General features: G+C 38.4%; 1 protein-coding gene across 2 annotated transcripts; it reads right to left on the reverse strand.

Moving 5' to 3' along the window:
* Positions 1-6,773: 6,773 nt before the first annotated feature.
* On the reverse strand, positions 6,774-224,673 carry snx14 (sorting nexin 14). 2 transcript variants are annotated; one of them, XM_039748069.1, is made up of 29 exons: positions 224,441-224,673; positions 210,819-210,963; positions 189,132-189,252; positions 188,960-189,033; positions 187,646-187,768; positions 187,467-187,554; positions 178,072-178,156; positions 177,512-177,668; positions 160,785-160,860; positions 158,063-158,107; positions 142,642-142,722; positions 135,410-135,524; positions 125,206-125,361; positions 120,763-120,887; positions 119,580-119,638; positions 106,903-106,929; positions 101,332-101,464; positions 87,973-88,153; positions 77,065-77,145; positions 73,739-73,839; positions 52,103-52,214; positions 43,431-43,471; positions 43,019-43,138; positions 33,747-33,870; positions 22,977-23,141; positions 15,967-16,062; positions 15,581-15,672; positions 8,126-8,182; positions 6,774-6,968 (listed from the first exon to the last, which is right to left on the reverse strand). In XM_039748069.1, exons 2-29 carry the CDS (start codon positions 210,953-210,955, stop codon positions 6,930-6,932), a joined length of 2,811 nt encoding a protein of 936 aa, XP_039604003.1. In that variant the 5' UTR covers positions 210,956-210,963; positions 224,441-224,673; the 3' UTR covers positions 6,774-6,929. The 2 variants fall into 2 exon arrangements, with proteins under 2 accessions (XP_039604003.1, XP_039604004.1); XM_039748070.1 differs by lacking the exon at positions 106,903-106,929.
* Between the last annotated feature and the right edge of the window lie 22,827 nt (positions 224,674-247,500).

The following is a 247,500-nucleotide window of genomic DNA, read 5'->3' on the forward strand; positions in this document are numbered from 1 at the left end:
TATATATATACATATATATATATATATATACACACATATATATATATATACACACATATATATATATATATATACACACACATATATATATACACACACACACATCATCAGTCATGTGACTTTGTTTCCTACACATCCTTCTCGTGGTCGCTGCTCTTGTGGCTGCTCGAGGTATTGCTGCGAACACCATACATACGGATAGTATCAAATCTCTATATATAATCTTCATTTGGATCTTGATCTTTGTTTGTCCGCGAATGAATTAGATGAAGCAGCACTAGAGGGCAGTAGAGAGACGGCTAAAACATAGACATTGCATTAAGAATCTCCTCCAGGCTTATACTACTGAAGACTGTACTACACCAGTCACACCTCAAAACACAGACATTCAAACTAAACAAATTGTTGTGGTTTAAATTAACTAAAGAGATCTTCATTTAGATCTTGATCTTTGTCCACGAATTCCACGCATGCGTAGACCACCTTCCAGTTTAGTACATTGTTGTTACTCACGTTTGTCAACAATGTGCCGGAATAATGAAAGGGGTGGTGGTGATCAGTGTTACGCTGGTTAGCTCCTGAGACCTCGTTACAGAATGAGATTGCCGAAGATAAGAGGTACATGCCTACGTAACATATGAATGAAAGAAAGACAGTGGGTAAAATGAATGACAATGTTACAGCACGTTCTGGAAATTATTATGGTTACGTTGTAGGCGGCGAGTGCTGTGCGTCTAACAGTGGTACCGTGGCTTTCTCACATGTCAGTGAAGTGATCCCTATTTATGGTTTAAAGAGCCTGGATACCTATGTGTTCCCCTTTTATAACCATTGCTCCGTGTATATTGCCTTACTCTTTGAATTGCCACAAAGCAACCTGCGAGATTGGAGAAAGGTTGAGAAGAGATAGTGAGAGGAAACAATAGCGTTGTGAAAACAAGACGGACTGTGAACGGACAGAAGTAGAAATGCTCCTACACCACCACATATTATGATTCGACAGTGATTCCGAGTAGGCCGCTCCTATCGAATCAATGTCCAAGGGTTTTCTTTGTAATTTTGTTTCCCTTATAAAAAATCATAATGCTGTGCGACGAAGGGCCCAGTTCATGACTGGCAGCCGAATTTAAACAGTGAGCCCTTCACAGACAACTTTAACACGAGCATTGTAGTTGGGCGCACATGGCTAGTTATATATAAAAGGAGATATATATATATATATACACATATATACACACACACAGGTCCATAAATGTTTGGACAGAGACAATGTTTTTCTAATTTTGGTTCTGTACATTACCGCAATGAATTTTAAATGAAACAACTCAGATGCAGTTGAAGTGCAGACTTTCAGCTTTAATTCAGTGGTTTGAACAAAAAGATTGCATAAAAATGTGAGGAACTAAAGTATTTTTTTAACACAATCCCTTTATTTCAGGGGCTCAAAAGTAATTGGACAATTGACTCAAAGGCTATTTCATGGGCAGGTGTGGGCAAGTCCGTCGTTATGTCATTATCAATTAAGCAGATAAAAGGCCTGGAACTGATTTGAGGTGTGGTGCTTGCATGTGGAAGATTATGCTGTGAACAGGGCCATAAACGCTCCTTAACCCATCAGCAGGACTGGTATCTGCGCCTTTGGGCAAGGAGGAACAGGATGAGCCCTGCCAGAGCCCTACAAAATGACCTTCAGGAGGCTGGCCACTGGTGTGAATGTCTCTGACTAAACAATCAGAAACAGACTTCATGAGGGTGTGTGTATATATATATATATATATATATATATATATATATATATATATATATATATATATATATATATATATATATATATATATATATATATATATATATATATATATATATATATATATTGTGATGGATGTCCGGAAAGAGTTGTCCATCCGAAGGTTCAGCGGGAGGCAGAAGGAAAACCCGAAGGCGATTGCACGCTCTCGTTCAGGTGAATGAATAAAATGCAAGACTTCCGCATTACGGTGCCGGCGAGGGACACGTGACCTACCACGAGGGATTCCAGGAAGGTGACGTTCCATGTCCAGCTGTTTGTGGCTTCGCCCAAGAAAAGACGGACTTGGTTTTTCTGAAGGGGAAAGAGGAGGCGAGCGAACCACCGCTCTCCCTACAAAAAGGTAAGAAGGTCCGGGAAATGACTGATCGGTCCGTCGATAAATTGATACAGACGGATCGCAGTCAGCAAAAAGCGGCACCGTGGACCTCCGAAAAGTACTCAAAATCCCAGGCTCCCTTTGCGGGACCTGTCCGAGCACGCGCAGGAGCGGGCGTAGTATTATTCCCAGCGGGAGGGTAAGGCTTGTGATGGCTCGAGCCTGCCTCTGGCTGAATTCAACTTTTTGGACGTGCGCGAGCTGGAGAAGATGCTTCAGCCCATGCACAAATTTTACAGGTGGTGGAGACAATAAAGAAGATCGCTGGGGATCTGGGAGCAGCGGCCAAAGCGCCTTTAAGGAGGGTGGATGAATTCCTACGGCGATTTGGTCGGGAGTCTCCCATCATGATTAATTTGGCGGTACAGGTGAGTTTTACAGGTACCGTACAGAATAAGGGGACACATAGTGACACGGGCCCGCAGTTATTTAGTAGAGGGTGCCAAGTCACTACGAGCCCTACAAGTGAATGTGGTGTGACGACAGAAGGGGCGGTGGAAGCGCCGATCGTACCAGAGCAGCTGAAAAGAGCCGTCTCTCGGAGCGATACGGTGCTGAAGACGCCGCTTCTGGTTACTTTAAAGTCAACAGGCGTGCAAACAGCAAAGGGGCTCTCTTTTCCCAATAGAGAGACTCAAGCTGTGTGCCGGCTCCAGAGTAAGCAGGGGATCTCCGAAATACACCATGGGTCTACAGACAAGGTGGAAAAATGGTCGGAGAGCAGTGAGGCGGCCAGTAAACCTCCTGTGGCGGAGAAAAGGGTGGAGCTGACGGAGGTCCCGCTGTGTTTTCAGTCTCGCGGAGGAGGACTGCCAGGAGGGCAACGTCGGCGCTACAACTGTCATTGGCAGGGCCACGTGTGGCGAAGCTGTCCTCCGAGGACAGGAGATCGGTGGGACAGAAGATACACCGTTTCCCCAAGGTTCTCTGGGGGGCCTAGACAACATAGCCAAGGTCCGACTGACGTGTCCTCCTGGAGGACGACGTTCCTCGCGGGGCTGGGGCAGTTGGCTTCGCTAAGGGGGAATTGTGATGGATGTCCGGCAAGAGTTACCGGTCCTCACCCCCAGGCCGCCAGGAGGAGCTCTCCCGACTCCCGACAGCATGGACATGCCCAGTTCCAGCAGGGCCTCATGGACTTTGTAGTTTTGTATACACAGCCCTGCTGGATACCTTGGGGACCACAAGGAGTCGCTGTAGCGAGGCTTATAGACTCTTATGTGCCCTATAACCTGGAAGTGCGTCCTGCTCACGTGAACGGGAGGAATGATGTACTTCCAGGTTGAAGAGAAAGACTTTTACAATGACCGGTAAGTGGAAAGGACTTGTGGACTGTGGGGCAGGAACACTTCCGGGTCAGGGGGTATAAAAGGACTCTGGGAAAGCCCAGACACTAAGCCGAGTTGGGAGGCAGGGTGGCTAAGCGTCTGGGAGAGGATTGTTATTGTGATTTGTTTATTGGAGAATTGTGGAGAAGAGTGTGCTTTGTGCACTTTATTATTATAATAAATAATTATTTGGACTTTTATCTGGTGTCTGACATGTGGTCTGAGGGTACAAGGGTGCGAGAAAACCCCTACTCTGTCACTATATATATATATATATATATATATATATATAGTGTAAAAATAAAACACTAAGATCAATGAATGTGTCCAATCTGTCACTGCAACATGATTAGTCAGATTGGTTTTGATGACTGAAACAGAAAAAGCGAGACACACGAGGAGGAGAAAAGACACAGGAGGCACACTGAAAGAGTCGCTTTATAGAGGGGGAAGTATAAAAGCAGTCTGAAGGTAAGAAAGGCAACTCCAAAATAATGACAGGCCTTACAGGGAAAACCCCAAATAAAATGTGGTTCAGAAATATGCAGATACAGAGGAAAGGTGCTGAAGATAAATATAGGGCATGAGATAAAATTTTTAAATACAGTAGTGCTTCATACTTTGAAATTAATTTGTTTCAGGAGACCGCTTGAACTCTGAATCGTTTAAAGTCCAAATCAATTTTCTCCATTAGAAATAATGGAAAGTGAATGAATCCATATAATAAAGTGAAAATTCAATTTACTGTACCTTAGTGAGGAGTGCTGATGTCCCATGTGGCTGGTGGAGAGGAAGAGAAAGATTACTGTTCGCAAGAGGAGTCTCCTTGCATAAACATACTATAACCTTCCTCTTAGGCTTTATTGCTTTCACACTATTCTTGGATGCCATGGTTAATAGGGGTCACCAAACATAGCAAAAATAAAGCATAAACAGCACTGAAAACACACAAGTGTAACGCAAGAGATACTTTCACAGTAAGAGTGCCATCTGTTGCTGCAGTCTTTCACTGTGGTCGCAATTCAAACACAGAAGTATCGTTCGAACCCCAGATCAAATTTTTGTTAAATTTAGCTTTTGAACTCTGGAACATTCAATGTTAGAATTGTTTGAAGTACGAGGCACCACTGTACTTGTTATTTACCCGTGTTCAACAGGGAAAGTGGCTAGTACAAGGGACTTTTATATTTTTGTTGTAAACAGTGAAGGCTAGAGAAGTAGTAATTGTCGAGTCTGAGAGGCTGCCCTTGCAATTTAGTATAAGAGTACACTTTTTGTGGGCAAATGTTGTGCCGGGAGCACAATTCCATCTCTGCATGTGTGCTCAGTATGGGGATAAAGTTCTCTCTCGTAGAGTTGTCTATGAGTGGATTGAAATGTTCGAAAATGGCTGTACTAGTGCAACGAATACAGAGTGTGCCGCATGCTACAGCCAAGGCCAAGAGGAATGAAGAAAGAACCTGGAACTGGGAAAATTGCATCACAAAGGAAGGCAACTCTGTAGAAAAATTATGTACAGTGTACTTTGTTTTTGAAATTCTTAATAAATACAGTGGGATGCAAAAGTTTGGGCAACCTTGTTAATAGTCATTATTTTCCTGTATAAATCGTTGGTTGTTACGATAAAAAATGTCAGTTAAATATATCATATAGGAGACACACACAGTGATATTTGAGAAGTGAAATGAAGTTAATTGGATTTACAGAAAGTGTGCAATAATTGTTCAAACAAAATCAGGCAGGTGCATAAATTTGGGCACCGTTTTCATTTTATTGATTCCAAAACTTTTAGAACTAATTATTGGAACTCAAACTGGCTTGGTAAGCTCAGTGACCCCTGACCTACATACACAGGTGAATCCTATAATGAGAAAGAGTATTTAAGGGGGTCAGTTGTAAGTTTCCCTCCTCCTTTAATTTTCTCTGAAGAGTAGCAACATGGGGGGTCACAAAACAACTCTCAAATGACCTGAAGACAAAGATTGTTCACCATCATGGTTTAGGGGAAGGATACAGAAAGCTGTCCCAGAGATTTAAGCTGTCTGTTTCCACAGTTAGGAACATATTGAGGAAATGGAAGACCACAGGCTCAGTTCAAGTTAAGGCTCGAAGTGGCAGACCAAGAAAGATTTGGATTGACAGAAGCGACTAATGGTGAGAACAGTCAGAGTCAACCCACAGACCAGCACCAAAGACCTACAACATCATCTTGCAGCAGATGGAGTCACTGTGCATCGCTCAACCATTCGCGACTTTACACAAGGAGATGCTGTATGCAGAGTGATGCAGAGGAAGCCTTTTCTCCACCCACAGCACAAACAGAGCCGCTTGAGGTATGCTCAAGCACATTTGGACAAGCCAGCTTCATTTTGGAATAAGGTGCTGTGGACTGATGAAACTAAAATTGAGTTATTTGGGCATAACAAGGGCGTTATGCATGGAGGAAAAGAACACAGCATTCCAAGAAAACACCTGCTACCTACAGTAAAATATGGTGGTTGTTCCATCATGGTGTGGGCTGTGTGGCCAGTGCAGGGACTGGGAATCTTGTCAAAGTTCAGGGACGCATGGATTCCACTCAGTATCAGCAGATTCTGGAGACCAATGTCCAGGAATCAGTGACAAAGCTGAAGCTGTGCCGGGGCTTGATGTTTCAACAAGACAACGACCCGAAACACTGCTCAAAATCCACTAAGGCATTCATGCAGAGGAACAAGTACAACGTTCTGGAATGGCCATCTCAGTCCCCAGACCTGAATATAATTGAAAATCTGTGGTGTGAGTTAAAGAGAGCTGTCCATGCTCAGAAGCCATCAAACCTGAATGAGCTAGAGATGTTTTGTAAAGAGGAATGGTCCAAAATACCTTCAACCACAATCCAGACTCTCATTGGAACCTACAGGAAGCGTTTAGAGGCTGTAATTTCTGCAAAAGGCGGATCTACTAAATATTGATTTCATTTTTTTTGTGGTGCCCAAATTTATGCACCTGCCTGATTTTGTTTGAACAATTATTGCACACTTTCTGTAAATCCAATAAACTTCATTTCACTTCTCAAATATCACTGTGTGTGTCTCCTATATGATATATTTAACTGACATTTTTTATCGTAACAACCAATGATTTATACAGAAAAATAATGACTATTAACAAGGTTGCCCAAACTTTTGCATCCCACTGTAGAGTTAAAAAAAAAAAAAAGTGCAGAAACTTTTTGAATGTACCCCGTATATTTAAAAAGGTAAGGCAAATGTCAATACTGCAAATCAATAAATAATCTTTATTAATGCAGTCAAGTACATTTTTTCTTACAATTGCAAGTTTTGATATTCTGTACATTAAATCATTTAAACTTGTAACAATGAAGTTTTTTTGGATGTGCCTGTAGTGTTCAGAGCACTTTGACAGTACTTCTTTACTTCCATGATGCACCACTGTGAATCTCCTTCTGTGCCTAGTAACAATAAAGAGAGTTATATTAGGAAAAAATTAGTAAATAAAATGGAACTACTACATTCATTTCAAATTTTTGAACAGGTCACTTTTATTATGTTTACAATAGAAATACACAAATTGCAAAAGATAACTAATAAGTAATTTTCCTCAGAACTGAAAGTGGATACTAATTCATATCATATCACCAGCAGCTGTGCAACATGTGTAAACATTTCAAACAAATATGACCAACAATTTCAATTAAGATTTTGTCTAGAAAAATTCTCAAAACCCTCTGTGCCCAAGAGGAAGAAAGAGATCCATAGTGTAAAAAAGTGTTAGCTTCATTATCTTCTTTTAGATTAAATCAGTTTTCCTTTGTGGAGAATTCAAAACTTGCTGTAAATCAGTCTCTAAATGCAAAGGCACTAGTCAGTTGAAGGAGACAGGAGTACTTCAACTTCACGTGTTAATGCTTGCTAATTAAATGTTTCATTTCAAACACTTTCTACAATGTATACCAAGAAAAGCACAATGAACCCAAACACTTAAACATAGAAAAAGTATTTCATTGTGGTATGCCATTTATGGGAAATGAGAAGAAATGCATTTTGCTGTGCAAGTGACACAGTGCCCTCCTCATTCTGAGCATATGCTATATAATTTCAGCAAAATGAAAACTTAATGTTATGTCTAACAACAATGTGCCAATAATTCTAATAATATGAGAATACACAAGCATGAGCATTCCAAATATTAAACAAAAAAACCCAGAATGCTCCTACATTTTGTTTATTTTATCACATGTGAAAATGTATTGTACCAAATAGGCTGAAACCTAAATAGCAGTATCTATAAAATGTGATTCTCAACTTCTTGGCCTAAAATCCCAACATTTCTTGAACTTTTATTGAGTAATAACTAAAATTAATGTATGAAACATTTTTGCAAAAACCTTTCTGAAATACAACAATAAAAACACATCTTTTGTTTTCTGATTCTCTTATAATCTTTAGTTTTTGCTTACAGCAATGAAAATATTTCATGTCTAATTATATACTGTATTTTTTAGTTAAAAAAGAGGATTGGAATAAGTGTAAAAATTTACAAATCATGTAAATCAACATAATTTTGAAGAATTTTTAAGTACAAAGTAAACAAAAGGTAAATATTTACCTTATTAAGTTCTGGGAAAAGTTCTTGAATTGTGATATCTAATAAAACATACGTAAGCTGAAAAGAACAGATTATTGATTTAATTTTTTAAAAATGAATGGAAAATAATATTACAAGGTTGTTTGTTCTTACAATTTAGAAAATTGAAAAACGAAAATGCTAAGTACTGTATACTAGATCTTTTTAAAATTAATTAAGTATAAAAAAAGAAAGTAACAGCATGAAGCAAAAAGCTTAAGAGTGAACACGCAATTAAATATAGAGTATCAAAAACGTACCCAAAATACATACGATTAAAAAGTCAATTAATACTCTAAATACACTTTTAAAAATAGAAGCATAATTGCATGCACCTAAAAAATCCTCATTCACTGAGCCAATAGTTTAATAAATAGTTCTATAATCATTCACTAATTATGTCTTCTCATGTACTTCTACCATTAAAGCGTCAAAGGCAAGCAGACAGTATGTCAGTTTCCAATTAGTGCAAAACAGGAAAAAAAACCTACTACAGGGAACCAGTCCATAGCAGAAAGCACTCACAACCATAAGTTTATTCATTACGCCCAATTACAGCCTCAAACTAGACTAACTTGCACATCTTTGGTACGTAGGATCCGACAATCTGAATCACAGCAAAACCCACACAGGCATGGGAAGAATGTGCAAACTTTACACAACAGTGACCAGGCCAGCAGTCAAATCCTGGTATATGCTGATGCGATGCAGCAGCGTTACAGATTAGAGTGTTTAATGAGCTAAGGGAAATACTCAGCTGAATAATCAAGGAAAATGACAAAAGGTATAATAATTTTCACAGTTGTCACAACTCACAGAGAAAACTTGGGGGTTGGTGGCAGGATCAGCAGTCCAGCCACCATAAAAACTTCACGCAGCACAGAAATGGCAGACAAGATTCCTTTCTGCTCTCCATGAGAGTAGCTCGGCTACAGCCGTCCCTAGGAAGTCAGCTCGCATTATTAAGAGCCTCACCCCCAGTAAAGTCAAAACCACCGGAAAGCCAATGGGGTCAGATCTGTTGGGGATGTGAACTGGTGTACTGGCCCATCCAGGTAGGTGTGTGGAACATCTTGTGTCTCTAGCATGATGACTATCTTCCTCTGCTGTCAGAGGAGCTTCATAAACTCCGCATTTCAGTGGTGGCACTCTCTAAGGTACGCAAACCTGGGACTGGCCAGATCTCTGCAGGTGAGTACAACTTTAATTGGCCTGGTCACTCTGATGGCTGTCATACTCCAGGAGTAGCTCATTCCAAAGGTGTCTAATGTCATTCCTTTCAATGAGCGTACCGAGATTCAGATTAAGGCAAAGTCTGGGAGTCTAGTCTATAGTCTCAATGTATGCTCTGACTGTGGTGAGTGATGTCTCAGTGAGGGAAACATTCTATTCGCAACTTCGCTTGGTAGTTGACGAGTGCCTGTGAGGTGACACTCCCCTGGTCATGGGTGTCTTCAATGCGACCACTGGCTGAGGATTGTATCGGTCCCCTTGGGTCTGGCAACCGTGGTGAAGGTGGCTATATGTTTCTTGACTTTGCAAAAAGATCAATGCCCTGATCCGCATCATTTGACCTGGTATTCCAATACTTGTTGTTGCAACTCTGAAGGTCCAACTTAGATACAGTAGACTACCATCTACTAATAGACTTAGGCTGGACTTAACCAGACTCCAAGATCAAGGCTGTTTCTAATGAGTCTGCACACAGTTATGAGGAACTTGCAGACTTGGGTGAGACTGCTGATCTTAATGTGATGTGGGAGGCCTTCCGTGGCAAGATCCTAAAGGTTGCTGAGGGTTGTGTTTGTGTTGCCGATGTTCACAGAAGGAGGTATTTTATCTCACAAGGCACCCTGAACATTATCAAGAGGAGTCAGCACATGGCTTGACGGCAACTCTGGTCTGTACTGGGAAGGATGGCTGCCAGGGCTCTAAGGGCAGATAAGGAGGCATTTGGTAGAGGAATCTCTGAAAAAGTAGAACACCATCTATGGTCTAGCGACTCACTTCCTGCTTACAGAGGAATCAAAGCATTGCACACATCCGAATCTGCTCCTTGCAGTCAGTGCAGTTGATGGAATAGTCCTTACAGATGATGCTGCAGTTGTGGCATCATCCTAACTGACTGGAAAATGGAACTTGTCGTCCCTATCTGGAAAGGGAAGGGTGATCACCTGGATTGTAGCAACTACAGGGGGATAACACTGCTCTCAGTGCCAGGTAAGGTCATTGCTAGGGTTATCCTCAATAGGATCCATGATTACTTGCTCACATAACAGGAACCTGAGCAGTCTGGTTTTATACCTAAGAAGTCTACAATTGACCACATCCTGGCACTGAGGGTTATCATCAAGCATATATGTGAATATTGGCAGAGTTTCTTTGCAGCCTTTGACTCATTTGATCAATCTGCCCTGTGGGACATCCTGAGACTTCACGGGATCCCACAGAAGTTGCTGGATGTCATGGCTGGCCTGTACAGTGGTACTGTCACAGCTGGGCAGAATGGAGGCAGAACCTCTGTTTTTCCCAGTTGATTCAGGGGGTTCATCAGGGTTGTGTTATTGCTCGTACTCTGTTTAATGTTTGCATGTACTGGGTGTTGGGCTGGGTTGTGAGGTCAAGTGGCTGTGGGAAATCTGTTGGCGAAGATTCAATGATCTTGATTTTTACGATGATGCTGTGATCTTCGTGGCATCAATGGAAGCCATGATAGGAGCTCTCAAGAGACTGAATGAGGAGTCTGAGTGTCTAGGCTTGTGAGTATCCTGGATAAAAACCAAGATCCAGACCTTTAATGACCTCTTGGAAACAGTCATCAGCAGTGTGTCTGTTGGCAGAGAGGGTGCCAACTGTGTCGAGAGGTTTACTTACCTCGGCAGTGACATTCATGTCTCTTGTGACCCTTCTGATGAAATCAGTAGATGGATTGGGAAAGCATGGGTGGGGGAAGGGAGTCATGAGGTCACTGAAAAGGGGTGGTGGCACTCCTGATATCTTTGTAAAAGGATGAAGGTCCAAGCCTTTAGAGTCCTGGTGCTTCTTGTTTTGCTATATGGATGCTATTCAGTGACATGAGACGAAGACTGGCCATCTTCGGCACTGTGTGATTTCAAAGAATCTTTGGGTACCACTGGTTTGACTTTGTGTTAAACAAATGAGTGCTCATAGAGTCCCAAATGAGACACATTACTTACATTGTGAGGGATCATCAATTATAGCACTATGGCCACGTAGTGTGATTTCCAGAGGGTGAACCAGCTTGTCAGTGCATGTTCCCCAACCTGACCTGACAAGTATTTATTTTTGTGAATGAATAGGTTGTGGTAGTGTTTACAGTGAGACCTTTAAAAATTCCAGGATGTGGTCACTGAATTTACACACATTAATAAAACTGTCTTCATTCATTTTTGGATTTGACTGACTGACTGCGGAATGTCTACTTGTGTCAAGTCATATGGTTATATTAATTGAATTATTCACCCTAAATTACATTATAAGCAGATATTTTGTTCCACTAACTGAGTTCTTCTTTTATTGTAAATTTTGAAACAGATTTTGGCTGAGGAGCTGAAAAAAATTCAAATAAAAGATAATGGGCACCTCTATGTACAAAGCTGTTGGACATCTATAGTTTATGGCCTGACACTGTGTGAAGAAGGCCAAAAACTTTTTCAAGGCACTGTACATATTTTTGAACACATAGTGTAGAGACAAATTTGTGTTGCTGTGTGATTCAGCAGCACTTTAAACATACTGTTTTGAAGCAAGTGAAACGCTGCTGTTATTAGGGCACGATAGGCAGGAAACAACATGTGGCTCCATTTTTTCTGTTTGTGTGCCAGATCAAGTGGGGAAAATGTGTGGTACCCAAGATCTACAAAGTTAACATTTATTGAATTATTAAGAGTACAGTAGATCCCTGTATTAAGAGTACAGTTCAGAGTTCATGACCTCAGTCATTCACAGATTTTTCCTTAGAACCTAACTAATAATTGTTTAGCGAAAACCACAAATATCCTCCGCAATTTTTATGGCCTTTTTCGTGGCAACACTGTACTGTTTAGAGAACAGGAAGCAGCTGTAGAGAAAACCGCGACTTGGGATGGTGAAAGTAGCTAATAGAATTTGAAACTGCAACTCCCAGTAGTGCCTGCAGTGGCTCTGATTGGTCTTCTGCTGAGGGTGCTAGGGCTGTTGAGGTCAAAGGATGTCAGCGCGGCTTTTAAAATGAGGGCCGATGACCAAAAGCAAAAAAAAAAAAAAAGTTTTTGTAATTTGTGTTTCAAGTTCCTCTCTGCCTTCTGTTGGGTTACCTCTACTTATTAATTTTGTGTGTCTGGATTGTCTGCCATCTGCCTCTGTACATGAGGACTGTAAGTGGATTAATGGCCATCCTGCAAAGAAAGGAGCGTTCCTGAACCCGTCCACCCGTCTTCACCATTTCAGGAACTACCGGTAGGACTATCTGTACATTCCCATTCAACGTGCGGATCTCTGGACTATCTGTTTTCATCATTACATTTCATCTGTTTGCCGTTTTTCATGAACTTTTCATGATTTATGTTTTGTGCTTTGTTGTATTTAATGTGTAATTGCCGTAAGGGGAACAGGGGTGGTATCGTTTTCTTATTTCATTTTTTTCATTACATTCTTTATTTGCTGTTTGATTACTGGTTTGCTTTGTTTTTGTCTCTGTTTGTGAGTGCGCGTGGGTTGGGTCAAGGCTGGGTGCGTCCCTGGAATCTCCACCACAAAAATAAATAAATCACTGTCTTCTCAATTGTGGCTTCTTGTGCGGCGCTACACTTACTTAAAAGCCTGAACAGTACCTGTCCTTTTGGCTGATTGCTTTGTTTCTCTCTCCTCTCCCAGACATTCTCTGCTCCTGTTAGGGGTTGTGCTCCCCTATAATGTTTGTCTATTCTTTAATCGATAACTAACTGCATACTGAGCTCATTTTACTTCTGAAAGAGACTTGTTTGTTTGAAGTGTTTAAATAAAGTTCCTGTCTCTACAATCTCCTGTGTTTCTGTGCAATTCTATGACCCAAGTGTGACACCCTGCAGCATTGCAGCCTCACCCTGGGATTGAGCCAGTGCACTAGACTAGCCTGCAAGCGTCAGCGCTTACCTCTGTGTGCTTGTGTGCAGCCAGTTCAAGTGCAGTTGGCTCAGTGATTTACTGAGTTTTGTCCATGGGGTCAGTTGCACTTTGTACATATTGTTCCAATAGTTTTTAAGTTCATTAGCAGTGTGTAAAATGATCAGTGTTGCAGTAACTGTGATGCTCTTTGCATGAAAAAAATGTGTTCCATTAACATTTCACCTTTCTTTGTTAATTGTGATGTTTACTTAAAGTGCAGCAAAAAAGTATTTGGCGTCCAGGAATGCATTAACCCCCAAGTATGTGGCAATTTAAGGGTTAAAGCCCCAAGATGCCGCCAAAACGCCCTGCACCTTCTAAGGCTTCTGGCAGTGAAAATTAAAGTGTTTTGGGGGCATATTTAGGGTTGAAACTATGAAAATAGGCATTTTATTTAACCACATCCAAACTTCGCGGTTTTTCACAATTCGCGGCTGCTCTAGGAACGTAACCCCTGCAAATTTTGGGGGATTTACTGTACACTGAATTATCCCCATGAATTAACACAGGAAAACAGCGTGTAGATAAGAGTATCAGCATTATGTGATACATAACACTAATGTTTACTTTTGTATTTTTTATTTTTTTTTAATAATGGGATGTTGCAGAAGCAAGTCTTTATCTTAAATATTATCAGTTATAAAAAAAAATATATTCTACATCGCTTATCTGAAAACTAACATAATACAACCAAGAATTTAAAAAAAGTAAAAAAAAAAAAATATATAAACTATTCTGCTTCACAAAAGAAGCAAACTAGGTATAAATTCTTTTTGAGTTGTGAAATACATGGCCATTTCAGCTTACTATACAAATAGAAAAAAGTAGCTCCACACCTCTCCATACATGACTTAAAAGGTGAACTTTACTAAACCATTATACTGTCCATTTAATACCACAATGTTGTCACAGCTTAAGTATTAAAAGCTGAAAGCATGAAACATCGAGGACTTTTAAAAGCACTCTAGAACAACACCCTTCTCCTCTTGGCTTTGGTTATGAATAAGGTCATAACACTTCAGTATTTTTGTTGCATTATACAACACCTGTATGCATCAACATGGCCCATCTTGGCCCAATAAGATTGAGTTTCTCAGCTAATGTATACATAAGGAATTTTTAATGTTAATATATGTTACAGCTGATAAAATTAATCAAGCTATAATGTGTCTTCAGTGTAGGCAATATAAAAAAACATAACTAAACAATGCTTTTATAGTTAAACATGTTCACTAAATATTAGTGACTTTTCAAATATGAATTTTAAAATGTAAAAAGATTTCAGAAATATAGTTAAAAACCTTCTCTTGTAACTTGTAACATTTTACATATCAAGACAGTTTTTGGAGCAGTACTTAACACTGCTGGCTCAGTCATTGGTTTGAATTTTAACCCTTGCACTATCTATGGATTTGCATATTCTTCTAGCATCTCCAGTTCACATTCATCATTCCTCATACAGATTAGGAAACTATTAATCGGCCCAGTATGATTGTGGGTTAGTTGGCTTTCTTCTTGTACTCAATTCTGCTAAAACAGATACTGGGTCCCTGTGATCCTGAACTGAGTAAGTGGGTAAGAAAATAAATGATTTGACCAAATGGTGCTGATAAATTTTAGGAATAGCTAACCTTATCATCCTACAGCAGGGATCAACAAATGTTTAAAATTTACATTTTAAGGGTCTACACAATAAACTTACTTTGATAATTACAATCCTTAAAATGTTAACCTGCCAGCCCAAGTAAGAAGGTTGTGCCTTAAGTACAGAAGTTTCTTGAAAATAAATGTGCAAGTCTTAAAGTTGCAAATGGAATCAAGCTATACACGTCTAGCTTTTGTAGTACACGTTACAGTTTAAATATTGTTTTACTGTTATACCATATTTTAATATGAACATGGGAGGTCAGACATATGCTTTTGGTACATGGATATATGAAATGTCTGCAAATTATATTGAAACATTTTGTAGGCTAAATCTGGCCAATATGTTGTAGTTACTGATAACTGATGGAATATAGTGTAATGGCTGCTCTAATTTACTGTCACTTGTGAGAATTTATGAAATTGTACTAGCTGATGATACATTTAAAATTAAAGTTATTTATAAATTAATGCCAATCATTTCCCCAAGCCATTAATCCCTTAATTGTCAAGTCAGGGTCACAGGGAGTCAAAAATCATTCAGATAATAAAATATAAGAGATAAGAAAACTCAATGGGACATTATTTGATTAAGTAACAATGTTTTTTAAACTCATTAACCTCCATTTCTTAGTTTACACTATATACCTGTTTATTAAGAACTGGTTGTTGGAGTCCATCAAACAGCAGACGAATCCCTTCATATTTAGCTTCTTCACCAATACATTTTCCAATGAAGTCTAGGAAAGAAAGATAACGAAAGATTTTTTTTTCTAAAATATATTGTTGGCATGAATTCAACAACGTACATACAGTTAAGCCTCTCAGGCTTAATTATAACAGAAACAAACCTTTTTATAGAAATACTTTCCAAACAACTGTTGTTGAACAAAAACTAAGATAATGTTACAGCTTAAAACAAGTAAAAATTGTTAGATAATGTTACAGCTTACAATACATGTAAACATTATTTAAACTTTAACATTAGAAAATAATGCAATAAAATACATAAATCAATAAGCAAATAAGCAAACCTGGAATGTAACCCATCATTTCTTCAAATGTAATTTTTGCTCTTTTTTGTTTATCTTCAAAAGATCGTGGCTCACTGTTTTCACAAAATACTGCATCTGAAATGTTAAATCACATTTATGATAGCACCATGAACCTGAAAAAAGTTAAAACACTAAAAAATCCTTTAAATAAAAAAGAAGCTTAAATACTACAGTCTACTACAATATAGTACAGGGATACACTTGACAATCATCTTAGTCAGAAGGTGGCTCCTGAATTAAAGTTCAACTGTTTTCCATTAGGCATACTACTGGCTAACTGTGTTGCAAAAAGTAACCAAGATCTTGGAAGTTTTTTTTTTTATTATTTGTTTTTCCCTAAAACAACCCTTTTATTTTCACCTAAAAATTGATGGTTACATTAAGATGTAATTATCACATGAGGAGAAACAAGTGTTCAGAGATGTCACTGTCTTATTCTTTATTTTGAAAGACAGTAAGACCAGGGGCCTCATGTATAAACGGTGCATATGCACATAAATGTTGTGTACGCCCATTTCCACACTCAAATCGCGATGTATAAAACCTAAACCTGTCGTAAAGCCATGCACATTTTCACGCCAGCTAAATGCCTGGCGTACACAAGCTCTGCGCTCGGTTTTGCAAACTGGCGGCACCCAGTGTCAAAGCGGTGGTTTTGTTCAAGTGTGGTTTCCCTTTATTTTTTAGATCCACATCCCTGATGCGGCTTTATCAAATACACTGAAATTAACCACATATAGTTTATTAGTTTGTAAATCTGATTGTAATTAACCTGTAACAATATAATGGTCCCCGGAATGGCCAAACTATTCCAAATGCCATAGCTGCTTTAGCGTTGTACCTCTCAATGCACCACTCAGAGTATTTATCCCACTGTATCTGTGTGTGGAATCACAGCTCTACAGCTCCTGATCGGAAAGAGAATTATCGGTATACAGCATCAAGCACACACTGCCTCAGCCATGCGCACTGTCTATTGAACTGCTCTCATACAACAAATGCTTCAGAGCCTTTCCTGTATGGACCTCGCTGCTCAGAACCAGTTTCATCTCAAGAACTATAAACGCACTCAATCAGTCCTCCTCAATCGCACTCATAAATGCTCCTTGTAGAACTGTTTGTACTTATAAGTACAATTACCTCACTGTAAACTTGCGATACAGTTATAATATTGCACAACCTGAGCCACTTTATAAAGCGCGTATTTACATATGATGACGATATCATTTTTAACATTAAATGCAGCAAAATATGTTTATTACATTATACAGATAAAATGTTAACGTCATTTAAATAATATATATTGTTAATAATTAAACGTGAGGATATGGTGTCGCAGCGCTAGCTAGTTGAGGGATTGTTCCTGCCTCGCACTATATCCTTGCTGGGGCTGGCGCAACACTGGAAAGACAGATGTAAAAATTAACTAAACATTTACTATGAAGATATTCCAATGTTCCTTAAATGTTTTGAAGAATCTGCGTTCTAAGCTTACACATGGCTTAACATCTATTACAGAGCTGATTATGTGGTGATTGGTTACTTGGAGAAAGAAAAGGAAAGACAGGAATTGGAGGTTAGTACGTTTGAAAGAGACAGTACTGCTGCAATAAATAATTTCATCAAAGGTCGCGCACAGAGCAGCAAGCATCTTGCAGGAGGCAGGATCAATCTCTGGACAGGGTGCCATCTCATCACTATCACTGCACCACCATGTTCCCATGTTTAATAACATACTTTAACTTCTATCATCATGAAAATGATATCAAGTATACATCTCGGTATTTTAATTATTCAAAGAGCTATAATATCACGAATGTAAGGAATTCTGTGCCCTGTTGGAGGAAGAGAAAGCCCGTTTAAGTAGCACATAGTGATTCACAAACATAGAGCACATAGAAGAACACATGCAAAACAAAGCATTTAACGTGGTACTTTAGTTACAATGGCATTTGAGAAACTAGTAAATTAAATGATTTAAAGATGAAGTTTATGATATTCTACTTTAATGACAAAATAAACTATGTGATTAAAGTGGAAATTTTGAGATTAAAGTTGACATTTCAATCTTTTTTGTCACCGTGTCCCTAATTTTTTCAAGGCGACTTTGATATCTGACAGCTTCTTTTTTATTTCGGGCACTGTGCGACTTTATGAACTTGAGCTTTCGAGTTTCTCCGACAGTCTATGTCACTCGATCAACTTCTTTTTGTTATTTATACCACTGTTTAAACCAACAAATAGTATGTTTTTCCTTGCCTCCACTTGGTATTCGCTGAAATTCTTCTACTTTCCCCCATGCTTTTGCCATTGCCTTTTCACAGAATGCTGATCTTAAGGGCTATTTATACTGATTTGCATATTCAAAGAGGCGTAATTCTGGGAGGAGTTGGGGTGGGGCAGCAGGCGTGTGCACGTGCGTTACTTTTCGCTGACCGGGATTTATGGAGCGGAAGAATGTGGAAGTTGGCATTCGCACAGATTTATGCATGTAGATTTCTTTGTGTGTATGCACATTTCCGCTTTTGCCCATATGCCATGTTTTAGTGTGAATTCTATGCACGGCTTTATGCATGAGGTCCCAGGAGATTAAACAAGCTTAAGGGAACAAGCAGAGACACTGGCAGAGAGCCATTGAAGACTAAAGAACCATCAGCTAATCATCGAACCCAAAATGTCAAACGAAAAACATCGTCAAAAGAAATGTAATCATAGTCCTAAAACTAACTTTACTAACAGCCCTAACTTACAGTAGAATTTGTCCTTCGTTGTTTTGCCTTTAATCCAATATACAAGACAACAAAATGCTGCCATATGAAATAGGTAGAGAACAATGACATTGCAATGGTAAGCAATATTGCCATTGGCACACAATTATTAACACAAAATGCTGAAATCATACCTAACAAAACAACTGCCAGGACAATAAAATTAACAGATTTAATGAAATCAGAATATAGAAATTCTAAAAATGGTACCAGTCAAACCAAGTAAATCCAAAACATAGATTTATAACATATTAAAGGTGAAAAGGGCCTGACAGAATTTATACTGATTTTAGCCTTTATGATCCGCTGTGGCAACCCCTAACGGGAGTAGCCGAAAGAAGAAGAAGAAGGTGAATAAAAGCTTAAATTTCAATATAGATATGTAGATATTTGAAATATACTGTTAAGTTTCCATTTTATTTTAGCTCACTTATTTTCTGGATATTTCGATCGTTTATCATCTTTATTGTATTCTGTTAAGTCAGCTTCCTTATCAGAAATAGTGTAGTTTATCAAGAAATACATTAGGTTAATTCCTTTTAAACTCACAACAATTTACTTTAAAATCCTATTTAGGATATTCTTACAGCATATCAGCCAACACTATATTACTATATTATTATTAATACTAGTGGAACACACAACCTCCGATCCTCAAAGAAAAGGCAACTGAAATGGGTGTAACCCACCATTATAAGGTAAACTCAAATACGAACATACAGGCACCATGTAATGGGGGAGTATCAACAGAGATCATAATGGATGACACAGATAAGGAGTTGCTGATACTAAGTATGTGCTTGTGTGGTCCTCAAATAAAAAGAAATGGGGAAAAAAAATTCAGAGGCAGTGTAATGTGAAAGAAATGTCTTACTGAAAACAAGAAAAATTGAAAACAAAAAGATGAAGTAATACAAAAATAAAACTATACAGTATATCACGCTTTTCATTAAATATTTTAAGGGGCAGTACAGGACAGTGCCAGTAGTAGTACAGGCAGTCCCTGGGTTACGTACGAGAAAAAGACTGTAGGTTTGTACTTAAGTTGAATTTGTATGTAAGTTGGAACAGGTACATTATTTTAATAAATGCTATTGTTGACTGACAGTAACCAAGTGCTCTGCCAATGAATAATGGAGTTTCACCTCTCTCTGACATTTTTATTATTTCTACTTTATTTTCAATGGTGATGGTTTTTCTCTTCTTTACTGTATAACCAGCACTTGCATCAGATTTGTGTTTCAGAGACATTATTGAAGGGTGAAGACAAAAGGTTAAGATGAGATCTTCTGCACAGCACTGTACACGCTATCACAGCAGGAAGGCACCCGTTGTCAACACGTCTGATGTACTGACAAGAGACAACTTCCTGCTATGTGCGTAACAGTACAAGCAGGCTTGCTATTGAGAATTAATGGGGGTGACGAGGGGCGGTTCACTACCCGCCTACTACACAGTCACCTCCACTACAGTATGCTGCCTGCAGTGTCCGCCCGCTGAGAAAGAACACAGTGCGGCCAAAGGCGGGTAGTGAATCGCCCACCACTGCCCCCATTCAACAGGCAGACACCCTACAATGCTACCCCCCACCACCCTATTCACCCTCAATGGCCTCCATTCAGCCACAACCAGGTCACGGCTTGCAGCATTACCAGCCGTCCACCAAGAACGAACGGGGCAGCCGTGTGTGGTGGGCGGTCAGTGAAACGCCCTCCTCCGCTCCACCCAGCCTGCGTCCAGTCAGGAGCAGTAGCTGCAGTGGCGTAGTGAGCGGAGGATAACGAAGGATAGCTGTGGCCCTGGTGACTATGGACCACGGGTTACTGCTTGCCGCCGGGAGTCACCCGAGGGACACTACACTACGCGAGCAGTGAAATCGCCCCCTTCCAGCCTCCATCCAGGTACCTCTTGCAGCGTCTCCAGGCTGAAGATGACGGAGCGGCAGTTACTGAGGCGCATGCGTCGCAGCTGTGGCCCTGTCCATAAGTCATAAGTTGGATGTCCGTAACCTGGGGACTACCTGTAGTCATTTATGTTATAAAGGTGATCTAAAGTCAATAAAGTAAAAGTAAAAAACTGGCCAAAAAGTTGCAGTGAAAGGCAAAAATAAGCACTGAATTATTATATAGTGAGTTTTAATAAATGTCTATCAACCAAAAACAAAAGTTAGTAACTGCTTTAACTCACAGAAAAGTGTTGTCTTCTGTTCACATTCTAAAAATGAGCACCTGCATGAGCTCTAGAGGAAATTGGTGTCCACTCTGTTCTGTTGTAGCTTAGATCCATCACATAGTGTTCCTCTTTTTTTTAAACTATGTTTTAACTTTGCATAATAAAAAAGTGGTTAATGCTGGCTGTTCATATGAATTATCAAGTTAATGGTGATATGCAAGTGGATAACAGTGTTGGTGTTTTCAAAAACGGAAGTTTGTATATTTCAGAATTATTATCAAGTGTGGTTTACAAAGTAAAATAAAGTGCAAGACGGTGGGGCAAATACTGCTGCGTAGTTGATGTCAAATATAACATCACAATTGGCAGTAGAATGAAAATGCTGTATAAGTCAGTTTTGGACTCCAAAAATGATGTGGGTTAAATAAAGGGGGCCAAAGTTTTTTTTGTAAATGCAACTTGACTAAACACAACAGACAATGAGAGAAAAGGATATACTGCATAAGATAAATGTTGTATTTCAGTGATGGAATGAGAATGCTTTCACAAAGTGGATGAGGAAATAAACGTAGGAGCTGCTATCTTTGACAACGTCACACTTTTGCCCATGCCCATAATGAAATTGTTTTAGGTGTTAATGAAATTGTCTATTTATGGAAATGATGGGAATTGTATTCTTTGTTTTCAAAATTACCACAAGGTTGGAGAAGAGAGGATGCTGCGTGTATGTTCTGAATCGTTTGTTAATGCAGCTCCTGTGGAATATCAGGCTGATATTTCACTTTGGTATGTGTGATAGTATCTTGTCATGTTATTGTTTCTTGTTCATCATCAGTGAAATGGTGGGAGGGGTTTGTGTATGTGCTGATACAACTTTCTTGTTGCTGTAGATGGGGTTTGGTCCATGTTAGTAATGCTACATATATGCTGCATGGCCGTGGCTCTGTTCTGCTTGTGCGCAGTGGGGCATTTGCTGTTATGGGATGTGTGCTCCCACAACTTCAGTGGTATTGAGAAAGACTCAGACTCAAAATTCAAGGTCATGTGAGGCGGATGCCAAAATAATGGGTGGGGTTGTTTGTCATAAACTATCAACTAATCAAGATCGGGCTTCAACAGCCAGGGGTGCACTAGTTTTTGTGTTGCAGACAGAAACCTCTTACAATTTTATATATGTACATTTTATTTTCATTTTAAAAGAAGAGGTTATTTAGTGACACATTGTTTCAGTTTCATTGTATGTATGTTTATGAAGCTGTGCAAAGGACAGCAACCAAGTGCATCCCAAGACTTCAGGACATGTCATACTTTGGCAGACTCGGAGAACTGAACCTGTTTAGTCTTGAGCAGAAGAAACTGCATGGAGACCTAAACCAGGTCTTCAAAATTCTGAAAGACATTGATAAAACAGATCCAGCAAATTCAACTTAACAGGGAATCATGTACTTAAAGACACCAAAGGAAATTAAGGGGAATTACAGTTAGAGCTGAAGTGCATTTTAAGTACAAGTATATACTGCTGAATGATATTTAATCAATCAACCATTTTCAAACCTTTTTTCCAGATCATGGTTACAGGGAATTAACATACTCACTTAGACACCTATAATCACTTATATCACACCAATTTAGAGACAGCAATTAACCTAACACACATACCACTGGTACAGTTCATAAGATATTAAAAAAAATCAACCCATGTTTGGGGATTGTGTCATATAACCTATTTACAAATTAGACTCCTCTGTTTGACTTTGCATTCTTACTTACAATTTATTCTAAATAATAATTTTGACTGGTTGACTGACTTTTTGACAGTGATTGAATCCCAGGACAAAGATGCATCATGCCACTTTCTGTGTAACTCTTAGTTTTTATTATGTTTAATTGCATCCAATCAACCCTACCCGCCAACCACCAGGTTTTATGTTTAAAAATTGTTACTTTAATTTTCTGTTTACTGTGACAACTGGAAAAATGCTGCATTATAAAAAAATGTGATAAAATGAAGCAGTTTTTTTAAAAGATAAAACACAAGAAAATACATACCTCTTAAAAGTGTTATTAATGAAACAGCTCTGTGCTCCTGAAGAACCTGATCTAACTTGTATTTCAAATAATAATCAGCATAGGCCTCAAGAGTATTCTTGAAAAGAATCCTTCCTCCACTCAACAGATGATGTAACCAGTCCGGTACATGGAACACAACCCGTGCTATAATTTGTACATAGGGGGGAGAAACAAAAAGTTTAGATCTCTTTAATTTTTGAAAGCTTTTAAAAATAAAATTAAGTCTAATATGTTGCTGTATCCATTTTTAAGAAGCAATTCAGTCACTGGAAAAAGAAAACTATTCCATAAAGTGGTAATACCTTTAATCAATTTTTACCAGGGCTATAATCATGTGCACAATTAAAACTTTTTTTATTGAAATCAACTGAGCTTTAATCAAACTTTTACTATTTTCCTTCAAGTATATTAATATTTTTCTAAAAAGAAGAAAAAAACTTTGATTACTTCCTAATAGAAAATAGTTTTAATAGCCGCTCTTCTAAGCATATTAAATTATTCAAGTTAGTTTACTAATAGTATTGTGTAACAGAAACAACTGAATAAATGGTGAATCCCTAATCAGTCAAAAGCAATTTTTTTTGAAAATTCAAATTAGTCAAGACTTCGATTATTTCTGCCAATAGTACGGTCATTAAAATGATATGAAGATAAAAAAAATAAAATACATTATTGATTTTATGAATATTTATTCAGACGATTTCTTAAGCACACCATTTTACACAAAACATGTCAGTTCAAAGGATGCCCTTTTTATATTAACAACACATGCAGAAAATAAATGTTCACAAGGGACAGTAGTGGCCAGGAATTATTAATATTTTCTACCTAACTTAGCCAGGACTGGGTGTTTGACTTCATGTAGCTTCCACTACTGTAATAGATCTAAGTCAATGTAATTTTGTTGGTCATGTCTGTATCGCTCAACAACTGTTTTTCTGGAGGAGGAACGAGGCCATCAGAGGCCAGGTCCATGGGAACAGTTATTTGGCAGGGGGTGTTGCTGACTACAAAGACTAACTTTGCTTATCCAGGTCAAGGGTCATGGGGCAGCGGCACTAAGCAGGAACACCACCTGGACAGGGTGCCAGTACATTGCAGGGTGAACATACAAACACACACGTAAACACGTAACCTGTGTGTCTTTGAACTGTGTGTGGAAACCGGTGCAAACCCACACAAAAATAGGTAAAATGTGCAAAATCCACGAAGGGAACACTCAGGGAAAAAAAACTTGATTATTACTGCAGGGCAGAAGTGCCACCACTGCGCCAACATGTACTGTATATGGCAAGAAAGAGAGTTTGCAAAGTCAAAGCTTAAAATGCTATGAAAAGATATAGAAAAAAAAGAAGTTATGTCAACAGATGATATTCATTTTAAATTAATAAACTCAAGGAAAAGCAGTGTGTGTGTAACTACCACCGGCTGATCTCAGGGATAATGGTAATGACGTTAAAGACAATACAATTGGCCAGTGTAGAGGCATTAATTCTGTAGCAGAGCAATTGGGGTCAAGAACCTTTTGAATCAGATGCAATTTCTCCCATTCTCTGTGAGTGAAGGTTAGTCAAATTATCTGAATTTAATTAACACATTTAGATGCTGCGTTATAAAATTTTATCACAGAAATTTTGTGTGTTAATTGCACATGTTAACACCAAGTAATTATCATTTTTAATATTTTTCTACTATAAATAGTGTTGTCTAAATTTGCTAAAGCATTGTTTGCAGAGCATAAACTCTGTTTGCCAGTGACCTTGTTCACTTAATATTTTCCTGGAAATCTGCATGAAATGTGGCCAGCCTAGACAAATATTTTTTTTCTAGTGCCCCATGTTGCTGTGTGAGGCCAGCATGACATCACAGAAATGTAGCAGCCACGTGCAGTGACGTCATAACCCAATCAGTACGATTTCCATCATGTATCCATTTAAAAAAAAAAAAAAAAGTACTTTCATTGGAATGGTACATTAGCTGAGAATAACACAATGAGAATACTAAGCAGCACTTTTTTGCTAACTTGTATGTGTAATTTGACATGTGCCAGCATATACCAGTCAAAACAAGCTGTAAAGAAGGCCTCCCCTCCCTCGTCAGAAAACATAGGAGATACTGAGAAATAACAAAATTTAATACTACAGTGGAACCTCGGTTCACGAACGTCTCGGTACACGTACAACTCGGTTTACGACCAAAAAGTTTGCCAAACTTTTGCCTCGGTTTATGACCACACACTAGGTATACGAACAAGCCAGTTTCCCTTTCGGTTTGTGCGCTGATGATTTCCACACGTGTTGCATTGTTCTCGGTCAGACGTGCGTGCTTGCACATGTGTGCATGCTTTCCCTGTGAACTCTTTGTGCTCTATTTCATTTCCCTTTCGGTTCGTACACGCCGATTACTGTATTTAAGCACGTGTTGAGCCGCTCCCTGTTCATTGTTCTCAGTCAGACGTGCGTGCTTTATCTGTGATCTCTTTGTGCTCTACAGTATTTTGTGTGCTTTTGCAGTTAGCCATGGCTTCTAAGCAAGTGAAGAGTGGTGAGAAGAAAGTTTTGCAGAAAATTGAAATCGAAGTAAAAAAAAGAAATTATTGAAAAGTATTGAGCGTGGCATTCGTGTTACTGATCTTGCCTCCGAGTACAAGAAGTCAAAACCTACGATTTCGACTATTCTAAAGCAGGAAGGATCTATTAAAGCAGCTGATGTTGCAAAAGGAGTTAAAGCGTTAACCAGGCAGACACCTCAAGTGCTGGAAGAGGTGGAAAAACTGTTTACCAGTTTATTAATTTACCAATTTGAGAACCCTCGTGCTTTCAAGCAGCATAATGTAAGCAAAGCCAGACTGCCAGTGATGTGGAGGGCAAACACAAAGGGTTGGGTCACAAGGACTTTGTTTTTGGAATGGCTGCATAATGCTTTTGCTCCCACCAGCAAAACAGCTAAAAACACCAGAAACCTAAGAAATCACACGAGAAAAAACACCTGAAGGAAAACATCCCTCCATCGTGGAGCCAGACTCTCCCTCAAAACTGTAACCTCCTCTCCACCCAGTTCCTCCTCACTTCATACCAGAACTCGACCCATGCAAGGTCAGTTTTTGTATTACGGATTTTTCAAATGTTCATTTTTCGGTTTGTAGCATGAATTGTTGCGGTGTTACTTTTCACTTTTTTCAAATGTTCATTTTTTTCCCCCTGTGCTTAAAACTCATTAAAAAAAGTGTTTATACAGCGATCGGTTGCAAGGCTATAGCGCAAACTCCTGTAATGTTATTTTCTTGGTTGCTTGTTGTTGGCTTTTAAATAAAGTTCGGATTTGTTCAAATGTTCCTTCCCACTAATGCTTAAAACTCATTAAAATAAGATGTTTATACAGCGATCGACTTGCAAGGCTATGGCGCAAACTGCTGCAATGTTACGGAGAGGGAGAGAGAGCATGTGCTGCTGAGAGAGAGAGAGAAAAGGAGAGAGAGAGAGAGAGAGAGAGAGCACGGGCTTGCGTGCTGCTGAGAGAGAGAGAGAGAGAGAGTGCATGCTGCTGAGAGAGAGAGAGAGAGAGAGAGATAGAGAGAGAGAGGGTGCCTGCTGCTGAGAGAGAGCGAGCCTGCTCGTTTAGCTGAGCAGGAAGCCTGAGTGTTTTGTGTCAGTGTTATTCAATGTTTTTATATTAGTTTACTATTACACTGTGCATTCTATGGTGTAATTAACTATATTTGTGTTTAATCTTTAAAAAAAAAAATATTTACATACAGTTCGTACGGTCTGGAATGGATTAATTGTATTTACATACAATCCTATGGGGAAAATGATTCGGTTCACGACCAAATCGGTTTACGACCAGAGGTTTGGAACGAATTATGATCCGAGGTTCCACTGTATTTGCATGGAGTTTCTTTCTTCATAATGGAAAAGGTGTGAAGCATCTTCACCTGTACATACAGTAAGTAACAAAAAAGATATTTAAATTGAATGGCCAATGTGTGCCCCAACAACTGGAACTCTGTGACTAAAATGATGTATATTTTATCTACCTAGTTAGTTTGTGGCCATTTGTGATCATTTAAAAGACAAATGACCCACTATAATCCACTCAAACCTAATTCAGCTCCTCCTTTCTGTGAAAGAATAGAAGCTCAAACTGCAAATGACTATTCAGGATTTGTATTCTGTTCAGTTAACTTTAAATTCTATCACTAGGAAAATATGTCATTGTTTAACAAGAAGTAATGAACTGCGTTTCTTAAATAGTTTCATACTATTTATTTTCTTTAAGTTGTAACCAAATCTGTATCTTTATAGGTACAGAGAATTTTGGAGTTTCAAGGACAGGGAGTTATTGATAAGACAATTAATGGTCTCTGTAACTAGCAAAGCTGATAAATGTTTGCTAAGGATAACCAGACATGACCCATCACTTGTTGGTATGAACTAAGATTTATGGGATGATTAGGGGAATTTCTAAGCTAAAAAAAACTGTAGACTGCTTTAACTGACATTGTAAAGTTCTGGATCAACATTAATGCTATTAAAGACATCCATTGGTTACCGTATATATTCACATATAAGTCGGGTCTTGAAACCCTAAAAATCGATCATAAAATCAGACCCTGACTTGTATGCCCACTCAAAAATGTGACACTTATTATTTTCTTACATCTTCTTGCTTCCTCCAACCTCGCACCAGTTTTTCAGACACATCGAATTTTGTTGCAGCAGTGCAGTTACCAAATTCTTTTTCTACCTTAACAACTTTTAATTTAAAACCAGCTTCATAGTTTCTCCTGATCAAACATTACATCGTTGATAAGGGATGCTCTTATGGTAAAGGTGTATGAGGGTGTGAGATACAAAAAACACAAAACAGTGCAAACATCGCTTTGGAATAGTTCAGGTATTACCGTGTGGTCACATAGGTGCAATACACAGAAAAAAAAGGCAGTGTGCTCCATGGTTAGGTGGGCATTAGCATATCATAATCTCTTGTACCAATAGTGTGAGTTTTCCGCATTTGACTTATATGACCAACATTACAAAATCCAGATAATTATATGGTAAAATCAAGCCATGACTTATCCGCGGGAGAACTTAAACGCGAGTATATATAGTAAAATAAAATATTCTGGCTTATTTTCTTCCACATTACCCTTTGACTTCAGTGCACTTGGCAGAGTTGGTCAAAGTTTTTGAACATTTTTTCAAAGTTTGCATTTTAATATGAACTTTTAACATTACATGTACAGTACGTAAAAAGCAATTGCAAACAATGGGTGATTTTCTGATATGCTATTGTGCTTTTCGATTTGATTTTGAGCTTTCAATTTAGTTTTGTACACTGCCCTTTAAGGTCATGGTATAAATTAAATATAGTCAAAAATCAACGAAACAGTGACAACCATTTTTAATCATTGTCCATTTACTAAATCCATTTAAAGTTTTAGGGTTAGGATGAGAGTTCATACAGTTGTCAAGTATTTTTACTTGTTAGATAATCAGCAATGACCAATTTTAATCCACAATAAAGACCAAAAACAGATTCAGGTTCCTTATTCGGAATCACTTAAGCCCTTAATGAAATATTACTAGCAACATTTTAATAAAAATTTTTTGGAAAATATCTGACCATAAATCTTTATAAATCAGCGGTTCTCAACCTGTGGGTCGTGACCCCATCAGGGGTCGAACGACGATTTGCCAGGGGTCGCCTAAGACCATTGGAAATATGGGTTTTGTCTACACTAATCCCTCACTATATCGCGCTTTCACTTTTGCGGCTTCACTCTATCACGGATTTTATATGTAAGCATATCTAAATATGTAACACAGATTTTTCGCCGCTTTGCAGGTTTATGCGGTTAATGGGTCTTTTTACTTCTGGTACATGCTTCCTCAGTTGGTTTGCCCAGTTGATTTCATACAAGGGGCGCTATTGGCGGATGGCTGAGAAGCTACCCAATCAGAGCGCACAGTTAAGTTCCTGTGTGCTGATTGGCTTAGCAACGGAGCGCCGAATTCGATTCCGCTGCGTTATCCAGGAAGTCTCATCTCACTCATTCAGCATCAATGTGTTTCGCTGTGTAAAGAGTTAACTTTTGTGCTCTTTTGTGTTTATCTTTGTGCATAGTCAAGCCCTTCGCAAGGAAGAAGCTAACAATTATGGTTCCAAAACTGTGCTCTTGCAAAATTTAAAAAGGAGGAAAAGAGTATAAGATCTGCCCAGGGCGAGAATTTCTGATCTGGTGAGAAAGAAGAACAGCCTCAACCTTCAGGGTGTTCCACTGTTGGTTATCAAGTCTAAATACAGAAATAGACTTGTTGCAGAAGATGATCGCATACTGTTGCAACAATTTTGTAGCAATGTAGTTTACTGTTGTGATATTAAGACTGTTACCCATGCTACGCCATGCTTTTCATATTTTCACATAAGTATACAACATGAATACGGTGAATAAAGTTTAATACACAATGAAGAAAAACAAATAAACGTAAGTCATAAAGACAAAATTTAATTTATAATGTAATTAGAAATAAATATTTCACAATATATAATTACATATTGTTTTTGTTATTAATCGCTATGCTTTAATTATGTTCAATTTGTAACAATGAAAATACATCCTGCATATCAGATATTTACATTACGATTCATAACAGTATCAAAATTAAAGCTATGAAGTAGCAACGGAAAAAATTTTACGGTTGGGGTCACAACAGCATGGGCAATTGTATTAAAGGCTCGTGGCACTGGAAAGGTTGAGAACTGCAGTTATAAATAAACAAAATGCATACATTATTTGTACTGAAGTATGCAAATATTGACGTCCTCTAAAAATACTGAAAGGTACACAGTCATATGCCTGCATGATATAGGTAAACCTGAGATGCAAACCTTCATGCAGCCATACATTTAAACCAAACAGATCGCCTCCAGCATTCTTTGCAGCACTGGCGGTCTATAATAGAGAATCTTGCCTCCAATAAAGACGCTGTAACATTTGCTTCATTTAGAAACAAGTGTGAGTAAAAAGGATAATCGTGGAATTAGTTCATCCTCAATGAAGGCTATGATTATATGCTATGCATTTTATGTGACTTTACCATTTGTTTATTTTTACATACTTAGTACAATGTGGATTTATTTTAAAAGTAAGTTATCTTGCATCATGTACCCATCATCTCTGGGAAATCCATGCAATCATGGGCTCAATACCATAAATATCTAATTGGCAAGTCAACATACATTCAAAATGAATAATCAAGCTAAATTATGGAATAACACTGATCATAACCTTTACAAAAGACAGGCACTACTTGTTAATAAATTTCTGAATAACGATATGCATGCTCAACCTGAATGCCTTCCCATTCTCCTTTTCAGTCTGCTATGCATAAGTTGATTACACCAGTTATCACCAGACAAGCCTGATGATCCTTGCTTTATATCTACTTTCCAATCATTTTCCAGTGAGTTTATGGACATATGGATATACCTGAACTAATAAACAAACCATCCATTTGTAATGCAACACATCCACAGAAATGGATTTAGATCTAATATTCTTTTTTCAGCAATGCTAATATTGGCTTGTTTTTTTGCTTTATAAATTTGTATTGCTGCATAACCAAGATGCACTTAAGCTTTTAGAATGACAGTGTGACTTGTTTCAGTGATCTACAAATGGAAATTCATAGCTCCTTTTGTGATATGCTGTTTTGAGTTTTCATATAGCAATGAACTCCCAAATCACACTGTCACCTTAGACTATTATTGTGCAAGTTCATACTTAGTATGTTTTTACTGTGGAGTGTAGTGTAGGCTTTTATCTAATAATAATAATAATAAATATAATAAGGTCTATATATAATAAGGCCAATACATTGGTCTGCCAAAAGGTTTCACTTTTGATTCAGCTGTCCAAAGAATTGTAGAGTTTTATCCAGGTGTATTTTAATATACATGAAGTAAGAAGTATGTTCGTTTTAATTGTTTACCACATGCAGCTATGCCAATAATTTAATTTTGCCTAGCATCTTTCTAACATTACATTCTTGTAGGTGAGCTGAGAGAGGACTGAGAATCTCTGGGTGATGTTTAAAAGGTTCTTTATGATGTAATGGGATATTTTATTGTTAGATGGCCAAATGATTGCCTAAAGTCCAAAACATTCTCTGTGTTAACAATATGATTTCAGTGGAGCTCAAGAGCATAAGAAATGGTTTTATAAGCCTTACCAGAAAGACGTTTTTCTTGAGAATACCAGGAATTTCCTTTTATCACAGTACTAGAATGTGACAACTAAAAATCTCACTGTGATGGTAAGTGGACAAGGGAAGTTGGATTTAGAATGGGTCCCAATTGGGTCTCATTGTTAGCCAAAACTTCAAGCAGCAAATTTAACTATTAATTTAATTCAGTTAAATATAATAAGGGAAGAATACTTTTCACAGACCAAAATTAAAAATTTGATTATGTTGCATAAATCAACAGCAGAAGTACCAGTTTTTTTATATATACCTTTGTAACCCATACAAATTCTGGTCTGAAAAATAAGAAATAATGCAACTCAGATACTAAGCTAGTTGAAATTCTCTTATAAAAGCTGAAATTTGTTTAACAATTTTCCAATGTAGGTTTATATATTGGTCTTCCCAGCATATCCAACTAATAACTTGGATGTTAGTAAAATGGATTTAGCAACCTTTTTTTTTTTTATCCACTACCTACATGAAAAAAGCTCTATCTATAAAGACAATCAAATCCGATTCAAGGTTCACTTGTAATGATTACTGTAAATCCCAGGCTGGAACATATTTTGAAAAAAGATAAGTCTATACCAGTGTTTCCCAACCTCGGTCCTGGGGGCACACTGTGGCTGCAGGTTTTTGTTCCAACCGGATTCCTAAACAGTGACAATACCTGATAACACTGATCTCATTTAATTAGCTGGTATTATTTTTCTTTTATTCTACATTCAGAAAAGCACAGCAACATGATTTTTACATTTATAAGACATTTAGAAATATTTCTGCTTTTTCTATAAATTTAAATGCTTAACTCTCTTTGGCTGATTTCATTATATTTTGCCCTTTCTCTGTGCAGTTTTCCCCCCTTTGTTGTATCTTATCAATGACAATTAAAAATGAGCATAGCAGAAATGCTAGCAAACAACACTGAATAATCAGTAACTACTTTACTGTACTGTAACTACTTTATCATCAGACCCACTTATTAGTAAATAATGAATTAATTCAACAATTAGAACGCCTAGAAAAGTAGAATGAAAATCAAGATAAAAATACATTATTCCCATATAACTGCTTGGTACATTTTATATATATGTATATATATATATATATATATATATGTATATATATATATATATATATATATATATATATATATATATATATATATATATGTATATATATATATATATATATACTGTATGTATATATATATATATATATATATATATACTGTATATATATATATAACGCTTGGGTCACAGATTTGCACAGAGATACAGGAGGTCGTAGAAACAAGAAGGATTTTTATTCAAGCACTGCAAACACATGAGCTTAAACGTGCTCCATGACAAGTCAGAGATAACAGTTCCGCTAGGAGCAGAGAGAGAGATAAAAGCAAACAATCAATTCCAAATCTGACAGGCGCAAGACGGCTTTTAAGTCGGAGTACATGAGGCTTGTATTACGCGTTATAGTGCAAGGATAAGGAGCAAAGTGAGGGTAGTCAGTGTTTCAGGCTTTGTGGTTTTCCCAGGGGCGTTTGTCTCTATTTGAGGTGCGATCAGCCCTCCAGCTCACAATATATATACAAACTAAGTTTTCTAATTTCTATATTGTTACCAAAACACACAACTTGGGAAATAACATATCACTTAATTAGCCCACGAGTCCAATTAAAAACAGAAGCTGGTTGGAACAAAAACTTGCAGCCACAGTGTGCCTCCAGGACCGAGGTTGGGAAAGACTGGTCTATACAATAACAAAATTAAACAAGATAAAGGAAACCATTTTTATAAGTAAAATCATTTTATGCATGCTTCTTGAATACAAAACTCTCTTAGGCATGTATTGAAGCTAGACGAGTGTCATGCTCTCTGAACAATATCATATTCATTATTACCAACAGTACTCTCAGATGATATCTGGAGAACAAGCATCTGCCTTTTGAAGGTGAACATGCAGTCCTACAGTAAGCACAGTGATGAAATCAGCTAAACATACTGAAATCCATCGACTTCCTTTGATTCCCTTCCCTGCAAAATAACTGAAGTTCTGTGAAAAATGGCTACTTTCCATTGCCAATGTCCAAAATGTCAACATGCAAAGTACCTACTTGTCCAATCAGTATCACCATGAAAATATGTGAGCACAGTTGTCATGCATTAAAGAGCTTAACATCAAGAATTCATTGGAAAAGACAATATTATCTACCCTCACAAATGGGTTCCATTTTAGCACTCTCAGTGCATTTTAGTTTTAACTGCACTCTACAAGACGTATTAAGTTGAAAATACTTTCCATAGTTATTTTTATTAGCCCCACCATCCCCTTATTGAGGCTTGCTTTATTTCCACCATTAAAAAAATACCATCCTAAAACAGCATTTAGTTTTTCCTACCTTCTCTGTAATGCAAAACTCAACTGCCTTGAATTCAACAACAAAATGCTTGCTAATAATGGATATTATAATCATCTTGATTCAGTTAGTGATTTGACTTACCAACATACATCAAACAATCATAGACTCCTTCCACTGTTATCACCTCCATGAAGTAGTTTTGATTATGTTTTTTCTCTGTATACTCTGATCGGTTGGCATTGTTTTTGAACAAATCATTGAAAAGCTGAAAAACAATAGTTAAACATAAAAATATACAAAAGACATATACAATTAAATTCCAAAAGCAATAAATATTTCACTATAAAATAAATATATTTATACTAAATCTTGATAGGCAAATCTTAGCAGACTCAGCATTAATAAATGTTTTTGAAACTTTCAAAAATATTATGTCTTACAGTTACTTGGTCAACTTAATTTAAAATGATAAAACTTTGTAATAAAAATATGGGAAAATTATAAATATGAGATTTACATAGTTTTACAATCTTAAAATTTAATTTGTCACATACTAGCTGTACCCTGTGGCTCCGTCCATGTACTAGTGAAAGGACAAATTTTAAAAATCATAAAATAAAAAAAAAAAAATGTCATTCTGGCCAAGCAGAAGATGGGCACGCTCCAACGTCAAACATTGGGACTGTATTTGATTGTGTTCAACTCTGACGGGAGAGTGTCCCCCACATGGAGAGAAAAGCACGGGGCCGTGATATGTCTGGCAATCAGCAGCTACCCTCTAAAACACAAGTAGCTCTGATCTTTCTCTCAAAAACGTCAAATGTTACTCCTTAAAAATCTGTACATGCTATTGTCTGTTGAACAAACAGGTGTCACTAGCTAAGCAGAGGTAAGGTATACTCCAACACGTGGCAAGAGGTAGACCGACTTAAACGGGGGCTGGGATGTGAGTGAGGAGGGCCTCTCCCCCCTCCCCGCAGCCAATCTCTCGCACAAATCAAATAAATCAGTACTGCAAGCCAACTGTGAAACTTTGCACAAAGTCGCAAAATCAACCAGAATGTTTAAGCAAATGATAGAAAAAAACCCGATGTAAATCTGTTAAGTAGATATCTCGTGAAATAAATATATAGATGTACACAATACGGGAAACTTTTATGAAAATGTGTATGTTACGGTCTAAAAAAAACAATGCCAGGAGAAAAAGGACCATCTTAAACAAGAAAGAATAAATGTCATGCTCTGTCTCCTACGGGTAGGTAATTTTTTACAGTTTGGTCTGTAAGAATTTGGTGAGTAACACGATTTTCACCACCACAATGGATTTGAAATTAAGCAATCATTATATGATTGGTAGACTTACAACTTTAATTTAAGGGGTTTACCAAAAAACGTTGTATGAGCTGCTTAGGTATGACAGCCATTTTTCTGCACAGATCCCCCCCCACCATTTGCAGGGGCTCAAAAGCATTTGAACAAGCTAAGATAATCATAAATATAATGATAATTTTCAATATTTGTTTGAAAATCCTTTTACAGTCAGTAACTGCCTTTAGTCTAGAACCCTAGGGATACTTTGTTAGGCCTTTACTGCAGCTGTCTTCCGGTGCTGCTTGTTCATTGGACTTTCTGCTATCAGTTTTATCTTCAGCAATGGAAATGAAATTGGTTTGGGGTGAGTTGATTGACTTGGCCTTGGAGGAGTATTCCACTACTTTGTGTTGAAAAGTACTTGGTTTGCTTTCATAAAATGATTTGGCTCACTGTCCATCTGTACTGTGAAGTTTTGTATCATTTGGCTAAATCTGAGCAGAAGGTATAGCATTATAAACTTTAGAATTCATCCTGCTACTTCTGCCAGCAGTCACATCATCAACAAACACAAGTAAATGACTTCCATTCGCAGCTATTCATGATCATGCCATAAACCTGCCTCCACCATGTTTCACAGATGATATGGTATTCATTGATTCATTATATTGCCGTTTCTTCTCTTCTCCATATTATTCTCTTTCCAGCATTCTGGTATATATTGATCTTAGTTTCCTTTGTCTAAAGAAAAGTATTCTAGAACTGGACAGGCTTTTAAAAAATGCTTTCTGGCAAAGTTTAATCTGTCCTTCCTACGCTTGAGATTTACCAGTGGTTTTCAACTTATGGTAAACACACTGTCATTACTTTCATGAAGTCTTCTCTTGATTGCAGCCTTTGGTGATGATAGGTCTAACTCCCAGAGAGTGTTCTTGGTTTGGCTAAATGTTGTGAATGGGTTCTTCTTCACCAAGGACAGAATTCTGCAATCATTCAGCACAGCTGTCTTCTGTGGTTTTCCAGACCTTCTTATGTTGCTGAGTTCACCCACTGTGTTCCTTCTTTTATGAATGTACAAAATGGTTGACTTGACCACACCTCGTGTTTCTGCTATCTCTCTAAAGCATTTGTTTTGTTTTCTCATGCTAATGACGAACTATTGTTACTTGCATGGATAGCTCCTTGGACCTCATACTGAGAGTTCACAGTGACAGCTTCCAAATTCCAGACCATTTAACTGCTTAATAGTTAATGGAATAATGAAGGACCTTCTCCCACCTGGCTATGGAACAGCTTGTCAGTCAAATGTCTAAATACTTTTGAGTATGGTGGGGGTGCTATGCAGAAAAATGTATGTAATTTCTAAACGGCTCATACAATATTTTTAGTGAACCCCTTAAACTAAGCTGAAAATCTACTGTAGTTTTGGTGTCAAAAGTCTAGAGTTGCAGCAAAAAGGCTGAACAACCTCTTATCGACTGCCTATGCATTAGATCACAAGTGAGCTCTCTAAATACAAACAGCATTTTCTGTGTCTTGAGTACCATCATTTATGTTAATACATAAGCCACTTAACATAGTTCTTTAATCATTTTTATATCAATAAATTATATTATTGTTCAGTTTATTTAAAAAAGTGTACTTTAGTCACTTTGATGCAATTCTAATGGCTGGGAAATACCGTCTAATGAGTAAGATAAAGACAAGGTGGGAGCCTTACCAAAATTTCTAATGAATCATCTGTATTGTCAAAAGCAAAGCAATTAAGTAACTGATTGCTTAACATCAATGAATCCATATTGTTCTCCTCAACGCTAGTTTTTTTTTTTTTTTTTAATAAAAGTAAGGGTGATCTTTCTGGCTTGCTTAAAGTCCACCACCATTTTTTTGCTTTCTTGATATTTACTTTGGGATTACTGAGGCTGCTCCATCTGAAAAGTTTTTCCCCATTTGCTATATTTAGTCTTGTCATAGTTTATAATGAGACCCATACGATCGATATCCATAGAACTGACCACTGTTACTTTTGTAAATGAAATTCAGCAGTTCATGCACAACAAATAAATCAATGAGGATAAGATACAACCTTGTAGGAAACTTGTGCAAAAGCTGTGAGGTTTAGAAATATTGTTTGTTTCACCAGAAAACAATAAGATAGTAAGACATGGACTGACTAATATTTGTTACATTCCTTCAAAACTCTTGCAATGAGTAACTGTGTTTAAGGTTGAGAATTTGGAAATAAAGACTATCTGGACTTAAAGGGTATGTGATTCCAGATGTTGAAGAAAATTTTGTAGCCCTAAAGTTACTGAATCCCCTGCTGACCCATCACCTCTGTAGACAAGCTAGTAGTTTCAAGTGCAGGTTAAATGGGAAATAGCTGTGAGTCGATCAAACACATTCATTCTGACAGATATCACGGTGACAGGTCAGTAGTCATTGAGGTAACGTACAGTGGATGTCTTTAAAAAAAAGGTGTTGCAGTAGTCATTTTAAAGGAGTTTGGAACTTAAGCATGCTGAAATGACGGAGTTAAAAATGTGTAAAACTGGGACATGATGATTAGCACAGATTTAAGCATCCATGCTGAAGCAAGGTCAGGTCCAGATGCTATCCTGTGTGTTAAGAAGCTGACTTTTAGTTCATGCCCCTGAACAATAAATAGTGGTTGAAGACACATAGCTAGTTGCTTCTGTTCAATGTGCTGCTTCATCTTGTTTTGAACATCAATTCTGTAGCAGAATTTATACCATCTGTTTTGGCGGGAGTGGTCATCAGTATGCAAAACAGTGATTAGTTTGAAGTAAGTAATTAACTAAAGGTGTCCAAAGACATATCTGATGTAACTGCTTATTTTATTTTCCAACTTGTCCCTATTTGCAGTCTTGGTCGTCATTACTGCATGTTGGAATTCATATTTACTCATGCTGAATGTAGCTTTACCTTTCTTCTTTCAAAGCCTTCCTTATCTCTTCCTACAAATACATTATTTCTGTTAGATAGCAGCACACACAGAGGCTGTGTTAATCTTGTCACTCATGTGGATTGTGGTGTGTATATAATCCAGAAAAAAAAGCACTGTCGCTATACACTGTTTTACATCACTGATCACTGCTCAGCACACAAGAAGCTGAGAAGCCTTGGCATTTTGCAAAGATCAGGCTACTGGAACACAGCTTCATACAAGTTGGCTTTGAAAGAAAGACTTGCAAGCCATGTGAATGGAAACGGGAGCGATGATGATAGGAAAAAAAAAAGACACAGATCAGGTCGGTGTTCCCTTCTATCCTGCTTTCAAATGTTTTCTCACTGAACAACAAGCTGCATGACCTCATACTTCAACAGATAACCCAGTGAGAAATGAGGGAAAAAGACAGTTTTTCTCAGGTTTCACATTAACAAGTGAAGTTTCCAACCACGGCTGAAAAACGCCAAAAATTGACCTTTTGTTTACAAACTCTCGTGATGCTTACAAAGCCATACCCCACTTACATCTCAGTTTTTCTGATCTCATTTTTATTATGCCTGCATACAGAACACTGCTTAAACGGTCCAAACCAATTCTCAAACAACTCAAAGTTTGGCCAGAGGAAGCTATTTAAGCCCTGTAGGACTGTTTTGACTTTACAGACTGGGCCATGTTTAAAGCAGATACCACTTGTTGCAATCTGATCAAATTAGAGGATTATGCATCATCAGTCACTGGATATAATAGCAAGTGCATAGATGATAACACTGTACTTGCCTGTGCTCCACGTTATGGTGCATGGTACTGAAAATGCAGACAGACTTCTTAAAGTATGGGCAAGATCGGAAAAAAAAATGTTCAATGGCATAGCGTTTTCAAATAGTGACATTTTCATGGATGAATGTGTGTGTGGGTGTGCGAAAGAGGCAGAAACAGATTCAATCTCATTCAAGTGGTTACTGGAATATAAAATGGTGCCAAGCAGAGTTGCTTTGCAGTGCAGTCTTTTAGCCAGCGAAAGCGCTATGAAGAAGCTGTGTGTTGTTACGGCCCTGCCTTTGTCCAGTTTGATAGCTGGACCAAATTTCAAATAACAATATACAGTATTATTTACCCAATACAACTCCAGGCACCTCACACACAGATAAAGAGCCTTGGCTTAAGCTGGAAGAACCTTTAGCCCAGGTTGATTTCCGTCAAGGTTTGGTGTGGGTTTAAGAACAGCAGGCTGCTTGTGCTGATTAACACATTTACAAAATAAAAGATGCTGATGGAGAGGTGGGCAGCACGGTGGCGCAGTGGGTAGCGCTGCTGCCTCGCAGTTAGGAGACCTGGGTTCACTTCCCGGGTCCTCCCTGCGTGGAGTTTGCATTTTCTCCCCGTGTCTGTGCGGGCTTCCTCCGGGTACTCTGGTTTCCTCCCACAGTTCAAAGACATGCAGGTTTGGTGGATTGGCAATTCTAAATTGTCCCGTGTGTGTGTGCGTGCCCTGTGGTGGGCTGGCGCCCTGCCCGGGGTTTGTTTCCTGCCCTGCGCCCTGTGTTGGCTGGGATTGACTCCAGCAGACCCCCTGTGACCCTGTAGTTAGGATATAGCGGGTTGAATAATGGATGGATGGATGGATGGATGGAGAGGTGCAAAGGAATTTAAGGTAGGCCGGGATTACAAGTTTTTTTGTAGGCTTCAGGGATTCTAGTGTTAAAGGACACTCATTTAACAAATAAGGACCAGTTCTGACTGCAAAGAAATTGGAATGGCAATTTTTCACTGCGGCTATATAAAGAAAACTAGAGGTATGGGAATCTTGATACATATTACAATCTAGTTTGTAGCATCAGATGTAGCATCTGATCTTGAAAGGCACTAAGTCATATTGATTGGTAATTTAGTCAAATCTAAAGTAATTTTGATAAATATTTATGCACCTAATGTGAATCATATAGATTAAAGCCAAAATACATTTGCATCAATTCCCACTATGAGCACTCATAAAATTATAATGCCTGGAGACTGTGTTTTAAATCCAGACCTGGATAGATCATCAACTACAGTGGCAATTAAAATCTTAATACTACAATGACAATCATACAGTTTGTAATGGATCATAACTTATCAGACCCATGAAGTTTCTTAAATCCAAACTCAACAGAATATTGCTTCTTCTTACCAGTACATTATTGATATTCAAGAATTGATTATTTCTTTATTGATAAAAATGTATTGCTCACTATCAAATTTTGTAAGTAAAATGCTGTTGTTATCTCTGATCATGTCCCTCTGATCCTAAGCTACACACTCATTTCATAGCTGGCATTTTAACCACCTTCCATAGGCAGATATGAACTTTACAGAATTCACCTCCAAACATATTGACAAATGTAAACTCAGAGGTCTATACAGGAATACCCTGGGAAACTCTAAGGTGTTTTTAAGAGAACAGCTAATTTCATATCTTTCCCATAAAAATAAATTGGAGACCAACAAGACGTCACAGTTAATCAGCAAAATAACCAGAATAGATCAGGAATACACCAGGTCTCCAAGCGATCCATTCTATAGGAAAAGACTTTTGCTATTAGCATGGAAAAAAAAAAATCAAACAAGATGTGAACTAGTGTCGTAGCTTCTTTTTCTATTTCAGAGCATCTATATATACATTAGCAAACAATTCTTTAATAAATTAGACTCAATTATAACCTAATTTATATGGAATTTGAGATGTCTATGTATTATTCAAAATGTGACTCTACAAAGACCTAAAGCAGAAGGTGGCATGGCACTATCTAACTTTTAATTTTATTACTGGGGGAAAATACACACGCTATAAAGACCTGGAAATTGATACAAACTGATGAATATACAGAAGGCATGACTCGATATAAATTGAATCTTGCTGTACTTCTTTATATGCTCTATTTTGTGCCCCAGTAAATATTAATTATTGTCAATATACCAATAATCTGATCATCCATTAATCAATCAGAATATGAACTAATGCAAGATGCACTTCAAGGCATAGAAACTTTTAACTGTTACACCTCTACATGACAATCTCCTTTTTTAGCCCTCTCAAACCTAAACAGGATTTAATCTTTGGAAAACATCCGTGACTAAGACACTTAGAGAACTGCACAGAGATAATGGTTTTCTATGTTATGAAGAATTAAGCTTCAAATTTACTTTCCCAGAAACACAATTTTTCCACTATGTTCAAATCAGATTTTTTGCTAAAGAGAATTTTTCACACCTCCCATGCATTTGTATTCAGACTTGAAGACTCAGACAGCATCTCAACAATATATAAAAACACATTAAAGTCTCCTCCTTTCAAAGATCCTATGGTATAGGTGGGAAAGGATGTTTCATTTAATATCCCAGAAATGGAGTGGAAGGCAGTAATGCATAGAATACACTCTAGCTTCTTATGCGCAAAGCATTCAATCATTCAACTTAAAATGTTGCATTAATCACATTTATCTCATTTACAATTGTCCAAAATCTTGATCCAACCTGTGAACATTGCAATCTAACTCCAGCCTCACTGGGCCACATGTTTTGTAAGTGCATCAAATTAACATTATTTTTTGACAAAAACCTTTGAATGCCTACTAGCACATAGACTTATCTTGCTCAAATGGAAGAATCCCAACCCATCTTTTATAAGTCAGTGCGTAACTGATATTCTGTACTATCTGAATTTGGAAAAAATCTAATTTTTGCTCAGAGGGTCCGATTAAAATATTTTTAAAAATATGACTGAGATCTAATTGAAAAATTTTTAGAATAAGCATTTATACCAGGGAAAAGGACTTTTTTGTTTTCATATTTGCCTTTACATACAATCAAGTCAAACTTAACAAAACAGAATTCAACCCCCACCCGCGAAAAAGAGAGGAGTGGCAAAAGCAATGTTATTTTCTTCAATTAAAAAAAAAGAGAAATTACAAGAACAAAAATTACAAGTAGTCTGAATGGCCTGTTCTCATAAAAACTGTTGTGGTGTACATCTTTTCCGTTTTACTACTGGGTTGCATGAAACTGATGCCTAATATGCATCTATTTATTGAGCCAATTTAGAGACAGCAACCAATGTTGCTGCTGGAATATGGGACAAAGACCACTTATATGCTCCAAAGGAGCTGTACAGTGGCAAGCCCTGCACTCTGATCCCGAAAGGTTATGTGCAAAGACAATTTCCCCTCAGGGATAAATAAGGTAAATCAAATCAAAAAACACAAAAAGGTGAGACGTACTACCACACTGCAATTTTATTACGTTCTTCCTGTTATGTGAATTTTTAATCATGTGACAAAATAGTTTGACTAATTTCAAAGACCCCTTTGAGCAAATTGCATTTTATATATAGCAGAACTTGAAAAAAAAGTTTCTTTCAAGGTTGTAATTTGTTTAAGAAAATTAGCATATAATTATTTAATCTTAGTGACATTATAACTTTCTCTGAATATCTCACAATTGACACCTGATTTTCTATATGTATTTATCAGTTTTTACTACCACCTCAGTGATTCTTATTACCTTTTCTCTGGAGAAGATGCAAATCCCATTAACTAAGGAAAAAGCAGTGGGACGTGTTTGGTAGTATATGGTTAGCATAGTGCTGTCAGAATAACTAAAATATGCTTAAAATCAAGCATACACACATATAAAAGTTTGATCAATAAAAATGTATGCAGAACTGTTGCTATAGAGTGTCTGATTAAATGTTACTTATCAGACAAAAAATGTCACTAGGAATATACTGTCAACCTAATAATTATCTAATGTTTATGTTTAAAACTTTACTGAGCTTCATAAACCAGTTATTTTAAACCAAATAACCACCAAACCTCACACAAAATAGTGTTTATGATCACTTGAATTTCCAAAAGATTCACCTTGGGACTTTCCATGTTAAATATTAATAATTGATTATAGACGGGTAGATTGTTGGGTCTTCACTTCAAAGCAAAACTAATATAACTATTCTGTTCACATTGTGGCAGAACAATACTTCACAAAAGAGCCTTGGTGTTTAGTAAAAACCTTTTCCAAAAACATTTCAATTATGTACTGCATCATTTGATCTTTTAAAAACAAATTACACCAGTAATGAATAAAGCAAACAACTGACCTTTTTGTTGTTTTCTGATGTAGGGCTAAGTATAGTAAGTTCCGGTTTACTTGGTTTAGGTTTTGGAGACTCACAAGAATTGAAGAAGGACATTATAAAAGGTTCCAAATGTTGACCTTTCTGAAAATGTAAATAATAGGCAATTCATCAGATTCTGATACTTTATTCATTTGACTTGTAAGTGTATGCCAAAAGAAATAACTGAAATGTGTAGCTATTCCTAATATTATGACACCTTAGTATGCACTCAAAAAACTATAATCAGAGTACTTTAATATAATGAAGCAATCAATAATACCCTTTATATTATAGAAAAATATAAAAAAAAACCATAAAAGTTATAAAAGTCTCACTGTTCCTTTAGTAAGTAACAGTAATTTGCACGAAAAAGCAGTGAATTTTGATTTCTTACCTCTTTAATAAGTTTACCGGGGACAGACTTTATAATCTTTCCTGTACCAAAGGACAGAGAACAAAAAGTATTACTTTCATTAAAGAAATTCATAAGTACATATTTACCCATAAAAAACTAAAGTATTCCATCTTTCTTAAACTAAAGGGTACTGGATGGCTGAAATCTTTCTCCTCAAGACTACCATCCTTAGAGAGGATAAAATGTAATTTTTTCATTATATTCTCTTTCTCACATGCTTGCAAAATAGCAAAATCAATAATATGATCCCTGATACAGGTCAACATACACTTTTCACTTGTTTATTTAACTAAAAATTATTTTTAAATGCAGCAAATAAAGCATTTTTCATTAGTATAAATACTTGAAATTAATATCAAAGATACAAAAATCAACAATATGTTAATGAATGCAACAAGCTTTGTTAATGTAAAATACAGTAAATATTTAGAAAATCATGAAGAACAAAAACAATTGCATACAGGAAAACATTAAAACTGAATATAAAGACAGAGTTCAAGGTCAAGGTACTGTTTTGTGTACATATTTACAATAAAATATTTAATTACATGACTCCTCAGAACAGCTGACACAATACGATACCAACAAAGACAAAATACAGTACATAACACACCAACACAAAAGTATACATAGCATGCAACATCTAGATATAATGTGCAATTATATATAATACTTGTTGGCCCAGTCCACAATAGACTATTGGTCTAGCATCTAAATCTCAGTGCGGAAATGCCACCAAATTAAATAGATTGAACAATGCTTAAGTCCATTGTACCTATGATGTCACATGATATAACCTCACTCAAGGTCATTCTCAACACATTCACTCCAAGGCATTTCTCATGTGTACTTATTCAATGCATTGTATTTTTCACTTCAAAAGAAAACCTTATGAAGGAAACTTGAAGCCTATTGACCGTAACACAGAGAGAAGCAGCTGACCATGGGGTTTCAACCTAGGGTCTTAGAAAGCAAGCATGCCCTTTTTATAGCTGTTAGTGGAATCTGTTATTTATTTACACGATTTATTATTATTATTATTATTATATATTTTGCTATATTAATGAAGGCAGATCCCCAGAATATTTAATTAAATCAAATGAGACTCTCTTTTATTTCCTGACCTGATTATATTTATATTTTCCTTTATTAAATTACAGAGTCAGTTTGTCTGCTGCCTCAGTTATACAGCATTTGGTATAGGTTCCTCAAATGTTTGCAGTCTGTAATGCATTTTATTACTATTACATGCATTACAAAATACATTCCAATAGATGGCATATTATAATTATTTTCTAATTAGATAAAAATTATTATGAACTAGCAAAATACTCGTGCTTTGCAGCGGCTAAGTACTGCCTTAAAATTTTTACTAAGAAGAAAATTAAACCTTTTTTAAACTGAGGGAAAATATACCAATAATTATTTGTTAAGGATCTCTTTGTATGCCACATTGTCAGTTCGGCCCTCCGGTTGTAATATGACCAAGCTGTGCACTGAGCTTACTCTTGAGCATGCAACATACGGTTGGCCATATGAAAAGTAATCTTGTTTCAAATCTCACAGCTTGGATTGCTGCTGTCATAATCGGTTTGAGTTTCATGGTTTATTTCAGTTATGACAGTATTTGCAGGACTTGTGTTGAAGAGACATTCGGCATCTGTCAAGCATTGTAAGCATACAACCGGTTTCATCGATAACTTCACATCCAGCTTTTGAGAGTTTAAACATTCATAAACATCAAAGTGTCCACTACTGAAACTGTCACCTGTCAATCTAAGATGTTTAAGAGGCATTGGCGGTTGTCGAAAGGTGTAAAATATTTGGCCATTTTGGCACACTTGAAAGCGACAACCGAACAATTCAGCGGCAGCAATCAACTCACATGCAGATGCACAGGTGAAGGGCTTAAGCATTTCACTCTTATAGTTCTCCCGTGTAGTATAATTATCTCCTATACCATCATCAGTCCATACCTTGAACCTGTCCCAGTTTTTCAATACATAAGACACAATGTTCCTCTGGATATCAAGAGTGAGCCTGATATGGCCGTGCAATATGTAACAAAGAGAATGGAAAAGGTAGGTGCCATCTCTGGGCATGGAAACCACTCGGTAAGTGACAGTTCTTTGATCGATGGTGATCACCTCGATAGACATGTTAATGGGGAATGCGGTTGGAATGATAAAGGAAATGGGTACCTGAACAATGTAAAGTAAGTCTAAAATACCCACACAATAACTATAATTGTAATAAATGAACAATAAAACACAGGAGAAGCCGTGGATTAAATAAAAAGGCTGTAGTTATCAGCAGGGAGATGTGAATCCCGTGGCGAAGCAAGGAAGGGAATGTGTACGAAATAAGTACGTACATTGGTTTCGGTTAGCGCAGGGAAGCCGCCTACCAAATTTCGTGAAGATGGAGCCATGAATAAGAAAGTTCAACATGGCGGACGTTGTCGACCGTTATCAGCCGTTATGACCGTTACGTGTAGAATTTTGAAATGTAGTCTGCTTAAATTTTGTAAGTAAGCAGTAAGGAATAATCCTGCCAAATTTCAGCCTTCTACCTACACGGGAAGTTGGAGAATTAGTGATGAGTGAGTGAGTGAGTCAGTAAGGGCTTTGCCTTTTATTAGTATAGACTAGCAGAATACCCGCGCTTCGCAGCGGAGAAGTAGTGTGTTAAAGAAGGTATGAAAAAGAAAAGGAAAAACGTAAAAAATAACGTAACATGATTGTTAATGCAATTGTTTTCTCATTGATATGAGTGTTGTTCCCATATCTATATATATATATATATATATATATATCTATATATATCTATATATATATATATATATATATCTATATATATCTATATATATATAGCAAAATACCCGCTTGGCAGCGGAGAAGTAGTGTGTTAAAGAAGGAAAGAGAAACAAAAGGAAACATTTTGAAAATAACATAACATGATTGTCAATGTATTAGTTTTGTCACTGTTATGAGTGTCGCTGTGATATATATATATATATATATATATATATATATATATATATATATATATATATATAAAAATACTCGGTTACTTGTGATGTCGTGTGTTAAAGAAGTTATGAAAAAGAAAAGGAAACATTTGAAAAATAATGTAACATGATTGTGAAAGTAAATGTTTTGTGTATTTGGCGGCAGCATCACAAAGTTGTTTTCGTCTAGCTGCATTAGAAAATGTACCATGACGTCTGACCGCCTCCTTTTTACTGTTTTCTCACAGCTTGGATTGCTGCTGTCATAATGGGTTTGATTCTATATGTATATATATACACACACATACAAATCTTCATATCTATATACATATATATACAGTAGATATCTGCATATACATATATATATATATATATACATATCTATCTACATCATATATACACACACACATACATACATACACACAAATTATATATATATGTGTGTGTGTGTGTATATATATATATATATATATATATATATATATATATATATATATATATATATATATATATATATATATATATATATATATATATATATATATATATATACAGTAATCTTATCGCTTTGACTTTGTGGTTTCGCTCTATCGTGGATTTTATATGAAAGCATAACTAAATATATAACGCGGATTTTTCTCTGCTTCGCGGGTTATGCGGACAATGTGTCTTTTTACTTCCTGTACATGCTTCCTCAGTTGGTTCGCCCAGTTGATTTCATACAAGGGACGCTATTGGCGGATGACTGAGAAGCTAACCAATCAGAGCACGCAGTTAAGTTCTCCTGACTGAGAAGCTAACCAATCAGAGCACGCAGTTAAGTTCCTGCTTGCTGAATGCAGTGTTAACCAGGAAGTCTCGTCTCGCTCATTCAGCATCAGCGTGTTTCGCTGTGTAAAGAGTTGTGCTCTTTTGTGTTTATCTCTGTGCATAGTCAAGCCCTTCATTATGGCTCCCAAAGCGATCTGCTACTGCTTCAGGGGCCGTGCCCAAGTGCAAGCGGAAGATGTTAACGATTGCCGAAAAGGATAAACGTTTTGGATTTGTTGAAGGCTACGATTCTTTTTATTTAAAAAGTAGGAAAGGAATATAAGATCTACGGCCGCAGTGTCTTTTTAACCAGGGTGCAAAACAAGTTGTAAGTGGATGTAATAAGGCAGTAGTCTGGATGGAATCTGCTTTAGGGATTTGGATTGAAGACTGCCAGATGAAGAACAACGGCAGTGCTACACAATCGCCTGAAGTGGCTCCTTTAAGGGCTGTAACGCTCTCCTTTGTTGTGCAGTAAAATAAAACTCATTGTTATCGGACAAGTCATCGTGTCATTGTTGGTGAGTAACCATAATTAATTCTCTACTTACAGCACTTAGTACATGTACGTACGTTTAGTGTCACTGTACACACACATTTACTGTATACTATTTTTGTTGCATTATGCATTATTTATTGCTGGTAGCATGTCTATCGTAATGGCTGTAACATGTGATATCGGAGACACTCAATATCTTGAAAATAATATTTAGGTTTTACTGTATATAAACAGTGTGTTTATATACATAATTTCAATGATTCTTACCCAATATCTAAGAGAATACAAAGGGATTATGCTGTATAACTCTGCGGGGAATATTTATAAACAGTGTGGGAGAGTTTATAAGGGCTTAAAATATATAAAAATAACCATAGAAACATATGGTTTCTACTTCGCGGATTTTCACCTATCGCGGGGGGGTCTGGAACGCAACCCCCGCGATCGAGGAGGGATTACTGTATATATATATATACACATACATACAAACATACACACAGGTATATATATGTATGTGTCTATATGTGTGTGTATAGCTTTGGTCATTGAGTGCAAGGGAAAAATAATAAAATATAGTCTATAAGTTATTAAACAGTAAAACATTAACGTTTTAAGAAGTACAGGTACACTGAGCACTACTCGAGTGGTTGCGGGTAAACTACATTTTAAAAGACGGTATAACAGAACAGGTAAGTAGTACTAACAGCAGCTAAAATGTATATGGATCATCTCTCAGTAGTAGATCCATTTTGAAGGCACTACACGACGGCTGTGGTATAGAAATTACATTTTCTATGTGAACGTTCAAATTTCTGCCTCTGCTAATGTGCCTTACCAGTATTACCAGAAATTAATGAAAATTTGTTTTGTGTCCTCTGCAGTGTTAAGAGAGAAAGGGTTTGGTTTGGGATAAAAGGAAAAAAGATGTAAAGAAAGGAAAGTTGCCTTTTTCTTTTATATAGTATAGAGACATGTGTTCGGTGACGTTATGATCGCCTTTTGGGGACAGTAGCGGTGGGTCTTGTGTAGACTGGTGAGACGTCCCTGCCATTAATTGGCTGTGATGGCACTGTCAGTCCTCCACTCGTGTGCGTGTCTTCATAATCCAAGCTGAGGACCTGATAATCGTATACGTGCAAAAGAACCTGTGAATCGCCTTAATATTATTTTGCAGTGGTGTAGAAAAGGGGTCCCGTGTTTGCACTTGTCTGGGCTATAGCTCAGGGGGAGGATGAAAAAAATTAAAAGTGCTCATTTTGACTTAAGGCAGAAGCGCAGTCAGCGTTTTGAAGGCCGGCACAGCTATGCGCGCACGCCGGCTGCTCGACTTTTGCTGGGTAGGAGACCCCAGTTTTTGTACACACGTTCCACAAATGAGACACACGGGTTTACTGGCAATGTCAGTAAACATATACTCAGCCTCCCATCAGTTTTTAAAGGCTCTATTTTCAGAATCACCTTTTCTCTTTGGCATCGTGTGGGCTGGCTTGGCAATAACTTGTAGCTAACTAGTAGATTATGGGATCTGTAGTTTATTGTGTTACCAGCGCTTCATATCCCCGGGCCATTAATAACAATAATACAGTATATAAAATGATCTCGGGCGGATATAATTACACGCCGGGCCGGATGTGGCCCGTGGGCCTTGAGTTTGACACATATGGACTAAATAGAACTTGAAAAGAAATATTTTTTGTAATGTGATCGTGCAGTTCAGATCGAGTTGACGCGCACTATAGTACATTGAGCCCGCGTGCTATTGTGGTTTTACTTGTGTGCCTCAGTAAGTTAACGTCCCCTCGCTCTTACTTTTTTACCATTCATCTAATGAATACACTGAGTATGGCTTTACCAAAACAATCATTGATCGCGAATAAAGTATCCATTATTCATGAAGCTTCAATAGGTGATCTGTCTTTCTGCGTAAATTGCATGTGTTTTCATACGTCTCAAACTAAGGGGATGCGAGGTTAAAATGAATCGAGAAGCGCGCACATACTTAGTGGATCCCTCTCGAATCGAACCTCGGACGTCGGCGCTACAGGCGAAGGCTCTACTATTGCGCCACGGCGTGTGGTTTGTCTATTTGAGCGTAGCCGTGTAATTCGGAACCGTTGCTTTTTGTCTGCGCACTGCGTCAGTTCACGTGAGCTGCTGAATATGGTTTTATATGTCACTTGCTCGCTAATTGTTTCGCTGCCTTCTTAATTATATAATGCATGTTTTCTTCAGCGCGTTTTGTAGCTCTTCCTGGTTTTCTACATAATGCGTCATTACGTGAGAGGCGTGATGATGTCACATGAAACTACGCCCCTCACGGCTATTGAGCTGATCTCCTTTACAGTAAATGGAGAAAAATAGCTTCTAGTTATGACCATTATGCGTAGAATTTCGAAATGAAACCTGCCCAACTTTTGTAAGTAAGCTGTAAGGAATGAGCCTGCCAAATTTCAGCCTTCTACCCACACGGGAAGTTGGAGAATTAGTGATGAGTCAGTCAGTCAGTGAGTGAGTGAGTGAGTCAGTGAGGGCTTTGCCTTTTATTAGTATAGATAACAAAACATGTCATGTTAAAGGTTTTAGAGACTACAATTTCTTTTAAACTTATGTTCATTTGTTATATTTTATCAGACTACAAAACAGAAACATAATGCATTAAATTGACAATTTTACTATCCAAGAACAATCTAGTTCTATAGTACTGGAAAAAAAATCAGTTTTGTGGCATTTATACTAAGAGTATTATTTAGCATAAGTGTAACACAGAATATAGCAAAGTATGGTGGTGGCAATGCCATTATTTTAGTAAGCAGGTTCAGATTTGTTATTAGCTATTATGACCCTCTATAAAAGTGGGTAGGGAAAAATTTTTGGCAGCATGGTATAATTTGCAGTATGCTTAAATATTAATTGACAGAATTCAATGCCATTTAAAAATTTCTTCAGTCATGCATGGAACTCATACATGCAGAAAGTTAATATTTCATATTATTTTTATTTGTACTAAATAAAGGATGCTTCTAATGTCAAAGCAAAGGCCAAGTGCTTATTTTTGTAATATGCATTGCAATTATATTAGACAACTCAAGTCATTTCATCATTATTCTTATTCTAACCTCATACATTTCCTCATTATTTTAAAAAAGGGACAATACAAATGTAAAAAACAGAGTTACAGCAGTTATGAAGGCAAAAAAGGATCCAACCTGGTACTAGCAAGGTGTACCTAATAAAGGGGCCATTGAGAGTATAGTAAACAAGTTTTATAAAACACTGAATATCTGATTCTTATAAAAAAAATTCCTTTCATTTTTTATAATAATTCCTCTTTTTAACAACCTGTTAGCTACAGTCTGGGTTCAGAAGGTCAGATAAAGAAATTACTATTATTACTAAATATATTGTATTCTTCTCGGGTGCTTTATGTTTAGGTACATCCACTGTGTGAAGCTTTTTCTAATTATGTTTCCTGTACTTCATGAGATAAAGATTATTTGAATTGACAGTTTTATTAGGAAATCATTTTGTGATAAACAGTATTTAGTTTTCTTGGTAAAGGAAATACTAGAAACATTCATCAATTAAACATTTCAAGCCTGCTCCCATATTTCAAGAAATCACCAATTATCACAACTAGACTTGAGACAATTTGCTTATTCAATGATACAATTCATATTGTGATTCAGGCTTCATGATATATTACTCCCAACAATGTAAAACCTTAATAAAAGAAATGTTCTGTATGTTTAGTGTTGCCTAATATTATACAATCAACACATTAAAAAATCTATTCAAATCAGTGTGAAAATTGACAACTTTTAACATTTATTTTACAACGAAATATTGTATTCTAAGCAGCAGCAGCCACAGAATATGCCTCATACCATAAAAGACACCAGCTGGCACCTTGGCTGGCTATTGTTGTATGGTTTCTTATGTTGTATTATTAGCCCAGCATCTGTAGTAATCTTCCACTGTGTCTAACCACAATACAATATTTATCCTGTGCTTCAAGAACCACCACCTATATTCTTTAACCTTATTGTGCTTGTAAAATGTGTCATGAACAATTACAGGATTCATTATAAGTTCATTATGTACATGTGTTACAGGTTGCTGTCAATCATGCACCAAGCCCCGCCCAACTTCAGGGTAATATGCTGGCTAATGCAATTTTAACAAAAAATATTTGTACTGCAGTAACATCATACATTTTAAATGTTAATTAACCCATACAACTATGTATTTGTTCTCTGTGCACAATGATGAACCTATAAAACTATAATATAAAATAAGATTAAGGAAAGTTTAAGAAAAATATAGTAGACAAACCTAAATTCACATCTGGAAGCATTTTATCATGAAACTGCGATTCGCCACTGTTAGGGGATAGGAAATCAGAAAGTAATTGGCTGCTGCTTAGCTCTGGATGCTGGAGAAGTTTCTATTGAAAACAGAAAAATCCAAGATTTATTTTCCATCAATTACAAGCAATAAAAATGAAATTCAAATACATCAGTAAGAAAATTGATTTTAGATGTACACTCAAACAATTAAAATATTGAACATTACTCAACTAAAAAGAAATACTGTATATAATAAATTATATACGGTATACTCTATATATATATATATATATATATATATATATACTGTATATATATAGACATAGACTCCTCTTGCTCAAATATATATATATATAATGCCCCAACGTATGAGTTTTTTGAAATACGATCTGTCACTAGGTTGATTTTTTGCCTAGAGTTGCGAGCCAAAATTTTAAATATGAGCCATCAAAAAGCTGACGGAACTACAGACGCAGCAACACACGGAGGTTTTGCAGGAGATCGGTATCGTGGAGGAGGTTCTCTCTTAAAGTGCAATGTGGCAAAAAATTTTGAACTTTAAAGAAAAGAAACACCCTGAAAAAATTGCAACTCATTGTGCAGCAGCGCTGTTTAATGACACTTGCCTAACACTTGGCTTTATTGAAAAGAAACGTCCTGAAAAAATTGCAACTGATTGTGCAGCGTCGCTATTTAATGACACTTGCCTAACTCATTTCAGAAACATTCTAAGGGGAGGACTAAACAAAGCTCCTTGGACAGTTTTCTATTGAAACACCCTGCAAATGAAAGTAACAAAAGCATGGTAAAAAAGAAAAAAAACTAGTGAAGAAAAAAAATTGAGTTAAGCAAAAGTGAAGTGAAAAAAAAAAACATTACAATACGCTAATCGGCTTTGCCAACATCTGTTTATTTCTCTTTTATGTATTAGGTTTTATTTTGTTTGTATACAATATTTGTTCATTATAAATACATTTTTCTTATGTTGGAAACATTTAACAAAAAATTGGGGTTTTTTTTGGGGCTGGCATGAATTAATCTCATTTCAATGGGGAAAATTGATTTGAGATACAAGCATTTTGACTTACGAGCTCGGTAACGGAACGAATCTCAAGGTATCACTGTGTGTATGTGTATATATATTCCACACACACACAATGGTACCTCGGTATACGTCTGCTTTGGAATAAGTCCAACTTGGTATAAGTCCTGTTTGGACACAAAAAATTGGCTTGGTATACGACCTTTGTTTGGAATACGACTCGCGTGCTAACCTTGTTTACCTCTCTCGAGACAAAGCCACGACTGTCCAGGAGCGTTAGTGCGCCAGTTGCTAGCATTCAGTGAACAACTCGCGCTATAACTCTCTGTGAACTTTCACGTGTGTGATATAGCGGGTCCACAGCTCCTGTCAAAGTCCAGCTTTAAAATAAATAATCACCGCTTGGCAGCTTGGTGAGGGGCGGTGGTTATGTGGCTGAAGGTTGTCAGGGCGATTAGCGATGTGGCGCTCTCACCAAAGTGCACTTGTGAGGGACCGTCCGCATTCATGATTGTTCCTGGGGCTGCTTATCTTGATAAACAGAAGCGCGAGTCAGCTAAAAGGGGAGTAAAAAGAAAAAAAAGACGAGAGGTTGAGTGAGTGAGAGAGAGAGGGCTGCTTATCTTGATGAACAGAAGCACGAGTTGGCTTGAAGGGGAGTAAAAATAAAGAACAGACGCGAGAGAGAGAGAGAGCGAGAGCGCGCATGGATAAAGTGGCTGAAGCAGGCAGAGCTGTTTGGTATAAGTCAAAGGATCTGGAATGGATTAAGGACATATACCGAGGCTCCACTGTATGTGTGTGTATATATATATATATATATATATATATATATATATATATATAGTGGTACCTTGGTATACGTCCTTAATCAGTTCCAGATCCTTGGACTTATACCAAACAGGACTTATACCAAACATATTTTTCCCATAAGAAATAATGGGAAAATGATTAATTCGTTCCCATGAAAAAAATCCTATTGTTATTGGCATATTATACATTGATGGGGTTGTATAAAATAATTTAAACACTGCTTAATACTAAAATACATAAATACAGAAGCAATTAGATGAAATAAATGAAAATTACTTGTCCAATAACAATGAGTTTAATTTTACTGCACAACAAAGGAGAGTGTTACAGCTCTTCCAAAGGAGCCACTTCAGGCAAATATGAAGCACTGCCGTTGTTCTTCTTCTGGCAGTCTTCAATCCAAATCCCTAAAGCAGATTCCATCCAGACTACTGCCTTATTACATCCACTTACAACTCATTTGCACCCTTTAAATAAAAAGAATCGTAGCCTTCAACAAATCCAAAACGTTTACCTTTTCAGCAATCGTTAACATCTTCCGTTTGCACGTGGGCACGGCCCCTGAAGCAGTAGCAGATTGTTTTGGAGCCATAATGAAGGGCTTGACTATGCACAAAGATAAACACAAAAGAGCACAACTCTTTACACAGCGAAACACGTTGATGCTGAATGAGCGAGACGAGACTTCCTGGTTAACACTGCATTCAGCACGCAGGAACTTAACTGCGTGCTCTGATTGGTTAGCTTCTCAGTCTTTCGCCAATAGCGTCCCTTGTATGAAATCAACTGGGCAAACCAACTGAGGAAGCATGTACAGGAAGTAAAAAGACACATTGACAGCAGAACCCGCGAAGAAGCGAAAAATCCGCGTTATATATTTAGTTATGCTTTCATATAAAATCCACGATAGAGTGAAGCTGCAAAAGTCGAAGCGCGATATAGCGAGGGATTACTGTACAGGTTAAAACTTGGCCGTTTTTTTTTTTTAAGGCGCACGCCCGGTATACCACACGTATTGTTCTAGCACATGAGTCGTATTCCAAACAAAGGTTGCATACCAAGCAAAATATTTCGCCTCTAAACAGGACGTATACCAAGTTGGACTTATTCCAAAGCAGACGTATACCGAGGTACCACTGTATATACAGTGGTGTGAAAAACTATTTGCCCCCTTTCTTGATTTCTTATTCTTTTGCATGTTTGTCACACAAAATGTTTCTGATCATCAAACACATTTAACCATTAGTCAAATATAACACAAGTAAACACAAAATGCAGTTTTTAAATGATGGTTTTTATTATTTAGGGAGAAAAAATCCAAACCTACATGGCCCTGTGTGAAAAAGTAATTGTCCCCTTGTTAAGAAATATCCTAACTGTGGTGTATCACACCTGAGTTCAATTTCCGTAGCCAACCCCAGGCCTGATTACTGCCACACCTGTTTCAATCAAGAAATCACTTAAATAGGAGCTGCCTGACACAGAGAAGTAGACCAAAAGCACCTCAAAAGCTAGACATCATGCCAAGATCCAAAGAAATTCAGGAACAAATGAGAACAGAAGTAATTGAGATCTATCAGTCTGGTAAAGGTTATAAAGCCATTTCTAAAGCTTTGGGACTCAAGCGAACCACAGTGAGAGCCATTATCCACAAATGGCAAAAACATGGAACAGTGGTAAACCTTCCCAGGAGTGGCTGGCCGACCAAAATTACCCCAAGAGCGCAGAGACGACTCATCCGAGAGGTCACAAAAGACCCCAGGACAACGTCTAAAGAACCGCAGGCCTCACTTGCCTCAATTAAGGTCAGTGTTCACGACTCCACCATAAGAAAGAGACTGGGCAAAAACGGCCTGCATGGCAGATTTCCAAGACGCAAAACCACTGTTAAGCAAAAAGGACATTAGGGCTCGTCTCAATTTTACTAAGAAACATCTCAATGATTGCCAAGACTTTTGGGGAAATACCTTGTGGACTGATGAGACAAAAGTTGAACTTTTTGGAAGGCAAATGTCCCGTTACATCTGGCGTAAAAGGTACACAGCATTTCAGAAAAAGAACATCATACCAACAGTAAAATATGGTGGTGGTAGTGTGATGGTCTGGGGTTGTTTTGCTGCTTCAGGACCTGGAAGGCTTGCTGTGATAGATGGAACCACGAATTCTGATGTCTACCAAAAAATCCTGAAGGAGAATGTCCGGCCATCTGTTCGTCAACTCAAGCTGAAGCGATCTTGGGTGCTGCAACAGGACAATGACCCAAAACACACCAGCAAATGCACCTCTGAATGGCTGAAGAAAAACAAAATGAAGACTTTGGAGTGGCCTAGTCGAAGTCCTGACCTGAATCCAATTGAGATGCTATGGCATGACCTTAAAAAGGCGGTTCATGTTAGAAAACCCCTTAAATATAGCTGAATTACAACAATTCTGCAAAGATGGGTGGGCCAAAATTCCTCCAGAGCGCTGTAAAAGACTCATTGCAAGTTATCGCAAACGCTTGATTGCAGTTATTGCTGCTAAGGGTGGCCCAACCAGTTATTAGGTTCAGGGGGCAATTACTTTTTCACACAGGGCCATGTAGGTTTCGTTTTTTTTTTCTCCCTAAATAATAAAAACCATCATTTAAAAACTGCATTTTGTGTTTACTTGTATTATATTTGACTAATGGTTAAATGTGTTTGATGATCAGAAACATGTTGTGTGACAAACATGCAAAAGAATAAGAAATCAGGAAGGGGGCAAATAGTTTTTCAAACCGCTGTAATTGCAGAAACAAAAAGCCGCCTTAACATGCGACATTGACGCTCGTTTATTATGACAGCCTCCGTGGCGCAATAGAACCAGTTGCCGACTGGGAATCAAAAGGTCGCGAGTTCGATCCTGCACCACTCCGTTTTGAGAAGTAAACTGCTCTTAGTCTTACTATTTTAGAATAAAAACATACACTTGATTTCAGTCTGTAACAGCCGGTGTAATTTACGATATTTGTAAAGGTTAGCTTTGTTTTTTTTTTTTAGTCAGTTTTATTACATAAGCCGCGTTCATGAGACCAAATTGTGTCATAAAATGATTTCTTCAAAACATCGAATGTTATTTATTTGGCACGGACATGCTCAAAAAATACATGTGTAATGCCACAAAAAGTGCATGCAGACATTTCCGTGCCAAATAAATAACAATCGACATTTTGAAGAAATCATTTTATGACACGATTTACCTTTATTTATTTATTTACTTCCTATAGCCTAAAGTCACAAGTAGTGTGCAGAGGGCATGCTCAAAAATGTGTGTAATGCCACGAAAAAGTGCCTGCTGACACTTTAGTATGCAAGCAAAGGTATGTGCATCCTTGCTCCGATGAAAACATCAGTGTCAGATGCAGGGGTGGGGTGTGTTTGGGCTCGTGAACGCGGCTGAGATAATAAAACTGACTAAAAAAAAAAAAAGCTAACCTTTACAAGTATCATAAATACACCGGCTGTTACAGGCTGAAATCAAGTGTATGTTTTTATTCTAAAATAGTAAGACTAAGAGCAGTTTACTTCTTAAAACGGAGTGGTGCAGGATCGAACTCGCGACCTTTAGATTCCTAGTCTGCAGCCGATTCTATCGCACCACGGAGGCAGTCGTAATAAACGGGTGTCAATGTTGCATGTTAAGGCGGCTTTTTGTTTCTGCAGTTATATTTTGGAATAAAAGCGCAATTGTTGTGTTAGATTTGTACCTTTTGTGAAAATATTTGTTTGATATTTCAGGCTTCATACATTATATAGTTTATGCCTACATTTTGTCATCTACTACTAGAATATAAAAAAACTTTTGTTTTAACAATGTGTTTACACAGATTACTGTAGAAAAAGAACAGACATGAAATGTGTGTGTTCCAAACAACGATCTATTATTTCCACTCTAAAACTGCACTTCACTCCCAGAAAATCAATCAAGGCATGAGCTGGGAGAAGTTTGTGCACGTTCTAAGTCGGTGGGGGGATGGAATAGCTGGCTGCTTGCAGCCTGATTTTTATCAGCACATTTAGATGACAAAAGACGCTGGTGGAGAGCTGTGAACGATTTTAAGGAGCGATTTAAGGTGGGACGGATTTACGAGTATTTTCGTAGGCTCTGGTAATTCTAGTGTTAACCAATCACATTTCAGCCATCATTTGTTGCCAGGCAGAGAGGCTTTCACAATCCGTTGTGCAGGCCCTCTAACACAGAATAAATGTTGATTAACCTGTTGCTTCAACCAATCAGATTTTGAGTTGGTGTCAGTAGGGCCCTGTATCAGGCGTACAGCAACGTCACCGTATTCAGACCCATTGATTGGATAGAAGCCGATATGAGGAACTCTACGAGGCCACTGAACACACCGCAAACACTCCGAGCTAAAGATCGTCGCGCGCACTACGGCCAACTCCATGACAGGATTCTGGACAATATTTGCCAGACACAGACCAGATTTCAAGACAACGAAAACCTGATGTTTGTCATGCTCCTCAAGCCACAGATGTTTTGGGAATACAAGAAAAATTTCACGCATGCTGCCTTCTCCAGTTTAACACAAGATCCACGGACCGTTTTTTGATCTGTCTCGGCTAAAAACAGAACTGACTGTAATGTATACCATGGATGATTTTGTAGAAAAATCTCCCACTGATCTCCTTGACTTACTTCATCAGACAAATCTGAATGAGTGCATGGGGCAGCTGTTCACATTGGTATATTTGGCGGTGAGCATTCCCGTGTACACTGCTTCTGTCGAGCGGACATTTTCAGCCCTAAAGCGAATTAAAACTTATGCCAGAAATACCATAGGGCGGGTTTGCCTTTCAGCATTAGCTTCGACTGCGATAGAAAGAGACATTTTGATGGAACTGAAGCGCACGGATAATCCGTACGACAGACTAATTGAAATGTTTTTGAGGAAAGAGAGGAGGATGGATTTTGTTTAAAAATAATCCAAATTTTTGCTGAGTAAAATGTTGCGATTTTCCTAAATAATATTGCAAGTGTGGTTGGTCTCGTCCGATGCGAGAGATGGACGTCTGAAGTGGAGCTCCGCTAGCAGCGGTGTTATTTTTCATATTATTTGCTTATTATCCTGCGATATCTTGTATTTATTCAACCTGAGAGGGACTGCTAAAGTATATGTAAGCACATATAAACATGGCCAACAAGAAGGGGGGTCCAAAAGAATCGAAGACTAAAGCTACATCCAAGCTACGATCAGCAAGCCCTAGCTCGAGATACGGCCTTTCAGAGACAGACCTGGATCAGATGGGCGAAAGTACAGACCCCTCGGGACCACGGTCCGCTACATCATCGCCGGCTGAGAGCGAAAAGGGGAGCGAGGGTGCAATCGTGAGTGCAGATCTGGATAGCTCGCCGATCGGAGAAGATCACCTGAAGCTGGAAAGGGCCTTGAAGTCCGCGGCTTCAATTACGCAACTACGCGAGCCGGGAGCAGCAGGGACACCGGCTTCAGCAGAGCCTGCTGCTTCATCTTCGGTACAAAAAAGCACAATTGAACTATCTGAACTGAAGGTGCTGCTCGCTGAGCTCACGCAAGATATAAAGAAAAGCGTGAAGGCTAATGAGAAAGCAGGGGCAAAGGCACATGAGAGACTGAAACAGGATTTGAAACAGGAGATGGAAAGGCTGCGTCAAGAGGTGCAACTTGAGCTTCGACAGGTGCTGGGTAAAATTGAAGAGCGCATTCAGGAAAACTCGGTTAAACTGAGCACGCTTACTGATCAATTGGAGGATCTCAAGGAGACATTCACGATCGGATTGAAATGGCAAAAGGCAGCTGCCAGTGCCGAGGAAAAGCAGTAAATGTCAGCTCAATGCAAAAACTCGGAGACAGACTGGCTGCTTTGGAAGATGGGAGTAGAAGGTATAATGTCAGAATTGAAGGTCTGCCTGAGAATCGAGAAAGTTCAAACCCTGTGAAATTGGCAGCTGAACTTTTTCTAAAATAATCGGGAGGACTTTAAAGCAGAATCTGAGATAGCAGCGCTTACAGACGCGGATCAAACACCGTAGACCCGACCAAGATCTTTTATAGTTCGTTTTGAACGATTATCATTTAAGCTAGAGGTGATGGCACTCCTCAGAAAAAGGAAGATATTATATATGAAAATAACCACATTCGTATCTTCCCTGACTTCTCTCCACCAACAGCTACTAAACGCGCAGCCTTCTATAACATTAAACAGCGGTTACGGCAAGCCAGCGTCAAATACAGCCTCTTGTATCCTCAAAACTGAAAGTGGAATGGCAGGGTCAATTCTATGTCTTCGCTAGCAAGGAAGAAGCAGAAAAGAATTAAGAAAGCTGATCCCGGACTATTCTGATACATAATAGTGAGTCATGGCGTTAATGATATAGCAATGATTAATAATCTACTGTCTGATCTTTTGTTTTAAAATACGGGTTTTATCAGAATATATTCTCATTATTACTTAGTATTACTAGGGCTATCTGTTTATGTTTTATTGTGCTTAATTACTTTTTTTTTTTTTTTTTTTCTTTTCTAATTATTTATCTTACCCTAAACGAGACTGTTCAATATCATACCCTTGGTTTATTGTTATTGCTATTACTGCATTAAGACTTGTTATGCTTATTCTGGACACATTTTAACACCATCCCGGGTTTATTATCTGGGTGTATCATCTTAATGCACTAAAATTGCTGAAGACTATATATATATTTTAAGTGCAAAATTCTTTTTTTTTTTTTAAAGACTATATTGGTAATCAGATATCTCTATCTTTTAACCCTAAAGCGCCGCTGCATGGGGCTTGTTTTGCTTTGGACGTGCTCTGTCTCTGGGTATGTCAGAGGACTGGGACTATGTGAAGTGGGTTTTAGCCTCACTTGGGGAGGCAAAAGGGAGGGTGGGGGTTAAGGGGAGAGAAAGAGAGCAGGCTTGATCTATACCTAATCTATCCTCTCAATCTTTATAATTATAACTACCAACGTAATAATAAGCTGCATGGCAACAACTCTAGGGGAAATAGGAAATTAAGACCAAAGATGTCTCACTCCCAGTTAAGACTATAAAATGACATCAAAAACTCAGAATCAGTGTCTCCATGATGGGACAGTTAACTTCGTAAGCTGGAATGTTAAAGGCCTGAATCACGAATTAAAGAGAAAGAAAGTACTCTCTCACCTAACAGGTCTAAATGCTAAAATAGTATTTTTACAGGAAACCCACTTACTAAGCAAGGATCAGTTCCGCTGCAAAAGACTGGACTGGCCAAATGTTCCATTCTAGTTTTACAAAGAAAACTAGAGGTGTGGGAATTCTCATACATAGAACAGTACCATTTGTAGCATCAGATGTAGTATTGGATCCTGAAGGGAGATATGTAATGGTCATGGGAGACTTATCTAACTGTAAAATGATTTTGATAAATGTTTATGCACCTAATGTTGATGATAAGGAATTTATACAAAATTTATTTGCATCCATTCCCAATCTGAACACACATAAAGTTATAATGGCTGGGGACTTTAATTGTGTTTAAATCCACTTTTAGATAGGACTTCCTCCACAGGGGAACAGTAACACTGCAAAGATAATTACAAAGTTTATAACTGATCACAACTTATCAGATCCCTGGAGGTTTTTAAACCCAAATTCAAGAACATATTCTTTCTACTCACCAGTACATCATTGCTACTCAAGGATTGATTACTTCTTTATAGACAATAACTTCTTGCCTAAGATTAAATCTTGTAAATACGATGCTATTGTTATTTCTGACCATGCACCTATGATCTTGGAGCTAAAATTACTAAGCCCCATACACTCACCCGAGATGGCCTCAACCCGCTTCTATTAGCTGACGAGAATTGTACTGAATTTATATCCAAACAAATCAAATTCTTTCTAGAGACAAATACATCCCCGAGATCTCTGCAGGAATACTCTGGGAAACTCTTAAGGCCTTCTTAAGAGGACAGATTATCTCATATCTTTCCCACAGAAATAAATCCGAAGCCAAGAAAGTAGCAGAGATAAAAAGCGAAATTACTAAAATAGATGAAGAACATGCCAGACTACCAAGCGAGACTCTACATAGGAGGAGGCAGGCTCTACATTCAGAATTAAACCTCTTGACAACTAAAGAAACTGAACAACTAATTTACAAATCCAGACATCATTACTATGAACATGGAGAGAAAGCTAATAAGCTTTTAGCTCAACAAATTCACAAGCAAGAAGTGCAATGCAATCTCGTAATTACTAACACGAATGGAGATAAAATCATCGAACACAAAAATATAATGCACACTTTCAGAGACTACTATAAATCCCTATATACTACTGAGTTTAAAGAAGACAATACACAATCTAATGCATTTCTGGATACATTACAGATACCACAAATAGACGCTTTTAGTGTGGAGGAACTTGATAAACCTCTTGCGTTATCAGAATTACTAGATGCTATAAAGTCACTCCAAGGTGGAAAAGCAGCAGGCCCTGATGGCTACCCTGCAGAGTTTTACAAGAAATTCTCCGCTCAGCTAGCTCCCTCCTATTAGCAACATTTACAGAAGCCAGAGATAACCAATCTCTTCCACAAACCTTTCGCCAAGCACTAATCACTGTCTTTCCAAAACAAAATAAGGACTTATTACAATGTGCATCATACAGACCAATTTCACTTCTGAATAACGACGTTAAAATACTCTCTAAAATCATAGCTAGAAGGATGGAGAAAGTGCTCCCTCTGTAATATCACAAGACCAAACTGGATTTATTAGGGGCCGACACTTATCTTCAAATCTTCGACGCCTGTTTAATGTAATATACTCACCAACTAAATCAAACACCCCAGAAATATTATTATCATTGGATGCAGAAAAGCATTCGACATGATTGAATGGAAATACCTTTTACTACATTGGAGAAGTTTGGGTTTGGCCCAACATTTGTGCATGGATTAAATTACTGTATACTAACCCAGAAGCTTCAGTTTGCATCAACAACATTTGCTCAGACTACTTTAAACTAGAACGTGGCACTATACAAGGATGCCCTTGTCACCACTGCTGTTTGCATTGCCATTGAACCACTGGCAATACATTGTCGAAATACTGATCAGATAAAGGGGATTATCAGAGAAGGACTGGAACAGAAAATCTCCTTATATGCAGATGACATGGTACTGTATATATCGGACCCAGAAAATTCTGTGCCTGCAGTCTTAGCAGCACTCACAGAATTTCAAAAGATCTCTGGTCTCAGAATTAATCTGAATAAAAGTGTACTCTTTCCAGTGAATTCTCAAGCATATAATATTAGATTAGACACCCTACCTTTTATCATTGCAGAACAGTTTAAATACCTCGGTAAACATCACAAGTAAACATAAAGCTCTTTATCAACAAAATTTCGTCTGCATGGAAAAAATTAAACAAGACTTGCATAGATGGTCAACCCTTCATCTCACACTAGCTGGAAGAATTAACACTGTTAAGATGAATATTCTTCCTAAGCTCCTTTTTATTTCAAAACATCCCAATATACATTAATAAATCATTCTTTAAGCAATTAGATTCAACAATAACCTCATTTATTTGGAATTCAAAACATCCACGCATCAAAAGAGCGACCCTACAAAGACAAAAGGCAGAAGGTGGCATGGCTCTACCTAACTTCCAGTTTTATTACTGGGCAGCAAATATACAGGCGATAAGAACCTGGACACAAATAGAAGAACATACACAGGCTTGGACCGCAATAGAAGTAAAATCCTGCAGTACTTCTTTGTATTCCCTTGCTCTGTGCTCCAATAAACACACGCTATCGGCAATACACTAATAACCCAATTGTGCTCCACTCACTTAGAATCTGGAACCAATGTAGAAAGCATTTTAAGACGGAGAAGCTTCTATCTGTGGCACCTCTGCAAGAGAACCACCTCTTTCAACCTTCACAAACATATGCAGTTTTAATATCTGGAAAAATTTGGAATTAACTTGCTTAGAGATCTTTATATAGACAACGTCTTTGCATCCTATGAACAATTACATTCCAAATTTAACATTCCAGCTACACATTTCTTTCACTATCTTCAAATCAGGAACTTTGTTAAACAGAACCTTCCAGATTTTCCTCATCTTGCACCCTCATCCATGCTGGAAAAATATTGCTCAATTTCAAGGAGTTAGACTCCATCTCTACAATATATAAAATCATTTTACAATCCCTCCCTTTCAAAGATCCAAGAGGACACTGGGAAAAGATCTCTCAATTAATATATCAGAAAAGGAGTGGAAAGTAGCAATGCAGAGAATTCACTCAAGCTCCATATGCGCAAAGCATACAATTATACAACTCAAAATTATATATCGAGCACATCTGTCTCGACTAAAACTCTCCAAAATGTTTCCAGGGCATGATCCAACCTGCGAACGTTGCAACCAAGTCCCAGCCTCACTAGGTCACATGTTCTGGGCCTGCACCAAATTAACATTATTCTGGACAAAAAATTTTAATTACCTGTCAGACAGCCTTGGACTCACAATCCCTCCTAACCCATTAACAGCTGTGTTTGGGGTTCTTCCAGAGGGGTTTAAAGTGGAGAAAGACAAACAAATTGTGATTGCATTCACTACACTGTTGGCACGCAGACTTATTCTGATAAACTGGAAGAACCCAAACTCTCCTCTTTAAGTCAGTGGGAAACTGATGTGTTATATTATTTGAAATTGGAAAAATCAAATACTCAGTTAGAGGATCTGTACAGACTTTTTCAAAACATGGCAGGATCTAATCAGTAATATTTTAAAATAAGTTCATAAAGCACAGAGAATTTTTTAATTTAGGTATGTTTACAAGCCTTAAATTTAACGTTTTTGGCTTGCTCTCTCTCTCAGGGTGGGGATCGATCTGTTCTTAACTCAATTTTTCTTTTGTAAAACTTGATTGCTTTGTATGGATTGTAATAAAATTAATAATAAAAAAAAACAAAAAAATAAATAAATAAAAATAATATTGCAAGTGTATGAGTTATTATTGATGTTTTTTGTGTGTGTCACGGCTGTGGCTGCAGTAGAAAGGAATTTGTTCACCCCGGTTTGTCTATACAATAAAGGCATTTATTGTGGCTACAGGAGTTTATATATATATTATATATTTGGTACGCGTGTTCTCAACGCTAACTGAATCCTACTTACGTACATGTATACGTTCATAGCTTGCAACTCAGTCACCGTGTGAGGCGGCGTTGGGTCCCCCATCCCAATGCCTCCCATGTTGTTGGTTGCCTGCCTATATAAGGCCGTCTGTTGCTCCAGTCTCTACATTCCCTTCCTTGCTTCGCCATGGGATTCATGTCTCCCTGCTGATAACTACAGCCTTTTTATTTAATCCACGGCTTCTCCTGTGTTTTATTGTTTATTTATTACGATTATAGTTATTGTGTAGGTATAGACTTACTTTACATTGTTCAGGTACCCATTTCCTTTATCATTCCAACCGTACCCCCATTAACATGTCTATTGAGGTGATCATCATCGATCAAAGAACTGTCACTTACAGAGTGGTTTCCATGCCCAGAGATGGCACCTACCTTTTACATTCTCTTTGTTACATATTGTACGGCCATATCAGGCTCACTCTTTATATCTGGAGGAACTTTGTGTCTTATGTATTGAATGACTGGGACAGGTTCAGGGTGTGAACTGATGATGGTACACAAGATAATTATACTACACAGGAGCACTATAAGAGTGAAATGCTTAAGCCCTTCACCTATCCATCTGCATGTGAGTTGATGGCTGCCGCTGAATTGTTCGGTTGTCGCTTTCAAGTGTACCGAAATGGCCAAATATTTTACACCTTTCGACAACCGCCAATGCCTCTTAAACATCTTAGATTGACAGGTGACGATTTCAGTAGTGAATATGGGGTGCTGTGTGTACATTAATGAGGAAAAAAATTTATTTAAATGATTTTAGCAAATGGCTGCAATATAACAAAGAGTTAAAAGTTGAAGGGGGTCTGAATACTTTCCGTACCCACTGTATGTATGTATGTGCCCTCCACAATTATTGGCACCCCTGGTTAAGATGTGTTCTTAAGCTTCTAATAAATTCTTTTATTTCCCAAAAAATATAGGCTCACAACACAAAAAAGAGAAAAATCCAAACTTTAATTAAAGTACAGTACATTTATACATTGGGAAAAAAATCCCACATTAAGAAATAAATTTTTTTACATGAAATAATGTGTGCCATAATTATTGGCACCCCTAACAATTTCTATAAAATAAATTTAATTTAAGCATTTTTTTAAATTTCTAGTTTAGTTTTTAAAGTTGATCAGAGTAAATTGGAACTTTAATTAGTAATTAATTACTTCCTTTGTCCCTGGGATATAAATATGACGTGACAGAGTGCTATTGCTCTTAGCCACTCTTCAACATGGGAAAGTCAAGAGAACATGCCATTCAAGTAAGGCAAATGTGTGTTGACCTTCAAAAGTCAGGTAATTGGTACAAGAAAATAGCTACTCGCCTAAACCCACCTGCATCAATAGTCAGAGGAATAATAAAGTACTGTAAAACTACAGGAACAGTGACAAACAAGGCTGGACGAGGACCCATGTATATCTTGCCACCATGCACAGTGAGGAGGATGGTAAGAAAAGTAAAAAATTCTCGAAAGCTCAGTTAGAGAACTGCACCAAAGAGTGGTATCTTGGGGGTCACAAAGTCTACATGACAACCATAAGATGCTATCTCCATGCCAACAAGCTGTTTGGGAGACATGCAAGGAAAAAGCCTTTTCTCACCTACAATCACAAATGTACACGGGTTTTAACTGGGACTGTGCTTTGGTCAGATGAGACTAAAATTGAGCTTTTTGGCAACAAACATACTAAGTGGGTCTGGCGTGAATCCAAGAATGAGTATGCGGAAAAGCACCTCATGCCCACTGTAAAGTATGGTGGAAGATATGTGGTGCTGTATGGCTGTTTCTGTTCCAAAGGCCCTGGGAACCTTGTTAGGGTGCATGGCATCATGATCTCCTTGAATACCAGGACATTTTAAATCAAAATCTGGAGGCCTCTGCCAGAAAGCTGAAGATGGGTCATCATTGGGTTTTCCAGCACGATAATGATCTACTGGAATCTACACAAAAATGGTTCAGCAGACACAAAATCAAGCTCCTTACATGGCTATCTCAGTCTCCAGACCTCAACCCCATTGAAACCCTGTGGGGTGAGCTGAAGAGGACAGGACCCAGGACTCTGGATGATCTAGAAAAATTGTGCAAAGAGGAATGGTCAAAAATCCATGTCTCTGTATTCTCCAACCTTGTGAAATGTTATAGGAGAAGATTAAGTCCTGTCTTGGGGATTGTATGAAATATTAACAGCAGGGGTGCCAATAATTGTGGCACACATGATTTCATGTAAAAAAACATATTTCTTAATGTGGGAATTATTTATCAATGAATAAATGTACTTCAATTAAAGGTTGGATTGTTCTCTTTTTTGTGTTGTGAGCCTATATTTTTTGGGAAAAAAAGAATTTATTATAATCCTAAGAACATATCTTAACCGGGGTGCCAATAATTGTGGAGGGCGCTGTGTATGTATGTATATGTATATGTGTGTGTGTGTATATATATATATATATATATATATATATATATATATATATATATATATATATATATATATCTATCTATATCTATCTATCTATATCTATATATATATTTGTGAATTTCCCTATGGGATTAATAAAGTATCTATCTATCTATCTATATATATATCTATCTATATCTATCTATATCAATATATATATATATATATATATATATATATATATATATATATATGGGTCCATGGCCGGCATTTCATCCCAGCCAATACCCCCAGGGTGCCAGATGGAGCTTTCCCTGCAGCATGGAGGTGCCGCGGATACCAGTAGGGAGTCATGGACAATGGTGTTTTCCTTTACAGCCCTGCTGGATACCACAGGGGCCAATAGAGGACGCTGCAGGGAGGCCCAGAGAGTCGTTTGTGCCCTATAACCCGGATGTGCCTCTTAGTAACAGCGACAGGAGAGATGACGTACTTCCGGGGTGAAAAAAAAGACTTTTATCTGACCCTGAAGTGATAAGGAATCATGGACTGAAGGAAGGGGAACACTTCCGGGTGAGGGACTATAAAGGATTGTGGGAAATCCCCAGACATTAAGCTGAGATGGGTGGAAGTGTGGCAACGCGTCTGGGAGTGGTGGAGAGTTTATTGTAGTGATTATTGGAGAACTTCTGAGTATTGTGGATAGGAGGGTGCTTTGTGCACTGTGCTGTATTAATAAAGTCGATTATTGGACTTTTAACTTGTGTCTGGAGAGTTGTCTGAGGAAGTGATAGCGGCCCCTGACACAATATTATATATATATATATATATATATATATATATATATATATATATATACGTACACATACTGTACAATCCCTCTTAACCGGACCCATGGCCGGTTGCCGTTTTGGCTGGTTAATCCGATGCATAACTATTGTCCATCCATTTTCTAACCCGCTGAATCCGAATACAGGGTCACGGGGGTCTGCTGGAGCCAATCCCTGCCAACACAGGGCACAAGGCAGGAACCAATCCTGGGCAGGGTGCCAACCCACCGCAGGACAGACACAAACACACCCACACACCAAGCACACACTAGGGCCAATTTAGAACCGCCAATCCACCTAACCAGCATGTCTTTGGACTGTGGGAGGAAACCGGAGTGCCCGGAGGAAAGCCACGCAGACACGGGGAGAACATGCAAACTCCACGCAGGGAGGACCCGGAAGCGAACCCGGGTCTCCTAACTGCGAGGCAGCAGCGCTACCACTGCGCCACCGTGCCGCCCATAACTATTGTTATGTAGAAAAATGTTTCTAAGGTATGTACTGTACCTCTTCGACGTTCCTTAAGAAACCATATCCACAAGGCTTCATCCACGATTTCGCACATGGGTTTTTTTCTCGCACAATGACTGGACAGTATGGTGTAGCGCAGTGGTCCCCAACCCCCGGTCATGGGCCTCGTGACTCACCCAGTGAAGGGTTATAGCAAAAAGGCTGCCCCCTTCACTGAGGACACTTTTCAGAACCTTAGGTGGGCGGGGCTTTGCAGCGGCGCAGAGAGGGGAGAGAGACCGAGGTGAGCGAGTATTACAACGAAGTATTTTTATGTTTCTGACAGTTTCCCCATATAACATGAGTCTATAGAAATCTCGTTACTACGAAGTACATTCAGCAGCAGATACTTTCATTACAACGAAGTGACCTTGAAATGCTTGAATGAGTCATCCACAGAGCAGTTAGTTCTGTGGTCGCAGCTCAGTTGTGCACATTTGCACAACAACCCCCAAACAGAAACATTGTAAAAAATGTTCTTTCTTTGAACTTTCCTCATACTGTTTTTTTGCTGTTTTTGCTTTCTGTGGTTTTCAGTGATACCTTTTGCGTATTGCTCGTCAACATTTGAAAAACATCCATCAGAATTTAACTCATTGTCACCCTTCTATTGAAATAGCAGACACGAAAAAACGATAACAGTGTTAATGTTTGTGATGTGCAATCTGTTGGAATGACAAATGCAATGCATATGTCTTTGCTATATGCAAAAAAGAAGAAAAATCTCGGATTGAAAATGTATGCAAACTGCTGCATTTGAAGATGGCGAAAAAGCCGTTTTTATGTGGTTCAGTGATGCTCCTTCAAGAAACATTCCTATTAATACGGCACTCATTTAAGAAAATGTGTGGTTTTTAAACTCTCTTGGGACCTCTGTCAACGGGACAACATGCTGTGAGCCTGCGGTTTCCCTGCCCCGGCAATGAACAAACAATCTTACACAGATGCTGCAATCGCACTTCGGGATGCACTTCAGTGTGACGTTCCCGTTGGGTGGGGGAGATCCCAAAATAGTTTAGAAACCTCACAATATGAAGAAGAAGAAGAGGATTATTCGGCTTCTGATTGATAACTGTGCTGCCCACAACGTACTTCCACATTCAGATAATGTTCACGATGAATTCCTCCCGCCCAATTGCACAGCAGTGCTTCAGCCATTGGGTCTGGGCATCATTCGCACCCTGAAAGTGTATTATTGCAAGGAAATGCTGAGAAAAATTCTCATCAGCATAACTTGTAGGCAGGAGGAGATTAAAATTAACACGAAAGAAACTATTAAAGCTGCTTCCATTTCCAACATCCTATCTTTGTGAGGCAGCATTTTCTGCAGTGTCAGCAACCAAAACAAGATTACGGAGTAGACTGAACATAAGTAACACACTGCGCGTGTCACTGTCTTCCATTGTCCCGAGATGGGATCTTCAGATTGCAGGAAAACAAGTTCAGGGCTTCCACTGATTCTGCATTATGGTAAGCTGTATAATTTCTATTACGATATTATAACTTAATAATAATAGAAATGTAACATAAATTGTGCATAAAACTGCCCTACGAACCCACCCCTAAAAATCCTTCCCCCATCGGGTCCCTGGAAAAATTTGCTTCTAGTAAAGCGGTCCTTGGTGTCAAAAAGGTTGGGGACCACTGGTGTAGCAGGTCCACAGCTCAAGTCAAAAAGGCCAATTTTTAAATAAATAATCGCCGCACTTGGCGGCATAGCGAGGGGGCGTGGAATGTGTGGCTGATTGGTTCCCGGGGAATTCGTGATGCGGGCAATCTTAGCTTAAGTGCACAGGTGAGGAGTCATCTGCATCAGTAACTGTTCCTGAGAACTGCTAATTACCACATTTGATCCACATCCCCGTGATAAATAGAAGCGCGAGGCGGCTAGAGGGAGAACAGGAAAGAACGGGAGGTTAATGAAGAAGGAAGCAGGTAGAGGAAAGCCGGTGCAGGACAGCGAGCGAGAGAGAACAGATTCGATGGAGCAAAGGCAGGCAGCTGGGTGGTGAATCCCTGCAGAGGAGTGTTTGGCCAACACTCAGTGGGGCAGTCGCTCCAGCTGAGCGATCACGGAGCTGGAGTGACCGGTATTGAAGACGACTGGCCATCGAAAGGCAGTGGCAGTCGTGGAGGTTTTGGGCTGATTTAGCCCCAGCGTGAGCACCCTGGCCACTGGGGAAAGAACCCAAGTCTCGGTCCGGATGGAGCCCAACATAGCTAGGGATTGGAGGGCTACCGGGCCAGTGTGGAAGGCAGCTGTACCTGCAGGTAGGGTGACTCCCCTGTTGCGAAGCCCAATGGGAGCCGCCAGGTAGAAAGAAGAAGGCACCGTGCTTTGGATTTTAAGAGACTGCCTCCTGTCATTGTTTTAACCTCATTTGTGTTGTTTTTAAAAGGCTGTTTTACTAATGAATTTTAACCTCCACTAATTCACTCATTTTAATTGATTATTTATTTAAAGAAGACTTTAGATACACTGCACTTTATTTAATTTGAACTCTGTTTTGTTGTTTGCTGGTTTTAAAATACCTCTCACCTTCCAGGAAATAAGGAAGTGCATACATATAATATAAAGAAGAACTCAGGATTAATTTATTTTCTTTTTTATTTTATTTTAACAGGCCGGTTAATCCATCAGCCGGTTAATGCGAGGCCAGTTAATATATATATGCGCGTGTATGTGTGTGTGTGTACGTATGTATTTGCAGAAAAAACAACAGAAGAAACTGTATACAGCACATAGCATACTTTCCCTTATTTTACTATCTTGCATTACCTGATGAATAACTGTCATAATAAATTATAATAAGTGAAACGCGACTCCAGGAACTGGCCATGTAGTTTCTCCTATGTAGAATATATACCAGTAATGACACACTGCACAATAACGTGCAGTGAATACACTTGATTTGAGCATTCCTAGTTTTCATACTCTTTCTCTGTACATTTAGCATTTATTTGCTCAGAGGTTGATGCGCTTGCTGCTTCCTGAGCAGCTCTTCTTTTCTCCACCCTAGTGGTCTGCTTTTTCTCTTCTTTCATCTGCATCTTTTCGTGTTAAAACTGACTAAGTCAGTGTTTGTGTTGCAATTACTTAGTAGGTTTACCTTAAGTTTTCACTTAAGCTGGCACTTGAGGCAGATTGAAGAATTAAGAATGATTTAAGAGATGAAGAGGTAGGGGAAGTGACAACAAAGATGGTAGGGATAAGAAGGGTGCCCGTACGCATGTGTCGTACGGCTGCCCTGCTGGCCACTGCCGAGAGTTGATTTTACAATAAAATAAAAATAAAAAGAGGGATAACCTTGGAGGTCAATCATCACCAAAAGTGGATAGTAGACGTCACGTAGTAAATGTGTACCAAATTTCAGGTCAATAGTTCAAACGGTTTGCGAGCTACAAGTGATTTAAATATCCTGGACAAACAAACGGAGAGCCACAGTAGCATATTATATAAGAAAGATGCTTAGACTATTACCTGACACCACAAAACCAAATTTGCTACTAGGGATTTAATGGGAGTGAGCAGTAAACTGTCTATAATACCTTAAAATCATACAATAATTTATATTTATTCACAATGATATGACGGAAATGAATGTAGAGACAACTTAAAGGGCATTAATTATGTTACAAAAATAAAGTATTTTACCAAGTTTATTTTCTATGAGCCTATGTCACAAATTTAACCTCCAATGGAAACGCTTTTCGTTACTACGGAGATTTGTCATATAAAAAAAATACTTGCCTATTTCACATTCACTATATATTTCAATGGTTGGCTGACAAAAGTGGGACAACATCTCATCATGCTAAGAGGTTGCCTGTGAACCCAATGCCTCCAACTCAGAAGTTAAAATGTATCCAGCTTCACTACAAGGAATTTGTGTTGTTTATTATTTTATACTATATTATGTTTATTATTTCTACTGTAGTGAGGAAGAGATGAAATTACACACAGACATGCTCTTTCTAGCAGCCTTGCTGGCCTCTCCTCTGTATGGCGGCATAGTGGTTAGTGCTACTGCCACACAGATCTAACATCCTGGATTCAAGTCCTACATAAAGATGTTATCTTTGTCAATTAAGGATGTTCACCTCATGCCTGTGTGACATGAGTGTTAGGATAACTGATTATTAAAAATGGCTCAGTATAATCTTGTGTATAAGTAAGCGCCAGTCTATGCCTTGTACCTCATGTTGCCAAGACAATGTGGCCCACATGTCCCCGATTAAATGGGCTTAAGTATGTTAAGTTACATATTTCAAGTCATATAATGCAGTGCTTCACTGTCTTTTACCACATTAGGATAAGAGTAAGACAATTGTTAAAAGCAATGTTCAATAAGTGTTTATTTCCACTGGACTCTGTTCAGACTTTCTTAGATGATGTCAAGGACAAACTGTACTCTGGGGTGGGAGATTTATGTGAATCTAATAATATTGTAAATCAGTGAGTTGTGCATAAGAAACGTTTGGTATTATTTTCAGCTGCAAATTAAAGAAAGACAACTACTATTAAATAATATAGAATTTGGAGTTTGGTTGGGGCAATCATAACAGTACAAAGAGTCCAATAATAATTTTTAACTACACACACACATTATTTCAAAATAAACTACATTTGTATATACCATATGCACATTTATTTTGCATTTATTGACACTTATTTTGGGCCTATGTTTGTGTTTTTCATTTTCTTATTTTTCCTACCTCATCATAATCTTGTCCTCAAGTTAATGCATGAACTGTATGAAGCAATGACAGAAAACAGCACTGATACAACTGCAAACATGCTCATACCTGCAGGTATTCCTGAAACTCTTCTCTTTTAGACATTAAAAATTCATAGTTTTTGGGTCCTATAATTCTTTTTGAGGGTAATTGAGCATCTGGAAATGAGCCTGAAAAGGGACAGAAATTTAGAAAAAAACACTCCAAAAGCAAACTGTGCATTAGTCTATGTAAATTTAAACACAATTTGGTATTCATTTAACTTGCTTATTTCTATTCTTAAAATATTTTTACATTTTAAAACTTTTAAGTTTATATTTGACCTTAATTGAAACTGCAACTTCATTTTTATACATCTTAACATGTATACCCAAAACATAAAGGCTTTGTTCTTCAAAGTTCACAGGTTGTTGCCCAATAGCCCATTCCTACACAGTACTGGGGCAGTGAACTTAAAACTGCTATTTTTGATGACAATGATGACTGTGAAACAAAAAGCAGAATGGCATATTTTACTTACATGTATTTATTTATTTAAATATATGCAACTTTATCAGAATATGATTTTAATGTGCTATTTAACTGATGGACTGGTTTTGTGTTTTGGTCTAAACTCATTCTGCTGCTTGAAACATTACTTATAGTACATCTTTAAGAAAGTGACTCTGCCACTTGCAGATACAGGCATACATGAACTTAATAAATAAACTTGCAGTAGTATATTTAAAATCTTGTACAAGTGTGCTTTTCCCCAAACTTGCACCTTGCCATCATTTTATGTAAAGGTTGCCTTTGCCTCAGGTATCCAATATAATATGTTTCCGCCCTCTGTAGATCTTGCAAAGTGGCTTTTACAATTTAGATATTGAAATCCTTTGCAAAGTATTTTTTGTGCTACACTGTGGTGACAGCCACCAATATAAGTTAAATATGCTTAAGTGTTTTTCTATTGTGATGGGCAGCCGGGTCCCATGCCTGGCTGGGACGCCCCTTCTACTTATGTTCTGGGGGAGAAGCCATGGGCTCCTCAGTACCTCCCCCGGGACGCTTGGTGGCAGCCTCCCTGGTTCATGATGGTGCCTCAGTTTCCCGCAAGGTTTCATGGGAGTTGGAGTTCTCCTCAACCCTGTGGGGATCTGGGGTGGCCGCTGGGGGGACGGGCGGGGGGAGCTGCATGGATGCCGGAGCCAACCTGGACACCTCTACAGCCCCGCCTGGAAGTGCAATTAGTACCAGCTGATCAAGCACCTGGAGCACTTCTGGGTGGGTTATAAAAAGGGCCAGCATCCACCACTCAGGAACCAGAATCGAGAGGAAGAAGTCGAGGTTCCCTGGGAGGAGTGGTAGTGCCAGAAGGGAAGTGTTTTGTGTTACCTTTAGTGCATTTAAGACTGTGTTGTGGCTGGAGGGAGTAGAGGGAAGACGTGTCCTCCAGCTGAAGAAAAAATAAAGTCTGTGTGCTTTTACACGTGCCTCTGGGTCAGTCTGTGCCGGGCGCAATATATCGCCTTTTATCACACTATATTATAACTAACACAATTTTTCAGTTTTTTAATTTTTTGTTATTGTAAATTGTATTTTCTTTTCTTAGCTGATCTGCATTTTACTGACTGCTGGAAACACTAGTGGTCTCTTTTAAAAATTGCTGATCTTGCTGTACTTCATTTCTACTTCATTGTGCTGAATGTTCCTTTTCTTTTAGCACCCACACTGTTGCTCTTCTGTTATGACAGTCCTTTAATTTTAGTTGATTTGGGTTACAGATTCTAAAAGCAAATGCCCAATATAAGAGCAAAGGCAAAACCTCTTACACTACATATTCATATCTCAGTTAAGTGTACACATTTAAATAAACAGGAAACATCCAAGAAACACCTGAAATAAAAATACGAAAAAAGATGAAACGTGGGAAAAGGTGGAAAAATAAAATAGTTACTATTCTAAAACATCAAAAACAAATACAAGCAGAAACTAAGCTATGTCCTCCAATTTCACATATTTCTTTTTAAACTCAAATTAAGAATGCTTCAATAGACACAAAAAGCTATTTTGATTTTACCTTTGCCAGTACACACAAAAAAGACTCTAAAATTAAAATTCTCATATTACCTCTGTTCCTGTACTGTTCTGTTCTTCTTTCAAAACCACTAACAAGATACATACATTTTCAACTAGTTGCAAATAAAACTTCTTCTTAGCAATATTAGCAAAAATAATATTTTAAATGTATTTTCCAATAGGTGTTACTGCCCATTAGTGTTTCCTGTGTTTACTAAGAATCTAATCTGACCTACCATTGTCAGACATAAAATTTAGCAACAGTTCATGGCCAGTTGGCCACAGAGTCATATTTCAGATGTTACAATTCTTGGAAATTTTAATTTGTTATTTTATGATGGAGAAGTTTTTTAGGTATCTGCTTTGACAGAAAACATTTTTTTTATATGTCCGAGAAGATAACAGAACACCATGTGCATCAAGGCAGAAAAGGTATTTTAATAATATAATAACACAACTCGGACAAACAATAAAAAAGAGCTACTGAGTTAACAATACTAAAACATAAATAAACTAAAGTAAGGTTATTTATGCATTGGTTAATTCTGTTACCTGGCTTTTCCCGAGAAATTCTGCAAGACAATAGGTCGAAGCTATAGTGCCACTGGTTGATCAGATGTACTTTTTTCTTTTTTTATTTTCTGTCTGTTTGTTTTAACTTCAAATAGCGCTTAATACTGAAAGTTGATTGGTATTGTGAACTTAATGATGATATGCAGATGGACAACTGTAATGGCTTTTCCAAAAATGCAAGGCTATGCTTTGATAAAAACAATATAGCATAAACAGTTTCTAAGATTTTTATTTGTCACAAATTGTGAACATAGTAAAAAGAAGTGCACATATGGCCAAGTGCATAATGCCTCCACTGCCCAGTTGTAGATTACGTCAAATATAACATCACAATATTTAATGATAAGCAAAACTGCACAGTTTCCTTTTGAATATGTTATTTGTTTTGCATCAAAAAAAACATGTATTTGGGTTTGGGACACATGTATTTGGGTTTGGGAGTTTTTAAGTTTTTTTCTTGGTGGGGATGTAGAAAGAAAGAAAGGAAGATAATTCTTCCAAGGGTTTGGCAACACTGCATAAACTAGTTTTGGCAACACATTTCTCAGAAATGGGTCTGGATTAAAATAAATGAAGGAAAACTCTCAACATGAGATACATGCTTTAAGGTAAACTCTGTTACTCAGTGAGACACATAATTAGTAAATCAGAAAGGAACTTATAACATGTGGTTCAGAACAAACTTAAAGGAAACTTTAAACACTTTAAAAAGGTGTGATAATTGACGATTAGAAACAAGAAAGTGCTACTGGGTTCATATTTACCATGAAATTCAGTCAGTTTGGACTCCAGAACATAGAACTCAAGGTATCTTCTGTATACAGAGCAGTGTTCAGTTTCATGGCCTAATAAACAATAAAAAAAAAATGAATAATAATAAGAGTAAAACATTTTTTTTATATAGCAATTTACTTTTGCTCAAAGTGCTTAGTTCTCCGAAGGTTTCACACTGTCCATATATGAAGATGAAGTGAGGAGAAAGTTGACGAAAATGGAACGCTCAAAAAGCTGCAGGTACAAGGAGAATTTCCAACTGTATCTGCAAAGCACATGCTATTGGATGGCAGATCTTTTGTGACATATTCAGTTCATCAACAACTCCTTTAAGAAAATCAACACTGTACCAGTTCAAAAGAAAACTACAATCAAATACTTGAATAGCCTGAGACATTGATTCTTATAATCATGATGTACTTCATCATTGTTTGTGTCAAAACCAGCATACCAATTACACTGAAGTTTGCCTTATACATACATTTGCCTACTGTGCATCACTAGTCCACCTTGACTAAAATAATGCTTATATAATATTGGTGTTTATTGGCTTTAGCTTGACATTCAATGCCATTATCATCCTAAAAGGTCAGTGCCCGTAGACTGAAAACCACCCAGTGTAAATGGATTCAGGACTTGCTGACAAGGAGAATTTATACTATCATGCCTCTGAAGCACAGATTTAGCAGCCTCACTTTAAGTGCTTTGTACTCAACCTGTTGTGGTTTTCCTTTTTCACTATGTTGCCAAATTTGACAAAATTTCCAACATTAATTTGGTGGATGACACAAAAGTAGTTTCAGCATTGACAAAACACCCCACATGATTTATGATTGTTTTTTAAATCCTTTTTCTGTGTTATGGGCTTATTAAGAAGGCTTAATAAGAAGGTTATAGAAAATTGCCTCTCTGTATCTTAACTAATTTCTATAGCTGCACAACTATAAACTGACTAGCTGTGCCACGAATAGACATTAATTACAATTTTGACATACTGTTTAACATTAATGAAGTTATTATATTTCAGGTTAATTTAGTTATTTTCCACCACTCTTCCCAGTAACACAATTCTCTTTATTTTTTATGTGCACCATCATTTTGTGCATAGCCATAGTGCATTTGTTATGCTTGTGACTGGAAATCAATTCTGACAATATGCAGCCTCCTTACATTATGGTAACCTAGGAAAAAGTGCCAAAAAGGTTTCATTTTTTTAACAAGAGAAGCTATGTCTAGGTTCCACTGCTGTACTAATACAGATTTAGTACATGCTCTTCATGTGATATGTTTTGAAACAGAACAGTAGATGTATGTTTCTTTGCAGAATTTTCTTATATATTTTTTGCTGTATGCACATTCGAGGGTTGAATTTCAATGTCTGATCCGCACAATAGATGTACCACTTGTGTTATTGCAGGGTACCACAGTGTAAGGACTAATGACTTCCATATTTCCCCTGACACTGACAGTTCTAACTTTGTGGACAGCGCTTAGGGGGCTAACATCTTTCATGTCCTTGCACTTGATTGCAATTATTGTGCCCTTTTTGTTACAGAAAAATCATTGCACCACGCACAAAAAAATATTTTACTTCTGTGTTTGGTAATGGGGTCAATAATTTGTTATTGTGTAAAAGTTCAGATTCTGATTCTGGGATGATGTTGAGAAAATGTTAAGTGAGCAGAAGATAAACTGATCACTAAAACGAATAAAGTTTTTTTTTTTTTTAATTTTAAGCAAGATTACACTTTTACTACACAGGTACAAAATACCAAAAAAATTAAAAGAGCATGAAGCAAAAGTTTGAGTATCTGACATGGTCATCAAGTTGAACCTTTTGAGGTATTCCATTGAAGATTTTGAGGTATGTTTTGGATTGTTATCTTGATGTAGGACCAATCCTCTTTTTAACTTCGACTTTTTTTTTTTACAAATGTAGCGATGTTTGCTTCCAGAATTTGCTGGTATTTATATGAATCCATTTTTCCCTCTACCAATGACATGTTTCAGATGCCCAAAGCAAGATTGATCCATTCACATGTATAATAGTTGGAGAAGTGTTCTTTTCCTGGAATTTCGCAACCTTTTATCTCCAAACATACCTTTGGACATTGTTACCAAAAAGTTCTGTTTTGACTTCATCCGTCCACAGGACTTGCTTCCAAAATGCATCAGGCTTGTTTAGATCTTGTTTTGCAAACTTCAGGCGCTGAATTTTGAAACGGACGGAGGAAAGGTTTTCTTCTGCTGACTCCACCAAGTTCATATTTGTTCAGTGCACATTAAAACAGGGTACCACCACACCAGTGCCTGCTAAATATTCTTGAAGGCCTTTTGCAGTCAAACATGGGTTTTTATTTGCCTTTTTATCAACCCAGCGAACAGTTCTTTCAGAAAGTTTTCTTTGTCTTCCAAACCAACTTGAGCTCCACCCAGTTAACTGCCACTTCTTAACATTATGAACTGCGGAAACAGTTGACTGCAAACACTCTGATATCTTCTTGTAGCCTTCTCATGCTTTGTGAGCATTACATATTTTATTTTTCATAGTGCTAGGCAGCTGCTTAGAGAAGCCCATGGGCTGTTGATAGTTTGGACACAGTTTGTGGAGTCAGACAGTTTTTACAGATTTGCAATATGCATCCCCTCGGGTTTCCTAACAATGACTGTGAATAAGCCATAGCCATATAGAGCTAATTAAAGTCTGAGACATTGGTACAAGTAATCTGAGACCTCAAATATCTTGCCCAAATTTTTGCATGGTACTGCTTTCATTTTTTTCACTGTACAATTGTACAACACAAAAACAATACACTAATCTTGCATAAAATGCTTAAATGAAATGTGTTATCTGTAACTTTATACCTTTTGCTGATCAGTTAATTTTCTGCTCAGTTAACTATTCACAATAACAGACATTTTAAGCAAGGTGCCCCACGGGTTGCTATATGGTATATGACAAGTTGAACTTTTTCATATGTACTTCTTCAACAGGAATGATGTACAGTGCTTTCATTTCATTAATTGCGAACATGATAGATTCTTCTCATCCTCAATTATCCTATAATATCAGCAACCAAACCCAGCTACAGGATTTCAAAAGACAAAATGTTTGTTTATTAGATCATTCTCAGCATACTCTAGACACTACTGTGCACGCTGGCTACAGAAACCATAAAGAGTCATTCACTACCTCTTGCTGTTAGAGTTGTCCTATAATGTAAGGTCAACTGGGTCATGCTTTTTGATCAGCCAGCTTAATTTTCTTTTTTCAGCTTTATAGAGATATGAAAATATCTCACAAGTCACAAGTAGACTGCAGAGCTTCCTGTGTTTGATCGACACAGGCAGTGACTAGCATGGAGAGTCATTCATGGACTGGAGAATGCTTTCAGACTTTTTTTGGGCACATAAACCGTCAGATGTAAACACTTTTTTTTTCATTTCCGGCGCCGCATCCGAGTGGCAGCCTTTCCAGCAGCTCTGTATACGACTTTATCTTTTTACCTTTTTATCTCTATTTTTCTCTATCTCACTGATCACTTCTACCACTTTCTTTTATGTGGAATTGCTCCCTGGACACTTTTTACACATTTTTAATATTTGACATGGATTGTTACACTCCGAGAATCGCCTATTCAAGAAGTCAGCTTAAAGCACTGAGAAGAAATGCTTATGCCGGTGTGGTTCCTTATTTACCTGACGAGGTAAGAAGACGATATCGGGCAGCCGAGCGGGCAAAGATAAAAAATAAGATTAAATCGAGAAAATGGCGTTATAAACCGTCGGTGCCTTCTGTGATCCTGGGAAATGTAAACTCACTACAAAATAAGATCGATGAACTGGCTGTGCTGGTGAAAAATGTCAGAACCTTACGAGAATGCAGCTTGCTGTGTTTTAGTGAAACATGGCTAACGTCTATCATCCCAGATGCTAACGGAGCTACCCGGGTTTAGCTCAGTTAGAGCGGACAGAGACGCAAGTACCTGTGGAAAGAAAAAAGGAGGACGACTCGCTCTCTATGTCAATACAAAGTGGTGCAACTCAGGACATGTAAACGTTAAAATCTCCACTTGCTGCAGGGACATCGAACTGTTGGCCGTAAGTCTGCGCCCCTATTACTTGCCCAGAGAGTTTGGACACGTGATTGCTGTTATTGTTTACATCCCCTCGCTTAACGCAGAGATAGCGTGTGACATCATCCATTCCGCAGTTGCTAAGTTACAAACGCAGCACCCTGAGGCACTTGTGCTAATCGCTGGAGACTTTAACCATGTAACGCTGGATAAAACATTACCTGCCTTCTTCCAGTATGTGGATCAAAACTCGGGAAACAGGACTATTGACCTACTATATGCAAACGTTAAAGACGCATACAGCGCCACCCCACTGCCTGCGCTTGGGAAAGCAGCAGATCATAACCTGGTTCTGCTTCAGCCTCAATACAAACCAAGAGTGAGGGCGATACCTACAACCACATGCTCATTCAGGAAGTGGTCCCCTGAGGCAGAGCAGGCTCTGAGAGACTGCTTTGGAACTACAGACTGGGATATATTGCTGAGATCACATAGTGAGAACATTGAAGAGGCTGTTGAATGCACAACTGATTACATCAACTTCTGTATGGACATTGTAGTTCCAGTAAGAACAGTACGCTGCTATGCTAACAACAAGCCATGGATTACAAGTGACATCAAGGGCCTTTTGAACCAGAAGAAAAGGGCTTTTAAAGGTGGTGATAAGCATGAGCTGAAGTGCGTGCAGAAGGAACTCCGAGTCCAGCTCAGGATGGCGAAAGAGCAGTACAGGAGAAAGCTGGAGCAGAAGTTGCAGAAAAACAGTACGAAGGAAGTGTGGGATGGGATGAAGATTATCACTGGCTGCAGCTCAAGCGGGTGCAATCGAGACAGACGTGGAGAGAGCAAACCAAATGAACAACTTCTTTAATAGGTTTGATCACAGTAACCCACTCTCACCTCGAGTACTGCATCCTCCAACCATCCTTCTGCTGATACCAGCATAGGTGAGACATCCCCACCCACAATTACAGCAGCCCAGGTGAGCAGAGAGCTGAAAAGACTTTGTGCCAGCAAAGCAGCGGGTCCAGATGGTGTATCGCCACGATTGCTGAAGGCCTGTGCGTTGGAACTGGGGAGTCCTCTACAGCGCATCTTCAACCTGAGCCTGGAACAGGGGAGAGTCCCGAGGCTTTGGAAAACATCTTGTATCACTCCTGTCCCAAAGGTATCACGCCCTAGTGAGCTGAATGACTTCCGGCCTGTTGCTCTGACGTCACATCTGATGAAGACCATGGAGCGGCTGCTGCTTCACCACCTGAGGCCACAGGTCCGCCCCGCCCTAGACCCTCTGCAGTTCGCATACCAGGAGAAGGTGGGAGCGGAGGATGCCATCATCTATATGCTTCATCGATCCCTCTCCCACCTGGACAGAGGCAGTGGTGCTGTAAGAATTATGTTTTTGGACTTCTCTAGCGCCTTCAACACCATCCAACCTCTGCTCCTTAGGGATAAGCTGACTGAGATGGGAGTAGATTCACACCTTGTGGCATGGATTGTGGACTATCTTACAGACAGACCTCAATATGTGCGCCTTGGGAACTGCAGGTCTGACATTGTGTGCAGCAATACAGGGCGCCGAGGGGACTGTACTTTCTCCGGTCCTGTTCAGTCTATATACATCAGACTTCCAATATGACTCGAGTCCTGCCACGCAAAAGTTCGCTGATGACACTGCTATTGTGGGCTGCATCAGGAGTGGGCAGGAGGAGGAGTACAGAAAGTTAATCAAAGACTTTGTTAAATGGTGCGACTCAAACCACTTACACCTTAACACCAGCAAGACCAAGGAGCTGGTGGTGGATTTTGGAGGCCCAGGCCCCTCATGGACCCTGTGATTATCAGAGGTGACTGTGTGCAGAGGGTGCATACCTATAAATATCTGGGAGTGCAGCTGGATGACAAATTGGACTGGACTGCCAATACTGATGCTCTATGTAAGAAAGCTCAGAGCAGAATATACTTTCTGAGAAGGTTGGCATCCTTCAACATCTGCAGTAAGATGCTGCAGATGTTCTACCAGACGGTTGTGGCGAGTGCCCTCTTCTACGCGTGGTGTGCTGGGGTGGCAGCATAAAGATGAAAGATGCCTCACGCCTGGACAAACTTGTTAAGAAGGCAGGCTCCATTGTAGGATTAAAGTTGGACAGTTTAACATCTGTGGCAGAGCGACGGGCACTAAGCAAACTCCTGTCAATCATGAAGAATCCACTGCATCCACTTAACAGTGTCATCTCCAGACAGAGGAGTAACTTCAGTGACAGACTTTTGTCACTGTCCTGTTCCACTGACAGACTAAAGAGATCGTTCCTCCCCCACACTATGCGACTCTTCAATTCCACCCGGGGGAGTAAATGCGAACATTAATTTTATTTTAATTCTTTTCATTTTTATTACTATTTAATTTAATTTTGTTTCTTTGTATCAGTATACTGCTGCTGGATTATGTGAATTTCCCCTTTGGATTAATAAAGTATCTATCTATCTATCTATCTATCTATCATGGAGAGTCACCCACATACTGGAGAATGTAGTCAGACTTCTTTTTTTTGGGCACATACACCGTCTGATCTAAACAGTAGCATGGAGAGTCACTCGTGTACTGACCTGTCTATAGCTGCAGGTGTAAACTTACATTGCACTTTATGTAATTGATCTTTTCCTAAATAAGGAGTGGCATTACACATGTACTTTGTCAGCATGCTCATGTCAATCAAACACAGGAAGCTCTGCAGTCTACTTGTATCTTTACGCTGAAGGAAGATAAGTAAATAAATAACATTTGAAGTGGCTTTTAAGGGCAGCATGGTGGCGCAGTGGTAGCGCTGCTGCCTCGCAGTAAGGAGACCTGGGTTCATTTCCTGGGTCCTCCTTGCGTGGAGTTTGCATCTTCTCCCCGTGTCTGCGTGGGTTTCCTCCGGTTTCCTCCCACAGTCCAAAGACATGCAGGTTAGGTGCATTAGCGATCCTAAATTGTGCTTGGTGTGTGTGTGTGTGTCCTGCGGTGGGCTGGTGCCCTGCCCAGGATTTGTTCCTGCCGTGTGCCCAGTGTTGGCTGGGATTGGCTCCAGCAGACCCCCATGACCCTGTGTTAGGATATAGTGGGTTGAATAAGGACTGGCTGATGTGGCCTTTAATATAAGTAACATATAAATGTTTTTCATATAAAGACCATCATGGAAGATAATCACAAACGGAACTTTGCACAATACACTGGTGAGCTCTGTAAGTCCTGCTGTTTCATTGAAGGACACATGTGAGGCTGACTGACTGGTAGGATGACGCCCAACTTCTTGCTGCATCCAAACGGAGCCATCTTTTGCCTTCATGCCTGGTGCAGCTGTGTTATTCTTATGTGTGAGTGGGCGTTTCCTGCGGGGAGGGCTTCTGTTCTCTTTCTTCAATGTAGAACCCTCATCCTCATCTGAGTTCACCTCTGTTATAGCACGTCTTTATCTGAAAACAGCAGTGTCAGATCGGAAGGAGTATGAATGTGACTGAGAGAATAAAACTGAATAAAAAAAAAAATAATACTAACCTTTACAAGTAACATAAATTTACACCGGTTGTTATAGACTCAAATGAAATGTATGTTTTTATTGTATAATAGTAACAATAAGAGCAGCTGACTTCTCAAAACGTTAATTCTGGGTAGTGGCCAGCATCGAGCACGCAACTTCTTGATTATGAGTCAGAAGTTCTTACCACTGCACCACTCAAGCGGTTGTGTCAGCGTTGTACCATAACCCAATTTCTGTTTCTTTGGGTTATATTCTTGAATAAAAGTGCATTTGTTTTGTTATGCGTGTACCTTTTGTGGAATTGTTTATTTGATATTTGGACTTCAGTCTTCAAACATTATACACTTAATGTCAAAATGTTTTCGTTAGTACCGTATATCTTCTAGTAGTGGCCGGCTTCTTATTGACACCCGTTTCCAATAAACGCCGGGTTTGAAGAGATGTAGCGACAAATAGAAGCTGGTCTCCTTTAAGCGCCGGTCTGTAGTAAACGCCGATCTCCAATGATCCACCACCTTTTTCGTATGCTAATCCTCTTTTCGTACCACCTGGGCTACTACCCTCCTGCAGTGAATCATACGGTAAGTACCTTTTCATGTCAAAAATGTTTTATCGTCGCATGCTATCGAGGAAGCGAGAAAGTCAAAAAGAAATTTCTTTGTGTACATTTTGCCCTTTCGTCTCCACGTCAATCATAACCCCACAGGCAGAGGTGGCGGGAAGAACATGAAAATGCCATCTTCGACACGTTAATCCTGATAAAACTGATTACTGCGCGGCAACAAGCAATGGGAGTACCTGTATTGCCATCACAAGAAGAGGAAGATGAAGAAGAATTTGCAAATAACGAAGCAATCATTACCTATTCAGACAACGAGTAGATGGTAAGTACAGTACTTTATTGTATCTTATCCAGTCTCATGTCGTAATGTATACGTATATGCGTGAGTTCAGAGCTTATTGCATTTCCTTATGTTCCGCAGGGGAATTGTCGGGCTGATGAGCGCTTTCGTGCGAAATTTGGACTGGTGCAGGCCAGTGCTGGTGGCATCATTGGCAAGAAAGTTGACGTCTACCGTACCTGTTTTTCATGCTTACGGTAGTACCGTACTGTATACTGCTTTAATAAGACCGTACTGCTGCACTGATAATTTCATTAAATCCTGAAATGTTCATCCGGTGTTGTTGCCTACATTTTGTGACTGTAAATACGGTACCATACCGTATTTTACAGCCAAATGAACCCGTTTACCCATCACCATTCCGTCTCATGCAGGCTTAATAATAGCCGGTCTCCAACAACCGCCGGTCTCTTTTAAACGCCGGGCCATCCGAATAATTTTTTGAATAAACGACGGGGCTACTATTGGAAGATATACGGTACTATAACATGAAAAAAGTTTCTGTTTTAGGTATGTGTTCAAGATTTCTTGCATTTCTCGCATTTCCTGTCATCCTACATTACATAGATCGTTGTAGACATGGAGCACACATGAAATGCATATGTTCCAAATGATGTACTGTATTATTTATCCTATACAACTCCAGGCACCTCACATGTAGATAAGAAGACTTTGCTTGAGCTGTGAGAACTTTGCCAGAGTTGAGCTCACGGGGATGGGACAGCAGGCTGCTTGCTGATTGTGCTGATCAACACATTTAAAAAAGCAAAAGGTGCTGATAGAGAGGTTTGGAGGAATTTAAGGTGTATGCTGGGATTACAAGTTTTTTTTGTAGGCTTCAGGGATTCTAATGTTAAGAGTATGGGGAAGCCACTGAAAAGAAACAAGTGCCAGAACAGATTATTGGAAGCTTCTTCCATTTGTATATTTCAGTACATTCTTTTTGTTTCTTAGTGATTCGACAGACTGTAATTGCAGACCGAAGTACCTATGAGGTCAACAGTGTAATGCCTTCGACATCAGTCGCAAAACGTCCATCACATTACACTATGCTTAAGATTAGGGCCCTGTTACACTCTGGTTAAGATTCGGGTTGAGGGAGGGTTATATGACTTAAAAGGCATTTTATGACTGATGTTGTGGGTACTACCTGACCTACGTCATTGACACTGCAGGCTGGAGTTAGACCCATCTCTTAAGATTGAGCTTCATTTTGAAGTTCTCAGCCTCTGAAAATGACAAACGAATTAGGAAAAAGACAGTCTGCATCAATGAGTGCCAGGCTCACCTTTTCCCCTCCACTGCTTCTTCAAAACGACAAATGATCTCAGTAAAGGTTTTTTTCTACAGTAAATTCAAATTATGAAATAGTTTAAACTGCAGCAGAACCACTTCTTTTTTGTATTTAATGCATATATTTAATGCATCTTAATACATGTTAACACTTACCAGGGCCTAAATTAATAAACAAACTCCTTTTATATCTGTCAGCTGGACAAAAATACACTACAGTAACGTTCAGTTAACATTCTCCTTGCAAAAACTTCTTGAACCTCAAAACTTAAATTGCATACCTCACAAACACAAGACAGAAATACAGTTAACATAGAAATAGGTGCAGCTTCTTTCAATCGTAACTGACTGCAAAAGAACGTATACAGTGTCAAAGGAACAACAGGCAACTTTGGAAGCATCAGGAACACGTCAGTAAGTAAGCAATCAAGCAAGGACTACCAGTCCAAGACTGAGCACTTGCTAAAGTCTAAAGTCATCAAATGGTCATGCAAATGTTTAGGATGCAAGATGAACAGGGGACAAAGAGAGAAGGTGCAAGCTCCCAGGATGGGTCTCAAACCCACTCTTCTGAAGCTGGTGAGTAAGCAGCTCTAACCACTACTGTGTAGATGCAGTAATTTTTTTAACCAATTCATCCAAATATGAGAGAAACATAAAATCCATGTAAACAATAATTGATTGGCGATTTAGATACTGAAGAAAGTAGAAAGAATTAAAAAATACACAGAAGAAATACTGTAAATCATTCCCTTTATAAAGTGCAGTAGACTGAAGAAACAGGAGAAAATATGGTAAGAGGCAGACACTTCTTGAAACAGCATAATAAAGAAAACTTAATATTGCTTGACAGAAGCATAACACATGACATCTGGACGGTCTTTCAAAAAATAAATGAAACAAAAATATATATCTATTTATGCCACATGTTTATAAACTGCAGTTTGTAAAAGCCTCAGATAAATGGCAAATGTAGCATAAGGATGTAATAGAAAAATAACACTTGTCATAAAAGCTCAACTATTGTACCAAGACAAATATTTTAATCCAATGAAGTCATGTAAACTTTACTTGTACTAGTAAACAGAATGTAATATTGCATTTACCTGCTTTCCTGTCATTTCTCTCTACATCAATGCAAAACACTGGAATTCTTTCTTTCTTGATGTCATCAAAGTCCACATATGGAATGGTTATCTTCCAAGCACAAAGGTTACGAGGAGTGCTAGGGGTGCTTATAGCCTCTACAGGTGAGTCATCTTCAAGCACCATTATTGCTTCTTCAACCTGCATCAAAGCAAAATTGCACAATAACTGCTTTAAAATACAGTGGATTAAAGGGAAAGTTGAGTATTTTTAAAATCAAAATTATTTCTTCACAACTGTACACATTAATTTGACACATGAAATTGCGTTCTAAAGTGAAGTATATTTTGTAAATTTTAAAAAATAAACTGCCCAGCTCTTTCATTTTACAATGGAGATAATGGGTACCCGGTACCAATGTGTTTAAATACATAAATTTAAAAAGCGTATGAAATACTTGCGACATCCAGAGTAAACCAGAAATTATAAGTTTTATTACAGACTCTTGGTACTATTTTCTTGAGCAGTTATTGTTTGTTCTGCAGTGGCTTGTAACAACAGAGAGAAGAGCGCTTAAATCAGATGATCATTGTTTCCTAGAGTGCCTACTTCTCATCTAGTATATTCTGTCTTGTTATTTTACATGGTATACATTTTTGAAAGTGCCAAGCCACCTGCACATCACACTTTCTGTGGTGTATCATGTACACGTACAATAAAAAAAATATTCAGAAAATGAACAAGGAAGAATGCAATAGAGCCCAACCACAATGAAACTGTCTGGATTACCACAAACCAGTTATCAGTTTTTAATTTATGAGGAATCACTCTTGCTTAGGATATGGCAACAAAAGAACCCAGGACATTTTTCAGTGAGTAAACTCAATCAATGACACTCACTGATACCAATAAATCAGAAAACACAAAAAGAGACCATGCAAGTTTCATGTAGACCATGGCACTGTGAGGCAGGAACAACATCTCTGCACTACCAATCTGCCTGTGCTAAAACATTTGTACAAAGCATGAACCTGATTAAAATTAAATTTATACCTAAAATGTCTGTTCAGTTCTTGTATTTTGATTGCAGTCTTTCTTTTGCTAGACACTGAGGCACATGTGTGCATTATCATTTTAGTGCAAGTGGCCAATATCTTTGTGAAATAATATAAACAATCATAACTGTGACTTTTTTACAGAACCGAGTCAGCAATTGATATCTGAGCATAATTATTCAATATAAAGGCTTGGCGAGGACTTTCCAAGGTGAATCCAATCCTTGAAACCTGAAAGGTTGTGTCACAAAACTCACAATGAGACATAGCAAGGTTTGGGGCAGCCACCCATATAATTTGGTATCCTGGCTGCAAATCGTCTTTTAAATAATAGCACTGCTGTGCTCAAAACCGAGTCCAATACAGAACTGAGGGAATAGGGAAAAGGTGGAGGCTTTTAAAGGGGAACACAGGAAGTGAAGTCAAAGGGGTCGGGCTCATAGAGGTCTTCTGTCATTGGTGCGAGCCCGGACGTGACATCACAGGGGCCGGAGCCAGCAAGGTCTCCTTCCATTGGCTCGGTTCCGGAAGTGACGTCAAGAGGACCAGGTGGAATCTCCCGTGAATGGTCTGCAGGCAAGGGAGAAAAAGAGTCAGTGCACTCTGCCACATCCCGGTATGTCTTGGAACAGTCCTTACTCAAGCCCTTTTGCTGCCTCCCACGCACGTGTGTGACAAGGCCCCCCCCCACCCCAGACCCTTTGGGTCAGGTGACCCTGACCAAGTGGTTGTGAACCCGAGAGAGGGCATCAGCGTTGGCGTGAAGAGTGCCCCAACGATGAACAAGTGAAACTTGTATGGCTGGAGATGAAGAAACCACATGGTGACCTGCGGATTTGACTCCTTGTGCAGGGCCATCCACTGTAAAGGAGCATGGTCCGTGACAAGGGTGAATTCCCAGCCCAGCAGGTAGTACCTCAGCTGAGTAATCACCCATTTAACTGCCAAAGACTCTCTCTCCACCGCCGCATACCTGGTCTCCCGGTCCAACAGCTTCTGGCTCAGGAACATAATGGGATGATCCGCACCATTGACGTTTTGGCTCAACATTGCCCCCAGGCCTGCGTCCGAATTGTCCGTCTGGAGGATAATATGTAAGGAAATGTTAGGAGCTTTCAAAATAGGTGCGGACGTAAGGGCCTGTTTCAAGTCACTAAATGCAGCACCTGTCTTTTCAGTCCATTCCACAATGTTCGGGGCTCTCTTTTTTGTCAAATCAGTCAAGGGCGCCGCTCTCTCTGAGAACTGGGGCACAAACAGGCGGTAGTATCCCGCTAACCTGAGAAAGGCTTGGACCTGCCGCTTGGTTCGCGGAGGGGGCCATTTCCAAATAGCATCTACTTTGGAGCACTGTGGTTTCACAGTACCCCGACCCACCAGGTAGCCTAAATACTTGGCTTCGCTCAATCCGAAGAAACATTTCTTGGGGTTGATACGAAGTCCGGCCTTACCAAATGTCCGCAATACCGCTTTTACCTGCTGTATGCGCTGGAACAGATGACCATGTCATCCAGGTACGCAGCACTGTACGAGTTATGAGGCCTGAGCATTTTGTCCACCAGACGCTGGAAGGTAGCTGGAGCCCCGTGTAACCAAAATGGAAGGACATGATACTGCCAGTGTCCACTAGGGGTGCTAAACGTGGTCTTAACCTTCGCGGAGTCCGTTAAAGGAACCTGCCAGTACCCCTTTGTCATGTCCAGTGTGCTCAAATATTGAGCCTGTCCAAGCCTCTCGAGGAGGTCGTCCACTCATGGCATTGGATAAGCATCGAATTGGGAGACTTGATTAAGCCGACAGAAGTCATTGCAAAACCTCCATCTCCCGTCAGGCTTAGCGACTAACACAATAGGGCTGGACCAGGGACTATGACTTTCCTCGATTACACGTAGTTCCAGCATGTGTTTCATCTCAAGCTCCACTTCAGCCCTTTTTGCCTTAGGAAGCCGATACGGACGTTCTTGGACTATAACCCGGGATCTGTCACAATGTCATGCTCAACCAGAGAGGTCCGTCCGGGACTTTAATTCACTACCTCCAGGACAGACAGGATAACTGCTTCGAGCTCCCATCATTGTCTGGGACTTAAATCCGCACCAAAGTTAAGGCTAGCCGGGTGAGCAAAGAGTGAGCGGGGCTGACCGGAGGAGGGTTCGGGATCCCTGTCCTTCCACGGTTTCAGCAGGTTTACATGATAAACCCGCTCCCTTGGCCAACGATTAGGTTGACTCACCAGATAGTTGAGCCCTTTCCTATCCTTAACTTCGTAGGGACCTTGCCAATGGGCAAGTAACTTAGAGTGGGAGGTAGGTACTAGGACCATGACTCAATCTCCCGGGCGAAACTCCTAGAGAGATGTGCTATGGTCGTATAACGGACCTGTGCTGCCTGAGCTTTTTCCATGTGCTTTTTAAGGAGAGGCCGAACCTTACCAAATCTATCGCGTAACTGCGTGATATATTCTAATATATTTGTAGAGGGAAGAGCCTCTTCTTACCATCCTTCTTTTAGGATGTCCAATATGCCCCGGGGTTGTCGCCCATACAGTAATTCAAAAGGGGAGAACCCCGTGGATGCCTGAAGGACTTCCCGATAGTCAAAAAGGACGAGGGGGAGGAGCTGATCCCAGTTCCTTCCATCCTCGCTGACCACGTTACGCAGCATTTGTTTGAGAGTATGGTTGAACCTCTCCACCAAACTGTCGGTTTGAAGGTGATATACCATGGTCTTCAAATGCTTTATTTTCAGTAACTTGGCAGTCTCCTTGAACATCTCCAAGGTAAAGGGTGTCCCCTGGTTTGTCAAGACTTCTTTGGGGATGCCCACACGTGAAAAGACCCCTAGTAATTCCCGTGTGATGGCTTTGGAAGTAGCTGAGTGCAACGGAACAGCTTCAGGGTATTTGGTAGCGTAATCCACAAGAACTAAAATGTACTTGTGTCCTCGGGCTGAGGGCTCTAGGGGTCCAACTAAATCGACCCAATTCTGTGGAAGGGAACATCAATCAGGGGAATAGGAATGAGTGGAGCACGATCCCTCCTAGGAATTTGTCGCAGTTGACACTCCGGGCAAGAAGTGCAAAAGCGATGAACCTTCTCATTGATACCCGGCCAGTAGAAGTGGAGCTTGATCCGCTCCAGGGTTTTCTCGGTGCCCAAATGGCCTCCTAGGAGGTGGGCGTGTGCTTACTCAGAGACCTGCCGCCGAAAGATCCGTGGAATCAACAGTAACCGTCTCTCTTGCCCATCATGCACTGCTACCTGACAGTAAAGGTCATTTTCCAACACAAAGTCAGGACCCTGTGGCATTGGCTGGTTAGTGCGCTGGCCGTTGACTAGGACCACTGCATTTTTTTGCAAACTTCAGGGAATCGTCATTCCACTGCTCCCTTTTAAATGAAGCCGGTGTCTCTCTAAATTGAAACCGCAAGAGGGAGAGAGGGTCGGCGTCGACCTCAAGGGTTGTGGCTGCCTCCCATTCTGCCGCGGCACCGGTGGATGACGTGTCGGTCCGGGAGTTGCCATGTCACTCAGGGCTGCCGCTTCGTCTCTCTCCACCGGCTGATTACACGGCGTGGAGGCAGCTTGAGATGGCTCATCCCCGTCCATAACTAGGCCCAAGTTAACCCCAGGAGTGGTATGTGTCTCGCCGCTTTTAATATTAGACCAGTCCCGCCCTAGTATCAGCAGGTGTGCGGGATTCAGATGGACGGCCACGGTTAGTTTTTGTACCGATCCCCCGTAACTGATGACACAAGCAGTGGAGCTGTACCAACAGATGTCTCCGTGGACACAGGTTATACTGGTTTTAATCATTAACCACTGTTGCGGCAGCACAAACCGGCAGGCAATAATGGTAATGTTGCTACTGGAATCAAATAAGGCTGTGGTCTTGTGTCTGTTGACGATCACCATGCCAGTATGTGGGACCGCCAATGGATTAGCCAGAGCACACCAACCCCTCCTCGTCCTCCACCTGCAATCCTCCTTGCCTGCAAGTGGTTTGTGCGGCCACGGCTCCGGGGACGCCGATACAAACTCCGGGTTGTACTTGGGACGTACTCCAGCTGAGTTTGACAAAGGGACAGTTCTGCTCCCCCAGAGTGTGAGGCCTCCCTTTGTGTCTCCAGAAGCTCTATGAGTTCTGCCATGTTCTTAAACTGCTTGCCCCAGACCGGCTGGGTGGAGCCATGGGGAAGCGCTTTCAGGAATAGATAGCAAGCTAACTGCTCTATTATGTGGTAGGGCTTGTTCTCAAAATGGCCGCAGCCACTGCCCTACCATTGGCCAGAAGGACCAGGCTTGTTTGAAGGTCGGCCGCTCTGGGTCCAACCTTCACTTTTTTACTTTTTCCACCTGCCAGTCTGGGGCACCCCTAGGTGGTACTTGGGGCTCTGGTTTCACAGGGAGGCGGGCACTCTCCTCCAAAACAGCATAGTACCGTATATATCTTCTAGTACTGGCCGGCTTCTTATTGACGCTCGTTTCCAATAAACGCCGGGTTTGAAAAGATGGCGCGACAAATAGACGCCGGTCTCTAATAGTAGCCGGTCTCCTTTAAGCGCCGGTCTATAGTAAACGCCAATCTCCAATGACCCACCGCCTTTTTCGTATGCTAATCCTCTTTTCGTACCACCTGGCTACCGCCCTCCTGCAGTGAATCATACAGTAAGTACCTTTTCGTGTCAATAATGTTTTGTCGTCGGATACTATCGAGGAGGGGGGGAAAGTCAAAAAGAAACTTCTTTGTGTACATTTTGCCCTTTCGTCTCCACGTCAATCATAACCCCACAGGGAGGGCAGAGGTGGCGGGAAGAACATGAAAATGCCATCTTCGACACATTAATCCTCTCCTTTGACCAGGGAAGAAGGGGCTGTATTGTGGCCAGACAGACAGTACATGATCACATGAAAAACTCTGCACCCTCTTCCTCGGTGACCTGTTAACCTTTACCTCCACTGACACTTTTGCCTTCGGAAGGGTCGTGCGGGTGTATGTTCGTGTCACTGTGTTCTTGTGGCCCGTGTTTATAGTGTGAGCGATGGGAAGGAAACGGTCATTTGATTTAGCATTCAAACTGTGTGGTAACATATGCAAAAGAACATTCAGGCGAAGAAGCTGCACGACATTTTGGGGTGGATCCAAAACGTATCCGAGAATGGCACAAACAGATGACTGATATTGAGAAAACGGCGGCAGAAAAAGGTGCCAGAAGTAAACGATTGCCTGGTGAAGGAGCTAAGAAAGTGAGTGAAGAATTAGATGAACTGGTGTTAACGTGGATTATTAAACAAAGACTGAAAGGTGCACGTGTCTCCAGGAAAATGGACCGCACGAAAGCAAAGAGGATTTTTGATACGGAGATTGATGATGCTTCAAAAGGAAAAGAAACATTCGTAGCCAGTGCTGGCTGGCTTGACAAATTTATGAAACGCCATCATTTATCGCTCCGTCAGAAGACATCGCTGGCGCAGAAGGATCCAGAACAAGTTATTGACAAGCTTGTCTCTTTTGTGATGTGGGTTGCCAATCAGCGAACTGCAGATGGAGTTGAGGATGGCGAAATCATTGGAATGGACGAGACATCTGCTTGGTTCGACATGCCCGGTTCTACAACAGTCGAATCAACTGGCAATAGGAGTGTTACATTAAAAACTTCTGGTAACGAGAAATCTCATTTCACTGTCACATTGGCAGCAAAAGCAGATGGCACAAAATTGAAGCCGTTTATTGTATTTCGGGCGAGAAGTGGCAAGACTACATGATGTCCAAGAAGCTGTGGTAGCGACCTCAACAAACGGATGGATGAATCAGGAATTAACAATAATGTGGTTGCAGAAAGTTTGCAGTGTTTTCTGTTTCCGAAAGAGACTTCTTGTCTGGGACGCTTACCGCTGTCACATCAGTGAGGAATCGAAACAAGAGTTGAAGAAATATAAAATGTCAACGGCAGTTATCCCTGGTGGTTGCACCAAGTACGTCCAACCTGCTGGTGTTGTTTGGAACAAGCCCCTCAAAGACAAGCTTCGAGAGTTGTATGATAATTAAATGGCAGGGGAAGAAGATAAGGGGTTTACAGCTGGCGGAAATTTGAAAGCGCCGGCACAGCGTTTGTTAGTAACGTGGATAATATCAGCTTGGCAAGAAATCACCCCAGAAATGATAAGAAAATCCTTCAAGGATTGTGGAATCATCAATGCATGCGATGGATCTGAGGACCATCTTATCCACTGCTTTAAGGAGGGCCAGCCATGCCATGCTGGGAGTGCAAAACTGATTACTGCGCGACAACAAGCAATGGGAGTACCTGTATTGCCATCACAAGAAGAGGAAGATGAAGAACTCACAAATAACAAAGCAATCATTACCTATTCAGACGAGTAGATGGTAAGTACTGTACTTTATTGTATCTTATCCAGTCTCATGTCGTAATGTATACGTATATGCGTGAGTTCGGAGCTTATTGCATTTCCTTATGTTCCGCAGGGGACTTGTCGGGCTGATGAGCGCTTTCGTGCGAAATTCGGACTGGTGCAGGTCAGTGCTGGTGGCATCATTGCCAAGAAAGTTGACGTCTACCGTACCTGTTTTTCATGCTTACAGTAATACCGTATACTGCTTTAATAAGACCATACTGCTGTACTGATAATTTCATTAAATCCTGAAATGTTCATCCAGTGTTGTTGCCTACATTTTGTGACAGTAAATACGGTACCATACCGTATTTTACTGCCAAATGAACCCCGTTTACCCATCACCATTCCGTCTGTGAGGCAAATAATAGCAGGTCTCCAACAACCGCCGGTCTCTTTTAAACTCTGGGCCGTCCGAATAATTTTTTGAATAAACGCCGGGGCTACTATTGGAAGATATACAGTAAGCCTCTTTTGTCTCCCCCCTCCGAAGCAGCCCACCTCTGTGAGCCCATCCCACACACTCCCTGGCCTCTCTAGATTGTCTGGTTAAGCGTGCCGAGAGCGGAGTCCATACCGGGTCTTGCCGAACCACGGGACACCTTCCCCACCTGAAAACTCGGCCCCCGTACGCTCCCACTTGGGTATATTGTAGGTCCTGCCCCGTTCTCCTCCGAGACTTCTCCATCCTGCCGACTACGCAAGTGTCACAAAACTCACAATGAGACATAGCAAGGTTTGGGGCAGCCACCCATATAATTTGGTATCCTGGCTGCAAATCGTCTTTTAAATGATAGCACTGCTGTGCTCAAAACCGAGTCCAATACAGAACTGAGGGAATAGGGAAAAGGTGGAGGCTTTTAAAGGGGAACACAGGAAGTGAAGTCAAAGGAGTCGGGCTCATAGAGGTCTTCTGTCATTGGTGCGAGCCCGGACGTGACATCACAGGGGCCAGAGCCGGCAAGGTCTCCTTCCATTGGCTCGGTCCCGGAAGTGACGTCAAGAGGACCAGGTGGAATCTCCCGTGAATGGTCTGCAGGCAAGGGGGAAAAAGAGTCAGTGCACTCTGCCACATCCCGGTATGTCTCGGAACTGTCCTTACTCAAGCCCTTTAGCTGCCTCCCATGCGCACGTGTGTGACAGTTGCTTTGAAGGAAGAAAAACAGAGAAATGAAGTGCAGACCATTTTAAAAATAGCAAAACCTTACAAATATATGTTGCCTTTTGCTTTTTTCCTATTTAAAATGATATGAATATACTGTTTTGCTATATATGTGTGGTCTCAAGACATGGATCAATCCCTGACAACATTTTTGGCTTGAGAAATTGATGTACTCGATAGGGGTGAAAGCTTTTTTCATGTTGGGACCCTGGTACACATTACCTCCATTATGAAGGAAAAAACAGCAGGCTAGTTATTTTTGTAAATTTACAATATATACTTCACTTTAAAATGCAATGACATGTAGCAAATAATTATACAGAATAACCATGAAGAACTAAGTTTGACTTTAAAAATACCAAACGTATTTTTTAAGTAAAAATGTATTCAAAATAAATCATATAAGATGAAGCTATGCCTTTTTTATTCATTTTCAGAATTTTTTGTGAACGATTTTTGCTATAATAATAAGTATGGTACAAAAATATTTTAATAATTACAATTTCAAGACCGAACTCTGCTTCTGGCAAAAACAAATCTTTCAGTTTTGGATATATTGTCAAGACTGGAAGGTATTAAACCTATGGCAGCATTAAGGTAAAAATAGTTCTAATTTTAGATGACTTGAAACCATAGTTAACACTTCTAACTGTAGCTGAAAACATGCCCAATATGTAGTAGCACCTTCTACCTAACGGAGAGGCAAGGTCCCACTCTATAATAAAATCCTCAATTTCAAGATGTAGTTAAACATGAATAGATATCATGTTGCATTTCCTGCATGTATACATTTACATTACAAAGTATTCACTAAACAGGAACCATAAGGATGTTGTATGTTACTTTTATTTTAAGTACAGTGGAACCTCAGTTTGCGAGGAACTTGGTTTACGAGTGTTTTGCAAGACGAGCAAAATTTTTAAATAAATTTTGACTTGATAAACGAGTGATGTCTTGCAATACGAGTAGTATGGATACACTTTATCTGCTGAGCATCATGTGATCACAACTGAGCAGATTGTTGTTCTCTCTCTTGCCGTGTGTGTGTGTGTCTCTCTCTCTCCTATTCTCAGTCTGAGTCTGCGTGCCTCACTTATATAGTCAACAGCCGTATGAGCGTATACTGTTTAATACAGCATTGTGACTGTGTGTGTGTGTGTTGTGAAGTGCGAGTCCCCGTCTTGCGCCCCAAAACACAAAGCGGAGTCTCAGTACTTTAACAACACCAGCTTTATTCAGCGTCAGAACGGGAAACGGCGCGGTTATTTATTGTAGCGGGATCTTTATAATGTTCCTTGTATCACCCATTGACGGCAGGCGTCTGCAATCTTTTTGGATATGCTTATATTGCGAACTGCTACAGCGCTGGGAGACTGCGATTGCTTTGGGACACTCTTCCGCGTGTCGTACCGTTGGGTGGAATCCCACAAGAGCTTAGAAACTCACTCATACCAGCCATGATTCTTTTTAAAGGTAAAGTGCAGGTTAATTTGTTTTATGTATTTTTACTTTATATTTTGTATTAATCATTTTTATATGAATAGTTTTGGGTTGTGGAACGAATCATCTGAGTTTCCATTATTTCTTATGGGGAAATTCACTTTGATATACGAGTGCTTTGAACTGTGAGCACGTTTCTGGAACGAATTATGCTCGCAAACCAAGGTTCCACTGTATATAAAACAAATGACTAACAAGACTGGCATATTGAAGAAGACATGAAAGCCACAGCTCAGAGAGGTACTAACAACCTCTTTTACACATCATGTTTTAAAAAAAACACCTATGAATTGACAAACAGACAGAACTTTATTTGTCCCAGGGATTTTGTAAAGAAGCTCTTTAAATAAATAAATAGACAGATAAATAAATAAATATACACACACAAACTTTGGACTGAACACACACAGGAATGACTACAGTGGGGAAAATAAGTATTGAACACATCAACGTTATTGTTTTAATGGGGATATTGACATGAAATTTTCACCAGACGTCGGTAGCAACCCAAGTAATCCACACACACAAAGAAATCAAAACAAATAAGTCCATAAATTAAGTTATTTGTAATAATGTGGAATGACACAGAGAATAAGTATAGAAAACGCATACTGAAATTTATTGAACACTTAGTAGAAAAGCCTTTGTTGGTAATGACAGCTTCAGTAAGCCTCCTGCATGGAGAAACTAGTCACATGCATTGCTCAGTTGTGATTTTGGCTCATTCTTCCACACAAACTGTCTTCAAATCTTGAAGGTTACGGGGGCCTCTTCTATGATCTCTGACCTTCAGTTCTTCCCATTGAGTTTCAATTGGATTCAATTGGGCCATTCTAGCAACTTTATTTTCTTTCTCTGAAACCAATTGAGACTTTCCTTGGCTGTGTGTTTGGGATCATTGTCTTGCTAAAATGTCCACCCTCATTTCATCTTCAACATCCTGGTAGATGACAGCAGATTCTTATCAAGAATGTCCCAGTACATTTCTCTATTCATCCTTCCTTCAATTATATGAAGTCTGCCAGTATTATATGCTGAGAAACAACACCTTGATGATGTGCAGTGCCATGTCTCCTCCAAACAGGGTGTGTACAATGACACCCAAAGAGTTAAATTTTGGTCTCATCTGACCAGACTATATTCGTCCAGTATTTCATTGGCTTATCCAAATGTTGTGCAGAAAACTTTAAACAAGCTTCAACATGCTTTTTCTTAAGCAGTGGAGTCTTGCGCAATGAGCGTGCATAGAGGCCATAGCGGTTGAATGCATTACTTATTGTTTTCTTTGAAACAACTGTACCTGCTAATTCCAGGTCTTTCTGAAGCTCTCTGCGAGTGGTCCTTGGCTCTTGGACAACTCTTCTGATTAATCTTTTGACTCCTCTGTCAGAAATCTTGTACGGAGCACCTGGTCGTGGCCGCTTTTTGGTGAAATAACTTTCTTTCCACTTCAGCATTATGGCCCCAATGGTGCTCACTGGAAAATTCAGAAGTTTAGAAATAAGTCTGTAACCAATTACATCAGTATGTTTTGCAACAATAAAGTTGCAAAGGTCTCGAGAGAGCTCCTTGCCTCTACCCATCATGAAATGCTTCTTTTGTACACCTTGATAATGAGAAACCTTTTTATAGGCCAACAATTAGGACTAACCCAGCTGATTAATTGAAACTGTTAAGGGTCACTTTCTAAATACTGACAGATTTCAGCTGGTTTCTTAGCTTTCCATTACATGTTCAATATTTTTTCCCTGTGTCATTCCACTTTATTACACATAACTCAATTCATGGACTTATTTGTTTTGATTTCTTTGTATGTGTGGATTACTTGGTTTGTTACCGACATCTGGTCAAAATTTAATGTAAATAGCCCCATTAGAAATATATTTACTGAGAAAAATGTTGACACATACAATACTTTTTTCCCCCGCTGTATAAAGCAAAAAAATTAAAAAGAAAGAAAAGCTCTGACTTGGCTGTCACATTCATAGTGAGGCATTATGCAGACATATCACTGTTGGAATAAAGAAGCCCCAGTAGCATTTCTTGACACACTGACCAATTATCTGGTTGAAAGCGCTTAGTATTAGTGTGTTCGAAAGAGGATGTGCAGCATTGTTCATAATGGCAGTTTTGTTTATATTCTCTCCCTTGCTACTACTATAGATAATTTAAATCTATGTATCAAAGTAATCTCAATCAAATTAAAGTGAAACAAGTTGTAATAGCTAGCTTTAAGTCATTTAGGATTTAATTATTAAAGGCTCATTCCTGTACTTTTTATTCTTCTAAATAACTAGAAAACCACTAATATTTATGAGCCCAAGGCTAGGAATGTGAAAACTAATTAAGTGAATATGATACGGTGATTAGATGATAGTCATTGCATGTGCCAGGTGGCAAGTGTGGCCTTCGAGTCAAGATAATATTGACGTGAGATGGATAGAAAGTAATTATACATAATGAGCATAAGGAAATATTGGTGGAAAAAGCAAACCAACAGGATGAGGGAGTGTCTTAGGAGTCAGATACTAATGAAAAATGTACAAAGCAAGGTTGTTTAGGGATAGGAATTGTAATAAATATGAGGGCAGTCCAGACTAAGGGGCTCACTGCATTGAACTGAGACAGCAGAATAAAGTCTTATTCTGATTGCTAATCCAAAACATCGGAGTGTTTTCTTTTAGATGAGAATGAGTTTTTCCCCACGACACTACCTTCAGGGTGTCCACGGTGCATCACATAACTAAGCTTGCCCTTTAAATCAGATTGATGTGAAGGATGTCACTTCCCACATTCTCCTAAGAAAAAAGAGCCTGCTCTGCCCTTTCTTATATACAGTAGTTCATCTGTGTTCTGAGCTCAGTCCAACCTGTCACTAATGTGGACCCCCAAGTACTTGTAGGAGTGGATCATCTCTACATTGAGGATCCTTGGTGCAACAAATGTCAATAAAAATTGCAACAGTAGTCAGTGTGTGCCAGATAGGGTTTTTTTCAAAACTTCATACAAGTCATTCATAAAATGTCTGTTCTTTCTGGATCACCGCTTTTTCATTTAAGAATAAAACTAACGTTACATATTTCATTTTTGTTGCATTATGGGATGGAATGAATAGAGTGAACTGGATTTTTACTGTATTTCTGAAAGATAATGGACAATTCAGACATGTTAAAAAAACACAGTTGTCAAATATATGTATGTTAAAAAAAACACACACGATAACCATCCTGTCATTTATATCAAACTTACCAAGTCATCATCCCCTTCTGATAGACCATAGGATGGAAGCATGGCTCCTTCTAGAGTTGTACTTTTAAAGACACCCTTAATTTTATTACCAATTCTGCTTATGCCAAAAGATTCTCCACGTTTAGTAGTACTCCTAAAATGATTCCCAAAAAAAATACACACAAAATAATTACTGAACATGCTACTATTTTTAAATGGGACATTCAAAGCAAAGATGTTAGTAATGAAAGATGTATTACTTTTTAAGTATTTAAAAAAATAAATATAAGTACGGGGCTGGTAGGTGAGACTTACCTGATGTTGATTCAATGCAAATTCAATTCCATGCATTTAGAAAAAGTAAATATTGGCCATAATAAATGGTTGAAAACTGTATAATTTAGCTTTTTTGTGCTAGTTATATTATTTGAGTTTCTCATAAAGTGTAAACCATGTTTGCAATATTAACTGTGCCCAAAAATATCTTGGTTCTGAAATATTTATAAAACAAGAAAACCGAGGTACTGTTATCCATTACTCTTTAAATATCAATTTTTAGTGTATATTCTTTTCTGTATAAAATACTGCTTGTATTTAAAAAAAACTACTTTGACAATGAATAAATCTGACATATTCAAATGAACATCAGAAAAATAAGTTCTATTCTCGAATTCTTCTTATAGAAACTATTATCCTTATATCTTTCCCTACTAAACATAATTTGTTTACCTTCTGTGTTATTTAATTTAATTTATATTATTTAAGAAAGCAACCTGAGCAGCACAAATTAAGAATTTATAACCTAAATAGAAAGTAGCAGCCAAAAAAAAAACCTATCCATTTCAAAAGTAATATGTAAAAAATATAACAAATATTGCTTATGTTTTTCAAAGAGTAAGGAATGACAGATATCAGAGGATTTCGACAGCACAATCTTATCAATGCAGTTATTTCCTATTAAAGAAAACAGCTCTGGCTTGATATATTTCAAAAAATACAAGACTCTGAAGGATTTATTCAGTTGAGTAAACTAAAGAAATAACTGGAAAATCTGAATACAACAAATTATGAAACACAACAGTATATCAGTTTATGTTGATTTACAACAGGATGAATTGAAAAGTTAATTGATTTAGTCAGGGAAGCTTAGTAAGTCTCTGATAAGGACTTGTGACTTAAAGTCTTCAAGGTTGTCTGCTAAAATAAATGGCTTCTGAAAAGATATACTTAACCAAACATTAATGTTATATAAAACTATATAATATTTCATTATTTAGTAGAAGAGAATGTGCTTTTAAACCTAAAAAATACCTTTATTTATAAAACAAACATGTAAAACAATTCAAAGTACAGGATTACATTCAGCACTAGTAGTATTTAAAAAAAACACAGAAACGCTCAAAGGCCTTATGCACAGTGAAAAATGCCTAAAAACATTCTCTAGTAGACCTGGGTACAGTATGATCCTGCCCTGCATCACCTCTTCCCACTTATTTAATACTAATCACATGTTTTACATTTTAAAAATGGTCATTCTTAATATTTCACAATATGAATAATACTGAAAATAAATTGAGAACTGCATTATTTTAAACTGTTAGTAATTAGAAACAATTTCCTCTCTATATAAACAAAATGTTATGTGCAACCTAAATGGGACATAATTGTGTTAAATAAATATAATTTACGTAAACATTTTCTAAATTATTATTTTTAATGGTGCAACTCATAATAAGATAATAATTTACAATTAAACAAAGTCAGCACACTGCTCTAAAACGTGTAACACAAATGCATACAAAATAAACAGCTTTATAAAATGTTAGTTGAAAACAGTGGAACATGCTTAAGCAAACACAAAAACACACAGAATTATGTGGGGGCCTATTACAAAGTAACATGCAGGACTAAAACAGGCACATGGTTTGTAAAGGACCCTGACTTACTTTAAAGTAGCAGGGAGAGAAGGAAAAATGCCAGATGGGAGTGTTAGAATTGACTGGACATGAGGGAAAACAGATGCAGATGATGACCCTGGTTTCATGGTGGCTTGTGCTATGGATGAACATTCGAGGCACCCCTGCATATAATCCTTTCCAGTGCTAATGTTTTTTAAAGAAAAAAAAACACAAAAACACAGATATCCAGCGCAGTGCCCATTTGTGAAAAATGAGAAACAGATATTAGGTCAAAGAATGCATCTGCAAGCAGGGGTGCTCAGCAGCCACTAACAATTTAGCAGTTGTTGTATATTTTTTCTCTTCCGTAATTCATGCTGCCATTAAGTATTAATACTGCCTTAATAACAAAGAGGGCTTATAAAAATAATTCATTTGGAACTTAAGCTATAATAAATTATAATTCATTTTCTTTTATCTCAATTTTTACTTTCAAAGTATATCTAAAATAAATAGGACTGAATACAAAGTCAAACAAATTAATCATACACTGTTGACACAGGAAATTTAGGTTCACAAACTTCTGGATGAACAAACAGCCAGTGTCAAATATATAGTAAAGATTATCCACTATATATTACACCCAGTAAGCTTTTATTCTAATACAATTATCTCCTAAACAAGTACTGTATTATTGAACAACAAACATTCTTTTATTTATGAAACAGATGTCATATTACTGGATTGATTATCTATGCCTGGCACTTGAAGCAGCCTCCTCTAGAATGGATAAAAGACAATTTCTCTGTGCCTGTTGATATCCTCAGGTTTATGTCTATTAACTGCTATCTTCAACTTAACCGCATATATCCAATAAGTGTGAAAGCTAATGAAAAAATGCTGCATTGAGTAAATCATTTCTTTGTTCATGTCAAGATAGTAACAGGCTATAACATCCATCTGCAAAAAACTTACTTTTCTAGCTGAGGCAACCAGGCTTATATTCAGAATACCCAGGTAATTAACATAGTTTACAATGTCATTGACCTTAACAAGGATTCAGGCAACAGTAAAATGCCCCAACAGCAACAATGATAAACCAAAATATTTTACAGAATATTTCTTTAGATTAATCTTATTCTGATGGCCAACCCTAACTAGTGTTGATTTTGTAGACCCTATCATTTGTGCATGGTGACAAAATGAAATAATGCTCTCCTGCTAGTTTTTAAGATTTTACACTTACTGATTTAGCTAAGCTTAATAGTGCTAAGTGGAAAGTGTAGCATGTGAGTAATCATTTATTAGTTACCAGCTTGGTAAAAACTAACAATAATATGTCAGTTATATGACTTTCCCACAAACATTTTTCATGTGTCTTCTTTCATTTTACACTAAGGTAAATCCAAAAATAAAATTATTTAGTACTGAATTCTGCTCCAACAGTTTTATGGGTGATTAAATTTGCTGACTTTTATTTAAATTGAATAAAAGAAACAAGGATCCTATAATCTATTTATTTTATACGCCTTATTTTGTTCCACTTTATAAAGTATAATAACAGTATTTAAGCTGACTAGACTTACCCTTCAGTATTGGAATGTATTTGGCAGGTAAGACAAAACAAAACAAACAAAAAAAAAAAACACTTAAGATCAGGAAAACATCAACTAAATTATTTCACACCAGATAACTTGACTACAAAAGAACTACTGCTTCTTTAAAGTGAGTTTGTATTGTTTTTGTTGTATCTGTGCATCACTTCTTATTATTTCACAAAGCTGCAGGTATAGGTACAGTATGTTTTGAACATGCACTGTTGTCCCTAGGTATTAATAAAAAGATAAATTAAATTTGATGTAGCCTTAGAGCTACATCATAATTTTGGATGTTTTCCTTTAGTTAGTCTCACAGCCAGCTCAACATGTGAAAATCTTAACAAATTTCTCATTTTTATTTTCAAGTTAAAAGACGGAAAATATTGTAGGTCTTTTACATTTAAGTATATGTTTTAAGTACCTTATACAAAGTCACCCAGTTTCTCACAGACATGTAAAACAATAAATATATGCTTCTTGTCTATGAAAGGTTAAACTTATTACCATATGCGCATATTAGAAATTGTCAGCAATGAATATTGTGTCTTTGTTCTGTAGTGCATAAATACATTTGCTCCAGCTCACTGACTTTAGAGAACTTGAACATTCTATGCTAGTGTCCTGTCACAGTTTTTCTACATAATGGTGATATTCTAGTTGAAAGAGGATTAAAAGCTAAGTTTAGGTACACTTCTTAAGAAATATTAAATTATACTTCTTGCAATGTTTGTTTATATAAAAAATAAACAATGTTGTGTGATGTTTAATATGTCTACACATCAAATGTTTTGTACTTTGAAAATTTCATATACACAAGCATTTAATTACAGTTCATCAACAGCTTCAAAATTAGGGCACGGGGTGTGTGGGGGCTAGTGTAGTGAAGTACAGCTGCCTTTTGCACTAGGACCTTCTATGATTTTGCAGTTTTGCAGATGCAGTTTAGGTAAAAGATGTAATCTTCATATTAAGCATACTAGAATTTTTACTTACTTTTGTTTCTGATGACACAGGTTTTTATCTGACAGTGCAAATTAATATGAGATTGAATGGGGGTTCCTCAATTGGACTGGTGAATAGCAAGGATGGCTGAAAATAAGTGTGCCCTGGAGTGGACTGGCATCAGGCCACAGTTGGCACTTGCCTTGCACCAACTTTTGTCAGCTCTGAAAATAGCTGAAATGTTCCACAATGAATTTTCTATTTCTAATCTGCATAGAAACAATGCAGCAATTGAATGAAGAATTAACGGTTGATTTTAAAACATGGGCAGCATAGTGCCATAGTGGTAGCACTGCTGCCTTGCTGCAAGGAGACCAGAATTCACATCACATCCCAGGTGCTCCATGCATGGCATTTGTGTGTTCTCACCTGAGTCCATGTGGATTTCCTCCAGATGATCCAGCTTCTTTCCAAAATAAAAAAAAAATCACTGGTTAGGGGACTAGGCATTACTAAATTGGCCCCAGTGTGTGCGTGGGGGTGTGTGTGTTTACTCTGGGATGGACTGGTAACAATATCCAGGTGTTGTTCCTGCCTTACATCTTATGACTATTGTGATGGACTCCAGCTGGCCTATGACCCTTTTCTGAATATGTAGTGTCAGAAGATGGAAGGATTTTTAGACACTTCTGATATACAAATTATGTTGCTGAAGACAGGATAGAGAAGAGACACTTGCTATTATAATAGCTCCTACTAAGAAACATATTACAGTAACTTTGATATGCAAATTATGTTGCTGAAGACAGAGAAAAGAAGAGATACTTGCTTTGTATATAAACTCCCACTGAGAACACTGTCTACAAAAAAGTGTATATAGTTGTGTAACCTTTACCTGAAAAGCTTAAAGCAATGAACACTCAACTGTTTACAGAAAATAAACCGCTACTCGATATAATTATAAAGGGCAATATAAGACAAATTTCATTCAATCTTAAATAAATTGTAAAATACAGTGATTTCTTAGTGTTGTTCTTTTTGTTAGAAAGGCAGTATTAAATATTGCTTTATCAAGCAAAGGCAGTTATTCAAAGCGTGGAGTTAAAATGGTGGCTTCAAGGGACATTTATTGTATCATGCTAGCAGATACTTACCGGATATCATCCAAACTCAGGCTATTTCTGCAATAACAGGTACAGGGAATTACTAATTGCTGATACACATGGCAATTTAATATTAAGACAAATTCAAACAAGCAACACAGACTAAATTTTCATTTAAGGCAACGAAAGATCTAGATGTGGTAGTCTGTACCGAACTGTCCATATACCATGAAATAAATAAAAAATACGATATGACACGATATATTATAGTAAAAGGGACACATGTGAAAAAACAATGTTTCACAAAGTACTCTGCAAATATGTTTAAAAGTTTATGCGCATTTTGTCAATTTTAAGATACAGTATATCTAGGCAGGTGAAATGCATAACATTTTTTTATACATTTTGTTGAATATATATATATATATATATATATATATATATATATATATATTTACAGAGACACACACATACATAAATATATATATATATATATATATATATATATATATATATATATATATATATATATATATATATACACACACATATATATATACATACACATATATATATATATACAGTGGTGTGAAAAACTATTTGCCCCTTTCCTGATTTCCTATTCTTTTGCATGTTTGTCACACAAAATGTTTCTGATCATCAAACACATTTAACCATTAGTCAAATATAACACAAGTAAACACAAAATGCAGTTTTTAAATGATGGTTTTTATTATTTAGGGAGAAAAAAATCCAAATCTACATGGCCCTGTGTGAAAAAGTAATTGCCCCTTGTTAAAAATAACCTAACTGTGGTGTATCACACCTGAGTTCAATTTCTGTAGCCACCCCCAGGCCTGATTACTGCCACACCTGTTTCAATCAAGAAATCCCTTAAATAGGAGCTGCCTGGCACAGAGAAGAAGACCAAAAACACCTCAAAAGCTAGACATCATGCCAAGATTCAAAGAAATTCAGGAACAAATGAGAACAGAAGTAATTGAGATCTATCAGTCTGGTAAAGGTTATAAAGCCATTTCTAAAGCTTTGGGACTCCAGCGAACCACAGTGAGAGCCATTATCCACAAATGGCAAAAACATGGAACAGTGGTGAACCTTCTCAGGAGTGGTCGGCCGACCAAAATTACCCCAAGAGCGCAGAGACGACTCATCCGAGAGGTCACAAAAGACCCCAGGACAACGTCTAAAGAACTGCAGGCCTCACTTGCCTCAATTAAGGTCAGTGTTCACGACTCCACCATAAGAAAGAGACTGGGCAAAAACGGCCTGCATGGCAGATTTCCAAGACGAAAACCACTGTTAAGCAAAAGAACATTAGGGCTCGTCTCAATTTTGCTAAGAAACATCTCAATGATTGCCAAGACTTTTGGGAAAATACCTTGTGGACTGATGAGAAAGTTGAACATTTTGGAAGGCAAATGTCCCGTTACATCTGGCGTAAAAGGAACACAGCATTTCAGAAAAAGAACATCATACCAACAGTAAAATATGGTGGTGGTAGTGTGATGGTCTGGGGTTGTTTTGCTGCTTCAGGACCTGGAAGGCTTGCTGTGATTGATGGAACCATGAATTCTACTGTCTACCAAAAAATCCTGAAGGAGAATGTCCGGCTATCTGTTCGTCAACTCAAGCTGAAGCGATCTTGGGTGCTGCAACAGGACAATGACCCAAAACACACCAGCAAATCCACCTCTGAATGGCTGAAGAAAAACAAAATGAAGACTTTGGTGTGGCCTAGTCAAAGTCCTGACCTTAATCCAATTGAGATGCTATGGCATGACCTTAAAAAGGCGGTTCATGCTAGAAAACCGTCTTTCTGCAAAGATGAGTGGGCCAAAATTCCTCCAGAGCGCTGTAAAAGACTCATTGCAAGTTATCGCAAATGCTTGATTGCAGTTATTGTTGCTAAGGGTGGCCCAACCAGTTATTAGGTTCAGGGGGCAATTACTTTTTCACACAGGGCCATGTAGGTTTGGATTTTTTTCTCCTAAATAATAAAACCATCATTTAAAAACTGCATTTTGCGTTTACTTGTGTTATATTTGACTAATGGTTAAATGTGTTTGATGATCAGAAACATTTTGTGTGACAAACATGCAAAAGAATAAGAAATCAGGAAGGGGGCAAATAGTTTTTCACACCACTGTACATACATATATATATACACATACATACATATATATATACATACATACATACATATATACATACATATATACACATACATACATACATACATACATACATATATATATATACACATATACATACATATATATATATATACAGTCGACCCTCAATATACGACCGGCCTGACATGCGAACAACTTGGTTTACTACCAAAATTTTTGTTTTGAATTACGACCAACATCTTGTTTTACGACCTGAATGCAGTCACATGTATTCGCTTGTGCGATTGTTAACAAACAGCCGAGAGCGTTAGTAAGCGTCAGTCGGAGCCCAGATACATGTGTTTGTGGGCGTAATTTCGTGCAGTGCGGTGATTTATATAATTTATTTCGATAATTGCTAAGGAAGGAAGATAAGGTAACGAAGGTAAAGGAAGCAATCATAATCGAAACGAAGAAGGAAATTGTGCAGAAATATGAGAGTGGCGTTCATTTGACTAATCTCGCTAATATGAACAGCATGTCGAAATCTACCATCTTGACAATTTTACAAAGAAAAGATTTGTATAAGGAAGCTCCTTCCAAACAATAACCACCTTCCATTTCATTCTCCTCTTCCTCCCTTCCTGCAATCCAAAGATGTTAACTTAAATGGTGAGTACAGTATGAAATTGTTGTTTCTGGTAGGCTAGGCACTTTTTATAACTTTTTGGTTAGTACATTAGAAAAATTATTGGTGTTTTTGGTAAATTATGCACATTATACAACCCTTTTTTACTATGAAAAGGTTAAGTAAGTGTTGCTGTGGGATGTTTGGAACACATTATGGGTATTTCCATTATTTCTTACGGGAAAAATAGTCTTGACTTACAACCAACTTAGCACACCATTTTTGAAGGAACTCGGCTGGTAGGTTGTTCCAAACATCTTGGAGAACTAACCACATATCTTCTGTGGATGTAGGCTTCCTCACATCCTTCTGTCTCTTCATGTAATCCCAGACACACTCTATGATGTTGAGATCAGGGCTCTGTGGGGGCCATACCATCACTTCCGGGACTTCTTGTTCTTCTTTACGTTGAAGATAGTTCTTAATGACTTTGGCTGTATGTTTGGGGTCGTTGTCCAGCTGCAGAATAAATTTGGGACCAACCATACGCTTCCCTGATGGTATTGCATGATGGATAAGTATCTGCCTGTATTTCTCAGCATTGAGAACACCATTAATCCTGACCAAATCTCCAACTCCATTTGCAGAAATGCTGCCCCAAACGTTCAAGGAACCTCCACCATGCTTCACTGTTGCCTGCAGGACACTCATTATTGTACCACTCTTCAGCCCTTCGATAAACTGCCTTCTGCTACAGCCAAATATTTCAAATTTTGACTCATCAGTCCAGAGCACCTGCTGCCATTTTTCTGCACCCCAGTTCCTAGCTTGGCCTTGTTTCCACGTCAGAGGTATGGCTTTTTGGCTGCAACACTTCCATGAAGACCACTTCTGGCCAGACTTCTCCAGACAGTAGATGGGTGTTCCTGGGTCCCACTGGTTTCTGCCAGTTCTGAGCTGATGGCACTGTTGGACATCTTCTGATTTCAAAGGGTAATAAGCTTGATGTGTCTTTCATCTGCTGCACTAAGTTTCCTTGGCCGACCACTGCGTCTACGATCCTCAACGTTGCCCGTTTCTTTGTGCTTCTTCAAAAGAGCTTGAACAGCACATCTTGAAACCCCAGTCTGCTTTGAAATCTTTGTTTGGGAGAGACCTTGCTGATGCAGTATAACTACCTTGTGTTTTCTTGCTGTGCTCAATCTTGCCATGACATGAAACTGTCTTCCACAACCTCACCTTGGTAGCAGAGTTTGGCTGTTCCTCACCTAGTTTTAAGCCTCCTACACAGCTGTTTATGTTTCAGTTAATGACTGTGTTTCAACCTACGTGTGACATTGATGATCATTAGCACCGGTTTGGTATAATTGGTTGATCACACACCTGACTATAATCCTACAAAATCCCTGAGTTTGTGCAAGTGTACCAATAAAAATTGATGCTGGTTTGAAGGCAAAAGGTAGTAACACCAAATATTGACTTGATTTAGATTTTTCTTTTGTTCGCTCACTTTGCATTTTATAAACTGATAAAAATAAATAATTATTTATATTTCTGAAAGCATTCTTTGTTTACAGCATTTTTTCACACCTGCCTGAAACTTTTGCACAGTACTGTATATATACATATATGTACACACACACACCATATTATATATATATATATATATATATATATATATATATATATATATATATATATATATATATATATACATACACACATACACACACAGTGGTGTTAAAAACTATTTGCCCCCTTCCTGATTTCTTATTCTTTTGCATGTTTGTCACACAAAATGTTTCTCATCATCAAACACATTTAACCATTAGTCAAATATAACACAAGTAAACACAAAATGCAGTTTTTAAATGATGGTTTTATTATTTAGGGAGAAAAAAAATCCAAACCTACATGAAAAAGTAATTGCCCCCTTGTTAAAAAATAACCTAACTGTGGTGTATCTCACCTGAGTTCAATTTCCGTAGCCACCCCCAGGCCTGATTACTGCCACACCTCTTTCAATCAAGAAATCACTTAAATAGAACCTGCCTGACACAGAGAAGTAGACCAAAAGCACCTCAAAAGCTAGACATCATGCCAAGATCCAAAGAAATTCAGGAACAAATGACAACAGAAGTAATTGAGATCTATCAGTCTGGTAAAGGTTATAAAGCCATTTCTAAAGCTTTGGGACTCCAGCGAACAACAGTGAGAGCCATTATCCACAAATGGCAAAAACATGGAACAGTGGTGAACCTTCCCAGGAGTGGCCGGCCGACCAAAATTACCCCAAGAGCGCAGAGACGACTCATCCGAGAGGTCACAAAAGACTCCAGGACAACGTCTAAAGAACCGCAGGCCTCACTTGCCTCAATTAAGGTCAGTGTTCACGACTCCACCATAAGAAAGAGACTGGGCAAAAACGGCCTGCATGGCAGATTTCCAAGATGCAAACCACTGTTAAGCAAAAAAAACATTAGGGCTCGTCTCAATTTTGCTAAGAAACATCTCAATGATTGCCAAGACTTTTGGGAAAATACCTTGTGGATTGATGAGACAAAAGTTGAACTTTTTGGAAGGCAAATGTCCTGTTACATCTGGCGTAAAAGGAACACAGTATTTCAGAAAAAGATCATACCAACAGTAAAATATGGTGGTGGTAGTGTGATGGTCTGGGGTTGTTTTGCTGCTTCAGGACCTGAAAGGCTTGCTGTGATAGATGGAACCATGAATTCTACTGTCTACCAAAAAATCCTGAAGGAGAATGTCCGGCCATCTGTTCGTCAACTCAAGCTGAAGCAATCTTGGGTGCTGCAACAGGACAATGACCCAAAACACGCCAGCAAATCCACCTCTGAATGGCTGAAGAAAAACAAAATGTAGACTTTGGAGTGGCCTAGTCAAAGTCCTGACCTGAATCCAATTGAGATGCTATGGCATGACCTTAAAAAGGCGGTTCATGCTAGAAACCCCTCAAATAAAGCTGAATTACAATAACTCTGCAAAGATGAGTGGGCCAAAATTCCTCCAGAGCGCTGTAAAAGACTCATTGCAAGTTATCGCAAACGCTTGATTGCAGTTATTGCTGCTAAGGGTGGCCCACCAAGTTATTAGGTTCTGGGAGCAATTACTTTTTCACACAGGGCCATGAAGGTTTGGATTTTTTTTTCTCCATAAATAATAAAAACCATCATTTAAAAGCTGCATTTTGTGTTTACTTGTGTTATATTTGACTAATGGTTAAATGTGTTTGATGATCAGAAACATTCATTTTGTGTGACAAACATGCAAAAGAATAAGAAATCAGGAAGGGGGCAAATAGTTTTTCACACCACTGTACATATATATATATATATATATATATATATATATATATATATATATATATATATATATATATATATATATATATATATACACATATATATATATATATATATATATATATATATATATATATATATATATATATATATATATATATATATATATATATATATACACACACACACACACACACACACACACATATACATATATACATTCAACAAAATGTTGAAAACATTCCTTGGATATTCTGGTTCATGTTGGCTTGATAGCAACATGCATTTCTTGCAGATTTTTCAGTTACACATTTATTCTGTGAATGTCCCGTACCACCACATCCCAAAGGTGCCCTAATTTAACTGAAATCTAAAGAGTGTGCATATCCCTGGAATACACTCAAATTATTATTATAATTCCCAAAAAGGACATAGCAATTAAAAACTGGGTCAGGGAAAACTTAGAATACAAAGAATTTAAAGTGTTACTTTAGTTACGATTTTTTGTTTTTACACATGCTTTTTTTATCTATTGCTTTTTAAGAAAACACTGAATGTAAGGGGCTATTTATATTGATTTGCATATTCAAATAGGCAATATTCTGAGAGGAGTTGAGGTGGGGCTGTATGCGCATGCATCTATAAAATTCACATTAATTGGGATTAATAAACAGGAAATGCATGTAAACTTGCTTATGCAGAAGTTTTATGTATCTGAATCTTTTTGTGCATGCGCACATTTCTAGTTTTGTCCGTATGCCATGTTTAATTGTGAATTCTATACACAGTGTTATACAGCCCCTGATCTGACTGGGATGTGGTGGAACAGAAGATTTGCATCAATGGATGTACAGCCAACAAATCTGCAGCAACTGCATGATGCTAATTTTTCAACATGGACCAAAATTCCCAAGGTATGCTTCCAGCATCTTGTTGAATTTATGCCAAGAAAAATTATGCTAGTTCTTAAGGCAAAAGGGGGTCCAACCAGGTACTATACTAGGAAGGTGTAGCTAATAAAGTGGCCAATGTGTGTATGTACTGAGTTTCAGCCACATGACAGGTTCTTTGGAGTGGTAAGATATGTGAATTAATAAGCAAGTACACCTACTGTAGGACAAAGTAGGCACTGCTCATTCTGCCATGCTTTAGTGGTACACCAGGCCTGTTAAGAAAGCAGATTCAACACGGATGTAGGCATCCAGCTGCACAAAACCCCCACCCCCAAACTAGGTGACTGAATTCCAGCCTGAACCAGAATCTCCATGGACTTCATCAAATAACAAAAGTGCAAATCAGACGTGACCTGACATCTCGCCAGAGGCCCCTCTGTAGATGTCTTGAGCCAGAAGGAGAAAAATGAACTGAAGCAAGGATAAAGACCTATATTTCAAGGAATGACAACTAAAATGGACAGAGAAACCCACCTATTAGAAGACACTGGTCTGGTAAAGTGAATGTGAGTTTAATCCAATCAGGACAATGTACTGTAAAATGATTTAGCTGTGCCAAGATAAAGTAGAACTTTAAATACCATTATATGTTATATGTTTGTCTGTGTCCAGTCTTATATGTTAACATAAATATGCAGTTACCACATTTCTATAATCCTTGCATTTATCAATACATTGTATTATTCTGTTTCTTAAAACAAGAGTGTTCAGTAACCTTGATATACTGTAAGTCTAAAGGTTGGAGACCCACCTCCTACAACAGAGAAATACAACATAAATAAAGTAGGAGCCATGCTGAATTATTTGATTAATTACCAGTATTGCGAAAGGCAAAACTGATAATTAAACAAACAGGTTAAAAATTTATTTTTCAAATCCTACATTATTATGACGTCCTCCTGGGTGGCTGTCTTATTTGATTATTAATCATCAAAAATCCTATACTACTAAAATGGTCAATGTGCATACATTGCCACTATCCAGTTTTTTGTTTAGGCACTCTGTCTAAAAGGAAGATTACTGTTGGAAATTTTTAAGTAAAATAAAAAGTGTGCAAGGCTGTCTATTTAAATTAAAGTATTTTACAATATAAAACAAATTCTGTGATATTTCACCACAGGCAATTACAATTCACATCAACAAATGCCACTGCATAAATAGCAATATTATACCAGAACAGAAAATTTTATAAGAGAACAAGCCATTCAGCCCAATAAAGCTGTCCATCCTATTCATCTAGATTGCTCAAAAAATATTAAGTTGAAATTTGAAGGTCCCTAAAGTCCTACTCACCACTACACTTCTTGATAATAAATTCCATGGGTGAAGACAGACCTTCTAACATATGTGCAAAATCTGGGTTAAACAGGTTTTCAATCACATCCCTGTGTCCTTGTTAAAGAATTTATTTTAAAGTAAAGGCTGGGGTCTACAGTACTAATTCTTTTCATAATTTTAACCATAAACACAATTTTAAATTTCTATTTCCTATGTGTAATACCTTACATTTACTTAAACTTCCAAAAATCTGCTAAAATCTGTTTGCTGTCCAAGGAATTTTGTAACAATTTAGTTGATTCTACATTATCTGCCCTTCCACCAAGTTTGGTATTATCTGCAAACTTGTACGTATGTACGTATATAAAGTAATCCCTCGCTATATCGCGCTTCGACTTTCGCGGCTTCACTCTATCGCAGATTTTAAATGTAAGCACATCTAAATATATATCACGGATTTTTAAGCTGGTTCGCTTTCTGGACAATGGGTCTTTTAATTTAGGTTACATGCTTCCTCAGTTTGATTGCCCAGTTGATTTCATACAAGGGACGCTATTGGCGGATGGCTTAGAAGCTACCCAATCAGAGCATGTATTACATATTAACTAAAATTCCTCAATGCTATAAGATATGCTTCCCGCATGGCGCTTGTTTTGTTTGCTTCTCTCTGTCTCTCTCACTCTCTCTGCCTGACGGAGGGGGTGTGAGCAGAGGGGGCTGTTTACACAGTGGCCGTTTGCCTAGAAGATAGGACACTCCTCTACAAAATGCCGCTTTATCACGGTGCTTCTGTATACTTAAAAGCACATATTGATTTTTTGATTGTTTGCTTTTCTTAGCGCTCTCTCTGACATTATCTGCTCTTCACGGTGCTCCTTTGAAGATAAGATATGTTTGCATTCTTTTAATTGTGAGAAAGAACCGCCATCTCTGTCTTGTAATGAAGCACAGTTTAAACGTTTGACTAAAGGGTGTTATTTCATGTCTACAGGACTCTAATAATGTTAACAGTGTGGGAGAGTTTATAAGGGCTTAAAATATATAAAAATAACCATACAAACATATGGTTTCTACTTCGCAGATTTTCACCTACTAAAGAATCCTACTTCGCGGAAATTCATTTATCGTGGCAGAGTCTGGAACGGATTAACCGTGATAAACGAGGGTTGACTGTACATACATACGTACATATTTCAGAGGACCCAGTACTGATCTCTGAGGGACACCACTTTTAAAATCACCTAATTCTGGAAAGTTCCCCCCATCATAACCTTCCTGTGTTTGAGCCAATTATTTATCCAGCTACAAACTGAGCCTTGAATTCCAACTTGTTTTAGTCTGATCACAAACCTTTCATGTGGCATTTTATCAAAATCTTCTGAAATAACATTATATGCACATCTCTTATCAATGGAATACACTTATTTTCATTGACAAAAAATGACTTGCTGGTAAATTAGTAAATATAATATCAAAGGTGACATTTTTATTGGATGTAATTTATAAAGGAATAGCTAAATGTTAAAATGAAGATGACTGTTTTAATATTCAAAACATAACACTAGTTAACCTATGTTTTATTGCTAATTTAAGGTAAAATCAGCAGCCTTTTTACTTATTACTACACAGGAGTAAAAAAACTTAGTTTATTTGATGTAAACTATAATTTTGTTGGGAAATGAAACAAACACTTCTACCACATCTGTTCATAAAGGTAACATTTTATCTCTTAGCTGTAAATATCCCTTATGCCTATATTACAACTGCAATGGGAAACGTAGATATACTGTATTATACAGAATATCACTACAAATTCTAGCAGATTATAGTTACTTTCATAGATAGTTGGATTTAAAATATTGCCTTCTAAGTTATTTACCACATAAATATTCTTATCAAGACTAGCATGTGACAGCAGCACTATTGATGGACTTAAGCGGCTGCCTGAATCAGTGTGTCTTCTGGGAAATTAAGTCTTGTATCCTATACAATTTAAGCTAATAATTTATAATTGTTAAAAATCCTAATTTAAATATACAGCATCAACTCAGAGACATCTGATTAAATACAAATTAATTTCTGGGAAAGGTGATTGTGTATCATATATATATATATATATATATATATATATATATATATATATATATATATATATATATATATATATACACACCTGAATATTGTGAACAAAAAGTTAATTTTTTCATAAAACAAATTTAATGTAATCCATTTTTTCAAAAACCATTAATATTTGTTCATATTACATTACATATTACAACAGAACTGCACCTGGATCAAACATACTTGCAATATTTTTACTTTTATTGCAGTTATAGTTACACCCTTACATAATTCCCTTATTATGTACTAGTTATAAGCCATACAAAAGTGAACTTTTAAACCATTTTGTCTATATGTATGATGTCTGCTGGGTAAAAATGTATTGTATATACACACTAATATTTCCATTAGAATATGTTTACATGAAAAACAACATTTTTCAAAAAAACAATGCAACATACTTGTGTTTTTTTTTTTTTTTAACTATATATACAATACTAGCAAAATACCACGCAGTGGAGAAGTAGTGTGTTAAAGAAGTTATGAAAAAGAAAAGGAAACATTTTAAAAATAACGTAACATGATTGTCAATGTAATTGTTTTGTCACTGTTATGAGTGTTGCTGTCATCAAAGATTTGATTATCATTATTTCTTTCAATCAGGTTCGTATTTGGAGGACGTGTTGTGTTCAAGTTACATTCCGTGTTTGTCAACTGTTGTAAAGATAACAGGTTTCATTCATCGAAGTGTTCACTACCCAAATCGGTACTCATGAATCTAAGATGTTTAACGGGCATTCCCAGTATTAACTTGTGGATTTGCCTGCGAATATTTAGCGGCAGCGTCTCTATGAACTTGTGGATTTGCCTGCGAGTATTTAGTGACAGCGTGTCTATTAACTTGTGGATTTTTCTTCGAGTATTTGGCGGCAGCGTCACAAAGCTGTTTCCGTCTAGCTGCATCAGAAAATATACCACGACATCTGACGCGCCTCCTTTTTACTGTTTTCTCACAGCTTGGATTGCTGCTGTCATAATCGGTTTGAGTTTCATGGCTTGTTTCAATTACGTTAGTATTTGCAAGACTTGTGTTGAAGTGACATTCGACATTTCTCAAGCGTTGTAAGCATACAACCGGCTTCATCAAAAACTTCACATCCAGCTTTTGAGACTTTAAACATTCATAAACATCAAAGTGTCCACTACTGAAAACTTCACCTGTGAATCTAAGATGTTTAAGAGGCATTGGTGGTTCTCTAAAGAGAAACACTTGAAAGCGACAACCGAGCAATTCAGCGGCAGCCATCAACTCACATGCAGAAGCATTGGTGAAGGGCTTAAGCATTTTACTCTTATAGTGCTCCTGTGTAGTATAATTATCTCCTGTTACCATCATCAGTCCACACCTTGAACCTGTCCCAGTCATTCAATACATAAGACACAATGTTCCTCCGGATACCAAGAGTGAGCCTGATATGGCCGTGCAATATGTAACAAAGAGAATGGAAAAGGCAGGCGGCATCTCCAGGCATGGAAACAACTCGGTAAGTGACAGTTCTTTGATCGATGGTGATCACCTCGATAGACATGTTAATGGGGGTACGGTTGGAACGGTAAAAGAAATGGGTACCTGAACAATGTAAACTATGTCTAAAATACCTACACAATAACTATATGCGTAATAAACGAACAATAAAACAGCGGAGAAGCCGTGGATTAAATAAAAAGGCTGCAGTTATCAGCACAATAAAACAGCGGAGAAGCCGTGGATTAAATAAAAAGGCTGCAGTTATCAGGAAGGAGACATGAATACTGTGGCGAAGCAAAGAAGGGAATGAAGGGACCGGAGTGACGGACGGCCTTATATGGGCAGGCAACCAATTACGTGGGAGGCGTGGGGATGGGGGACGCAATATAGGCAGGCAGCCAGCCAACTACGTGGGAAGCGTGGGGATGGTGGACGTAACGCCGCCTCACACGGCGACCGAGCTGCAGGCTATGGACGTATATATGTACGTAAGTAGGTTTCGGTTTTGACCATTACATGTAGAATTTCAAAATGAAACCTGCTTAACTTTTGTAAGTAACCCGTAAGGAATGAGCCTGCCAAATTTCAGCCTTCTACCTACACGGGAAGTTGGAGAATTAGTGATGAGTGAGTCAGTGAGGGCTTTGCCTTTTATTAGTATAGATACAGCACAACAAAGCCATGCTGCCTACATTTTATAAACTTATAAAGCTTTTTCACCACTAATAGTACTTATCAATGTACAAGATAAAAATATGGACTTTTTCTGACATTTTTTCCAAAGGACATTTATTGAAGATTTATGAAAGTACAGCTACATACCTGCTAAGTCTTGAGTTACGTGCAGGGGATTCTGCTCCTCTCAAAAGATGTCGAAAATACTAAAACCAAACAAAAAACAGCTAAAGAAGTGTCATTTTAGAATATTTATGCTTCTTAAAAATATTTTTTTGCCTTTCATATTGACAATGCCAGATTACGTCAACAGAATTTAAAAAAAAAGAAACTTTGTCAGTTTTCACTAGTTCAGTGTATACATTAGGCAGTGCTTCCCACTGTGACAGCAGGTTTTTTATCCAACCAGCTTCTGTTTTTTGTTGGACTCCTGGGCTAATTAAGTGAACTGTTATTTCCCAAGTTCTGTGTTTTGGGAAGAATACAGAAATGAGATACAACAAAGGGTAAAATTGCAAATATAATAAAATGAACAAAACAGAGTTAAGCATTTAAATCTATAACAAAAGTAGAAATATTTTATAAATGTAAAAATCATGCTGCTGTGCTTTTCTGAATGTAGAGTAGAGAAAAAAATACCAGCTAATTAAATGAGATCATTGTTATCACTGTTGTCACTGATTATGAATCTGTTTGGAACAAAAACCTGCAGCGACAATGGGTTCCCACAACCGAGTCGGTGAATCCGTGCATTAGGCAAACTAATTAAATTCTTTTCTTGATGTCTGACAGATGAAGTATTCCACTTTACAAACATATTTTGCATCCTAAAAGAAATCCACATATTTTAAGATTTCAAATTTATTATTATGATATAGTTGCTGTAAGCTGCCATTTTTACCAAAAGCATGTTATTAAAACTGGTATGAACTTTGTACAGGATGAGAATCCAGTGGTGTGCATATGCACAAAGGAAGGCATGCACACTTACATACAACAAGCCAGTTTAGAAAAAGCCAATAAACTGAATGTCAACATCTTTGTGATAGAAAACCGCAGAGGTGTGCAACACAAATGCTGGGTGAACATTCAAACTCCACACAGAGCTATCATAATGGTAATTGAACCCACACTCCAGGAGCTGTGAAGAAGAAATGTGGACCAATGCATTATTTCTTCATTTGACACTCACCCCAAGTCGTGGTAAAATGATTAAAATAAATATATGCACCAATATAATTTTTAACATAATTGATTAAAAATTGTAACAGCTTTCAGAACAGCTTTTGTGTGTGTTTTGAATTTGTAATACATTGATATTAATGATTACCTCATCACTGTGGCAAAACATTGGTGTGAATACATTTTCAAGCAGGGATAGAACATGTTCATAAGCTTCAAATAAACAACGCATAGTCTGAAGTTTTACAACACTGCAGTAGGGCCCTTCCGCAACTGAAAAGAAGTAAAACATTCAATTACCAGTCCAGTATCATATTACATTTTAAAAGAAAAAACACATAGTTTCTGCAGCTTTGTATATGAAGTCAACTGATCACCAAATGGTGGAGAGTTGATTCAGACAATCAACATATTAGCCTGACAAGCCTAGAAAACAACATAGACAGGCCAAGCTCCTGAGAATACCCAGTGGACATCCATGCTTCTACACCACTTCTCAAGACTTCAGGAGTTTAATAGTGGTTACTGCTGAAAGTACCTGTAGCCAGAAATGCTTGGTGCCTGCTATGGACTCAGTGGTCATTACCACACATAAGGAATCTGTCAAGTTAAAAAAAAAATCTTTCTATGCAATGTTAGCAAATGATTATAAAAGAGTGTTAGGGCCACAGAGGAAAAATAAATGAGTGACACACTGAAAAAAACAAGGTTTATTGCGTGATTAAAGTCAATATTTTATATTTATGATGATGTGTATTTTAAACAATTAGCTGTTTTTGAATTTCCAATGGGGGCAAAGTAATCCATAAGAAATATTCACAGGTAGTTAAAAAAGATATAAAGACAATGCTGTTCAGAAAAGCACTGTTAGTTATTGGGCTTTACAAATTGCGGGATCTGAGAAAGGCCACAGGTTTTAATATGAAAGGTACCTGTGGGCTAAAAAGGTAGAACATGTGGCAGTGGATGACGTTAAGACCCACTTGCAGAGGCAGTAAGGTTATACAGAATGAGTTTCATGTTGCTCTCAAAAAGGCTGTTGCAAACATTCAATGATTCTAAAAAGGTCACTTTTAGACTTGCAATAAAAACACTTCTGGTTTTAGGTACAACTGTGAAACAACACCACTGATACCAGTCTAGATGCTAATGTTACAGTTCCTAGTGTCCCTGTAAGAATTTTCTATGCTTTTTATATGTGGCAGCACAACTGCCACTGCCTCTCAACATTCTATATAGCGAGTTGAATGCCCAGTGACTTCTCGAAGAAACATTTTTCCCCCAATGTAAGTGCCATCATGGATGGACTGGCAGACGGAATGGGATGGACGGTAGATCCTTGCCGGGAGGCCATAACAGAATTAAAACATGGAAGGAGGCATAACCTAGCTGGGATGAGACTTGATTACTGTCCTAGTTAGGGTGAAGGTTTAATGGAGAGATTGGGGGAGGTTGTTTATTTAGACTGGAATTGTGTGTATTAGCAATGTGACAGAGATTTGAGGCTCAGTGGCGCTCCTTTGGGGTCACACCAACTATCTCCTATTCTCAGGCACCGTCTGTGTAGGTATCCCTGCCTGCTTCTCATGTAACATTAGAACAAGACCTATCACTACTTGGTGGTGTTCTTATTCTTGCACTATTATGTATGTACTCCAGCATACATAATGGTGTGATTTTTCCTCTGATCCCAATGGTACTGTTCAGGCATCCTCACTTGCTTACTGTTTCAATGTTATGTGAGTGGAAATGATGTTTGGTAAGCTATATGAAGGAAATAGTTGCCTATATTGATACTAACGCTTAAAAGGAGCATATCGAAGCATAAGGTGCTTCACAAAAGATTCAAAACAAAACAAAAACAAAACATTTGTGAGTCTTTTATAGAATGGGCTTTGAAGAAGAATGATTTTCAGAGTTTAGGATTTTCTTTTGACTGTAAAACTCAAACACAAAAAATGGGCAACGCCATGTTTTATAACATGAACATGATGATGTCACATGTGTCATACTGATGCACTCCAACACATTGTTAAACAATGGCAGAAAATAAACAAAAACGACATATTAATAAAACATAAAAGCAATAACAAAATCATGAAAAATACTGCTAGTTAGTCTTCATAGTATTAGTACAATTACACAAAATAATTCAAGCAAAATAAACTGTGTTGTCATAATTAGTAGAGAGATAAATATAAAAAAGGTGACAGTTTAACAAAGAACATTATCTGTCCTGACACCAGGGGCCTCATGCATAACGCTGTGCATAGAATTCACACTATAACACGGCGTTAGCACAAAAGTGGAAATGTGCTTACGCACACAAAAAAATCCAGACGCATAAATTTGTGCAAACGCCAACTTCCACGTTCTTACGCTACATAAATCCCGGTCAGAGTGAAAAGTAATGCACGTGCACGCGCCTGCTGTCCCGCCCTGTCTCCTTCCAGAATTATGCCTCTTTGAATATGCAAATCAATCTAAATAGCCCTTAAGCTCAGCGTTTTGTGAAAAGGCAATGGCAAAAGCACGGGGGGGAAATAGAAGAATTTAAGTGAATACCAAGTGGAGGCAAGAAAAACTTACTACTTGTTGGTTTAAACAGTGATATAAACAACAAAACAAAGTTGATCGAGCGACAGAGTGTCGGAGAAACTCCAAAGCTCAAGTTCACAAAGTTGCACAGTGCCCGAGAGTTGTCAGATATCAAAGTCACCGTAAAAAGGAGAGTTGTAGCCCATCGTCTGAGTGTAATATGAAAGCTTATTAGGGTAAAGAGGAAAAAAAAAATAGGCACACAGTGGGGAAAAAAACACAAAATGTTTAATCACGTAGTTTATTTTGTCATTAAAAGTAGAACATCATAAACTTCATCTTAAAATCGTTTAATTGACTAGTTTCTCAAATCCCATCATAACTAAAGTAGCACATTAAATGCTTCGTTTTGTATTTGATCTTCATTGAGCTCTGTGTGTGTGATTCACTATGTGCTTCCGGGCTTTCTCTTCCTCCAACAGGACACAGAATCCATTACATTCGTAATATTAAAGCTATACAGAGTACACAGCTATACAGAATACACAGTATACAGAGATGTATACTTGATATAATTTTCTTGATGATAGGAGTTAAAGCATGTTATTAAACATTGGAACACGGTGGCACAGTGATTGTGTGAACCTTCAATGAAATAATTTATTGCAGCAGTACTGTCTTTTTCAAACATACTAACCCCCAATTCCTGTCCTTACTTTTCTTTCTCCAAATACCCAATCGCCACACAATCAGCTCTGTAATAGACGTTAAGCCATCTGTAAGCTTAGAAAGCCGATTCTTCAAAACTTTTAAGGAATATTGAAATATCTTTGTAGTACATGTTTAATTATTCTGTCTTTCCAGTGTCACACCAGTCCCAGCAAGCACAGAGTGCGAGGCAGGAACAATCTGTGAACGGAGCGCCAGATCCTTGCTAGCGCAGTGACAGGGTATCCTCACCTGTTTAAATTATTAACAATATAGATTATTTAAATGAAGTTAAAGTTTCATCTGTATAATATAATAAACATATTTTGCTACATTTCATCTTAAAAATGATATTGTCATCATATGTAAATACGCACTTTATAAAGTGGCTCAGGTTGTGCGATATTATAACTGTAGTGGAAGTTTACAGTGAGGTGATCGTACTAATAAGTACAAACAGTTCTACAAGGAGCACTTGTTGGACTGATTTGAGTGTGTTTATAGTTCTTGGGATGAAACAGTTTCTGAACCGCGGGGACCCTACAGGAAAGGTTTTGAAGCGTTTGCCGTGTGAGAGCAGTTCAAATAGGAAGCATGACTGAGGTAGCATGTGCTTGATGCTGTATACTGTTAATTCTCCTTCCGATGAGCTTCTACAAGTGGTGCAGTGAGAGTAATATGGAAAAAGATGATCCGCTATGGCAACCCCTAACAGGTGCAGCTGAAAGAAGAAAAAGAAGGTGCAGTGAGAGTAACAACAATAAAGCAGTTATGGTATTTGGAATAGTTTGGCCATTCCGTGGACCATTATATTGCTACAGGTTAATTACAATCAGATGCTTTAAACTAATAAACAATATGCAGTTAATTTCACTGTATTTATAGAACCGAGTCAGGGATGTGGATCTAAAAAAGAACTGGAAACCACACTGGAACAGTAGCACTGCTTTGACGCTGGGTGTCGCCAGTCTGCAAAACCGAGCGCAGAACTTGCGACACCAGTGTATGAGCTACTGTGGAAATGTGCGTGGCTTTATGCCAAGTTTAGGTTTTATATATCGCGATTTGAACATGGAAACAGGCTTACGCAACATTTTTGTGTGTACGCACCGTGTATACATGAGGCCCCCAGATGTATACTGTATAAAATGCTGGAAATTTACTGGAATTAAAATACAAAGATGTCACTTCAAAATTCATGATTAATTGTCAAAAAAGCACACAATGAAATTTGAATATTTCAAAAGATCTAAAAATTGATTTTTTATGAAACAAAAAAGTAGAATATATTAATAAAAGCTAAAAAACAAACATGATTATAATTACTATTAACAAATGCACTTACTATTTCTTATTTCTTCCACAATGAAAGGATCAAAACGAATTTTGTCAATGCTCTCATCCAGACAGTATGTTGTATATATTTTTTTCACCTCCTCATGAAGATTCATCATTTCTGAATCTGTCAGCTCAGGACACAAAATCTTGTCATTGAATTCCTCTACAAGAAAAAATAATATGTTTTGTGCTGCTGTTTTACAGAGAAGAGATTGAACTGCAAATTTATAAAATCAATCAAACATTTATTAATTTTCCAAACCTCCTTATTCCAGTATATGCTAATAGAATGTCTCCAGGCAGCAATGGGGGCAAAACAAGAAATAACCCTAGATGGAGACCATTCGCTCTGGTGCTCACAATAACACGGAGCAATCATAGGGTCAACAATCAACCATATATGGTTAATTTTGGGATGTCTGAGGTGGCTAGATTACATAGTGAAAGCCCCCACAACTACTAGAAGAACAATTCTAACATCATTTTGGCTATGTCATTCTAAAAATAATTAATCAAACAAGTAAAACATCAGAAGTGCAATCAAAAAGCGAATATACTCGCACAACATCTTTGTTGGACTTTGTAAATAACAATAAAAATAAACTCACCAGATATTTATATGTACCAGCATAACTTATTTGATTTCAAACTGACAAGGCCAAAACTGAGCCAGTTAGTATCGGAATTATGAACCATGACCCTTTCAGACATTTTCTGTTTGTTTGCATAATTCATTTAAACCACTCCAGAATTGCAGGGAGCCAAACATGTGAAATTAGAAGCAAGGAAAAGCAGGAAGCAATTCTGGATGGAATAGCAAACCTTCTTGGGACACTCAACTTCTCTCTCTCACCCTAATTAAATTAATAATTAACCCAACATGCAGGATTTTAGAATGTGGAATGAAAAAGGAAAATTGAAACTAGAATTTTCACAGAAAATCCAATGAAAGACACTGAGAGAATATGCAAAACCCATAAGTAAGTAATAATTCAAAACTAAATTATACAGACTTGTAAAAGAGCATCTACCACTGTTGCAGTCAGTCATTACAACATTAATAAATAAGCTAAATGCACATATGCTTATTAACTAATTAAATTAGTTTTACAAATTCAGGTAACTTCTAATTAACTACCAAATTCTAAAGAATGATTTATGAATTACAATTTTTACAAACTGCATTTTCTGTGGAATGCAAGCCACAAATGACATGCAACACATTGTTTTTTACACAGAAATGGATCACAGAGTAAGGTGTATTTCACAGCAGAAGCATTTATTATGCAAAGCAATCAACAATATTAGCAGGAAAGGCAGTAGTAAACAGCAACTTAAGATTAACTGAAAATCAGTTTGTTTCAATTTAAGAAAACAAACATGGTGACATTTAGATTCCCAGTCTTGTCTTAGTTTTCCAAAAAAAAAATAGGAAGGCAAAAAGCATTTTTTTTTCAGATCAAAAGTAAATTTTTAATATTATAGAAGAGCTTCAGATCCTCCGTGACCCTGCTCAGGATGATGTGGGATAAAACTGATTCAAGTCTGGGAAGAAAATTCTAAACGATTTTTCCACCCTACCATTCACTTCACTTGCTAAAGAACATATGGAAAACATACCACTGGGAATCAAGTAGTATCTGCAAGAGGGAGAATTTGGAGATAACATTCCTGCCCAGTTTCAACAAGTTTTAAATAACAGTCAATGCTTGAAGCTGCATTTGGCAGTTGCTTTGAATTTGAAAATTTTAAAACCAGATTAAAGCATTGCATCTTCATAAAAAGTTAAACATAATACCGCTAGACAAAGTCTAGAGGTAGGGCTGCCAGATACATGAATGAGTAGCCAAAAAAGGACACAGAAAGCAAAAAAGGAAGACAAAGGAAGATGCATCGAAAGTTTAATTTAGGAGGTCTCCTAAGCAGTGCTACATCTTTTTTAGAATGTTAAGTTTTCTGTGCATAGAGGGCTGTTTCCCTTGAGTTCTGCTCACACTAATATACCTACATTGTATCAAAGAGACGGGTGGGAAGAATGGATCCCCTTTGGAATTCCAATCGCACTCATACACCCACATTTGATCAAAGAGAATAGGTCCAAACTGTGAGGTATCAGTATACAACCATTTATATCAAGATTCAAGCTGTTTAATCGAATAGTCCTGATTCGCCATGAAAAAGCCAGACATTTTCTAGATTTCCTATTTTCCTGCCGGACAGAGAGTCTTAACCCAAAAAGGAGCCTGACACTTGGCAACCTTATACAGAGAAAAGTAACTATGCTGATTCTGGGACTAAGAAGTATCAGCTATGAGGGTAGACTGAAGGAGTTAAACCTTTGAGATTAACAGGGTATATGACTGAAGTATTTAAAAGTATTGAAAGAATTAGTACAGCAGATCCCAGTAAATAAATTCTGGGGAACACGGAACATGGGGACACAGTTAGAGACTTGTTAAGGGCAGACTTCGCACAAACGTTAGAAAGTTTTTCTTCACGCAGAGAACCATAGATATATGGAATAAATTACCAGGTAGTGTGGCGGACAGTACGTCTTTAAGGATCTTTCAAATCTTGACTAGATGTTACTTTGGACAGTCTCAGTGAATAGGATGGATGAGTTTGTTGGGCTGAATAGCCTGTTCTTATCACAATATTTGTAATGTTCTTAAATTCTAAAAAAAATTCAAAGCATATTGAGATCTTACTTATTTCTGTCACATTTCTCTGAATGTTTGAAGTGAAAATACACAGGTAGAGAACGAAATGGACAGTCTGATGTCACAATGTCTGCAGCCTATAAATGAAGTATTAACAATTTATTTCTGAGTAAAATAATATGGCTTAAAGTAATTTATCTGTTGATTGTGTACAAAATACTTGAATATGATTGAACAGTGGTTGTATGGAGAAGGATAAGAGATCATGGCTTTTGAACAGTCCCAGTTGTGTTCATAAATGTATAGGATAACCTTACAGCTTACTGGAAAACTGTAGAACTACTTCTGTGGAATACACTTCGGCCTGCAAGACTCAGAGATAGTTAAAAAAAAATAAATAAATAAAATTATATTATTTATATTATATCTTTATAAACAAAGTGCTATCTGATGTGAAACTTTTTTTGCTGTGTATTCCCAACAGGCATTTTAGTGCTTACTAGCTGCTTGTAACTGCCGTAAACTGAGATTATCCTTGTTTAAAAGTGGTATGAACAATTTTATTGGTTTTTATATAGTATGCTTATAGATCAGTCTTCCTTGCACCTCAGCTGCAGATTTATATTCAGTATATGCCATAAAGGTGAACATGTAATAAGAAACCAACCAGTTGTCCTTGATCACTGAAACTTGTTTTAGTATAAAACACTGCAGTGTACATATACACTATATACCCTCACTCAAACATTGACTTGTCCTTGCAAATGCATGTGTGTTTGTGCTGTGAAAGAGTTAAATGCCCTCTCTTCTTACACCATCTATGCCTTTTCTGTGTTACAGCCTGTAAATTACAGCATTGCAGTGAAATAATGAATTGATCCCAGAAAAATGTAACAAAAGCAGAAAAGACATGATTAGTTATAAACTTATGAATTAAATCCTGGCTATGATGTTAAAGGAGATGTATTATACTAAGAATAGCTGTAAAATATGTGTACAATAGAGTGTATCTATGTTAATTTGTTCCAAAAACTGTTTTAATAATCTATATTTACTTTAACTGTTAAAACATTGTGATTAAGCAGTCCTTATATCTTTGTGTCAGCTGGAATAATAATAATGTTTGGATATGTGGTTTTCAGTACTAATTACGACTTAACATTTTTACTAAACTTAAATACAGGTGAATGCTTAGATTTTGTAACTATTATAACCTTTAGCATCATAACCTCAACCAACCCCTTTCTATGGCTGCTGCTCAGACCTGCACAGATTTTTAGCAGGTATTTTGGTCCATTCCACTTTGTAGACTTTTTTCAGATAATTTACATTTCTGGGATTTCTTGCATGAATATCTTGTTTAAGATCACAACAAAGCATTTTGATAGAGCTTAGATCAGACCTTTGACTTAGCCTTTCCAAAATGTAGAATTCCTTCTGTTTAAAAAACTTTATCTTTCATTTACTTCTGTGTTCGGTCTAATGTTGTACTGCATGACCCAGCTCTTCTAAACCTCAGATAATGGACAAATGCTATGATTTTCTCCTGTACAATTTCCTGTCACAACATGGATTTCTTTGACCCTAAAGGACAAAACACAAACTTAACTTATTCTGCTGAAAGCCATTTATGCCCTGACAGGAAAGCAGCCCTATAGTGCTTCCTCCACAACAAAGACAGGGTGACATTTTGATGATGGGAAGTAGTATTGTGCTTTCTGTAAACATAATTCTGTGTATATTTACCAAAAAGGCAAATTTTATCTTATCTGTCTATAAACATTCCCAGTAGTGTCTCCTTAAGTGCAATAGTAATGTGCATAGTAACATTTCATCAATACCATATACTTCAGTCTATTTATTATAATATATTCATAGACACAGATATTATAAAACACACATGACCTTTGTAAGTAATTAAAGATTGCCTTCGGTGTACTCAAGCAAGTAAATTGCAAGCTCCTATCATTAGTGCTTTACAGTTGCTTGTTTTAGAATCATGCCAACGTGAATGCTGAAAACCACATCTGTACTACTAAAAATGAAAAGCTATGGTCTAGCTGATGTTTGTTTCCAGCTAGGCCATATCTCTGGAATGCAGCTTCTAGGTCTCATGTGATAAAACCTATTAATCACAGGTAAATGGCATTCAGAGATGTCTCAGTATGGCACTATTCGCCCATCGGCTAGTTAACAGATCCATAAATCAATGACTGACAATCTTCATAGACAAAACTTTGCACAAGGTATCAACCAAAGAATTATGGTTTCATGATACCAAGAAAGCACCTGTAAATTGTTCATTCCTTCCTTTATAATCCATTTCAAGTGCTAGCTTTCCGCTCTGTTCCTGCTCTTGGTCTGCCTTTAATTTCTGATCTGCAGTAGGACCCTTACTGCCTTGGGTCTGGCCATAACAAATGGTATGTGACTCTTCTACTCCATAGGGCAACCTAATGCTGTGAAGCCTTGCTAAAGGACAGCACAATGCACAAGCAAGAAACCATATGTAAAGAAACACATTTATCTTGCTGTAAAAAGGAGTAGACTGATCATCAGCTACCCAGCAGAGTTTTAATCTAGTAGAAGAGGACTATTTATGTATGAAACATGGAGAGCCAAGAGAAAGGAAAGGATCTGGACAAAGAAATCCACAGCGCTGAACACCCTACCACATGTGACGGGGAAAACTCTCTATAGGTCCTGAAGAAACTGGGACAAATCGTCTCCAAACAGACAAGTACAGTTCACAATTTAAAGCTTCGATTCTCAGAGTATTGTAACTTTGTAGTTAGGGTAAAGCCAGTGTTGTGGTGTGAAATTTTGTATAGAAGTTGATAAATATTTTGTATGCCTTTATTTGTAACTTAGACAAACCAATGCAATATTAGTGTTGTATCATTGATAAGGAAAACAATGGTTTGATGTTTAAAAACCCCAACCAGTCTTTACTGAGAGAGGAATTTTATGACAGGGTTGGGGGAAGTGCCTAAAACCAGTCTGGCAAGTGATTCTCCGCAGGACTCTCTCGATAAACTTCCACAGGAAAGCCAAACTACCTAGCTGGCAAACATTAACTCAACAAATGCTTTTGGGGGCAGGTGTGAAAGGTACTATGTGCACCCACTGGTCTGGAGTATGGCTGTTTAGGATTGGTTTGAATCAGAGGCCATTCTGTAGCATGAAGTCCTAATGGTGTAAGAATTTGGACAAAGAATATATAAATTCAGATTTTTTACTCCTCCCTCTCTCTCACACCATCATGATGAAGGAGCATCTTATACACCATGAACTGAAATAAAACCACACCGTGAAGCACAACTCTGAAGCCATATTAAGAAACTGACTAAAAATGCTGCCTGAAACTACACATCAGCATTTATCAGGTTGTATGGTTGCCAATATTCAAATTTATTTTGCTTATTGTTATTATGTTATGAATATTATCAACAATACATTATTTAAGTTGTAATTTAAATCCTGTTTGTCATTTTACTCTATGTAATTGCCTTAGGTTATAGATGTAGAAGAGAAGGTAGGGAGAAGTTATAAAGTATAACGTATAATAAGATAAAGATTGATTCATCCAATCAGCTGAAAAACCAAAACACTTACAAGAACATTTAAAATTAGATACTGAAAGAATAATACTTCCTGTGCCCATTCATTAGATGAGAATTAAGGCAGCAGAATTGAGGGGTATTGTCCTTTTCTCTAGAGGGGGAAAAAAGGTCAAACCTGGCTAACTTAGATTTCCATCTTGTGTCTGCAAATACGTAAATATATCCATCTCCTATTACTCTTATGTTACACATAGACTATATCATTTAGTTTAATGAAGAAAGCATGCTTGGGTTTATCTGTTGAAAACATAGCCTATAACTATATTAAAACTACAAACAGAAAGTGAAAGCTGATTTGTGTAGTATTCTTTCATAAGCTGAACAGATATCTTCATAGTTCAGCTGCAGCATGAAACATCTCCCTCATGACTGTGCAGAGTAGATACCCAGAATGTTGATCCCTGAAATGAAGCATCACTGTTTCTAATGTTCCAAGAAGAGTTGTGAGGTAATGAATTTAAACTCTGGGAAAAATTGAACAAGTGTTTAACTGGGGTAAAAATTTGGAAGCTCCACTTTGACCAGGAGTCCCCATGAGTAGAACTTGCTTATGATTGGAAATGTGCGTAAGCAATTTCAAACACAAAAGAGGGGGTTTATAAAACATTTTGAATTTGGCATGAAAACTGTCTTAAAGTTATAGGTGCATTTTCTACGTTACTCAGGAACATGGCATATTTACAGTATATAGTGATTAGGTCATGAATATTGCAAAAAAAAGTGTGTAATCCAAATATTGTCATTGACAAGAGGTGATTAGGAGTGGCTAAAAGCATGTGCATGAGCACTTACCTTTAAGTGGATTTGAGATTTACAAAGGGTCTTGGTGTTGGACCATACATATGTACACTTTTTTGTGTATATGCTGTTCTTGCCTTTCTAGTAAAAGCAAAGCTTTACCATAGAATCTAAATAAATTTTTATACATGAGGCCCCTGGTGCCCAAATAATTATGCAATGGGAGTTTGCAAGTCCTCAACACCAAAGAAGTTCAAGGTCAAGTGTACAGTGGTGTAAAAAACTATTTGCCCCCTTCCTGATTTCTTATTCTTTTGCATGTTTGTCACACAAAATGTTTCTGATCATCAAACACATTTAACCATTAGTCAAATATAACACAAGTAAACACAAAATGCAGTTTTTAAATGATGGTTTTTATTATTTAGGGAGAAAAAAAAATCCAAACCTACATGGCCCTGTGTGAAAAAGTAATTGCCCCATGAACCTAATAACTGGTTGGGCCACCCTTAGCAGCAATAACTGCAATCAAGCGTTTGTGATAACTTGCAATGAGTCTTTTACAGCGCTCTGGAGGAATTTTGGCCCACTCATCTTTGCAGAAAGAGGGTTTTCTAGCATGAACGCGCTTTTTTAAGGTCATGCCATAGCATCTCAATTGGATTAAGGTCAGGACTTTGACTAGGCCACTCCAAAGTCTTCATTTTGTTTTACTTCAGCCATTCAGAGTTGGATTTGCTGGTGTGTTTTGGGTCATTGTCCTGTTGCAGCACCCAAGATCGCTTCAGCTTGAGTTGACGAACAGATGGCCGGACATTCTCCTTCAGAATTTTTTGGTAGACAGTAGAATTCATGGTTCCATCTATCACAGCAAGCCTTCCAGGTCCTGAAGCAGCAAAACAACCCCAGACCATCACACTACCACCGCCATATTTTACTCTTGGTATGGTCTTTTTCTGAAATGCTGTGTTCCTTTTACGCCAAATGTAACAGGACATTTGCCTTCCAAAAAGTTCAACTTTTGTCTCATCAATCCACAAGGTATTTTCCCAAAAGTCTTGGCAATCATTGAGATGTTTCTTAGCAAAATTGAGACGAGCCCTAATGTTCTTTTTGCTTAACAGTGGATTGCGTCTTGGAAATCTGCCATGCAGGCCGTTTTTGCCCAGTCTCTTTCTTATGGTGGAGTCGTGAACACTGACCTTAATTGAGGCAAGTGAGGCCTGCGGTTCTTTAGACGTTGTCCTGGGGTCTTTGTGACCTCTCGGATGAGTCGTCTCTGCGCTCTTGGGGTAATTTTGGTCGGCCGGCCACTCCTGGGAAGGTTCACCACTGTTCCATGTTTTTGTCATTTGTGGATAATGGCTCTCACTGTGGTTCGTTGGAGTCCCAAAGCTTTAGAAATGGCTTTATAACCTTTACCAGACTGATAGATCTCAATTACTTCTGCTCTCATTTGTTCCTGAATTTCTTTGGATCTTGGCATGATGTCTAGCTTTTGAGGTGCTTTTGGTCTACTTCTCTGTGTCAGGCAGCTCCTATTTAAGTGATTTCTTGATTGAAACAGGTGTGGCAGTAATCAGGCCTGGGGTGGCTACGGCAATTAAACTCAGGTGTGATACACCACAGTTAGGTTATTTTTTAACAAGGGGGCAATTACTTTTTACACAGGGCCATGTAGGTTTGGATTTTTTTTCTCCCTACATAATAAAAATCATCATTTAAAAACTGCATTTTGTGTTTACTTGATTTGACTAATAGTTACTTGATTTGACTAATGGTTAAATGTGTTTGATGATCAGAAATATTTTGTGTGACAAACATGCAAAAGAATAAGAAATCAGGAAGGGGGCAAATAGTTTTTCACACCACTGTAAGTGTCAATAATATGTGCAAAATACCTTTTAATGTTAAAAGTCTCAGAAGGACACATTAACCATGTCAAAATTAAACTAATTTGCTTTGAAAATGGTGAGAGTCAATAAAGAAAAAAAAAAAGCAAGAAAAACTGTTAACCATCTTCTATTGCTTTACAAGCATGACCCTGCTCACAAGTAGCGTATATGTTGTAAAGGCTGCTCTGAGAAACACTACAGAAAAGAAATGTTAAACCTATCCTATTCTGCACACCTGACCCATGTAAATACTAGGGCTAAATACATGGGATAAACTTCCTTCTTAAACCATGGACTGTGACCCATATTGGATCACGGACATGTCTATGATGGGTTGCCACATAACTGTGGTGTAAAATTAACCAAGTTTGCCCAAGCATGAATTATGCATTGAGTGATAAACCACCCACCATTTTGCATACTATTTGTGGCAGTGCAAAGCTGTACATGCATAACAGAAGCTTTCACTCCTATGGCGCTAAAATAGTAAGTACTACCACATTTCATCTTACAACCAGCAAAATAATCAAACTGAAAAGACTGACAGTAGAGGTAAGTATAAGAAGGGGGATAGAGGAGGAAATGACAGGCAGAAGAGTTAGTGAGATGAAGCAACTGTTGTGCTAGTTTGAAATGTCGAAATGAAAATAGCAGGTATGACACAACAATGTGACATTTTCTGGGTTTTGTGAGGGGCGAGTCAATGGAGTGAGCGTATATATAATGCAGAGGCAGTGTTTTATACTAAAAGAAGTTTCAGCGATCAAGGACATCTGGTTGGTTCCTTATTACATGTTCACCTTTAGGCCATACACTGAATCTAAATCTGCTACTGCAAGGAAGACTGATCTATAAGTGAACTATATAAAACAAATACTTTTACAGCAGTTTAAAGTCTGACAAAACCATAACCCTTAGTTGTAGGATACCAGTTTAATTCAGGCAAAATTTTAAAATAACTTTAAGAGTAAATACATAGGTGCAAGTTAGAGATGAGTTTTAAAAAGCTATAAAGAAATTACGGAAATTGATTTTTTACACAGAGACAATTTACTGATCACTTTCAGAAGTTTATGCTACTAGTCATAATGAAAAACTTTAGTCACATTATAACTATAAAAAGACCAGCTACATTTAAACCATACCACCCGTAATTTACATAATGCATCTAAATATACAGCCATTAACATTTTTCTTCAAAATTACGATAATATACAGTATTTTTGTATTAATTGCACATAACTAGAAAAAATTCAGCACTAATTAAATATTCAATTTTGAAAACTCTCTCATACCAACTGTAAGACAAAACTGAAGAACATGCACTGCTCCCTCTTGTTTTAGAAAATTCATGAAGCGAAACAGAAGATCCTGTTGTTCTCGGATCTCTTTCAGTTCCAGCTTTAACACCTAACAGAATAGAAGTAAAGTTAAGCCATGTAAAAATTATGTTATTGCTCTCATGATCATAAATTTTAAATGGATTGCATTCTTAATCTCTTGTTAACTAAGTTAATGGTTTATTTCTTCCTACAAGTTACAAATCTATAAATACTAATTAGTTTACATACCTTTAATAGGAAAAGTAAAGAAAAAAAGTATTGATAACATTTGAAAATTCATTCACTATAGTTCACTTGTTTGGTTTTACTACCATAACTGTCTCAAAAGTTTTCTAACACAGGACACATGTGCAAACGTAATTAGTCTGTTAAGTCAGATACAGTTAGGTCCATAAATATTTGGACAGAGACAACTTTTTTCTAATTTTGGTTCTGTACATTACCACAATGAATTTTAAATGAAACAACTCTGATGCAGTTGAAGTGCAGACTTTCAGCTTTAAGTCAGTGGGGTGAACAAAACGATTGCATAAAAATATGAAGCAACTAAAGCGTTTTTTAACACAATCCCTTCATTTCAGGGGCTCAAAAGTAATTTGACAATTGACTCAAAGGCTATTTCATGGGCAGGTGTGGGCATGTCCGTCGTTATGTCATTATCAATTAAGGAGATAAAAGGCCTGGAGTTGATTTGAGGTGTGGTGCTTGCATGTGGAAGATTTTGCTGTGAACAGACAACATACAGTCAAAGGAGCTCTCCATGCAGGTGAAAGAAGCCATCCTTAAGCTGCGAAAACAGAAAAAACCCATCCAAGAAATTGCTACAATATTACGACCTAACTGTTGTCACACACGTGCGCATGGGAGGCAGCTAAAGAGCTTGAGTGAAGGCAGTTCTGACGCATGCCGGGATGTGGCAGAGTGCACTGACTCTTTTTCTCACTTTCCTGTAGACCATTCCCGGGAGATTCCACCTGGCTCTCTTGACGTCACTTCCGGGACCGAGCCAATGGAAGTAGACCTTACCAGCTCCGGCCCCTCTGATGTCATGTCCAGGCTTGATCCAATGATTGATGAGCACGTGCCGATCCTTATGACCTCACTTCCTGTCTTCCCCTTTAAAAGCCTGCCCTTTTTCCCTTTTACCTCAGTCTTGTTCTGGACTCAGTTGTATGCACTTCAGTGCTGGTTATTTGATAAAAACGACTTTTGCAGCCGGGATACCATATTACACGGGTGGCTGCCCCAAACCTTTATCTGTTCATGTCTCATTTTTGTGACATTGGCGTAGTTGGCAGGATGGAGAAGAACTGGAAGAAAAGGGGACAGAACCTGCAACACATCCAGGTGGGAGCGTACCGGGGCCGAGTTTCCAGGCGGGAAGGGTGTCCCATGTTTCTGAGTGGCCCGGTACAGGCTCTGCTCCTGGCATGCTCCACTAGGCAACCTAGGCAGGCCAGGGAGTGTTCGGGAGGAGCCCACAGAGTTGGGCTGCTTCGGAGGTGCGGGGGTGGAAGAGGGCTGTTCATGCTCTCTCGGAGGAGAGTGTCTGCCTAACTGTGAAGCCAGAACCCTGATTTCCACCTAGGGGTGCCCCAGACTGGCAGGTGAGTAACCGACCCCTCCACAAGCCTGGTCCCTATAGGCAAAGGTAGGGCAGTGGCTACGGCCACAGGAACTGAAGCCCTCTCAAATAATACAGCTGGTGTCTTGCTACCTGCTTCTGGACACACTATCCTGGGGCTTCACCCAGTTGGTCTGGGGCAGAGAATTTAAAAACATGGCAGAGCTCACAGAGAGACAAAGGATGGCCTCACAATCTGGGGGAGCTGAACCGTCCTTTGACCGAACTCAACCGGGGTACGTCCCAAAACCTAACCCCCCAAAGTACAACCCAGAGCTTGTGCCGGCATCCCCGGGGTCGCGGGCGCACAAACCGCTTGGGAATGAGGTGGAATGCAGGGGGAGGAGGGGTTGGTGTGCTCTGATTAACCCGTTGGCGGTCCCACACACAGGCGCGGTGATCGTTAACGGGTATAAAACATCTGCTCTATTCGATACCAGCAGCAACATTTCCATTGTTGCCCGCCGATTTGTGCTACCATAACAGTGGTTAAAATTTAAGGCCGGTATAACCTGTGTCCACGGGGAAACCCGCTGGTACAGGACCGCCGCCTGTGTCATCAGCTACGGAGGATCAGTTCGGAAATTAACCGTGGCAATCCTCCCTGATCATCCACACCCGGTGATACTGGGGCGGGACTGGCCTGAAATTAAAAGAGGTGAGACACATACCACTCCCGGGATTCATTTGGGCCTCGTTATAGACAGGAATGAGCCGTCTCAGGCTGCCTCCACGCCGTGTAATCAGCCGGCAGAGAGAGAAGAAGCGGCTTCCCTGAGTGACGTGGCAACTCCCGGGCTGTCACATGCTGAGATGTCATCCACCGACGGCGAGACAGAATGGGAGGAAACCACGCCCCTTGAGGTCGACACTGACCCTCTCTCCCTGTTGCGATTCCAATTTAAAGAGATGCCCGTGTCTTTTAGAAGGGAGCAATGGAATGACGACTCCCTGAAGTTTGCTAAAAATGCAGTGGTCCTTGTCAATGGCCAGCGCACTAACCAGTCGATGCCACAGGGCCCTCACTTTGTCTTAGACAATGACCTTCTTTATCGTGTAGCAATGATGGGCAGGAGAGAAAGCTACTGCAAATTCCACATACCTTCCGGCGGCAGGTCTGTGAGCTAGCACACGCCCACCTCCTAGGTGGCCACTTGGGCACCGAGAAAACTCTGGAGCGGATCAAGCTCCATTTCTACTGGCCAGGGATCAATGAGGAGGTTCGTCTCTTTTGCGCTTCCTGCCCGGAGTGTCAACTGCGACAAATTCCTAGAAGGGACCGTGCTCCTCTCGTTCCTATACCCTTAATTGACATTCCCTTCCACAGAATTGGGGTCGATTTGGTCAGACCCTTAGAGCCCTCAGCACGAGGGCACAAGTACATTTTACTCCTCGTGAATTATGCTACAAAGTACCCCGAAGCTGTTCCGTTGTGCTCAGCTACCTCTAAAGCCATCGCATGGGAATTACTAGGGGTCTTTGCGTGCGTGGGGATCCCCAAGGAAGTCTTGACGGACCAGGGGACACCTTTTACCTCGGAGACGTTCAAGGAGACTGCCAAGTTACTGAAAATAAAGCATTTAAAGACCGCAGTGTATCATCCTCAAACCGACGGATTAGTGGAGAGGTTTAATCAGACTCTCAAACAAATGCTGCGTAAGGTGGTCAGCGAGGATGGAAGGAACTGGGATCCGCTCCTTCCCCTCATCCTTTTTGCCTAACGGGAAGTCCCACAAGCCTCTACGGGGTTCTACCCTTTTGAATTACTGTATGGGCGACAACCTCGGGGCATATTAGATATTCTAAAAGAAGGATGGAAAGAAGAGGCTCTTCCCTCTACAAACATATTAGAGTATATCGCACAGTTACGCGATAGATTTGGAAAGATTCAGCCTCTCCTTAAAAGTCACATGGAAGAGGCTCAAGCAGCACAGGCCTGTTACTACAACCGCAGCACATCTCTTCAGGAGTTCCACCTGGGAGATCGGGTCATGGTCCTAGTGCCTACCTCCCACTCTAAGTTGCTTGCCCATTGGCAAGGCCCCTACGAAGTTAAGGAGAGGAAGGGACTGGTCGACTATCTGGTGAGTCAACCCAATCGTTGGCCGAGGGAGCGGGTTTATCATGTGAACCTGCTGAAACCGTAGAAGGACAGGAACCCCGATCCCTCCTCCGGTCAGCCCCGCTTACTCCCACAGCCTTAACTTCGGTACAGACTTAAGTCCCAGACAACGGCAGGAGCTGGAAACAGTTATCCGGGCCGTTCAGGAGGTAGTCAGTGAAAACCCTGGAAGGACGTCTCTGGTTGAGCACAACATTGTGACAGAGCCCGGGGTTATTGTCAGAGAATGCCCATATTGTCTTCCCGAGGCAAAAAGGGCTGAAGTGGAGCTTGAGATCAAGCGCATACTGGAACTAGGTGTGATTGAGGAAAGTTATAATCCTTGGTCCAGCCCCATTGTGCTTGTCGGTAAGCCTGATGGGAGTTGGAGGTTCTGCAATGACTTCCGTCGGCTTAATCAAGTCTCCATATTTGATGCCTATCCAATGCCACGAGTGGACGACCTCCTTGAGAGGCTTGGACAGGCTCAATATTTGACCACACTTGACATGACAAAAGGGTACTGGCAGGTTCCTTTAACGGACTCTGCAAAGGAAAAAAATGCGTTTAGTACCCCTAGCGGACACTGGCAGTATCGTGTCCTTCCATTTGGGTTACATGGGGCTCCAGCAACCTTTCAGCGTCTGGTGGACAAAGTGCTTCGGCCTCATAACTCATACAGTGCTGCCTACCTGGATGGCGTGGTCATCTATTCCAGCACATGGAAGGAACACCTACAGCATGTCCAAGCGGTATTGGGACACTTGGTGAGGCGGGCTCGGATTAATCCCAAGAAATGCTTCTTTGGATTGAGCAAGGCCAAATATTTAGGCTACCTGGTGGGTCGGGTACCGTAAGGCCACAGTGCTCCAAAATTGATGCCATTCTGAAATGGCCCGTCCACAAACCAAGTGGCAGGTCCAAGCCTTTCGGGTTAGCGGGTACTACCGCCGGTTTGTACCCGGTTTCGGAGAGAGCGCCCTTGACTGATTTAACAAAGAAGAGGGCCACGAACATTGTGGTATGGACTGAAAAAACAGGCGCTGCATTTGGTGATTTAAAGCACGCCCTTACGTCCGCACCTGTGTTGATGGCACCTAACTTTTTTCTTTGCCTTTCATCCTCCAGATGGACGCTTCGGACGCAGGCCTGGGCGCTGTGCTGAGCCAAAGTGTCGATGGTGTGGAACACCCCATCATGTTCCTGGGCCAGAAACTGTTGGACCGGGAGACCAGGTATGCAGCGGTGGAAAGGGAGGCTTTGGCGATTAAATGGGCGATTACTCAGCTTAGGTACTACCTGTTGGGCCGGGAATTCACCCTTGTCATGGACCATGCACCTCTACAGTGGATGGCCCTGCACAAGGAGTCAAATCCGTAGGTCACCCGGTGGTTTCTTGACCTACAGCCGTATATGTTTTCGCTCATTCATCACTGAGGCACTCTCCATGCCAACGCTGATGCTCTTTCTCGGGTTCACAACCTCTCAGTTAGGGTCGCCCGACCCGACGGGTCTGGGCTAAGGGGGGAGGCGCCTTGTCACACACGTGCGCATGGGAGGCAGCTAAAGGGCTTGAGTGAAGGCAGTTCTGAGGCATGCCGGGATGTGGCAGAGTGCACTGACTCTTTTTCTCACTTTCCTGTAGACCATTACCGGGAGATTCCACCTGGCTCTCATGACGTCACTTCCGGGACCGAGCCAATGGAAGTAGACCTTACCAGCTCCGGTCCCTCTGATGTCACGTCCGGGCTTGATCCAATTATTGATGAACACGTGCCCGATCCTTATGACCTCACTTCCTGTCTTCCCCTTTAAAAGCCTGCCCTTTTTCCCTTTTCCCTCAGTCTTGTTCTGGACTCAGTTGTATGCACTTCAGTGCTGGTCATTTGATAAAAACGACTTTTGCAGCCGGGATACCATATTATACGGGTGGCTGCCCCAAACCTTTATCTGTTCATGTCTTGTTTTTGTGACACTGTATATGCTGTACATTAAATTAATACTAGTTGGAGCTTGCTCCCATTCTGCCTCATTTGATTGTTGATGTTATTACTCCTGAGAATCAAGTAAGACCTGATTCCTAATATGAACTTTCCAGAGTTAAACCTATTATACACCTATTACACCTAATACTTAATAAAAATGCAGCTACGTAATATGTATATCATTACTAGGTTACATGCTGAAAATCAGCCTTAACTACAGTCAAAAGTTCCCCAACCACATTTTCTTCAACTAGCCACATGCTGAAAACAGATAATAGAATACATTTTAAGATAATATATTAATTCTTGTCTTTTTTCTAAAAATATAAATTTTTATACTGAATTCCAGCAACATATTTTAGAAATCTTATATATTTCCTTTAATGTTTTGTTTAATAACCCCAATTTTGTTTTTAAGCTATTGAAATCAAACTGTAAGACTAAAAACTCCATGAGCTCAAACAACATATTTTCTAAATACTGCACTACTGTACACTACTACAAAAAATTCACTCAATAGCCTCATATACATTCTTTTAACACCAATTTTCCCCATGCTTTACAAAAAAAGATAATTTTCTAGCATCAGATCCAGGAATCCTGCGTGACTGATGCTACCTTGGTAAATTTACCTAAATATCACAACGCTTAAGTAGAGTTTTAATTGAAATAATACAGTTCAAAATGTATTGTGCTTTAAAATGCCATAATTTTGAATAATGCATTTTCAATGCTTTTCTTGTAGAAGATGACATGTCAACAGCCGAACTCACTTAGTGTGTATTGTACATTGCGGTCCTGGGTACATTTCTCTTAGCAGGTTAAGAATGATTGTGCCCATCACCTCTAAAATCTAAGTGGCTATATGTCAATTAGTTTACTCTAGTGATTTTTACAATATACTTGGGCTTTTCTTAAGGGAAAATCCTACAACAGCTAAATGGAAGGTAAAAAATTGTCTGGTGGATTGAGCATATATTTTTAGGTCCTAAATATTTCATGGAAACGAGCCTGGTACAACTGGGTAGATATTTTTCTTTTCACATCTCTCTACACAAATTAAAAAGCAAGAATATTGATTAGATGCAATTTAATGGAATTCCAGTTTTAGGGTATATTGTGTATTTGAATCATTAGGAGCCCTAAAATCTGCCAGTGTCACTTTCTTCCTTAGCAAGAACTTAAAAGATCAATTTTGAAAATTACTTAATTTTACAAACTTTAAAATAACATAACTATAAGGGATCAAATTAAAATTGGTTAATGTATGTCTTATGTAACTGTCTACAATAATGACAGATTAAACATAACTTAAAAAGCAAGAAATGTGACTAGATACAAATTTATCTTGTGAATGAAAACAAAATTAGTTGGAATGAAGAACAGCACATTTTACTTGTGGGCTAAGCTGAGGAACTCAGCATCAGATACTCAAAAAGTAACTAAGGGTTTATGATTACATAATGATACTTACAGATGTTTTCTTATTTCTTGATTCTGCATATTTCTGCAAGAATGGAACAAAAGCTGAAGGTGGCTCGGTCGCCATTTCAGGCTTTAAGGAAATAAAGAAAGGGGATTAAGGATATTTCTGGAAGAATATTTACATTTTATCTTATTAAGAAGATATTTTAATTAAAAGAGGTAAAGGTAAAAAGGAATACTTAAAAGAACAGTACAATAATAAAAAGACACCAAAGTTGCATTCACTTTGTTATTAATTTCATAACAGAATTATTTCAAGCTTCCACAGCAAAAACATTGCAGATCTCTGCTGAAACTGGCTTTACCACTCTGGTTTCTGCCTACAAAAAAAAAGTAAAAATGCAACATATTCAGAGTCATTTCACTCAGTGACCACTAACTACAGTCAATGTCAAATTACATGACTTCTAATCATGGGGTATGTCAGATTTGCCAACAACAGTCCCTGATTGTGTCACCAGATCATATTAATGTACACGAATGAAAACTGCTGTCAATGTCACATTTATTAATTGAGTGAAGACCTTCCAATACAGCCGCCCATGCCCCTTACTGCGACAGCCAATAAAAAGCTACATGACAGAGCTGGCACTATACAAAGCGTTAACAGGTACAGCAAGTTTAGCCTCAGTCTCCTCCCCTTTTTCCACTCTGTTTCAGAAAATAAAACACAAGATATCAGAATGATGAGCATGTTTTGTATGTCAATTAGTTTTCTCTTCAGTGAACTTTAAAATATGATTTCATGCTTTTAAAATATGCTTTTAAAGTATAAAAAAAAATAGCAAGAAAAACCATTAACCACCTTCTGTTTATTTACTAATACGACTAAAGATAAAATGAGAGAAACACAAATTAGTTGTAGTGAGTTGTTGGGTACTGTATGTCACATTTACAATCAAAACAGCACAAAAAAAGCTGTACCCTCTAGCTATAAGTGATATAGTTCAAGTTTGTATTGGTGGAGGTAAGGGTTTGATTACTGTGAATTATTGTTCTACAGATGAACACTGTGTGCAAATGCAAGTATTGGCCTTTCAAGACACACCAGATGCTTCAATGGATACAGCTTGCTAATTCTTAAGTACTTCTGAAAAAAATACAAATCTCTTATCAGGAATGATAGAGGCTATGTACTAAAAGACCAAAAAAAAACTGCATCTAATACATAGAAGGCATCATCTAATCTATCCTTAAATTAAAGTTAAATCTTCGGCGTGAAAACACTTTGTTGCATATAATATCGTCATATATAAAATGATATTGTTCACTTCAAAACATTTAAAAATGTCCAACTTTTTATTTTCTTAGGAAATAAAGAATTTATGTAAATGATATTACTTTGTGGACATCTGTTTTCTTACTAAAATTATGCTTAAACATTTCTTTCCTTTAATTGAGGCTTCTCTTAATAATGTAACACATTCCTATAAATTATGTATTAGAAATCAAGGAGGAAGGACTTGGAGCAATATTTAATTACTTACGTCAGACATTGTCAAAATGTCTATATGAATTCAAAAATAGTTACTGTTAGTTTACAGATCTTCTGGTGTCTGTTCTAAATCCTTTGTCAACCTTAGCAAACCTTAATCCAAATTAACGATTGATACATTATGTTAAAGTAATTATATTAGATGATTTTATTATTAACATACACATATGATAAAAAAAATTATCTGCACGACCCTTTTGTCCGGTGGGACTCTAGAGACAGCTAATAGGTACCGGCAGGCCAAGCAAAATGCAGCTTTGGTGGTTGCTGAGGCAAAAACTTGGGCGTGGGAGGAGTTTGGGTAGGCCATGGAGAATAACTTTTGGACGGCTTTAAGGAGATTCTGGTCCACCGTCCAGCGTCTCAGGAGGGGGAAGCAGTGCAGTGTCAACACTGTATATGGTTGGAATGGCGCGCTGCTGACCTCGACTCAGGACGTTGTGGGTCAGTGGGGGGTAGTACTTCGAAGACCTCCTCAATCCCACTAACATGCCTTCCAATGAGGAGACAGAGCCTGGGGACTCGGAGGTGGGCTCCCTCATTTCTGGGACTGAGGTCACCGAGGTGGTCAAAAACTCCTTGGTGGCAGGGCCCCGGGGGTGGATGAGATACGCTCGGAGTTCGTTAAGGCTCTGGATGTTGTAGGACTGTCTTGGATGACACGTCTCTGCAACATCGCATGGACATCGGGGACAGTGCCTCTGGATTAGCAGACTGGGGTGGTGGTCCCACTCTTTAAGAAGGGGGACCGGAGGGTGTGTTCCAACTGCAGAGGGATCACACTCCTCAGCCTAGCTGGAAAAGTCTATTCGGGGGTTCTGGAGAGGTGGGTCCATCAGATAGTCGAACCACAGATTCAGGGGGAACAGTGTTGTTTTCGTCCTGGTCGCGGAACAATAGACGAGCTCTACACCCTTAGCAGGGTCCTGGAGGGTGCATGGGAGTTTGCCCAACCAGTCTACATGTGTTTTGTGGACTTAGAAAAGGCGTTCGACGGTGTCCCTCTGGGAATCCTGTGGTTGGTGCTCCAGGAGTATGGGGTACAGGACCCCCTGATAAGGGCTGTTCGGTCCCTGTACGATCGGTGTCAAAGCTTGGTCCGCATTCCCGGCAGTAAGTCGAACCTGTTTCCAGTGAGAGTTGGACTCCGCCAGGGCTGCCCTTTGTCACCGATTCTGTTCATAACTTTTATGGACAGAATTTCTAGGTGCAGCCAGTGTGTTGAGGGGGTCCGGTTTGGTGGACTCAAGATTGGGTCACTGCTTTTTGCAGATGATGTTGTCCTGTTTGCTTCATCAGGCCGTGATCTTCAGCTGTCTCTGAATTGGTTTGCAGCCGAGTGTGAAGCAGATGGGAATCAGCACCTCCAAATCTGAGACCATGGTCCTCAGCTGGAAAAGGGTGGAGTGTCCTCTCAGGGTTGGGAGCGAGATCCTGCCCCAAGTGGAGGAGTTCAAGTATCTCGGGGTCTTGTTCACGAGTGAGGGAAGAATGGAGTATGAGATCGACAGGAGGATTGGTGTGGCTTCTGTAGTGATGCGGGCTCTGCATCGGTCTGTCGTGGTGAAAAAGAAGTTGAGCCATAAGGCAAAGCTCTCAATTTACCAGTCGATCTACGTTCCTACCCTCACCTATGGTCATGAGCTATGGGTAGTGACCGAAAGAACAAGATTGCGAATACAATCGGCTGAAATGAGTTTCCACCGCAGGGTGTCTGGGCTTTCCCTTAAAGATAGGGTGAGAAGCTCAGTCATCCAGGAGGGGCTCAGAGTAGAGCCGTTCGGGCATCTGATCAGGATGCCTTCTGGACGCCTACCTGGCAAGATGTTCCGGGCACGTCCAGCCGGGAGGAGGTCCCAGGGAAGACCCAGGACACTCTGGAGGGACTATGTCTCTCGGCTGGCCTGGGAACGGCTCGGGATTCCTCCGGAAGAGCTAGAAGAAGTGGCTGGGGAGAGGGATGTCTGGGCATCCCTGCTCAAGCTGCTGCCCCCGCGACCCGACCTCAGATAAGCGGAAGAGGATGGATGGATGGATGGATGGATCTGCATGGCTGAGGTTTTTATTTCACAAATTGTATGAAAAGTTCTGCACACACTCACAATCATGTTTTATATTCACTATCACTTGTAATATCAAATTCAGAAAATATTTTCTTATCCTGGTGATGGAACTGATTTAGATCATATATAATTACTTTTGTTTTGTTCTTTACAAATAAATGCTTAATTTAGGACTTAAATGATTGCATTTTCAGGATCTGTCAACATTATAAATAATGATTTGTTGATATTATAAAAATATAAACCTAAGCTTAAATAAAAATCTGCTGTCAAATATCTACTATTCAGATATGAAACACACTTTTGACAGAGCTGCCTCTTACAAAGCAAAAGTTCTAAGTACAAACTGGGATTCACCACAGCGTAATAAATAAAAATAGGAGTACTGTGAAAAAAACTGTACCTCTGGTTCTATCAAATCTAGACATTGTAATTCATTCTAACCTTGTGTCTCTTCATTAGTTATAAATTTATCTTCATTTTTGATACAGCTTTAACTAGAAAAAGGTTACAGGCAGCTGGAGTTCACCATGGCAGCTCTTGTTATAAACTAACATTTAAAGCAATGACATCCCTCTAACTTCATACCCCCATAAACTTTCATTCACACTCATACAGGAATTGTGAAGGAGTTCCCAGACAACCTGACCATATAAATTTGGACAGAGATGCAAAGCCAGTTCCTGCAGGATCCCCACATTTTTCATTTATGAGTAATTCTTGATTGAGAGTGTACTATCCTGCTATTTAAAATATCTTCTAGAAGATAATCAAACTTTAATTTCATGTAGCATATTCCACTAAGATCTCCATGTGGTATAGCGGGTCCACAGCTCACCGAGCAAAGGCCATTTTTAAATAATCACCGCACCCGAGGCGGCTTCGTGAGGGGGGGGGGATGTTGTAGCGAGCCGCAGGGCAGTCGTCGATGTGGGCGTTTCTCACCGTGTGCACAGGTGAGGAACTGCCCACATTCGTGATTGCTCCCGTGGCTAATGCTACAGCTGTGATGGCCCTCACATTATAAAAAAGAAGCGCAAGTCGGTTGAAGGGGGTGAAAAAGAAACGATCGGAGAGAAAAAGGAAAGGAAAGAGGACGGAGGTTACCGGGAGCAGATGAGGAGGCAGGTCGGTGAAAGTGAGAGAAGGAGCGAGTGAACAAACGAGCGCTCATGGGCAGCTGCAAGGGCCTGGGGTGTTGGGCCTACACCCAGGCGTTTGAGTTGGATGTCGCTCCCGCTGAGCGATTATGTAGCGGAAGTGACCAAGGGAAGGCGACTGGCCGCAGAGAGGCCGCGGAAAGGCAGCGGAAGTCGGGAAACTTGGTGGTTGGAATCCCCAACATGGGCGACCTGGCCGTTGGTGGAAACCAAGTTCTCCGAGGCTGGGATGAGTGCCATACCGGAGCCAGGGATCGGGAGGTCTCCAGTCTCGAATGTGTGTTGTAGGAGGGCAGCTGCATAGAGAGTGTGGCTCCTCTGTTGCGAAGCCTGGACAGGGAGATGCAGGGGAGTCACATGTTAAAAGAAGCACCAAGCTTGTTTGTTGTTTTAAGACTTCTTCCTAAAGAAGATTTTTAACCTCTCGTTTTAAAGGATTGTTTTTTCTATTTATTGATTTTAACCTCCACGTTCTTTTATTGGATTTTTTATTGAATGAACTGCACTATTTATTGGAACACTGTTTTGTTTTGATGGACAATTTTAAATAAAAGCCCTATTCACTTTTTGCACCACCCCTTGCTCAATTGTTTGTTTGCCTCCATTGACTAGCTCATCGGTGACATTACCGACGGTGGTGGGTTCAAGGGTTCCCAAAATCAGATGGGAGTGTGGAGCCAGAACCCATATCGTCACACTCCATTATAAATTTATCAAACAAAACACAAAAGGAAACAAGTTGAAGTGAAAAGACTACAAAGACAGTGGTTGCAAAAGAAAATATATTAATACTATAGCAAAAGTGGCAAAGTGCAGGGAGAAGAAAAAAAAAAACAAATGCAGCCAGCTTTTTGATGAACAGGGTAGCTTATTTAAATGTGGTTATGGCGTGACTGGTAACATTGGACGCTGATATTTGGTCTCCAAATATGCATGAGATTCAGCAGAACTGGCACCAATATTATGACGCTGAAATTATCAGTAGCAATGCATGTTTATTATATTATTTTTAAAATGTAAAATAGCTCTGCTGGAAAACCCACTTCCCTTGACAAATATTCAAAATGAAGGTAAACAAACTGAGCCTTAAAAATGTCCATGCAAGCAATTCTTTGTGTTAACACTTGCCCACATTCATCATCCCCAGGACTGACAATACAGCTATACTTGATGTTTACAATTTTCCTTTTAAAATTTTATATGCAATGTTCCACTACATTTTCCCCAACTGCCAAAAACTGTAATGAAAATAGTCTCTCTCTCTTTTTTTTTTGGTCTTGATGCTTTAGGATATTGGTCATCCTGTTAATCATCTTTTTTCTCCCAAAAAACGTTCCACTCAAGCATAACTGAAAGACCACCAATTATTTTGAAAGGCACAATCATACATGAAAAAACATCAATAAAAACAACATATGAAAATAGCTCATGCTGGTGATGCTACAGCAGCCTATTAATATTCAGAATGTCGACATGAAAAATGCTTAAGTCACATTAGGAAATGCTGTAGGCTCAAGACAGGGAAATTACTGCAAGCAAACAATGGAATGCTAAAGACATAAAATACACACAGGCTTTAGTAACTGGCACTTTTATCCCATTATAGAGTTAATTCAGAAATAGATCTGTACAGGCTTTTAAAACACAGTGATATGACTGATAACATCAAAAATCTAAGCAATTTTTAAACCATGTGGCTTTATTTGCTTATCTACATTGGCAGTTAAAAGAGCTGCTCCATTTGCTAATACCAAAATATGATCTATTAAGTGTTTCAATTCTACAAGGTGTACCTCACTATTAATGCATGCACTGTGTTAATAGAAAAGTCCTAATTATAGATAGCAGGAGCATTTTGAAGACAAACTGAAGTTCCTGAGTGGTAATTCCTAAAATCTGACCAACTACTGGAAAAAAGCACATCTATACTAATAAAAGGCAAAGCCCTCACTGACTGACTCACTCACTCATCACTAATTCTCCAACTTCCCGTGTAGGTAGAAGGCTGAAATTTGGCAGGCTCATTCCTTACAGCTTACGTACAAAAGTTGGGCAGGTTTCATTTCGAAATTCTACGCGTAATGGTCATAACTGGAAGCTATTTTTCTCCATATACTGTAATGGAGTTGAGCTCGATGGCTGTGGGGGTGGAGTTTTGTGTGACATCATCATGCCTCCCACGTAATCACGTGAACTGTCAACGCGGTACGTAGAAAACAAGTTAGAGCTCCAAAAAGCGCTGAAGAAAACATGCACTATACAATTGAGAAGGCAGCGAAACAATAAGAAGCGAGCGACTGACACATACAACCATATTCATGAGTGCAGCTACTTCGGAAACAAAGCACGGTGTAAACCTAAAGTTTAAATAAAGTTCATAGACAGGCTACCGCCCACGGCTAATGCGGGAAACAAGTTTAATGAGAGGACGCAGGATATAAATGAGAGTTTTGAACACTTTGTAACTAAGTTAAAATTGCTGTTGAAGGGCTGTGCTTATGCAAATTCAGAGAGACTGTCTTTGTGGGGGGATTGACAGTTAAGGCGGGTGGGGGAGTCATGTCATCATCTCCCCTCCCATTCACCTCATTTCGCTCTGAGCTGAGCTCCGCAGCTAACACAGTCTTGCGGAACCAACTTTGTGACGCTGCCACCAAATACTCACAAAAATCCACAAGTTAATACACACGCTGTCTCTAGAGTTTCTCCACACTCTGAATCCTCCAGGCACTACTTACAAAAGGTTACATTGACAATCGTGTTACGTTATTTTTAAAATGTTTCCTTTTCTTAGCACAAGCACAGCTGAGAAGCTTCAATGCATGTGCTCCATAACGCGTTAAAAAATAATGCATTTAATCACACTTTGCATTCCAAGCAAAGGGGAACTTCTCTCAATGCATGATTTCCTGGTACACCGATTACTTTGATCAGCGCTTCCTGATTCATTTTACCCTCTAGAGTTTCTCCACACTCTGAATCCTCCAGGCACTACTTAAAAAAGTTTACATTGACAATCGTGTTACGTTATTTTTAAAATGTTTCCTTTTCTTAGCACAAGCACAGCTGAGAAGCTTCGATGCATGTGCTCCATAACGCGTTAAAAAATAATGCATTTAATCACACTTTGCGTTCCAAGCAAAGGGGAACTTCTCTCAATACATGATTTCCTGGTACACCGATTATATTGAATAGTGCTTCCCGATTCATTTTACCCTCCCACCCCCTTGGTTTGAGAAGAAGTATGAAAAAATATGAGGTTAACGCAGAAAAGCAGATCACCAACTGAAGCTTTATGAATAATGGATACTTTATTCACCATCAATAATTGTTTTGGTAAAGCCATACTCAGTGTAATCCCCCTTCCATTTTATAATTTTTCCGCGACTAGCCATGATTAAATGAACGGTAAAAAAATAAGAGCGAAGCGAGGGTGACTTATTCAGGCAGGCAGGCAGGCGACAGCTCAATAGCTCGAATTTGGATATAAGTAGGTTCTATTTAGTCGCCAGAAATATCTTTGGTAGGAATGGAAGTTGAATTTAGTCTTTAAATTTCTATGGTGAAGAAAATTTTATGCAATGATGACAAAATTTAACTTACATTCCTACTAAACATATTTCTGTCGACTAAATAAAAATTACTTATATTTAAAATTTAAATAGAACTTGAACAGATACGATAGTTCATAATACCCACGCAGCACTAAGTGCACGTAAGAGCAGGAGTCATCCGTTTTAACAAGCAGCATATTGCACTGACACGAAATAGCCTGCCCATTTAATTATTTTGGAATGGATAGATTAATTAACATTTTGTACAAATAATGTTTTTAATTTTTCTTCCTCGATGGATTCTGGCACCCCCAGCAACAGCTGCTCGCACCTCAAAGTACACACACATATCTATACTAATAAAAGGCAAAGCCCTCACTCACTCACTGACTCACTCACTCACTCACTCACTCACTCATCACTAATTCTCCAACTTCCCGTGTGGGTGGAAGGCTGAAATTTGGCAGGTTCATTCCTTACAGCTTCCTTACAAAAGTTGGGCAGGTTTTATATCGAAATTCTACGCGTAATGGTCATAACTGGAAGCAGTTTTTCTCCATTTACTGTAATGGAGATGAGCTTCAACGCCGTGGGGCGGAGTTTCGTGTGACATCATCACGCCTCCCGTAATCACGCAGTACATAGAAAACCAGGAAGACCTCAAAAAAGCGCTGAAGAAAACATGCATTATATAATTGAGAAGGCAGCGAAACAATAAGAAGCGAGCGAGTGACATATACAACCATATTCATGAGTTCTGCTACTTCGGAAACAAAGCACGATGTAAACCTACACTTTAAATTAAGTTCATAGACAGGCTGCGCTGGCGTTTGTAATTTAGTGCCTGCCCATATAAGGCCGTCCGTCAGCGGCAATCCAATAGCAAACTCCACTAAATATTCACGGGTGAAGGACTGTGTTTATGGAGAGGAAGATGAGATGGTCAGGGTGGTGTTTGACACAAACTCAGCGAAACTGCGAGAGAAAGTTTTAAGTGCCAGGACTAAGGTAACATTAAATACAGCCACGGACATAGCACAGATGGCACCAGCACAGCTGGGAACCTTCGTTGCATGTACACCGAGCGGCTCACGTGAACTGACGCAGTGCAGAGATAAAAGGCAACAGTTCCAAAGAGCGCTGAACAAAAACCGAATTACACAATTGAAAAGGCAGCAAAAAATATGAAGCGTCTGATAAGCATATTCATAAATCCAGCTACTGCGGAAACAAAGCACACGGTGGAAAAGTCAATGTCCCGCTAAAGGAAGACAGTGTAAAAAAACCGTGCATGCAGTGTGTCAGGTCTCAGATAAAGAAGAAGACGAGCTGTTTATTGATGCAGTAAGAAACGAATCGATGAAAGAAACCTGTCATCTTTACAGCGATTGACAAACACGGAATGTAACTTGAACACAACACATCCTACAAATACGAACCTGATTGAAAGAAATAATGATAATCAAATCCTTGATGACAGCAACACTCAGTAACACTCACAAAACAAATACTGTATATTGACAGTCATGTTACGTTATTTTTAAAATGTTCCCTTTTCTTTTCTAGCTTTTTAACACACTACTTCTCGCTGCGATACGCGGGTATATATATATGTATATATATATTCCGATCTACATACTCGAATAATGGATATTTTATTTGCCATCAATGATTGTTTTGGTTAAGGCATACTCAGTGTATTCATTAGATGAGCGGTAAAAAGTAAGAGCGAGGGGAGGATGCAGGCTGTAGGCGTCAACTCTATCTGAATTGCGCGATCACATTTCAAAAAATATATCTTTTCAAGTTCTATTTAGTCCATATTTGTCAAACTCAAGGGCCACGGGCACATCCGCACGGCGTGTAATTATATCCGGCCCGCGAGATCATTTTATATACTGTATTATTGTTATTAATGGCCCAGGTATATGAAGCGCTGGTAACACAATAAACTACAGATCCCATAATGCAGCGCTTCAGCTGCCTTGCCGAACACTTATTGCGAAGCTAGCTCACGCGATGCTGGAGAGAAAAGTTCATTCTGAAAATAGAGCCTTTAAAAGCGATGGGAGGCTGAGTATATGTTTACTGAACCCGTGTGTCTCATTTGTGGAGCTAATGTGGCTGTAATTACAGAATTTAATCTAAGACGGCACTATGAGACAAAACATCAGGGTAACCTGAATGCAATGCAGAAGATACAGAAAGCAGAAGAATTAAATAAGAATCTGACACTTCAGCGGACGTTTTACCGTGCACAATCACAAAGTGATTTCAAGTGACGCTGCTTTTATGGGAGACACAACCACTTGCCCCACTTTCCCTGTTGCCAAGTAATGTTAAACCAAGTCGTCACTACGGTGTTCCCAAATCGCACTTTGCTGATAAACTGAGCGCACTGAGTTTGCACGGCGCTTTGGTGACTTTGAAGAACAAAAAAAGTCCGTCTACATGCGGCTCGAACCTTGTGCATGTTTGGTAGCACATATCTGTGTGAGAAGCTCTTCTCAGTGATAAAGACTAACAAAACAGCACACAGGAGTCGCCTCACTGATGAGCACCTGCAATCCATCCTGAGAATCTCCACAACACAGAACCTCACACCAAACAGAAACGAACCTGTTGCCAAAAAAGATGCCAGGCGTCCAGCTCTAAAATGACATATGAGCAAAGACAACTGAATGATTTGATTTGTTATTGCTGAAAGGAACACATTTTATTTATATTTCCAGGTTTTGTTATGCAGCATGTTCATATTTGAATTTGTATAATTTTGACAGGATATATTTTTATGGAGAGCAAAATCTTTTGGGATATTTAAAATCTAAGTTTATTTTTATATAAAATTACATAAGAGTAAAGAAATTTGAATGTTTGTTCTTTTAATGTTTACTTTATTTCTAACTTGTATAATTTAGACAGGATATATTTTTATGGAGAGCAAAATATTATAAGTTGTTTAAGGTTTGAGTTGATTTATTCAGGAATAATATTCCTGTCTGTTTTTACCATTCCTACCAAAGATATTTCTGTCGACTAAATAAAAATTCCTTCTATTTAAAATTTAAATAGAACTTGAACAAATCTGATAGTTCATAATATCCACGCAGACTTGCACGTAAGAGCGGGAGTTATCCATTTTAACAAGCAGCGTATTGCACTGATCTGAAATAGCTGTGTGTGTATATATGTAGATATGTATGTATATGTATATATATGTTTATATATGTGTGTGTGTATGTATATATATATGTATTTGTGTGTATATATGTGTGTGTATGTATGTATGTGTGTATGTATTTATGTGTGTGTGTATATGTATGTGTATATATGTAGATATATATGTATGTATATATGTGTATATGTATAGATATGTATATATATATGTTTATGTGTGTGTGTGTAAATATATATATATGACAACAACACTCATCACTCACAACAGTGACAAAACAATTACATTGACAATCATGTTACGTTATTTTCAAAATGTTTCCTTTTCTTTTCATTGCTTCTTTAACACACTACTTCTCCTCTTGAAGCTTGGTATTTTACTAGTATATCTATCTATCTATCTATCTATATATATATACATACATACATATATATATATATATATATATATATATATATATATATATATATATATATATATATATATATATATATATATATATATGCCAGCAACACTCATGACAATGACAAAACAATTACATTGTCAATCATGTTACGTTATTATTAAAATGTTTACTTTTCTTTTTCATTACTCCTTTAACACACTACTTCTCCGCTGCGAAGCGCGGGTATTTTGCTAGTATATCATAAATTTGAATGATATGTTGGTGAATGGAATGCAGTCTCTATGTTTGGAGTAACTGAACGCAAGCAAAATTAGTCGAGTTAGTTTTCTAATTCTGGATTTGATCTCTGACATAAGCAATAACAAAAAATAAGTCATGTAAAACACCAAGAAAATAACAGAACCAAGGCTATTTTACAGAATTTCTGAAATAATTGATTTGAGTAAAACAGAAAAGATTGATTTCACAAAGGAATACTTAAAGTTGGAAAAAATGTAAAAATGCAGGATAAGATTTGGGAAATTAAAGCACCAGGTCCCTGTGACGTACAAAATTTGATTTATTTTGACTCATTTGTAAATATTACTTTTAGTAAGTTTTTAAACAGCTAAAGTTGCAAATTTAAATCTTACAATAGCAAATGTTACAAACCTAACAAAGTAATCCCCTGATCAACCAGACTTTTAAAGCATGTTATTGCAAAAAACACTGAAAGATTCCCTATGTCTAGCACAAACTAATTTCAAAGTTCAGCATGATATTTTAATACATATGAATAAGAATTATTTTACTGAAATTGTAGTTGAGTAACTGATTGAAGAATATTAATATTTATTTATTTTATATTGAATTACAGAAAAAGTTTAATATTGTTCATTTGAAAAAAATCATGTACTTTTAAATAAATGCTTTCCCATTGAATAAGTATTGAGTATTGTAAAATGTCACTGGTATTGGTATCAAATGCAGAAATTCTGGTATCATGACATCCCCATTGTGTCCCAGTTTGGATATAGAGTTCCTATGTCAAATTGCTCAACACCCAACCTTCACCACACTCTGTGCCTTATCACTTGAACAATTTGTCCCACAACAAGTCACTGGCTTCTAGTGTTCAGTAATATCCCACCCCCAGTCCTACTCCGTGCTTGTACTTTGCTCCGCAGATAAAAGATGATTTTGGAAAATCCCATACTGTCTACCACAGTGATATCACTTAAATCAAGAAGATTTACAGTCATGGCCGAAATTATCGGCACCCCTGGAATTTTCCCAGAAAATGCACCATTTCTCCCAGACAATTGTTGCAGTTACCAGTGTTTTGGTATACACATGTTTATTTCCTTTATGTGCATTGGAACAACACAAAAAAAACAGAAAAAAGCCAAATCTAACGTCATTTCACACAAAACGCAAAAACCGGGCTGGACAAAATTATTGGCACCCTCAACTTAATATTTGGTTGTACGCCCTTTGGAAAAAATAACTGAAATCATGCGCTTCCTATAACCATCAACAAGCTGGTTATACTTCTCAACTGGAATTTCCGACCACTCTTCTTATGCAATCTGCTCAAGGTCTCTCAGATTTGAAGGGCGCCTTCTCCCAACAGCAATTCTGAGATCTCTCTATAAGTGTTCGATCGGATTTAGATCTGGACTCATTGCTGGCCACTTCAGAACTCTCCAGCGCTTTGTCTTCAACCATTTCTGGGTGCTTTTAGAGGTACTGGGGTCATTATCCTGCTGGAACACCCATGACCTCTGACGCAGACCCAGCTTTCTGACACTGGGCCCTACATTGCACCCCAATATCCTTTTTTTTAGTCTTCAGATTTCATGATGCCTTGCACAGAGTCAAGGCATTCAGTGCCAGAGGCAATAAAACATCCCCAAAACATCTTAGAACCTCCACCATGTTTGACTGTAGGTACTGTGTTCTTTTCTTCGTAGGCCTCATTCCGTTTTCTGTAAACAGTAGAATGATGAGCTTTACCAAAAAACTCTACCTTGGTCTCATCTCTCCACAAGATGTTCGCCCTGAAGGATTTTGGCTTCCTCAAGTACATTTTGGCAAACTTCAGTCTGGCTTTTTTATGTTTCTGTATCAGCAGTGGGGTCCTCCTGGCTCTCCTGCCATAGCATTTCATTTCTTTCAGATGTCGATGAATAGTTGGAGCTGACACTGTTGCACCCTGAGTCTGCAGAACAGCTTGAATATATTTTGAAGTTGATTGGGGCTGTTCATCCACCATTCGGACTGTCCTTTGTTGCCGTCTTTTATCAATTTTTCTCTTCCGTCCACGTCCAGGAAGATTAGCTACAGTGCCATGTGTTGTGAACTTTTTGATTATGTTGCGCACAGTGGACAAAGGAGCATGAAGATCTCTGGAGATAGACTCGTAGCCTTGAGATTGTTGATATTTTTCCACAATTTTTGTTCTCAAGTCCTCAGACAATTCCCTGCTCTTCTTTCTGTTCTCCATGTTTAGTGTGGCACACTCAGACACACAACAGAAAGGTTGAGTTAACTTTTCTCCATTTTAACTGGCTTCAGGTGTGACTGCTATATTGCCAGCACCTGTTTCTTGCCTCAGGTGAGTTCAAATGAGCATCATATGCTTGAAATAAAACGATTTACCCACAATTTTGAAAAGGTGCCAATAATTTTGTTCTGCCCATTTTTGGAGTTCTGTGTGACATGATGTCAGATTTGGCTTTTTTCTGTTGCTCCAATGCACATAAAGGAAATAAACATGTGTATACCAAAACATTTGTAATTGCAACAATTTTCTGCGAGAAATGGTGCATTTTCTGGGGAAATTCCAGGGGTGCCGATAATTTCGGCCATGATTATACAATCCTACCTGCAGGAGACCTAAAACAAACACATTTTGACATACAGGCTCAGTAAAAAAAAATTCTGGGTAGTACATAACCCCTCAGTTCTTCTTAACATGATGCTATCAGACAAAATTCCCCCAGTTTTTGAAATTTCCAGGAACATCTGCGTACAGCTCCACAATTTCTTTAGTGACACAGGCCAATGTGCAGATTTTTTATACAAGGGGGAAAGTCTCATTTCCAGAGTGTGATTGTGGCACAGCCTACCAGAGTATTCAGCATATTATTAACAACTGCTGCTAAAGAGCTTTCCCGGGTCAGATTAGTGACATCTATGAGGCGACAATGACAGAAATGTAATGGATTAAAGGACATGATGTAAAACTGTGAAAACCACAACTTTCTTTCTTTATATTCTAATTTCATATTAATTCTGTACTATGTGCATGCCATATGACAAAATCATCAATTTCCACCTTCAATCAGAAAGATCATCATTCAGTAGTACGTAATTACTATTCTTGTGATGCAAGGAGAGTATGTGTAAATCAGCTTATTAAATAAAGAATATCATAAGATGACTAAACATCTTCATAAATAACCCAGGACTCCAGTTCAACCAGAACATTTGTATATAAAATCTGCTGAAATTTAAGAAAACCAGTAGCAACATATACAACAAATTTAAATTAGATTATAATTATGAATACTTACGGGACTATCATCAATGAAGATTAAGATCAAATGATTAACAGTATCCTACAAAATATAATTTAACATGTTAATTAGTTGCCACAATAAAGCAAATTTAAGCACTAGTAAAACACAGTAACAGTTATCAGAACGTGTAAATGAACCATCCAGAATAATGCTTGAACTATCATCTTAAAATTATAGCATATAAGATCTCTGTTCTATCTGTTTTAATGTCATTATCTACCTTTAACAAGTTTTTGCTAAACCTCTAATAAAACTAAATTGAATGTTGCCAAGATATACTCTGACCCATAGTGTAAATTAGCACCTTTAAATGATCAATTAGTGACCCCTCCCAAAAAAAAAAAAGACCATCTTAATGTCTTCATTTAAGGAGTGATCAGCAATCCCAAGTGAAAAAATATCAAATACTATAAGGTTTTTTTAGTAAGATATGGCAGAGATCATATGAGATTAAAGCAATGAAATCAGTCCAACAGCAGCAGCAGTATTGGACTGTGGTGGCAAAGCTATTAATTTACCATACCGTCTACATCCCCACCCTTCCCTATGGTCATGATCTTTGAGTAGCAACTGAAACAAAGAGACCACAAGTACAAGTGGTAAAAATGAGTTTTTTTGCACAGAGCTGCTGGGTTCAAATTCCATGATAGTTTAAGGAGTCCAGTAATATGGGATAACCTCTCATTAGAACCATCAACCATCATTCTACCTGGCAGGTAGAAAATTCTTCGTGAGTTGTGGTAATCAAATCTCAAAGACACATGATATCCGATATGGTGTTCCACAAGGCTCTATCCTGGGTCCGCTGCTCTTCTCAATTTATATGCTTCCGTTAGGTCAGATTATCTCAGGTTACAACGCGAGTTACCACAGCTATGGTGATGACACACAGCTGTACTTATCAATAGCACCTGATGACTCCGACTCTTTCGATACACTAACACAATGTCTTACTGGTATTTCTGAATGGATGAATAGTAATTTTCTCAAACTAAATAAAGAGAAAACTGTAATTTTAGTAATTGGCAATAATGGATTCAATGAGGTTATCAGAAATAAACTTAATGCATTAGGATTAAAAGTTTAAGTTGACTGTAATCTGAATTTTAAATTGCATATTCATCAGACCACTAGAACAGCATTTTTTCACTTAAGAAACATAGCAAAAGTTAGACCTCTTATATCATTAAAAGATGCCGAGAAATTAATTACGCTTTTGTTTTCAGTAGACTGGATTACTGTAACGCACTCCTCTCAGGACTACCCAAAAAAGACATTAATCACTTGCAACGAGTGTAGAATGCAGCTGCTAGAATCCTAACTAGGAAAAGAAAATCAGAACACATTTCTCCAGTTTTGATGTCACTACACTGGTTGCCTGTGTCATTCAGGATTGACTTTAAAATACTGCTTATACTTTATAAAGCCTTAAATAATCTCGCTCCATCTTATATATCGGAATGCCTGACACGTTATATTCCAAATCATAACCTTAGATCTTCAAATGAGTGTCTCCTTATAATTCCAAAAGCTAAACTTAAAAGAAGTGGTTAGGCCCTTCTGCTGTTATGCACCTAAAATCTGGAATAGCCTGCCAATAGGAATTATGCACGCAAATACAGTAGAGCACTTTAAAAAACTGCTGAAAACACATTACTTTAACATGGCCTTTTTATAACTTCACTTTAACTTAATACTGATACTCTGTATGTTCAATTCATCATAATAACTATTCACAGTGGCTCCAAAATCTGTACTGACCCCTACTCTCTCTTCTCTTTCTTTTTCCGGTTTCTTTGTGGTGGCACCTACTCAAAGCATCATGATGCACCAACATTGATGGACTGAAAGCCAGAAGTCTACGTGACCATCATCATCAGGTCCTTCCATGAAAACCCTAAATACAAAGAGGACTGTTTGATTTATGTTAGGTAGATTGCCCAGAGGGGACTGGGCGGTCTCTTGGTCTGGAACCCCTACAGATTTTTTTTTTCTTCTCCAGCTTTTGGAGTTTTTTTTTGTTTTTTCTGTTCACCCTGGCCATCGGACCTTACTTATTCTATGTTAATTAATGTTGACTTATGTTTATTTTTTATTGTGTCTTCTATTTTTCTATTCATTTTGTAAAGCACTTTGAGCTAAATTTTTTTGTATGAAAATGTGCTATATAAATAAATGTTGATTGATTGATTAAAAACTGAACTGTCTTACCAGACTGTATTTATACAACTCTTCATCCTTTCCGATATAAACTAGTGCGTCTATCAAGCAGTAAGAGTGTTCACGGTGTCCTTTACACCATCTTTAAGCATTTGCAGCAAACTCAATATCTAATCAAGATTTTGTTTATACATTTTTGCAGTGTATTCAGCCATGCTGAATCTTAGTATAAATGTTACAGCTTTCAAATCACTGATATATTTTATCATTATGTGACACCTTAACTGCACAAGTGGATTTCAATAAACAATTTAAGGATTTCTAAAAACAATTTCTATTTTAAAAAAAGTCTTCAGAAATCTGTTAAACTTGTATAGTGTAGTGATTTTAATTTAGAAAATCTGCAAAAACTCCAAAAAACCCAAGGGGTAAACATTTTTCATACTAACTGTAATCCATACTTTACCTAATAACAATTGCTCAGTATTTGAAGAGTATAACTTTGACAAACATATTTTATAAAGACACAAATCTAAAAATGTAATGTAATCCTTACTGGATCAGCCAAAAAGTCCATTGATGGTAGAAAAACTGAGCCTGCAAGGACTTCCCTAATAAGCAAGGTGAGTGACCTGAAAAGAAAAAAAAAAGCAATTTTTGAAATACTTACAACAGCCAGTTTTACCAGTAAATTGTCTCTATGATGACATCAAACTGGAATTTAACAAAATGACTATTTTAAAAGAAACAACTCACCTCTTCACTGAAATTAAACAGAAGATTAAATTATAAAAAGTTTCAGCATAAACAATTGTGTGACAATTTCATTTAATTCTGATAGAACAGATAGCATTTCCAACAGATTTTATGCATTTTAGAATTAGTGGTTAAGTCTAAAACTATCCTGGCAACATTAGAAGCAAGGTAAATACACAATGTTGATACATAAGGCATTTTCCCACCAAAGAAACTTTGTTTTCAGGAACAAATAGAGTTCCTGTACAATGTTGGCCTTGAGCAATTTATGGTTCCTGCCCACTTTATTGTGCTGCAGGTATACCACACCACAAGTACTGAAACTTTCATACAAAATATCCATCCATCCATCCATCCATCTATCCATACGAAATGCAAATAAGAGTGACCTAAAGCATAGTGCAAAGAGCAATCCAATCAGGAGTTAACGGTATCAAGAGTTCCCCGCATATTATTGTTCCGAAGCAACTGTGGCTTCACTGGAGAGATTATTATATTGATAATGTGCATGGTGCAGCACACCGGGGAGGTAGCTACAAAGAGTGATGAGCTGAGGAGTACAATGCTCCATCTAAACTGATAATTCTTCAAAGTCCAAACTACTAAAAAATGTATAAGTTTGCGTCAGTGCTTATGGTCAACCAATAAGCACAATTTATCACCTGAGCCCCACCTATATTAGTTCCTTGTTGAAAAAAAGTACATACCCAGGAGAAACAGCTGAAGAAAAAAAAAAGTACCAGAATCAACAAATGGCCCAAGTTTCTATAGAGTGAATGCTACAAAAGTTCTTGATTTTTTAAACAGTTCCTGAAAAAAGTTCCTGAGTTCAGAAAACGCCTATAATCAAAACATCAATGGTTAAACTCAAGGTTAAACTCACACACATTCACTCATATGGAGTCAATCTACAATTATCAGGCAAATAAAAACTCACCGACAAGCTAATCATTTTAAAACACAGAACTTACTTGCTTAGAATACAGACTAAGAGTGTATCTATCAACAATATCAACAGACTGGATCATCAATTGGCCAAATCCAGACTACATTTACGTTTTTTTTGGGTCCCAGGTCATCAGCTTCCTTTAACACAATTTTTGAATTATGTTAAAATTAGGCAGTATTTGTAAATGACGGGGATCTATTAAATCAAGAATGTGCAGGGAGTTTGAAAGGGGATGGTGCTCAATTCAGATTAACAAGACTCAAAAGGCACATGAGAGAAATCATAATGAAATTAAATAATTAATTCCAAATTTGCTGCTTTAATTATGCAGTGCCCGCATTGAGTCTATTTAAAAATCTTGCTTAGTTTAAGTTAATAACAGTAAAATAACACTGCTCTTTCAAAGCAAAAATGACTCTCATTATTTCCACAATTATTCTGTTCCGAATTATTTCAAAACTAAAAATATACAATTTGTTGTTTGTGTGATGATGATTGTTATTGACTAAGAAGTGTGATCCCTCTATATTTGCAACACATCCTTTGCCCTCCTGCTTGTTCCCAGCTTCCACACAATACTGAACAAAAAACCCTCAATAACCAATGATTTCAAGGTTTCCCGGAAGATTATTACTACTGAAGCCTTGGTACCAGTGATTTTTTTAATCACTGCATCAACTTCAACTACTGATTTGGCCCCAGTCCCAACCAATCTTTCCTTAAAGACATTGTCAACATTTCCCTGCATTTGCTGAGCTGTCAAATTGTTTGTTAGAGACTCTTCAAGGCTGTCCAAAAGTCATTCTTTACCACATTCCTACATACCCAATTTCAACCTGGGTATTGCTCTTAACTGCTGCATTTCTGACCTGCACGATCCTTCAGTCAAAACTATAGACCCTCCAGCTAACAATGTACAGAAGGCCTCTTTTTTCAGACTGGCAGCATTTTTCCAGCTGTATTCCACCAACCAATCCTAGTGCTGAGGCCACATTAGACACCAGCAACTTTATGGATTTACAGTGCATTAAGAAAGTATTCAGAAACTTTTTTTCTGCACACTTTGTGATGTAGTTTTAAATTTACCATTTTAGCTCATCAATGTGCACAAAATAACTGGTAACAACAAGGTGAAAATATGTTGTAAGAAAGGTTGACAAATTTATTAAAACATCAAAAACTGAATTTTATCATTTATATACAGTATGTACTTGCTGTTCTACCTGGCAGTGACAAAATGTACGTTATATGCATAAAATAAATAAAAAATAGGATTTGACACTTATTACCTCTTCATTGCAACAGAAAAAATATTTTTATTTTAATAATATTTAGCCTCTAATGTTTCTGAGCTTATGAGGTCTTTGTGATACTTTACAGTAAGATATGTGTAAGATTAATAAAAACTAAATTAATTTTGTAGCAAAGGACAATTTATAGAATAGCAATAATATCATAGAACAGTAATAACACTTATTTCAAAGCTGTGGCACTGTAAATGGAGGTCAGATGCATCCTGTTTGTCTTGATGATCCTTGAGACGTGTTTAAAACTTGATTGGAGACCACCTGTGGTAAATCGAATTGATATTTCTTGCCATAAACAGAACTTTAGTTTCTTGTTTTTCTGGTGCTCATGTACAAGATATTATGAGAAGAGAGCCGACAGTCTTCAAGAGGCACAAAGGCAGGGTAGCGGGGACCATCCTAATACATGCCAGAGTAAACGACATGCAATATCAACAGTCAGAGGTTCTTAAAGTGGATTTAGCAACACTTATTAATGCCATGAAGGAGAGTACCCCAGCTGTAAGAATTTTCATTTTAGGTCCCTTACCTATGGGTAGAAGATAGGAGTCACCCGCACAGTCACCCACAGGCATTAAACAACTAGCTGAAAGGCTTTGGCGAGGGACAAAACACTGGGCTCGTGAACAACGGGGATCTCTTCTGGGAGAGGCCGTGTTTCTTCAGGCAAGATGGTCTGCATCCTAAAAGATTCAGCGCCAGGGTCCTCACCAAAAACATCTGTAACCTAATTTGTCTCTCTTGACTGTGTAATGCTAATCCAAATTCTTTCTATAACGCTTTGCTAGGATAGGATAACTCTGTAGTGGGCTCCTCCTCAAATATGCACTGCATTAACACTATAATAACCAATCTCAGACTAAGTACAAAACTTGGATAATGTGGCATAAATGTGTATTATTTAATTACCATTTCACCTCTAGATGTTCAGTATATTAAAACTATAACAACAGATTATAGATTAAATACAAAAAATCTGCACAAAGCAACATTTACATAAATAAATGAATTACCGTTTCGAGCAGCCGTAACACTCCGCCAATTCAGCACTGTGAACTTAAGCATGGCCTTATTAAATATTCGAGCGTTAACCAACGAGACATTTTACATCAACGATCTTATTAGTGACAGGAAAATCGACTTTCTTATACAGTAGAGTCTCGCTTATCCGACATTCTGTATTATTCGACGTCCCACCGCAAAAAAAAACAAAAAAAACGCATCAATTGGCAACAAGAACTGCAAGTTGCAAGTGTGAGCATAGTCTGTTTTTTGTTGCTCTCGACTCTACCGCAGCTAATTACAGTGGAACCTTGGTTTGTGAGTATATTTCGTTCCGGAAACGTGCTCGCAGTCCAAAGCACTGGTATATCAAAGCGAATTTCCCCATAAGAAATAATGGAAACTCAGATGATTCGTTCCACAACCCAAAACTCTTCATATAAAAATGATTAATGCAAAATATAAAGTAAAAATACATAAAATAAATTAACCTGAACTTTACCTTTGAAAAGGATCATGGCTGGTGTGAGTAAGTTTCTAAACTCTTATGGGATTCCACCCAACGGGATGCCATGCAGAAGAGCGTCCCAAAGCAATCGCAGTCTCCCAGCGCTGTAGCCGTTTGCCGTAAAAGCGAATCCAAAAAGACTGCGGACATGCTATAAGCGCCTGCCCATGACAGGTGATACAAGGAACAAGGAACATTATAAATGCGCAGGGCACAGTATTACTTGGCCACGACCCTGCCTGACTGCTGTGTCTGTGTGTGAGTAGAATGGCAGATCCCGCAACAATAAATAACCGTGCTGTTGCTATTTCAAGTGGAATAAAGCTGGTGTTGCTAAAGTACTGAGACTCAGCTTCGTGTTTTCGGGTGCAAGACGGGGACTCGCACGTCAAAGCACAAACACACACACAGTCACAATGCTGTAGTAAACAGTATACGCTCATACGGATGTTGACTATATGAGTGACAGAGTTAAGGCTCTAGAAACTGCAATTAATTACATTGAGCAACAAGAAGAAGCTACAGGAATCGACATAATGATGCTGCAAATATGAAAAGACTTGGCAGTAAAGAAACGGCACTCGTCAGGAAAGCAGACTACAATCAAAAATTTCTTTAAATCATCACAGGACTGAACATTTTAAGTACGGTACATACTGTATTTAACTTCAGCCAATTCTGTAACTGTAAGTTCATTGTTTCAGTTAATTTTTTCTGTTGTTTTGTGGTAAAATATGATTATTAGGTTTGTAATGTGTAAAACTATAACATAGTTTGACATTTAATAGACTTTTTCTTAACACCTCCCATTAATCCGACATTTTTGCTTATCCAACGTTCTGCCGGCCCGTTTATGTTGGATAAGCAAGACTCTACTATATTAAGAAAAACTTGGCTCACCTCTGATGGTGCAGCTGCTTAAAGTGAATCTGTAACTCCAAATTAAATATAATGCATCTTTCATTGAGGAATTCTCTAACTTAGTGTGAATTATAATAACTAACTATGGCAGGTTCCTAATTATTGGCGACTTTAATTTTCATATTGATAAACAATATGACCTGAAAGCAAAAGAATTCACAAACCTCCTACACTCTAATGATCTAAGCCAGCACGTTAGCCGGCCAACACATATCAAACCATTTCTTCATATTATTTAATGTAGAAATACTGATAAGTACAACTAATGAGAAGCATATTGTTAAAAAAATGTTATTTTGATACATCTGCAGCTTCAAAGTTTGCTATCAATCTAAACAACCAGTCAGTTTGCAGTGCTTACTACAATAGCGATAACAATGTAAATAGTAAGGTGGAAAATTTTAATGCTAAAGTGAAAGCTGCCACTGACACAGTCACTCCTGAAAAGGCAGTTAAGTAATCCTCCAGTACTATTATACCATGGAAGACCCAAAGAGTGTCTGATTTAAAGAAAACATGCTGGAGACCAGAGTGTAAATTGAAAAAAACTAAATTGATAGTTCAATATGAAACATTGAAGGGTAAAATACAGAATATAACAACATAGCCTGTCTTGAGAGGCAGTGCTACTTCTCTAAAATTATAAATAATAATGTTGGTAATCCAAGAGTTTTATTCTCTGCTATTGATCGTTTGCTAAACCCAGGTCACTCAAAGGAATGACTCCAAAAAACTACCAGTGAAACTTGTGAGGCTTTTGCTATATTTTCTAAACACAAAATTAATGATATTAGAAATAATATAGTACTCCCCAAAGCTAATACTATGAAATCCCGGTATTCCATTTTAAGCGCATTAAATTTGTTCACCAGGATAGATTTACCTGATCTATGTAGAATAATTTCTCAACTGAAACCCTCCACCTAAGTCCTTGACCCAATACCAAAGAAATATCCAAGGAGCTAACTGATGGTGTGCTTGATATAGTAAACTCATCATTATATATTGGGGTTTTCCCAGACTGTCTTAAGACTGCTGTTGTTAAACCCTTGCTCAAGAAAAATAATCTCGACTGCTCTGTTTTCAACAATCACTTGAATAAACATGCTATTCTTGACAAGTTTCAGTCAGGTTTTAGAAGAAGGAAAAAAAAAATCACAGTACAGAAACTGCACTGGTTAAAGTAGTAAATGACTTGCAGGTTAATGCAGAGAGAGGCCATTTATCTATTCTTATCCTCTTATATCTGAGTGCAGCATCTGATACCAATAATCACAATATTCTTATAAATTGCCTTAGTCAATGGGTGGGCCTCTCTGGCAATGTCTTAAATTGGTTGGAGTCTTACTTAACCTGTAGAAAATTCTTTGTTAGTTGTAATTATACTTCGAAGACACATGATATTCTATATGGTGTTCCACAAGGATCTATCCTGGGTCCACTGCTCTTTTCAATCTACATGTTTCCATTAGGTCAGATTATCTCAAGGCATAACATGAGCTACCACAGCTACGTTGATGATACACAATTGTATTTATCAAAAGAGCCTGATGACCCTGAGTCTCTTGGTTCACAGATCCAATCTCTTACTTGTATTTCTGAATGGATAAGTAGTAATTTTCTCAAACAAAAATGAATATAATGAGGGTATTAGAAATAAACTTGATCCATTAGGCTTAAAAGTCAAGACGGAGGTAAAGAATTTAGAGGTAATTATTGATTCTGACCTACATTTTAAAATCACATATTAATCAGATTACCAAGACAGCATTTTTTCACTTAAGGAAATAGCAAAAGTTAGATCCCTTAAACTTTGCAAGATGCTGAAAAATTAGTTCAAGCATTTGTCTTTTCAGGATTACCCAAGAAAGACGTCAATCGGCTACCAGAATATTAACTAGGAAGAGAAAATCTGAGCACATCTCTTCAGTTTTGATGTCATTACATTAGTTACCCATGCAGTTCAGAATTGACTTTAAAATACTGCCATTGGTTTACAAAACCTTAAATAATCTCGCTCCATCCTATATTTTGGAATGCCTGTCACCTTACACTCCAAGTTGTAACCTTAGATCTTCGAATGAGTGACTGCTTATAATTCCAAGAGCTAAATTTAAAAGAAGTGGTGAGGCAGCCTTCTGCTGTTATACACCAAAAACCTGTAATAGTTTACCGATAGAAATTCGGCAAGCTAATAAGGTGGAGCATTTTTAAAAACTGCTAAAAATCTTTGTCTATCCCTGTTAGACTATATGTGCATTGAATTATCATTTTCATCAAGACTCTGCATTCCATACTAATCACTACCAATCTCTGCTGTTCTTTTTCTGGTTATTCTGTGGTGGCAATCTGTGCCACCACCACCTGATCAAAGCACCATGCATTTCCTACATTGATGGACTGAAGGCAGTGCCAAAGATACCCACATGACCATCTTCATCAAATTCTTTCATGTGAAGCCTGAAAACCATGAGGACTGATTTAGATCATTTATGTTAGGTAGAATGCCTAGTGGGGGCTGGGTGGTCTGTAGGCATTGGAACCCTGCTGATTTTTTTTTTCTCCATCCCATCTAGAGCTGTGTTTTTTTGTTTTTTCTGTTCTCTTGGCCATTTGACCGTACTTTATTCTTTGTTACTTAGTATTGCCTAATCTTATTTTTGTTCATCATATAAACTTTTCTTTCTTCATCTTGTAAAGCACTTTGACCTACACCATTTGCATGAAAATGTGCTATAAAAATACATGTTATTGTTATTGGACAAAATTAAGAAAGGCACACATCTGTTTATATAAGGCCATAATATTCACTCTGCCTATTAGAACAGAAACCAAGCCATAATGTCCAAGAAACTCTGTATACAGCTCCGTGATAAAATTCTGGCAAGGCATAGATATGGGCAAGTGTGTCTGAGTGATCCAAGGTGCATGGTTGTTTCAATAATTGGGAAATGGAAGAAGTTTGGAATAACCAGGATTCTTTCCACAGTTTTTAGTCTGGCCAAACTGAACAACTGAGCAATAAGAGCCTTGGTCTGTGAGGCAACCAAGAATCCAATGATCACTTGATGTCCTCTTCAGAAGTCCTCCGCTAAGATGAGAGTATCTGTCGGAAGGATGAAAGTTTCAGCAGCAGTCACTCAATCAAGCGTTTATGGTAGAGTAAAAGATATACTTGCTTGGAGTTTGCCAAAAAACATTTAAGGGACTCCGACAGCATGATGAAAAGATTCTCTGGTCTGATAAGACTTGAACTGAAATCTTTGAGCAGACTCCAAGCACTATGTCTGAAAAGGATAAGGCACTGTGCAACACTTGCCTAATACCATCCCTAATGTGAATCATGGTGGTGGCAGCAACATCCTATGGAGGTGTTTCTCAGTGGAAGGGACAGGGAGGACTAATATTGAATTGAGGGAAGGCTGAATACAGTGATGTTCTTAAAGGAAACCTCAGACTGGGACAATGGTTCACTTTTTTGTACCACAAGCATACAGCCAAGACAAATCTGAAGTGGCTTTGGACCAAGTTACTGATTGTTGTTGAGTGGCACAGCCAAATAATCAGACTTAAATCTGATATTATCTTTATTTTTCTAAAATATAATAACAAGACAGCTGTCGCCTCCTTTGAAGAATGATACTTTCAGCTATAATAAGTCGATTAATGTGATGTGGGGGCAATTTGCATTGGCTCCTTAAAGAATTTTTTTGTTTTTCTAGGCTTTGAATACTCTATCAAAGTCCTGATTTTCACAGGCCTCTAAATTTTTCACAGCACAGCTCCCTCAAGAAGCTTGCTGTTGATGTGCACTTACCCAGTGTAGATGAAAGTCTACATAACATGATTTCTAGGGCATTTTAGTATAGACAGGGATCCATCCATCCTCTTCTGCTTATCCAAGATTAGGTCGCGGGGGCAGCAGCTTGAGCAGAGATACCCAGACTTCCCTCTACCCGGCCACTTCTAGCTCTTCCGGGGGAATCCAAAGGCGTTCCCAGGCCAGCCGAGAGACATAGTCCCTCCAGTGTGTCCCGGGTCTTCCCCTGGACCTCCTCCCGCTTAGACGTGCCCGGAACACCTCACCAGGGAGGCGTCCATGAGGGATCCTGATCAGATGCCCGAGCCACCTCAATTGACTCCTCTCAAAATGGAGGAGCAGCAGCTCTACTCTGAGCCCCTCCCGGATGACTGAGCTTCTCACCCTATCTTTAAGGGAAAACCCAGACACCCTGCAGAGGAAACTCATTTCGGCCGCTTGTATTCGTGATCTTGTTCTTTCGGTCACTGCCCACAGCTCATGACCATAGCTGAGGGTAAGAACGTTAATCGACTGGTAAATTGAGAGCTTTACCTTACAGCTCAGCTCCTTTTCCACCACGACAGACTAATGCAGAGCCTGCATCACTACGGACACCGCATCGGTCTACCTGTCAATCTCACGCTCCATTCTTCCCTCACTCGTGAACAAGACCCTGAGATACTTGAACTCCTCCACTTTGGGCAGGATCTCGCTCCCAACCCTGAGAGAGCACTCCACCCTTTTCCGGCTGAGGACCATGGTCTCAGATTTGGAGGTGCTGATTCCCCTCACAGCCGCTTCACACTCAGCTGAGAACCATCCAGAGAGAGTTGAAGGTCACGGATTGATGAAGCAAACAGGACAACATCATCTGCAAAAAGCAGTGACCCAATCATGAGTTCACTAAACCGGACCCCCTCAACGCCTTGGCTGTGCCTAGAAATTCTATCCATAAAAGTTATGAACAGAATCAGTGACAAAGGGCAGCCTTGGTGGAGTCCAACTCTCACTGGAAACGGGTTCGACTTACTGCCGGCAATGCGGACCAAGCTCTGAAACCGACCATACAGGGACTGAACGGCCCTTATCAGGGGGTCCGGTACCCCATACTCTCGGAGTACCCCCCACAGGATTCCCCGAGGGACACGTGTACACTGGTTGGGCAAACTCCCATGCACCCTCCAGGACCCTGCTAAGAGTGTAAAGCTGGTCCACTGTTCCTCGACCAGGACGAAAACCACACTGTTCCTCCTGAATCCGAGGTTCGACTATCTGACGGACCCTACTCTCCAGGATCCCCGAATAGACTTTTCCAGGGAGTCTGAGGAGTGTGATCCCTCTGTAGTTGGGACACACCCTCCAGTCCCCATTCTTAACAAGGGGGATCACCACCCCGGTCTGCTAATCCAGAGGCACTGTCCCTGATGTCCATGCGATGTTGCAGATGCATGTCAACAAAGACAGTCCTACAACATCCAGAGCCTTGAGGAACTCCAGGTGTATCTCATCCACCCCTGGGACCCTGCCACCAAGGAGTTTTTTTGACCACCTCGGTGACCTCAGTCCCAGAGATGGGGGAGCCCACCTCAGAGTCCCCAGGCTCTGCTTCCACATTGGAAGGCATGTTAGTGGGATTGAGGAGGTCTTCGAAGTACTCCCCGCACCCACCCACAACGTCACAAATCGAGGTCAGCAGAGCACCTTTCCCACCATATACAGTACTAGCAAAATACCCGCGCTTCGCAGCGGAGAAGTAGTGTGTTAAAGAAGCAATGAAAAGAAAAGGAAACATTTTGAAAATAACGTAACCTGATTGTCAATGTAATTGTTTTGTCACTGTTGTGAGTGATGAGTGTTGTTGTCATATATATATATATATATATATATATATATATATATATATATATATATATATATATATATATATATATATATATATTTACACACACACATAAACATATATATATATACATATCTATACATATACACATATATACATACATATTGTCACACACGTGCGCATGGGAGGCAGCTAAAGGGCTTGAGTGAAGGCAGTTCGGAGGCATGCCGGGGTGTGGCAGAGTGCACTGACTCTTTTCTCCCTTGCCTGTAGACCATCCCGGGATTTCACCTGGATCACCTGACATCACTTCGGGACTGAGCCAATGGAAGTCGGCCACACCAGCTCCAGTCCCTCTGATGTCACTTCCGCTCTGAGCCAATGGTGGAAGACCACGTGCCAGATCCATACGACCTCACTTCCTGTCTCCCCTTTAAAACCTGCCCCTTTTCCTTTGTTTCTTTAGTCTTGTTTTGGACTCGGTTGTGTGCACTTCAGTGCTCTGTATTTTAATGAAAAGCGACTTTTTGCAGCCAGGATACCACAATATACGGGTGGCTGCCCCAACTCTTTATCTGTCAATGTCTCGTTCTTGTGACAATATATATCTACATATATACACACACATATATACACACACATACATACATACACACACATATATACACACAAATACATATATATATATATACATACATACATACACACACACATATATAAACATATATATACATATACATACATATCTACATATATACACACACAGCTATTTATTATCAGTGCAATACGCTGTTTGTTAAAACAGTTGACTTCCGCTCTTACGTGCAATAACAAATCAAATCATTCAGTTGTCTTTGCTCATATGTCATTTTAGAGCTGGACGCCTGGCATCTTTTTGGCCACAAGTTCGTTTCTGTTTGGTGTGAGGTTCTGTGTTGTGGAGATTCTCAGGATGGATTGCAGGTGCTCATCAGTGAGGCGACTCCTGTGTGCTGTTTTGTTAGTCTTTATCACTGAGAAGAGCTTCTCACACAGATATGTGCTACCAAACATGCACAAGGTTCGAGCGCATGTAGGCGGACTTTTGTTCTTCAAAGTCACCAAAGCGCTGTGCAAACTCAGTGCGCAATAACTCTAGCCGCAATAACTTGCAGCATCATAAGGTAGACTTGATTAGCGGTAAGTGTTAGGCAAGGCAGCTGAAGCGCTGCATTATGGGATCTGTAGTTTATTGTGTTACCAGCGCTTCATATACCCGGGCCATTAATAACAATAATACAGTATATAAAATGATCTTGCGGGCGGATATAATTACGCCGGGCGGATGTGGCCCTGACCCTTGAGTTTGACACATATGGACTAAATAGAACTTGAAAAGATATATTTTTCAAATGTGATCGCAATTCAGATAGAGTTGGCGCACTACTGCCTGCATGCCTCAATGAGTCATCCTCCCTCGCTCTTACTTTTTTACCGTTCATCTAATGAATACACTGAGTATGGCTTTACCAAAACAATCATTGATGGCGAATAAAGTATCCATTATTCGAGTATGTAGACATATATATATACCCGCGTATCGCAGAGGAGAAGTAGTGTGTTAAAAAAGGTAGAAAAAGAAAAGGGAACATTTTAAAAATAACGTAACATGACTGTCAATATACAGTATTTGTTTTGTGAGTGTTACTGAGTGTTGCTGTCATCAAGGATTTGATTATCATTATTTCTTTCAATCAGGTTCATATTTGTAGGATGTGTTGTGTTCAAGTTACATTCCGTGTTTGTCAATCGTTGTAAAGATGACAGGTTTCATTCATCGATTCGTTTCTTACTGTATCAATAAACAGCTCGTCTTCTTCTTTATCTGAGACCTGACACACTGCATGCGGGTTTTTACACTGTCTTCCTTTAGCGGGACATTGACTTTTTCCACCGTGTGCTTTGTTTCCGCAGTAGCTGGATTTATGAATATGCTTATCAGGCGCTTCATATTTTTGCTGCCTTTTCAATTGTGTAATTGGTTTTGTTCAGCTCTTTGGAACAGTTGCTTTTATCTGTGCACTGCGTCAGTTCACGTGAGCCACTCGGTGTACATGCATCGAAGGTTCCCAGCTGTGCTGGTGCCATCTCGTGCTATGTCCATGGCTGTATTTAATGTTACCTTAGTCCTGGCACTTAAAACTTTCTCTCGCAGTTTCGCTGAGTTTGTGTCAAACACCACCCTGACCATCTCATCTTCCTCTCCATAAGCACAGTCCTTCACCCGTGAATATTTACCCGTGGCAGTTTGCTATTGGATTGCCGCTGACGGACGGCCTTATATGGGTGGGCACTAAATTACAAGCGCCAGCGTAGCCTGTCTATGAACTTAATTTAAAGTGTAGGTTTACATCGTGCTTTGTTTCCGAAGTAGCAGAACTCATGAATATGGTTGTATATGTCACTCACTCGCTTCTTATTGTTTCGCTGCCTTCTCAATTATATAATGCATGTTTTCTTAAGCGCTTTTTTGAGGTCTTCCTGGTTTTCTATGTACTGCGTGATTACGTGGGAGGCGTGATGATGTCACCGAAACTCCGCCACGGCGTTGAAGCTCATCTCCATTACAGTAAATGGAGAAAAACTGCTTCCAGTTATGACCATTACGCGTAGAATTTCGATATAAAACCTGCCCAACTTTTGTAAGGAAGCTGTAAGGAATGAACCTGCCAAATTTCAGCCTTCCACCCACACGGGAAGTTGGAGAGAGAGAGAGAGAGAGAGAGAGAGAGCGAGCGAGCGAGCGAGTGAGTGCTTTGCCTTTTATTAGTATAGATTGACACTGCACTACTACCCCCTCCTGAGACGCCGGATGGTGGACCAGAATCTCCACAAAGCCATCCGAAAGTCATTCTCCATGGCATACCCAAACTCCTCCCACGCCCAAGTTTTTGCTTCTGCAACCACCGTAACCGATTTCCGTTTGGCCTGCTGGTAGCTATCAGCTGCCTCCAGAGTCCCACAGGACAAAAGGGTCCTGTAGGACTCCTTCAGCTTGACAGCATCCCTCACCGCCAGTGTCCACCAACGTGTTCGGGGATTGCCGCCACGACAGGCACCGACCTCCTTACAGCCACAGCTCCGGTCAGCCACCTCAACAATAGAGGCACAGAACATGGCCCACTCAGACTCAATGTCCCCCAGTTCCCTCGGGATGTGGTTGAAGTTCTGCCGGAGGTGGGAGTTGAAGCTACTTCTGACAGGGGACTCTGCTAGACGTTCCCAGCAGACCCTCACAATACATTTGGGCCTACCAGGCCTGACCAGCATCCTCCACCACCATCGAAGCCTACTCACCACCAGGTGGTGATTAGTTGACAGCTCCACCCCTCTCTTCATCCGAGTGTCCAACACATGTGGCCGCAGGTCCCACGACACGACCACAAAGTCGAACTGAGGCCCAAGGTGTCCTGTGCCAAGTGCACATATGAACGCCCCTATGCTTGAACATGGTGTTCATTATGGACAATCCATAACGAGCACAAAAGTTCAAAAGCAAAACACCTCTCTGGGTCAGATCGGGGTTGAGGGGGCATTCTTCAAAATCACGCTCCTCCAGGTCTCACTGTCAGTAGAACAAGGGAGTCTCCAGAAGGTATGCCCTCTAGCACCCCCTCCAGGGACTCAAAAAAGGGTGGGTACTCCAAACTGCTGTTCGGCGCATACGCACAAATAACAGTTAGGACCAGTCCCCCACCTGAAGGCAGAGGGAGGCTACCCTCTCGTCCACCGGGATAAACCCCAATGAACAGATTCCAAATCGGGAGGCAATAAGTATGCCCACACCCGCTCGGTGCCTCTCACTAGGGGCAACTCCAGAGTGGTAGAGAGTCCAGCCCCTCTCAAGGAGATTGGTTCCAGAGTCCAAGCTGCGCGTCAAGGTGAGCCCGACTATATCTAGCCGGAACCTCTTGATCTCGAGAACTAGCTCAGGCTCCTTCCCCTTCAGAGTGGTGACATTCCACGTCCCAAGAGCCAGCTTCTATAGCCGAAGATCGAACCACCAAGGTCCCTGCCTTCGGCCACCACCCAACTCACACTGCACCTGACCTCCTTGGCTCCTCCCATAGATGGTGAGCCCATGGGAAGAGGGACCCATGTTGCCTCTTCAGGCTGTGCCCAGCTGAGCCACCAGGTGCTCGCCATCAAGCCCCACCTCCAGGCCTGGCTCCAAAGGGAGGCCCCAGTGACCCGCGTCCGGGTGAGGGAAAACGCCTTCCAAAGTTTTCATTCATCATGGAAGGCTTGCTGAACCGCTCTGTGTCTCATCCCTCAGGGATGCTTTTGAAAATAATGCGAAAACTCGAGTGTGGACTGATATTGTTTTCATTTAAAAAGTATTTCAATGAAAATGTGGTAGTGTGAATGTAACCAGAGATAAAAAGGATTTTCTCAGAAAGAAAACACCCCACTTTTCAGACATTTTCTGAAAAATGCTGCGGACTCTTCTAAATGCTGCTCAACTATATTAAAATATTTTCCATTCCCCTTTGTTTTCCTTAAGTTCACCCCTTTTGAATATTAAACACATCCCTGCTTTTTTAGATTTGATACACCAGTTTTTGAATTGTTGCTGACAACTTTCAGAATCGTGATGTTCAGATGTTAACTTCAGCTCATTTACGAACAACATAGAGAGCAAAATGTTTAATATTTACTATTTACCTCTACTAGATCATATTAGATTATTGGGATAAAATGTGATTTTTGTGTAAAAATCAGTAATAACCAACAGACTGGCAGAATACTACGTATTTCATATTAATCTTGAACAAATATAAATAAGAAGGTTTTCTGAACTATCAATGTTTACTCTAACAAACTGACATGACAAAGTTTACATGCAGCGTTGAATTCAAATGATACAATGGCATAATCTGCACTTCAACAGTAATGTTGGGTCAGGTCTGAAATCAAGATAATGCTGGAAATATTGTGGGTTTTGTAGAGACAAGGTTACATGGAAAAAGTCTCAGCCAGTTTCTGCATTTCACAGTGATTCTGTGAATTCCACATTTGATAGATAATTAGAATTTTACTTGAATCCAGAGAGAAATTGGTCAATCTAAAAAACACCAGGAAGTAAAAGAAGCCCTCAGTACGAATGTAAATTAGTTTGGTCAATTTCTTTCAGCCATTCAATCTGTCAAACACCAACCTTCCAAATTAGTGCAGTCCTGAATTATTTTCTGGATGGTGTCTAAAAAATAAATTAAAAAAAAAAAAAGACCAGATCTCTTTTAACCCTTGTTTTATCTTTTTTTCACATTGGCAACAAGGCAGGGGAGCTGCCTTCATGGGTATGAATACCATTTCATTTTGTGATTTTTTTTTTCACATGGACGGGATGTGTATGAAGGAGTTGATGGGGTGCTCATGGTTGATGATGTAAATGGTGATCTGATGGGATTAGGTTAGGGGTATTTGGAAATGATGTCTCTAATTGGTGTTATTGTCATTTTACTCAGTTTCCACACTTTCATTGCTCCCGGGTCTAGCAGACCTAAACATTACCAATGTAATGTAAATCTGTTGCTGTGGTGGGACATGTATTCCAGGTAACATGCTACAGGAGAAAGTGGGGTGAAATTACACCTTTTATTGGCTAACTAAATAGATAACGTTAGTCAAAGAAAACAAGCCAAGGACATTGAATATCAGGTTATAGTGCATATGAAAATTTCATTATTCAATGAGTGGTGTAAACTTAAATGTAGTTAAAAAAGTTCATTTTCATTTGATTAATCAAGATGATAAATATGTCTGCACCTTTATATCATGATCAGGTTTATGAGAACATTTAAGATATTTTCATAAATATAGCCCAACATGTGCATTTCTGTGAAAATTCATAAATTAATATTTTGCACAGATGAATTATTATTTTTGGAAAATACATACAAACGTGTTTGCCAAATTTCTTTTAAGTACAAATATGAATGTATGAATATCAGGTGGCGAACAGTGCATAAAATACAGTATATAATAACTTCTACATAAAAAAGTTATACAAAGCTAATATTACATTGACTTAAATTGCATTATTAATAAATGTTCTGTGGTTTTCATCTTCTAAAGCATATAAAATAAATATTTTTACACAACTCTGCATTTAGGATTCTCTCAAGTATGTACTGTACTGCAATTTTTAGGACTTACCTGCAATCTAATGCTTTTGGAGGAAGAATATAGGGAAATAATAGCTCTGTTAATTTTCTTAAGTATTGAAGTTCATCTCTTCGGCTTCGTACTGCTATGTGCAAATCAGGACCATACTCCTCTAAAGCAGCTTGCTGCAGGCATTCTGTGTTTTTTGCTAAAATATTACCAAATTATTGCTAAAATTGATGAAATAATCTGATGATAAAATATTTATTTTAAAATATGACCATCTTGCATAATGTGATCATTTAATTAAAGCTCTTATACTGTTTTGCAAATCACTTTCAGACAAAAATTAATGATGATAATTGCTAATCAATGATAACAAGACTTAAGTAAAATGGTTTAGATTACTGAACAGTTGTCATTTTATATCTATGGAATACTATAATTACATTATTGGAAAGTGATTTCTATGCAGATCACAATTGATTACTTTTTGCACAAAAAGTTCTGTATTTATAATAAAAGTTTTAATAACATCACAAAAAGCAGAAGAAAGTTCTTTACTTATTAGCAAACATTAACAACAACTAATTAATAAAGATAATAAGTACCTCTTTGTCTTGCTTTGGCAATTATTTCAATGTGTTTCATTGCTACTTTCAGCAGCTTGTGTGTTATAAGTGTTGGGATATCAACCTACAAAATTAAGACAAATGTAAGATACATTAAAAATAAATTGAAATTTACATTTCTAAATGAATCCTTATAAAACTTATCAGTAACAGAGCAAAACTCACTTTCTGCTTGTTTTTTTTCCAAAGCCAGAAACTACAGCTAACCACAGCTCTCTTAGACACTTCTTAAAACAAACTAGAAAGCAGTGAAACTATTCTAAACTAAAGTTTGAATGTCAGCTATTCTGGATTTACAATAAACAATGTTTTTTTCCCAAGTATGACAGTTCTATTTACTGTTACAACTTTATCAGTAAAACCACATGTATAAAGACTTATCCAATGACTGCTTAGTGTCCCCCTTGATTGCTACCTGTATCTATGTTGAAACTACTTGTCTATACCAATCTATTACTGACCATTGAAACAGGGATGGAAAATACAAAATAGATGGCAATGTGCTCATTTGCAGCACAAGTGGCACATTAGGGAATGTACCGGAGAAAACAACACAGAACCTACAGTGAGTTTAACTTGATAACTCACTGAAACATCTAGTGGAAGACAATCCACTATGGACAGGTTTTTCAAGACACGGCAACTTTTCTGTAGTTGTAATGTACCTTCTACTACTTTAACCATCAGATGGCATTCAGAAGCACAAACAATACATGCCTGAATGAAATGATATAATTTTAGAAAGCACACACAAGAGTGCAGAACGAGTATAATGTATTGGGCAAATTCTGTATAACGGATCATAGCCCATTTTAACATATGGGTTAATTGGTTTTAAATTTCAATTGAAAGGAAACTAGGCTTCATCTGTTCACTCATTTCAGTCATTTCCCCAACCTATATATCCTAACACAGGGTCACGGGGGTCTGCTGGAGCCAATCCCAGCCAGCACAGGGTGCAAGGCAGGAACAAATCCCCAGGCAGGACGCACACGCACACACACACACACACAACGGACAATTTAGAACCACCAATGCACCTAACCTGCATGTCTTTTGACTGTGGGAGAAAATCTATGCAGACACGGGGAGAACATGGAAGCTCCACACAGAGAAGACCCAGGAAGTGAACCCAGGTCTCCTTACTGCAAGGCAGCAGCGCTACCACTGTGCCAGTGTGCAGCCCCTGTTCACTCATTTTTTAAACTAAATCATTTCAGAGTCTGTATTTGCAAAAAAATAAGAAAAAAAAAAAGAGATCTTTGTCCCCAAACAAAAGGCTGTAAATTTCATTGATAATAACAGAAGTCATTCCAAAAATACTAATAACTCTTTTTGAATTAAACACCTTGATGTTACCATCATAAACTGGACAGAGAGTTCAGGTAAATGACAACTAGAATTTAATTTTAATTCAAATTAAAGAGGTGTTTTACCATTCATTATCAAACCCACATAATCCAATACATAGTCGCAGGACTGCTAAGGATAAAGATGTGAGCATATGGATTAAATTTTAATTTATTTGCTTTAACCTTTGCATGGTGTTCAGGTCTGTGAGACTTATTTTTAATGTTTACTATAAATAAATAAATACAACAAATTATTTTCTAACCAGAGATCCAATGTCCTTGGCTCATTTTTTCAAAGAAAATTGTATTGGATAAAAATTAATCCCTTAAATACCGCGACCACACCCACAAATATTTATGTTTGTGGTGTTCTGGTCTACTAGACATGGGAGCAATGATGGTGTGGACACTATAAAACAACAATAATACAACTTAAAAGGCGTTGTTTCCAAGTACCCAAAACTTAATCCCATCAAACCAATTATTTACATTACTGTCAACCATAAAATCTTCATCAAGTCCTCCATAACCATCCAACCTCCAACAATATCATTCCCTTTCACATACACAGTACCTAATGCCATCAGACCAATAATTCGAATTTATTTTCAAAATAGAATACAGGAGGGACACAACAAAAAAAAATAGCTCTGCATATGTGGCTCTTTTCCAAAAACTAATCAGTATGGTAAAGAAAATCTTTGCTCAGATGGTCTTACACATCATTTTAGACGAGAGAGAAGCCAACAATGAAGGAACACTGCCTTGCTGCCAACAATGAAGCAACACTGCCTTGCTGCCAATGTGATTAAGATGCAACCAGTACCAATGTGAATGGCAGCTACTCATGTGCAAGACATGAGGTCTTCTTTTGAACTTTTTATTCCAGACCATTGCCCCTTTATGCAGTACATTCCTTAATTAAATCTGTAACATATGGAATCAAGATCTAGGCTGCCTGTGATGATGCTTCATCATATTTATGGAACATGCAGATATATACTGTGAAGCCTGATGGAGCAGCTCCTGAGGAAAAACCAAGGTGTGCAAGTCATCCTGGACATGACATTGGAACTCCAGGGTCACAACATCACTTGTAATAGTTGTTTTACTTCACGCAATTTGGGACAGGAACTCATGAAGAGAAAGCTGACAATGGTTAAAACAAGCCAGAGCACCCAAATCAGATGACAAGTACAAAGAACAGGTCTGTCAAGTAAGTTTCTATTCATGGCCAAAACATCCCTGGGTCTCTTACATCAAAAATAAAGGAAAAACTGTGGTACCCATTAGCATGTTGCATACAGACTACAGAATTTGTGGTGGGTAGCATCATAAACCAGAGTTCATTATGGATTACAATGCTACAAAAAAAGGAATTGATAATTTGGATAAGATGGCAAAAAGAACCCTAGGCTGGCCACTTGAAATATTTTTCAATCTCTTGGACATCCCCACTTTTAATGCATTTGTCATCTGGATAGCACTGACTACAAACTGGGGAAAGAATTTGCAAGACCTCAAATTCAGATGAGACAACTCATCCCAAGGAACACTGCCAGCCACTGTAAGGAGGATTCAGGAGGAGGAACTACTAAATCCAGAACATGTGTTAGTAAGCTTTATGTACAAACCAGCATATTTATCATTGTAGACTGCTGCCAGTAGCTGTATGAGGAAACATTGCAATGTTTGTGCCCCAAGGTAGGATACAATATGCATACATGAAGAGCAAAAAATACATTTGCAATGCATACACAGTAAAACTATGTCCATCATGTGGTCTGTTGATACTGTACTACGAATTTGTGTTTAATGGGGTACTAGTGTTGATCGGTGAAATACGCAGTGAATATGCTGAGATTGCCGGTAACCTTGTTCACCGAATATTTCTATGGAAATTTGCTGTACTAACCTTTTTTTTCTAAACAACCCATGATGCTCTGCAAGGCCAATGTGACATCACAGAACATTCCCCATCTATAACTGCAGTTGTTTCTCCTACCCATTGTTATTTCAACCCCTAGGTACTTTAATTGCCATATGTAGGTCATCAGTGAACATAAAAAGGTAAAAATGTGTCCTGAATTCATAAATACAAAAATAATTAAACAATCAAGCAATAAACTTGCAGCATTACTGGTACTGTCAAGGGATATACAAAACTGACCACTGCTGACAACACAGCACCGCATGGCTAATTATGCAGCCAAATTAGCCATGTGTTAGGCAAGATCTAAAATAAGCCTTAAAGAAGCCCTAACCCTCCCCCCTCATAAGAACACACAAGACAGGCTGTGAAATAATAAAACAAAAGATTTATTACTACTTACAAGGGGCCTCTTTCTTCTTGATGGAAGAAGAAAGTGGGAAGCGTTACTACAGATAAACGGGAAACAAAGGCAACTTTTATGCTGTGCCCAGAGCCGTAAATTTTGAAAAATTGAACTAGTCCAACGCCACCGATTCAGAGCTAATGTGTGCCACTGTGACAATGCTTGTCCTGCTCCATGGCTCCCACTTCCAGCTTCGGGAGCCCTAGAACCCAACACCATTGGTAATGTAACCAGATGAGCTGGTCTAATGGGAACAAATTAAACTGAATAAGGGGATGGTGCAAAAGGTGCAAGTGCTTTTATTAAAAATACTCAAACAAAACAGTGTCCAAAGTGCAGTGATTCAAAAATGTCCACAATAAATCTATACTAATAAAAGGCAAAGCCCTCACTCACTCACTCACTCACTGACTCACTCACTGACTCATCACTAATTCTCCAACTTCCCGTGTGGGTGGAAGGCTGAAATTTGGCAGGTTCATGCCTTACAGCTTCCTTACAAAAGTTGGGCAGGTTTTATATCGAAATTCTACGCGTAATGGTCATAACTGGAAGCAGTTTTTCTCCATTTACTGTAATGGAGATGAGCTTCAACGCCGTGGGGAGTTTCGTGTGACATCATCACGCCTCCCACGTAATCACGCAGTACATAGAAAACCAGGAAAAGCTCAAAAAAGCGCTTAAGAAAACATGCATTATATAATTGAGAAGGCAGCGAAACAATAAGAAGCGAGCGAGTGACATATACAACCATATTCATGAGTTCTGCTACTTCGGAAACAAAGCACGATGTAAACCTACACTTTAAATTAAGTTCATAGACAGGCTGCCGCTGGCGTTTGTAATTTAGTGCCTGCCCATATAAGGCCGTCCGTCAGCGGCAATCCAATAGCAAACTGCCACGGGTAAATATTCACGGGTGAAGGACTGTGCTTATGGAGAGGAAGATGAGATGGTCAGGGTGGTGTTTGACACAAACTCAGCGAAACTGCGAGAGAAAGTTTTAAGTGCCAGGACTAAGGTAACATTAAATACAGCCACGGACATAGCACGAGATGGCACCAGCACAGCTGGGAACCTTCGATGCATGTACACCGGCGCTCACGTGAACTGGCGCAGTGCACAGATAAAAGGCAACAGTTCCAAAGAGCTGAACAAAACCAATTACACAATTGAAAAGGCAGCAAAAATATGAAGCGTCTGATAAGCATATTCATAAATCCAGCTACTGCGGAAACAAAGCACACGGTGGAAAAAGTCAATGTCCCGCTAAAGGAAGACAGTGTAAAAAAAACCCGTGCATGCAGTGTGTCAGGTCTCAGATAAAGAAGAAGAGCTGTTTATTGATGCAGTAAGAAACGAATCGATGAATGAAACCTGTCATCTTTACAGCGATTGACAAACACGGAATGTAACTTGAACACAACACATCCTACAAATACGAACCTGATTGAAAGAAATAATGATAATCAAATCCTTGATGACAGCAACACTCAGTAACACTCACAAAACAAATACTGTATATTGACAGTCATGTTACGTTATTTTTAAAATGTTCCCTTTTCTTTTTCTACCTTTTTTAACACACTACTTCTCCGCTGCGATACGCGGGTATATATATATATGTATATATATATATATATATATATCCCGCTCTACATACTCGAATAATGGATACTTTATTCGCCATCAATGATTGTTTTGGTAAAGCCATACTCAGTGTATTCATTAGATGAGCGGTAAAAAAGTAAGAGCGAGGGAGGATGACTCATTGAGGCATGCAGGCTGTAGTCTTGCGTCAACTCTATCTGAATTGCGATCACATTTGAAAAACATATCTTTTCAAGTTCTATTTAGTCCATATGTGTCAAACTCAAGGGCCGCGGCCACATCCGGCCGGCGTAATTATATCCGCCCCGAGATCATTTTATATACTGTATTATTGTTATTAAAGCCGGGTATATGAAGCGCTGGTAACACAATAAACTACAGATCCCATAATGCAGCGCTTCAGCTGCCTTGCATCAGGGTAACCTGAATGCAATTCAGAAGATACAGAAAACAGCATAATTAAATAAGAATCTGACACTTCAGCGGACGTTTTAACCCGTGCACAATCACAAAGTGATTTCAAGTGAAGCTGCTTTTATGGGAGACACAAATGCACCAGTTCACCTTGCCCCACTTTCCCTGTTGCCAAGTACTGTTAAACCAAGTCGTCACTACGGTGTTCCCAAATCGCACTTTGCTGATAAACTGGCGCACTGAGTTTGCACGGCGCTTTGGTGACTTTGAAGAACAAAAAAAGTCCGTCTACATGCGGCTCGAACCTTGTGCATGTTTGGTAGCACATATCTGTGTGAGAAGCTCTTCTCAGTGATAAAGACTAACAAAACAGCACACAGGAGTCGCCTCACTGATGAGCACCTGCAATCCATCCTGAGAATCTCCACAACACAGAACCTCACAGCAAACAGAAACGAACCTGTGGCCAAAAAAAGATGCCAGGCGTCCAGCTCTAAAATGACATATGAGCAAAGACAACTGAATGATTTGATTTGTTATTGCACGTAAGGGCGGGAGTCAACCGTTTTAACAAACAGCGTATTGCACTGATCTGAAATAGCTGTGTGTGTATATATGTAGATATGTATGTATATGTATATATATGTTTATATATGTGTGTGTGTATATATGTATATATATATATATATGTATTTGTGTGTATATATGTGTGTGTATGTATGTATATGTGTGTATATATGTGTGTGTATATATGTAGATATATATGTATGTATATATGTGTATATGTATAGATATGTATATATATATATATGTTTATGTGTGTGTGTGTAAATATATATATATATGACAACAACACTCATCACTCACAACAGTGACAAAACAATTACATTGACAATCAGGTTACGTTATTTTCAAAATGTTTCCTTTTCTTTTCATTGCTTCTTTAACACACTACTTCTCCGCTGCGAAGCGCGGGTATTTTGCTAGTAATCCATAAAACCAGGGTGAACAATCTTGAAGGTTAAAATAATCCAAATAAATAAATCCATTAAAATGAGGTTGATAACAATGGCTGGAAGCAGTTCCCTTTAAAAGCCCAGTGCCTTCTTTTAGCTGGCAGGTCACCTGCTTTCCCATATGGGCCCTGCAACAGGGGAGTCATCCTACCTGCAGGTGCAGCTGCCTTCTACACTGGTCTGGTAACCTTCCGACCCTTGGCTCCGTACAGCTCCCACCAGACCGAGACTTGGGTTCCCCAACAGCTGGGACGCTCACACTGGGGCTTCAACCTCCCAAGCCTCCGACTTACATGTCCTTAAGCGGCAAGTCATTCTTACTCTCGGTCACTCCTGCTCCTCTTAAGCGATCAGCAGGACTGACCACTTTGTTCTACCCTGAGAGTCGGCCAAACACTCCTTCCGGGCTCTCCTATCAGCTGCCTGCATCCACCTGTGAGCCTACTCATGCTTGTTCGCACTGGCTCTAAGCTTCCTGCCTTCTCCACTTCTTAACCTCCATCCGTTTTTTATTTCTTTTTCTCCCTCTCCGCACTCGCACTTCTATTTACTATGGGACATGGCACAGGTATGGCAATTAGCAGCTCCCGGCATCAATTACAGATATGGGCAATCACGCACCTGTGCGCTTTAGTGCGGAAACGCCCATGCCTGTATCGCGCCCAGGAACTGCTTTGGCCACACTACCATGCCCCCTCCATAAGGCAATATTTTATTTTTAAAAAACTGGCTTTCCATTTCGACCCGTGGACCCACTATATCACAGCCACAGGATTGGCTCTTTCTCTGTGCAATGATCAACCGTATATTTTATTATTTCTAGTTTGTGGGCCATTTGTTGTTGATTTTTTTTTTTTTGTGGTATTAGTTCTATCTACGTCTTTTGTTGTGTGAGCCAATTCACAGCTCAGAAAACATATTTGGCCACAACAATTGGACCAGAAATGTTGCCCGACCTTTTCCTTAGCACTCAATGACACTTAAAAGACCATTGCACTACTATAATCAACTCCAAACAAGTTCAGATCCACCTTCTCCATTGACTTCAATACATTTTGTGCAGTTTGCAATTTACGTGATTTCACCACACTTAGCTGTGAAACGAATTTAGCAGGGTCTGCTCATCTCTACCAGGCATATTATATCATTTAAACAACAACAAATGGAAACTTTGTCATTTAATTTTGTTCAGTTCAAAGCAATAAACTTCAATATCCCTGTAAACCTTGTTTCATTTATATTTTGTTCAATGTTAACATGTCTTGATTATTAATAATTTCTACGAAAAAAATCACACGGTATCATGAATCGAATAGCACAATCATTAACAAATGTGATCTAGCCGATTAATAAAAATACAAAACACCACACAAGGGTTTAATAAAATTCAAGCCTTAGTGGAAAATTGATATTCTTTGTGCTTTTTATAGAGTCTCACTTCAATGCTTTAATTTCAGAGTACACTGAGACAATAAACTGCATAAATGTAAAAAAAAAAAAAAAAAAACTGGAAAAATTGGGGTGTTCTAAATCTTATGATCATTTCAGCAAAAGCTTTCTTACTGTCAAACTTGTAACTCAAAGCCTTCCCTTTAGTTAAAATTGACTTTTGCTTACATTGACTATTGTTAAGCTGTGCTTAAAGCCATTGTTCTGTGAAGCGAAGTTGTTAACTCTCAGAAATTAGTTATCCGATTCTGTTGTGGCTTGTGCCAATAACACAAGCTGTTGACTCTCAGAAACAAGCCATCTGATTCTGTTGTGGCTTTGGGTCTTACCGACCTGTTCCTGTCAGTGTTTCCAGTTTCCTTTGGATGGTATGAAAAACTGTGCTCACTGACACCTTGGCTTTCTTTACAATTTCTTTAAATCAAAGAACTATACTTTTAAGGGTTAGAATTAAGAATAATCACGAGTGAAGGAATCTAGCTAGGGAACCAAACTTTTACATTGTAATACTTTAAAACTACATACTGCAACTGTCTTTTGATTTTCAAAGTCCAGATTAAAAGCAAATTTCAAGGGAATAATACATATATCTTGCTTAGATGAAGGTAATGGCAGTTTACAGACTGAAAAAACAACCTATTATGTATATTTTTTAGAGAATTTTCAAAGGGGTGGCATTTGCTGAAAAAATAACCAACAAGTGTAATGAAAGTTGTAAAGAACAAAAACTATAGGTCTGTCAAGATCTCATTACATTTCAATGTGATGGATGTTGGTCAACCAGTCAGTTATTTTTCCTTGAATTTTAACAGAATCGGGTGGTATATTAATGCATAAATATAAGGGTTTCTGATTATGCAGCTCAGGGTAGTTACTTATAATGGACTTATAAGAAAAGATGGTACAGGTGTGTATGAAACTGAAAGTGTAGGGGGATGATAACTTAATAAATTAACCTTAACTGAAACTATACAATGTATAATTAATCTTGCTGGAGAACAACTACATTCTCTGAATCCACCAACAGTCATAGTAACATGGAGCCTATCCCAAGAGTATCAGATGCAAGACTAATCTGAACCAATGACAGGTTGCCAATCCACCAAAAAGTTCTGTCACACACTAACACACCAAGGAAGAATAAAGATGACAATTAATTCAGGAGAACATAATATTTATAGAAACTATTTCCTTACTTTTTGTGCTCTGCGAGCTAAAACAGATGCAAAAAAACGGATTGTTGCCCTTAGTTCATCTACAAAGGCTTCATGATCTGTAATATCCCTAATAAAAATGAAAATTAAAAAGAAAATTAATTTTTGCATGTATTACTTTCAATCCACAAGACAGGATTTTGTTTTTATAATAATCATACCTGTACCAAGGGTAAACAAAGTTTTCCAAGACTAATTCCAGTACTTCTGAAAGTGATGTATCCACTTTTGAATAAACCTTCAGACCTAGCCAAGGTTGATAGTTTTCCAACAATAACGTTGGCCTAGGGGAAAAAGACGTAGAAAATTAAGATTAAACATAACTTTAAAAATCTGAATTCATTTTTATATATGCTGAAAAATAATATTTCAGCAAGGATATTTTGTCTTTGGTCCATCATGTTCTCAGTTAGGCCTCCTCACCATTCTTTGCAGACAATGTTAACAAGTGGGGGATGAAATGTTACCCTCTCTCGCTGTTTCTCCTCACTCCAGGCAATTTATTTCTTTCACTACATATTATTTTCATCTGCTTTTGATGTCTATGCTCACAATGTGTGGAATCTCCTTTTTTTCTTATCCTCTTCATCCCTTGTACTCTTCTGGGGCCTCATGTATAACGCCATGCGTAGAATTAGACATTAAAAATGACATGGCTGGTTCGGAGATTTGTTCAACCAAGTGCCTTCAGCCAAACTGTTGAGACAGACTGATACAGATGAATTGGTGCTCCACAACTACAACTCTAAAGGCTTGTGTTCAAAGCATAACTGGCACCGTCAGCTTTTGTTTTTTCTTCCGGTTTTTAAGACAATGTAAATAATCCTGGAATTTTGTTAGTTTACCACTCATTTCATTAACCTAGTCCTGACCGAAAAAAAGTTCTTATTCAAAATAGAACATTCATAAAATGTGTGTCACAGTTTGTGCCACTAAGAATTATTATGCCATTGAGGATATTACACATATAATTCTTTTTTTTAATAATTTTAGGTGGCAACACAAAATCCATGAAAACCTAAGCCTCATATGAAATTAAGCCTAGAAAAAATTTGTAACAAAAGAGTGGTCATGTTTTTAAAGGTAAGATGACTTTCCAATTATTTATATTTGAAGACCATTGTGAGCAAGAACGGGAGCTTCCATACCTGATGGACAGATTATTTAATCACATCCAAACCATTAAATTTCAATGTCTTTGGCTAAATGTTTGACTAAGTGTTCTTCTATACAGTAGATGGAGGCAGGCCAGTACCAAGGAAGAATACAATAACAATGTCGTAAAACTAATTTTGAGAAAAAAAAATAATGTGAAGAATGAAGATCTAACAAACCTTGCAACCTACCTTGGACAGTCCATAGAAATAAAAACATACTTTAAGTTTGTCTTGGGTGCAAAAAACACAATTTGTCATGGCAACTTCATTTGTGAAAGAATATTATGTAATATAAATATAAATATAAAAGGTACTTACTTGTGACGTCTGCATTTTATTTTCCCACACACTGCACAGCTATGCCCCAGAGGAAACAATTCTTGCTGTTCTAACTGTTAAATAACATAAGCACAATGATAAAGAAACTACATATGCTATAGAAGTTTAGCCAAAAAAAAAAAAAAAAGGCTAAAAGTAATTTAACACGTACCTTGGGTCTTGGTTTAATTGTGAAAAGAATATTTGGCAAAAGATACTCTGGTCCTAAGGAACAGTAAAATGTGACCACTCCTGCCACAAACGACCAAAATATCATTAAAATATGAAGATACCTGTAAGTAAAAATACAATTGTAAAATTATCCATGATATTGTTTCTTAAGACATATTTTTTTATCCCAAAAGCATAAATGTGAATACAAACAGACTTTACAGCAAATTTCCTTTGAGGTTTTGAATAACATTATTGTACAATTTATAAGAAGTACTTTTACCATATTTCCTTTTCTCATAAGGTAGTCTAAATGCTGCTTTAGTAGCCTAGCTGTAGAAGGTTCAGCAATGTAGATGTCTAAGATTGCCCAGAAGCCAATGTTGCTTGCCAGCCTAAAGACTTTTAGACCTACCCCTGATCCCAGAAGCAAATTCATTGCTTATTCAAAAGAGACATCAAACCAGAAGTCCAATGAGTATACAAATAACTGGCAAGGGAAAAAAGGACAGAACAAGACCAAAAAATAGGAGGTAAAGAGGGAAGTATTTTGTGATACTTTAACAAAGGCAAGGGGATAAGACTTGAGCAGATAATATAGACTTACTCAGGGAGGCAGGCCAAAAGCGGAAAACAGGATCTTTTAGTTCTGCTTAATTTGCTAACTGCATGTTCTGTGTGTTTATCCTTCACCTGAATTTATTTTATTTCCGAATGTTTTGGCTTCACTCTTAGTAAGAAGATTATAACAATCAAGCATTCTGAACTAGCTGCACTAACTCCGTTTATAAGAAGGTTAACTTTGTTTAGAACTACCTGATTTCAGAATCAAAGTTAAGCCACAAAACTCACTTCACTACAGTTTGATATTAAGATGGTCTACATGAGCATTTGTCTGAAATATTCATAAATATGATTGGGTGCTGTCTTTCCTCTTAACCCACACTGCCTTAAGTGATTGAAATTCAGTGTACCTGTCACACAAAATAGTACTCAATCAAAAACGTAGAATATGATTTTATTAAAATAACTCCACAAGAAGTAAGATAAAACTATGCCACAAAAAGACGGTTGTTTAGACAAGATCTGGATTCAAACCCTTCATATCTATCAAGCACAAGCACTACTGTAAGCTGCAGAATAAAATGCCATGTACAATTCTGTCATTTGTCTGAACTGTCTAGACCGAAAAGTAAGTATTTATGCATTTGTTTATTTTCTTTTTAGTGTTAGACCACATTATTTTTTTTACACTATCCCACATTGTGAGGAATATGCATTGTTGACAAATAGTCAACAGATACAATGATGACAAGTCTTAATAGTATCAAGGAGTAGTCAAAGCATACATAATGCCACTCAAATATAATGTATCATCCAGTTATCTGACCTAAATAATACATATTATATGAAACAAAATATAAAGAAGAGCTACTAACTAAAATCAAAGCACAAAATTGTATAATTCTTAAGTATATCAAATTTCCAAAGCTTTGAGGGATGCACATTATGCATTTCTCGAACAAGAATATTTTTTTGCCCAGCTCAGTGTTGCAGAGGCTAAAGCCTATAATAGCAGCAATGGTGTCATACAATTAGCCTCCAACTTATGTGGCTGATGCTTGACACATGATTCCTCAAACAATGAGGTATAATTAAAAATAATCAGGTCACCTTTATTAAAATATTGCTGCATCTGTAAAGGAAATAAAAAATATATAAAAAGATTTTAAGTAGCATGATTTTATTCAAAAATGCACTAAATAGTAAAAAAAAAAAACAATTTTCTTACACTAAGATTTTGTCTGTGGGGAGGATTACGTCTGGAAGACATCCGGTGTAAAATTTTGCCAAATCAATATGTGGACAACAATACAAACTTCCATACTGGATTGGTCGAGCCCCGGGTTAACAACGACCGCCACCAGTACTGTTAGTAAACAGGGTGCTGGTGGAAATTGGGTTACTGTTGGCCGAAGAAGAAGAAGGAGAAAAAGAGGGGGGAGACGTGTCCGGAGGCAGGATGAGAGGAGGAAGGTAACGAGAGTGGAACTGAGGGTAGGAACTTTGAACTTTTGGCAGTATGTCTGGTAAGGGGAGAGAGTTAGCAGATATGATGGAGAGAAGCAAGGCTGATATATTGTGCGTGCAAGAGACTAAAAGGAAGGTTAGTAAGGTCAGGTGAATCAGAGGTGGATTAAAATTGTTCTATCATGGTGTGGACAGGAGGAGAAATGGAGGTGTTTTGGAGGTGAAAAGAGTCTCAGACAGAGTAATGATTATGAAGCTAGAAATTGAAGGTGTGATGATGAATGTTGTTAGTGCACATGCCCCGCAAGTTGGGTGTGCCATGCAGGAGAAACAAGATTTCTGGAGTGAGTTGGGTGAAGTGATGAACAGTGTACCCAAAGGGACAGAAAGTGGTGATTGGAGGCAGATTTCAATGGACATGTTGCTGAAGGGAACAGATGAGACGAGGAAGTGATGGGTAGGTATCGTGTCAAGGAGAGGAATGAAAAAGGTCAGAGGATAGTGGATTTTGCCAAAAGGATGGACATGGCTGTGGTGAATATGTATTTTAAGAAGAGGGAGGAACATAGGGTTACGTACAAGAGTGGAGGAAGATGCACACAGGTAGATTACATCCTATGCAGAAGAGTCAATCTGAAGGAGATTGAAGACTGCAAAGTGGTGGCAGGGGAAAAAGTGTAGATAAGCAGCATAGGATGGTGGTCTGTGGGATGACGTTGGAGATCAAGAAGAGTAAGAGAGTGAGAGCAGAGCCAAGGATCAAATGGTGGAAGTTGAAAAAGGAAGACTGCAAGGTTGAGTTTAGGGAGAAGGTGAGACAGGCAGTGGGTGGCAGTGAAGAGTTACCAGACAGATGGGAAACTACAGCAGATGTAGTAAGGGTGACAGCAAGAAGGGTGCTTGGCGTGACATCTGGATAGAAGGAGGAAACGGAAATCTGGTGGTGGAATGGGGAAGTACAGGAGAGTATACAGAGGAAGAGGAGGGCAAAGAAGAAGTGGGATAGTCAGAGAGACACAGAAACTTGACAAGAGTACAAGGAGATAAGGCGCAAGGTGAAGAGAGAGGTGGTGAAGGCTAAAGAAAAGGCATATGATGAGTTGTATGAGAGGTTGGACACTAAGGAGGGAGAAAAAGACCTGTACCAATTTGCTGGAAAGAGGGACTGAGCTGGGAAAGGTGTGCAGCAGGTTAGGGTAATAAAGGATAAAGATGGAAACATACTCACAAGCGAGGAGAGTGTGTTGAGCAAATGTAAAGAGTACTTTGAGAGGCTGATGAATAAAGAGAACGTGAGAGAGAAAAGAGGTTGGATGATGTGGAGATAGTGAATCAGGAAGTACAACGGATTAGCAAGGAGGAAGTAAGGACAGCTATGAAGAGGATGACAAATGGAAAAGCAGTTGGTCCAGATGACATACCTGTGGAAGCATGGAGTTGTTTAGGAGAGATGGAAGTGGAGATTTTAACCAGATTGTTTAATGGAATCTTGGAAAGTGAGAGGATGCCTGAGAAGTGGAGAAGAAGTGTACTGGTGCCGATATTTAAGAATATGGGGGATGTGCAGAACTGTAGTAACTACAGGGGGATAAAACTGATGAGCCACAGCATGAAGTTATAGGAAAGAGTTGTGGAAGATAGGTTAAGAACTGAGGAGATGATTGGTGAGCAACAGTATGGTTTCGTGCCAAGAAAGAGCAACACAGATGCGATGTTTGCTCTGAGGGTGTTGATGGAGAGGTATAGAGTAGGCCAGAAGGAGTTGCATTGCGTCTTTGTGGACCTGGAGAAAGCATATGACAGGGTGCCTCGAGAGGAGTTGTGGCATTGTATGAGGAAGTCGGGAGTGGCAGAGAAGTATGTAAGAGTTGTACAGGATATGTATGAGGAAAGTGTGACCGTGGTGAGGTCTGCGGTAGGAGTGACGGATGCATTCAAGGTGGACGTGGGATTACATCAGGGATCGGCTCTGAGCCCTTTCTTATTTGCAATGGTGATGGACAGGTTGACAGACAAGATTAGACAGGAATACCTATGGACTATGATGTTAGCTGATGACATTGTGATCTGTAGCGATAGTAGGGAGCAGGTTGAGGAGACGCTGGAGAGGTGGAGATATACTCTAGAGAGGAGAGGAATGAAGGTCAGTAGGAACAAGACAGAATACATGTGTGTAAATAAGAGGAAGGTCAGTGGAATGGTGAGGATGCAAGGAGTAGAGTTGGCGAGGGTGGATGAGTTTAAATACTTGGGATCAACAGTACAGAGTAATGGGGATTGTGGAAGAGAAGTTAAAAAAGAGAGTGCAGAAGAATGGAATGGGTGAAGAAGAGTGTCAGGAGTGATTTGTGACAGACAAATATCAGTAAGAGTGAAAGGGAAGGTCTACAGGACGGTAGTGAGACCAGCTATGTTATATGGGTTGGAGACAGTGGCACTGACAAGAAAGCAGGAGGCAAAGCTGGAGGTGGCAGAGTTAAAGATGTTAAAGTTTGCACTGGGTGTGACGAGGGTGGATAGGATTAGAAATGAGTACATTAGAGGGTCAGCTCAAGTTGGACGGTTGGGAGACAAAGTTAGAGAGGCGAGATTGCGTTGGTTTGGACATGTGCAGAGGAGAGATGCCGAGTATATTGGGAGAAGGATGCTAAGAATAGAGCTGCCAGGCAAAAGAAAACGAGGAAAGCCTAAGAGAAGGTTTATGGATGTGGTGAGGGAGGACATGCAGGAGATGGGTGTAAAAGAACAAGATGCAGAGAGACAGAAAGATATGGAAGAAGATGATCCACTGTGGTAACTCCTAATGGGAGCAGCCGAAAGAAGAAGACGACTAAGATTTTGTTGGTCATATGTGACTAAAAATAAAATAATGAGGCACCCATAAAAAGAATGAATTTAATTCAATTGAAATGCATAGATTCATTAAAATTAATTTTTTAACCAGCTTAACTATGGAAAGAAAATGACCCATCATATAAAACTTGATTAGAGTATGTAGGATAATGGTTCTAATTGGATTAATGGTATGATTCCACTCTGTTGGAATATTTTCAGCCACCATAATGCCACTTGAGTTGGGTAGGAAGGTGATTTGATAAAAATGACATTAGAAAGAGTGGAATCAAACCTATGATCTTAAAGTGAAACTTAACATTTATTCATGTTCATTTCTCATTTCAGAAAATCCTAACCACGGTGAAACCTTACACGTGTGAAGTACTGGGAATGTACATTTGTCTATTGGAGAATTGAACTTTAAATCTTTCTTGGAAAAGCCCAACACTTTATCCACTGAGCCAATATCACCAAATCACTGAAAAGAGTATTTTTCCAAAATTGAATATAAATAATGAAAAATTTGTAAAACTAAAAAAAAAATTGTTTGTGTACATTGGCCTCGAACCTTTGATCAGCTGATTGAACGTCCAATGCACTATGTACGTGATCAATGCTGCTTAATTTTCATATTGAAGTAATTTGGCAAAACCTCAATAATAATTAATCCAAATGATTTTTATTGTTAATTTATACACATTGTCCTTGAACCTTTGACCGTTTGATCAAAAGTCCAACACACTAACCACTTGACCAACACTGCTAATTCATATGTAAGTGTGTTGGCTAAAAGCATTCTGTGTGTGTGTGTGTGTGTATGTGTGTGTGTGCGCACGTGTATTGGCTGAAAGTATAATAAAAGGAAATGAGAAATTTAAATTTCACATATTAACATACAGATCCTGGGTCAAAATGGATGAAATATTGCTTTGACACTGGAGATCAGCATGCATTCAAAGTGACTGCAAAATCTGACCCTGACAAACAAGAGAGGGCAAGCTGAATAAAATGTTTACACAATAATAATAATTATTATTATTATTGATACTTTGACAATCCAGTTTTTCTTGTCGAGTCCAGAGGTGCTGATTGGCATCTTATCTTGAATACCATGATATAAACAGTACCTTGCCACTACCAGTTGGATAGATCAAAAATAATAAAGAAAAAAAAAAAAAAGCTGTCATGCATGCACATCTATGAACCATTCTCCGGGCTCCTCTCAGGTATGTAATATTTCAGGTAGAAGGCGGGCGCTTGCACTAACATTTTCCTCTGTTATTCCCACTACAACTCAGAGAAGATGTACGGTGAGGGAAATTGACTCTGCCTCTTCTGGTCCCCACACTATAAATCCTGCTGCTTATGGGAGAAGATATTACCTGCAGTGGACACTCTCTCTCCATCTCTATGGAATGAGATCACTATCAAAACTAACTTGTAATAAATTTACCAGAAATTTACATTTCACATGTGTGAAATACACTTTTCAACATTATACTTGTGCTTCACAAAATAATGAGTACAATTCTCAAGTGTGAACAAACTCTCATGTTTCAAGAAGGTTCTCTTTGCCGGTAATGGCATGGGGCAGACACAGAGGCTGGGTTTTTTTTTTCCCAACAGAGCTCAGAGGGGCTTCCACATACACAGTTCAGATTAGGATTTCAGACCCACCCATGGAACATTATCTGTGTTTGCATAGTTAGATGTGCCCCCCATCCTATTAGCCTCGGCAGTGAGATTAACTCAATCTGCCAAAGCTCTTCCGCATTTTCCTCCCAAAATGATCAGTTCAAGAAATGCTCCGAGCGACCCACATCTAACTATGCAAACGCAGATAACGTTACACGGACGGGACTGAAATCCTAACCCCACCTGTGCACGGTTGAGAACTGTACTTGCAATTTTCAGAAGCAAGCATAATTTTCAGGATAGCTAGTGTAATTTCCAGAAGTGTAAAGTGTAATTCTCATGTGTAAAATTCAAACTTCTTATTTTTGACAGAAATCTTACTCCATAGCTATCTAGCCTGAAAGCAATATTTGAGACCTTTCCTTTGGCCTTAATTATTGGTTCCCATAAAAAAGGATTTCTTGTGAGAAATAAACGGGGACAACCAGTTTGCCGCCCCAACTGTTCCAGTGGCAACTTGTAGTTCCTTCACTCGACCACAAACTCCACTTCCAACAAGTCTCGCCTGCACTTTTACTTCACCCGCTATTCTCCCCATTCGTAGCCTTAATAATGAATCCAGATTCCTCCTGATCTTAAATCATTCTCCCCTAGCCTGTATGTTGTCCAAGTTCCTCTGTAACTATTAAATGAATTCTAAATTATCTGCGAATCCTCCTAGCTTGGTATCATTTGCAAACTTAACCTGCATGTCACTTACAGTATATTCCTACCCAAATCATTTATATACAGTGATCCCTCGCTATATCGCGCTTCAACTTTCGTGGCTTCACTCCATCGCGGATTTTAAATGTAAGCATATCTATACTAATAAAAGGCAAAGCCCTCACTAACTCACTGATCACTAATTCTCCAACCTCCCGTGTAGGTAAAAGGCTGAAATTTGGCAGACTCATTCCTTACAGCTTACTTACAAAAGTTGGGCAGGTTTCATTTCGAAATTCTACGTGTAATGGTCATAACTGGAACCTATTTTTCTCCATATATTGTAATGGACGTTAGCTCGATGGCCGTGGGGGGTGGAGCTGCGTGTGACATCATCACGCCTCCCAAGTAATCACGTGAACTGACTGTGACCACAGTACGTAGAAAAGAAGGAAGAGCTCCCAAAGAGCACTGAAGAAAAACGCTGAATACTTTATTCGCGAGATACAAGTTTAATGAGAAGACACGAGGTATAAACGAGACTTTGGATCACTTTGTAACGGAGTTAAAATTGCTATAGCGAGAAACTTTTAAGTGCCAGGTCTTAGCTAACATTAAAGCAAGCCGTGGACATCGCAACATCACACAAGAGAGCAGCTCACGTGAACTGACTGAAAGCAGTACGAGTGATCACCTACTTGTATTGCAAGACATCGCTCGTTTTATCAAGTCAAAATTAATTTAAAAAATTTAGCTCATTTTGCAAAACACTCGTAAACCAAGTTACTTGCAAACCAAGGTTCCACTTGTATATATTATTTATCAGTGTTATTTGTTAGGAAAATTGATTTTTGTGTTGATATTTTTGGGGGTGCGGAACGGATTAACTGGATTTCCATTATTTTCAATGGGGAAGTTTGTTGTAGATAAGAGAAATTCGCTATACAAGCTCAGTGCTGGAACAAATTAAACTCTTATCTCGAGGTTACACTGTATATATATATATATATATATATATATATATATATACACATATATACAGTAATCCCTCGCTATATCACACTTCGACTTTCGCGGTTTCACTCTATCGGATTTTAAATGTAAGCATATCTAAATATATATCATGGATTTTTCGCTGGTTCGCACATTTCTGCGGACAGTGGGTCTTTTAATTTAGGTTACATGCTTCCTCAGTTTGATTGCCCAGTTGATTTCATACAAGGGATGCTATTGGCGGTTGGCTTAAAAGCTACCCAATCAGAGCACGTATTACGTATTAACTAAAACTCCTCAATGCTATAAGATATGCTTCCCGCGCAGTGCTTGTTTGCTTATCTCTATCTTTCTCACTCTCTCTGCCTGACGGAGTGGGTGTGAGCAGAGGGGCTGTTTGCACAGAGGACACGGACGCTCTTCTACAAAATGCCGCCTTCTGTATACTTAAAAGCACGCATTGATTTTTTGATTGTTTGCTTTTCTTTGCGAGCGCTCTCTCTGACATTCTCTGCTCCTGACGGCGCTCCTTTATGACGGTGCTCCTTTGAAGATAAGATATATTTGCTTTCTTTTAATTGTGAGAAAGAACTGTCATCTCTGTCTTGTAATGGAGCACAGTTTAAACGTTTGACTAAAGGGTGTTATTTCATGTCTAGAGGGCTCTAATAATGTTAACAGTGTGGGAGAGTTTATAAGGGCTTAAAATATATAAAAATAACCATACAAACATATGGTTTCTACTTCGCGGATTTTCACCTATCGCGGGGTCTGGAAACGCAACCCCAGATGAGGAGGGATTACTGTATATGTATATGTATATATATATATATATATATATATATATATATATATATAGATGTGTATGTGTAGATATGTGTATATGTATATATGTTTATGTGTGTATATTATATATATGACAGCAACACTCATAACAGCGACAAAACAATTACATTGACAATCATGTTACATTATTTTTAAAATGTTTCCTTTTCTCCTTTTCTTTTTCAAAACTTCTTTAACACACTACTTCTCCGCTGTGAAGCGCAGGTATTTTGATAGTCTAAATATATATCACAGATTTTTCGCTGGTTCGCGGATTTCTGTGGACAATGGGTCTTTAAATTTATGGTATATGCTTCCTCAGTTTGTTTGCCCAGTTGATTTCATACAAGGGATGCTATTGGTGGATGGCTGAGAAGCTACCCAATCGGAGCACGTATTATGTATTAAATAAAACTCCTCAATGATATACCCGTGTGGTGCTTTACACACTTAAAAGCTCTAACAGCACGTATTGATTTTTGATTGTTTGCTTTTCTCTATCTCTCTCACTCTCTCTGACATTCTGTGCTCCTGACGGAGAGGGTTTGAGCAGAAGGGCTGTTTGCACAGAGGCTGTTTGCTTAGAGGATATGGAAGCTCCTCTAAAAAATGCTGAAAGACTACCTTCACATTGCTCCCGCTTTATCACGGTGCTTCTCTTACTTAAAAGCCCAACAGCACGTATTGATTTTTGATTGTTTGCTTTATTCTCTCTCTCTCTGTCATTCTCTGCTCCTGACGCACACTCCTTGAAGAGGAAGATATGTTTGCATTATTTTAATTGTGAGAAAGAACGGTCATCTCTGTCTTGTCATGGAGCACAGTTTAAACTTTTGACTAAAGGATGTTATTTCATGTCTAGAGGGCTCTAATAATGTTAAAAAAACATATTTAGAAGGTCGTAAACAGGTTTTCTATGCTCTAACTGCGAAACCATTAGATTTTTAAATAAAGAATCCTACTTCGTGGAAATTCATTTATCGCGGTAGAGTCTGGAACGGATTAACAGCAATAAACACAATATTTTAATTCCCCTTTACTAGTCCTGATACTCTTCACTTACTTCTTAACTGATATTTAATTACTAAAATGCTAAATAAATCTTTAGGTCAACTTACACCTTATGTGCAACATTCATCTCTAACTGCATTTTATCTTTCCTAAAATCCTTCATAATGGTTGTCTTCAAGGTCTCATACATACGGAAGCTCTGAACCGCACAATGAAAAAAAATTATGGAATAACCCTTATCTCGTACGTACGTGAAAATATCTTGTACGTACAAGATACTTTCACGTAGGTACGAGATGTTTTCACGCGTACAAAGATACTTTCCGCGTGAGGTACGAGATCTTTTCCGCATCGTCGCGATAAACTTAGAGATAAACTTAGATTAAAATATTACAAAAGTGTGCTTCGGGGCTTCCTAATTACGACCTTACCAAGGCTGTGGCGCTTCAGTTTGACGTCACTTCCAGTGCTTGTAGCGCAGTGATATAAAAAAGCAGACGGATGGGCTTTTATTTATTAAAGGAGGGTGGGATGGTTAAAGTTGGGTTTAACAGCAGCATGCAATACCTATGTCAGGTAATGCCTAGAACGTCAGTCACGAAATGCCCATCGCATACCCCCATTACACTATGGTTAAGAGTAGGCTTGTGGGAGGGTAAGGGTTTAGTTTACAGGTATTCGTCTGCACACTCGTATGGAGCACCTGAGGAGATATGGTGTTTTGTTTCTTCCTGGGAAACAATTTGGTGCGTACAACTTACTATCTCGTGCCCACCACTTACCATAGCCTGCGCACCAGGTCTTTAAAGTCGCACCTGCCAATATTGCGTGTGCGCCGCATACTTTCAGATGAGCACCAAATGCCATCGCGTGCTACTGTACATCATTTTCTGGAAACGGGACATATCACTGAACAGTCTGATGTTTTCCTCACACAATTACAGTCCACAGAAATAAATATTGGCAAGTTTATAAAGGCAGGCTATGCATTCAAGCCCAGATTGTTAAATTCGCAAAGCAGCACCACTAACCAATGCACTAATTTATAGTAAAAGGAAATTACATTAGTTAGCCATTAGCCATTTACTTTCTAGCCTGCAGCTTGTTATTCGCACAAGTTACGAAAGGAATTCATATTTCACGTATTTAGTGTGTGTGAAGTTTACCCAGTTCAATGCGGGTTCACTAATTTAATTCTCTGGTAAACCTGGCACACTCGATCGCATATCTGAACTAATGAACTGTGTGATTTAACGTGCATCTAAAGAGTTAAATCCAAAACGGGCCACTGTAACTCCTGCTGTTTTCATACAAGAAATGTACCCTTGCTAAAAAGCCAAACTTGAATATCCTAGTGAAATCCACTGGCAAATCTGGCACACTGGGTCACCCGTTGCATTGTGTAAAAACGAACTGCGATCTTTAAAAGTACAGCAGAGATCTAAATCGTGTTGCGGCGGATTTTCATTGTCACGTATTTGACATGATGGATCCCTAAGTTAAATGGCAGGTAATACTTCCTTAGCCCAAACGTAAGGAAATTCATTGACTAACTTGCCCTGTTATCGGTGATGCAAAGAAGACACTTTCTTTCAGTTGATTGTGATATATAATATGCGCTCTAAAGAGTGAAATCGATTTGGATCTCATAGATAGATAGATAGATAGATAGATAGATAGATAGATAGATAGATAGATAGATAGATAGATAGATAGATAGATAGATAGATAGATAGATAGATAGATAGATAGATAGATAGATAGATAGATAGATAGATAGATAGATAGATAGATAGATAGATAGATAGATAGATTTTTGTTAAATGTAGTTGAATTTTGCCCAGACCAACCGGAGTACAGTGATCCTTTGCTATATTGCGCTTCCACTTTCACGGCTTCACTCCATCGCGGATTTTAAATGTAAGCATATCTAAATATATATCACGGATTTTTCGCTGGTTCGCGGATTTCTGTGGACAATGGGTCTTTCAATTTATGTTACATGCTTCCTCAGTTTGTTTGCCCAGTTGATCTCATACAAGGGGCGCTATTGGCGGATGGCTTAGAAGCTACCCAATCAGAGCACGTATTACATATTAAATAAAACTCCTCTATGATATACGATATGCTTCCCGCGCGCTACTTCGCACACTTAAAAGCTCTAACAGCCCGTATTGATTTTTCATTGTTTGCTTTTTATTGTTTGCTCACTCTCTCTGAGAAATACAGGCAGATACTTATCCATCATGCAGTACCATCAGGAAGGCTTATGATTGGCCCCATTATCTGCTCCTGACGGAGGGTGTGTGAGCAGAGATGGCTGTTTGCGCAGTGGCTGTTTGCTTAGAAGATACAGACATGCCATAAAAAAATGCTTCACATTGATCCCTTCACTGCGCCGCTTTATTGCGGTGCTTGCATACTTAAAAGCGCAACAGCCCTATTGATTTTTGCTTGTTTACTTTTCTCTCTCTCTGACATTCTCCGCTCCTGACACGCACCTTGAAGAGAAGATATGTTTGCATTCTTTTAATTGTTAGAAAGAACTGTCATCTCTGTCTTGTCATGGAGCACAGTTTAAACTTTAGACTAAAGGGTGTTATTTCATGTCTAGAGGGCTCTAATAATGTTAAAAAACGTATTTAGAAGGTTGTAAACAGGTTTTCAATGCTCCAACTGCGAAAATATTAGATTTATAAATAAAGAATCATACTTCTTGGAAATTCATTTATCTGTCTGGAGCGGATCAACCGCTATAAACGAGGGTTTACTGTATAACTGTGCGGAGAATATTTATAAACAGTGTAGGAGAGTTTCTAAGAGCTTAAAATATATAAAAATAACCATACAAACATATGGTTTCTACTTCGTTGATTTTCACCTATCACGGGGGGTTCTGGAACGCAACCCCCGCAATCGAGGAGGGATTACTGTATAGTCAAATTGACTAGTAAATTTAGCATACATCTGTCTTCATATAAACGGCACAAGACTGATTGTAATATTGAAGTCACACTCTAAATCGTTAAATCAGTTTGGCTCACATTCATTTTACAGTTCTGTAACAAGAGAGACTGCAGTTAAGATTTTGAAACCCAAATGCGGATACAAGTTCTTTTTTTTCTAGCAAAGTTTACACATTCCCATATTAGCAACAAGTCGGACTCCGCTGTTTAAGGGGCAATCAGGTTAAATAACCATCCGTGCCTCTGATATTTAATAAAACTGAAAGAAGATGTCTTTATTTTTTCCCATTACCGTAAACACAATGACATCATAAGTTAGCCAATTAATATACCAAGTGTACCTACATTTGGGCTAAGCAAGTATTACCTGCAATTTAACTTAGTGATCCATCCTGTCAAAAACGTGACAATAAAAACGGTAGCAACACGATTTAGATTTCTGCTGTACTTTTAAAGATCGCAGTTCATTTTGCACAATGCAACGGGTGACCCAGTGTGCCAGGTTGGCCAGTGGATTTCACTAGGGTATTCAAGTTTGGCTTTTTAACATGGGTACATTTCTTGTCTGAAAACGGCGGGAGTTAAAGTGGCCCGATTTGGATTTAACTCTTTAGATGCACGTTAAATCCCATAGTTCATTGGTGCAGATAAGCGATCGAGTGTGCCAGGTTTACCAGAGAATTAAATTAGTGAACCTGCATTGAACTGGGTAAACTTCACACGCACTAAATACGTGAAATATGAATTCCTTTCGTAACTTGTGCGAATAACAAGCTGCGGGCTAGAAAGTAAATGGCTAACTAATGTAATTTCCTTTTGCTATAAATTAGTGCATTGGTTAGCGGTGCTGCTTCTCGGATTTAACGATCTGGGCTTGAATGCATAGCCTGATTTTATAAACTTGCCAATATTAATTTCTGTGGACTGTAACTGTATGAGGAAAACATCAGTTGTTCAGTGATATGTCCTGTTTCCAGAAAATGATGTACAGTAGCACGCGATGGCATTTGGTGCTCATCTGAAAGAATGCGGTGCACACGCAGTATTGGCAGATGCGACCTTAAAAGTGCCTGGTGCGCAGGCTATGGTAAGTGGTGGGCACGAGATAGTAAGTTGTACGCACCAAATTGTTTCCCAGGAAGAAAAAAAACACCAGATCTCTTCAGTTGCTCCGTACGAGTGTGCACACAAATACCTGTAAACATGCACGTAACTAAACCGTTACCGTCCCACAAGCCTAATTTTAACCACAGTGTAACGGGGTATACAATGGGCATTTCGTGACTGACGTTCTGGGCATTACCTGATGTAGGTACTGCAAGCTGCTGTTAAACCCAACTGTAACCATCCCACACTCCTTTAATAAATAAAAGCCCATCCATCTGCTTTTTTATTTTACCGCGCTACAAGTGCTGGAAGTGACGTCAAACTGAAGCACCATGGCCTTAGTAAGGTCGTAATTAGGAAGCCCCAAAGCACACTTTTGTAATATTTTAATCTAAGTTTATCTCGTACATACGTGAAAACATCTCGTACATACGTGCAAACATCTCTTACGTACGTGCAAACATCTCTTACGTACGAGATAAGGGTTATCCCATAATTTTTTTCACTGTGCGGTTCAGAGCTTCCGTACATACACCCTACTATTAGGACTGAAGTTGTTAGTCTTATACACTTTATACAGGTGTTTTTTTTTTCTTTACAAATTCTTTTTTTATCTCCTTACTTACCTACTGTGGAGATTTTTTAAAATTTTCTACTAACTCCTAACTTTATAATGCAACTGTGCTGCATTATGTACAAAACATTCTTAAACCTGTTTCACTGCTTCTTGACTGCCTCCAAACTTATTAAGCTTATCCTAGTTAATATATCTAAACGTGCTTTGCCCTGCATTGGTGCATTAACATATAGTGCTAAAAAAATAGTCAATGATTACGCCTATAAACTAAACTACTGTTCCTGTACTCAACTATTCACTAAGTTAACCCAGCTAATATTCTAGTAGTTAAAGTCCCACATGACTATAATATCCACCTGCAAATATGCTTTTTTTAATATAACTAGAAAGATGTGCATTGAAATTACTGTAATTGGGTGGTCTATAGCACACTCCTAAAATAAGGCCTTTTTTCTTAATGCTTTCCAGACGAATACAGATGTCCTCACTAAAACTCGGCTCATCATCCAACTGCAGAAGACATACAATTAAATTCTGCTTTACATAAATGGCAATCCCCTCTCCTTTTCTGTTCTGTCTATTCTTTTTAAAAAAAGATGTAACTCACTAGTTTTATTTTTGATACTTCCAATATTAAGGAGTTATTTTAATATTTTACTAATTTAATATTTGCACTTAAAATTTGAGTTAGAATTTAAATTACTATGGATATTTGTTTTTACACTATTATACATTTCTCCATGTACAGTTCTAAACTTGGCCTGTCCTAAACTCCCTGTCAACGTCCCCACCAACAAAAAGCACCCTCAACTCGCCCAGATACCACTGCAAACGCTCGTTTAAACAATCCTTGACTAACCTACTCTTATGCTTACTCAACACTGGTGCCTCTCCGGTTCAAATGTAACCTTTCAAGGCAGTCCCATTCATTTCAAGAATATTTCCAGTGCTCCATAAACATATACCCCTCTATCATTCACCATGAGTTGAGCTACATGTTAAGCCTTTTAATCTCCTCAATCTTACCTGGACTGACAAGTGGTAAAGGAAGAACTTATAAGAAGACTGAGAAGACTCTCAGTTCTGTTCCTGAGTCTAGCACCTAAATCTTTAAATTTGGATTGCAGAACTGACAGACTACCCCCTTATGTATGGCAAATGGATCCAACCCTGCTGTCGCCAAGAGCACTATCAACCCTTCCAGGGAGGTCTCCTAGACATGGAACTAGAAAACAACACCCTGTGTGAGACCTTTTGTCCCTGGAGCAAACTTGCACTTTAATCATGCTAATGACTGAATCCCCATTATTAAAACCTCTCACTTTCTGGGGACTGGTTTTGAAGTGCCCCATCGAGGCTCTTCATTCTTGCCTACCACCTCAGAATCTTCAGAGACACTGTCCATAAGGACCTGAAAACAGTTTGACACTTCCAATTCTGGGGCTGATGCCCCCAGGACAGGGTGCACTCTTTGCCATGCACCTTGCGAATATCAACAGGTCTGGAGTCACCTCCCACACTGCCACAGGGGTGCATATTTTCTCTCTAAAGGATACCTTGGCCAAGTCAGCCAATTCTCTTCTACAACGCAAGCCAGCCAACTCCTCCAGTTCAGCAGCCCATAGCTCAAGGTGCAGGATCACCTGGCATCTCCTGCCATCCTTTAAAAAGTCCAATATCCAACTTGCATTGCACTGACTAAAATTTTTTAAATTTGGGTTTGGACTTCTAAACTTCTTAATTTTTTTGTTATTTAAATGATTTAAAATAATTAAAAGTAACAAATTAATAGAATAAAGATCTACTTCAGTTATTTACACCTTTTGGCCTCTTAAGCTCCTGTTAATACTAGCCCCCTCAACTGCCTACTGTATGTCTTTCTTTAAAGTTATCAACCTTTAGTTTATTCCTGTCTGTTTTCTTAACTTTGCCCCCAAAGTATTACTTCCTTACTTTGAAGCTCTCCATTTACACTGTTTGTATTCCTTCCTATTAATGAACCTTTACACTGTCACCTTTTTAAATGTGCTAGCTACATCAAATAAAATGTCTTACACCCTACTTACTTTTTGTTTTATATACACTGGGATGCAAACGTTTGGGCAACCTTGTTAATAGTCATTATTTTCCTGTATAAATCGTTGGTTGTTACGATAAAAAATGTCAGTTAAATATATCATATAGGAGACACACACAGTGATATTTGAGAAGTGAAATGAAGTTTATTGGATTTACAGAAAGTGTGCAATAATTGTTCAAATAAAATCAGGCAGGTGCATAAATTTGGGCACCACAAAAAAGAAATGAAATCAATATTTAGTAGATCCGCCTTTTGCAGAAATTACAGCCTCTAAACACTTCCTGTAGGTTCCAATGAGAGTCTGGATTGTGGTTGAAGGTATTTTGGACCATTCCTCTTTACAAAACATCTCTAGTTCATTCAGGTTTGATGGCTTCCGAGCATGGACAGCTCTCTTTAACTCACACCACAGATTTTCAATTATATTCAGGTCTGGGGACGGAGATGGCCATTCCAGAACGTTGTACTTGTTCCTCTGCATGAATGCCTTAGTGGATTTTGAGCAGTGTTTCGGGTCGTTGTCTTGTTGAAAGATCCAGCCCGGCGCAGCTTCAGCTTTGTCACTGATTCCTGGACATTGGTCTCCAGAATCTGCTGATACTGAGTGGAATCCATGCGTCCCTAAACTTTGACAAGATTCCCAGTCCCTGCACTGGCCACACAGCCCCACAGCATGATGGAACCACCACCATATTTTACTGTAGGTAGCAGGTGTTTTCTTGGAATGCTGTGTTCTTTTTCCTCCATGCATAACGCCCTTGTTATGCCCAAATAACTCAATTTTAGTTTCATCAGTCCACAGCACCTTATTCCAAAATGAAGCTGGCTTGTCCAAATGTGCTTGAGCATACCTCAAGCGGCTCTGTTTGTGCTGTGGGTGGAGAAAGGGCTTCCTCTGCATCACTCTCGCATACAGCATCTCCTTGTGTAAAGTGCGCCGAATGGTTGAACGATGCACAGTGACTCCATCTGCTGCAAGATGATGTTGTAGGTCTTTGGTGCTGGTCTGTGGGTTGACTCTGACTGTTCTCACCATTCGTCGCTTCTGTCTATCCGAAATCTTTCTTGGTCTGCCACTTGAGCCTTAACTTGAACTGAGCCTGTGGTCTTCCATTTCCTCAATATGTTCCTAACTGTGGAAACAGACAGCTTAAATCTCTGGGACAGCTTTCTGTATCCTTCCCCTAAACCATGATGGTGAACAATCTTTGTCTTCAGGTCATTTGAGAGTTGTTGTGTGACCCCCATGTTGCTACTCTTCAGAGAAAATTAAAGGAGGAGGGAAACTTACAATTGACCCCCTTAAATACTCTTTCTCATTATAGGATTCACCTGTGTATGTAGGTCAGGGGTCACTGAGCTTACCAAGCCAATTTGAGTTCCAATAATTAGTTCTAAAAGTTTTGGAATCAATAAAATGACAACGGTGCCCAAATTTTTGCTCCTGCCTGATTTTGTTTGAACAATTGTTGCACACTTTCTGTAAATCCAATAAACTTCATTTCACTTCTTAAATATCACTGTGTGTGTCTCCTATATGATATATTTAACTGACATTTTTTATTGTAACAACCAACGATTTATACAGGAAAATAATGACTATTAACAAGGTTGCCCAAACTTTTGCATCCCACTGTATATATTTTATTAAAATCAAAAAGACATTCCATACCTGCAAGTCAAGTTTAACAAAACTGGTTTGAAACAAATCTACCCCCAACCATGAGAAAGAGAGCTAGGTCAGCAGAGTAGCATTTTAATAATACTAAAATTTAATACATTAAAACATGGCTTGAATAGAGACAAGAGTTTTATGGCCAGGTATGAGGACTGTTTGCATCTCTCAGAGTGACACAGATAACCTGTCTACAGACCAAAATTATTGTTTTGAAAAACTCATCATAAACTTCAAAGGACTTTGTTGGACAGTTATCTTATCCAAAGATCTTGACCATACATTGTTCTTCTCTCTCTTGTTAAATTAATCTTAGCCTGAATGAATCTATTAACTTTTTACATTTAAGATTTTTCATTTAAAGATTTACCAATGTTGTTTCTTGTCTTAGTGTGTGTATATATAAACATAGCATACTCCAGTTTCTGTATTACATCTTGCCTGAAGGAGGGGCCAGAGTTGCCGCGAAAGCTTGCATACTGTAATCTTTTTAGTTAGCCAATAAAAGGTGTCATTTTGCTTGGCTTTTTTCTAAATAAAAATACATAGAATAGAAAAAGAGGGGAGAGAACCCACTTCCTCAGTTTAAATGCTTATTCTAAAATTGTATTTATTAGATCCTGCCAGGTTTTGAAAAAGTTTACAGATGAGAATTAGATGAGTGAGAATTAGATTTTTTCCAGTTTTAGATAATATATAACATCAGTTATCCACTGACTTAAAAGAGGTGAATTAGCATTCTTCCAGTTGAGCAAGATAAGTCTACGTGCCAATAGTGTAGTAAAGGCAATTACAATTGGTTTGTCTTTCTCCACTTTAAGCCCATCTGGAAGTACACCAAACACAGCTGTTAGTGGATTAGGAGGGATTGTGACACACATGCTGTCTGAGAGGCATTTAAAGATTTTTTTGTCCAAAATTATGTTAATTTGGTGCAAGGCCAAAACATATGGCACAGTGAGGCTGGAACTTGATTGCAACATTAGCAGGTTGGATCTTGCCCGGGAAACATTTTAGACAATTTTAAACGAGAGAGATGTGCTCGAAGTATCATTTTAAGTTGAAAAACTGCATGTTTTGCGCATATGGAGCTCGAGTGAATTCTGTGCATTGCTACCTTCCATTTCTTTTCTGAGATTTTGAGTGAGACATTCTTTTCCCACTGTATTCTGGGATCTTTGAAATGGAGGGACTTTAAAATGTTTTAAATATTACAGAAATGCTGTTTAAGTCCTCAAGACAGATCAAAATTTCTTCCAGTATAGAGGTAGGTGGCAAGTGAGGGAAATTGGGTAGGTTTTGTTTAACAATGTTTCTAATTTGAAGGTAGTGAAATAAATGTAATGCTGGAAAGTTAAATTGAGAGTGTAATTATTTGTAGGATGTGAAGGCATTGTCTATGTACAGATTTCTAAGTGATTTAACCCCAATTGTTTTCCAGACATTAAAAACTGCGTACGTTTGAGGGGGTGGAAAAGGGTGGTTATCATGCAGAAGTGCCACAGATAAAAGCTTATCTATCTTAAAATACTTCCTACATTGGTTCCATATTCTGAGTGAGTGAAGCACTATTGGGTCACAGTATTAATATATTGGCAATGACTTGTACTTATTGGGATACAAAGCAAGGAATATAAAGAAGTACTGCAGGATTTTATTTCTATTGTGGACCAACCCTGTGTCTGCTCACCTATTTGTGACAATGTCCAGGTTTTTATAGCTTGTATATTCGCCACCCAGTAATAAAATTTAAAGTTAGGTAAAGCCATGCCACCCAACTTCCTTCTTATTGAGAAAACCTGCTTACTGATATCAGCTGCTAGCTATTTCCTAATTCACTTTTCTGTTTCTACTGCAGCTTGGACCTGATCTGTGTTTTTTCACTAGATGCCTGTTTATGTATGGCACAGACTCTCTTTATTGCTATGAAGTTAGCCATCTACCTTTACTTAAACACTCTTCTCCTAAGGAATGAATGCATATGTCCTCATGTTCTACTAGAGCTAATTAATTACTATGACTGAGAGATAAATGATATTCTATCCAAATATTCTTTATATGCCTTTACCTTCCTCACACTATGGAACTGCTGTTATTTGACACAACAACAACAGCTGACGACACTGCTATTGTGGGCTGCATCAGGAGTGGGCAGGAGGAGGAGTATAGGAAGCTAATCAAAGACTTTGTTAAATGGTGCGCTCAAACCAATTTCACCTGAACACCAGCAAGACTAAGGAATTGGTGGTGGATTTTGGGAGGCCCAGGCCCCTCATGGACCCCGTGATCATCAGAGGAGACTGTGTGCAGAGGGTACAGACCTATAAATACCTGGGAGTACAGCTGGATGACAAATTGGACTGGACTGCCAATACTGATGCTCTGTGTAAGAAAGGTCAGAGCCAACTATACTTCCTTAGAAGGTTGGCATCCTTCAACATCTGTAAAAAGATGCTGCAGATGTTCTACCAGACGGTTGTGGCGAGTGCCCTTTTCTACGCGGTGGTGTGCTGGGGAGGCAGCATAAAGAAGAAGGATGTCTCACGCCTGGACAAACTTGTTAAGAAGGCAGGCTCTATTGTAAGAATGAAACTGGACAGTTTGACATCTGTGGCAGAGCGACGGGTGCTAAGCAAACTCCTGTCAATCATGGAGAATTCACTGCATCCACTGAACAGTGTCATCTCCAGGCAGAGGAGTAGCTTCAGTGACAAACTGCTGTCATTGTCTTGCTCCACTGACGGACTGAGGAGATCGTTCCTTCCCGACACTATGCGACTCTTCAATTTCACCCGGGGGAGTAAATGCTAATATTACTCAAAGTTATTGTCTGTTTTTACATGCATGTTTATTACTCTTTAATGTAATATTGTTTTTGTATCAGTATACTGCTGCTGGATTATGTGAATTTCCCCTTGGGATTAATAAAGTATCTATCTATCTATCTATCAGTTGATCCCAGCTTCTTAGACCTATACTGAATATCAATATTCAAAATGTATTGAAACAGACACCAAGAGAATAGGTGAAAGAACAACCGCTAAGAACACTGAATCATGATTCTGTATTGTCTTTCTAAACACTAGGTAAAGTGAAATCAGCTATGTGGGATGAAAGGCCTGTTTTCATTGACACTTCCACTTACATTTTACATTGATTAAATACTTAAATACAATTGTTTGATAAGTGTAAAAGACATGACCATAAATTTAACCCAAATAATCATATCCACATAATTAAATGCATACCTGTTCAGAAGAACTGTAGACAGCATAAGAAATAATAAAATAAAACAGAAAACTGGATACTGGCGCCAGACTTCTCTTAGGTGATCCACTTTGAGCCTCCGTTTCACTTGTTCTACCTTTGTTCTGAGACAAAACATCTTAACCACTGAGGAAAATGGAGAAAAAAATGTGCATCAGAAAATCTATTTACCACTGAAATGCATATTAGGTAAAAAAAATAAAAAAGAAAAAATACAAAAACTGTTCATGGCCTAGGGAGTTTTTACATTCTACGGATGCACTATATTGAACCACAGTGGATTTAATTTGGCTTTTTTTGATGCTGATCAACAGAAAAATCAAGTGAAAACATCTCTATAAAGTGGTCTAAATGAATTGCAAATACAAATCACAAAAATGTAGCTTGGTATTGGTATTGGTCTAGTCCGATACGAGATGGACGTCTGAAGTGGAGCTCCGAAAGAATCGAAGACTAAAGCTACATCCAAGCTACGATCAGCAAGCCCTAGCTCGAGATACGGCCTCTCAGAGACGGACCTGGATCAGATGGGCGAAAGTACAGACTCCTCGGGACCACGGTCCGCTACATCGTCGCCGGCTGAGAGCGAAAAGGGGAGCGAAGGTGCGATCGTGAGTGCAGATGTGGATAGCTCGCCCGATTGGAGAGGATTACCTGAAACTGGAAAGGCCGGGAGGTCCGCGGCTTCAGTTACGCAATTACGCGGGACTGGAGCAGCGGGGACACCGGCTTCAGCAGAGTCTGCTGCTTCATCTACGGTACAAGAAGGCACAATTGAGCTATCTGAACTGAAAGTGTTGCTCGCTGAGCTCACGCAAGATATAAAGAAAAGCGAGAAGGCTAATGAGAAAGCAACGGCAAAGGCACATGAGAGACTGAAACAGGAGATGAAACAGGCCAATGAATGGCTGCGACAGGAAATCCAACAGGCAAATGAAAGGCTGCGACAGGAATTCCAACAGGCAAATGAAAGGCTGCATCAACAGGTACAACTTGAACTGGGAACTGGGTGCTGGGTAAAATTGAAGAGCGTATTGAGAAAAACTCGGTTAAACTGAGCACGCTTGCTGATCAATTGGAGCATCTTAATGAGACATTCACGAATCGGATCGAAATGGCCGAACATTCAGCTGCCAGTGCGAGGAAAGAGCAGTAAATGTCAGTTCGGAATGTAAAAAACTCGGAGAAAAACTTGGAGACAGACTGGCTGCTTCAGAAGATGGGAGTAGAAGGTATAATGTCAGAATTGAAGGCCTGCCGGAGAATCCAGAAAGTTCAAACCCTGTGAAATTCGCAACTGAACTTTTTTCTAAAATAATCGGGGGCGACTTTAAAGCAGAATCTGAGATAGCAGCGGCTTACAGCGTCTGTGATCAAACACCGTCAGACCCCGACCAAGATCTTTTATAGTTCGTTTTGAACGATTATCATTTAAGTTAGAGGTGATGGCACTCCTCAGAAAAAAGGAAGATATTATATATGAAAATAGCCACATTCGTGTCTTCCCTGACTTCTCTCCAGCAACAGCTATTAAACGCGCAGCCTTCTATAATATTAAACAGCGGCTACGGCAAGCCAGTGTCAAATACGGCCTCCTGTATCCGGCAAAACTGAAAGTGGAATGGCAGGGTCATTTCTATGTTTTCGCTAGCAAGGAGGAAGCAGAAAATGAATTAAGAAAGCTGATCCCAGGACTATTCTGATACATAATTGTGAGTCATGGCGGTAAATGATAATGCTAGGATTAATAATCTACTGTCGATCTATTTGTTTTAAAATACAGGTTTTTTATCAGCATATATTCTCATATTCTTATTATTACTTACTTATTACTTATTATTACTTAGTATTACTAGGGCGCTAAATGTTTATGTTTAATTGTGCTTAATTACGTTTTCCTCCTCTTTTTTTTTCTCTCTTTTCTTTTCTAATTATTTCATGTGTACCCTAAATGAGACTGTTCAATATCATACCCTTGGTTTACTGTTATTGCTATTACTGCATTAAGACTTGTTATGCTTATTTTGGACACATCTTTAACACCATCACCTGGGTTTATTATCTGGGGTATCATCTTAATGCACTAAAATTGCTGAAGATTATATATATACTAGCAAAATACCCGCGCTTCGCAGCGGAGAAGTAGTGTGTTAAAGAAGCAATGAAAAAGAAAAGGAAACATTTTGAAAATAACGTAACATGATTGTCAATGTAATTGTTTTGTCACTGTTGTGAGTGATGAGTGTTGTTGTCATATATATATATATATATATATTTACACACACAAACACATAAACATATATATATATACATATCTATACATATACACATATATACATACATACATATATATATCTACATATATACACATACATATACATACACACATACATACATACATACACACACATATATACACACAAATACATATATATATATACATACACACACACATATATAAACATATATACATATACATATATATCTACATATATATACACACAGCTATTTCAGATCAGTGCAATACGCTGCTTGTTAAAATGGATAACTCCGCTCTTACGTGCAAGTCTGCGTGGATATTATGAACTATCGTATTTGTTCAAGTTCTATTTAAATTTTAAATAGAAGGAATTTTTATTTAGTCGACAGAAATATCTTTGGTAGGAATGGTAAAAACAGACAGGAATATTATTCCAGAATAAATCAACTCAAACCTTAAACAACTTATAATATTTTGCTCTCCATAAAAATATATCCTGTCTAAATTATACAAGTTAGAAATAAAGTAAACATTAAAAGAACAAACATTCAAATTTCTTTACTCTTATGTAATTTTATATAAAAAATAAACTTAGATTTTAAAATATCCCAAAAGATTTTGCTCTCCATAAAAATATATCCTGTCAAAATTATACAAATTCAAATATGAACATGCTGCATAACAAAACCTGGAAATATAAATAAAATGTGTTCCTTTCAGCAATAACAAATCAAATCATTCAGTTGTCTTTGCTCATATGTCATTTTAGAGCCGGACGCCTGGCATCTTTTTTTGGCAACAAATTCGTTTATGTTTGCTGTGAGGTTCTGTGTTGTGGGGATTCTCAGGATGGATTGCAGGTGCTCATCAGTGAGGCGACTCCTGTGTGCTGTTAGTTAGTCTTTATCACTGAGAAGAGCTTCTCACACAGATATGTGCTACCAAACATGCACAAGGTTCGAGCCGCATGTAGACGGACTTTTTTTGTTCTTCAAAGTCAACAAAGCGCTGTGCAAACTCAGTGCGCTCAGTTTATCAGCAAAGTGCGTATTTTGGGAACACCGTAGTGACGACTTGGTTCAACATTACTTGGCAACAGGGAAAGTGGGGCAAGTTGCATTTGTGTCTCCCATAAAAGCAGCTTCACTTGAAATCACTTTGTGATTGTGCACGGGTAAAAACGTCCGCTGAAGTGTCAGATTCTTATTTAATTCTTCTGCTTTCTGTATCTTCTGCATTGCATTCAGGTTACCCTGATGTTTTGTCTCATAGTGCCGTCTTAGATTAAATTCTTTAATTACAGCCACATTAGCTCCACAAATGAGACACACGGGTTCAGTAAACATATACTCAGCCTCCCATCGGTTTTTAAAGGCTCTATTTTCAGAATGAACTTTTCTCTCCAGCATCGTGTGAGCTAGCTTCGCAATAACTTGCAGCATCATAAGCTAGACTTGATTAACACGGTAAGTGTTCGGCAAGGCAGCTGAAGCGCTGCATTATGGGATCTGTAGTTTATTGTGTTACCAGCGCTTCATATACCTGGGCCATTAATAACAATAATACAGTACATAAAATGATCTCGGGCCGGATATAATTACGCCCGGGCGGATGTGGCCCGTGGCCCTTGAGTTTGACAAATATGGACTAAATAGAACTTGAAAAGATATATTTTTGAAATGTGATCGCGCAATTCAGATAGAGTTGACGCACTACAGCCTGCATCCTCCCCTCGCTCTTACTTTTTTACCGTTCATCTAATGAATACACTGAGTATGGCTTTACCAAAACAATCATTGATGGCGAATAAAGTATCCATTATTAGAGTATGTAGATCGGGATATATATATATATATATATATATATATATATATATATATATATATATATATATATATATATATATATATATATATATATACATACATACATACATATATATACATATATATATATATATATCCATATCAGCGGAGAAGTAGTGTGTTAAAAAAGCTAGAAAAAGAAAAGGGAATATTTTAAAAATAAACTAACATGACTGTCAATATACAGTATTTATTTTGTGAGTGTTACTGAGTGTTGCTGTAATCAAATCCTTGATGACAGCAAGGATTTGATTATCATTATTTCTTTCAATCAGGCTCGTATTTGTAGGATGTATAGTGTTAAAGTTACATTCCGTGTTTGTCAATCGTTGTAAAGATGACAGGTTTCTTTCATCGATTCATTTCTTACTGCATCAATAAACAGCTCGTCTTCTTCTTAATCTGAGACCTGACACACTGCATGCACGGGTTTTTTTTTTTACACTGTCTTCCTTTAGCGAGACATTGACTTTTTCCACCGTGTGCTTTGTTTCCGCAGTAGCTGGATTTATGAATATGCTTATCAGACGCTTCATATTTTTTGCTGCCTTTTCAATTGTGTGATTCGGTTTTTGTTCAGCGCTCTTTGGAACTGTTGCCTTGTATCTGTGCACTCGTCCAGTTCACGTGAGCCGCTCGGTGTACATGCATCGAAGGTTCCCAGCTGTGCTGGTGCCATCTCGATGCTATGTCCGTGGCTGTATTTAATGTTACCTTAGTCCTGGCACTTAAAACTTTCTCTCGCAGTTTCGCTGAGTTTGTGTCAAACACCACCGTGACCATCTCATCTTCCTCTCCATAAACACAGTCCTTCACCCGTGAATATTTAGTGGGAGTTTGCTATTGGATTGCCGCTGACGGACGGCCTTATATGGCAGGCACTAAATTACAAACGCCAGCGCAGCCTGTCTATGAACTTAATTTAAAGTGTAGGTTTACATCGTGTTTGTTTCAGTAGCAGAACTCATGACCATGGTTGTATATGTCACTCGCCGCTTCTTATTGTTCCGCTGCCTTCTCAATTATATAATGCATGTTTTCTTCAGCGCTTTTTGGAGGTCTTCCTGGTTTTCTATGTACTGCGTGATTACGTGGGAGGCGTGATGATGTCACACGAAACTCCGCCCCCACGGCGTTCAAGCTCATCTCCATTACAGTAAATGGAGAAAAACAGCTTCCAGTTATGACCATTACGCGTAGAATTTCGATATAAAACCTGCCCAACTTTTGTAAGGAAGCTGTAAGGAATGAACCTGCCAAATTTCAGCCTTCCACCCACACGGGAAGTTGGAGAATTAGTGATGAGTCAGTGAGTGAGTGAGTGAGGGCTTTGCCTTTTATTAGTATAGATATATATATTAAGTGCAAAATTCTTTTTTTTTTTTCCTCTTTTAAAGACTATATTGGTAACAGATATCTCTATCTTTTAACCTTAAAGCGCCACTGCATGGGGGCTTGATGTGCTTTGGACGTGCTCTGTCTCTGGGTATGTCAGAGGACTGGGACTGCGTGAAGTGGGTTTTAGCCTCACCTGGGGAGGCAAAAAATAAGGGGGGAAGAGAAAGAGAGCAGGCTTGATCTATACCTAATCTATCATCTCAATCTTTATAATTATAACTATCAGCGTAATAATAAGCTGCATGGCAACAACTCTTAGGGGAATAGGAAATTAAGACCTAAACTATTTCACTTCCAGTTAAGACTATAAAATGACATCAAAAACTCAGAATCAGTGTCTCCATGATGGGACAGTTAACTTCGTAAGCTGGAATGTTAAAGGCCTGAATCACAAATTAAAGAGAAAGAAAGTACTTTCTCACCTAACAGGTCTAAATGCTAAAATAGTATTTTTACAGGAAACCCACTTACTAAGGATCAGTTCCGGCTGCAAAAAGACTGGACTGGTCAAATGTTCCATTCTAGTTTTACAAAGAAAACTAGAAGGGTGGGAATTCTCATACATAGAACAGTACCATTTGTAGCATCAGATGTAGTACTGGATCCTGAAGGGAGATATGTGATGGTCATGGGAGACTTATCTAACTGTAAAATGATTTTGATAAATGTTTATGTACCTAATGTTGATGATAAGGAATTTATACAAAATTTATTTGCATCCATTCCCAATCTGAACACTCATAAACTTATAATGGCTGGGGACTTTAATTGTGTTTTAAATCCACTTTTAGATAAGACTACCTCCACAGGGGGAACGGCAACTAACACCGCAAAACTAATTACAAAGTTTATAACTGATCACAACTTATCAGATCCCTGGAGGTTTTTAAACCCAAATTCAAGAACATATTCTTTCTACTCACCAGTACATCATTGCTACTCAAGGATTGATTACTTCTTTATAGATAATAACTTCTTGCCTAAGATTAAATCTTGTAAATACGATGCTATTGTTATTTCAGACTAGTGCTGGCCGATATGGAAAAATCATATATCACGATATGGATTATTTTATATCACAATAACGATATATATCACGATATACCACCCACAATAAAGTACGCTTCCAATTATTCTCTGAAAAGTTTGACAAAAATATCATTGCATACTTTTTTTTTGCAACTTTATTTTGAGGTGACATTTAACTGAACTGTCACAAAACCACAAGATGGAGTTTCTTTGCGAAAAAGTTCATTTTTATTCTTGATTATCACTTTTATAAAGGGTAGAGTATGCATTGCATAGCAACAAGACATTATCATTAATTTGTCATAGCCTATTTAATGCAATATTTTCTTTAGTAATTGATAAAATTAGGTTAGAAACGATAGAAACGATAGAAGAGAAATAGGACAATAGACACTTTTCTATCGTCCCCACGATATATATCGTCATATCGCCCAGCACCATTTCAGACCATGCTCCGATGATCTTGGAGCTGAAATTACTAAGCCCCATACACTCACCCCGCAGATGGCGCCTCAACCCGCTTCTATTAGCTGACGAGAATTGTACTGAATTTATATCCAAACAAATCAAATTCTTTCTAGAGACAAATACATCCCCTGAGATCTCTGCAGGAATACTCTGGGAAACTCTTAAGGCCTTCTGAAGAGGACAGATTATCTCATATCTTTCCCACAGAAATAAATCCGCTTAAGAAAGTAGCAGAGATAAAAAGCGAAATTACTAAAATAGATGAAGAACATGCCAGACTACCAAGCGAGACTCTACATAAGAGGAGGCAGGCTCTACATTCAGAATTAAACCTCTTGACAACTAAAGAAACTGAACATCTAATTTACAAATCCAGACATCATTATTATGAACATGGAGAGAAAGCTAATAAGCTTTTAGCAACAAATTCACAAGCAAGATGTACACAACGCAATCTCGGTAATCACTAACACGAACGGAGATAAAATCATCGAACACAAAAATATAATGTACACTTTTAGAGACTACTATAAATCCCTATATACTACTGAGTTTAAAGAAGACAATATACAATCTAATGCATTTCTGGATACATTACAGATACCACAAATTGACGCTTTTAGTGTGGAGGAACTCGATAAACCTCTGTCATTATCAGAATTACTGGATGCTATAAAGTCACTCCAAGGAGGAAAAGCAGCAGGCCCTGACGGCTACCCTGCAGAGTTTTACAAGAAATTCTCCGCTCAGCTAGCTCCCCCCTATTAGCAACATTTACAGAAGCCAGAGATAACCAATCTCTTCCACAAACCTTTCGCCAAGCATTAATCACTGTCTTTCCAAAACAAAATAAGGACTTATTACAATGTGCATCATACAGACCAATTTCACTTCTGAATAACGACATTAAAATACTCTCTAAAATCATAGCTAGAAGGTTGGAGAAAGTGCTCCCCTCAGTAATATCACAAGACCAAACTGGATTTATTAGGGGCCGACACTTATCTTCAAATCTTCGACGCCTGTTTAATGTAATATACTCACCAACTAAATCAAACACCCCAGAAATATTATTATCATTGGATGCAGAAAAGCATTCGACATGATTGAATGGAAATACCTTTTTACTATTTTGGAGAAGTTTGGGTTTGGCCCGAACATTTGCTCAGACTACTTTAAACTAGAACGTGGCACAAGACAAGGATGCCCTTTGTCACCGCTGCTGTTTGCAATTGCCATTGAACCACTGGCAATACATTGTCGAAATACTGATCAGATAAAGGGGATTAGCAGAGAAGGACTGGAACAGAAAATCTCATTATATGCAGATGACATGGTACTGTATATATCGGACCCAGAAAATTCTGTGCCTGCAGTCTTAGCAGCACTCACAGAATTTCAAAAGCTCTCTGGTCTCAGAATTAATCTGAATAAAAGTGTACTCTTTCCGGTGAATTCATATAATATTAGATTAGACACCCTACCTTTTATCATTGCAGAACAGTTTAAATACCTAGGGTAAACATCACAAGTAAACATAAAGCTCTATATCAACAAAATTTCGTCGTCTGCATGGAAAAAATTAAACAAGACTTGCATAGATGGTCAACCCTTCATCTCACACTAGCTGGAAGAATTAACACTGTTAAGATGAATATTCTTCCTAAGCTCCTTTTTTTATTTCAAAACATACCAATATACATTAATAAATCGTTCTTTAAGCAATTAGATTTAACAATAACCTCATTTATTTGGAATTCTAAACATCCACGCATCAAAAGAGCGACCCTACAAAGACAAAAGGCAGAAGGCGGCATGGCTCTACCTAACTTCCAGTTTTATTACTGGGGGCAAATATACAGTCGATAAGAACCTGGACACAAATAGAAGAACATACACAGGCATGGACCGCAATAGAAGTAAAATCCTGCAGTACTTCTTTGTATTCCCTGCTCTGCGCTCCAATAAACACACGTTATCGGCAATACACTAATAACCCAATTGTGCTCCACTCACTTAGAATCTGGAACCAATGTAGAAAGCATTTTAAGACGGAGAAGCTTCTTTCTGTGGCACCCCTGCAAGAGAACCACCTCTTTCAACCTTCACAAACATATGCAGTTTTTAATATTTGGAAAAAATTTGGAATTAACTTGCTTAGAGATCTTTATATAGACAACATCTTTGCATCCTATGAACAATTACATTCCAAATTTAACATTCCAGCTACAAATTTCTTTCACTATCTTCAAATCAGGAACTTTGTTAAACAGAACCTTCCAGATTTTCCTCATCTTGCATCCTCATCCACGCTGGAAAAAATATTGCTCAATCTCAAGGACTTAGACTCCATCTCTGCAATATATAAAATCATTTTACAATCCCTTCCTTTCAAAGATCCAAGAGAACACTGGGAAAATGACCTCTCAATTAATATATCAGAAAAGGAGTGGAAAGTAGCAATGCAGAGAATTCACTCGAGCTCCATATGCGCAAAGCATACAATTATACAACTCAAAATTATATATCGAGCACATCTGTCTCGACTAAAACTCTCCAAAATGTTTCCAGGGCATGATCCAACCTGCGAACATTGCAACCAAGCCCCAGCCTCACTGTGTCACATGTTCTGGGCCTGCTCCAAATTAGCATTATTCTGGACAAAAATTTTTAATTACCTCTCTGACAGCCTTGGACTCACAATCCCTCCTAACCCATTAACAGCTGTGTTTGGGGTTTTTCCAGAGGGGCTTAAAGTGGAGAAGGACAAACAAATTGTGATTGCATTCACTACACTGTTGGCAAGCAGACTTATTCTGATAAACTGGAAGAACACAGACTCTCCTCTTTTAAGTCAGTGGGAAACTGATGTGTTATACTATTTAAAATTGGAAAAAATCAAATACTCAGTTGGAGGATCTGTACAGACTTTTTCAAAACATGGCAGGATCTAATCAGTAATATTTTAAAATAAGTTTATAAAGCACAGAGAATTTATTAATTTAGGTATTTTTACAAGCCTTAAATTTTACACTGTTTGGCTTGCTCTCTCTCTCAGGGTGGGGATCGATCTGTTCTTAACATAATTCTTTTTTTTGTAAAAACTTGATTGCTATGTATTGATTGTAATAAAATTAATAAATAAAAATTAAAAAAAAAAAATGTAGCTTGGTAAGTATTCACTGCCTTTACCATGAAACACCTAAATCATCACTGCGGCAGGCAACATATTTAGAAATCACACAGTTAGCTAAAGGGGATCACCTGTTTATAGTCAAGAGATTTCAATTGATTTTAGTATAAATGCTTTTGTATCTGGAAGCTCCAACTTGTGGTGAATCAGTATCATGATCTAATAGACACAATGAAGACAATAGAACAACCCATGTAACTACATGAAAAGGTGATTACAAAAGCATGTCAGGTGATGAACACAAGTAATTACATAAGTTACTGAACATTCATTGGAGTCCAGTTAAATCAATCATTAAGAAATGGAAAGGATAAGGTACAACTGTAAATCTGCCTAAGGCAGGCTGTCCACAAAATCTTACTGATTGTACAAAAAGGCAGTTAGTCAGGGTGACCACCAAGAGACCTATAATAACTCAAAGGAGGGTGCTACTGTGGGTCAGACTGGCAAAACTGGGCATACAACAACTGTTGCCTGGGTGTTTCACAAATTATAGTTTTATGGGAGAGTGGCAAAGAGAAAAATTACCAAAGTGATGTACAAAGAAGTAATAAAATAAACACAATGCAAACAATCATACAGAAGCAGATTAATAAAACAACCAATTATAACATCCACCTTAATCCCATCATACAAAGTGAAAGGCGGAAGAAAACAAGCAGGTCTTAAGTTGATTTTTAAAAACCTTGACAGAAGATGAAGACCTGATGTGGAAAGGCAGGTCATTCCAAAGCCTACTAGCAATACCTAAGAAAGCTCTGTCTTCCCTAGACTTCAGCCGAGATCTTGGAACTATAAGGAGTAGTTGTCCAGATGACCTCAATGCTCTCACTGCCACATAGGGATGAAGGAGGTCATAGATGTATTTTGGACCAAGACCATGCAAGGCTTTAAAAACCAAACAACAAGATTTTAAAGCCACTATTAAAAATGAAACAGATGACATTTTGCCATAAGGCACGTAAGAGACTCTGAAGTCAGCCTGAAGGAGGTTTTATGGTCTGATGAGACCAAAATGTGTTTTGATTAGTCAAAAATTGCATTTTTCTATAATTAGATTAAATGCCACATCTGACATAAGCCAAACACTACACATTATGAAAAACACACCATCACGAGAGTGAAGCATGGTGTAAGCTGCATCATGCTGTGAAGATGCTTCTCTGCAGCCAAACCCAGAAAGCTTGGGAGGGTAGAGGGTAAATGAACCAGCAAAATTCTGGGAAATCTCAGGGAAAACATGCCTTAGGAAAAGATTTGTTTTCCTGCAGAAAAACAACCCAAAGTCAAAAGCCAAAGATACAGAGGGATGATTGAAAAAAACAAAAATATTAATGTCCTGGAGTGGAAGAATCAGAACCCAGATCTCGATCAAAATGAGAATTCGTGGCAGGACTTGAAAAAGGCAGTCCCCATACGACCTGACAAAGCTGCAGCAGTTTTGCAAAGAATAATAGGGAGTAGCAGTGTCGAGATGTGCAAAAGTGATAAAGAAATGTGCACTCAGGCTGTCATAACTACTGTACCAAAGGTGCATCTACTAAATACTTACTTGAAGGAGTGAATATTTAAGCAATAAATTATTTTGCATTTTATTTTTCTAATTTGGAACACTTTGCAGAGACCCATTTTTACTTTGATATTAAAGTCTTTTTTGTGTCGATCAATGTAAAAAAAAAAAAAAAGCCAAACTAAATCCACTGTGTTTCAATGATGTATAATAATAAAATGTGAAAACTAACAAGAGTGAAAATACTTTTTACAAGCACTGCATTTACATTTCTGACACAGGCTCAGTAATCATTAGTTATGTTAATAATATTTGTAAATATGTTCATCATTACCTTTTTCATGGTTAATAATATAACTTTATTACCATCTATTAAATACTTGTTTTAATCATCTTTGAATGTTTTTACATTTAAACATGCTCATAATTAAAACTTTATTCCACATTAATTATGTAGAACATATAAATTATGCAAGGGTTAAACATACAAAGTCCTCAGAAATGAAAACAATACATACTGATTATTTGTGGAAGGGGTTTACAAGATAGAAAGCAATTAAATACCGGGTGTGTCTTACCGTTTTAAGAAAATAAACCGTTTTTAATAAATTATATTTGAATGGTACGTTAATTAGTTAAATTGAATGATGAACAACACAAAGTTGTTAATTAGCAAGGGTAAAATATTTAAGTAATAACAATGAGGGGTATTTATGGGTCAGTCCCGAGGCTGAACTAGTACACTACCAGCAGCAGATTAAGACCAGACTGCGTAGTACGGTACTTAGAGGAGATGATCCTCCAGTCTAAATGCGGTCTCAGTACTCAGATAAACTCGCCGCTCAGCACCAAGTGTAACTAAACTGCAGTTGGTCTTGTTTTGGCCTCGTGTTTCTCCGTGGTTTGCTCACCTGGCCATTTCATTGCCCCCTAACGATGCCACCGTGGGATAATAAGCATGTGGTCTTTCACGTGCAGCAACAAATTTCTCTTGATTTAAAAGGAACAATACACGGGGTAAAAGGTATATTCTCATGTAAAGTTAATGGGGAAAATGCAATAGTCAAGCTACACTTAACCGAAAGCCTTGTCACTGTCATTATTGTAAACATAATTCACCTCGACCGTATCAAAAGGCCCTGCAATCCTTATTTGCAAAGTAATGACGAAGAGAAGTACACGATAGTGGAATCGCATTTGAAGCATAATTGGTTCTCTGTAAATCATTTCCTAATTATGTACATTCACTAGGTGCCCAGTTTTTCCAGATAACCAAACAGTTAGCAAAAAGTATAACGTAGCTAGTCAGTGGCCGGACGATAATCATAAAGAATCACAGCACAACATTCACAGTGGAGCACTAGCTCTATATAATACATATTATGAGAGATCTCAAATTAGATCTGAGAGACACCCACAATAATACCTCCACGACAGTACAGATGAGACTGGCAGTATCTTTCCATATACGCACTTTCTGAACTGGCGGCTAAGCGATTTCTTTTTAAAGAAGATTAATGATTAAATGCATGTTGGTCCAGATTTTTCTATTCTTTGTGTTAAACAATATAAATATTTCTGTGACACTGAGTTGAATAGGCCAAATATAAAAAATAAAATATGGTTTCCATGTGTTTTATAGCAGAAGTGTTGCTATACATACGAGACAAGGTAAAACATTTAATTCTGCAAATACAACGTATGCAAACAGACTTCCACATGGAAATTAATTCTTTACACAAATATATTAATCTTCTTTCACTACTGCAATATACTGTCAACGTTTTGTACTTAGAGCTGTGTGGCAAAAATAGTACAGCATCATACACATAGCAACCGTGTTAACCTCGAACGAAAAGAGAAGAGTCAGGTGTCCGTACCTTTCTTCTGCAAGCTGCTACTCTGCCTGTTCCGAAAAAAACTTTAGTAAGTAACGTGTCGCTTAAAACGCATCATTTGTAAAACCATGATAATAGGTTTTCTGTTAGATTTTGCGTATTACTTTTCTTCCCAATGCATCTCGCAGACAAAATCTTATTTTTCTTTTACAATGATAGGAGCAGCCACTGCATTTCCTGTTTGCACTCCCTTAACCAGTGTGCGCATGTGACACAACATTCTGACGTAACTTCCTATTAATCAGGCCCAACAGCGGCTGCGCACTTATTTTTCACAAGCGAGCGTTTGACGTTGTGGCTGGTGCTGGTTGGAAACACTTTGGAGCAAGTTCTCCTAAGGCAAGAGATGCTTTAATGGAATAATGGCGCTGGATATAAATAATTCAGAAGTACGGAGGTTTATTTGTAAATTTATTGAAAATTATGTGACATCCTTCCTAGTTTGTTACTTTTTTTATCATGTGAGCATATGACATGTGGACTTTAGATGGTGGGCTCCGATTGTCCAGTAGGAGGCGCGCAATTGTAGTTCTTTTACACATTATTTAGCCTTGACTTAAGATACGGTACAGTATATGACGTGAATTTAAAAATCAAAAATGCACACTTAAGGTGCATGTTACTTCAGCGCTAAATCAATGTAGTCTGTCTGCTTTCGCCGGTATGTGTCCTATTCGTGTTTGCTTTGAATAGTGTCTGCCATGAAAGCAGCGAAGTAAGTTGAACATTTTGTACAGCATATTTGCTTCAATTGCCAATATTAAAATCAGTAATAAGTTCTAGTATCCTGTTGTGTTTATGTGGGACCCAGCTCATTATTGTGTAACTGAAAATAAGGTTGCATTTTCTTTAACCAAACAATTCTATAAAAAAGAAAAAAAAAAAAACTAAAAATAACACAGGTCTGCAAAATTAAGTTCATGAAAGTTAATTTTAATTACGAAATTATTTGTATTTGCATTTATGAACACGATACAAAATGGAATGTTTCCATCACGTCACATTTATGTACACGATTAAAAAGAAATTTAATTGAAATGTAATATACACAATGTATTAATGTATACAGTAAAAAAATCTATTTAATATGAAAATATTTAGGTAACCTAGTATTTTTAGACATATATTTTAAAAATGCCCTATGGTAGCTGGGATGGGCTCAAGCCTTTCAGACCCCAACAGCAGTTTAGAAGAAGACATGTCATACAGTGCTCTTCGTAAAGTTTGTGACAAATACACATTTATTTTCTTGTTTTACCCCTCTGCTCATAGTTTAAAATTACAAATCAAACAATTCAGACGTAATGAAAGTGCACATTGCAGACTTTAAGGGTATTTGTATATGTTTCTGTCACAACATGTACAAATGACACCATAAAGTTTGGGACAGTTGGTGTCACAAGTGTGTACGATTATGGGGTGGGTTTTGTTGCTTCTTAGTCCAGGCATAAGATACCTAGGCTTGCTTCCAAACCTCTGGAGTCTGTAGTTGCCATTGTTCAACATGAGGACAAGAGCTGTGTCAATGAAGTCTAAGAAGCCATTTTTTGGCTGAAAAACAAGAGTAAAATAATAAGATACATCAGTAAAATCATAAGATTACCTAAATCAACTGTCTGGAATATCAGTAAGAAGAAAGAACACACTGGGAAACCTCCATACTGATGACAAAAGAATCCTCACTGTAGTACTGTGCAAAAAAGAAGCCTTATGTTAACCATGTCTAGAAGTAATGTCAATTTCTCTGGGCTATGAGGCATCTGAGATGGACCATCACACAGTGGAAACATTTATTGTGGTGAGATGGATCATTATTCCAGATCCTTTTTAGAAGAATTGGATGCCATGTGGTACGGACCAAAAAAGAAAAGCGAAAAAGGACCATCAAGACTGTTATCAACAACAAGTCCAAAATGCAGGGTCTGTCATGGTATGGGGTTGTGTCAGTGCCCTTTCCAAACATAATTTATACCTCTGTGATGGCAGTATTAATGCAGATAAGTACATTGAAATTTTAGAACAACACATGCAACCTTCAGAACAACATCTTTTCCAGGAACATCCATGCATTTTTCAACAATACATTACAAAAGCACATTCTACACACATTACAAAGGCATGGCTGTGGAAGAAGAGGGTACAGGTCCTGAACTGTCCCCAACAGAGAATGTGTGGAGAATTTTGAAATGAAAAATGTGTCGAAGACACACTCCTCAAGATGTGTTTGTAGAAAAAATGGTTACAAAATAACACCTGAAATGCTTTATCACTTGGTATCCGCAGTGCCAACACGTCTTTTATGTGTAGTGAGAAGGAATGACAACATTATAAACAGGTGAATGCTTTACTGTCCCAACTTTTTTGGAATGCAGGAATGGATGTATATTAACAAATTAAATTAAGTTGACCAGAGAACAAATGAAATATCTTGGGTTCATACTCCTGCGTTGGGTTGGCACCCTGCCCGGGATTGGTTCCTGCCTTGTGCCCTGTGTTGGCTGGGATTGGCTCCAGCAGACCCCCGTGACCCTGTGTTCGGATTCAGCGGGTTGGAAAATGGATGGATGGATGGATGGATGGGTTCATATTCCCTGCGATGAAATAAAATTCAAAGTACATTTAAGATTTTAATTTTCACTGCATTTTTTTTGTTTGCATTTTCATTTCCATCTCAACTTTTTTCTGATTTGGGGTTGTAATTTAGCCTCAGACAAACCCTGAACTTCAGACACGGCCACATCAGACAGGATCCATTTTTTGATAGGGCTTTGACAAATTGCTTCATTAAAGCAAACTTATTATGAACCAATAGAAACAGCACTTTATCTGGATCCATAAAGCTAGGACTATTATGTTTTTGGCACCAAGTTGTAGCTTTGTTTTCTAGCTGGCCATTACTTCTGAACACAAAGTCAGTTCTTGGCCCTGAGAAAACATGGCATTTTTTCCCTGGCTGTTGACCTAGTAAGATACACAATGCTTTGAGGAGTTAATTTTCTCAGGATTTTCAAAGTTCTCATAGGCTTCTTTCAAATTCATAGACTGAGCAACCCATTTTGTGGATTTATTACCACTATAAAGATGTACTCCTTTTTGGCTTCTTTTAGATGAGTCAATAAATAGTCTCAGTTCTTCTCTGTTGTAAACTTGAAATAAGCTGCAAATTCTTCTTCTCAGTTTCGGTACCAAGAGAAAGTTGGGTCTGGATGTAATGTTTTTACCTGTAATGAATGGTTTCATATGCTACTACCTGTTGTTACTTATCACTGTGTTCATTTCCAGCTCTATTCTGATCTTATCAATTAAAATAACTATATTGCTTTAAACATCAGTTTTAATATTAGAAAATACATGGAGTAGGCACAACGTTAAAACCACTGACAGGTGAAATGAACACCATTGATTATCTTGTTACAGTGACACCTGTCAAGAGGTGGGAAATATTAGGCTACAAATCAACAATCAGTACTTGAAGGTGGTGTGTTAGTAGCAGGAAAAAATGGACAATATAGGGATATGAGCAACTTTGATTAGGGCCAGATTGTGATGGCAAGCCAACTGGATCAGGGCATCTCCAAAATGGCAGGTATTTTGGGGTGTCTCAAGTATGCAGTGGTTAGTACCTACCAAAAATGGGACAAGGATAACAACTGTAGAACTAGCAACAGGGTCATGGGCACCCAAGGCTCATCGATGTGTGCAGTGAGCGAAAGCAACTCTGCCTAGTCTTGTCTCACAGAAGAGCAACTGTAGCACAAATTCCTAATAAATGTAATGCTGGTCATGAGAGAAAGGTTTCAGAACATACAGTGCATCACAGCTTGCTACATTTGGGGCTGCATCTACAGACCGGCAAGATAGCCCACTATCTACCATCTAAAGCATCTACAATGAGCATTTGAGTGTCACAATTGGACTATGGAGCAATGAAAGAATGAAGCCTGGTCTGATAAATCATGTTTTCTTTAAGATCATGTGGAGCTGGTGGGTGCATGTGTGTTTTTTTTCTTGGAGAAGAGATGATACCAGGACACACTGTGAGAAGGCAGCAAGGCATTAAAGGCACTGTGATGGTCAGGGCAATGTTCTGCTGGGGAACTTTGGGTACTGGTATTCATGCGAATGTTACCTTGTTACAAACCACCCACCTACCTTAAGATTGTTACAGACCACACTCACCCCTATAAGGCAAAAGTATTCTTTGATAGCAGTGGACTCTTTCAGAAGGATAAAGGTGCCTTGCCACGTTGCAAAAATATTCAGGTATGGTTTAAGGAACACGACAAAGAGTTGAAGATGTTGGGTGCTGCCGATTTCAATAAGTGAGCATGTGTGGGATGTGCTAAAAAACAAGTCTGATCCAAAGACGCCCCATCTCACAACTTACAGGACTTAAATGAGCTGCTGCTAACATCATGATACCTGATGTCACAGGACACCTACATGGATTGCAGGTTTGTTTTCCTTTTTGAGTACTAGGGTGTTGTACCTTGTTAGCCATTATGAATGTAGAGAAAAGCCAAGCAAAATGACACCTTTTATTGGCTAACTAAAAAGATTACAATATTTAAGCTTTGAGGCAACTCAGGCCCCTTCTTCATCTTGCCTGAAGAAGGGGCCTGAGTTGCCTCAAAGCTTGCATATTGTAATCTTTTTAGTTAGCCAATAAAAGGTGTCATTTTGCTCGGCTTTCCTTTTTGAGAAAATCTTGCAAATGATTTGTGGGTAATTTTCATCTCACTGTTAATTGGAAACTTTTCTTGAAGAAAACGAGGCAATTAAAGTGAATCCAGTTGTTTTAAGACTAAAATAATTAAGCTTTTGGAATCTTAATAAGCTAGGTAACTAAAATGAGGCACACAAATATTACTTGAGTAGTAATTGGTTTCTAATTAACCAAAACCTGCACACAGCCAATCTTTAAATAAAGATGTGCCTATTGGGAAAGACAGTAAATTAAAGTATCTTTGCATTGCATTGTGCGTAATATACAGTAGATTATCATCTTTGCATTGCATTGTGCGTAATATACAGTAGATTATCAGTGTATTTAGGAAAAATGAAGGAATTAAATTCATCTTCCAGAACTAAATAAACATAAAGGAAATAAATATGAGAAGTGCTGTGTGCCCAGTGCTGTCAGGCTACAATCTCCATGACCCTAGCCTGGATTAAGCTGTTTTGAGGAGGTTATTTTATTTATTTTTTGTTTTTTAATTGCTGAACACCATTGAAGCTAATTTTTTAAAATACATTGTTTTGAGGCCCTTTCCTTTTTATAAAGCAAGTTAAACAATAATAAAGGAAGATGTTTAATCACTGGCTGAAATCTAATGGTAAAATTCTTTATGGATGGTAATGTTTTTTCATTAAGAATCATCTTCTAAAAATCAGATCCTGCAAGTAACTTGTATTTAAAAAGGTGCTAAGAGATGAGACTGCACCATCATTTTAGAAAAGAAGCACAGGTGTACCAACATAACCACCATAGCTGCATCAGTTTGATCTGCTGTGCTTTCCTTGTGAAACATCATACAGAAAAGAGTTTTGGTGTCTTATTACAAAATAAGAGCTGCTGGTTAGACTGTTACACTAATTGTAGGACTGTTTGTTATGGCAAGGAAGATAAATACAACTTTATTTGGCCGCAGTGGGAAATTTGGCTTTTTACAAAAACTCATTAATTAAATATGTATACACATATACCATATTTACACACACACTTTAGTCTGAACACACACTGAAATGAAAATGAAACAGAAAAAAAAGGAAACTTTCTGAATTGGCTTTCCCAGTGAGGCATCATGCAGCCGTATTGCTGTTGTTATAAAAGGAGCTCCAGTAGCATTTCTTGACACACTTCTGCTGAATCAATTTAACTCCTGCAAAGTTTAGAGTTTAAAAGATCAGATGACACGAAGTTTAAAAGAATTTGAAGATAATTGGTGTGTGAGAGATGGCAGCTGTTAATTTTCATAAAGGGGCACAGAAAAGTTGGATAAAGGTCATTTTCACACAAATATTTAAAGTATATACTTCTAGTACTAGGGTGCTGTACCATGTTAGCCATTATGAATGTAGTGAGAAGTCAAGCAAAATTACACCTTTTATTGGCTAACTAAAAAGATTACAATATGCAAGCTTTCGAGGCAACTTGGGCTCCTTCTTCAGGCAAGATGTATACTCCTCGAAAACAGACTGTTGGAATAAGGGCCTGAACAATGTAGTGCAAAACAATACTTTGAAAATTTAAAATCTTCACTTTTGTGTTTCAAGAGTTGAATGAATAGGGATTGACAAGCTAGACTATCCTGAATGACCAGGGGCCTCATATATAAAACCTTACTTAGATTCCACAGTAAAAGTCTGCTTACGCTCAAAAGGCAAAAATGGAGTATACAAACACACACACACACACACACACAAAACAGATGCATAAAACCAAACGTATGCTACGCCAAGTTTTCTTCTAAATCTTAAATCAACCTAAAAACTACACACTCTTGCACTTGTTTTAGCCACTTCCCATCACCTTCCATCAGTAACCATGTATGGCTTAAAAACAATGCTTCTTTTGAATATTCATGAACTAATCACCATACAAATTTGGATATGTTCCCAAGTAGAGACTTTTTGTACAAACCACAGGAGAAGGGAGAAGACAAAATTTCAGTGAATGTGACCTTGAAGTGGATAAAAGCAAAAACATTTTTTTGCTGGACTAAAGGCTAGTGACAGCAGCCAAATGCAGGGAACAATAGCAATGTGCCATCAGGTAGCACACACTAATGGAAACACAGCATGTGAAGTAATGCAGTTCTGTACATGCAGAACTGTGAAATATTACAAATGATTTTACCTAACTTGTTAAAAAAAAAAAAAGCCAAGTCAAGTACATACAAGTCTCTTCACATTTGACATGCAACATGCAAACATCTTTAAATTGGCATTGCATTGATGTTCTGAGGGACAAGGTCTGGTCAGCCATTCACAACAAGTTCAAACACCAAATCTGCCTTTTAATGAACCAGCGATTCATGCTATCACTGACCACAAGTAGGAGTGCCTCCCAATAGATTTCCTATTGCAGGTTGGTGTGTGTTATGAGGAGCCACGCTCCAAGGGGGTACCCACCATCCCCTGAAGAAAAAAAAAAAAAAACAAAGAAACAAGTTGTGCTGTGTGTAGTACGACATATTTGGCAAAGGCAGCGTTAGACCTTTTGGAGAATAGCATCAATGACAGGCTAAAGTGAGTTTTCAGGAATTGTGGCAATTTAAGCTCATCATAAAATCTGTCATATATCTTACAAACAGATTTAGACCTTCTAGAGCCATCTTCTTGGAGTGAAGTGGTGTGATGAACTGCAGCCTACATCATGTAGAAATCACACAGTCCCTGTTCCAATACAGGTTTTAACAACAGTAGGTTATATTTGGCAACGTGAACTATCTGATCAGTTGGGAATCTTGCAGTCACCCCTGAGCTGTGACATGCCATCTGTAAGGGATGATATGAGTAAGATTCTATCCACACACATCCGTCTAGGTAAGCAAGGTGAAATCAAACAGTTTGCAGTGGTTTTGATTTTCATAATGTAGTCTGCACAATTGACTGCACAGACTGCAATAAAGGCACTATCAGGAAATTAATTTGCTTTTGTAAACAGAAGGCACTCTTTCACTTATTTAATATACAATTAATATGTGATGTTTAAATGTGCATGACTAATGTTTCGAGCTGAACTGGCTGAACTCATGCTTCTTTTATTTTATCAGAAATGTAGGAAAACGCTGCCATTGACAGTTGTCATCCCAACACACAGGACCCCCTTCTTAAAGACAGAAACAAATTTACATTGTCAACAGCACTGAAGACAGCTGTACTAAGAGAATGTGTCAATAGACTGACATAAGTAGTGTAAGAACATCAGAAATTGACTGATGCTTCGTTGAAATGAGCAAAGAAAAGTTTTTCAGTTCACATCATTTTCCTGCTGCCTAGAGTTGCTAAAATTGCAACAAAAATGTCTAAATAGGACTTATTGATAATAAAATTCTGCTGGAATGCCAAGCCAATTTTCACATTTTTTCAGTCCCAACTTTTGTATAAGAAATGACTTTCACACGTTTTACAAGCACAAGTAACGTTAACACGAGACCCCTATTTTAAAATTTCTTCTCATTAGTTAATACTAAGCTGTAAAAATATATCATGTAAATTTTACCACACTGCGTAAAATTACTCTCAAAAACACAATTAGCTGTTATTTTGCAAAACAGTTTGCATTTTTGTTTTTAAAATACTCTAAACGTGGCACAGGACGTCCGCAATGAATGCAGGTTTTTACTCCAACCAGTTTTGTAATTAGAAGCTTTGCTTTTTCCAAGACCACTCTTTCACAGTGTAGATTTTTTTCATTTTCGAACATTATCCATATGTTTTGAGGTCCAGAACAGATTTGTTCCTCTTAGTCCTTCCCATCTCTCTCATTTATTTCAAAATATTGTATCAATACAGATAATTAATGATGCACATTGGTCAACAATTAAGACCTTAATGCAAGTTGTTTAAAACTACAATAGGCCATTAGGTGTTCTGAATCAAAACAAATGAGTCAACTAAAACCAATCCCAAAAACAATATTGCTTTAGCAGCAAATAAATGGGTTCTAAATACAAATTTGTTTCAAGCAAAAAACCTATAGCCAATGCAAACCTCCAGGACCACAGCCAAGTACCCCTGATCTAACGCATCTGGTTGCTTAGTGCCTAACTACAATACCCAAGTCCTCCACCTCCCCAGAGATATTCAGGTCTGACTGCTGCCAGCCCACTTTTAGGAAAAATGTCAAACAGCTGGGGTGTGATGACCGCTTATCAGGCAGAGACTGGCTGTTAGAACTACCAGAATAATTCCTGTTTGGGCCATGCTGTTGTGTCACAAACTGTGAAAGAGCATAAAAGATATGGGACATCATGGCTCAATGAAGCATCCTTAATTCTCCTGTGCAATCACACGGTCTTCCTAACTCCAGGACTATCGGCCATCACCTAACCAAAGTAATGATGAGGAAAATGGCTAGATAAGATCCTAACAGGACTAACAACAAAGGGAAAGAGGATCTAAACACCACCCACAAAGGAGAAGCAACATGTTAAAGATGTTTGATTTGGAAGATCTCTTTGAATGTGACATATTTTTAAAATAAAGCATGAAATAGGTGAGTGAACATTAGCTAGCAAACTGAGAATAAAAGTTTAGGAAGGACTAAAACATACCCTTGTGCATGTGACAAACATTCTTAGTTTTCAGTAAGGGTCAACAAATTGGAGAACAGCGCAAGTGGTGAGAAGAGATGGGACAAAGCAGCTGCAGGATCAACATGAGATAGTTGGGGAATGAAGTCTGAATGAAAGTCCAGAAGTAGCTGGCATCCAGCAGAATTGCCACAGACCACCCTGCACAATAGTCCATCCAGAGGTGTATACCCCTGCATTTGTGTGCATGTGTGTTTGAGCAGATTTCTGTACTTAACTGTTAGTTTCTGCAGTTCAGCAACTACCCTTAACACATTCTTTTTCACATACAGTATTGCTATGTGCCTGAATATATCAGTTAGCAGCTACATGTTAACATACCACAACAAGCAGTGCCTGCATGAAGATAACCATGCACAATTGTGCCAATTGTAAAATATGAGCCAAACCTCTCGGTAAAGCTGTGAGCAGAGCCACTAACAAAATAGATAGGGCAGTTTATAATGGACAGAATTTTAGTTAAATCGATTTTCGTTAGTCACCAGTTTGTCCCTCATCATTACTGTAAAGTCAAAAGACGAAGAAAAAAAAAGAGTGAAATAACCTTAAATCAGTGAAATTATCCCAATAGTAATGGACTGTAAAAAATTTGCCTAGGCTGGGGCCTCAAAGTCAATTCCTTCATAGTGGCTGCATTTATATTCCAACCAAGTTCATAATTTAAAAGTAAAATGCCCACAATTAAAGGAACATTTCATCTAGGATAAATGGCCCCAATACCTCACTATTGTGTGTGCAATCTCAGGAACTGGTAGTAGTAGGGCTTAGATTTCAGCACCATAACAAAACCCAAGCTTCAACTCCACAGGCATTTTTCAGTCTCTCAGATCTTGACTGACACCTATTTTTCTTTAGTTGAAAGGAAATAAAAATAAAAAAGCAGAAGTTAACAGTGAATCAACTAACATGCTTCCATTTTGTACTTGATCAGTAGCTTTTTTTGAATATTTATAAAAAGGAAAAATTGTGTGATTGATGTTATTAATATCCCTAAATGTTATTAGAGAATATAACCAACTGAAAATTTCAGAAGCTGCAAAATGCAGACGTGGACGTTTCTGAAGCAAACACATAGAAACACTCAAGTGCTGAAATGCTGGGGTCTCTCATGCACACTAAAACACTGTGCCAGCATTAAATGAGGACGCATCCAATAAAAGCCTGATCCAGCATACTAGGTTAGGTGGCAAGGTGGTTATATAGCCATTAACTTATATACCATGCACACCCATGTGTGACTGTCTTCTGTTAAATGTTGGTAAAGTTGATAAAGCATATCAACTGAACTGTAAGTTAGGGAAGAAGTGCTTGAAAGTCATGAAAATTTTAATTTGATATGCGCAGTATATGTACAGATAAATTACTACTGCTTTTCATTGAAGCAGGGATCAGACAACCACCTTAAAAATCATGAGCTAAACATTTAACATGTCTTCCTCTTTTGATTTAAAGTTTATTAAAACATGACCTTTTTTAATATAGCATATCAATGTCTAAAGCCAAACAGTACAAAGAGCATATCTTACTGCCTTTGTCTTACAATTTTAACTTATTAAAGTAGGGTAAATGTTTACTCAGGGTGTGTGGTGACATCTCAGTGTAGTGCTGCCTTCTAATGAAGGCATATCCTACTGAAGTCAAGGCTCAACCCCAAGTGGGGGTCTGGTTTTTGCAAAATAAATTTGCATAGGAGAGACAGCAAGTAGTAAATATACAGTCATATGAAAAAGTTTGGGAACCCCTCTTAATTCTTTGGATTTTTGTCTATCATTGGCTGAGCTTTCAAAGTAGCAACTTCCTTGTAATATACAGTTTATTTTTACAATACAATGCAGTTTATTTTTGTATAGCCCAAAATCACACAGGAAGTGCCGCAATGGGCTTTAACAGGCCCTGCCTTTTGACAGCCCCCAGCCTTGACTCTCTGAGAAGACAAGGAAAAACTCCCAATAAAACCTTGTAGGGAAAAATGGAAGAAACCTTGGGAAAGGCAGTTCAAAGAGAGACCCCTTTCCAGGTAGGTTGGGCGTGCAGTGGGTGTCAAAAGTAGGGGGTCAATACAATACAATACAATACACAGAATAGAACAATTCCTTAAGACAGCATAATAATAAAAATTTTAGAAGTACGGTTTAACAGTAGATGATATGACATAATTAGGTTTGGATATTTTTAGAGTCCTGGAGACCTCATCCATCTAGCTGCCTCCCCATTTGGCCATGCCACGGCTGAAACATTGCTCCGATGAAAGGACCCCTCTTTCTCATGATTCCTGTGATCCTCCATCAGGGATGACTTTACCATAGGCAGGCAAACAACTTGGCAGGTGGGCCGTGGCACCAATTGCCACATTTGGGTACCGAGAAAAGAAACAGAATAGGTGAGGGTTAGTATTCAAATATAATTATCATGTTACTTATGTTATAGTGCTAATGACTAACAACAGAGATGCAGTATGTACAGTTAATCAGCAGCTCTAGTCAGGATATGCTAAACTGAAGTAGTGAGTCTTCAGCCGGGATTTAAAGGCTGAGACTGAAGGGGCATCTCTTATGGAAGCAGGAAGACCATTCCACAGTTTAGGGGCCCTGTAACTAAAAGCTCGACCTCCCACTGTTATTTTATTAATCCTTGGAATCCTAAGCAGACCGGCATCTTGAGATCTTAATGTGCTCAGGTTTGTAAGTCATGATAAGTTCAGACAAGTAAGCGGACCTTGGCCATTTAATGCTTTATATGTTAAAAGGAGGATTTTGAAATCTGCCCTAAACTTAACTGGGAGCCAGTGTAAAGATTTAAGAACTGGGGTTATGTGTTCATATTTTCTTGTTCTTGTAATAATTCTTGCAGTGCATTTTGGATTAACTGGAGGCTGTATAGAGAACAGTTTGAACAGCCAGTGAACACCGCATTGCAGTAGTCAATCCTACTAGAGATAAATGCATGAATTAATTTCTCACAATCCTGTTTATTTAGAAAGCCTTAATTTCCTAACATTTTTAAGATGGAAAAACATGTTTTGGACGACTTTGTAATATGTGCTTTAAATGACATGCTAGAGTCAAAGATAACTCCTAGATTGCGGGCTGATTCAGTAAAATTAATTGGGATTCCAACTGAGTTAAATGACGACAAAATATTGCTGTGATCAGCGTCATTCCCTCCAACAATTAACATCTCTGTTTTATCTGTATTTAAAGACAAGTAGTTCTCATTCATCCATTCCTTTAATTCACTAACACAACTAATTAAAGACAACATCGGAGAAACTTCATTTGATTTAAATGAAAGGTATAACTGGGTGTCATCTGCATACGAGTGAAAATTAACATTATGTTTCCTAATGAGAGATCCCAGTGGAAGCATGTAAAGTGAAAACAGTAAAGGTCCCAGTACTGAGCCCTGGGACACCATATTGAACTTCTGTGTATAATGATGGAGTACTGTCTGCACATTTCTGTACATACTGGAATCGATTTGATAAATAAGAACTGAACCAAGCGAGCACGGGCCTGTAAGCCCAACATCGCTTTCTAGCCTGTGCAGTAAAATAGAATGGTCAATGGTGTCAAATGCTGCACTTAAGTCCAACAACATAATTACAGTGGAATTTCCTTCATCAGAGGATATCAGAATGTCATTTACAACCCGTGTTAGTGCCGTTTCTGTACTATGACCAGTGCGAAAGCCAGACTGGAATTTCTCAAATAAATTGTAACGTAAGGTGTGACTGAAGCTGACTGGTGACTACTTTCTAGTATTTTAGAGAGAAATGGTAAATTTGAAATAGGCCTATAGTTATTTAGTATGTGTGGGTCTAGGTCTGACTTTTTAAGTAAAGGTTTAATGACTGACACTTTTAGTGCATCAGGTACTGTGCCATGCAGTAATGAACTATTGATAATGGTTAGAATAGGCTGCAAGAACATCCATTGCACTTTTACTAGTTTTGTTGGCACTGGATCTAGGGAACAAGTAGTGGGCTTCATTTTAGTAATTAAAGTTAAGACTTCCTGGTGAGTTACAGGATTAAAATTATTAAAGTGCTGAATGCAATGTGCAGCAGGGTCTGCTAAGCTAGTATTTGGTTTGTACTGTGATGCTGAGATCTGGGATCTTATATTTTTAATTTTCTCATTGAAGAAGTTCATAAAGTCTGTACTGCTAATATCTGTTGGTATTTTGCACTGTTGATCTGAATTCCCATTTGTTAATTTAGCCACTGCTCTAAAAAGTACCCTAGGATTTTTATTATTGCTATCTATTAATGTAGAATAGTATTCTGAGCGAGCTTTAAAGAGGGCTTTTTATATTTATTAACACTCTCTGTCCATGCAATTTGAAAGACATGTAGCTTTGTTGTTCTCCATCTGCGCTCCAGTTTTCGACACTCTAATTTAAGAGCTCGAGTATTTTCATTAAACCAGGGAGAGTTTCTATGTGCTTTGATCACTTTTGTTTTTAGGGGAGCCACTGTGTCCAGAGCATCTCTCAAGGTCACATTATAATGTGATATTAGCTGATCTAAATTGTTTTCCACGTTTACATTTGATGTTAACTGATCTAAATGGTTTTCCACAATTACACTCGACTTACTCAAGGTATCTATAAATTTTGAAGCAGAATTACAATCTAGATGTCGCACTGTCTTTGTTTTAATCTGCGAGTGCGCTGGCATGGGCAGAACTAAATCAAACGTAATTAAGAAGTGATCGGAAATAACTACATTTAATGGAGTAATATTTAAATTTTGAATTTCAACTTTGTAAGTTATAATTAAATCTAATGTATGGTTATGATTATGAGTTGGACCTTTGACAATCTGAAAAAATCCTACTGAATTTAACAAATAAGTAAAACATTTGCTAAAAGTGTCAGTTTCCACATCAATGTGTACATTAAAATCCCCCATCAGAACTACGTGATCATAATTTATAGCCAAATCAGACAGAAGGTTGCTAAATTCAGTCATGAACAATGAATATGGCCCTGGTGGTCTGTAGACTAGCACTATAATTGTGTTGGAATCTGTTTTAATATTTAAAATGAATGCCTCAAAGGATGTAAAGTTGCCTAAATTTTTAGGAGTGATTTGCAATTTGTTACAATGAATTATTCCAAGGCCTCCTCCTCGACCAGAATCTCTAGGCTTATGAATATATGACATGCCTTATGGAAACAGTAGTATTTCAGCAGTGACATTAAGTTTATTGGATTAACAGAAAATATGCATCATAACAAAATTAGGTGCATAAATTTGGGCACTCCAACAGAGATATTACGTCAAAACTTAGTTGAGCCTCCTTTTGCAAATATAACAGCCTCTAGACACCTCTTATAGCCTTTGATGAGTGTTTGGATGGAGGTATTTTTGACCATTCTTCCATACAAAATCTCTCCAGTTCTGTTAAATTTGATGGCTGCCGAGCATGGACAGCCTGCTTCAAATCATCCCATAGATTTTCGATGATATTCAAGTCAGGGGACTGACGGCCATTCCAGAACATTGTACTTCTCTTCTGCATGAATGCCTTTGCAGATTTTGAACTGTGTTTTGGGTCATTGTCTTGTTGGAATATCCAACCCCTGCGTAACTTCAACTTTGTGACTGATGCTTGAACATTATTCTGAAGAATTTATTGATATTGGGTTGAATTCATCACCCTCAACTTTAATAAGGGGCCCAGTCCCCAAACTAGCCCCACAGCCTCACAGCATGATGGAACCTCCACCAACTTTAACAGGAGGTAGCAGGTGTTTTTCTTGAATTCAACCCAATATCTTCTTCTGCCATGCAAAGCGCTTTTTTTGTTATGACCAAATAACTCAATTGTTGTCTCGTCAGTCCAAAGCACTTTGTTCCAAAATGTATTTGGCTTGTCTAAATGAACATTTGCATACAACAAGCGACTCTGTTTGTGGCATGCGTGCAGAAAGGGCTTCTTTCTCATCACCCTGCCCTACAGAAGGTCTTTGTGAAAATTGCGCCGAATTGTAGAACAATGTACAGATACATCTACAGCAAGATGTTCTTGCAGGTGTTTGGTGGTGATCTGTGGGTTGTCGAACCATTCTCATAATCCTGCACATATGCTGCTCCTGTATTTTTCTTGTCTTTACCGACCGGAGTTTAACAGCAACTGTGCCTGTGGCCTTCCATTTTCTGATTACATTCCTTACAGTTGAAACTGACAGTTTAAACCTCTGAGACAGCTTTTTGTAGACTTCCCCTAAACCATGATACTGAACAATCTTTGTTTTCAGATCTTTTGAGAGCTGCTTTGAGGATACCATGCTGTCACTCTTCAAAGGGAAGTACAACTTGCAATTGACCACCTTAAATACCTTTTCTCATGATTGGACACACTTGGCTATGAAGTTCAAGGGCTAACAAGCTAAACCAACCAATTTGGTGTTGCAAGTAATCAGTATTTAGCAGTTACATGCATTCAAATTAGCAAAATTACAAGGGGACCTAAATTTTTACACAGCCAGATTTTCACATTTGATTTAATTTCATACAAGTAAATACTGCTTCGCTAAAAATCTTGGTTCGGAAAACACCCCAGAACGCAGATGTTCCTAGGAAAAGACAGACATAACACCGTTATCTTTTTTGTTGAAAAGAAATTACGCCGGCAAACTTTTTCAATTGACTGTACAATATGTGTGTAATAAAAACACAAATCAGGATAAAGAGGGTAGGTAAGACACTACCCAGTGCTGAAATTTTACCTTCGGCGCTACAGTAAACGTCAACTGCTGGCTCCCTTTTATTGCCCTAGCAGACCACATGTCCAAACAGAACAGCAGGTTAGTCTCACAAAATACTGCATGGTTTTTTGCTACTGAAAATCGACCTGAAAAAAAGTATTCCTTTCTAATTTAAAAAAAATATATTTTTTTTAGAAAAAGTAAATTGTAGCCACATATACTAGCAGTGAAAGTGAATGACAGGTGCCCGACTGAGCATTTCCAACTGAAATATTTAATATGGCAAATGTTTGTAAACTTGTATAACTGCCATTCTAGTCAATAGCCTTACACATTTTAGTTGCGTGTCTGATTTCAGCCATCCACATCATCCCATTTTAATGGTGACGGAACAGGAATTACATGTCAGAAGAATCTAAAATGTCTGACTGAACAAGAGCACCAATGTGTACTAAGCTAATCCACCACATGAACAACTACAGCATGTTTGTGCTAGGACACAATTTACTTATGATAATTCCAGTACACCATAAAGTTGCTGTATTTTGGAACTTTATTTTAAACTTTGCTTACTGGTTTTATCACTGTACAACCTAAAGATGCTAAAGATTGTGTTTTTTTTTCTTTCTCTCCATTCACAATAGTGAAACAGAAGTAGTCCGTGATTCCAAACTACTTGTTTCATTCCAAAAGTTAATTTGTAATGTCATACTTATTCATATTTAGATATATTTGTTATTTATACATTTTTAAAAAATCCCTGCTGTAGTCTGTCTTTATGCTGTTCCCAGTATGATTAATAGTTTAAAACAGTCTAATCAAACAGACCCTGGAACCGCTTAATCGAAGCTTGGGTCCAGAGGGAGCTGCAGAGGCCACACAGATGCCGTCAAAAAACAGATTTATTTATAATTTTTTTTTTCACCTGAAGGGAAACAATGAAATAACCCAACATACAACTATTTTCTGTTGCATTTGTGAAAGTAGTTTTCCTCGCATTATCCTTTACATTTGCCAAGTTAAAAGAAACTTTAAAATTAAACACCTAAAAAAAAACACTTTTATTATTCATGTAAACTGGTTCAGATTTAATGTCTACTAGCTAGCTAGCCTTCAACCCACTGCAATATTTAACTTCAGCCTGTAGTAAGAATCTCAAGTTTTCAGGACCTATTAAACCAACTGAAGATGGTTGGGGCATCTATTGCTGCACTTTTCGTCATCACGAACACAGAATTGTGTACAAACTGTATCTCTGAATAATGCTATTAAATTACACAGAGCCTCTTTTTTTGTTAGCTTTTAAAGCATAAGGTTAAGCCATTTACCTAAAATATTAACGAGAAAGATGGAAGAAATAAAAAAAACCTTTATCATCTTAGGGGGACGTGTTTATGTTAAATTTAAAGAGACCAAGATTTTATGATTAATTCTGATATAGTTCTAGATCGTATGTTGTCAAGTTAAACTAACCCTGGCCAATCATCACCCTTCTTTGGTCGAGTATATTTGCTTTAAACAGATGTAGATAACAGCTCTATTTAGATAAAACAGTATTGTTGAAACTTTGGGTTCAATTTCAAAATGATTAAATATAGTAATGTAAAATGACAGAATAAACACAATGTTCACTGTATGGTACTGCATGCACTACTGCGCACACACAAGCTTCTCCTACTCCAAACCACAAACTATTTATTATGCAAATGGTAGCGGTTCAAGTTTGATACTGGTGCTGGCTGGGCTACGGTTACTGTCATAATAGGTTGTATTGATATGTTCTATGGGAGCAAGACACTGCATTTTTTCCACCATCTTCAGGGATTTTTAGCTTTACCATTACTGGCCAGATTTGATTGCAGTCCTTTCACATCCCCAATTCTCTCAACTATTACTACTGCTGCACAGGCAAAACTAAACCTTGCTGCCTAGACAAAAACATACTTTACATTAGTTTTATTTTTATATTATTTCAGACCTTACTTGGAAATTCAGTTTTAGTTTTCTGTCAAGGTGTATTTTTTAGTTTTAATTTAGGTTTTATTTAACAAAGACCTTCATCATTTTTTTAATATACATCCATACACACATATACGTGCGTGCGCACACACACACACTTCAGTAATTATGGTATGGTTAAAAAGCTACTATGGAGTTTAGTTTTAGGTCACAATCAGACAGAACTGTACACTGAACGTGTTTGGATACGAGTTTAATGTTACTGAAATTTGGGTGAATTTTAAGATTTGAGGGTTTTTTTTTCTCTAAATGTCTACAGCATACAACATTTCCTGCTCCAAAACAACATGCTTACAATTAAAGCCTTCAATTTTGTATTCAAAAATCACCCATACAGGGTTTTATTTTCTACCAGCCACATATTGATCTTTGATTTAGGAACAAAACATTTATAATAGGAAATTTGCCTCCTGCAGGCATGAAAATAAATTCAAAAAATAAATTCTGTGTTCTGAAAGATGTGATCATGAAAATCATGGGGCTTAGGAAGAACAGGGATCTTAGGCTTGAATCAATGTGCAGAACACACCAAACTGTATTGAAGGAATCAAAGAAATTGCATGGCTATTAAAGTCTCACTGCCCCTAACCATGACACTGAATGTGTGCTTAAGAACACACACCTTAATAAGCAAAGATCGATCAAGTAATAGGTGTATGGACAGCCACAAACCTAAAGAAACAACAACATCCGAGATTAGGAGCAGTATATGCTCACATTTTCTAAACCAACTTATCCAGAGCAGGCTTGCAGGGAACCTGGAGCCTATCCAAGCAGCTTTGGATGCAAGGCAGGAAAGATCCTTGGACAGGGTGCCAGCTTATTGCAACAATATGCAATATTGACACACCTGTCATACAAGAGTACGATATTTCAACTCCCCTTTTTGAGAGAAACATTTAAAACCGGGGGACAAATTTTAAAACAATTGTGCCACCAGATTTTCACAATATCAAGAATTCTTAGCTGTGAATGTAAACCAAAAAATTAAACACAGAATACAAAAATACATTTAGTTTTTCACCAGTTGGAAGGCTCTCTTCACCTGCCTACCTATAATGCAGTAGAGACATTGTCAAACCAAGAAATTCACATTTGTATTCCTTTGTTGTTAAATTACCATTTTTAAAGCAAAAGTGATTGGTCAGCAACATTATGCTGATCTTGTATTATTGACCTTGTCAGTCTCTTAATCAGTGCAATTTTAATTTCAAAAAGAATCGTGTGCGAAACGGCAGGTGAATTATTTTCAACAAAACAGTCTCCTGAGAAATAAACTGAAGCGTTACTCACTTGTGAATTTTCTCTCCATATGGCAAAGGTTTTGTTGACCAGCACATTCCGACTTCAGGTGCTTACATTTTGATATACAAGAAGTGCAATTCAAAGGAAAGTGGCAGCTCATCATAATGGAAATCAACTCTTATGTAGCCTAGAATTTGGCTTATTGTGTGCTGCTGGATTAGTTGCAGCATATATAGCTGTAACTCTGACTAAGCCCAAAATACAGTGACATGCAATCATTTATGAACAGGGTGAAGTTCTATAAGGGATTATCTGCATCTAATACTTCTCTCTTGAGCCCTGGGGATCCAGTGAACGAAAGCCACTGAGCATATTCAAAGCAAAAATCACCACCATGGTACGTTTCACTAGCACTTAAACTAGAATCTATCATGCTGTCACTATCAGCTCCTGAAGAAATGTCACTGTTGATCATACAGCAAATTGCTTTCTTCACATGCTTTAGGCACCCTCATTCAGTTTACTCTGTCACTGCATATGCTGAGTCAACATCCGCCCTCCATCATCAGCTACCGTTCACTGCATAAATACTGTACAGTATATGTGGGCGGCATGTGGTGCTGCCTTGGTCTTTAGCTCTTGTAACATTTAACTCTAATAAAACAGTGGGAATACTTATTCAAAAACATTGATTCATTCTGGGACCCCTGCATTCCAGATTAGCTCTTGTGCAAGTCCGTTATGATGAAATCTAAACATTTTTAGTAAATGACTTTATTTTGAAAAATAACTTTATTTTGGTTAAGTCTTTCCAGCTACTTTAATAATTTAGTTTAGTTTTTCATTTTGGTTTTAATTTTATTTTAGTTTTCATTAACTACAACCACCTTGGGCAGCACCACTGCTACATCCAGACAATCTAAACGTGCAACTTCACTGTAAAATAACCCGTATTATAAAAATCACCTTTCAGAAATCTTTTGTGCCAACCCTACCAATGCTCACTTCATACACCACAGCAGAAAACTACTCTAAGGTTTGCCATTCCACTCGGTGCAACAACATTGCACTTTGAGGACTGTAGTTTACAGACAAATGATGATCTCTTACTATGAACGACGATAGGAATCCATGTTTCCTTTTGCACCTTGCACGGGTAGTCACAATTCATTCTGTATTATAAACACCAAAAGGATCAAAATGGGTCAGAAAATTTCCAGTGAGAAAACCAAAAAAAAAATAAATAAATAAACTTGTGGTTTGGTTCACTGTAAAAATCACATTTCAAAAAGTAAACAATTTCAGGAGAGTAAAAATAGGCAGCAGAATACCAGTGATATCTTAAACCAGACAAAAGGTATGAACTAGCCAAGAGCATAAACAAACCAACCGTTGAATGCATTACTCCCCTCTGTTTTACATTAAGGACAATGTGGAAGGAAATTAATTTGACGGTGCTAAAATGGTTTAAATTACTGATCAATTTGCTGATTAGATTCAGCACCATGTGCAGCCGATAGTGGTTTAAGACAAATATAAATTTAAATATTTTAAACAAAAACAGGCCATAGCTGTAACACCATTCATTTGTCTTAAATACACAATGTCTAAAACAGCAGCTTACACAATATATTTTTAATGTCATGTAATCTAATTACTCAATAAAGCAGAAAAAATCAGAATCTAAGACATTGTAACATTTCCATATGATACTACCACCAATGTACAATTGCCACCAATACAACAATGGCCAATGGCGTAACATTAAGTATTCACAAAATGAAGATCAATTTAACTTAAATAGGAGCAATAGACTTGTCTCAAATCCACACACAGACTAGGACATGCATTTGTAATATACACACACATACATGCAAACACACACGTATACATATATTGACAACACCGACCTTACCAAAGATGACCACACAGAAAAAAAAAATTCTATTATGCACACAGTGTGGAAAATGAAACAGTCAACAAAAACAAGCTTTCAAATTGTGTAAATATTTGCTTAGAAGTCCACAACGATTAAAAGGCACCGAAATGTGGTGCATTTGACTTATTCATGACAGCACGAGGTCCAAATCATGTCTGTGCCATTAAATGCCATAATTCAAAGGATAAGTTTGGGGTTTTTCTTTATAAAAAATTGTATTTATGCATTTGCCACACAGAATTTTAAAAAAGGGTACGAGGCATGGAGGAAACCTTACCTTACCAAATGTGTCCATTTATCCAAATCAAGACAGCTGTAAAATATCAATCCACATCTTCCATGTTTCCGATTCATGTTTGTGATAACAAAAGGAATCTGTAAACAATCACTTTATCACATAGTCCTGGTACTATTTTTCATGTGACAAGGGAACATGTTTGAAGTAAATCAAAACAAAACCAACCATGTGGTCTTCCAGTGCAACAATAAGCACAAAGCTATTATACACAGCTGTTCTTTTGAAATGGCAGAATCTCAGATTGATTTCTTTTCTAAAACAATGCATAAACTATTTTACAATATATCCGTGATTAAAAAGTATAGATCAGTATTTGACAACTGATGACCTGGGGTGGGGGGGTAAAGGGACACATTTTAAAAGATAAGCTTTTCCTCAGTGCCCCATAGACTCCAATGTAAAGCACCTTCTATAAATTCTTCTTTCGTCAAAAAATCTCTTTCCTGCACTGCCATTCAGAATACAATTTCATAAAGCTTACACATACTTGTCGAGAAATAACTGGCTTGAAAAAACACCAATCTTATCCTTTTAAAGTCAAGGGTCAACCGGTGTAATATCACCAACTACCTTTTGAAAGAGTGCTGTGCTCTCTAACATGTACATTATCCCCAAGGAGCTAAAATTAAGATGCCTTCAAATGAAGGTTAAAGTGGATCCTTCTGAGGAAGGCTGCAGCATTGTTTGTTGTTAACCTACATGGAAGATTGAGAGCCTAGAAACACAACTGCACTGTTTTGACTAGACTAACAAAATATGACCTGTACTAATGTGGTATCAAGTAGAGAGACATGAGTTGTTTTTAATTTCAGAAATAGCTATAAAATTTTTTGTATCTTTAGAAACTTCAGACATAAGTTTTGTGCATGTCTCAGGTTAACTTCTCTAAACCCATTTATGCCCAAGGAGTTTGTGCATGAAATTCACGTTGCGTAGAAAAATAAGGAACAAAAAATTGAAGAGAAAAAAAATGTATTACATTCCATTGTTGAGTTGTGGCATTCCAAAATTGGAACACTAGGCAAATCCACTTCTTACATTATACATAACATATACAATTACCTGACTGTCATTCCAATAATGGAACACAAGGCATTAATGGGTTAAGAAGAAAGAAAATTACTAGTTGATGCTAGCCAACCAGGTGAATTATCTTCACTTTAGCTATAGATCATCGCCTCAGTTAGATGCTTGATTATAGTATACAAAGAATTTTTTTGTTCTGAATTTTCACCACAAACGGGGGGAGATAGTTGGCACTGAAATGATGCACAGAGGTGGTCACGAATAAGTTCTGAACACTGGTCATATTTTAAAGCATGCATTAATAAAACTCCCAGTGAAACAATCACTAGACACCTTTTCTTTCACAATTTTAAACCCTAAAAGCAAAATAGTTATCTTAATTCCAAAATCTACAAATAAGGTCTGACATTAAACAAACTAACCCCTACTCTACTGCCCACCATGTTTTTAAAACAACTGACAAAAAGTGCTGACAGTTTTT

Source organism: Polypterus senegalus, chromosome 3 (genome assembly GCF_016835505.1).
Source record: "Polypterus senegalus isolate Bchr_013 chromosome 3, ASM1683550v1, whole genome shotgun sequence".
Lineage (NCBI taxonomy): Eukaryota > Metazoa > Chordata > Cladistia > Polypteriformes > Polypteridae > Polypterus > Polypterus senegalus.

Bases quoted from the DNA above. Each gene is read 5' to 3' on its own strand.
- snx14 (XM_039748069.1), bottom strand. From the start codon at position 210,955: ATGTTTTGTCTCAGAACAAAGGTAGAACAAGTGAAACGGAGGCTCAAA. The intron at 120,888-125,205 runs GTAAGTGCATTT...ACTTCTTTTCAG, and splicing joins TGTGGAAGAAATAAGAAATA to TTGCGGAAGGGCCCTACTGC. The intron at 52,215-73,738 runs GTATGAGCATGT...TGTTTTCAATAG, and splicing joins AGTTTCAGGAATACCTGCAG to AAACTTCTCCAGCATCCAGA.